Source organism: Rattus rattus, chromosome 1 (assembly GCF_011064425.1).
Source record: "Rattus rattus isolate New Zealand chromosome 1, Rrattus_CSIRO_v1, whole genome shotgun sequence".
In the NCBI taxonomy this organism is placed as follows: Eukaryota; Metazoa; Chordata; class Mammalia; order Rodentia; family Muridae; genus Rattus; species Rattus rattus.
Window position 1 is genome coordinate 91,975,331 of NC_046154.1, and position 288,358 is coordinate 92,263,688.

At 45.4% G+C, this 288,358-nt stretch overlaps 3 protein-coding genes across 3 annotated transcripts; 2 read left to right on the forward strand and 1 right to left on the reverse strand.

Annotated features, from left to right (window-relative positions):
• The first annotated feature begins 31,339 nt into the window (after positions 1–31,339).
• On the forward strand, positions 31,340–145,687 carry Susd1 (sushi domain containing 1). The gene is made up of 15 exons (XM_032903523.1): positions 31,340–31,510; positions 40,904–41,011; positions 44,641–44,796; positions 53,627–53,779; positions 54,479–54,658; positions 73,573–73,752; positions 83,227–83,324; positions 84,243–84,429; positions 94,237–94,346; positions 97,296–97,488; positions 126,489–126,585; positions 129,664–129,922; positions 133,024–133,063; positions 144,824–144,917; positions 145,228–145,687. Coding segments are annotated over exons 1-15 (1,974 nt in total). The 5' UTR covers positions 31,340–31,392; the 3' UTR covers positions 145,229–145,687.
• Positions 140,637–142,502, forward strand: LOC116901528 (endophilin-A2-like). Its single transcript, XM_032903511.1, has one exon. The coding sequence runs from the start codon at positions 140,665–140,667 to the stop codon at positions 141,769–141,771; it is 1,107 nt and encodes a 368-aa protein (XP_032759402.1). The 5' UTR covers positions 140,637–140,664; the 3' UTR covers positions 141,772–142,502.
• Positions 145,688–237,061: 91,374 nt separating the features above from the next.
• Ugcg (UDP-glucose ceramide glucosyltransferase) lies at positions 237,062–269,192 on the reverse strand. The gene is made up of 9 exons (XM_032903535.1): positions 268,992–269,192; positions 251,806–251,947; positions 248,123–248,225; positions 246,774–246,875; positions 246,025–246,137; positions 243,014–243,192; positions 241,701–241,787; positions 240,709–240,898; positions 237,062–239,766 (listed from the first exon to the last, which is right to left on the reverse strand). The coding sequence occupies exons 1-9, from the start codon at positions 269,087–269,089 to the stop codon at positions 239,596–239,598; spliced, it is 1,185 nt and encodes a 394-aa protein (XP_032759426.1). The 5' UTR covers positions 269,090–269,192; the 3' UTR covers positions 237,062–239,595.
• Positions 269,193–288,358: the final 19,166 nt, after the last annotated feature.

Consider the following 288,358-nt stretch of genomic DNA (forward strand, 5'->3'; position numbering starts at 1 on the left):
TCATCTGACAACAGAGTGATTTAGCAGCCAGGGGAGAGAGGAAGTAAGTTCTACCAAAATCACTGATTCTTGATAGACTCTGTCCAAAGACCAGTAGAGGCTGAACTTGGTGCAGGGAAAATCTTCATTTATTAAATGGATAAGAGGAAAACAAGTTTCAGAGAATGGGACCAGTAACCAAAATCACTACAATGTTTCCTGAGATGTAGATTTTAGATCATGTATAGAAACAGGGAAGTATTATCCATAAAGGAAACAAAGCAATAAGAAACAGTGTGCTGGGCTAGGGAGAGGTCTTATCTTTTGAGAGCACCCGCTACTACTGTGGAGCACCCAAGTTCAGTTCCCAGCACTCACAGCAGTCTGTTCACGACTACCTGACCCGGCTCATGGAGATCTGAGGCCGCCTTTCAGGCACTACTCTCATACAAGCATACACTTAGACACATATAATAATAAAATCGTTTTTTAAAGTGTATTAGAGGCACTAAGTGTCAAGTTTATTGGAAAAACATTTCATAGAAACCAATGTGGGTGTTCATAGAATGAAAGTGTGCATGGTTAAAGAAGTAGTTAAATGTCCAGTGTTACATTAAATGCACTCTCAGAAACTGACTGCATAGAGCCATGGACTTAAAGAATTAAAGAAAAAGCCAAAACACTGGAAACAAATTCACTAGAGGTGTCCAGCAGTATTCGGACTGGCAAAAATTAGTAGAGATTAGATAAATTGAGGAACAAAGGATATAGGAGACTTCCACATCATAGGGGACCATGTCGAAAATCAAAGAAGAGAAAAAATGATAAATGTTACTTCTGAAGGAATCCTAATAAAATTAGCTGACTTGGCAGAAGCAGAGGAGGCAGGAAAGCGGTGAGAGGGATAACATTTTAAGTGTAAAAGAAGCCAGGTATAGGACTGGAGAGATGGCTCAGTGGTTAAAAGCTCTGAAAGCCAAGTGGCTCACAACTCTAATATCAGCATCCAGGAAGCTGGGCAAAAAGGTTGTCCGTTTTGAGACTACCCTGAGCTACATAGTTTTGGCCAGCCTTTGCTACAAAATGAGACCTTGTCCCAACTATAAAATAAAAAAGTAACAACCAACAATCTTGTATCCAACAAAACTGTGGGTTCAAACTAAGAGGAATACAGAAACTTTCCAAGCAAAACAAACCCATGACTTTGATGCTGGCAGACCTGCCTTAGAAGAAATAATAAAGGCAAGTGACCTCTTGTCATTCTTGCATGTAAGAACACTGGCCAGCACTTAAGCACTTCCCTTGGGGGCTGTCATAAATTGTGAAATCAACAAGAAAGCAAAAGCAAGAACATCACATTGGCCATGAGAAGAACATCTGTCAACGTCAGGTGTGAAATGATGCCAAACGAGTCACCCTATCCCACATCATCTAGGAATGTGTACGTCGGGTAGATCAAATTGGTTTTTAAGTCCCTGTGCATGTCATGAATTACTGAACATGAACCCTGAGTATTGACTTATGTGTTAACAATTTTTTGCAAGCAGGAAACCCCATAGATAATGATGTTAGCAAGACTTTATATGGTTCAGGAGTTCAGGTAAGAGTAGAGCTAGGGAAACTATCTGTAGTTGTGACTTTTCTCATTGCTCTGACAAAATATTGAGCAAAACAAACCAGTCTCCACACACACACCCCAAAAAATCCTTAGGGCTTATTTTGGTTCACAGTTTGGGGCGATAAGCAATGCTATGCAGACTCCCTTTTTGGCTAGTACAGAAGTTAATATTGGCACATAGTCAGGTCTTCAGAATCCACACCTTATTTGTCTCCTCTTCCTGTTTTACTACTTCATACTTAACATTGGGCTAAGTAGGGTACAGATGACTGTCCCAGTTCTTGCACATTCAAGGAAAGAGGAGAAAGAGATGCTGTTAGTGCTTTTGTTCACAGGAAAGCAGAGGACCTTTATACCTCCATAGCCAGCTTTCTGTTACTGTAACCAATACCTAGCATAAATCAACTCCAATAGAGGAAATGTTTGTTTATGTTGATAGTTTTGGAGGTATTCACCCATGATCAAGTGATGCCTTTGTTTTGGGGTTCTGTGGTGCAAAAGCGTATTGTAGCAGGAAACCACAGACAATAGTGCAAAGCTACTCACCATGGATAACTGGGAAGCAAAAAGAGAGGAAGGAGTGAGAATTACTCTCCAAGGGGATGGCTCCCAATGACCTATGTCCTCCTGCTGGACCCCGACACTTAAAAGTTTCTACCACTTTGTATTATTGCCAAATTGGGGACCAGTCCTCTATCCCATAGGCCTTTTGGGGACAGGAAAATTCCAAGTTTTAGCAAATATACTGACTAGAATTGCATTATATGGCCATGTAGCTGCAAGAGAAGCTGGGAACATACACAGATCTCCACTTACCATATTAGAAATAAAGGGGGAAGATGACTATAAAGGGCTACCAGGTAGACCCACCCAAAGTGACTTACTTTCACAGAGTTGAAGACTGAAGAACAAAGGGAGTGGAGCATTTGTCTCAAATCTGAGCGCTGAAACCATCTATTTCAGTCAGTGTGGATACAGACCCAGAGTCACCTCTTACTGATGCATTTCCCTGCTGTCCTCCCCTTGTTCAGGTTCTCCTTCTCTGCTCAGAGACCTCGTGCCATCCAAATCTATAGATCCCATCATCTAGGGGTTGCAGAGCAAGGCTATAATGTGTTTGGTATTGCCGGGGTGCTGGGGAGGACTCCTTACATGCACCAGAGGCTTTGCTCAGCCTTCTGCACTTTGTCTTCCACTCTTGTCACTTTTCTACTTTCTGTCACATGACGATAGAAACCCTCACCAAACCCAACACCTGAATCTGGGACTTTCTGCTTTCCAGAACTGTAAGAAAATGAAACATCTGCATTGCCAAGGGCAGATAGCCCATACTCTACTGTCCATCCCTCTATGCACTGTCCATCCCTCTATGCACTGTCCTCTCTACGCACTGTCCTCTATGCACCATCCATCCCTCTATGCACTGCCTGCTCCTCTATGTACTGTCCTCTCTATGCACTGTCCCCTCTATGCACTGTCCTCTCTATGCACCATCCATCCCTCTATGCACTGTCCATCCCTGCAGTCCATCCTCTGGATTGGCCTACCAGTCTTTATACCATGCTCAGGTCTCCCCCACCTTAAAGTATCATCCTCCAGTCTTTCTTGCTGACTTCCTTGATCACCATTGCGCTCTTTCCCTTCATAAACTAAGCATCTGAAAAGAATTGTCTGTGTTTTTTGTTTTGGTGGGTTTTTTTTCCTTTTTAAGTGAAGCCTCCTCCTTTGTGTGTGAATAAGGAGGCCAGAAGAGGATGACAGGAGTCTTCCTCTATCACCTCCTACCTCTCTCTCTCTCTCTCTCTCTCTCTCTCTCTCTCTCTCTCTCTCTCTCTCTCTCTGTGTGTGTGTGTGTGTGTGTGTGTGTGTGTGTGTGTGTGTGTACTGTCTGCATGTGTATCCATGTGTACACAAACAGATTCCAGAGGACTCTTATCAGCCATCCCTTCACTCTACACCTTAGTTACTTATTTGGAGCCCAGGGCTTTTACTGGACCTGTAGCTCACTTCTTTGTCTAGGCTGGTAGCCAGTGAGCTCTTGGGATCCACTGGTCTTCACATTACCAGTGCTGGGGTTACAGACACACATGGCCATGCCTAGCTTTTTACATAGGTGCAGCGGACTTGAACTCACGTCCCCTTGCTTTCACAGCAAGCACTCTTAATCACGGAACCATTTCCTTGGCCCTTTAAAAAATTTTTTTGTTGTGGTATAATGAGTCAAGAATTGAAATTTGCTTTAAAATTAAGACCTGCAGTTGCCTTAAAACAGCACTTACCTTTCGTTTGCAGCCGCAGCCATATGGCACCAAGCCATTCACATGAGCAACACCCCCTGGCTGTCATCTCTGTGCCCAGTGCCGCCTGGTTTTGCAGCAGGTGCTGACGAGCTAGCTCTTCCCACATCAGCCACAAACCTGCCAGCCTAGCTCCGTGCATTCAGATCTCTGTGTTTTGTGTTGGGGAAAAGGGAGTTTTCAAAATACAATCAAACTCTTTTCTTGCTGTTCTCCAATCTGAGAGTTGAATGGGCAGCCTGCTGACCCTCTGGCTAAGAATCCCTGAGCCCTATAATAAACATTCAGAGAAGCAGTTAATTCCCCCTTTGTTAGATAAAACATTTACCCAGCCGGCCTTTCCGTGTTGACACTGTTAACATCTCTGACAGTATGGACACCTAGACTGTACACAAAGCCTTGCAATGATAGCATCAGAATGGCAAGTGACCTTTCTGAAATATCCAGCTGTGGAAATGTCACTGTTTCTCTTTTAATTTGTGACTAAGAATGAATGTCATCAGCCAGAGTCTCTTTGTCTTCTGATTACCAGCAACCGTATAAATGACACAGCGACAAGTGTTTGAAGTTACAGGGACAGTGGACCTATTTCAAGGGAGATGATCTTTTGTCTAAGGTACAGTGGAGATGACATCAGGGACGTAATAGCCTTTCTGTGACCAGTACAGCCACGCCCCAGATACTGTTAGATTGAAAAGCGTCTGAGGTAGATCCTGACTGTAAACTTCAGAGATGGTTGGCCATGGATGCCTTCGCCCAGCACAGTGAAGTGGCTAACGTGCTGTGGACGCTCTTGATGAAAAACTCAAGTAAGACAAGGCACCCGGGTCCTGGCTAGTGGGGACAGGATAAGTAAGCAGGCACTCAAAAGGTATAAGAACGGTCTTACGGACCCTCAGAAAGGGAAGAAGCTCTGGTGGAGTCTGGAGAGGGTCTTAAAGAATCTACGCGACGCTGTTATAACAGTAAACTGTGGCTTAGCACCAAAGAAAGCTCATTTCTGTGGGCGGGGCCACCTCCCTCCACTGTGTACCACCTGACACCCAGGGCCTCCAAAGCTTCCTGAACTGAGAGCAGAGCGGTGACCGCTTGGGGTGGCAGTGGTCTCTGTATGGTTTAGAGACAGAGTCCTCACTATGCAGCCCAGGTTAGCCTTGAACTTAGACCCTTCTGTGTCGGGTTTCTAAATGCTGAAATTACAGTCATGTCCTACCACCGCTGGCAAACTCCTTAAAACACCTGGCTTTTAAAATATCTTTCCTGGGGTTGGGGATTTAGCTCAGTGGTAGAGCGCTTGCCTAACAAGCACAAGGCCCTGGGTTCGGTCCCCAGCTTCGGAAAAAAAAAAAAAAAGAAAAAGAAAAAGAAAATATCTTTCCTAAAAATGCCCCGAGTCTCGTGTGCCCAGTCCACTGGGCTGCTAGGGAAGCTGGCTGGGGAGATGTTTCCTGGAACTATCTCCAGATGATAAATTGGAATTCTAGAAGGGATGTAAGTAGGAAGGACGCTGAATATAGGTCCTGAACCTGGGTGTGGGGAAAGTTTGGGGAGCAGCAGTGAATAGCTGCCAGATAGGATGCGGAGTGGTTGCACCTCAGAGGGGATTTGGGGTGCTGTGAAGTCTGTTAATACAATGTCAGGCTAAGATCCAAGTGTCAGATTCAAGGGAAACTCCACTTTCCCAAACTCCAAAGCCTGGACTGTAGGAGACTTTCTGACAATTAAATAAAAACCAGCATTTCTCAGGAACGTGTGAAACCAGTTCCTCTCTACCAAAAGGAGTTTCCCTTACTGTAGTAGAAGGGACATATGACTACCTGTGGCACCTATTAGCATATCAAAGCTCATGCTGGCCTCTAGGCCCTCTCCACATCACAAGTACCTGTTAATATAATTCAAAGTCCATGCTGGTATCCTAGATGCTCGTCCTTCTCACCTCCTCCCCTACCCTACACTGCCTCCAGTTTATAGACTTTCCTCCCCAGATGTCTCTCTCTCTCTCTCTCTCTCTCTCTCTCTCTCTCTCTCTCTCTCTCTCTCTGTGTGTGTGTGTGTGTGTGTGTGTGTGTGTGAGAGAGAGAGAGAGAGTCTGGGAGTGTTGTTACAGCATGGTGGTTGAAAACATCAGGACTCGTGTCCTTCAAGCTCCCCATGAGCCTTTGCAAAGTCTATTTTCCTTCCTGTTTTATCTGGAAGTTAGGACTGTAGTAGGTACCATAAAGTTGCTCCCCAGGCATGAGTTAAAACAGAAGATACTTAGGAAAGTGCATGGCATAGAGAAAATTCTAGGCAACTCTGATGGTTATTATTTCCTCATTTGTCAGCTTCCTTAGTCTCAGCCCCCCGAGATCAAATGTGCAGCCGATGGCAACATTAGAAGCCTGTCTTGTTACAAACATTATAGGATGGAATGTCAGCTATTGTGGGGAGTGTTTGGCATCAACTAGGCTCAAATATCACCAGTGCTCCATGGAGGACCATTGCTCTGCTGCCCGGGGGGATTCCCAACCTGCCCCACCTTCCTCCAGCTCGTGGTCTCCTTGGGAGATGGCTTCACACAGCCTGAGTAGCACAGGGCAGAGGTGTCTATGATGGTGGGACTAGGGGTTGCCCAATTTTTTAAAAACTATAGCATACATGGATAGATATAAGGCTCGTTTTGACATGACCAGTTAATCTTGGATGAGTGTTTGCAGACAAAATACAGGACACCTACTTGTTCTTGAACTCTAAAAAACAGTACTTTATTCAAAGAAAATAAAGAGCTTAGACTACTGAAGACTCACAGGGCTGCTGGTGTGATAAGGATTGCTGCGACAGCTCCAAGACCTCACCTGGAGCTTGCCCTGTCATACTCTTAAGAGCTCTGGGTTGGTCCTACTTAGTTTTCCTTCCGGATTATGTTATCCGCCTAAAGGTGCCAGCGGCTGGCAAAGCCGAACCAGAGTACGGCGTGTTACTGCTCTGGGACTGACCTCTCCTCACAAACCACCATGCAAGGCACCGGGAGCCATGTCTCCAGCAGTAGCATCTATTGGCGGCCCAGTCAGTAGAACTCCGCGTGCTTCTGAGCAGTCTGGCAGGCCCTCTCTGTATTTGCAGCCCGTGTCAAGAGCAAACAAAACCTGCTGGAAACTGGAAAATGCTTTACCCCAAATACAAAATAGGAAGACGTGGAAATTCTGACTTGTCCAAGGCTGGAGGTTGGCAGACTGTTAAGGCTGACGAGATTCAATTATCACCGACCGTGTCTGGGTGCTCTGTTGAGAAGGCAGTGACGTCTGGATGGGCAACAACATAAATCATACGATGTTAAGCGCGTAGCTCATAAAATCTGTTTTTCTTGTATCTCTTCCAACAAAATTATGTTGGTACACTAAACAGTTACATCGTTTCTGTCCTATTGGCAGTAACTACCTAAAAAGTATAAGTTGGCCAATCTTTTTTGTAAATTACCAGATAATTAAAAAGCAGTGTTTTTGTGAGCCATTTGTGTTCTACGAAAGTTATTCAACTCTACCCTAGGGACATAAACCACGTACAGACAGCATATAAATGAATGAGCTATAATCGATTTCATACACAAAAGTACAAGGCCAGATTCGGCCTCTGGGATTACAAATAAAATGTGCCTAGGGTCAGAGGTGCTTTGGTGGGTAAAGGCACGTGAGGTCAGCTTCTGACTTGAGGTCAACCCCAGCACCCACATGGAGGAAGGAGGAAATGACTTTCCCAAGTTGCACTCTGATTGTGCGCAAACACACATATGCACACAATAAAAGTAATAAAAAGTTTAAATGGAATACAGCTGTAGTCACAGGATGTAACATTTCAATACAGTATCTAAAGATTTTAATTAAAGTAAGAAAAAAACCGAGGGCCAGGAATATAGCTCAAAATTGTGCATACCATTCAATAGGTTCAATCTCCAGCTCTGTAAATTAATTGACTAAAATTTACAAATCAATTATTCACACAGATTTTCCCATAAGTTGTCTTTTTAAATATCCAAGTATGTTAAAATTAAACGTAACACATAAATTATGAATATTGAATATCAACTTTTAAAAGCCAAATTATGTAAATAAGCTGACCTGGTTAATTTTGTAAATATTTGATTAAAATCTTACTAGAAACTTTTCTAAACACGGAACTATTCAGAGTTATCGTCATAATAGTCATTTATTTGCTCATGTAGAACAATATCATTGGCTCCTAAGAGTGCAATCTAGGCCATCTTGTTGTAATTTAAGAGTAATAAGAATTGTTAGATTTTCAGTGTTGCCAAATGTTCCTCACTAGGCTCGTAAACAATATTTGCAAATACTATGCAAATTTGTGCGTGCTTCTGGAGTCACAGATTGGAGCATGAAAAGCAAGAAAATGGATAACACTTTTCATCACGCCAAAGCCTGTTCCATCCCTGCTGAGTCAGGGGAGGATTGAGCAGCTTAAATGCCCATTCGCTTTCCTGCGGTTTGTAGCTCCTCCCTCCGACGCTGGCATTGGTCCAGGAGAAACTTTCCAGCTCCTAGAAGCTGCCGCCCCCACTCCCCTGGTTGTTTCAAGAACAGGACGCAAGAAATGTGGAGAAATATTTCCTGGCTCAAAGCTTGTGTCAGAGTGTGAGTGTAGTTTTACTAATGCTAAGAAAAAAATACCGAGGGACAAGACTCACGTCTTTAATATGGGGGATGTGGAGGTGGGGGCGCTTACTAAGTAGCTCAGGCTGACCTTCAGTTCCCAGTCTCACTTCAGTGTGTGGAGTGCTGGGATTATGGTTGTGTGCCATCAGACCCACACAAATTCTCTTTGACCTCTCTCTCTCTCTCTCTCTCTCTCTCTCTCTCTCTCTCTCTCTCTCTGTCTCTCTCTGTCTGCATGGAGTGTGTGGTATACATGCATACGTGTACATGTAGTTATAGGTGTATGAGCCCACCTAAGTGTGTCGAGTATTTTGCATGTGGAGGCCAGAGGCTGACGCAGGGTGTCGGGCGGTCGCTCGCTCTCTGCCTTCTTAATGAGTCAGGGTCTCTTATGGATATCAGAGCTCACAGATTTGACTCGTTTAGATAACTTGTCCCAGGGCTCTGCTTGTCTCTCCTTAAGTGCTGAGATTATAGGCATGTGCCTCCACACGCAGCATTTGGTGGAGTCTGGGGATCTGAGCTCAGGTCCCCTCACATCTGCATGGCAAATACTTTTACTGACTGAGTCGTCTTCCTCAGCCCCACAAAGTAATATTTTTATGTGTACTTCATGTCTTTCTTTTTAAAGTTTTAAATTATATATATGTGTGTGTATATATATATATGTATATATGTGTATGTATTTTTGTTTGCCTTGTGTTTGGCTATATGGGGGAAGGTGTGGGGAGGGGTGGAGTAAGTGGGTCCACAAGCCGTGGTGCACAGAAGAGGTCGGAGAACCACCTCCAGGAGTCAGTTCTCTCCCACTGTCACACAGGTCCTGATCCGAAGCAGGCAGTCAGGCATGGTGGTAGGCCCCCTCCACTACTCAGTTACCCACCATATTTATTCTATGTCTTTCTGTTAACGCGTTCCATGATTAGCCAGAGGTAATGGTCCACTCCTTTAATCCCAGCACTCAGGAGTCTGAGTTAGAGGCCAGCCTGGTCTACAGAGCAAGTTCTAGGCTAAGTCCTGTCTCAAAAAACCAAGACCAAACGAACAACCAAAATGTTCCATGACTTATTTGCCCTTTAAAAAAATAAAATGAAGGGGCTAAAGTGACTGCTCAGAGGCTAGGAGCGTTTGCTGCTTTTACAGAGGAAGCACATGACAGCTCACAGCCATCCCTAAGCCCAGTTCCAGGACATCTGATGCCCTCTTATACACATGCACATATGTGGTGCACACACATTCATGCAGGGAAAAAAATGCTTATATGCATAAAATAAATAAAATTAAAAAACTATTAAATATAAAAATGATGAATCAAATAATCTATCTTATACATTAATAACTTGTTTTTTTCAGTGCTTTTAATAGACAGGTCCTCTAAAAAACAGAATTCAGGGTAGAAGTCCTATGCCAGGCCTGAGAAAACAGATGCTCCCTGGCCAACCTCAGTACCAGCAGCAGTGCCTCACCAGCCTCCAAAAGCAACATGTTTACCCGTTAAGAAGGCCCTGCCATCACAGACTACTCTTTCACTCTGTCTGTCTCTGTCTCTGTCTTTCCCTCTCTGTCTCTGTTCCTCTCTCTCATTGGGTCCAAGGAGGTCTTTTGCTCCCCCTGCCCCAATAAATCTCTTGGGTAAGATCTGTTGTGTGGTCTGATTTCTGTGGTGTTCCTTGGCCCCAGTCCACCAATGCATCCTCCCTTCTGCCGCCATTTGGAGACATTCCCTGAGACAAGTTCTTTGTAAGGGTTGGGGTGCGTAGCTGTGTAGAAACAGTGTCCTTTTAGGACACCCCCTGCCATTCTCTCACAACCTAGACTCAAAAGCCTAGAACACACCCAGGAAGCAGGCTTTCCCTCCAAAGTATCCCCCAACCCTTGCTTCCTCATAGTCCACAAATATTCATCCCTTAGAGTCCCCTTATGTATTCAAAGCAGGCCTCAAACTGAGGCCTCTCTTGCTCCCGCCTTTTAAGTACTGGGGTGACAGGCCTGCACCACCACCCCCAGGAGGACATGTTTTTGCATTACTCACAGAAGGCCTTTCTGCTGCTATCTTGTGGTTTGGAGTAGGGGAGTGAGGAAATCCATTTTGCTTGAAAATCTAACCATCTGTTAGGGTCTTAGATAATGACATCTTTCTGAGTGTGATGACCCTCAGGGGTTTTTTGTTTTACTGATGATCCTTAGACCTTTGTTTTAGTTGGACAGGAATGCTTCTAAAAAACTGGGAGAGATGCTCCGTGGATAAAGCACTTGCTACATGTATGTGAGGACGAGAGTTCAAATCCCCGGAACCCATGTCAAGGCTGGGTGTGCATTGCAGCACACGTTTTCCTCACTTGAGAGGCATCAACAGGAGACTGCCAAGTTCTTCGCTCTTTGAAAAATCCTGCCTCAGAATCTAAGAAGAGGAGGGATTTAAGGGGACACCTGATATCAGCACGTGAGCACACATACCCATGTGCACACATACCCCAACATGGCCGAATATGAATGCTCAATCGCACACCCGTCCCTGACATATATGTGTTCTTTCTTTTCTCTTTGCAGAAGCTATGAGTGTGGTATGTGGGCTCACTAAAGCCACACATTTGCTTGCCCAGTATCTCTCCTGTTACCCCCTTGCCAGCTTATAGTGATGTTAAAACAGCATTCCTAGGCTGGAGAGGCAGCTCAGAGGTTAAGAGCAGTGGCTGCTCTCCCGAAGGACCTGGGTTCAATTCCCAACACTCACAGGGAAGCTCATAACTGTCTATAATGTATATAATGTATATAATCTTCCAGTTCTGGAAGATCCAACCCTCTGACACAGGCATACATGCAGGCAAAACACTAGTGCACATAAAAATAAAAATAAATCATAAAAAAGCCATCATTCCTAAGTGAAGGCAGAGTCTGTCTCCTGAGAGTCATTCAGGATGTGCCCTGGTGCAATTATGCAAGAAGAAAAAAAGATGGTGATTAATTGAATCTAACAATATAAAATATAAAGGGCATTAAAGCCCTGTATTTGAGATATAAAAATAACCAAGTAGCCGGGTATGATAGCTTGTGTCTGTGATCTCAGTACAGGCGGCAATTTTGAAGCGCTCATGCTATCCATAGAGAGTTCCAGGACACTTAATGAGATCCTGTCTCAAACAAAACAAAAGCAAACAGAAAACAATAACAACAAAAAACCCAAAATGGCATTTTTGGGGGGTTTTAAGTGTCAGTATTTGTGGGAAAAGAGCCACTTGATTCTACTCTGGTCAGACAACCCCTATTATTTTTAGTTTTAGCATAAAATAGCTTTCTATATACATAGTTACAAGAAGCCCGCCAGAGATGACCACTCAGACACAGTCATGGCCAACTGAAAGTCTTTATTCCAGCCTGCTGGGACTGCGCTCAGGCATTCAGGACCCATGAGGCAAAAGTCACATCCTGGAGTCACATCCTGGAATCTTTCTTTTGCACAAGCAAGCAGTTTAACAGAAGCATAAGTTGTGTGGCATCTTGACCTTGGGTTCCTAGAATCTAGTTGAATAATTTTCCACAGAATTTTCCTTCGAGGAGAGCAAATTCTGGGTAAACCTGAAATGGCCTCAGCGTTAATACAAGATGGAGGAGGCCCTGCACTGTCTTGCCCTGTCATGCATGTAATTAAAATAAGAACAACAACACTGAAACAGGAGTTAACCAGAGTGATGAGAGACCCAAAGCCGTGTTAGAATGCCAATGGAGAAAGGTTTGAAAACTCCCAGCCCGTTTATCACATCTGAAAGCACGCTGAACTGAAGCAGGAGGGGCAGGATCTGAGCAGCGGGGAAATAGCTCAATGCTGCCTGCAGACTTACTGCCCAGCATCCCTGTACCCTTCTGAGAACACATGAGCTAGCATCTGCAGCACCTACCACTTCTTCCTCTTGCAGTCCTGGCGGTTAGAGCAGGCTGACCCCATAGTCAGTCTCTGCTCTGGTGCAGGTTAGCTAATAATTGGTCTTGTGACTGGTTTCGTTGTGAGCACCGGCCCCAGGGATGACAGTTGGCGCTGGGCTTCCTCTCTGCTGTATTATAAACTGAGAAGACAGAAGGACTGTGGCTGCTGCTGTCCTCTGATCTTGAGGGGACACGTGAGAATAGGACCAGAGATGCTGAGAAGACAAGCTCGATTCTAGTGACAGTATGTGAGACACTGACAAGTCACAACTGAAGTCATCGAAATTTGGGAGCTACCGGCTAAATGACAGTTTGCCCTTCCCCTCTCCCTTCCCATCTTTGTCTGCCTGCCTGCTGTCTTCCCTCCTCCCTCCCTCCCTCCCTCCCTTTCTCTTTTGAGGCAGGAATGACCTGGACCCCCAATTTTCCTTCTCCTGCCTTCTGAGCTCTGGGATTACAGGCATCCACACCATGGCTAGCTTAGGTGGTGCTGAGGATCTAAACCAAGGGTTTTGCAAGCAAGGCAAGAACTCTATTAACCATGCTATATCCCCAGCCCTATTTTTTTAAATGTTATTTGATAAATTCTCCTAAGCAGGCCACAGTAATGCTATGGCAAAGAACCAGAACAGATGAATTTGGAGAGAGACAAAGAGAGAGAGAGGGAGCAGCTGGAAGGTTGATAATGAGGAAGGAACTGGCCTGTTTGGACAGGTGCAGTCCGCCTGGTTTAAACAATGTGTGGCAACATGTGTTTTATGTGAAGATCTAAGGTTTGTAGCTTCTCCTCCTGATACATTGTGGCTGATACCAGCAAATTGTATTTATGAAGTAGTTGCCGTGATGCACAAGCATAATTTGATTAGAAAATTACCCATGAGTGCTTAGCGTTCAGCCCACGAACCTGCCAGAGAAAATCAAAGCATGAGAAATCCTTTGAACTGGCTAATACGGGCTTCTTCTTCCATCACCCACTTTGGTACAACGTCAATATGTCTTACGCTTCTCCTTTCTTAAAACAACCGCGTGAGCAAGTCAGAACAATGTAGGGCCCATCGGAGTTTGGGAGACAGCCCCGGGGGAGAGATCATCCTAGAAACACTGATCTTTGAATGAACAGGAAATGAGACGTGTAAAGGGGTGACTCATCCCGTCTCTTCACACTGCTTGGCTCCCTGGACGTTTAGCTCAGCTGCCTATTAAAGTCTATGGGCAAGCAATCTGCCCTTCCCTCAGGACTACTGACCAGACACAAGAAATTTTACCAGGCATCATGATACTTGGCTAACATGGCCGTTGGGGTTAAATATGTTTGTGCTCCACGTGGTGACACTATCTGGGGAGGTGATGAAAACTTGGGGATATGAGGCCTAGCTGGTGGAAGTCGGCTCCTGGAGGCCTGCCTTTGAAGGTTGCAACTATGTGTCTCTTATTGCGTCTGCTCCATGTTTTCCATGAGGTGAAGGCTACCATGATGTTGTGCCTGAGGTCATGAGACCAAGCAGCTTCGGAGTAGACTTGAAGTTGTGAGAAAAAACAAACCCTGCTTCTAAGTTACTCTGTCAATTATTTGGTCACAGATTGGCAAAGGTAGCTAGCATAATGACACATTTCCATGCCTTATGCAGGCTAATGAGAGAGACACAGGTAAGTGCCAACCGTGATTGTTGGAGGCTTTGGAAGAGAAATGCAGAAGGGATATTGAGCAAATAACAGAGAAACTCATATGGTATAGGAAGGTATTAGAAGGCTTCGGTGAACAATGCTGTGTTTCCTATGTACCAGTTGGCATATCCTCATTTCTAAGCATGTGAACCACAGTATAACCGTGATAAGGCATCATCAAACATTTGTCTTTTAGCCAAGTTATCAAGCTGACCACCCAAGACTGGACCTAGGCTGGGAGGGTCAATGTGTGGATAGTAACACAGTAGTAGTTAACTCCAAGCCACCACCAACACAGTGGCAGTGCGTTAAGGAGAGAAAGAAAAGCATCCTACTGGAATCATTTAACCAAGAGAGCATCCAGATGTGAACTCTGCTTCACATTTCCGGTGTCTTCCACCCTCTGTCTGTGTGCTGTACAATCTGACTCTGCCTTCCTGGAGGCTGTTTTATGAATCTGTTTGTCCCCAGGTCTGTGTGTCTGTCTCCTGTTGGAGCTATATGTATCGTATGTATCCGTGGGTGGGTGGGGTCTGTCCCTCACAAAGGGCTTCACTTTCTCCTGATTGAACGTCATAAAAAGCATCTCATGGGGAAGGAACAGGACAGTTTACAAATCCCTAACAGAGTTTAAATCACTGGCTCCAACCGATCCCAACCAACCCAGACAACAATTGCTCTTAGGCAGCTTTCCATAAAGGGTTACTTTCAACCTCTGTGATAGATTTTAGCAAATCAACTTCCCTGATTGCTGCTTTCAGCAAGCGACAGACAGGCACTGTCTGTGTTAGGGGTGTGGAAGGGTGCATAGCCTAAGGCACCACTCTGCATTTGCTGAGGCTGTAAAAGTTGATGACACAGGAAATCCAAGGTTAGTGAGGTTGGTTATGGCACTGTTCTCTTAAAGGCAAGAGAAACAGTCTGAGTACACAGTGGGGTAGTAGTCGAGTTTTAAGTGACTCCTAGGTATATTATTAACTCTGGGATTCAGCAAAAGTTTCGGTTTCTTAAAATGTGAGAGAGATTTCAGAATATTGCATCATCCCAGGTAAAGACAGAGCAGTCAGTTCCACACAGCAGGGCTTGGGCTAAGGAATCTCATAGGCTTTGGCACCTGTGGTGGTGTGAATAGGTGTGGGCCTCACGGATTCACAAGTTTGAAGGCTTGGCCATAAAACTGGCATTCCTAGGAGGTGTGGCCTGGCTGGACAAATTATGTCTCACGGTGAAGGCAGGCTTTGAGGTCATCATATATGCTCAAGCTATGCCCAGTGTGACAGACACAGTCTCCCTTCTGCTGCCTGCAGATCAAAATATAGAACTGTCAGCTCCTTCTCCAGCACCATATCGGCCTGCTGGCTGCCATGCTTCCTGCCATGGTAACAATGAACTAAACCTCTGAGCTGTATGTAAGCCACCCCCATTTAAATATTTTCTTTATAAAAGTTGTCTTGGTCATAGTATCTCTTCACAACAATGAAACCCTAACCAAGACACCTTGAGACAGCCTCCAGGGCCCTTGCAACCTCCTTCTAAAAAAGAAGTAAAAAATAGAAAAAAACAAAACAAAACAAACGAACAACAATAAAAACAAACAACAGCAAACAACACAAAATCTCATCGTGAAATCTGCAGTCTGTTAGCCACAGTCACATTTACTTGCAAATGTTCATTGTAATGAGTTATTGGTCTGGTTCAAAGCTCTGACTTCTGCTATACTATCAGTACTGTATTCTCACCTGGATCCAGTTGTTGCCCTGTGTCATGGAGATCCTGCAGCTTTGGATCTGCAGGACTGGTCCCTTCATACACTCCAGCAGTTCACAGATGAGGTAGATTGGGGTGGACCAACTCAAAGCCCTGGATCTGGGCCTGGGTGGTAGTTGAGTTGGTCAGTCTGCCAGAAGTCTCCCTCACTAACATCACCATGGTGAGCCTTCTATCACTGTCCCCAGTTAGTTCACACAATCCCTCAGCCAGCTAAGGGCAGGGCCAGCATTCCCATTCTCAAGCCTTTGAGGCCCACTCACCCATACTCATACCACCAAGGGCCAGCTCTACTCAGGTGAGGTCTAGGGCCCACTCTCCTGAGTGCTACAGCCAGCAAGGGGTGGGGCCAGCTCTTCCTCTCTGGCAAGTAAAAGAATCCCAGTTGTACTAGCCTAAGCAAAGATTCTTAATACATCCTATGAAAAGAGTTGCTCATGGAACATTAGCAAAAGAATATAAGACTTGGGGACTGATTGCAATGTAAGGGATTGGGACCCCTTGGGGAATGTCTCTTGTCCCTTTCTCTATATGTTTTATTACCCTTACTTCAGTAGGGCCTTACAGCTCAGTTTCCCCATTAAAATTGGCTAAAAAGGTTGGGTATTGCGTTCTTTAGGGTTTCTATTGCTGTGAAGAGACATCATGACCGTGGCAACTCTTATGAAAGAAAACATCTACTTGAGGCTGGCTTACAGTCCATTATCAGCATGGCGGGAAGTATGGTAGTGTGCAGGCAGACATGGTGCTGGAGACGGAGTTGAGAGTTCTACATCTTGATCCAAAGGCATCCGGAAGAATACTGTGTTCCTCAGGCAGCCAGGAGAAAACTCTGACTCCATATTGGGCAGAGCTTAAGCATAAGAAAGCGCAAAGCCACGCCCACAGTGACGAACTTACTCCAACAAGGCCACACCCACTCCAACAAGGCCACACCTACTCCAAGACCACACCTACTCCAACAAGGCCATTCTTCCTAATAGTGCCACTCCCTGTGGGCCAAGCATTCGAACACATGAGTCTATGGGGGCCAAACCTATTCAAGTCACCACACAGGGTTGTAAGGAGAATGGGTATCTGGGAATGAAGGAAACCTGTGAGCCAGAGGGGAGGAGTTGGGGGCCTTAGAACACCGACTGTAACTGAGGCCGGAGGAATCCTGAAGGCTGGCCTGGACTTTGATATGCTGATAGGTGCCACAGGCATAGGTCAGTTGGAGAGCCAGAAGTAAAGGAATGACTCCTTTTGACCTACAGGGAACCAGTCTCACAAGTTCTGAGGAATGCCGGCTTTTATCTAACCGTCAGAAATCTTTCTATAGTCCAGGTTGAGCTGGTAGGTTTAATTTTGCACAAGTCAGTTAGCCTGCTCTTCTGAGGGGGGAGTGTGCGTGGGTGTTGGGGTTGGGGAGCAGCGCTGTGCACCAGAAATGCCCGTGGAGGCCAGAAGACTCATCAGATTCCCCGGAGGTGTGGAAAACTGAGGTAGTTGGTAGGAGTCAAACCCAGGTCTTCTGCAAGAGCTCTCACTCTCAACTGCTGAGCCATCTCGCTAGCCTTTCCTCGTCATACATCCTGCAATACAGAACGAAACTTAAAAAGTAAGGCTGAGTTCAATAAACACCAAATAAAAATTAAAAAAATACTTTTAAGCAGCTAGAGCGATAGTTCGGCAGTTAAGAGCACCTGCTGCTCTTCCAGAAAAGCCAGGTTTGAGTCCTAGTTTCAATTTCCAGCACCCACATGTATATAAAATAAAAGAATACATATACGAAAGAAGTGCTATTTAACCACAGAGAGACTTGTTCCTCCTGAATGTTCATAGAAGGATTAAGCGTTAGAATAAAAGTTGAAACAACCTGAATGTTCACCAGCAAAGGTATAGATTGTTTAAACGTGACCTGGTTCACAGAATATGTGGACTAGAGAGTTCGGCCTTGTCCAAAAGAAGGCTGGGCTTTGACCTTGGCTTCAGGGATGTAATTCTGCTCTGTCCTCTGCAATGTTATGGCTGAGGGGCGAGTTTTGTTGCCTTGGGGCCTTGACTCTCAGTGGATAGTCTCAACAAGGTGATTTAAAGTGGGAGTTAGTCACCGCCTCACTTGAGCCCACGGCCTAGAGCCATATCAGAAACCAAGATGCACCTTTAAATGGAGCCTTGCTTGTTAACCTGGAGGCTGAGATAAACCACACAGGGAATTGTTGGGAATTGGTTCTATTGCTTTGTCCTATTTTGGTTTCAAAGCCAGGCTTCCAGACCTGAGGGTCCCTGCCCCCAGCTGCCTTCGGTTGATAATAAAGAATTGTCATACAGCCATTGGCTGGGCAGGGAGACAGGGCGGGACTTTTAGACTGGGGACAGGGGCAAGAGAGCTAGAGAGAGGGGAGAGGAGGAGAATCATCATGGGGGGAGAGGGGAGAAAGATGAAATTTAAAGAGGCCCTAGAGGCCACTTCCTTGGTTGAGTCTGCGGTTGCAGAGATGAAATATAGATTTTAAAAGATATTAACTCAGGAATATTGGAGGGGGGTGTTTGTTTGCCTTGAGAGGTTTAGAAAAGCTTAGCCATTAAGCTAGTCAAGGCATATCAAAAGTGTGTGTGTGTGTGTGTGTGTGTGTGCGAGCACGTGCACTGTTTAACTAACTCACTACCTTAGGGAATCAACCAATCAGTCATGTGTGTGTAGTGAACAAAAACTCTGGAGGACACCAAGTACAGTGTCCACTCACACTGTCCCATGTTGAGGCTAGGGACTGATTCCCATGAACAAAGGGTAGAAAAGGCTTTGTGTCTGGAGTTCTGCTGAACTCCACACTATACATTTATTTCTTACGAGCTCTATCTGTGCCTCTGACCTGTAATAAAACCTCACCATGGTGAAAAAGGCTTCAGAGGGCTCTGTTAGTCCTTCTGGCGAATTGCCAAAATCCAAGATGGTTTTGGGAGCCTCGTGAACCCATGGTAGGTGTCAGAGAGAGAAGCAGTCTTGAGTGGATGTCGGGCCCTCTAACCTTGTAGGTGGCTCGAACCATTCACAGTATGTGGTGCAACCACGGAAATAAACGTCCTTCTATACAGCAGTGCGCAGGAGCCCTATTCACATCGTGCTGTGTGGAAGAAGGCAGACGCAAGAGGTCATGGGCTGTAGGCAATCGCATTTCTAAGTGGCTGAGAGGAAGCATGGAAGACACAAAGGGAGAGATAAAAATATTAATAATGATAAAAATTGTTCCGGATTTGATTGTTCTTGTTCATGGCTTTGAATCATGCACTAAAAACCACTGAGTTGCACACCTTAAAACGATGAACTTTCTGCACTGAATTTCATCCCAATAAAGCTGTCACTTTAAAAATAGCATTAGCAATATAATTGGTTCTCGGTCATCCTCAGCTGTGTTGTAAGTTTGAGGCTACCCTGGGCTAGAGATACTGTGTAAAACACACACACACAAACACACACACACACACACACACACACACACACACCACAGTAGGGAGTTGTCCAGGGAGAAGTTCTGATTTTTATTGCATTTATTTACTTATTTACTTGGAAAGTGCATGAACCAAGTCAAAGGACAACTTTTGGGAGTCAGCTTCCTTTCCATGATGAGGGGCCTCAGATCCAACTCAGGTCTATATAAACCAAAATCATTGTATGGTTGAGGAAAGCCAGGGGCATCAGGGCATAGTCCTGAGCAGAGAGAGAAACTGGTAGATTGTGTGTGGTCAGCAGACTGGACTTGTCCCTAAGAGAAGAGAGAGAAGGGGAAAGAGTTTATGAGGAAGAGACAGGGGACCAAGGGAGGAAAAGAGAGGACCAAACAAAGCAAATGACCAAAACAGCAGTTGCATAGGAATGAGAAACTGGGCAGAGGGGGTAGAGGAAACCCAGGAGCTGGAGAAGTTTAGGATAGGGAGTGGAGTGAGAAGAGCTAAGGAGAGTCACAGGAGCTGGCCGAGCCTGGGGGCCAGCGTGCTCTGTGATGTGCTAATAGGCTCCACAGAGAGCCACTGGCCCCTTCTGACAGGCAAGGGGAATGGCTCCTTTGGTGGGGGAAACCAGTGTCAGAATTTGGGGGAGTGAGTTTCCTTTGGACCTGACAAGGTCATTAGGCTTGGTGGCAAGTGCCTTTACCCACTGAGCCATCTCAAGGTCCACATGTTCTGTATTTTGGTCTAACTGGCAGTTGTATGTAAACTCATAAGAAATAGATTTATTATTTATGTAGTTCACTGTTTATATCTGTCATGTGGCTCTTGGCTCCTAATTTTCTCCTTAAGACAGGTTATACAGAGTAGAATTTCTCTCTCCCAAGGTGGGTAGAGCAAATTTTAATCTCATCACCCTCCCATCTTTTAGCTGACCATAATAAATTCTCTGACCCACTCTCATTAAACAATAGGTTAATGACTTTCCTCATTCCAGAGCAAGCCTGCTGCCTGGCCACAAGCAAAGGTGTTCTAAGGAGTCTGGATAGACAGGCTTTGCTGGGTGTCCCCACCCAGTCTAGCATTCATGCCTGCACAATGAAGTGTCCATAAAACCCCAGAAGAGTTCAAAGTAACTGATCACATGAAGGTTCAGAGTAAAAGGAACACTCCCAGTATACACGCCAATTCTGTGGACAGAGGCTTCTGGGGCTATTTCCAGGTCTTACCTGCATATCTGTTCATTGGCTGTTCACTTTTTATTATATGTAAATATGCTTTATAATAAACCATTAAATATGAGTATACTGATTTTTTTAGTTACTTTTTAATTGCCGAGATAAAACATCAAGACCAAGGCAATTTATAAAAGAAAGCTTTTTCTTTGAGGCTCGCAGTTTCAGAGGGTCCATGACCATCATGGTGGGGGAGCATGGTAGCTTGCAGACAGACATGGTGCTGGAGCAGTAGTGGAGAGCTCACATCTTGATACCAATCACAAAGCAGAGAAGGCTAACTGGAGGTAGTGTGGGCTTTTGAAACTTAGAAGCCCACGCCCACTGACACACCTCCTCTAACAAGGCCACACCTCCTAATCCTTTTCAAACAGTTCCACTAACTGGTTCCACATATTCAGATATATAAGCCTGTGAGTGCTATTCTCATTCAGACCACTGCAGTGTGTTTTTTTACATTTCATTTTTATTATGTGTATATGTTTATGTGGTATGCATGTGTGTGTGTTTATCTCTAGGAAAGCATGTGTGTGTGAGGGTGCTTGTGCATGTGTGTGAGCATACCTATAGAGACTGGAGGCTGAAGTCCATCTAGAGCAGCAGTTCTCAGCCTGTGGATCCCAGTCCTTTTATGGGGGTTGGGGTTAGGGTTGGGGGGAGTGAGGTGGTTCAAGCAACCCTTTCATGGGGGTCACCTAGGGCTATCAGAAAACAGAAATTTACGTTACGATTCAAAACAGTAGCAAAATTACAGTTATGATGTAGCAATGAAATAATTTTATGGTTGGGGTGACCCCAACATGTATTCAATCTAGAATCTTCATCAGTGGCTCTCCATCACTTTCTTTAAAGTAGGGGTTTTCAGTTTAACCCAGAGCTATTCAACTTGCTTGTTTCTGCCTTCAAGGGATTTCAATAGAGCTGCCTCTCTCTCTCTCTCTCTCTCTCTCTCTCTCTCTCTCTCTCTCTCTCTCTCTCTCTCTCTCTCTCTCTGTCTCTCGCTATGGAGTCCAGGATGGCCTAGGACTCACAATGATGATCCCTGTCTCAGTATCTGAAAACGTGAAAAAAAAAAAAAGAAGTGAAAAAAAATCACCTATCTCTTAAAATATTTTGAACCCACTAATCTATATTCATTATATAACTAAATTAAGGCTAAAATCAAACTTGGACATGCAAAGATTCAGATAGTTGCTCTCCAGGGATTCTTTCTTTAGGGAATACTCCAAGACATATCAACAGAAGACCAACAAAGAGGAAAAGGGTGTGGGAACAGAACGAAACAGTGGTGAACTAAGAAGCCATTGAAACCTGGAGCTAGGCCTGCTGCACAGAAGCCCAGACATGCATCTGTGAGGTTGCACCTCAGGCCTTCACTGTCAGCTGACTTTTATCAGCAGAGATCTGTGATAGGCTGTGCCTTAGCGTCTTCGTTGGCTGTGCTGGGTGCTACTGTTTGGTTTCTACTGCCTGGCTGGTTTCTGCTCAGGATAGTGGGTAACTGCAAGGCCCCTCAGCTGATCCCGAGGCCGGAAATGGCTGTCAACACATTTCCTTTCAGGCTTTGTAGAACAAACAGAGCAACAGATGAAGCTTCCTATAATGGGGACAGGTGGCGTGTGTGTGTGTGTGTGTGTGTGTGTGTGTGTGTGCGCGCGCGTGTGTGTGCACGCGCGTGCGTGCGAGGTAGGGGGACGGAGGGAGGGAGAGAGAGGGAGAGAGAGAGTCTCATCACTTTACTTGGTGCCTCTATACTCTATACACCCTCATGTAAGGTCAGAATTGCTGTTTGGAGCTGTCACAGCTTCCCTCAGAGAGTGAAGTCTATCCCCAAATCCAGATCCTCCTGGGCACCCGGGTCCCTGTGGCGTTTGGTTGCAGGGAGCTGAGGGTCTCTGCCTGCTGCACTGAGCAGTCTCCTTCCACCCCTGTGGCTCTGCCTTCTGAGAACGTTGGTGTCGGACTGCAGTTTGAATGTGGTTTGTCTCTCCTGCAGATCATGGTTATTTTTATAGGATTTATTTATATGTGTCTGCATGGGTTTATGTGCACCAGATGTGTGCAGGTGCCCACAGAGGCCAGCAAGGATGCCGGATACAGGGGGTTGTGAGCCACCTAATACAGATGCTGGGAACTGAAGCCATGTGCTCTTAACTACTGAGTCAACTTTCTAGCCCTCTTGTTGGGATTTAATGGTCAGTGTGAAGTCCTGTGAAGATAGAAAGGTACCCTAGACTCTGGTGTTTAGAGGCGGGGTCTTTGTGAGAGGTTAGGATTAGGTAAGGTCTGTTGGCTTTCTAAGAAAGAGAATGAACAGAACGAATACATGGACATTCACACCTTCACAGGCATGCACACCACACGCCACACATACACCACACACATATGTACTCCTGTCTCTTACTATGTAATATTCCTGTGATAATTTAGTACCCTGCTAATGAAAAGGTCACCACTAGATGCTAGCCTTCAACTTTGAACCAGAATTTTGGACCAGCCCAAATAAACTTCTTACATTTATAATTTAGCCAGCATATAGAATTGTGTCAATAACAATGGAAAAGTATCAGAGATGGTGGGGGCTATGAGTTAAATTAGTTGGTTCTAGCACAACCACACACTGTATCTAAGACTTTGTTTGCTGCTCAAGTCCCACAAACTCATTCCAGGTAGGATGCTTGGTTTGGGTGTGTGTTTGTGGGCAAGGAGGGGCGTATGAAGTGGCTGATGGAGCCTTCTGTGCCTCAGAAGGCAGCAGTGTCAGAGTCACTGAGCTTGCAAACTGGAGAAACCTAGGTTCATTACTGGGAGGTGGCACCTGGGCCATTTCTCCAGAGGAGCAAAAGCCCTGTTGTGAGCTGGAGTTTCATGCTGGAGGTGACTCAGTGGTAGAATGCTGGCCTAGCATGTCTGGGGGCCTCTGAACTGCAAATGAATCAAAATGAAGACAAACCTATCTTCTAAATTGAAGAAAATTGTGGGAGGGGCCACCTGTCTCCTCTCAAAGGGGCCTTTGTGTGTTTGCAGATGCCATTGGCAAAGGGATACATGTGTGAGTGGGGCCGGCTATAACAGAAGGGTCTTTTCTTTCATTAGATTCAATAACACAAGTTTTTAACCAATAGCATTCCAAAGCTTCAAATATACAAACTCCATGTAAAAGCCAGTGGCTCCTGAGAACACACTCAGTCTGTCATAGTTACAATTCTCCCGAAACACCCATGAGCACATCGACACAGCTGTGGACGGAAGCCTGCTCCCGACCTGCTGAAACCAGTCTCTTGGAAAAGCAGAGCATTATTTCTTGTGAGGAACTGAATATTGTTCAGTGGATTTTTCCAGGAAAGTCTCCAGGATATTGGTATCCTTGCCCTCTTCCCTTCTGCCTTTTACCCAGATGGGAGCCACCATACAAACTCCAGACTCAACTATGGCAGCAGATGCTTTGAGTGGCAACCTTGTGGGGAAACCCTAGAGAGAGGGCTAGTGTTCCAAATGAAATCCCCCTATTTCCCTGCCTCCCCTCCTCATGCTCTTGGTGTTAAGGCAAAGTTAGTATGTAGGTTTTCCAATGATTTTTTTTAAACTTATTTAGTTTTATTTCACGAGCATTGGTAGGATGTTTGGTGTGAGGGTGTCAGATCCCCTGGAACTGTAGTTACAGACAGTTGTGAGCTGCCATGTGGGTGCTGGGAATTGAGCCTTGGTTTTTTGGAAGAACAGACAATGCTGTTAACTGCTGAGCCACCTCTTCAGCCCCTTCTACTGATTGTTGTTGTTGTTTGTTTTGTTTTGTTTTCCAAGACAGGGTTTCTCTGTGTAGCTTTGGCCATCCTGGAACTTACTCTGTTGAGGAGGCTGGCCTCAAACTGATAGAAATCCCCCTGCCTCTACCTCCTGAGGGCTGGGATTAAAGGCATACACTACCTCTGCCTGGTCTTTCTGCTGATGTTTTAAACTACCGTTTGAAACATTGTGTTGTGTGTGTGTGTGTGTGTGTGTGTGTGTGTGTGTGTCTGTGTCTGTGTGTGTATGTGTGTGTGTACAGATGTACATTATTATACATGTGTGTGCACATGCATGTAGGGGAAGCCCCAAGTCTATGTCCGGAATCATCTTTCATCACTCTGCTACCTTATTCACTGAAGCATCACAGCTCCCAGGTGTGTGTGTGTGTGTATGTGTGTGTGTGTGTGTGTGTGTCCCTTATTCACGGAAGCAGGGTCTCTCATCAAAGCTCCCAGGCATGACGAGTATGGATCGTCTTGCTAGCAAGCTTGCTCTGGGTATTCTGTGTCCCTGAATCTAGAAGTTAGAATCACTTCTGGGCCACCCTTCTCTCCTGGCAGTTCTGCAGATTCTGGGCAGACGGGCTGCAGTCTTCCTGCGTCTGCAGCAAGCACCTTAACCACCATGCCATCTCTTCATTGTCTGGATCACTGGGAAATGTGCAGTTCATCACCAGCCTTCAGCACAGTGCAGTACAGCGATCACCAAAGCCCATCAGTGATCGCTACACAAACCTCCAAGCTGGCGCCCATGCATACCAATTCCTTATTCCCCGACCCCAAGCCTGATTCTACTCTGTCTCTATGTTTACATGACTCACGAGTGCACTCACATACAGCAGTGTCTTTTGTGACTGGCCTCTTTAACTTAGTAGAACATCTTTTTTTTTTTTTTTCTTTTTTCTGTCTCCTTTTCAAAGGCTGGTAACATTTCACGGTATGGATGAACCACATATTCTTAGCCACTCAGTTCCAATGGACCTATGTTTGCTTCTTCCTTTCTGGTCATTATGAATAATGCTGGTATAGACATGGGTCCATAGGTATCTTCATTGTCACTAAATGCCTTAGTTGCATACAATATGCATTAGAATGGACTTCAGTGTTTTGTAACCTGAGATGACTAGCAATTCTAGCATTGCCAGGGATTCCTTTCTTGCACCTACAAGGGTTGAATCATTTTTCTCTTGTGTCTTTGGAAGGCTCTCTTGAGCACGTGTACCTGTTCTTCAGGTAGGAATGCTTTAAGTATTGCATATGCATTCTGTGTGTTCCTGGTGGGCACGTGCATGTGCAGGTATAGCTTGCTTGTGTATGAGCATGTGCAGGCCGAAGGTCTTCTTCTATCATTCTCCAGAGACTTAGTTTTTTGTTTGTTTGCTTTTGTTTGCTTTGTTTTGTTTTTTGGACTCTGGGTCTCTCACAGAGTCTAGAGTTTGCCCTGAGCCTTCAGGCTCCTCCTGCTTCTCACACCCAGCTCTGGGTTACAACTCTGTGCTTCCCAGCCTGGCTTTTGCCAAGTGTACTGGGTCTAAATTCACGGAGGACACGAGGCCTGTGCAGCCAGCATTTTGCCAACTGAGTCAGCTTCCCAACCTTTGAAGTATTCACCTAACTACATGGATGTCTTCTGGTGCGTAAATTAAAATAAAAGGTTTTTTTCCTTTAATTTGAAATAAAGTGGAGATTAGTGTCCCACGAAGTCCTGAGCAAGATCTTGTCTAAAAAAAAAATTAAAATGATATTTTAATGGTGCAAGAATCATTCTTTTTTAAGCCAGGAAACTGGCATTTGTGTGGCTAGGGAAGTCACTGACTGTAGTGAACAATATAAATAATTTTTCACTGGTAAGAAGTGTATTTTCCATTTTCTGCAATGGGTTCTTACAGTGATTCTGAGTTAAAATTTAATACATTATGAAGACTCCATACTGCATTCATGTAAACACCTAAGAACTCGTGTCTATGCAGCTTTTTGTTTTTATAAGGTTTCTTACTCTATTTTTCTCACCCCAGTAGCTGCCTTTGTGGAGGACTTGTGCAGCAGAGCTAGTTTAATGCGTTCCCCAGAGCTAGCTGGTTCACTGATGGCTCAGTTTCCAGTTGAAAAGCCCTGTTGCATACTTAATTGTGAGCATCTGAGAGGAAAGCAAGAACCCCAAACTGTAACTTCTTTTGTATTCTCTAATTCAACACAGAACCCTGCTGTGACCAGATGTGTGGGAGTTTTTCCACATACACAGTCAGAGAGAAACACCGGGGTAAATTAAATCGAACAGTTAGATTGAACGAAGGACAGTGAGTTGTGTAGCCCTCGGAACCAGAAGAGGTTCCGGGATACTAATGATTTGATAATATTTGTAAACAGGAAAAGGAAAGCAAGGAACAGAAAATGCAGTGACCGTAGAAAAAGGAAGTGGGGTATAGAAAAAGGAAGTGAGGTGCAGAGACAGCTGCATTGGTGGGATCTCGGCACTGCCCCCTGCGAACGTTGCTCGAATGGTTGCCACACGTAACTGACTGAAGCTTGGCTCTGGTGACTGGCAGAGACTCAGTGACTTGAGGCAAACTCCTCAGGTTTTTTGGTCTGTTTACATAGTGAATTAGCTGAAGTTATGTCAGTGGGGCAGGCTCGCTCAACACATCTAACACGATGAAACTCTTTTTTTTTTTTTTCCCCTGGAGCTGGGGACCGAACCGAGCGCTAGGCAAGCGCTCTACAACTGAGCCAAATCCCCAACCCCACGGTGAAACTCTTTACCGGACCAAAGATGGGCGCCACAGAGCTCACTTCAACCTGACAGGCTACCGCACCGCTCCCTGCTTTAGCGGAGCATTGCCAAGTCCCAGGTTATGGCCTCTGCTTATGACTGTGAGTTGGTGTCTCATGTCTTCATTCTGGGGTTCAATCATTTGCTAGATTGGTTCGCAGAATTAAGAAGAACATTTTTCTTTTTTTTTTTTTTTGGTTCTTTTTTTTGGAGCTGGGGACCCGAACCCAGGGCCTTGCGCTTCCTAGGCAAGCGCTCTACCACTGAGCTAAATCCCCAACCCCAGAACATTTTTCTTATGTATATTATGAGGGTTAGCATAAAGAACACGTGAGTAGCCAGATGGACTATGTAAGGCAAGGAAGGCATGAGGCTAGGGGCACAGCTTCCTCCCGGCCCCTCTCCTAGCTTGCTTGCCCGCCCATAAATTCATCTTTTTGTGGATTTATTGTGGATAATAACAGATATGTTATTATCTTTCAGGAAATAGGAGGCCTGTTGTAGGAAGGTGGGACCAATACCAGGTATTGTCAGTGTAGTTCTGTCGTTTCGCCAGAATCTGGAAGGAGGGGCTAGAGTGCTTTCAGGGATGAGTACCCCATCTTGGAACCAAAATTCAAGCTCATGAAGTCATTCAATCAAGCTCCTTCCAAATTCCCTTTTAGGAAATGTCGGTGCGCTGGCTGTACCTTCTTTGGGGAATATTTCTTTTTTTTCTCCATTAATTTATTTATTTACTCAAGTTACATCCTATCCCAATCATAGCCCTCCTCTCAGTCCCTAGTTGACTCTGTAGGCCTTCTTGTGGAGTCCCTGTCCCCTCCAGGTCCCTCAGTCCTTCCCCTAGCTCTTCTACGAGACTCCGCAGCCTCCATCCAATGTTTGGCTGTGGGTCTTTGGATCTGTTTCGGTGGCTGCTGCATGGAGCCTCTTGGAGAACAGTCGTGCCAGGCTCCTGTCTGCAAGCGTAATAGAGTATCGTTAACAGTGTCAAGGTTTGGTGTGCCCATGCGATGGCTCTCAGGTTGGGCCAGTCACTGGTTGACTGTCCCCCCAGTCTCTGTTCTTTGTCCCTGCACTTCTTGTAGGCAGGAAACATTTGGGGTGAAGGGTTTTGTGGGTGGGTTGGTATTCTAATCCTTCTACAGAGAGTCTGCCTGGCTACAGGAAGTGGTCACTTCGGGCTCCGTATGCCCTACTGCTAGGAGTCTCAGCTAAAGTCACCCTGAAGACTTTAGACTCCCTGAAGCCTCCCGCATCTCAGGTTTGTCGTGTCCTAGAGATGTTCCCACTCCCCACCGTGTTGATTCTGTTCGCTCTCCCGGCCCTTTCTCCCCACTCTCCCTATTCCTGACCCCCTATCCCCCTCCCAAACAGTTTTCATAAGCCAAGTATTTTTGAAGCAGCCATTTTACTACTCCAAATTTAAAACTGGTTCATTATTCTCTTTTGATTCTTTTTTTTTTCTCTTTTGATTCTTGAAATAATACTGATGAAATAATCTTTCATGTTGTGACACAACGTGTGGATGCCAGTGCTGGAGGCCACATGTAGAGGCCAGAGGAAACCTCCAGCCACTTCCCACATTATTGCTTTGCGAGAGGCTCTCTCAGTAAACACGGAGCCGACTGTTTGGGTTAGGCTGTTTGTCCAGTGAGTTCCCGGAATTTGCATGTTTCTGCCTCTCAGTGCTGGGTTAGCAGCATGTGTAACCATGCCTGCCTAAAGAGGAGTAAGTGAAAGCACTTACTCCTGGAGATTCTACCTCGTATCTACATAGCAAGTGTTCTTACTCACTGGACTAGCCCTACCCTGAGTCCTCTTTTAACAATCGGAGACATTCTCTCAAGTAACTCAGGCTGGCCATCAACTTGTTTTATAGTTCGAACTCCCGATCCTCCTGCCTCTACCTCTGGAGTGCTGGGATCGCAGCTTGCACAACTATACCTCTCCCCGCCCCTGACCATTTTGATCTTTATAATTACTGATCCTGGCGAACTGGCAACACAAAGAGGAAATAGTTGCTTGAAGCAGTGGAAGGCAGCAATGCCCCGAAGATGGCATAGCAGCTAAAATGTTCCAGAGCAGAACAGCTCAGAATAGGGAGAAAGGAGTCCTGTAAAGAGCTAAAACAAAAATCCGAGTGTCTAAGCCACGAGAAGAATTCCAAGGAGTTGTCAAACTTCTATGGCCACTGGGCTGCAGGGCTGTTATGGTTCCTGCAAGGAGCTGATGGCCCAAAACCCAGAGCCCTTTCTGGACAGGCAGCCCCAGTAGGAACTGCCTGCTGCTCCCTTACACTGCTGTTCTGTTGGAAGTAGAGGGTTACAACAGTTGCATAATGCTGGTGTTTGCTGGTGGTTAAAGTCCGGAGCAATAAGCCTCCACCCTGGTGCCTAGTCATGTCTCTGGCTTCTAAAGCATGAAGCAATAGGCCCCCAATTATCACAGTTTGGAGCTATGAGTCTCTCAGTCCTTACGTCCAGCCCACAGGCTGTCTAGACCCACGGCCTTGGGGGCAACAAAGTCAGAAAAGCCTCTCTGCTTGTCTCACAGGTTTTTGTTTGTTTGAGACAGGATCTCCCCATGTAGTTCAGGCTGTCCTGGAACTTGCTATGTGTAGACCAAGGTGCTTGGAATTCACCTCCTTCTGCTTCTGCCTCCTGACTGCTGGGATTAAAGGCATGCACCTACATGTGTGGGCTCTCAGGATTTCTTTCTACCCAGGTAAAGGTAAAGGACCCCAGACAGTTCCGATTGATAATGCTGTCATCGGGGTTACTCTTATAAAGCCACAAGTAACCCAAATAACAACCAGGACGTTCATAAAAGTACACTTTTGAATTGGATATCTACCCCATGCTGTGCTGAAAAGACACCTAGTAATTTCCCTTCCCAATTACAAGCTTTGGATAATTTTTTTCTGGCATCATCTCTGTGTGTGTGTGTGTGTGTCTGTGTATGTGTGTGTGTGTGTGTGTTTTAAAGTATACATACATATTTATTTTGCAGAAGGGCATGGGGAGTGGAAGTTAAAGTTGTTTTAAAAATCTCTTGAATGGTGGATTTGTGGAAATAATGACCTGTGAGAGTTCATGGAGAGCTGGTTTTACCAAAAGTTGTCCAAACACCCAGAGACATGTTTACACTCACTGGATCCATCTATCATTTCCCAAAGCAGGCTTGTCTCTTTGTTGGACAAAAATAATCTTCAAGAAAGCTAGATATAAGAAACTAGGAAGTTTATTTTTAACGGCTTTTTCCTAAGGCAGCCCAAGTTCAGCCCTTATATGGGTGTATTTGCCTATAGTTGAGGTAGGGTTAGTTTACTGGTGAGAATGCAAATAAGAGTACCTGCCGAGTGGGGAGGCCCCCTGCACTTGGACAGCCCCTTCCCCCCAAACGGATCTCACTTCTTCAGCCTCCCTCAACCCCAATTTCCAACTCCTGGGTTAACTCTCCGCCTCCCAGCCTCCCACTCCAGTCCACCCAAAGCAAGGATCTAAGCGACATTCCCAGTTTCTCCTTAATTTAATATTCTCCTTTCTCCAATAGTGCACTAATCTTAAAATACGGTGAACTCTGTCCCTGAACACTCAATTTCTGCTTCTCTCCAAACCTCCGAGGATCACGTGCCCCACCCCCTTTCCCGGATTCCCTCGCGTCCTGATGCTAACCCTACTCTCAAAGCAGAGTCCTATGCCGTATAGTCATTCCTCTAACCCTTTATCCCCACCCTAAAACGTTCCCTCAGTTTCTAGAATACAAAGTGTTTCTTCATCCATGTCTTTCGCATTTGTCTCTCCCTTTTGGATTCCTAACGTGCTAAGGAAGTTGTTATCCATCAAGCAACTGGAACTTTTGTTTGTCGCCTGTTTCAGCATGTGCACCCCGGGTGGATTGTCCCATGACTTATCGCTCTCTCCTCTTTCTCTCCGTGAGGAGCCACCACATCCCAGCTCTCTGACCCGGTCAGCAAGAGACCCTCTCCTGTGGCTCTTGCGCTTCTCTGCTCTCCCCACGGGTTCCACAAGTCACACTTGCACTGCGATGTTTCCCCCCAGCACAGTTCGTTTTCTCCCCGTGGCGCGGCTCCCGAGCAGCCGCTACACCAGGCGCACCAAGTCCGAGGCCCCGGGACCCCGTTGCCCTCCGGGACCCGCGCTATGCTGCCGGAGGCCGGAAGCCTCTGCGCCGCCCCTTCCCCGCGCCGCTGGCCTTATCTCCGCGCACAGGGGCCTCTGGGGAGTGGCGGGCACCCAGAGGAAGCGGGCGGCATGGGCCAGGGGCCCCGAGGCACGCGCCGCTCGCCAGGCTGCGGGTTGCAGCGGCTGCTGCGGCTCCTGTTGCTGCTCAGCCTGGCCCGCGGCGCCGGCGGAGAGCCGGGCACGGATGGTGAGTGCGGGACACCGGGCGCGCGGGACGCTTCCCAGGTCTGGAGGCTCAGAGTCGGGGCGTGGAAGGATCATGGAGGCGGAGCGGCGAGGAGCACGCCAGGCTGCCCCCTGGGGACGGTGGGGTGTGTAGTGGAGGCGGCCCTGCTCCGACTCGCGTCTTGGGGGTGGGTGGGGTGAGGTGGGGACTGGAATAGGGTGGGGGCCTCGGGGGCCGGCGCGCCGCGTGGAGAGAGGGCAAGCGGGTGGTTCTATAGCTTCCAGTCGCCGTGGCTTTTGCAGGACAAATTTTTGACCTGTAGCCACTCCCTGCCCCCCTTTCCATATTTTTTTTACCTCCAGGAAGAACTAAATAATGTTAAGAATATGAAGAAATATAAAGAAGTTTATAGGAAGAGTTTATCCTTTAGTTCATTTATCTATTCCTTTATTAGTCTGTTTATCCATGCATCTCTGTGTGTATCCATCCATCCATCCATCCATCCATCCATCCATCCATCCATCCATCCATCCATACAACGTCATTTAATAGCTTCCCTGGGTCAGATGTAACCTTGCAGTGTTGGGGTTCTAGCGGGAGATAGTCCCAAGAAGATAGACAAGCAAATAGTCTGTCTTTCAGACAAATTGGAAAACGCAACACTGAGCGTGGTGGGATTTACCTGACACGGAGGATTCAAACAGGAAAGTGAGGAGAAGTCTGCCCACATAATAGCAGAATGGTGTTAAGTGCTCTGAGAAGGTGTGCTGGTCAGAAGAGGAACAACTATGTTTTACTGGGCAGCCATTATGCATGAGTCAAGCTGAGCCTTGGGGACTGGTGATACTTGGATTTAGGAAAAGAGCGGAAAGGTATCCCATCCCATAGAGGAGGGGACTGACTGCTCTTTAGCAGTGTGGGTAAAAGTGAATCCAACTTGTGAAATAGGCTGATAGGTTGCCCCATCCAGGGTAGCCTGAGCTACATAGTGAGTTCCAGAGTAGTTTAAACTATGGAGTGAAACACTGTGAACAAACAAACAAAACAAACAAACAAACAAACAAAAAAACCCAAGAAAGCAACGGATGAATTTCAGACAGGGGATAGCATGAGGATAGCATGGGAAAGCGGGACGCAGAATACAGAAGGGGCTAGAGATGGGAAAACAGACTGGATTATGCAAGAGGGAGTCAGTCTCATCCTGACTGGCAGAGCATGGTGTTTGGGTATAACTGTTCCTTTGTGGTGAGAAGCCACCAGAAGTCATTGTAGGACACCGTGAGGGAGTGATGTCAAACAGTATATATAAGGACACCCGGTCTCTCACTGGCATGTCCTTAATAAAGCCAAGCACTGAGCTCCAGAGTTGTGGTGTTCATGCCTTAATCCTAGAACTTGGGACACGAGGTGGGAGAATTGCCAAGAGTCTGGGATTTGCCTGGACCACAGAGTGAGATGTCTCAAAAGTATATGTAAAACCAGACAGGCTCTAGAAGTGGAAAAGAAACGAGATGAGTGGACTTGGTGGAGCAGATTCCTGTCCTCCAAAATTCTCTTATCCTGCGACTTGGTTGTTGTTTCGTTTTTGTTTGTTTGTTTGTTTTGTTTTGTTTTGTTTTGTTTTTGTTTTCTGAGACAAGGTTTCTCTGTGTAGCCTTGGCTCTCCTGGAACTTTCTCTGTAGACCAGGATGAACTTGTACTCAGAAATCTCCCTGCCTCTGCCTCCCGAGTGCTGGGATTACTGGTTGCCTAGTGAATTTCACCATTACTTTGGGATTTGATGTCTCAGCTTTCTAGAATGGCTCCCCTTCACCTCCAACATCTGGTACTCCAGTAGGCGTTCTTCCTTTCCCATTGGGTCTCTGTCTTAGGGTTTCTATTGTTATTATAAGACAGCACAGCCAGAAATAATTTGGGGGAGGAAAGAGTTTATTTTAGCTTACAATTCTCAAGTCACAGTCCATCCTGAGAGAGAGGTCAAGGGAGAGAAATTCAAGGCAGGAACATGAGGCAGGAAAATGGAGGCAGGAACTGAAGCAGAAGCCATGGGGGCATGCTGCTTACTGACTTGCTCTCCATGGCTTGCTCAGCCTGCTTTCTTGTAACACCCAAGACTACCAGCCCAGGGGTAGACCATCCACAGTGAGCTTGACCTCCTACACCAATGTTCAATCAAGAAAATGCACCACGGGCTTGCTACAAGTCTACCTAGTGGGAACATTTTCTCACTTAAGGTTCCCTTTTCCAAAATGACAGTAACTTGTGTCAAGTTGACATAAAACTAGCCAACACGGTCTCCTCTAACAGTGTGAATAAAAACCTGTAGCTAATTGAAAACCGTTTTAGGATCTGTGTAAGGACTCTAGCCTGGGAAAGTATCAAGCGTGGTCCATTGGATTTTTGGTTTAAGACAACAGAACATGACTGGCAGTCACCCTACCTACACTTTCTTTCTTAGAAGTTTTTGGTGCTGTGGATTGAACCCAGGCTCTTGCACCTAAGCATGAACTTCGACACTGAGACACACCTCCAGGCCACCTGGAAAGTGTGAGGTGCTTTGGGGAAGTGAAGTTAGGGCTGCCTTGTTGAGCCCCTCTCCTTGGGTAGCTGGTTTCCTACAAACTTAGAGAGAATCTAATTCTACAAAACACTTCTTTCTCAAGGGTAGAAGATGTGGGGATGAACCGATCCTCCTGCCCCAGCCTTAGATGCTGGTAATTATAGGCATGTTCTACCATGCCCAGTTCAAGGACGGGCTCGTGGGGCAGAGCTAAGTTAGACCGTTGATGCCAGGCCAGATGGGTAACACTCCTGGGCTAGTGTGGTGCCAAGGAAACCAGGGTTGGAACTTACCGTATGATGAGAAAAAGCCTTTGGACTTGGTGACTCTGGCTGATGATACAGGATTGCTCTGACAAGTTAGAGGGAAAAGGAGGGTGCTCTTCAGTTGGGCTGGCCAGGTTGGAGTAGGATTTGGGGAGGAGTAAGTCCCATCTACTCACATGTTAGACCATCAGGCATTATTCAGCAGGGAGAGGTGGAAATACAAGAATGGACACGATATTTAATTGAGCCCTTGTAAAGCTGGGCCTCGGGTGGGAGAAGTTAATCCTGGAAAGGGAAGACCAAGAAACTGCCATTTCCTCCTCCCCCAGAGGCCTTCCTGAGGGAGTGCTGGTCAGATTTCAGAACGATGCTGGCTGCTCTCAGTGGAGTCCACGGGGCACCACTTCTCCATTGCCCACTTGTGCATGTTGTGACTTTGTTATTATGAAAGTGACATGAGAATAAACAGGGACCACCTAAATAGGAACAAGCCAACTCCTGGCTGTAGCAAAGGAGTAAGCCGTCATCACCTGAATTTGGGGTGGGGTGACTTCAGAGCTGGCTTCGGGGGTGGGAGAGCCTTGATGGTACATGTAAGGGAGGGCTTTAGGGATGCCCAGCCTGGGAAGCTGCTGGCTATTTACTAGCTAGCTATCTTGTATGATGGTTTAGGGGCTTACTTGCCTTTCTCTGGTTGGTCTGGCTGTGTGTATGTATGTGTCTATGTTTGTGTTTCTCTCAGTGTGTATGTATGTGTTATTTGTGTTGTGTGTATATGTATGTGTTGTGTGTCTGTGTGTCTGTGTATGCATGTGGGGTGTGTGTATGTATGTGGTGTGTGTGTGTTTTGTGTGTGTGTGTGTGTGTGTGTACTTTTTTCCTGGGACAGGATTTTTCAGTGTAGCCACAGTTGGATCAAACTCCTAATTCTCCTGCTGGGTGCTAGATTACAAGTGTGTGTTGTATTCCCACCCTCCCTGTCACCCCTGTAGATTCTCTCACTAACCTGTGCTGAGTTAATTGCTGGAAAATGTTTGGGAGACATGAGCTGAAGCTTGAGTGTGAGGGAAGTGGGGAAGTTTAAACTGAGGAGCAGAAGGGTGTTGGTGAGTGGGTGGGGTGCCTGGCCCCAGGGATTCATGAGGTTGGTAATGGGTGTGGAAAGGCCAAACCAGTCAGTCCTGTTCTCAACCTTTCTGTGGCTTTCCTCTGAGTCTGGGAGCGGCTGTGGGACTTGTTGGCTCAGGCCTGGCTGGGTTCAGGGAGGCCAGGAGAAGGACAGAAGCAGTGGATCATGGTGGAGGAAGGATGGATAGAGCTGGGCAAAGCCCACTGTGTGAAATGTTTCATCGGTGTGCTTCCCACTGTCTTCATGAGAGAGAGAGAGGTGGCCTGGTGGACATGAGGAAGGAGAGGTGGAGAGAGCGGCTTTAGAGTGATGGAAAGTTGCTGAAGGTGCAGAGTGGGAGGAGACTTAAAGAAGGACGTCCGCTGTGCCTTGTCTTCCGCCCCTGGGAACTTGACCCTGTGCACATTCATGTTCTTCTGGTCAAACCTAAGATGAGCTCCCTGGCGTCTACTGCTCTTGCTAACAAGCTGTCTGTTGGATTTACAGAACAGTGTACAGGTCTGGGGCGTACCTCAGTGTGGTTGAGTGCTTGCCTAGCATTTGGAAGGTCCTCAGTTCCCTCCCCAACAGCACCAAAGAATAAAAAAAAAAAAAAAAAATCAAAAGTTCACAGCCTGCCGGAGAAGGTGTCAGCGGTGAGGCAGGCAGTGTGAGAGAAGAACAGAATGGCTGAAGTAGGTGACTGCTGGACGTAAGCTTTAGCATGGGCTCCAAAGCTGCTTAGCTGTAGACTCAGAGTTGGGGTTGGGACTTAATATGGATTAGTTTGGGTCCGGAGGACAGGTGTGGGGTCCACTGTGGATGAATCTCGGTCAGACAAGAAAGTGAGTGGGAGATAGCCAAAAGAAACCAAGGCTCCTGGAAACATTTTACACAAGGAAAAGCATAGGGGTTCCAAATGGCCAGAGTAAGCTGTGGGCACAGGCTTCAGAGTGCCTATAATGACCTCTTGACTTGGGAGACAGTGACTTCTGTCTTGGATGTGTCTAAAACAGAAGCTACAGCCAGGGGGAAGACCACAGTAACACACTGGACCCAGGAGGGCTCTCGCTCTTGTTTTTCGGTCATGGATGATAGGAGAGAATATGATATTTCTTGGGTTTGGGATTCTAGCTCTAGCATTTGATGTAGTTTCTTAGAAACAGTAAAGTTTGCTGTAGTAGTCTATTCTTGATTCTAGATATTTCTCCTGAGTTTTGGACTCTATTGGGCACCCCGCTTGGTTACTTAATATATTTCCATGTCTCCATAAGTTTGGGGAAGAGAATCTCAAGGGAGTTGTACAGCAAGTTTGTCAGGCTCGTCTGGTCCTCCTGGCATGGATGGAGTTAGGTGAGGACAGCTGTTAGGTTCGACAAATTCCTTTGCATCCTTGATGTGAGCAGGTCTCTTCATCTTCCAGGCAGGCTCTCTCAGGTGTGTTAAAGGCGCTGCTGTGCCGGGTGGTTTTTGTCAACTTGACACAAATCTAGACATATCTGGGAAGAGGGAATCTTGAGAAAATGCTTCCATAAGACTGGCCTGTAGGCAAGTCCGTTGGGCATTTCCTTGATTAATGATTGACGTGTGAGGGCCCCACCCACTGTGGGCGGTGCCGTGCCTGAGCAGGTAGTCCTGAATGATGTGAGAAAATAGAAGCAAGCCACAAGGAGCAAGTCAGTAAGCAACATTCCTCCATGACTTCTGCCTCAGTTCCTGCCTTGTGTTCCTGTCCTGACTTCCCTGGATGATGATATGATGAACCTTTTCTGAGTTGCTTTTGGTCATGATGTGTTGTCATAGCAACAGACATCCTTACTAAGACAGCTGGTATATTAAAGAGCAAGAGTGGGTCTCTGGGGCCAGGGTATAGACTTCTTCATGCAGGAAAAAACCAAGAGGGCTGAGAAGCCCTGAGGATGGGCTTCAGCTTCCCAGTCAGGCTGTGCTAGAAGAGAGGGGGAAGCCCTGGAACAAATGCATAGAGCTTGTGTATATATAACTTAGATATTACGGTTTGCAGAATCTACCAGCCCATGGCTAGGTAGGCGTCTGTTCCCGCAAAGGTTGTGGTTTGGATTTCTGCATCAAGCAGTCATCCACTGCTCTTCCCATTAGTATGATTGGTTGTCGACCGGCTAACCGTCGGGGCTGGCTCCCGTTAATAGAAGTCGAGAGATTGTTACGGTGTCGAATGGGCACATTCTGATCGCTTTCCACATACTAACTCACTTACTCTGTAATAATCACAGAAACCAGGAGATGGGTTTGGTATCCCCTTCATTATACAGACTTAGAGGAATCAGATGTGTAAAGATTATCAAGGTTAACCCAGCTAGCGTAAAGCTAGTGAACTCTACCCCCACCCCAGTTCATAACCACAGCTTTTCTAGAAATAATAGTATATACCAACATGGATATATTTGTGTGATCTGTCTCTTAATTTAATAATGCTTTAGAATACACTCAGCATTTGCATTTCTCAGCTCTTCCTCCTCTTATTCTTTTCCTCCTCCCCCTTCCCCTCCTCTTCCTCCTTCTCTTTTGATACTTGGTTTTCTGTAGCACAGGCTGGTTTTGAACTCCAGATCCTCCTGCCTCCCTCTCCCGGGTGCTGGGGCTGCAGCACGAGCACCTGAAGATCGAGTACAGGGTTTCATGCATGCTAGGTAAGTACTCGATCAATTGAGCTGCCTGATATGGGTGCTGAGAAGCAAACACCCCCCCACACCCCCCTCCCCTGTCCTTCGAAGAGCAGAAAATGTCCTTAATCGCTTCTCCAACCCTTGATTTCTCTCTCTTTCCAGTTCCCTTCACGTTGTAAGGGTAACATAGTATCAATATGGCAAAGTCTGAAGGAAGCTCGTCTTAGAATAGCAGCATCAGAAACTGCCAAAGGAGCTGGCCTTGTTTTCCAATGCTGTGTGTTAGTTAAAGCGTTAATCTACTAGGATGATTAAATGTATTTGGAGGATACTTTCCTCTGCTCTGCAGTTTGCCCATTACCTCTCTGATCTGGAGTCATTCTGACTGGTTTTTTTTTTTTTTTTTTTTTTTTTTAAAGCAAACTGCATCGTGCATCAGCACTCATGAGGAGATTTGGGCCATTACTCCTTATAAAAATGTTCACGCTGAGGCTGGAGGTGGGGCTCAGTGGTGTAGCATGTGGCTAGCTTGCAGGAGGCCTGGTTTCCATCCCAAACAGCATCAGAAAGACAAAGCAAGAATTGCGCCTGCATGAGACATGACTCTCCAGCTACCCAGGGGCTCTTTGTTTCTCCTTCTCTGCAAAGCGATTGCTATGTATTGGTCTCTTTTCCATCTGAAATATCGAGAACATCCTGTGTCTGCTGTCATCGTCTATTTTGAGATTTGTACTTTAGGAGCTGGGGAGAGGGGATACCTGGGGCTCAGCGGCCAGCCAGCCTAGCCTACTTGTTGAGATTCAAGGCAGTGAGAGATCCTGTACCAAAACCAAAACCAAATAAAATAAAACATGCAGACAAGGCCTGAGGAATGATACTGGGGTTGTCCTCCAGCGTTCACATATAGACGTACACACACACACACACACACACACACACACACACACACACACACACCCTCACACACAAATATAAAAAGATTTATATCTTCTAATTCTTCATTTAATTTTGTTTTGAGTTGTAAGGGGATTGGAAATACTTGAAACCCTCAGTGTTGACCCAGAAATCTTTCTTTTGTTTTTAAAAAGTATCTTTTTAAATTCTTAAAACTCTATCTTCTTTCTTGCTTCCAAATTTCTTTTGTTAAAAGTCCAGGTCTCTTCTATGATTGCCTGATTTTTTTTTTTACTTTTTAAAAATACGAAAACATACCAAACTCACATTTTCCGCAATGAGTTTTTATACCCGTCACCAAGAGGCTATTTGGTATCTTTGTCCAGAGAATGCTTTAGGAGAGTGCTGTGTAAGTGGGTTTCTTTTGAGGAAGCTACATATATAGGTTTTGCTTTTAAGTTTTATTCCATTATTCCATGAGAGTCAGATAATATGCCTCCTAACATTTTTATTTTTTATTTTTGCATTTTTTGTGGTCATGAGATATTTATAGATATTCCACGGTTAATTTGTACCAGTGATATGTGTTTGTTTCTATGTTATCTTTGATTTTATTTGTACTTATATTTTGGCATTTTTTTTAAATATATATATAACCTCATGTAGCCCAAGCTGGCTTCGAATATGTTGTCTTTTGTTAGTAAATGAAAAACAAAAGCAAGAAACATGATTCAGAGTATTTAGGAGTCTCCCTCCCGGTTTCTGTTGGTCTCCTGCCTGGTGCAGCCTGAGGGTTAGGCTGCGTTATCTGGCTGCAGATGAGACCAAGAGCTGGATGAAATTCTATGCTGGGATGTTCTCTGTACGAGGAGGCTACTCCTGAAATTACAGAGACACGGGCATGAAACTCAATATTCTGCACAGCCTTGAGTAGAAACTCTTGCTTGATCTTAGGTCACAATACCACCATTTTGGTAAATTTAGTTATTTCAAGAGTTTTAGTCTCAAATGTTTCTGTTGTTTATCTAGGAAATGGGGTCTGGTCATCCTGTCGGGAGGGACTTGGTGCTTATCTCCCTGACATCTTAAACACACTTTTTCCATAAAGGGAAAGAAGGGAGTAGGCAGATGTGTTTCTCTCTCCCGCATTTGCTTTTAGAGCTGGAGCAGGTCATGCTCTGGATTTATGTTATATGAGTGTTTTACCTAAGTGTACATCTATGCACCAAGTGTGTATGGTGCTCATGGAGGCTGGGAGAGGGCGTTGGGTCCCTCGAGACTGGAGTCACAGATGGTTGTGAACCACCATATGAGTGGTAGGAATCGCGAACATGGGTCCTGTGGGGAAGCAGTCCATGAAAATACTGTGCGGTAAAAACACATTTGTTTTCACTAAAATCCTCATCCTTGGCTTGCGTGGTTCATTGTAGTCTCAAGATGGTTAACCATAGAGTGACATGATTGTTATGGGAGTGTAGATGCTTTGTGGGAGATTAGACACCTTTTCTCGGAAGTGGGGAAGAGTTTAGAAAGAATGAGACATTCTGGCTAACTCTTGAAAATAAGAGTGGGTGGCAGACTGGTAGAGAAGCAGGCATGGGTACTCCGGGTCACCATGGTGAGGAGGAGGAGGAGGAGGATAGCAGCCCGTCTGTTAGGAAAGCGTGGTTGTCCCTTTGCCTGGACGGTACCATGCAGTCAGTTTGGGAACATAAAGCCGGGGGAGCGTGTGAGAGACAAACACTGAAGGGTGCTGAGTAACAGAGGAGTCTGCATTGTACTCTGTGGACAGTGAACCGTTATTGAAAGTCCTATGGGTGAGATTTGAACCTGACCTGGTTTGTTTGGAATTGAAGTTTAGGTTCTCTGTGACATGCATGTTGACTAAACATTTCTCGCCTTTAACTTCCTGTTTCTGAAACGTATGATTTCTGACTCAGACGTCTGTGCCACTTGCCATGAACACGCCACGTGCCAGCAGAAGGAGGGGAAGAGGATCTGTATTTGCAACTATGGGTTTTGGGGCAACGGGAGGACTCGCTGCGTTGGTAAGTTTCCCTAGGGGTTAATGAATAAAAACCAAAGGTTTTCCAGTTTTAGAGTCAGCGTCCATGTAAAGCAAACATTGTTATTTTGTTACATGTTTTTCTTGGTGGTTTTTTTTTTTGCCAATTACAACAAAATCTCGGCCTTTTGTTTAGATACAACCTTTTTTCCTGGTGTTTCTAAGGAAGGACCTCTCAGATTAGATGTTGATGACCTGAATTCTCTGGAAACTCCTTGACCTACGCAGTCTGTTTTATGTCCTGAGTTTAACTTAACAACAAAAGCAAATATTACATTTCTTCCTTGGGATGACTTCAAGGAAGACTTTTAAGATAATTTGAAGGTTGTTTAGACTAGATGCAGCTGACATTGTTTGTTTATTTCTCCTCATGATATCTATGGGGGAACAATCAGCACAGTTCGGAGAAAGTGTCACAGTCATAACAATTTAACTGTGATAAATGTAACAGTTACTTCTCAGTTTTCTCCTTGCTATAGGCTGTAAAAGTTTAGCCTTGTAGCTGTGGATAGACAGTGTCTATATCCACCCTCGTTATCATGCCTTCATGTTGATTTTCGTGTGAGTATGTGTGTGTTGCATGTATCTTATGAACACACATGTGGGTGGGAGGAGGGGCATGTGTAGAGGCCAGAGGAAGATGTTGGGTGTTCTTTCTCACTGTTTGCCTGGACACAGGGTCTCCCATTGAACCCGGAGACTGCTACACCTGGCTCTGCTCTGTTCTTTGTTTTCCCTCCTCCCCCTCCTCCCTCCCCCTTCCCTCCTCCTTTCCCTTCCTTCCTTCCTTCTTTCCTTCCTTCCTTCCTTCCTTCCTTCCTTCCTTCCTTCCTTCCTTCCTTCTTCCTTCCTCCTGTCCCTCCTTTTTTTTTGTCCGAATAGGGTTTCCCTAGATAGCCCTGGCTGTCCTGGACCTTACTATGTAGAGCAGTTTTGGCCTCAAACTCAGACCCAACTGTCTCTGCCTCCTGAGTTTGAGGATTAAAGGTATGAGCCACCAGGCCCAGCCGTGTCTGGTTTTTTATCTGGCTGCTGGCGGGGTCTTTGGACTTAGGAGCGCATGCCTGTGTGTAGCAGATGCTTTTACCTGCTAAACCATCCCCCCCCCCCCCGTGCTTTGTCCTGGTGTACCTTTCCTTGTTTCCAATACTTAAAGAAAAATAACAATCCAATCTTGCATTCAAAGAGTTATAAAGGTTGGGCGAGCCACATTCCATTGCAGAAATAAAAGCTGTCCCTGTGACCCACCTTTGTCCATTCCATATGCTGGACTTGCTTTGACCAGCCTCACTCCAGAGGGTTGTTCCTATTAGAAGCATGGCTGCTGTGTGGTCAGAGTCCTCTCCTACTTTTTCCCCAACAGTACCTGATCCTTTGCTAGCGATGAAAGCTGGCATTGAGGAGCCAGGCAGGTGTTCCTCTAAGGCAACGGTTCTCAATCTGTGGGGTTTGACCCCTTTGGAGATCGACCGACCCTTTCACAGGAGTCACCTAAGACCGTTGAAAAGCACAGCTATTTACACTATGAGTCACAACAGTAGAAAATTACAGTTATGAAGTAGCAGTGAAAATAATTTTAGAGTTGGGGGTCACCACAGCATGATGAACTGTGCTAGACAGTTGCAGCGTTAGGAAGGCTGAGGGCCACTGCTCTGAGGAATTCCTCCTCTCCTGGTTGGTAACTGTGCTCTCTGTTGCCCTTAATCGTCTAAGCAGTAGACGCTTCTCTTAAGGGAGGAGAGGGCTTCAGAACATTGTGCAACCGTTCCCACTGGTCACTGCCTAGTCTAGCGCTTGGACTGCTGTGTGTATGATGCAGGTTACCGGTGAGGTCACACATGTGCCAAAGGCCCCACAGAATGGCATTATGCCAAATGACTGAATTCTAGAACTTTTTGTAAATGTAAATATCCCACTTGAAACCTTCGGGGAGACACTAAATGTCTCCAGATGACACCAAATATACCTCTGTGTGTGTTTGGGGGTGGTGGTACTTGTTGGGTTTTGTTTTGTTTTTGAGACACGGTTTCTCTGTGTAGTCCAGGCTGACCTGGAACTCACTATGTAGAGCAGGCTGGCCTTGACTTCATGAAGATCTGCTTGCCTCTGCCTCCTGAGTGCTGACATTAAAGGCATTAAAAGCGTGCATGACCATGACCCACAACAGGTATATTTTATGGCTGCTTTCAAGGTCCACAAGCATGAATGAGTTGTAAAGAGAATGTTTTCCAGCCCCTTCCAGAAGTCAGAGATGGAGGTTTAACTTCATTTCAACCTTCTGTCACTGTCTTTAATTAACGGCACTCAAGGCAGACTTCAGTCATCCATGTTCCAGCTGTTCTACCCTAGAATGTGTGACCACCATTGTCACACAGGTCGCTGACAATGCGAGCGTTTCCTGCCTCTGTATGAACCCTGCGCTGAGGCTTCACTGCTAGTTCCTTTGTTAACAATTCTAATATTTTAGTTAAATAATTGGATATAAAATTCATCTCAGGGTCAGGAAAGATGGTTCAGCGGCTGAGAGCATGTGTTGCTTTTGTGGAGGACCTGAGTTGTTTCGCAGCAGCTTTATCAGATGGTTCGAAAGCACTTGTAATTTTAGTTCCAGGGGATCGGATGCCTCTGGCCTCCCAAGGGCACCTTCACTTACTGACACGAAGCTAGCCAACACAGCATGTTAATATTAATTCTCCGATACTGGAAAGACCAAGAAAATGGCTGAATTGGAAAATGAGATTATTCTAGGCTCGTTTCCCCTGGCTTATAAAATTTATGTGCATGCATGATGCATGTTTGTGTATGTGCACACTTAAGACAGCATCCCGTGTTGCTTACAACTGTGTACTCCAGGCATACTCTCCTGTCTCCATCTCCTATCTCTCCGTAGGAACACTGGATTGCAGGTCCATGCCACCATATCCAGATTTATGTAGGTTGTGGGGATTTAGAATCATCTTACCCACCAAGACATCTCCCCGGTCTCTACATTTTTAAATTTTATTTTTATTACATTTTTTAAAATCTGTGTGCATGCACACATGTGTGTCAGGGTGTCACACTTGGAGGTCTTGAAGGCCAGAGGAAAACTCTTGGGAGTTGGTTCTCTCCCTCCCCATTTAAATGCTAGGGATAGAACTGACGTTTCCAAACCTCTGGCAAGCACCTTTACTCCATGAACCACCTAGCTGACCCCCCAATATTTTCTTTTAAAGGTGTTATTACTCTCATGGGACTGAACCTAGAGCCTTGTGGATACCAGGCCTAGCAGCTACCCATAGACTTACAGCTCCAACCCTTTATGAGTTTTTTCCTTAAATGTGAAAGAAATTAAAAAATAACCTACTGCCCTTTATGAAGTGAGATGGATTCTGAGAATGGGAGGTGGCGCTCCTCTTGTGGTTTCGTATAGACCAGGTACATGATTATGACTCCAGATCCTTCTGGCCTGGAAGCAGAGTGGTGGGAAAAGAGGCTGGAGAAACAATTAGATCAGCAAACTGTTGTCCCAGGTAGAGGCCCCCAGGCCACAGTGAGGGAGGACTCTGGGTAAGAACACGAGGTGCGGATGGAAAGCTTTCCTGTGAGTTGTTTCCGTATATCCATCTGCAGACAAAGATGAATGCCAGTTTGGAGCCACCGTGATCTGTGGGAACCACACGTCCTGCCACAACACGCCTGGAGGGTTCTACTGCGTTTGCCACACAGGCTATCGGGCCACAAACAACAAGAAGATGTTCATTCCCAACGATGGCACTTTCTGTGCAGGTACCAAACGGGCTGCAGTGACAGCCACTTGGTGACGGTTACTCCAGGGGATGGGTGGAGGGTGGAATCATGGTGGAGAGCCTTGAGCTTGAACACAGGCTGAGTACTATTAGCTAATATTAGAGAATTAACGCTAGTCGTATGAGCTGGCCAGCCTTATGCCAACTTGACACGAGTTAGAGTCATTCGAGAAGATGGAAACTCACCTGAGAAAAATGCCTCCATAGGATTGGCCTACAGGCAAACTTGTCAGGCATTTTTTCTAATTAATGAGTGATGTGGGAGGGCCCAGCACACTGTGGGTGTGGCCACCCCGGGCAGGTGGTCCTGGATGACATTAGAAAGCAGGCCGAGCAAGCCATGAGGAGAAAGCCAGTAAGAAGCGTTCTTCCGTGGCTTCTGCTCCAGGTTCCTGCCCTGACTTCTCTCAGGGACAGAGTGTGACCTAAGGGCTAGTAGATGAAAATAACCCTTCTCCTTTCCATGATGTTTGTGGTCCTGGTGTTTTATCATAGCAACAGAAACTCTAAGCTGTATGGTTAGATGGGATAATGTTACTGCGGTTCCTAGAACGCTGTTATTTTGAGAAATGCATGCTGAATTGTAGGGGGCACTATTATGAAGTGTTTTGTGTTATGATTTCTGTGAGGTATCTTAAATGACAAAATGTGAACAGCGATCAAATAGTTTATGATGTTGGAGGGTAGACACCTGGTAATTTATTGCGCCTTTTTTCTAGCTTTATGTGTTTAAACATTTAAAATGTTATGCGTTTTTATAAGTATGTGTGCTTGTGTGTGAATGAGTGTGTGTGTTTGTGTGTGTGTAAGAGAGAGAGAAAGAGAGAGAGAGAGAGAGAGAGAGAGAGAGAGAGAGAGAGAGAGAGAGAGAGAGAGAGAATGGGTCTGTTCACCACAGTGTGCTTGGTGTCAGACACTTTCAGGAGTTCTGTTCTTTCACTGCAGGTCCTGGGTGTTTTCCTCTAGGTTCCGCCCAACAGTTACCTAGCAACAGCCAGGTATGAACCTGGCTCACTATATAAGGACTGTTTGGCTTCTCTCTCCCTCTCCCTCCTCCCCCCTCCACTCCCCTCTTCCTTTTCTCCCCCCTCCACTTATTCTCCCCTCTTCCCTTGTGTTCCTAGTCAGCCTCTTTTCCTTTTCCTCTTTCTTTCCTTTCTCTTTTTGTCCTTCGTCCCTCTCCTCTCTGTGCCTCTACCCCATTCCCCAGGACGCCTTCCTTTCCTCCCAAATAAACTCCCTTTTATATTAGGACTGTCCCATGGTTTGACTGCTCAAGGGGATACCTTGTGTGAGGATTGAACTCGGTCACTGCACTTGAGAGGCAGGCACCCTTCCTCACTGAGCCATCTTGCTGGCTCTTTTTACAGTGAACAAAGAGGCTGGCACTCTCTGGAGACAGTGTGCCAGCTACATGTTCCTGTAACTAAGCACAAACACCCACTAAGTTCCCAGGGCTTCTGTGCCTCATTGGAGGTCCAAGCTGTGTCGTGCTGGGGGTTTGCCACCACAGGAATGTGACTTTGGTCACCACAGTAACTTTGTTGGTGCGATTCCTGGACCTATGTTGGTTGAACGGAAGACATGAGCTAAGCCTTCCTGATGTTCAGAGACTCTAGGTGGGCTCGGTTTCTAGGTAGCACGTCCTGATGATACAGCTCTTTGGCTCGCTCAGATCCCTGAACAGTCACAAAGGTTCTGAGAGGCTTGGCACAGACTCTGTGCCTGCTTGAAAGCTTTGTGGCATTTCATGGTTTCCAGGGAAGAAAGGAAAGCAGAGTGTGTTTACTTTTTCTGTGGCTTGAAACCGCAGCTTCTGACCTCTGCCATTCTAGCTGACCTGGGCAAGACTAAATTCCTGGAAGGATACATTCATACAGTCAGCTTGTTCCTAGCAAGAATGAATGTATTCTCTCAGAGAACACATTGTATCCAGTGTCCTATTGTCTTTGCATCAAGTTACTGGCTGTGTGCTTTTAAAACTGACCTTGCCTTATTAAATTAGGCATATTAGTGAGAAAGAAATCCTTTAATTGTTTTGTTTGCTTTTGAGACAGGGTTTCTCTGTGTAGCTCTGACTGTCCTGGATCTCACTCTGTAGACCAGGCTGCCCTCAAATTCAGAGATCTGCCTGCTTCTGTTTCCTTGTAGAGACAGTGCTGGGATTAAAGGTTAGTGCCGCTGTGCCTGGCGAGATGCTAATTTTAAGAACTGTGTATGGTGAGGACCTATTATCTAGCTCATTTAGATACATTTCTCATGTTTTTCTTCTCTGCCCAGGCAGTGCCAGTGGGAGGTGACAGAGGTGACAGGCCTACAATTCCTCTATCCTGTGTTAGTGAAAGGTCAGCAAAGGTGTTTGTTACCTGGATCCCAGGGCAACTCTTACTTTTAAAGTAAGGAGGGACCTGGGGATATTCTAAGAGACATGATACCTGGAATTGCTCTTTAAAATGGTGTCGGTGTTGTTCCAAGGAGTGCATTTAACTTTTAAAGGAAGAGTGGCAAGGCGCTCATGCCTTTAGCCTCAGAACTTGAGGGGTAGAGGCAGGTAGATCTGTGTTCAGGCCACCAGAGCTACACAGCAAGTTCACAGTCAGGCAGAGGCACACTGCACAGTGAGTCCGTGTCTCAAAAAGAAAAACACAAACAAAACAAAACAAAACAACAACAACCAAAACCACCCAAAAGATAGGAAGGAAGAGTGGAGCTGGGGCTGGGGCTGGGTGGTAGGTCTTACCTAGTGCAAGCACTGAACCAGCAGAAGTTAGAAAGGGGGGAGTGGGGAGGGGGAGGGGAGGGGCCAAAGAGCAGGAAGGGAGAGAAGAAAATGTTTTCTTCAAGGGTCACATAGGTGTCAGCCAAACAAGAGCCACCTTGCCTGGAACAAAATACTGCACAGGCCCTGCTGAATTTATTTGATTTCTTGCAATCATTTAGTGACTTTCCAGGTAGAGAGAGAGAGAGAGAGAGAGAGAGAGAGAGGGAGGAGGGAGGGAGGGAGGGAGGAGGAGAGAGAGAGAGAGAGAGAGAGAGAGAGAGAGAGAGAGAGAGAGAGAATTCACATGTTTTGCCAGTTTCCCCTCCCTGTGAAATGTTTAATCTAGTGCCTTTAACTCTGGGAAGAGTCACGCTGCTGTTGCCAGCAGTCACAACCCCTCAGGAAACCCTATACTCAGTAGCCAGTCATCCCTGACTTCTCATTTCGAGGTCACTAGCGGCCCTTTGTAAAAGCCGATGGGTGATTTTTTTGTCTTGCTGGTGCTGAGAAGCCCAATACTTCAGAAGCAGTTGCCAGAGAGACAGGAGTGCATGCTAGTTGGGGTGTGGTTCAAGTGCTTGCTCGGAACCTCAGTCCTCAAAGCCTGATCTCTGCACTCTGAGGAATCTTCTTCCAAGAAACTGTTGTTAAGTCTGTCTGAAAGTTAAGTCAGGCTCTAGAGCTGGTAAGAGATAGACCTCCAGCAACGGAGGAGGACTGAGCTGCAATGGTTCCAGTGCGGGCTGATTCCAGCCAATTCTGAAGAACCAGAAAATGTTGTCCAGAGATGCCCCTTCAACGAGTGACTCTCACAAGTCACAGATGTGTGAATAAAAAAAAGGAAGAAAGAAGAAAAAGAGAAGGAAGGGATATGACTGCTTCTGGGTATGGTGGAAGAGGAGGCTTACTGTAGATAAAGGGGAGAGAATAGTTAGAGGCAGGGCCAGGGACATCTGGGAGAGTCCAGAGTGACCATGAACAGTCTGAGCTGTGCCATGTGGAGAGATCCGACCTGGATGGATCCTATAGGGAAGAGCAGCCCAGCCTCCTGAGCTGGAGAGTTCAGGGTAGAGGGTGGGTATGTCAGCCGGGAGGACTGAAGGATGCTGTAAGAACCTGGAGGCCAGGGCTGCTTTGATATGTTGTATAGGCACCTCAGCCATTTGGCTCGGGTTTGAAACCTAACGGAGGGTGATCTGAGAGTCGGCGGAGAGAGCTGAGACCCAGGTGGGGTAAGCTTGGGGACTGTCATTTCCCTACCCAAGGGCTTCTGAGCAGGCATGGGTCTCCTAGGGTCTGTTGAAAACTTCAGGGTGACTTCCTTATGCCTTTCAAGTCCCCAAGTCTTGCATACTATCCTGATTGGCAATGGCAACCTTGTCACGGGAAGTTCCTGCATCAATAGACCATTGTGCTCTTGCTTCAGGAGAAATGGAACCCCCTCAGCCCTGACTGAGAACAGAGAAGAACATGGGTGTTTCTGCTGCTCAGCAGCTCTGCTCCCAAAGCTTGTATCCCTCTTGTCTGCCTCACACCTTCATGCTGCAAGTCTGCCTCACACCTTCATGCTGCAAGTCTGCCTCACACCTTCATGCTGCAAGTCTGCCTCACACCTTCATGCCTAGACATTGGTTCTTACCCACTTCCCAGCCCAGGTTTATTAACCTTTGCCTAGGGCAGGAGCCTCTTTCGAAGAAAGGCACTGTTCCCAAGCCTCTTCGCTCTTGCTGTCTGGTGCCTGAGCCTGCCCTGGCTTCTGACTCAAATGTGCAATCCCAGGAAGACGGCCTGTCCTCTGTGGGGAGCCACCCACTTGGCTCGCTTCTTCTGCCTTAGGGTTTCCCCCAGGAATTTCCCAAGTGGAATTGCAAAATAGTAGATTCACTGTGGAAAAAAGTAAGTATGATATTTCCTTAAAAAATTAATAATGAAATGACTACATGGTTCTCTGGTTCAACTTCTGGGCATTTGCCCCCAAACAATTGAAAATGGCATCTTTAAGAAGATATTTTTGTATTCCCCCGTTCACAGCGACATTGCTCGTGGTAGCTAAGGAGCGTCACTGAGGAGACCTCACCCACAGAGGAAATATAAAGGCAGTGCCTCTCAGAAAGTGTTGTTCGGCTGTGAAAGGGGAGGAGGGGCCGTGGTGGGGCACACGCTTCGCACGAGCGGTGGTCTAGATTCAATCTTTTTCTTTCTTTCTCCGCCTCTCCCTTTCCCCCTCCTCCCGCCCACATGGGATAGTTGTGGATGAGCTTTGAGGACACGATGTTGAGGGAACATTCCTCTGAGGTACAAAGTCGTCAGATTTGTAGAGACAGGGAATACAGCGGTGTTTTCAAGGGCACGGGAAGAAGGGGACATGAGGAGGAGAAGGGGAGTAAAATCTAATGGACATATAGCTTTACTTTTACAAAACAAAAAAGAGTCCTAAAAATGGCTACCTGAGACTGCGGCACGACCCTGTGAAATTTCCCAACGCACTGCACTGCACTCTTAAAAATTCTTAAAATGGTAATTTTTTTCATTATTTTATCCTCATTAAAATGTTATATATTCACTCTGACGTGCTCAGCTGCAGTGCCCAAGTGCAGTGCGAATTATCAACAAAAACATAGTATAGACCATGAAATGCAAAGTCTTGGAAGACGCAGAATCTTTTCCACCGGAGAAAGGCATTCTAGTAAGCTTGATCCGATCACTCAGCCAAGATTCCAGAATGCACTAGAAAAGGATCGTTTCAAAGCATGATAAGGCTGCGAGCGATTAAAAATCAAGATCATGGGACTAGAAAGATGGCTTGGAGATGAGAGCACTTGTTGCTTTTCCAGAGGACTTGAGTTCAGGTCCCAGCACCCACAGTCGATGGCTCACAGCTACCAGTAAGTTTAGCACCAGGGGATCCAGAATCCTCTTCTGGCCTTCAAGGGCACCTGCACTCATGTGCACACGCAGAGACACGCATACATACGAATAAAAGCAAAGCTTGTACAAGTCAGTACCCTGCAGTACCAGTTGTATGTGATAGCTTACATCGGAGATTCAGGTCAGTAAGTTACCTCTTCAGGTTCGTAAGATAGGGAACTATTGATTAAGAGTGCACACCGGATGACAGCCCTGACTTTCAGGCAGGTGCTTGGCTGCACCAAAGGCTTAACCATTGCCCGCTTTAGTTACCTCGAAATGGGCTACTGTGGAAATCAAATGAGGTGCATATGGTATTTAATAAGTCATGAAGTGCCTAGGACAGCACTTGACATGTGGAAGATGGCATGCAGCAACCACTGTTATTAGCACAATGACAGTTATGGCCAGTAGGTTATTGAGTGACTGCACACAAAGCTAGCTAATCACGGCTGTGGTGACTCCTACAGTCGCTCGGCATCCAGAAGGCCCATGTCTTTCCCATACCCCGGATACTTACCCACGTTTGGAAGTCCAGCGAGAAGTCCTGCATTTATTCTCTCTCGATGTTTTAAAGCTGTCGGTAGAGCAGGTGGGATGGCTGTCTCCACTGCTGTGCTCTGGGGGAGTGGCCGCCGGGGCCACTTTGCCGTATTCTTACATGTCGGCAGGCCTTTATGCCTGATCTCTCTGCTTTCCTGTCAGGGCAATTCTGCCCGTCTCTCCTCTGTTCTTCTTGTCTGGGAATCCTAAAAGTCCCACCTTTTTCCTCCTGCCCAGCCATTGGCCATTGGCTCTTTACTGATCATCAAAACCAACTAAGGACAGGGACCTCAGTGTCTGGACATGCAGATTCCCGTGATTTGGGGAGCCAAATTAAGACAAAGCATTAGAATCCCCAACAAAAGGGGGCTTTCATGTATTAGAAACTCCATCCTGACAAGTGGCTTTAGTTTAGTTCTCCGAGTGGCTTCTCCCTCCACATGGTAGTTCACCTTAGGGCTTTTCGGCCTCTGTAAGCACAGTAGCCTAGATTCTCTTCTGGCTCGGCCACAGCATTTCAAAGGAAAGAAAGAGGAAACTGCCAGGCTTCTTACAGACCAGGTCAGCAGGCTCTGCACTCCCTCTGCTCCATTCTGTCCGTCAAAGCAAGTCTCAGGACGTGTCTAGAAAATTCTGTTCTTTTAAAAATATTTAATTTAATTATGTGATATATATATATATATATGCCATGTGCGTGCAGATACCTCTAGAGTCCAGGAGAGGCTGCTGAATTCCCTGGAGCTGGAACTTAAGGCAGTTGTGAGTGGCCCAGTATGGGTGCTGGGAAGCCAGCTCAAGGTCTCAAGAGTGACAAGGACGCTCCTAACACTGAGCTGCACCTCCAGCTCCACCCGCCCTTCTTCTGAACTACATTCTAACTCTGAAAAATAGAGCGCAGGAAAGAGAGGGGAGGCTCTGTGAGTTTTTCTTCATTACCCCCAGCCCCTTGCACCCGCCACACTGTCCTCTGCTCATAGGCTGGGAATCCATGCTTGTCTGGTCCTAGATTTCTTTTTCAAGTCTTCATTCACTTGTTTTATACCTGGAACTTCAGTTTAGAACTTTTATTTGGTTGATTATTTTTTGCTGCTTTGATGGTAAAATTCAGGGCCTGGCGAGTAAACATTTATTTATTTATTTATTTATTTATTTATTTATTTATTTATAATTTTTGAGACAGGATCTTACTATGTGTACCCTGGGCTGGCCTGAAACTCATTACGTAGACCAGGTTGGCCTCAAATGCACACAGATTCACCTGCCTCTGCCTCCTGAGTCCTGGGTTTAAAGGTGGGTAACACTGTGTTTGGGTTCTTTGATTCACTTAGTTCTCTCTGTCTCTCTGTCTCTCTGTCTCTGTCTCTTTGTGTGTATGTGTATATGTGTGTGTGTATGTGTATGTATGTGTGTCTGTGTGTATGCGCGTGCGTGTGTGTGTGTGCCTGCTTGTGTGTGTTTGTATGTGTATGTATGCTTTGAGTGTGTGTGCTTGTATGTGTTTGTATGTGTATATATGTTTTGAGTGTGTGTGTTTGTGTGTGCTTTGTGTGTGTGTTTTGATTGTGTGTGTGTGTTTGGTAGTGCTGCACATTTTACCCAGATCCTTATGTAAAAGCTCTACCACTGGACGGCATTCCCCAACCCTACAGTTGGTTTTGTTTGAGACGGAGTCTCATTTCACAGTGCAGGCTAGCCTAAAACTCCTGCCTCACACATGCTGACTTACAAGTGTATACCAGCATGCCTGGCTTTGTGGTCCAATATTATAGCAATGTTTACATTTTAAAATTATTTATTTTATCTATGTGTTGACACTTTGGCTGCGTGTATATGTATGAGTCACCGTGAGCCTGGAGCCCCTGGACACCAGAAGACAGTGTTGGATCCCCTGGACTGGAGTTAGTTATGGTAGACCACCGCGTGGGAGCGGGGACTCCAACACAGCTCCTCTAGCAGCATAGCCAGAGCTCTTAACTGTGAGCCATCTCTTCCTCTCTAGCCTTTGAATGGTGTGTGTGTGTGCGTGTATGTGTATGTGTGTGTGTATGTGTGTGTATGTGTGTGTATATGTATGTGTGTACGTGTGTGTGTGTGTGTATATGTGTGTGTATGTGTGTGTATGTGTGTGTGTGTATGTGTGTGTGTATGTATGTGTGTGTGTATGTGTGTATGTATGTGTGTGTATGTGTGTGTGTATGTGTGTATGTGTGTGTGTATGTGTGTGTGTATGTGTGTGTGTGTGTATGTGTGTGTGTATGTATGTGTATGTATGTGTGTGTGTGTGTGTGTGTGTGTGTGTGCGCGCTGGGCATTGAAACAAGGAGTCCCATTTTGTTGTGGGTCAGGGAATTAGGAGTGTTTTTTGTTTTTGATCTCAGAACACACTGGCAAGTATTTATTGAACATATCCTCTGCTCTCAGTGTTTTTGGTATGAAGAATTTCTATGGAAAACCTGTAAGGAGAAAAGTAAAATTACAATACAGTCACAAGCAAGTGCATGCATTTACTTGGGTTGGCAGACAGCGTGAAACCAGGCCACCACAATGTCCTTTTCTCTGTTCTTCTCCCTTCCTTTTACATTTTGGGATGGGTCTCAAGACGTCGATGAGTGTGAAGATTCTGGCCTGTGCAGACGTGGAGGTCGGTGTATCAATACTCCTGGGAGCTTTGAATGCTACTGCATGGAAGGGTATGTGGCAAAGAACGGGTCTGAGCCTTTCCACCCACTCGCGGATGCCACATCGTGCACAGGTAGGTGTCTGCCCGGGAAGGAGTGCCTGGAGGCGAGATTTGGTGGGCATTATCTTCTCATGCTCTGACGTTCACAGGCCCGCACTGGAGGTGTGAGTCTGCATTACCTCCACATGTTTTTGTGAAGTAAAATAAAAGACCCGATCAAGATAGATGAAGTTGTGTTTTAAAAAAGCTAAGCAAGCCGGGCAGTGGTGGTGCATGCCTTAATTTGAGGCCAGCCTGGTCTACAGATTGAATTCCAGGACATCTGGGGTTACACAGTGAAACTGTGTGTGTGTGTGTGTGAACACTAAACATGAGGGGTTAGATATTTTGGTATTAAGTGTTGCCTGTTAGGTCTGGTAAGTACCCAGCATCTGCAGACCGACTCTGGAAGTTAAGAAAGTGCATCTCATTTAAAGTAGTTTGCAGTCAGATTTGCAGTTTGCGGTCCAGATTTCACTGGACAAGGCATCTCTTTAGTGAGCATGAGTCAGAGCTGATGGCTAAATCCTGTTTTGTGCGTGTGTAGAGGCTGTTGTGTGTGGAGTGACAGAAGCACGACAAAGGCAACATTGGGGATGTGCTCAGAGACATCGGGGAAATGACTCTAATACAGGGCCTGGGGTGTGAGGCCCGGGGTGTGGCTGCAGAGAGTGGCGGGTTCTGAGAACTTGCATTTATAAAGTAAAGAATGTGACATGGTGTCCTGTTCAGAAATAGACTGTGGCATCCCTCCCGAAGTTCCTGGGGCCTACATCGTGGGAAGCTACAGCTCCACACTGGGTGGCCAGGCCCATTACAGCTGCAAAGAAGGGTTTCTCAGCGTCTCGGGAGATAGAGTTTCACGATGCACAGCCCTGGGCGCGTGGGAACCTCCAGAGTTACTCTGCCAAGGTGGGTTTTTAAAAGCCTCAACTTTCTGCTTATAGTGTCCCCAGGCTGCTTTTTTTGGTTTCCCTTTGGGATAGTAAATGCATTCAGTAAATCCAATATGTCGGATTTGTTTCTGGCAGGGTTTTGTTTCTCCAGTGTTTTTCAGTGTCTGTATCTTAGTGTCTGCAAACAACGACCCCATCTTCTGTTCCGCATTTATAAAATTTTCCTATTACAGGGTCTGGGCTAGTGTTTCCAGAATGAAAACCTGAGCAATGGTGTTAACATTGAATTTTTTTTTTTAAATCTTATTTCTGACTTGTATGGAAATGATTTTGACATTCTGACAGGAATTTAGCTTTTTTTAAAAAATGTAAATTTATCTATATTTATTTATGTGTGTATGTGTATGTATGCGTGTGTGTGTGTGTGTGTGTGTGTGCTATGTGTGTGTAGAGGTCAGAGGACACCTTGATGGAGTCAGTTTTCTTCTTCCCTCATGTGAGGCCCAGGGATCCAGCTGAGGTCACCAGGCTTGGCAGTGAGTGCCCTTTACCCCCGTGTGCTCTTTAACCCCTGAGCCATACCACTGGCTGTGATCTCAGCCCTTTGATGTGTGGATACCGACCTATTTAAGTGTTGCAGGTAGCACCGTGTGCCACGTACATTCTAAGCAAGTCCCCTGAAACTGACCCACTTCGTCTTTAGACAAACCCTGCCTGTAGACACTCCAGTGAGAAGGCTGCAGTCTTCCAGGCATCCACGTTAAATTGTTTAAGGTTGCACACTCAGGGACAGAACTGGAATTAGAAGCCGGAGGTGCCCGTCTGAGGCTGGGTTTTCAGTCACTCTGCTGTTTGCTTTCTTGTTTACTATCAAGGTTATTTTGTACTTTTTAATTTCGCCTCTCAAGTGATTTCCAGTTCAGCAGTTTCCAGGTTTCCTAATAATCTTAAGGACATGTCCATCCATGTTTGTTACTAATTTCTTTTTTAAATCAAACACTACTTATTTTTTTTTTCTTTTTTTCGGAGCTGGGGACAGAACCCAGGGCCTTGCGCTCTACCACTGAGCTAAATCCCCAACCCCCAAACACTACTTATTTATCATTCCTTTTAAGCATGCTAAGTAACTGTGTGTGTTTTGACATTAAGGTGACACTGTCCATTTTCTTTTAGTCACTAATATGAGTTTCACTAATAAAGCTCCGGATAATGATCAATGTCATTAGGATGAGTTATTTTTGAGTCTTTGTCTTCTTATTATTGTAATCAGCATTGTATTTGCTAAATACTACTTAGAATTCTTCACGGATACCCAGAGGGATGCCATTTTGTTATATTTAGTATCAATGGTATTCTGAATTTTAAAATATCAAAGCATTTTTCCCTTGCTCTGTAGGATTTTTAAAGATTTGGGAGATTTCATTTGGAAAACCATCTGGATGTGACACTTTTGGGCATATTTTAGCCCTTGAAGTATTTTTAAAATCCTGATTTTTTAAGGATCATCTTTATGGGTAACAACTCTGGGTAATCTTTCCTCATACTTTCTAGATTGAAGGGACTTTCGGCATATATTTAAAAAGTAACCATATCAGTTAATATCGACGGACAATTGACAGACTCTAGAATCATCAAGGAGATAAGATTCTGATTGTATCTGTGAGGGATTTTCCTAGGCTAAGTGACCCACCTTAACTCTGAGGAGAATCATTCCACAGTCTGGGCTCTTGGGCTAAAGGAGAGAACTAACATTCACTGCTCCTTCCTTCCTGGCTGTGGATACAGCATGACCAGCTGCCCCCACCACCTCCACCCCCACTCCCGCCTTGCCTTCTACTGTTCTACTGGGATGGACTGTATCCCTTCACACCAGAAGACAAACCCAACCCTCTCTCTTCTTAAGTTGTTTTCCTCAGGTGTTTATCACAACAATAAGAAAAGTGTCTGATACAGCAATAGTGAAAGAAGAAAATCTTAATTTTCATTGAATTTGTGGCATGGCTAAGTTAATCTTGATGCTGTTTTGACTTACTGGGGTTTCAAACATGTTCAGATACGTTTTTGTCATTCTCAGAGTTAAGGGACTGGGCAATGGTGACACATGCCTTTAATCCCAGTCTTGAAAAACAAACAAACAAAAGGTTATAAGGGTATATGTTAGTTATTAGATTATCTTTCAGTGGATCAGTTCCCTGTCTTCATCCACCCCTGACATCTATTTTATTCTCCCTCTGAGAGAAATTCACCCATTCTCCCTTGGGCCCTCCTGGTTATTTGACTTCTTTGGGTCTATGGATTGTAGCGTGGGCATCAATTTTTATGACTAATACCCACCTATTAGTGAGTACATATTGTACCACGTCCTTTGGGGTCTGGGTTCCCTCCCTCAGGATGATATTTTCTAGTTCCATCCATTTGCCTGCAAAATTCATGATGCCCTTGTTTTTAATAGCTGAGTAGTATTCCTGTATGTAAATGAACCACGTTTTCTGTATCCATTCTTCAACTGAGGGACATCTAGGTTGTTTCCAGCTTCCAGCTATGACAGATAAGGCTGCTGTGAATATAGTGGAACGCATCTTTTGTGTATATGTCCAGGAGTGGTTTAGCTGAGTCTTGAGGGAGAACCAGTCCCTGTTTTCTGAGAAACTGCCAAATTGGTTTCCAGAGTGGTCGTACCAGTTTGCACTCCCACCAGCAATGGAGGAGTGTTCCCCTTGCTCCACATCCTCACCAGCATGTGCTAGCCCTTGAGTTTTTTATTTTAGCCATGCAGATGGGTGTTTAAAAAAAAAGAACAGGTAAATTGAGGCTGGACAGATGGCTCAGCAGTTAAGTGCCTGAACTGCTCTTGTGGAGGGCCCAAATTCAGTTCCCAATATCAACGTCGAGCGACTCAGAATAGCCTGCCACTCTGTCTCCAGGGAATCCCACACTACTGTCCCTCATGGGTACTTGTACAAACACACTTCCATACACATAATTAAAAATAATAATACAATAGATATTTTTTAAAAGAATGGGAGGTGATCTGAATAAATGTTTCTCAAAAGAGTACATGCTGCTGTATGGGTGAGACGTTCACTAATACTAATCATGAGGGCATGCAAATCCATTGCTATAATCCTGCCATCCTAGCCCCTCCTGTAAAAGACAAAATATTCCAAATGCAGGGAGGGTGAGGAAGATGGGGAGCTCTTGGCAGGAATCTCAATTGGTGTGGCCACTATAGGAACACTAAGGAGGTTCCTCGAAAATGAAAAATAGAACTACCATATGGGCTACTTGTCCCACTATTGGGCACACACCCAAAGCAAATGCAGTCAGCAAATCAAAACGACACCTGCACACGCATTCCTAATACAGCCACACTCCCACAAGTAGTCAAGACATGATACTGGTGCTCATCAGCAAATGAACAGACAAAGAACGTGTAGTTCAAATATACAGTGGACTATCGCAGTCATAAGAGAGGCCAATGCTGCCATTTGTTCCAACATGAGTAGAGCTGGAGGAAGTTGTTAGTGAAATGAGCCAGGCACAGAAAGTCAAGCTCTGTGTGATCTCACTTATATGCTGGATCTGAGAAGTTGATCTCAGGTCAGTGAAAGGGCTCAGCAGGTGAAGGACCTACTGCCAAGCCAGACAACCTGAGTTTGACCCCAAGATCCACAAGGTGGAAGGAGAGAACCTACTCCTGCAAGTAGCCCTTCCATGTGGTGTCATCATACACACACACACACACACACACACACACACACACACACACAAATACCACATACACACACACATGCATACACACACATACACACACAAATACCACATACACACACACACGCATACACACACAAATACACAATGCACACACACATGCACACACACAAACACATACGCACGCAAATACACACGTGCACACACGCATACAAACATACACAAATACACACATGCACACACACAAACACATACACACACACGCATACACACACATATACACCCACAAATACACATGCACACACACATGCATACACACACAAACACATACACACACAAATGCACACATGCACACACACATACAAACATATACAAATACACACACGCACACACACACACACACACCAAACAAACAAACACAATAAAAGCCTTGGCATAAAACACCTTAATATTAAGCAGGGCATGGGGGTGCACACCTTTAAACCCAGCAGAGGAAGGAGGATCTCTTGAGTTTGAGGCCAGCCCAGTCAACATAGAGAGATCCAGGATAGCCAGGGCTATGTAGAAAGACCTTGTCTCAAAGTAAGCAAAAAAAAAAAAAAACAAACAAATAAAAAATCTTAAGATGAAAACAACTTAAAGTTTATCTCCTAGAAGTAGAATGCAAAGCACTGGTCACAGGATCAGGAAGTGAACTACAAGTTTCACGGGAACCATCCACCCCGTTCATTGAAACGGGATCTCTCACTGTTGCTTTTTTTTGCTCAAAACTTTTGTTTCTTTAAAAAAAAAAATATATATATATATATATATATGTGTGTGTGTGTGTGTGTGTAGTATTTAATGTTATTCTTTGAGGCCCTCATGCAATACATTAACCATATTCACCTCTCAACTCCTTTTCCTAACTCTTCCTAGACCCTTTCCCTTTCTCCTGTTGTTATGCCCAAGTCTACCCGAAGACCATTGAGGAACCATTTCCAATACAGACACATAAGGGTCTTTATTACAACACAGTTGCAGCAGGCCAGAAGTGAGAGCTTGGAGTCTAGGGGTGCAGGGTATTACTGTGGTTACTTACAGCAAGCTTGGGAAATTTCTGTATGTGTCAGCAAGTTAATATTGTAAAAACTGCATTTCTGGCTTAATCTGCAGGAACTGAAGATGGTGGTGGGGGGGAGCCACCTGACAAACAGGACGGCTAAGTTATCTCTTCTCTGACAAACACCTGACAAACACCTGACAAACACCTGACAAACAGGATGGCCAAGTTATCTCTTCTCTGCAGGATGTCTTAGGATATCCATGTGCACCTTGACCCTGCTATTGGGATGTTTGCTCAAATGGATTTTGTGGTTTTCTTCCTGGAGTTGGAGTTTAGCCCCTGGTCTCACACAAAATGGAGTTTCAAAAAAACAAAACAAAACAACAACAACAACCAAAAAAACCCCAAAAAAACCAAAACAGAGTAGATTTGGCTTTACACCATTCCCTTTCTGATCTCGTGTTCTCTTTCTAATCATATGCCACTCAGCTCACCTTGTGTTTCTCATGGACGTGGGTGTGGGTCATTCTCTGGAGAATAGTCAACATACAGGGGACCAGACCCTTAGAGAAAACGGATTCTTCCCTCCTGAGAAGCCGTCAGCTGTCCACAGCTTCTCGGGGCCAGAGCATCAGGAACCTCTCCCTGCTCAATGCTAGAATGTCGACTGGCTTGATCTCATGTCGGTCTTGTGCAGGCAGCCACAGCTCTGTTATTTGGGGTCCAGTGGTCCTGACACGTCCAGAAGGCATTGGACAGCTCCAGTTTTCCTTCTCCTTGTCTCCGTTTCTGCTGTGGCTCCTGAGCCTTGGGATGGGGTATGCGGAATGCGTGGTGATTTACCTCCTTCCAAGTCAGCACAAGGCCCCGGCTTCTCACTGCCACCTTCTCTCCCTTGAAGCATTGGCCTTTCTTATATACCTTCCGCCTTCGCTGGGCTCCCGAATCCGGGCCATGCCAGATGACACTGTATTTTTAGCCGTGTTCTGAAGCTACAGGAGTTGGGAGTCCCACCAATCATACCCGGGAGCTGTAAAGCTGGCTGCTATGGTGCAGGGCGCTTGTGAGGGGGACAGCTGTGTGACAGGCAGTGGCTTTGGGGATAGATGAGAGGATTCCTTTAGCAGAGTAGGAATAGTTGTTGGGCAGTGTTTGTCTTCTCCTAGTCACTGTATCCCCTGGAGTGGGGCCCGATAGGGAGACTGCCATTCCTTTGGATTTGAAGCAGTAATAGTAAGCAAGGCCTCAGAGCTTCCAATGGCAGATGCTCCTGTGGTCCCCTTCCAACTTAGGTGACTGTCGAAATGCCTGACACACATTTCCATTAACACAGTGGAAAAGACAGAATGGCCTGCCTGAACTTCACATACTTTTTTCTTTTAAATTTTTCAGAGAAGATGTAAGCTGTCCAGGGCAGGTTAAAAGAACTTTTATTTTATTTTTTTAAATTTAAGCGAGTGATGAACAGAGAGGAGGGAATTGCTTTGACTGGGTGTCCTAGTTAGGGTCTCTATTGCTGGGAGGAAAGGATTTATTTGGCTTCTGCTTCCACACTTCTGTTCATCACTGATCAGGACAGGAACTCAAGCAAGGCAGGCACCTGGAGGCAGGAGCTGACGCAGAGGCCACGGAGGGGTGCTGCCTGCCGGCTTGCTGCTCATGGCTTGCACAGCTTGCTTCTTTATAGACACCAGGACCACCAGCCTAGGGATGGAACCACCCACAATGGGCTGGGACCTCTCCATTGATCACTAAGAAAATGCCCTACAGGCTAGCCTGATCATATGGAGGCATTTTCTGGCTCAAGGTTCCCTCCTCCTAGGTGACCGTAGCTGGCTTGTGTCAAGTTGACATAAAGTTAGCTGTATAAAGCCTGACACTGTCATCAACAACAACCATCTGGAGACTGGGACTCCCGTTATATGTGCTAGATACTGGGACTGAGAAAGGCTCGCCTGAGACTCAAGAGAAGTACACCAGCACTGTCCTGTTAGGGACAGAAATGACGATTATGCAGGGGAGAAGGTGGAGCACTGGGGTGAGGGGAGAACAGGGAATGGGGTAGTGCCATGGAGGGTCCGTGCGCTATGCTGAGTGTAGAGACTGCCTCCTCTACAGGGGCCCGGTGAGGAACAGTTAATAGTGTCAGACCAGCTTTGGGGTTGGGGGAGCATCTGTTTTCCGCACGTGTGTGTGTGGGGGGGGGAGGGGGAGCAAGAATGAGTGAGTGAACGAGCGAGCCACTCTGTTTTCAATTCCGAGAACTGGGGTGAAAGAGTGGATTTGGGTCAATCACTTTCTTTAAGATGTAGAGAAGCTGGCGGTGTGGTAGTGTGGTAGTCTGAAATCCTGATGGCTGAGGCCAGCTTGGGCTACATAGTGAGACCCTGCCTCCAAACAAAAGACAGTCTATGCTTGCTCTGCCCTCTGCACATTGCGGGGGTGGAGGAGAGTGGGAGGAAGCAAAGCAAAACAAAACAAATTCTAAAGTGTAAGTCATATAATTCTCTTTCCCACATAAGACTGTTAAAATGTGTAAATGACCACAGACTTTAGAAAGAAACTCAACTCCTGACTGTGGCCTCTGAATACACACGTGTCCTGATTAGTCTCCTCCATTCTCTCCTGTCTCCTTCCCATCGCTACCAAAGTGAAGAGTTCCCTTACTGGAGTCCAGTCTCCTCTTGACAAGGTCCATAAAAGTTTGGAAAGGTTCATGCATAAATCAGAACACAGATCAGTGCGTTTACATAACAGGAAGCAGGTTGCTTTCCCGGTGCAACTGCTTCTGAGTGTCAAGCACTGTGGAAAGAATTGTCTTTGTGGGTCTGAGAGTGGATGATCCTACTGTTACCCAGTCTGGTCTTGAACTCTTGGCCCCAAGACCTCCTGGTGCAGCCTCCTGGGAAGCCGCAACGATTGGCTTGCACCACTGCTCTTGGATTCGGAAAGGATTCTGAGACCACACCCAGACTTAGCACAAGAAATGCTCTCCTTGACTAATGGTACCCAGGGATGCAGGAGGATGGAGCGGCAGCGAGCCCATTTGACGTTTCTGGGCTGTGCTCAGATGATGGGAAGTTTAGTTCATTTGGAATATATTTTCTGGTATCTTACTGTATACTAATTAAAAAAACATTTCAGTAAGCTATATTGCCTTTCTTCCTTTTAAAGCCATTTTAAAAACATCACCGCTAAGTAGATGCTGTTAAGATATGACTCTATTTTGGATGCTCCTGGATGTGCCAACTGAACTATGACCCTGCTCATGAGACTCATGGCTAAGAGTATGAAACAAGAGCTTTACAGACTGAGAGACCTCTGCCACTCTTGGGTCAGTCATGTGCTGGAAGTTCTCTTGTTTCCTTGTATAGAGGGGTAAGGTGTGTCTCAGCTATACTTTCCCCCTTTTAACATCCTTTGAAGCTTCGATGAGAGAATGGTAGTACTGGGGGCCTGCCTGCTTCAGAGCTGCTCCTGGATTAATGTGTGTGTGTGTGTGTGTGTGTGTGTGTGTGTGTGTGTGTGTGTGTGCGCGCGCGCTGCCTTGGTATATATGTGTCCAAATGTTTATGCACGAATGTATTTATTGAGGCTCAAGGTTGATGTTAGGTGACTTCCTTGATTGCCCACCACCTTATATACTGAGACCGGTATCTCAGGGAACCCTGGTTGGCTGGCCTGCTTGGGGATGACTTGGATTGCTTGGGGAGGGGGGCACATCATCCTTACCAGGACTTTTTGTATAGGTTCTGGAGATCCGGACTCTTAAACCACCTTCCTAGCCAGCTTGAGGGCACAGTCTTGTTGGAAACTGAGGCTGGCCTCAAATTCAGAGGTGGCCTTACATATATAGCTAGTTTAAAAGTTCCTGTTTTTCTGCCTTAGCCTTCTGATTGCCTGGGATAGGGGCATGCGCCACTGACTTTATTTTTAACCATGCAGCCTTGGCTGTCCTGGAACTCACTACGTAGATCAGGCTGGCTTTGAACTCTCAGAGATCCTCCTGCCTCTGCCTCCAGGGTGCTGGGATTAAGCACCACCATGCCTTGCTAGGTGTGAAATCCTTCGATCTTCTCTTTGCCTCAATTCCTCATTGTCAATCTGTAGAGTCTGTTTACAACTGGATCCTAAAATGAGGGCTCTAATGTCCTTTGAGAAGAGAAACATCCGCATACCCGGATGCTCGTGACAGCTTGAAAGCCTTGAAACTGATCAACACCTCTACAAATAGAAAATCCTGACAAGCCCGCTGATAAACCCCCATCATCAGTCAGGCCTTTACCCGCCCTGTCACCTCCCCCGCAGCTTCCGAAGTGTTTCAATTCTAGCTGTTTCCAAACTAAACACTAGTTATTGACAGTAAGTGCCTTTGTGTGAAATGGAAATTTTTCTCCCAAACGAGCTCTCTCGATGAACACGAGCTGGAGAAAATATATTGTTTTGTCAGGGCTAAAGCTGATAGAAGGCATCAGATGACAAAAGACATCAGAAAGTAATTTCTATCTTCCTCCTGCCTTAAGGGCGAGTGGCCTCGTGGGTGCTAATGAGCTCATTAGCTTAGTTAGAGCAGCTAATAAGCTACCGTGGGTAGAGCTCGTGGCATAGGATAATTCTTCCGTTTTCCTCTGGCAGTTACAATAACATCTTCTAAATCCATCTCACCCCATGCTGAGACATTATATTCCAATCCCCCAACTCAGAGATAAACAATGAGTTGTCCAAACAGCCCCACAGGGAGGGTCACCCTACACAAAGCTGAATTCAGAGCATGCTGGGCAGCTTGTGAAACCGTTGGCTACAGATTCGAGCTTCTTTCCTTTGGCCGTATTACTTACACGTGACCACAACAACCTTAACGCCATCAGTGGTGTTTGCAAGTCGGACACACATTCTGCAAGGGATGTTTAAAAATATGGGATGATGGGCAAGGCCCACAATGTCTAGAGAATGTGATGGATTACCTGGTTCAAAATATAAGGGTGATGTAGAGTCTGGGTTCAGACCGTGTCGGTCACGTGGGCCCTTACAAGCCCCACATTCCGCCGCTCTCCAGGTGTCTTGTAAACTTGATTTGATCCTAAGCATGATAGAGCCATTTCTATTTATTGCTGAGTAAAAATGAAAACCAACTCTAATATGATTTTTTTTCTTTTAGTATGCACACTTGTTTCTGCTCTTTTGTAGAGTTTTGTATGCACTTAGTTTTCTGGGACTTTTTTGCTGGGGAGGGAGCTGGAATCGTTGGAATCTATTATCCATTCTCCTGGGGACTGGCAAGCTACCCGCCATGATTTATAGGCACTCCCGGTCACTTTCTTTGCTTCCTTAGCTTATTATTTATTGATCTCTAAACAGTCTTTGATGAAGCCTCCTATTACCCTGCTGTTTCTGGCATCAACCGCCATTGTTGGGCCAGTGTTTACAATAAACAGCCACCAATGTGGGCGACAAGTGGTGCAGTCGGTTTTGATTAGACACTGCAAGCTGCCAGTACCTTCCATCAAACCGATTTCCTTCTGGACTATTTTCATGAGTAAGAAGACCATCGTACCTCAATAGAAGACATGATTTCTACTACCAGTGTGGACTCTGAAACTTCCACATTGCTTCCCCCCACCGGGGAGACTGGTTTTGAAGTTGAAGTAAAACTGTAGACAATGGGAGATGAAGGGAAAATTCCCAGCCATGCTCATAATTAGGTGACCGTATTTCTGATGCAGGTTCGGGCGTCATTACTTAATAATGTCATTAGCCGGGGAAACATGCGCTTTAATGAACAACCCCATGCATATGCCACACAAATTTGTGTTTTTAAGTCTTTCTTTCCTTTGCATATAAACTGTTCTCATGTTTATTTCCTTGCCGTGGTAAGGGCTGTGGAAGGTTTCAGTGTAGATTTGAATCTTTATTGGCATTGCTGAATTGGTCGTTAGTAGGAATGACCTCAAGCTTGTTGGAGACATCTGTGGCAGGGGAACATGTTCCGGGTAAGACCCAGACCAGGCCCTCGTGTCATGCATTACCCCTGTTTACCTGTTTACTACATTCCCCCATAAAGCACCCATGACAGATCAAAGAAATGTTCCATCCAAGTCCAGCTTGGTGAAGCAGAGTTTTGCTTTGTTTTTTTGTTTTTTATTTTTATAGTATTACATATAGGAGCAGTCACATCACAGAAAACCTCACCCCAGCATAGGTGACAAGTTGGAAAAACTGAGTCCTGCCTAACTTGCAGACCACGCCACTGAAAGATCTGCCGTTTATGTGAGCCTGGGCAGGGCCTCCTGGGTCTTGCCATTTTCCAAGCTTCTTGTCAGCCACCGTCTTCCCTCTAGAGGGAATGTTTCTGTTTCAACTGGGAGGTGACCAACACACAGCTCCAGTGCAGACGGCTACACGACTAGGAGATCTGTTCCTAGGACCCTCTCACTCTGGGAAATGTCTCACAGACAAGATTGGACTGGGAGGGTTGTCGTAGAGACCTTGTGGTCCGATCTGAATGCACTGTCATGTGACTTCATCTCAGGGCTTGGCTGCCCTGTCAGGTCTGCCCTGTCAGGTCTGCCCTATTCAGGGCCTAGTGTGAAGCCTTCATTGTTAGGTGCCTGGATTTAAAGATCCCAAATTTAAATGGATCTCACGAAGCACGGCGCCTCTGTCTTTTGCCAGTAGTGTGGCTTTTGAATATATTTTAAGCGAAACTCCATGTTCGTATCTGTAAACACCATGCTAAAAGAAACCATCTGCCCTACATGGTCTTCTGTGAGGACAAATGTGATGGTATAAATCCAGGAGGCCGCTTATGCGTGGTGGGATTTCTGTGAATGCTGTTGTTACCAAACTGTTGAGGCCCGTGGCATGGGACATACCCTTGGTCATTCTCATACCCCTTGTGCTGCTCCCTTTTTAAATCTCCCCTTCTCTCTCTGATTCCATTGCCTTTTCTCAGATAATCTTCCCCCACCTAGTTCTGCATCCTTAAAAAAATATAGATTGCACACATGAGAGGGAACATGAGGTACTCTCTGAAGATGGCTGACACTGTTTAACATCATGATCTCCAGTTCCAAACCTTCTGTAGTATTCTGACATAGATTTCTTATATGTACCGAGGAATGGTATGGCTTGTATTTGTGCTGTTTTAACTTTTTTTTGAGAAACTTCTGAACTTATTCCCTTGTTGGATGCACTATGTTACGTTCCCAACAACAGTGACCTACACATAATGATTCCTCCCCCTGCATCCCAGTGAGCATTTGTTGTCTTGGGGTTGTTTTATTTGACTAAAATATTCTCTAGTTCTACACATGGCTGGGTCATCCCTCAGGACTCCAGAGAGTCCACGTTAGTCCCGGTCCTTGACTGGAAGCGTCTTTTGTGTGCTGTCACAGTCAGTGTCTTACTTAATGTTCAGCTTTCACCAGAGTCTGAATTTTTCTCATAATGTCTTTGTCCATTGACCCACGAGGTTCTGTGAGAGCAACAACTTTGTCCATTGTGCTTACTGCTGTAGCGACCAGCATGAACTTGTTGCTCAACAAACAGGCACACATAGAACGCATTGTCACAGACCACCAGAGTATGGGGAAGTTTTATCACCCACAGCTCTGTCGGAGCATCAGTTCTTGAGAAGGATTCTTCTAGGGTTGAGGAAGAAAGTGCTCTGGAAGACTAAGGACAAGTGGAGAGGAAAATACTGGACAATTTCAGAGACGCGGTAGCTCATGAGTGAGCGCTGGGGCATCATCGTTACTTCTGTGACTTTGGATGTCTGTTATCCACATGAGACGTCTCCCCCTGTAGGGCGGGAACATGGTCCTTACGATGGAGGGTTAGCGTGAGTAGTACTTATTTAATCTGTGAGCCCTGCTGGAATTCATGCGATGAATTTCATTCAGATTCCATTGCTGCGAGCTCCAGCCAGAAAAGCCAATAGAGCAAGTCACTGTGAGCACACAAAAGTACACACACATGCACAAATACACATGCATGCACAAAGAGAGGTGGGGGGAGGGGAGAGGAAAAGAGAGATCAAACAAACCACCCCGTAAGAAAAATCCAACAACGACTACAACAACAAAAAACCTCACCTCAAAGTCCAGCTGAGGATATACATCAAAACCAGCTGGATTTGTAAAAATATGGGTGTCCTAGACCCCTATTAAGTATTACTGAGCCTGAAGAGTTATCTCTGGGTAGAGACAGGGGTGGCCCTTCATCATTCTATTTAACGTTTCTCAACGCTGTAATGAAACACTTGGCACAAACAACTTCAAGGAAGAGTGGTTTCTCCTGAGTCATGTTTTGGGAGGTAGAGCCCATCATGCAAGGAAGACACACCACTGAAGAGTCTGGTTCGCAGCAGCAGGGGCTTGGGGAATAGTTTTCTATATCCACAAAGGCGAGGAAGCAGAGAGTTTGGCCTAGAATCAGGACCAGTCTATGATCTTCAAGGTCTACTGCCCATGTCACTCAGGAAGCCTTTGCATCCCAACGTTTCTACACCTTTCCAAACTGCACCACCAGCCAGGGACTAAGCTTCAAACACGTGAGCCTCTGGGAGACATGTTACACTGAAATAATATTCTACTTCTGGCCTCAATAGGCCCATGATGACCCTCGTAGAATAAAAAAATATATTTAGCCCAATTCCAAGAGTCCCAATAGTTTTAACAGTTTAAACACTGGTCAAAAGTATAAAGTCTTTTCTAAACTATAGGCATATTCTCAGCTATGAAGTCAAAACCTACATATGTATTTCCATTATACTGTGGCTGAGGGTAAATTTTCCCATCCCAAAGGGAGGAATTGGATGATAACAAGCTAAGGCTAGACCAAAGCAAGACAGAAACCCCACCAGGGAAAGCATCAACCTCTGAACCTCTGTCCAGAGCTCAGGGCCTCTAGTAGCAACATCTGGGCTTCAAGGGTCTTGAGTAGCTCTGCCTGTACAGATCTGGTGCCTGAAGCACATGTGCCCGTTCCCTTGGGCAAGCACAGCCACATTTCTGATGTGTCTGCCAAAACCCACACACAGCCCCCCTAGGAGCCACATGCAGGGAATCCAATCCTTTCACACATGTCCGACCTCACTGTCTTTTTTCCTGAAATCTTGATGTGAGCCCCCATGACCCTGGAATATTTGAGTCTACATTCCCGCAGAGTCAGCAGCAATTAAGTGGAGTGGTCTATGAGAGCCTGCCAGCCTGACCCCAGGAGAAACATTTTCTGGGCAGTCCTGTTTAAGCTGGAGCAGGAACTCCTGTAGTAGTACTCTCTATTTATATATTCCCCACCCACCCACTCTCCTTCTTAAAGAAAGTTTTATAATTAGCTTGCATTTTTCCATCCTAGAACCTTTGATGGGTGGGCTCTCACTCTCAAGGTTATCGTAGCTTTTGTGCCTTTACAACTCAGAGTTTGAGCTTCTTTTAATGGCCTACTCTAACAACTACTGTTTTGTCCACACCCATCCTGTCTCTCATGCTCCTTTCCCTGCTAAAAGTGAACTTGAAACTTTCTGTTCTGCTTTTAAGTCTCTACCCACACTATAAATCTAGCTAGACTAAGTGAACGGTGGTCATGCCACATCTTTGATGTTATGACATCTTAGAAAGTTTTCTCTACCAAACAAATTAATATAATAACTTTCAAATTCAGCATCTGTCAAACTTTTAGGGGCCAGGCAGAGCACAATTCTTTGACAGAATGTGATATAAATAACCCCTAGCTCAATCCCCAGCAGAACCTGTGTTCTCCCAAACTATGAGCTGGGCCTTCGTTATCTGCACTTTCCTATTCTGATCTTCCTAGCTGCCACCAGAATGACCCATTAAGCTCTACTCTAAGGCTCTCTAACCCAGAGCTCCACATTCTTCAACATTTCTCCAACAAGCTAGTACAGAAGGTCTATGAACCACACAGTCAAGTTTATCATAGCCAAGATCTCACTTCCTGGCCCTGATTTCTGTGTCAGATGTTGTTCTGGTTGCTGTGACAGAACATCTAATAGAATAAGTTAAGGGAAGAATTATTCATTTCGGGTCATGGTCAAAGGGAAATAGACTTTTATGTTGGGCAAGGCATGGTGGCTAGTTCTGTCCATGACAGCCATGGTCTAACATATCTTAGAGGACCGGGAAGTAGAAGGGATTAAAAGAAGGTCTAAGGTACTGTCCTAGACTCATGCCCAGCAATATGTGTTTCCCAGCTTGGACCTTCTACAATTTCCCAAAACAGTGCCATTGGCTAAAGAACAAGTCTTCAAACATGGAGCCCACGGATGCCATTGCACACTAAAGCTCTAATAGTCAACGTGCATAACTTGATACATTCCCTGGGTGATTCCTACTGACAAGTGCTTAGAAGAATGTGTTTTATCCAGATCATGTAGTATTCCTGAATATCTTCTGCCAAGGGATTATGCAACTTGAACATCTCGGTAACGGAAACTCACAGAACTGTGGGTGCTGTCAGCTCTGAGTCTTCCTCTCGAAAGACCAACCCAATGACTTGTCATTAATCTGGTGATTTTCTTTTATATTAATTATAAAGTTCTTGCAATCACAACTAAAGTCATCATGCCTTCCACTGCTGTTGAGTATGTTTAAGACAGAAACCAATTTCATTGTCCACCATGTTCTTACTCTCTTGGAACCTGCATTCCTCTAATAACATAGCTCTCTCTTGCTGCTTCCTGTCCTAACCTCACTGTTGAGATTTTTGGGAGTCCATATTCAGGGTACACAGGCTGTTTTCAACTTCAGTTCTTCACTAATGTTTCAATTTTCAGCTTTTCTCTCTTATTCCCTCTCAGACCTGCTCTAGCTGAATCCTGGCTTAAACCAGACGTTTTGTACATGAATAACTGGGCAGTCTTAGAAAACATTAACTACTCTTTGGTTGGCTGCTCATGTGCACACAAATAATGTGCACACCGATGCCTTGCAATGTTTGGGGCCAGTAAAGGTTTGATGCTGGAAAAACACAGTGAAGGCTAAGGGGTCTTGTATCTGGTAAACATGTATAAAAAGAGAACAGAGCCCTGTGACCAAACTTGGGACCTAAGAAGTGGATAAAGATGGGATTTTTATGAAGTGACCTCCTCATTCTGGCCCTAACTGCTTATGATTTGAGTCTATATTGGCTGAAAGCTAAATTTAACCAGAACACTGACGTACTGAATATTGTGATATAATGTACACAGACTCCTGGGCTACTGTATTTATTACAGATCTCTGGGTATCTCCAAGAGCAACTGATGAGAGTCTGATCTTGCCAGCGTCTCTTAGGAAAGTAAGTCTTGGTCCTACAACACCAGGCCAAGCATCCAGAATGAGGCAGAGAGGAACATTTAGATCCACTAATTCTGCATCAAGGGCTTAAGAGAACCTTCATCTTCTCTAACCTTCTTCCTCTTCCTTCTTTTCTTTTCTTTTTTCTTTCTTTTTTTTTTTTTTTATAGCATTGGGCATTTGAACCAGGGTCTTGTGCATGCTAGGCAAGCATCCTACCAAAAGCCACACCCCTGGCCCACATTTCACTTCTTATTTTGTAACAAGGTTTACTCCAATTTTCCATTGGCCTTGAACTCCCAATGCAGCTCAGACAGCCCTTGGACTTGCGATCTTCTCGCCTCAGCTTCCGGGGTAACTGGGATGACAGCTTACACCAGCAGGCTCGGTGAGGCTACCTTCTTAAGGCCAAGCATGGTTGATGAGGCCGTGGGAACATAATATACCGTTGTCTTTATTCTGAATGCTTTAACTCAATGAGTGAGCTTTTATTTTAAAGGTGTGGATGTCAGGAATGGCAGCTTTTCCTGACTTTTTACAAATGAAGTAGAAAACTCAAAATCAAAATGAAAAGCGTAAAGATTTTCTTTTTCTTTTCATTTTTAGGTACAGCTGAGATCACATGTAGATGTAGATCTCATTATATTTCTCCCTTGCTCTGTGTTACTCAGTGTATCCCGGGCTGACTTTGAACCTTTACTTATTTATTTATTTATTTATTTATTTATTTATTTATTTATTTATTTATTTATTTATTTTTGAGACAGTGTTTCTCGGGTACCTCTGGCTGGTATATACCCTACTATGTAGACCAGGTTGTCCTTGAACTCACAGAGATCCTCCTGCCTCTGCTTCCCAAGTGTTGGAATTACAGCATGCACTATTGAACTTTTGATCCTCCTGCTTCTCTACCTCCTAAATGCTAGGAGTGCAGGCTCGAACCACTACTTTGTGCTTAATGGTGTTGGGGATAGGGATGGCACTTCGGGCTTACTACCAGTGCATTCCCGGTCCTCCTAGTTTATATTTTTCTTTTTTGAGTAGCATCGTACCTGCGATCTGTCATATCAGTGATGGAGACAGCTCTACCGGTCCCTTAAGCCTCACTGCTCAAGTTTTACTAAAACCCTTTGGAACTGTGTTTCTGTTGCTCAACCTTTAGAATCATTTAAGATTATATTGAGTGGTCCAGTTTAACACATGGCTATAGAGATGTGTCTGTGTGCCTTACCAATTTCATTGTTCATCCATGTTCTTCCCAACACCTATGCACACCATTTCTTAAGACATACCTGTTCTGATTTGTTTTCTCCTTAAACAGGGTTACTTTTTATTTTTTGGTAGAAACTGTAAGAGTCTATTAACAGCCAATAACTAGTATTTTTCAAGTTCCTGTGTATTTTTGAAACACACATTATGTAATCCTTTGTCGAACATACGTATGTAATTAACTCTGGAGTCAAAGAAAGGGAAAGCCATGCAAACAGAGATGCCCATGAATTTTATACACACGAAACCTGCTCTTGACTCAGTAGTGTATCGTGGAATCTCTTCACACGAGTGCGTGGATCGTTCTGGTCTTTTTATGACTGCACAGTCACACCGTGGTTTATTTGCCTCGTTTTCTCTGTCTCCTCTTGGGCCTCTTGTAGCCCAGGCTGGCACCAATGTAGCCGAGGCTGGCATCAATGTTTTTCTTGCCTTCACCTCCTGGGTGCTGGGATGACAGATGGATTGACCACACCTACACCCAACTCTCTTTTGATAAACATTTGAGTTGTTTCTGTTGTTTCAATATTACAGACAGATTTGCATACTCATTCATATTTATTTGTATGTTTTAAGTCTTTTATCTGAAATAAAATTAAAAAGTCCCCAAAAGGATGTTTGGAAAGTGGGTTTAGTGAACCCCATCACTGGAGTCAACACTGGAGTGGAATATAAGAAGGAAACTGAGTAAAGCTCAGAGGCCTCCAGCCACGGTTGCCCCCCAGAGGGCAAGGGCAGGAGACGAGAACCATGTGTTCATTAGTCCTGTGCTGTGTTGGAAACAGTCTCACTCTGCAGCCCAGGCCAGCCTTGATCTTCCAGTTGCCCTACCTCAGCCCCCAAGTTCTGGGCTTACAAGGATTTATTAAGCCAGCATTTCATTAAGTAAGCTTGAATTTTTGTCAGAAAAGGTACACATGACAATTTTGAAGATTAAAAGTCTCCGGATATACTGCACTTGTGCTCTGAAGCCTGCTTTGGCTGGAACTACAATGTATATGTAGTTTACTATCTTTTAATACAATATATATGTAGTTTTACGGTTATAAAAAAGAAACTTGAACTCACTCTAATGCTTTCTGATCTATCCGCTCCTTTGCGAGTGACCTTTCCCCTTGAGAGCTGAGTGTGGTGTGACTGTAGAAAGATAAGCACTTTCTGCATTGCCTTGCTTTGAGAATGTCAAGGATTCTGTAATATTTTATTTCCTATTCAGTTGACAACAGTTGCTACAACTGCACTGTCCTCCACTGAAGAGTTAAGGATCTGAAGATACATAGTAAAAAGTTCCAGAGAACGTTAGCATGTAAATGAACCCTAAGATGTATTATTTCATACACAAGGAGCTCTATACATAAGCCGCCTCCTAATTTGGCTCTCCTCTCTGTGTGCACGTTTGAAAATTTCATTAAATCCAGGCACACCGGTTTCCTATGCTTCTGAACAACCTTAATTTTACATAATTACATTTGAACTATTTGAGGGAGTCGGTTTTCTCTTTTCCCAGATGAATGGCCTCTGTTATCATGAAATGTTTCTTTCTGAGAGCCTAATTGCGGGGATGGGAGTCAGGGCTCCTCACTGATGTCTCCTTGCCTCTCCTTGCAGAGATCAGCTGTGGCAGTCCCCCGGAAGTTCAGAATGCCATCTTGGTGGGGAATCACAGCTCCAGCCAGGGGAGTGTGGCTCACTATGACTGCGAGGAGGGCTTTGAGAGTCCTGGAGGAAAGATCACTTCTGTTTGCACAGAGAGCGGCTCCTGGAGTGAGATCACGCATGCATGTGCAGGTACAGATTCCTTTCTGCTGGCCTCCTGTTTACCTGGAACAGCACCAGAAGGGGCGTGGCTGCCTCCCTCTGGGTCACACTCACCTCTGCCATTTACTAGGGTAGGCATTTGGCTTCGGATTTATCAGCTTAACTGTGATGATGTAGAAGGAGGATTGGGAAAATAACATACAGAGGGAATTTTACACACCCATCTTTTGAAACACCGTAGTTCACAGTGTGTGTGTGTGTGTGTGTGTGTGTGTGTGTGTGTGTGTGTGTGCCTGTGTGTTTTACCGTCTCCTCTTAGCCAGCTGAGATAAAGCGACTCTATGAACCATTTCCTTGGAGGAGTGTATACTCTTGACACATTTTGATATGACAGCTTTTCAGACAAAAGATGACAAAATCCAAGGAGTTAAGTTTGATTTAACTGCAGGATACTGGTTTGTTTTCAGTATGGAATCCATGGGTGTTATATACGTCCACACCATGGTAGAACCGGTCTCCAGAACTTATTTTCTAAAACTGGAGCCCACGACTCCTCCTCCCCACAGCCGTTGGCACCCTGCTATTCGCCTTCGTTCGCACAGGAATTTGACTACTTTAGGCACCCCATGGAAGTAGAGTCATGAAATACTTATTTCCCTTAGCATGATACTGCTAAGGCTCACCAACAATATAGGATATGTCATTTTCCTTACTTTTAAGCAGCGAAGAGTATTCTATTGTATACATACATGCATACATACAGCACTATCTTTTAAATCATAGTTTTCATTTTTCTGTGTGTGTGTGTGTGTGTGTGTGTGTGTGTGCGTGCACAGGTGATTTCTACATGTGTGTGCAAGTGCACATGGATGCCAGAAGACAGCCTATTCTCAATGTTGTTCCTAAGGACCTCCACCTTTTTTTCTTTTCTTTCTTTTTTGAGACAGGATCTCTCATTGGCCCAGAGCTCACCAATTAGATTAATCTAGCTGGCCAGTGAACCCCAGTGATCTGTCTGTATCTGTCTTCTCAGCACTAAGACTACGCAAGTAAGCCACCATGACCTACGTTTTTATGGAGGTTCTGGGTGTTGAACCCCAGACCTCACACTTGCTTGATAAGCACCACGGTCTGAGCCAATTCGCCATCCCTACGAGAGAAATTTGATGACATCCATCCTGCCCATCTGTTCATCCCAAAGATATATATGTATATTTAGTGTACTCTATGTGTGAAGCACTACGTTTTTGGAATTTACAGTGTGGTAGAAGAACCAGCTCTCTCCCAAGGAAATGCAGGTTCACATGTCCTTGCAATGTTTTGTAAATAAATTCAAAGCATCATAGGCTGCTGAAGCCAGTGGGGAAGGAACTCTTGGAGGAGACAGACAATTCTTACATTCAGTTATCACCATCGTATATTTAAAAGGTGTAGGCTGTGGAGTGGGGAGGAAACAGAAGATGAGAATTCAGAGATCTTGGCCACCTCATTTCGGAGATGTCTCCCTGGGTGAGCAGGGAAGCAAGAACAAGCCAGTACCATCTTGCATTTTCTCTAAAGCCAACCTCCCTAGACTGATGGTCTCTCTAACTTAGCATCGCCTCTCTGGCAGCACCTCCAGGACTTACCCGGAGGATGTTAGACAGCTCTCTCCCAGAACTGTTCCCCCAAGAAATGGCTCCATAAGAGAGCTTGGTATCGCTGTGGTCCCTTTGCCATTTGTCCGCTGCCCAAGGTCCTCTGCTGCCACCATTCAGAATTCAGTGGGGGCACAAGGATTAGTCACTCCGTGAAAAACCAGGGGATCTGCGCGGGGCACAGTAAGCTATTAATTAGCTGATCCTTTTGCAGCACTTTGAAGAGCAAACATGTTATGTAACCGCTAATTATAATTACTGTCCTCAGCCCTCCACCTTTTACTAAGTCTGCAGCTCCAGCTGCAGCTGTTTCCCTGGGCTTATGCAAGCTTTGATTTCAGGAGAGAAAAAGGCATTCTCCCCGGGAGCGAGGCTCTTTCTGTGAGGAGGCTTGTGTGCCCTCGATCAGGATTGGCAGCTAAATTCGATTTTCACAGATAAAGGGAGGGATTTGCATGCTGATTAATTCATGCTTCTGTGCAGATCATCTCTGGAGGGGAAGGCTGGAGAAGCTTCTGGAAATGGAGCAAGAGATGTGGTTGTCATGGTTCTTGCTTGGCTGCTCCCTCTTTCCCCAGTTTTTCCTCAATCTTAAGCCATCCCGAATCCCCCAGTGTGTTTTTATTTTACTGTGTTTCATGGTTCACCTCTTTCCCTACCGTCATCTTTCCTTGAATTCCCTCCGTCTACCCCTCTGTCTATATGCCTGTGTTTAATTTCCGACTGGGTAGGACGCATTACCTGTACCCAGATTGTTTAGAATTACTTTAAAGTATTTTTGAAAGCCCCGTGCCTCTGTGTTAGTGGCTCAGATCTGTAATGTTTTTTAATAGAGTGTGAACTCTTAACAAGGTGGTAGGACTTTTTCCTCTAAGGCCAGTTTGAACTGGAAACTCCAGACAGCTGGGAATTAGGCAACTACTTTAGTGTCTGGAAAAACCCGAGGTGGAAGCTTCACATTAATGACTCAGTTTTACTTCAAGATCAAAGAGGCTGATTTGTTCTTGATAAGGCTGTCCCTGGTTCCCATTCTACACAGGTCATTTACCTTTCATGTTTCCAGTCTGGGTTAATAATTACAAGGTTAACACTCCACACTCTGTCAGTCCATCACTCCATGCTCTTAGGAGAGCAACAACTCTGTTGAAACACGGATTGTTGTTGTCCCAGGAGCCTTTCTGCATCCCACAACCTGCCCCGGGTACTACTGCGAATGCTACCAAGCTCCTGTTACCCGATGTCCCTCCTTGGCTGTCAGCCCTTCTCACCAGCCTAGCCAGTGCTCGCTTGAAGCATGTACGTTTTAAGTGGGAAGCAAGGGCTGGCTGGGATGAATGGGCACAGTACTGCATTAGCCACCGCTGGGCTGGGTCTGAGTATGTACATGACACTCATCGCTACCAACATCATCGCTGGGATCCTGAACACCGGCTGCCACACCCAGGGTTCCCTTGGGGACCCTGGTGCTTGATCTCATTTTACCCTCGAAACCTGTAAAGCAAGTATTTTCAGTTCAGTGATCTGAGACTCATGGAGGTTGAGCAATTTCCTTAGGGTCATTCTGTAACCAGTGCTCGACGGAGTTCTGATTTGAACTCAAGCCTGGAAGCCCTGGAAGCCCTCCCTTGCCTGTTCATGCTCTCCCACGCCTGAATTGTTTGCATGCCACCCTGATGACCTTTGGTATAACTAAAGAATTATCTTCACAGCTTGTTTTTTTTAAGTAGCATATATGTAATTATATATATATACACATATATTCACAGATTTTACACACGCAGGCGTATTTAGGGGTTTTGCTACGGCAAGTCTTAAATTCCTGTTCTTGAGAGATCTCCCTGCCCTAGTCTCCCAAGCTAAGTCTATGGACACACATCACCACGCCTGGGAGACACCAATCAGGGATTCTTTTGTAATACGAGGTATATCACGACTCTGATGAGGTAGATGTGTTTTCCTAAAGTGCACAAAAATTAATACCCAGGGAACAATAAACATCTATTCATGTACCACGAAAATCACCGTAAAGTGTGTAATTTACTTTAGTGGTTTAGGCATGATGCTTTTACCCACTTTACATGACTTTACCTTAGGGCTGAACACAAAGGAAGGAGGCATAGGGCTGTTTATAGATAAGCACATGTCTGTTCTGTGCTGTGTCCCCGTGCCTTGCTGCCACAGTCATCAAGTGTGCCCGCTTTGCAGTCTGCTTGGGAATGGCCTAAGAGTTTGGCTGTGCCCTCTTTCATAAGATCATCGGATCTCTTTTGGAGTCAGGAACTGTTTGGACTGGAGACAATATTGAACGTATCCACCTGAATTCATTCTTTCCGTGTTTTCAAAACCCAAAGAGGGGCCCATGTTGTAAACCAGGAAAGTAAACTAGACTGGTCCCCAATGACCCTGTACAGTGGGTCTCCTGAGAGAGTTTCCTTTCCTTCCCTTGTTATCTCAGCCTATCATGGAAGGGGAATTAGCATTACCTTCCCCTACGAATGACCATCTAACTGCTAAACCCATGTGCTGTCCTAACCCTACCTAACCTAACCCAGTACTTTAGTGTTACTGATCATGCATTCATTTGTCTAATCAATCAATCAGATAAGAAGACACATTGTGAACGTCTTTGTCTAAGTCATTTGTTAGGTTTAGAGAGATAAGTGCAGCTTTTGCAATGACCAAGTTTCACTCTAAGAAGTAGACATTAAATAACCGATTAAAAATACAATAAATGCCAAACAGAGAAATACTAGATGTTGACTATCAAAAAAATCTACATATATGTGTGCTATACATATACACATATACTATATTTGTACAAGCACCCTACACAAACGGGATAAAGTAAAGCCAAGCTGAATATTTTATTATCCCAAATCCAGTACAGGTTCAATAGGACCTTGTAGGGCCCTTCTTTGTGTCAAACTGGAGATGCCTGTATGTCCTAGAACTAGACAGACCCAAGGCCTGTTCTCCCTACTTCTGACCAATGTCAAACCCCAAGTCTAAGCTTGACTGGGGCTGTTTCATTAAGGAAAAGGGATGAAGTGTGGGAGAGAGGGAGGTTGCCTTTGCTAGGGTGGAAGTGAAGGAGGTTGACCTTGCCTCTTGGCCTTAATGACGTGCTGTACCCTCCCTGGATGGAGTGAGGAAGCAGACTGAGAGCGGAGGGAGGCCACACTCCCCACCGACCTTCGCTTCCTGAGCATACTTTCTCTTAGGGACTCGTCTCAGCCCCCCTGTCCCCCGCACTGCCCTTGTCTGAGGGTCTTCTTGGATATCAGGGATCTGCACTGAGCCCCTCTCTGTGACCTACTTGGATGTCTTACTTTCACCCGCCCATGACTTCTGTTTCCATGCACAGACCCATGGCTTTTGGGGCCGTTTTTCCATTGCACAGTGAACAGATAACTCACATCTGACATGTCCTAAATGCAGTTCATTGCTCTGTCTCTTCTTGTGCTTCTGAGGAAAACAGTGAAGGGCCATTCATTCAGACTCTTGGGCTCAAAGGCTGGCAGTCAGCCTGGACTTCTCTCTGTCCTTCCTCCCTCACCTCCCAGTCCTCTCCTTCAGAGTTGTTTCTTGTTTTATAATACAGCACCCCGATTTTATCCTGGAGCCTCTTGATTACTTTAGCGCAGAGGCTCCTAGCAGGGGAGTCTGACGCACGCGTCTAATTGCGAGGCTGGACTCTGTCCCTCATGTCGCCTGACCCTTGCAGGTTACTTAACATCCAAGCCTTGGGACCGTAAGCTGGACATGGCTCTGTCCAGCCATCAGGATGTTTTGAAGGTTAAAGTCCTGTGCATACTCTCTGGTCCATAGTTATAACTTAATAAGTGTTCGTTCTATTACTGCTTCTTATGACTGCTGGGAGAATGAAATCAGGCCTGGGAAGAGCAGTCTGAGCCTGACATATAGTTGTTGTTGTTGAGGAAATAGCATTATATTCTATTTTATGACCTCCGGTCCTTCCGCACCCTAGTGCTTCCTTTCGAATGGAAAATGGCCCCCATCATTATCCTGCAGCTTGCCTCTGCTCAGAGTGTCTGTCCACAGTCTGGCAAGCAAGCCCTTCGCCGGCTGCGTCCTGTGCTTCCTCCGCAGCCTCGCTTCTGTACCTAGCTGACATTTGTTTCCCTGGCCTGATACTCAGACTCACTCTTCTCCCTGCCCGCCTCTCCCCCCTACTCTACAGCCACTTATGTTCCAAGGCTGCGCCCGCCATGAAACAGAATTTCCCAGGTCTTCCGGGTCCTCCTCCTTTGTGCCCTTCTGCATTTATGTGAAGCCTGTGGTGCTGTGGACCGTGGGTTGATTGCCTGCCGCTGCGTTTGCTCCTTCCACTAAGCAACGTGCTCCTTGAGGGAAGAACTGATGGTCTAGTCTTCTTCACAGTCCAGTGTTTGACACAGGAGGATGCCTGTCATTGGGTAGCAATGCTCTTAGCCATGGGCAGTAAGTGACAGAGGAGACCAGACCGAACAAGACTCTTGTATGTCTTTTTTTCTTTTCTCTTTGTTTTTGATTTTTATGGCACTCGTTTTCTTAGTTGTGTGTATGTGTCGGTGCGTGCGGAGGTCAGAAGCCCACTTACGGGAGTATCGTTTCCTCCTCGAGGTTTTGAGGATCAAACTCAGCTCATCCCCTGCTGGCAGGCGCCTTACCCACTGAACCATCTTGTCAGTCCCTACGCGATTTTCAATTATTGGCGTGATTAGAATTAGTGTACTTTTTCCAAGTGTTATATTTTGAAAGGGCAGCATTAATGCAGACATTTAACACCTGGAATTTTGGGGGAAAAATAGCCTTTTCAATTTGTTTGTAGGTACTTGGTGGGAAAAGCCATCAGCTTTGCTAAGCTACTCTTTGGGATGGAATATGTGGCATTGCTATAAGCAGATCTGGGTCCCATCTGTGCGTAGCATGGCGCAGGCTAGAGACAGATGGCATCTCTGAGATGTCATTTACAGTTGTCATAGTGAATGAGCGAAAAGGAAGAACGAGAAAGGAAACCCTTTTCTAATCTCTACTTGGACGACACAGGCACCCCAAATAGGAAGGCTGTTTGCTTTATTGGCAATTGAGAGAGGAGATGGGGGGGGGGGGCTCTGCTTCCTCTGGACCAACTGCTGAGCTACATCAGAAGACTGAGGGAGCGAAGATGTTAAAAGTCCCGGGCCTTAGTGGGCAGCCGCAGAAATGGACAGTTATGCAATGAAGTTTACCCAGTGAAGAACTGACTGGTACCAAAATCACCTTTGCTAACCAGGGAGATGAAAGAACAAGGCCAGTACATTTTTTTGTTTGTTTGTTTTCATTTGCTTTGTTTTTTTGTTCTTTTTGCTTTGCTTTTTCCCTGATGACAACTGGGTTTTCTTTTTTTGTTTGTTTTGTTTTGTTTTTGTTTGTTTGTTTGTTTGTTTTTTGCACATTATTGTATTCCGAAGAGGAATACTGATGTAGAAACCTATGAATTTTTTAGGCTTCATAGCTGACACTCTGATGTCCCTATAAAAATTTGTGTTTTCTTCTCAGTCTCGATTTATTTTCGGCTACTAATATGTGACTTGGAGTTACTCAAAACACAAGTGTGATGGGATGTAGACTCTAGAGAGTGCCAACATGGAATGAGTTAGTAAATCTGTAAAATCAATGATAGACCATGTCATATGACCAATTTAGTAATCCAGGTGAATCCAAGTTGAGCAAGTTGACCTTGGTTCTGAACAAGAGAACTATTTTAATCCTACAGATTTACTGTTCTTAGCCAATAAAAGGAGTATTATTTCCTAAGGTGAGAAATTAAAGAATTATCGAGTTATTTTCACCTCTCTCTCTCTCTCTCTCTCTCTCTCTCTCTCTCTCTCTGTGTGTGTGTGTGTGTGTGTGTGTGTGTGTGTGTGTGTGTGTGTGTGTGTGTGGCAGATGATTTGCCTGTATCAAATCCCTTGGAGCTGAACTTACAGGTGGTTGTGAACTGTTTGACGTGGGTGCTGGGAACCAAACTTGGGCGTCTGAACCGAGATCTTTCACTACGGGATCTCACTAGATGGGACAGGGATCCATCCACCAGTCTCCACCTTCCTAGTGTGGAGGTTGTAGCATGTAACACTAAGCCCAGTTCTGGGCCTTGCTCCAGCCTCCCGAAGTAGATTCCAGTGGTATCCAGTGGCCCATCAAGCTGATTACAGTAAGTAAATAAGTGAGCAGCAAACGAACGAACGTCAGCTCTGAGGCTCAGACCCTGTGTGGTATGCATGCCTTCTTATTTATCTTGATGGCGGTCTTACCCTTGAGTTTCTCCCCAAACAGAACCAGAAGTTTGTATTATTACATAATAGGGAGTAAAGACTCACAGAGCAGGTTTGGGGACTAAGGGAAAGGAAGAACCAGCGAGAGGAGGCTGCAGCATCCGGGTCTCCCTGGTGGGGGCGGGGGGGGGGAGACTCTGCAGCATCCGGGTCTCCCTGGGTGGGTGGGTGGGGCGCTGCAGCATCCGGGTCTCCCTGGGGCGGGGGGAGCACTGCTCCACTGAGGATATAGCACTCTGAAAAGTTGTGGAAACTCAGTCACTTAAGACAGTACCTCCAGGGACAAAAAGGGCAATGACTGGCCCACTAGCTCCTGTCTCCAACTTCAAGGGATTTAACTCCTTTGCCCTTCCAGGCTGCACGTGCTGCCCGTTCGTGAGCCACAGCAAGGAAACCCCAGAGTGGAAGGCAAGACACAGTCATGTCAAAGGGTGTGCAGGGCTGGCATACACTAGACTTAAGAGCCCGTGAGGTGTCTGGCTCCGCAAGAAGGCACGAATAGGGTCATGGAATATTCTTTTTGGATGAAATGGAAATTCTTGTCTCTAGGGATGACAGAGCAATGCCTAACTTAAAATGGTTTTTGCTGTTATTTTTTTCCCCTCTTTTTTTGATGTTATTGTAAAAGAAATTCCTTTATTATCCTTTAATCATTCATTCCTAGGGCACAGAAACTCATACTAACTTTGTGTCCTACAACATTCCCGAACTCCTTTCTTGGTTTGTGGATTGCTTTGTTCCTTTGTTTTTTAAGGTTTGAATTCTTTAGGGGTGTCTGCATATGAGATTATGTCCTTTGCAAATAGAAATAGCTTTACTTATCTGTAGGAAATTTGATTTTCAGAAGGGAAAAGGTAGGTTTTCTCCATGTCAGGCTGAGCAACTTTGTAAGTAGCTGGAAGGCAGCGTCCATTGGACGTCCCATGTTACTTACGGGAGTCCTGTGGCTTCCCACATTGCCAGATTCATCCCAGGAAATGCAGGTTCTTTAGAACAAGCAGAAGGGGAGAAATCTGGCTTCTCATCAGATCAGGATCACATGGCTTCTGCTAGAGGAGTCCCAGGGTGACCAGGGACTCTGTGGAAAACTTATTCACCCCAAGCTTCTCCTGAGGGATCATCCCATGCTACTTCCCCTTTGGGATTCAGCAGTCACCTGAGTGAATGCCTACCCCCCAGAGTAAGATGAGGGAGAAGCAGCTCTTCCCTGTGTGCTTTTAGGAAGCCGCCAGTCAGCTCATTCCTGGGCATTGCTGCAGCCTCTGAGTGGAGCACCAGTGGCATCCAGTGGCCCATGAGGCTAATCACAGTTGGAGTCCTCCCCACCCTCAGGCAGCCATCTTTCCCTGTTTTGCCTGGTCAGGCAGTGGGCCAGGCTCATTCATGATGAACCATCTGGGATTACTTGGATTGCTCAATTCAGCATCTGAAGCAGAGCGTGACTGGTGGGCAGCAAGGAGACCAGCTGGACAGAGGCCCCGAGTCCACGGCGTTCCCCAGAGCCCATCAACGAGGTTCATGTGTCAATCCTCTCATTTTTCCTATTCTAGAAATAGCGATGGTAATTCACGATGTGTGGGTGTTTAATGACACCTGTGTGAGATGGCAAAGAAGCCCAGAGAGAGTGAATTCCAAGGTCACGTACTTGGTAAGTGAGCGGCTTTACCTTCCACATGCAGAAATGGAAACCAAAAGAACTTGCCAGGAGCTTCCCCCTCCCTCTCCTTCCTCCTCCCCCCCCTCCCTCCCCTCCCTCCCTCCCTCCCTCTGCTGGCTTTTCTTCCTACCTTCAGTCACACAAAGTGAAACCGTATTTGTTTGCAAATGTATAGTTACAAGCTACAGATAGTGTAACTCATGAAACAGCACAGTTTCATGTATAAGTGGGATAAGTGGGTGTAAAGTCATTCACCCCCATTCACTTAGAGAATAATTATTTTCTCTGTTAACAACACTGTTATCACACAGGTGACCATGCAGGCAAACCAATGGTGCTTCTAAAGCTAGGGAAACAACAACCAAACCACACTGTTTAACGCTGTTGTCTACCTGCTGCATGGTTTGAATGAGAAGGATGAAGATGCTTAGTTTTCCGGCCCTTTTTAAAAAGTGGGAGGGGTTTCTTTTTTGTGGGAGGGGTTTCTAAGACATACGCATATTTTACATCTAGCGCAGATGCCATCCGACCGGATGTGATTGCAGGGCAGGCATTTATGTTTGGCATCCCCGTTATTGCTTCGTTTCCAAGAACTTGTGCTTTCCTGCCCCAGAGAAAATTCCTGTGCTAATTTGTTGTGAGAACTTCCTTTTATTGTTCATTCGTGGTCAGAAGAGCGATGAGTTCTCACTTCTGTCTCAGCTTAGGGCTCATTGGTTCCTGGGCTGATTAGGCGTTGTTTTCAGGTACCTCATGGCAGAGCAGGCTCTCTCTCCTTGGCGGTTACTCACCTCCATGGTTACATAGTATCTAAGATGGGACCCTCAGAGAAACAGTGCCCAGCACCAGGAGGCCTCGATTATTCTGACTGGAGTCCTGTCTGATTCTCTTGTGTTTCCTCTTCTAAAGATACGCACTGAAAGACAGCAGCCAGATGCTGTGGAATCGGTTTATGAGGAGACAATCAATGTGACCACAGACAGCAGGACCCCAGGAGTGTGCCTGCACCTCCAACAAGGAGCCAATTACACCGTGAGCATTTCCGCAGCCCCTCCCAGGCGCTCTGTGCCCGCCAGCCTTAGCTTCCAGACCGCTGGTAGGTGAAGGGAATGAGGCATTTCCTCCTGGGGAATTCTGAGCACAGATGTGGGGAACCAAGAAGGCAAGGGATTTCTGTCAGTGTGGGTGGAGGAATGAAGCTACTCCATGGGTAGAACCAGAGCAGGCGTAGTAGGAAAAATTCTTATTCTGTTGTCATACAGCTGAATGGTGCTGGCAATTGTTTTCAGTTGAGTCCTTGGGGACAAGTGGTGGTAACAGAAAGGACATCATGTGATGATGTCATGAGTCTGCAGGTGTATGAGGAAGTAGAGGGTCTCACAGCTCATCTTTGCAGGAACAGAGAAGCTAAAGGGTTGGCTGCTCATTTACTATGAGCTGCTCTGGCTGCTGAGTCAGTTAACGGTGGTTAAGGGGGAACAGGGGGCAGCCCTAGGGTGCAGAGGGGTCTGATTGGTTGAACGGAGAGGAGTGGGCCCAAAGGAGTATTAAGAAGTAGGAACAGGAGCCAGACTTGGTGGTGCATGCCTTTAAATTTTGCCTTCTATAGTCAAGTGCCTGTGAGTTCGAGGCCAGCCTAGTCTATATAGTGAGTTCCAGTCCAGCCAGGGCTACATAGTGAAACCCTGTCTAAAAGAAAAAGAGGAGGAGGAGGAGGAGGAGGAGGAGGAGGGAGGAGGAGGAGGAGGAGGAGGAGGAGGAGGAGGAGGAGGAGGAGGAGGAGGAGGAGGAGGAGGAGGAGGAGGAGGAAGAGGAGGAAGAGGAGGAAGAGGAGGAGGAGGAGGGAGGAGGAAGAGGAGGAAGAGGAGGAGGAGGAGTAAGGGCTGGGATGATGGCTGGGTAAAGTGCTGGGCACACAGCATAAAGACCTGAGTTTGGATGCCCAGAACCCATGTTAAAAGCCCTGAGTAGTCATGTATCTGAAATCTCAGCACTGGGAGGCAGGAGGATCCCTGGGGCTTGCTGGCCAGCCACTGGAGCCAAATCAGTGAGTTCCAGGCTCAGCGAGAGACCTTTTCTTAAGCATAAATGATTGAGGAGACCCAATGTTGACCTCCGGCTCATCTGCACACACATGTACCATATACACATGCAACCACACACCCATATAAACACACGCATGAACAAACACAGCATGTATGCGAAAAGTAGGAATAGACCGCTGCATGTTGATTGTCATGGGATTTAAAAGATATTTCCCAGTGAGAGTAAGTCGTGTGAACTTGATGGTCAGACTGGTGCAGCAAACACTTGGCCAACTGCGTTGTTTCCAGCTCACGTAGGTACTTTTTACCCTGACTTCAGGGTCAGAGAGGTGGCTCGGAAGGTAAGAGCGCTCACTCTGCTTGCAGAGGGTCAGTCCCCAGCGGCCATGTGGCAGCTCACCACTCTGCAGCCCCAGTTTCAGGGAGGCCCATGTCCTTTGTGGCCTCTATGGTTACCCTCATACACATGCATGCACACTCCCCCGGGGCTGGAGAGACGGCTCAGCGGTGAAGAGCACTGGCTGCTCTCCCAGAGGTCCTGAGTTCAATTCCCAGCAACCACATGGTGGCTCACAACCATCTGTAATGGGACCCGATGCCCTCTTCTGGTGTGTCTGAAGACAGCTTTAGTGAACCCACATACATAAAATAAATGACTCAATCTTAAAAAAGAAAGAAAAGAAAGGAGAAGAGAAGAAAAGCTACCACCTATACGGCTGTCACCATGTGTGGGGAAGATGACAGCCTACCATTAGGCAGAAATAATAAGTTTGCCTATTGAATAATATAAGGCCAACTTTGAAGCTAGGCCTCTTAGGATTTTTTAATGAAAAAATTATTTTACTTCAGGTATATAGTGTGAGGAAAAAAATAAGAAATTGCTCCATAACTAGGGACACTGTAGTGAATGACCTTCCATGGGCTTTCAGGGATACGCCTCCTGAAGAGGTCATCAAAGGCCTTCAAACATGTCTGCCACTGAGTCGGGATGACAGCGGTCTTACAGATATCTGATTGCCCCTCAAGTGCCTTTTCTATTAGGGAAAAAAATGTGATCTTTGGTATCAGATAGACCCGCTGTGTATTTTGGCTCAGAGAGAGTTGTGGTGTGGAAGGCGCAGGGAAGGACGTTGAATTCAAGGAAATTTTATTTTCAAGAGACAGTGGAAGACAGTCTGCATTAAGGTCTTGTGGGCCTCCAAATTAAATTTATCTTTGATGAAGCACTTACATGTGAGCTCATGTTCATTGACGCCGTTTATTAATATCTCCCAGATTTTGGAGTTTGAGGTCCTAACTGACATCAGGCTAATGGATAAGGAGCCTGGGGCAGGACAGAGCCCGGGGGTCACGTCTGCAGTGCTCTGTGTTATTGGCAGTTTAAATGGAAGTGGGTTACATTTGCAAGTTAACCTAGTGGGGGTTGAAGTTTATATGGAGTAACGCTGGCTGGAAGCAGAATATGCTTGACCTTTGCTCCAGTCTGAATTTGTGCACCATCGCAAAGGTCTGTCACTCTGTCCTCCTAGGTTCTGCACATTGTGCTGTTTGGCTTTACTATCAAGGTGACTACTTCCCCTCAAGTGAACAGGAGCTGTACACACACACATACACCCTCGAGTGAACAGGAGCTGTACATACATACATACATACACACACACACACACACACACACACACACACACACACACACACACACACATATAAACCACACACACACCATAAAACCACACACACACACACAAACACACACACACACACACACACACACACACACACACACACACACACACTATGACTGCTCTGGGGAAGTTGGGGAAGTCGGCATGATTCTGGAATGCAGCCTTGCTCATAGAATCATTAAATTTCACCCCTTTGACGGAGTTGGTTTGCTGACACCTTTGTCAGTTTCTTTCATTACTTTTATCAGCCCAAATTTTGTAGAACTTTTTTGTAATGGGTGTGAGGTTGGGGGTAGAGCACCTGCCTACTTGTCTGTGCGTGTGTGGGGGCTGAGGGCTGACCCCGACTATTCCTCTATGTCCCACCTTTTCTGTTGTGTTTGAGACAGGGTCTCACTAGGTAGCCCTAGGTATCCAGGAACTCATTACGTAGACAAGGTTGGCCTTAAACTGACTGAGACCCTCCTGCTGGGACAAGAGGTAGGCACTGCTGTTACTCTTTTTCCAGAGAATGGCCTCTTGATTTCTAAACTGTATTTTCCCCTTTAAATACCAGTTAAATCCATTAACTTTTATTATTTCTTCTCCACACTTTCCTTAAGTTGATTTTATCGATACATTTCCTAATGGGTGTGTGTGTGTGTGTGTGTGTGTGTGTGTGTGTGTGTGTGTGTGTGTGTGTGATGATCTCATGAAGCCCAGGCTATCTTCAAACTTACCATGTAGCTGATGCTAGTCTTGAACTTCTGATCCTCTTGCCTCCGCCTCACCAGTGCTGGGATTATAGATGTGCCATCATACCCAGAACACTTTTAAAGTTTGTAACTAGCTGCATGCAAAATTCAACACATCCCCACATTATTCCTATTAATAATAGGAGTCCCGGAGGCTTCTCTCCCCCTTGCAGATTTAAGTTTTGACAGAATTCCTGAGACACTGTCAATTTCTCTCTTCTTCTTTGCTTTTAAGGTGTGACTTAATTGGTGTGCTGATTTCCTTTTGGCTTAAATAGTTATTTTAAAATGTGCTAATCCATGTTCTCTCTCCGCTCTTCCTTTCGTCAGTTGTACAATCGACGTGCTGACTTCCCCTTTTAAGACTTAATTACAACTGTATCACATCACCCAATTAGCGTGATAGATATGCAGGCATACATACATACATACATGTCTTAGTTAGGGTTTTACTGCTGTGAAGAGATATCATGACCATGGCAACTCTTCTAGAGGAGAGTACTTAACTGGGACTGGCTTACAGTTCAGAGGTTTAGTCCATTATCATCATGACCACACACGGGCAGACCTGGTGCTGGAGAGAGGATGCTGAGTTCTCCATGCAGGTCTGCAGGCAGCAGCAGGTAGAGAGAGTGAGTCACTGAGCCCGACTTGGGCTTCTGAAACCTCAAAGCACTTTCTCCCTTCCCCTTCCCCACTCCACCAGGGTCACAATTCCCTCAACAAGGCCACACCTCCAATAATGCCACTCCCCAAGAGGCTCTGGGGGCCATTTTTATTCAAACCACCACAATCCATTCATGCATATTTAAAATAGTATTATGAAGTTACCTGTTTCCTTATGATATTCCATACAGAGTTTGTTTTGTTTGTTTGTTTTGCGTCTCCTGTCTCTTCCCTTTATCTCCTTGCTCTGCCTCCAGCCCTAAAAAAAGGGAAAAAAAAAAGGTTATTTGTTTTTATTTTGTATGTTGGATCCTCTGGAGCTGGAGGTACAGAAGGTCGTGAGGCATCTGGTGTGGGTCCCTTAGAAGAGCGGCAGGGACTCTCAGCAGCTGGACTATCTTCCCAGCCTTTTCTGTTTAATAATTACACTCCAATGTTAATTACTTCTGCTCTTATTACATTGTGACGTACTTTGAGGATGTGTTGGCACCTCTGGACTTTACTGCTTGGTCGGACGGACCGTCTTCAGTGCAGCAGATGCTGGATAAGAGTTAGCTCTGTCTCACCACTCCTTGTTAGATCCTCCAGGACTTCAATTGTGTAGTTTTCCTTCTTTCTCCATCTCTTCTGTAGTGGCTAATTGGTTTCCCCTGCATGATTTAATGCTAGAGTTTTCAATATTCCTGACCCATGGATAGATTCTCTCACTAACAGCATGGCTCACTCTGTCTACCCAGCATCACTGGCTTTCCCCTTGGATGCAGCACCGACTTCCTCACTGTCTTTGTGCTTTCTGCGTTTGCACAACGTGCTGCTAGCTGTCCTCAAAAGTTGACTGGATGAGGCTGCCATGACAGCTCTGGGAGTAAGGACACGCAGAGCCTTTCTGGGAAGGGCTGGTATTTGAAGGGATAAGCAAACAGAGTTCCTTTATTGCTTCCTGGGTGATAAGTTTCTTTCCAGCATTTTGTTTTCTTTTTTTCTTGCCACATTCCTGTGTCTTTTGTTTCGTTTTCTTTTCTTTTTCATTGGTTCCACAGGTTTCTGTTTTCAGTGAGTCAGACAATGCAGATTTTGTTTTTCTTCTACAGTTGTCCGCATCTTTAAAAGAACCTATTTGGGTGTGTGCCTCTCTGATTACCAGTGTTAGCTTCTCTCTGAGGAAGGAAGACAGAGCTGTCCTCTGTAGTTCTTACCCTCCTTTCCTTTGGCTGTTGGTCTGGTCCGTCTGGGCTTTGGTTTTCTTTCAGCTGCTGCTCACCATTTAACCTGAGGTGTGTGTTTTAGTCAGTGAGGTGCGTTAACTGCCAATCCTTGTAAGCTCCCTTCTCCAGTTCTCCTTCCACTTCTGCTCCCCTGTGTAGAAGACGGCTTCTGTCTTTTCTCACCGTGGAAATGGGGTCCTTTCTGAGCCCACAATTATCTTTTGTTGCCTTCCTTGTGAATAAGGGTTTGGGTGCAGATTAATTCTTAAATTTAAGAATTCTGTAAATAGATCACATTGGCTTTGGGATTTAATGCCTTAACGGAGGGTAAGGGGGAGGAGCCACTAAAGAGTAAATCTTGTGTCTCCCACAAGCTAAGCATGGGCTCCAGCATCCAGCCACTGAAGCTCCCCTGCCTGGTTTCTAATTCTATGAGGCAATCTGATTTTCAGTGTGGATACCAAAAAAGCTCCCTTTAACAGTAAAGCTAAGCGTTTAGTCATCTGTTTGTGTGCATGGTAAGTGTTGACTGATGTCATGCAAGCGTCACATAAGCGTCTGGCCTGGTTGCAGTTCAGCAGTAAAGGAACCTTCTCAAGAAGCTTCAGTGTGTGGGATGTGAACACTGTGTACTTGTTCAGTCTTCCCAGGGCCCTAGGGGATTTCAATCTGTCCCCACGTTAGGAATGATTTCCTTCACCAAATCTCCATTCAGATTGTTACTTCTCCCCCAATTCACCTACGTGGAGCTAACTCCCTGTTTTCTTCTTTAAATGTTCATGTCCTTGTTTCTCTGCCTTCTGGGAATGTGTGCCATGCCTACTGTAAACGTGTGTGTGTACAGGTACATTTGTGTACATTTTGCAATGCCTGCATGTGTGAACATATGTGTAAACATGTGTGTATGTGTGAACGTGTGTATATGAACATGTGTGAACATGTGTGTAAATGTGTGTATGTGTGAACATGTGTATGTGTGAATATGTGTGTATGTGTGTACATGTGCATGTGTGCATATGTGTATGTACATGTTGCATGTGCATGCGTGTGTGAACATGTGTGTGCATGCATCTATAATGTACTGTAAGTTCTGTTGTACACTTTCATCTCCTTTTTAAGACTGGTGTGGGGAATATCAGTTAGTTCTCTTTCATTTCTGCCTCTCTCAATATTTCCTTTCTAATACATTCTTCTTTCATTAGAATCATTTTGGATGTTTTAAAGAAATTATTATTGAAAGTAACAAACGAGAACTGCTTAATCTTACTATCATATGGCTTTGAAAAAAACACAGCAAAACAAAACTCCTGGTCCCTATACACACACCTCCCTCTCCTTCCCTTAGTGTGGAAGGATCGTTTCATAGACTTCTAGACTACTTATCCTGGGAAGACAGAGCTCTGTCTAGACTGGATCATCCTCATAGGACGGATGTCCCTCCCTCTGACCTCCCTCTTCACTGGATTGTATTAATGTGCTTCTCTCTGACCACCCAGTGAAGGACTCACCGATGGTTGGGTACAGCTGTGGGGAAGCCCACCTCCCTGAGTTTGATTTCTGAGTACCTTGTTCTGTTGACTTGTGAAGCTGTAGGCCTCGGGCCAGCTCTGCTCTGCCTGGCTTCACAATGGTCCGGCAGCCTACTGAAGCAGCAGAGTTGAGCTGTCCTGTCAGCCCAGGGTTTTGTCACACGGAGCTCTTGGGTCCTGAGGTCTCAACTCAGACGATCTTCCATGTTGCTCATCTCCAGAGTGTGAAGGAATGACCGTTGGCACTGGCCACAGTACCAAACACACCTTTCGTCCCTGCTGCCTCCCAGAATGGCCAGGTGAGTCTCCAGTCACCCCCCAGAATGTGCTGATCCCAGGTGATCTCCGAAGCTAAGCGAGGCTGGGCCTGGTTAGTACTTAGATGGGTGAATTGCCCGTTGACCTTTAAAATACCCCACAGATGTCCAAGCACCGTGAGAGGTGCTGTCTGTGTGGTTCTGAGTGCAGTTAGATTTGGGGGCTGACTGTGGCTGACTCGTCCTGTGGTCCAACTGGCTTCCTCCACGGCTCAAGTTCTCTAGTCCTTCCTTTGAAATTTGGAGTCCGCCTCCCTTGCTTGGAAGGCAGGTTGAATAGCTGCTCTGAGCCTCCCCATAGCCCAGTCTCCTTTACTCTGTGATAAGCGTAGATGTCCTCACGTGTCTGCCTTGCACATGGCAACCGACCTTTCCTTCCAACCCAGATGCAAATTTTGACCCATTTTTAGTTATTCTCAGTCACTCCTGTCAGGAGTGGGTGTGGGAAGGAGAAGCCAGATGCCTTCGTTCCCGGCACTGTCGTCCTCTGAACTCAGCCTGTGATGGCTATACCACACAAACACCGTCTCGAGTGGGAACCTGCAGACAGCAGCCTTGCTTGTCTTCTGTCTGTGTAGTCATAGGCAGGTTTCTCAAAATCCTATGGCTGCCCCCCCTTCCCCCTTTTTGGATATCCTTGTGAAAACTTTGAACACAGTGGCGAGAAGGGAGAAGTGACAGGTCCTCAAATTCTTCGAACCGTATTTTCACATTTCCCAGTTCTAGTCAGGAGTGTTTGTCTCTGGGCTAATTGCCTTGTGCTGCATACGTTAGCAATATTGAACGTGCTTTGGGCACTCCTGATTTTGACTGGAATAATTTGGATTATCGTGAGCACTTCTTAGGTGATGCAGACTCCTAGGAGAGACTTACATGTTAAACGTGATTGTAAAAGAGAGTCTCCCTGACAGAGGTTTGAGCTTTTGTTTGGGGCTTTGGATGTAGCTCAGAAGGGAGAGTGGTTTGGACTTGTGAGCTTGTGGGTTCAATCACCAACACCATAGAAAGAAAGACAGACAAACAAACCACCTTTTTTTCCATTGGTAGGACAGGTAAAAACATTTGCTTTTCCTTAGAAATTGCTTTGTTACCCCCAGACTCGTGGGGGGAGGTGTCCTTGATTCATCCTGGTCAGCCTCTTCTTTAATAAAAGATTGCATGGATGTTCCCCCGCAGGGGGATGCCTTTTTCTATATAACGGCCGGCCAAGCCTGCCTCCTGGTTATTAATTACCTGAGCTGAGCACTGGGCAGCTGGAGGAATGCCGTCTGCTGTGAGAGCAGCCAACATTCTCTCCAGCCTCATCATCCACTTTCCAGTCATTTTCCGTTGGACAGCACCAGCCCTGAGGTCCTCACCCACAGAGTTTTACGCACCATTTCCCTTATTCTCAAGGTGTCTGTCCACAGATTCACTTCAGATGTTTTATTATGGCCCATCTAAGCACAGCTGACTGCCTACAAAGGTCACGCTTTATGGCGGTGTTTCTGTATCTCCCTCGGTTCTCCCGAGCACCCATGAGGTAACAAAGCAAGCTGGATGCATTGGCTTCACAAGTGAGAAGATTTAGGTTCAGAAGAAACCCTTCGGAGCCTCACCTGGCCAAGTTTGTACAACTCGGGAGTTTCCTGGGAGTGGTGGCACATGTCCTTAATTCCAAGACCCAAGAGGCGGGGTTGGGGATTTAGCTCAGTGGTAGAGCGCTTGCCTAGGGAGCGCAAGGCCCTGGGTTCGGTCCCCAGCTCCGAAAAAAAGAAAAAAAAAAAGACCCAAGAGGCTGAGGAAGAAGGATTATGAGTAAGAGGCTAGCCTGGGTTACATGGCAAGTTGAAGGAGGCCTGGGCTACAAAGTGAAATCCTGTCTTAAACACAAAACCAGGGATGGAGACTCGGTGGTTGGGAGCTTTGTTGCTCTCGCAGAGTTTGGGTTTGGGTCCTAGCACACACGTGGCAGCTCGCAGCCATCTGTAACTCTAGTTCCGACAGCTCTGATGTGCTCTTCCTGCCTCTGAGGGCACACGTGCAGGCAAAACACTCCTAAAATGGAAATAAAGAAATCTTACAGAACAAAACCCCAAACAAGTGAAAAGCCATGGTTCAGTTGGTAAAGTGCTTACTGTGTAAGCCTGAGGGTGAGGTCCATCCCTGTAACCACGGAAACCGCCCTGGAGCAATAGTGGTGCACACCGGCAAGCCTAGCACTGGGGAGGCAGAAACAGGAGGGTCCTGGGTGCTTGCTGCACAAATAGTCTAGCAGAATCAGCGGACTCCAGACTCAGTGAGAGACCCTGTCTCAAAGAATAAGGTGGAGAGCAATTGAGAGAGAGAGAGAGAGCGCGAGCACACACACACACACACACACACACACACACACACACACACCCGCACGCGCTGCATGCACACACATGTTCATACATAGACACACATGCACACATATGTGCATAGCATAGACACATAGACACACATGCAGACACACAGATGCTCACACACATACTCACATGCATGCACACACACATGCTCGTACACTCGGATACACACACACTTTCAAACAAAAGCAAACTATAGAGCGAGTGCTTGAGCTGAAGTGTGTAATGCCAAAGCTAAGTGTGTGCTCTTTGTGTTAAACACCCTACCAGCCTTTGAAAGTGTTCCAACTGCGCTTACCTTAAACCGTGATCTATCAGCTTGGCGATGCAACCTTTTTATGTGTTCTCTTGTCTTCTAGAAGATGGTCTCTTGGAAGATGATGGAATTTTCAATATTTCAGTATTTAATGAAACTTGTTTGAAGTTGAACAGGCGTTCTAGGCAAGCTGGATCAGAACAAACGTACCAAGTAAGATGTCCCCTTATTCTTATCTCTTACAGAACTCATCATTCAAAACAAGCGAGTGATCCAGCCCCGCTCTGGGCATGCCTTTGTCTCTTCTTGAGCTTCTCTCTTCCTCCTAATCCCTGGATGAAATCTTAGACGCCTGCCTTTTTATGAACGGTGACTCTTCTGTGCGGAGCACACACCCATGCTCTGGGGTGTGTCCCAGGAGCAAGTCTGTGTTAAAATACCTTTAGTAAACTCCCAACTCTGCTTACAAAACGTGTGGGCTGTCTGCCGTGGAAGCCCCAGAATATGGAGAGACTCCGCACAGGGCGACTGTCCACACTGTCGGTGGCCGCTCTCTCTAGGGATGGGTACATGTCAGCGAGGAGGAACTAAGTTGACAAGGGTACTGTGCACTGATAATTTTCTGTTGTTTTCCCTGCCTACAGTTGCACACTTACGTGTCGATGTGTTTTCTTAGCTTGCCTTCAGATGCACATACTGGGCGTACGTTTCTAAGACGCTCATCCAACTTTAGTTTCCTTCTGTATCCAAGTTCAAATCAAAAGCAGATTTAAGAAGGAACCTGGGTTTACTTTGGTGTCATTTTTAGTGCCTAGAAACTCAGGCTGAGTGCGATACAGTGAGAATTAGTTATTCATTCCATAAACATTTAGCAAAAGAACATTATATATTATGACCTGAGAGTTTCAATTCAAAGAAATAGGAACATACAGATAAAACAAACAACCATAATGGGATACTATGAGTCTTTGATAAAAATGCAAAAATAATGGAATGTGTTTGTGTGCACATGTGTGCACGTGCAAGTGCTCCTAAGTATAATTTTAAAAATATTTTTAGGGCTGGAGAGATGGCTCAGTGGTTAAGAGCACTGACTGCTCTTCCAGAGGTCCTGAGTTCAATTCCCAGCAACCACATGGTGGCTCACAACCATCTGTGATGGGATCTAATGCCCCCTTCTGGTGTGTCTGAAGACAGCTGCAGTGTACTCATATATGTGAAATAAACAAATCTTTAAAAAAATATTTTTATGCTTTACTTTAATGTGCATGTTTTGTCCACATGTATGTATGTGCACCATGTATGTGCCTTATGTCCATGGAGGTCAGGAGTGGAGGGTAGAGTTCCAGGTGATTGTGTGTTACCATTTCCATGCTGGGAATCGAACCCAGGTTCTCTGCAAGAGCCAGCCAGTGCCCTTACCTGATAAGCCATCTCTCTACTTCTCCCTGACAAGGTGTAATATTTTATGTTGTATCATAGAGAATGTGTAGTGATTAGCTGAAGCGAGGGTGGAAAGGGGAGGTGTGGGCCTGGCCACAGAACAATGGCTGACCGGAAGGCAAAGAGGAACAGGGAGGAAGGGAGGAAGGGAGGAAGGGAGGAAGGGAGGAAGGGAGGAAGGGAGGAAGGGAGAATCCTAACAGGGGCTGGATGGTGAGAACCTTGTGTCCATTGCTTTGAATTTGAATGCCTGTGAGGAGCCACTGGAGGATTTTAAGCGGGTGAGTATTTAGGTTTCCATGTTGGAAAGAGTCCTAGAAAAGAGACACACTCAAAGATCACAGTTTATTCTATGATTAAAATGGTTTTTCAAATTAGTACTGAAGGAGTTTTATTATAGCTAACCAAATACTTGGTTAAGAGAACAAGTGATTCTTGGGGCTGGGGAGATGGTTCAGTTGGTAACGTACTTGCCCCCCTAAGTGTGAGGCACTGAGTTTGGACCCCATCCTCACCTAAAGAGTCAGGTACGGTGTTGTGTGCGAAGTCACGCGACTTCCTTTGGCTGCTGGCCAGCCGGGCTAGCTGAATCTGTGAGCTCAGGGCTCAGTGAGGAGACATCCAGCCTCTGGCATCCAGGTGCAGATGCACACGTACACACCCTAAAACGACTGAAGAATAAAATGGAAAAATACACTGAACTTCTAACCTGTCACAGATCCATTTATGTAATGTATGGAATATAGTTAAGTCCACTGGAGAAAAGTGAGTGCTCAATAGCTGTCCGCATAAGAGAATATACACGTTGTTCATGCCACGTATGAATACGCCATCCTTGATCATCGAGTGGTCCGGAAGAAAGGGCACCATGAGATCTTGTGCTCAGCTCCCTTGGTTAATGCTTTCTAGCATGGAGCACAGCTGTGGCAGTGGATGGCTGGAACGAAGTGGAGGACGCTCATAGCACTGAGCTCAAGAAACCCAAGTTGTGATGGTCTCTCTCTAAGGCTGAGGGATGAAACTTCTTAGATGACCTATGAGGATGGCTCAGTGAGTGAATGTAGTGGTGGAGGGTGGAGAGCCAATGATGTGAGCTTCAGTCGAACCATTAAACTGAGTCTCACCAGATAAACGATACTGGTTGATAATGTTTGATCCTATTATCCTGGGATCTTCAAAGAGCGCTTCCCCTGAGACTCACTGTTGCTTGAGCAGCAAGATTCAGACCACAGTATGCGGGATGCCTCTGCATTCATCGGCTTCCGCCAGCTCTGATGGGAAGGAAGGCTCAAGAAAAGCCACGATGCACTCTTGCTTTCAAAGCACAGCCTGGGGTAGTTCTCGGAGTACTAAGTACCCTGCACAGCGGGTCTTCTCTATGCATTCCTCACGATGAACAAACCTGAAAGGATTTCACCCAGTAGCTTCAGTGCAGTGTTTTCCACTTGAGTGGGCAGCAAGGGATTGTTGTGGAATAGTCTTCCGTCTTGTTTATTCCTGTCTGTCATTGCTTCTGCAATTCAATCTTAGTCCTGCACCTGACTGAGAGGAACACTGGGTAGGACGGGTGCAGGAACCTTGGCTTTACCGAGGCTGCCCTTGGTTTAGCTCGCTGGTGTCTTAAAGGTCAACCTCCAAAGATGAACAGGGGAGGTTTCTGGACAGTCTGGAGACCTGCCAGCCACAGGAAGCTAACGCGGAGCTCTCTCCATCTGACAGGTGGAAGCTTTGGGCCGGAGGTGGTATCTAGAGAACTTCTACCATGCTGTTTCCTATAACTTCACGACAAGAGACCAAGCTCCTAAAGTGTGTTTAGATCTGTTGCCCGCTACTGATTACACGATAAACATCACCCTTCTGAGACCCACCGAGCTGCGCTCCGCACAAGTAACAGTAACAACCTCGGCGACAGGTAGGCACGGGTACCTTTCTGCTTCGTACCTTGGGACACAAATTAGGTTTGAGGGCTGAGCGGCACAGTGCGGGCAGCACAAAGGACAGGGTCAAGAGCCCTGTGTTCTAGTTCTAACAGACCACCGGCTTTAGTATTCCGAATGCTGGGCTCTGACCAATCAGTCCCTTTGTACACTGTTTTGACTTCTAGAGGGTCCAGGCAAGGGGACTACATGGGGATTCCAGGCAGCCTTGGAGAGGGAATTCTGTAAGGCTTCTGTCTCTCACTGCAAATTCAAAATGGCTTTTTATTTCCTTCTTCGGTGTCCTTTTTGACAAGTTGGCTCACTGTGCAGCCGCCTCTGTTCCTTTAGGTTCATGAAACCCCTTACGTTGCACTTGTACAATTTATATGACATCCTCACCGTGTCTTTGTGTAGTTGAGAAATTATATATTTTTAAACTCGTTTTTAGAATTCTTTCCCACAGCCTTAAGGGCTGTCCCGAAGGTCCCAGCATTTACCATTTTGCTAAGACATTAGCCACGCCTTCACTGCCTGGACATGTGCAGTCTCTGATCTTTGTGGAGGCATTAACACTAGCAGGGAGGAAATTCCTCAAAGGAGGAATGTAAAATGTGTGCATTATGCCCACAGAAGCCATGGACACCCGTAGAGGCCCACATCTGCTGGCCCTGTCCCAGGGGCAGGAACCATGTCATTCTGCCCCTACTAAGGCCATGCCGGACCTGGTAATCTTCCAGGAGCAGAAATGTTCTCTCTGCCGCATTGGGCACTGGCTCGGTCAAGAAGGCTCACAGCTGGGTGATGCAGGAGCATGGTCACATGTACAGAATAGGTCGTTATGGTCCATTTTAGTATGAGATAAACTAGAGTGCATCAGGGTTAGAGGAGGCATGAGGTCCCTCCCTGCCCTGACCAGTCCGTTTGTCTCAGCTTCTGAGGATTAGAAAAGAGCCCAGGATCTAAAATGGGGAGAGCGGCAGCTCTAAGCTCCAGATTGTTCACTGGCTAGGCCTTTGAGTCCAAGGTCTATGAGAAGGGTGGTTTGAAAGGAGTCTGAGTTCCAGACTGTAGAAGAGGACAGACATTTCTCGAGGGTTTTAGAAACCACTATTTTGTTCTAGGTCAGTGATTGCCCTCCTGCATAATAGTTTATTAAAAACTGTTCAACATTCGCTAGTCTCTTGGAGTTTTTATTGTTGCTTTTCCAGCAGGCTGACTCAGAATAGGGTATAATGGTGCTCCTTGGAAACTCCTCCTTTGTGGGTTTTCCTGGAAGCCACATAGAGGCCAGCGATGTTAATGACACAGCTCTCAGATAGTGCTGAGAGACACAGGGTCTTCCCCTCTTTCCCTCCCTCCCACCCCCATCTCTTTCCTTAGAGAACCTACCCACTCAAGACTTCACACAAACGGGACAAGTGTTCTCCCACCGAGCCACATTGCCAGGCCCCTTCTACCATTTCTTTAGTTCTCTGGGTTTAGCAGTGCAGTTTCAGGGCTTCCTCTTTGAAGGGTCTGCAGAATGAAGGGCCTGCCCTTCCCTGGCCGGGACTCTGTTTCCTGTTCCTTTTTGCTCCTAGTGTGCCAGGGGGTGGGCAGTGACGGTAGTGCACTAGACATTAGTGCATTTCGGTCTGTCTCACGTTTTGGCAAGCGTGGGATTATCAGGAAGCGCATTAGGCACAGGTTCACGGACTCCATCCCAGAAGTTCTGAGTCAGTATGCACAGGTACACACCCAGGTCTGCCCGGCCGATTCTGCCAGTCTACTTGGGTAGTATTGTTTTAGCCACACACAGCTTCACTACTCCTGGCCAATTACAAGGTCCGTGCAGGCAGAGGCATGAGAGGGAAGAGAGGGAGTTAAAGAGGGAGGGAAGGAGATTTAGCTAAAATAATTCTATAGTTCGATATCCAAGAAGCTAGTGTGCTAAAACGGGAACTGATTGATACATTTTCCCTGATAATCAAATACCCACTTCCTTTGTTCCTGCTTTCCCGATTTAGAGACCCCGAGTTGTGTGCTCTGGTCAGGACCCTCTCGCCTCCCAGTTAGGTTCCAGCCAGCGTATTCACTTTTTGTAGTGAGAAACTGAATCTTAATTTTCCTTTCCACGCGGGATTAACAAAGTATTGTCTTTACTGTTGTGGGCAATTCCCAGGATGACCCTCAACGCAGATTATAGTGTGGTCATTTTAGAGAAGATTTAGATAGAACAGGCTTCTCCAGCCAGTCTCAGGCTGAGCAGCAGACGGACAGCAGTGGGCGGATAACCTATTACCTACTTCTTGGAGGCTGGGGCTACATGAAGTCCTGCCGGCTGCTGCACAGAGAGAGATCAGCGTTTGCTCAGTAACACAGGAACTCTGTGCAACAGGAAATGTGACCCAAGGAATGGCGCTTCCTGTCAATCAGGTCTGGTGTTTACCGTTCCTCGAGGCTGAATGAGTGGGGAATTGTCTTTGCTTTGGTGGAGTAAGGAAGTGACCACCCTTCACACACTGTAGCAAGGGAACTGACCTCTGTTGACCATTAGGGGCTTGAACACAAATATCTGGATCATCCCAGGAGACTGCATTAGGAGAGCAACTCACAGTGCTTAGTGTTATCCTTATAGTTCATTTATTTCAACATTGAAATTCTGCGATCCGTCAGAAAGACCAGTCAGGAAGGGAGGCACGCCATTGTCTGTAAGATTTTTTAACACTTCAGTATTTTCACAAGTGTGTTCTGTCCTGAACAGGAGGTGGGGATTTCTGATTCCAGGGTGTTCCGTCAATAGGACAGTGGGTGGGCAGCTCTTCACAGGAAGTTTGTAAGTCTGTTTTTATATTGCCCCTGCACATGGGTCTGGAGAGACACGTGAGAAATGGCTGCTCTCTGTAGATCTGTCATCTGTAAGGGAGTCAGTGAGGCATGACTGCAGTGACACCGTCTCTTTCAACATGAGATCTGGTACAAACGTGAAGTCACTGTACCCGAGACCAGGTCCCTGGATGACTGGTCTATGTCACTGGTGAGTAACACAGGCTTCTGATTGGTGACTGCTGCCAGGAGAACTGTGAGACTCTGCCCAGACAGTGTGATGGGCCCCAGTTCATCTCTGTATGATGTAGTTGCACACTGGTAGCCTGCAATCTTTCATGGTAATCAGATACTAAATTTATCCAAAGAAACATTTTCATAATATAACCAAAAAGCTCTCCACTTTGAACCTTTCGCCTCCACAGTTTCTTTAATTTAAGCCACTTGAAAAGTATCTGGATAGATCTAGGTAATCGAAATGACTTCAGTGTTTATAGAGAACTTATAAAAATTGTAGCTTTAATTCAGAATGGCAGGGTTTTTTTTTGTTTGTTTGTTTTTTTTAATCATTCTTTCTGGCAGTATCTGGAGAGCAACAATATCTTTCTTTAGGCTGCTTCTAATGAGGGGCCTGCAGGCCATGTCACATGGATGTTTGAGAGCATGCATGTCCTGTCATTCTCCTCAGCAGGGCTGTGCATGTTAATTCAGGAACATTCAAGAGGTGGGAGCTGACCCTCATTCCAGGGAGTGAACTATAGAAAGTATTTCCAACCCCTCATCTTACTAAGACATAGTTCCTTTAACCGTCCATCCTTTCTGTTTAGTTCCTGGAGTGGAGGGCCTGAGAATTCTTCCTTTACCCTTAAAATGCAGTCATTGTATTTAGAGGATTTATTAGATTAATCTGACAACCATCTTAGGTACCTGGACTGTCCTTTTGATATTTATATTCAAGTATGTTTTTTTATTTTTGGAATATTATATTACATTATCATGAATTATACTTTTAAATATTATGTCTCAGTGCATTGTCCCCCTCCCCTCTTTGAAGACCCTGGTTGCATATGTTTTGACCTTTTGTGGGCTTTTTGTTTTGTTTTTTTCTTTTTGTTTTAGATCTCATTTTAGGATAGGTCTTTAATCGCAGCTCCTGAAGGCAGGGGCAGGCAGATGTCTGTGAGTTCAAGACTAGCCTTGTCTACATCGTGAGTTCCAGACCAGCCAGGGCTAGTCAGATCCTATCTTGAAAAGAAAAAAAATCTTATTTTACTTTTAAATTTTCTCTATTATTTTTATTAAATTTTATCCAAATCTATTCTTTCATAGACATCAAGAAATTCAGCTTTTGTTTCCAACACCGTTTTGTTCTTTTCTTTCATTTATTTTCTGAGTTCAGACACTTCTTTTTCAGTCCCTTCCTGCTTTATGTCCATTTCTGTTTTAGTTTTAATTTTCTGACTGGAGATATCTTCTGAACATCCTCAAACAATTATTTATTGTGTTAATTTTTCCGCGTTTGTGGATTTTCAAAACGATAGTTTGCCCAAGCTGCAAGATTTTGTTCACAGAACCTTGTTTTTGAGCGGACACTGCTGTGGTCATCCAGTCTGCAGTGGTAGCTGACGAGATTCCCGGGTTAAGAGCGCCCTCTTCAGTCAAGGGGTGAACTGCAGTTTCTGTAAAGCATTGCTTTTTTTTTGTTTTGTTCTTTGGTTGAGGACGCTTCTTCTGTTCTAGTTTAGGATTTTCCTGCTATGTGGGATCTTGTACTAATGTTCACTTTTCTTCCTATAAACACTGACTCCATGGACGCGTGCGTGAAATTCTTCCTTCTTCGCCTTTTCTTTGCTGGGAGCAGTGACTTCCTCAGCTGCTCCCCTGCACCTCGATATGTTCTACTTCCTCTGTGACAAGGCTGTGGTCACACTGGTCTGTCCCTATGTTTTCACACTGAAAGTGTTATCTCTCTCTTTGGGAAGGTCTCCAGCTCCCTCCGTCCCACACAGCTCTCTGTACAAACACTCGTAGGGCGTTGAGAGAACTTGGCTGGAATTTGATACTTTTGTTTGTTTTGTTTTTGTTTAATGAGGCTTTTAAGATTGCTGTGTTCTCTCTGCTTTCCTGTGGGTGTGTGTTTATGGTGTATGCATCTGTGTGTGTCAAGAAGCGTGTTCAGCTGTGTGTGCCCGTGCACAGACCAGGCTGGTGTGGGTGTCTTGATTATTGCTCTCCACCTCGTGTTTTGAGACAGCTCACCATTTTGGATATGGAGGGGATCCTGAAATGGTGAGCACCAGTTTCAGTGAGCAGCCCTGAAATGAGATGAGCAGCAGTGAAATGGTGGGCACGTGAACTCAGGGTGATGCTGGCTCAGTTCATACTTCAGTCACTGAGCCATGGTCCCAACCCAACAGCATTGTTCTCATGTTATTTTATCTGCTCCTCCTTTCAACCCCAAGAATATTTTGGAGAATAGGTAGATTCAGATTCCAGGGCCATGGCTTTCCTTCGATCAAGTAGAACTCTGAAACTCTGTTGACTTTCCATCTCTGTGTCTTACTGGTCTAAATCTTTCCACCTCGACCACCCTTGCCCCCTCCCGTCCATCCCCCCCGCCCTTCCCCCAACCCCTAGCCTTCCCCTGCCCCCTGCACTTCATATATTGTGAATGTCGGACAGGTAGTATTTACCTCATGAGTTTGTGATGAGCACTACAGGGTAATTCATGTGGAAAACTGTCTGTATGTGACAAGCTCTGTCTGTAAAATGCTAAGCATGACTTAATTTTATCTAATGCTGTGTGTTATATGCTCCTTCATGTTTTTGCTACACTTACCTAGTGCATGAATCAAATCCCCTAAGTCAAATGCATGTTGAGAGCATCTATAATGTGTTTTGCTGTTGCCTCAATAAAACATCCTGGCAAAAGTAATTTAAGGGAGAAAGATTTTATTCTGGGTCCAGTAGAAGGATGCAGTCCATCATGGCGGGGGAAGTCAAGGCAGCACAGGCGGGAAGCAATGGCACACACCACACCAACCCAACAATCCAGCACAGAGGGGGCTGAATGCACACCACCAGTCCTCAGTTCACTTTCTCCATTTTATGAAGTACAAGAAGGGCCCCACCCGTGGAGTGGCCCTGCCTGCAGTTAAGATGGGGCTTCCCATATCAGTCATTGGGAGCATGCCCAGTAGCTAGGTAATCAATCCCTCAGCCAGTCTTCAGGCCAGACCCTGTCAAGTCGACAATGAGCTCCAACCATCACCAAGCAGAAACCACGCCTTGTAGCATTTCCGTTCCACTGGGGTAACGTCAGTTGCTTGGCTTTCTCCTTATTGCTAATGACTTAATTAAATGACCAAAACAGCTGTGCTTGTCACCCTCCCCCTCATTGGGAGCACAAAGAAGTAAAAGAACCCCACCCCACTCCCAGGCTCCCCAGAGCTCCGGGTTCTTTGTGAGCTGCTGCTGAACGGACAGCGGAGAGCGGAGAGGAAGAAAAGCCTGATATCACTCAGAGCCCCTCTCCCACAGTAAGAAGGAAAAACAAACTTCCAAGGAGTCTGAACTAAGAACCAGATTTTTGTTTCCTGTGAGACATTCTTGCAGGTCTGGTTTAATCTGGATTAGATTGACCCAGTGGGTGGGGAAAGAGAGAATGGAGAGGTGACCAGGGACCCTGGAGGTTTCCCCAAGCACATGCACAACACTTCCAGTAGCAAAGATGATGGGGCATCTTGCTAGAATATTTTATTTTATTTCTTTATTTTTTGTCCTTGCAATATTTTTATAGACGAACTTTCTTGCCAGTTCATATACTTTTATCCCGTACTTTTTGAGATGATAAAATTCCTTGGTTTAAAGGTGTCTAATTTACTAATTTGCATATTATTGAAGGATATCAATTTCCCCCTTGAAAAAAAGTTATTAGTATGCATGGTGTAGTGTTCCTTACTAGATATCTGAAATATCCATTTTCACATGCTGACATCTATGAACTCTCGAGTTGCCTTATGGTCAGGTGTCTCTCTGCAGTGAACTTGTCTTTGCCCATGTGTACCTCGAGTTGGCCCTACCTTACAGTGTCATCAGCTGATTACACTGTCACTCAGAGTGCTCAGGCTTTCTCCATGCTCCCCCCAGTGGCTCTTGGTGAAAGGGACAGTTTGGTTCCAAATTGTTTACTGATTGTTCATTGAGGAAAATGGGTGCACACCACCTTCTCAGGGTGGACCAGAGATCGGATACCTTGTGCAGGAAGGAATGTCCAGGAAGGGAAGTTTATCAGCTAAACCCTCAGGGCCTCTAGATATCCCATTAGCACGGAGAACTCTGTTCTGGTCATGACCCTTGAAGTGTGGCCGTGTGTTCTGAACCAGGAATCTTGGTAGGGAGGAGGAGGTGCCTACTGTCCTCACAGGGTGCCAAGGGTGTCTGAACCCCCTCAACCAAAATACCGGGCTGGGGGTGTATCTCCATCATAAAGTGATTACATGCTGGACAGAAGACTCTGGGTTCCATCCTTAGTGAGAGAGAGAGAGAGAGAGAGAGAGAGAGAGAGAGAGGGTGGATGGATAGATGGATGGGTAGATGAATGGATGGATGGATGCATGGAGGGAGGGATGGATGGATGAAGGTGGTAGGTGGTCCTGGGTTCTATAAGAAAGCAGGATGAGCAAGCTGTATCCTTCCATGGCCTCTGCATCAGCTCCTGGCTCCAGCTTCTTCCTCCTTTTTTGTTCTTGTCCTGCCTTCCTTGAGTGATGAACAGTGGTCTGGAAGTAGATCTGGAGATTACTTTGCTCCCTATATTAGTCAGGGTTCTGTAGAGCAGTAAAAACCTATAAAATGAATATATATATAAAGGGAATTTAAATTTTAGAATGGCTTAAAGGCTCTGGTCTAACTAATCCAACAATGGCAGGCCATGGACAGAAGGTTCAAGAATCCAGTAGGTGTTCAGTTCACAAGGCTGGAAGTCACGGTAGATGTTGGAATCCTGAAGAAGTAGACTCTAATGCCAGTGAAGGAATAGACTTGCCAGCAAGACCAGGGCAAGCAGGCCAAGACCAAAAGCCTCCCTCTTTCATGTCCATATACAGACTTCTAGCAGCAGGTGTGGCCCGGATTAAAGGTGTGTCTTCCTGTCTTCAGATCCTAATTAAAGACTTGCGTCCTGCCTCAAGATCCAGATGAAAGATGTGTATACCTTTCTACCCCAAAAGTCCAGACTAGAAATGGACTCACCCACTTCCAACTAAGCCAAAACTGCTTTCTGGTCATGGTGTTTCACTGCCGCCGTAGAAACCCCGATTAGGACACTGTGTGTACTCACTGTTTCTCTGTTGCTATGATAAAACACCATGACCAAAGCGGCTCATGGGAGAAAGAGTTTATTTGGGCTTACGGATCCAGAGGGATAAGTGTCTGTCATGGTGAGGAGGCATGACAGTAAGCAGCAGGTACAGTAGCTAGAGCAGGGAGCTGAGAGCTCACATCCTCAAAAGCAAGCCGGAACCAGGCAGAGGAAACCGGAATTGACAGGATGCTGCTGCACCACCCGAACCTTTCCAAACACCAGGAGCCACAGGGAGCCGATGGGAGATCATCTCATTCAAACTGCCACACCTCGCAAGCATGAGGACCAGAGTTCAAATCTGCTGAGCCCATGTAAACAGCCACCATACTCATGTATATGCCTGTAACCACAGCGCTGTGGGGGCCGGGGCCAAGGCAGAGGTAACCCTGGGGCTCGCTGTATGCCACCATAGGTGTGGGTTCAGTGAGAGACCCTTCGTCAGGGGAATATGGTGGAAAGGATAGACCAAGACACCTGAAGTCCTCCCCTGGCCTCCACACACATCCCTCGGCCCACTCAATGCAGACACCGATACTGCAGTGAAGATGTGAGAAGTCTTCGATACAAAGTATGGAGATATTTTAAGAATGTTTAATCAGAGTTTGTTAGGTATTCATTTATAATATGATTAAAAAAAATTCAGGGTTTACATGGGTCTGAAAAAGCTCTTTCAAGCAACATGATCTGGTAAGTAAAAAACACAATAATGATTGTTCACTGGGCAGAACGTGTCTCATAAAATAATGTTATCTTAAATTTGATGAGGTGTGGCTGACCTTCACATACGTATCTCTGTAAAACTGAGCTTCAGGACTGAGGCTTCCACGATAAGGTCCGTCATGGGGAAGTCGTCTTCACAGAGAGTGTGTCAATTACACACGAACTGATGGGAAATGAACACCTGTTAGGAAGACCTTTTCACCAGCTCCATCTGTGTGTGGGAGCGCAGTACACAAACAACACGCTCATTTGGTTCTAGGATGAACCCAGAGCCTTGTGCATGGCTGGCAGTTGCTCTCTACTGCTGAGCTACACTCCAGCCCTAGCTCACCTCAAGTTGGAACTTTGCTGTTGTGTACGGGCCTGTTAGCCGTCCCCTGTGAGGCCCCTCTTCTGCTTTTCCCCATCTCTGTGCTGTTGCTGGCTTTAGTACTCTTGGCTATCAGCAAGTGTACATCCGTCCTCTGGGTGCCTGTGACCCAAGGCCTGCACTGAATGACTTACAGGTGCAAAGGCTTATTCTGCTTTATGGTTCCAGAAGCTTCCGCTCCTCGTGGTAGAGAGGGCACGGCAGAGCAGCGTTCACTGTGGTGGGAGCCGCTGAACTAGAGCAGAGAGTAGCTGGAAGGTAGGGCCAGGCTGTAGCTCACACAGACCCACCCCTTGGGGCCTACTTCAGCCAGCCAGGTAGAGGGGTGTGTGTGTGTGTGTGTGTGTGTGTGTGTGTGTGTGTGTGTGTGTGTGTAGTGTGTGTGTATGTATGTATGTATGTATGTTTAGTTTACTTTTGAGACAGGGTTTTTTTGTACAGCCTTGTCTGGGTTGTAAATCACTGTATAGACCAGACTGGCCTCAGACTCTGGAATCCTCTCCCTCCCAAGTGCTGGGATCCAAGGTGTGCACCACCATGCTCAGCCAGTCAGCTAGCCGGGCTTTATGAGCCCCATAGCAACCCCCCAGCATCAGCACCAGCCGGGAATGAGTGTTCAGAGCATGAGTCTGTGATCAGTTCAGGATCAAGCTCTTCCCACCCCCCCCTGTCTGTGTCTCGTCTCTCATACTCAGGCATGGTATCTTTTGCCATACAGAAAAGGTAACTTTCTTCAGGTGTTTTTTAAAATTAGTTTTTAGGGGCTGGAGAGATGTCCCACTGCTTAAGAGCACTGACTAGTCTTTCCGAGGACCCCAGTTGGTTCCCAGTACCCACATGGCAGCTCACGACCATCTGTAACTCCAGTCCCAGGGGCTCCAAAATCCTCCATGGGCACCAAACACTTACATAGGACACACACACATGCAGGCAAAGGATCATACACATAAACTAAGAATAGTTTTAAAATTGGTTTTTCATTTTCTTAGTATTTATTTTTTTTCTTTTTGAAAGGTCAAGATTTTATTGTCTTCATAACAAAATCAGCTTAGAACGGGATCACTTGGCCCTTTCTCTTCTTGTCACCTCCCAGTTCAAGATGCTTGCTGGCGTCCTCTTAGATCTGCAGTTGGGCTCAACGCTCTCCTACCTGGGACTATACAACTATTCTTCTGTACAGTCTACAGTATGTATTTTAAACAAACTTTTGTTCCTGTTGAGAACATTTTCCCATTATATCAAGGTGGAAATCTAATATTGCTTATCCACTGGTTTGAAGTGCTGTTTTCTCATTTCTAAGGTCTGAGTGTAGGCCTACTCACTGATTCTTCCTTTTCCACTGGTCAGATCACTGATTCCTTTACTAACAATAAAATGCTTAGCTACTCTAGCATTCTGATTGTGTCTAATATCACTCCCAGAGGAACAAAACCTCACACAAAACCACAAAGACTGGTTTGTGAAAGGGAGAGGGTATCCTTTTTAAAGTATGAAGCATAGAAAAATCATAGTACAAGAACATATCTTTGGTTTAATATAAAAAAACATATCTTGCAGAGGCTATGACTAAGAAAATGGGGAGATATTGTCATATTTTTCATTTAGGCTTTTATTTGTAATTAGTGTATGTGTGTGGGTGTGTGCATGTGAGTGCAGTTCCCCCAGAAGCCAGAAGGGGGTGTTGGAGTCCCCTGTAGCTGGAGTTACAGAGCTGCCTGACATTGGGGCTGTATTTCCAGCCCCTCATAGTTTTTTTATTGTGTCTGGTGATGTTCCTTGTCAATTGATTCCCACCCCACCCCCAACTGCCATTTTTCCTTTTCACATTAATCTTTCCAAAGAAATTTAGCAGTGATTATTTTCTGTGTACTGAGTGTGTCAAGCTGGTTTCAGCTGGTTCTACTTTGTCCTATGGTTTCCTCAATCTTCCCATTCATGATGTTTCTCCGTGCATTATTTTCTTTGATATCCTTTAACAAGATTTTAAAAACCTGTTCTCTCCTCCTCCCCCTCTCCCCCCTTCTCCCCTTCCTCCCCTTCCTCCTCCCTACACCATCTCCTTTTCTTCTCTTTGATTTTTCAAGACAGTGTTTTTCTGTGTACCTCTTGCTGTCCTGGAATTCGTTTTGTAGAGCAGGCTGACCTTGAACTTAGAGTGCTGGGATTAAAGACATGTGTGTGCACCACCACAATCAGCTGGTGTTTTACTATTCCTATTAGATTTTTCTTACTTAGCGTTGGTTGCAATGTGATCGCTCCTTGGTTGGGTCTTTTCGGTTTTGTATTTTGTTACTTGAGTTAGTTTCCTATTCCTGGTTTGATAAGTCACTGAAAACCTGGTGGCCTAAAACAGTACATCTGACTGTTGACTGTCACATAGCTGAGGAAGTCAGACACTTGAAATTCATTTCACTGGGCTGCAGCCAGAGTGTGAACAGGCCCATGTGCCTTTAAGGGACCAAAGGAAGGCTCCATTTTCAGAGTCCAAGCCCATCTTCGCTCCTTAACTTTGGTCCCACCGTCCATTGGTTTACTCTGTCCTTGTAGTGTCCTTGTAGTGTTATGCAGTCACAGGGTCTCCCGGCACAGTCCACTCTGGTCTGACGCTTTCCACTACCTCACTCAGTGCCAGGATGCCAGGAGCCTGCCCCCATGGCCTTCCTCCTCTCCATCCTCTTCTTCGTCTTCCCCTTTTCTTCCTTTCTGCCTGGTGTATGTGTGATTGTGTGTGCCCGTGCATACACATGCGTGTGGAGGCCAGAGCTCCTCTGTCACTCTCCACCTTGTTTTGTGAGACAGTCTCTCACTGAACCTGGAACTCACCGATTCAGCGAGACTGGCAGAACGAGCAGCAGGGATCCATTCATCTCCTCCCCATGCCTACCCGGTGCTGTGGTTACAGACGCATTCCCCTGGCTTTTTACGTGGGTGCAGGGGATCCAAGCACAAACTCTCCAGTTTTCACAGCAAGCACGTTCCTGAGCCGTCTCCACCCCACTTCCCACTTCCAGTTTCCTGTCACCTTTCTGTAACGCTAATCCTATCAGCCGATTTCTAAAGATCCTTGTTACTCCACTGAGCCTGGTGGATAATCCAGGCTAGTCTCTCCGTGTCAGTCATCCCACCGAGGCCCTGTAGGTGGAACAGCCATCAGTCCCAGGATCTAGGATCTGACATATGTGGGTGTCCATGCAGACAGCCTTGTACGCAGAAAGAAAATGACTTGCCCTCCTGATTCATCTCTCTTGGTGCACTTTGCCAAGGTCCTGTTCTTTTGTCTTGTATTTCTATTGTCTTCGAGGAGTTTGGTATTTGGTTCATTCTCTGAGAGTTCCTTGCAGTTATGACCCCTTTCCCCCGCTTTTATTTTGGTATTTGTACCTCATTGTTTCTTGTCTAGGATGTCCTGACTAAGAGACAAATAATAGCCTTGAGACCAGACATCCTTGTATTGTTGGTAACTTTACAAGAAATTGCTTAATTACTTTACCACTGAGCGTGGTAAATTCTAATAAACATGAGTAAACTAAGGGCTTCTGAGAAGTTGGGCCCTTGTAGACCAGGATTTTAAGTCAGGGATATGTTTAAATGCAGAAGCTATTAAGAATATGAAAGTAGCTATGTGGCCTCTTTGATCTACTAATAGCTTCTCCAATAATGATCATGTATTCTGGGAATAAATTTTTCTTGGTCATGACGTTTTGTTTTGTGCATTGCTACTCACTTCTGTTTGCTGATATATGCATAAAATTTTACTTAAAAAAAAATCCTGGGTGTCGGCACGCAACTTTAATCCCAGCACTTAGAAGGCAGAAGCAGATGGATCTCTATGAGTTTGAGTCTAGCCTGGTCTATGCACTGAGACCCTATCTCAAAAATATCAAAATAAATACAATAAATTAAAATAAAATTTTATATGTGTGAGTGTTTTGCCTGGATGTATGTATGTACACCAGGCGTGTGTGTGCATGGACATCAGAAGACGGTACTGGATTCCCTAGGACAGAAGTTATAGATGCTTGTGAGCCATCTTGTGTGGATGTTGGGAACCGAACCTAGGAACTCTGCAGGGGCACCAGCTGCTCTTACCTCCTGAGCCATCTCTCCAGGCCCCACTTGCTGCTTTTTCTTCTGTGTGTACTTTAGCAAGCAGATTTGGTGTAGACAGGTTAGTGCTTGGCTTGCTGTCCTCTGTGGAGCTTGGGCATTGTGAATCAATGCTGGGAGAGTTGGAAAACTTTCTACTTTATGTGTGATCTCAAACTGGTGGGATAGTGCTGTTCAGACTGGCATTATTGACTGGGAATGTAGCCCGGTGGCAGGATGCATGCTAGCACATGTGAGTCCCAGATTGAACCCTAGAACCACAAAAACAAAACAAGCAAGAGCATTAGTCATAGCGTTAAATGTTGTTTGCAGTTTGAAGTATCCAGAGTCTCTTGGGCCACTGCTTCCAGTCTCTACCACCCGTCTCCCGCTTACCAGCGAATGGGGTTGTGTCCCCCAGACCCGAGGTTATTCCCTACCTGCTCTGTCTGGCAGCATCTGAAGTGAGACTGTGGCTTGTGAAGCAGGCTTTCTCATTGTAAACCCGCACAGGGGGGTCACCTCTACCAACTCAGCTCCACTCACAGAGACCTGTCAGGCCGGGCTTTGCTCAACGTAGCTTCCCGTGGGGCTTTCTTTCGGGTGTCTTTTAATCTTTGTCACTTTAATCAGTCCCACTGAGACTGCCTAGCATCCCAGCTATGTTATTTCCGGTCTGGGGACAGGCATCCCTGAAGCCACCTCTGGTATCAGGGTTTGCAGGAAGTGGTCAGGTGCCTCGGGGACAAATCCTATGTGCTTGTGCACTTGCCTTTGGATGGATTACCATGAACCTGACCATATTTTGAGAACCGGAGATGGAAATGCAAATCAAGGGAAGCCTGGTTTATCACAAAAGGCCAGGCCACTTGCAATGGCCGTTTTCACTTCCTCAGAGTGATTCTTCCTTCCGTTCAGAATTTCAAACGGATACTTATTTTATCCAAATGATCTTTAAAGCCCAGGGCCATGAGTTCTAACTTAACCAAGTTAAACCAAGTAAACCTAGTGAACCAAGATGGTTGTCCGCGTCTGGCCTAAACATTTTAAGAGGGTGCTGCTGGCTGGGCATCTCTGGTTCTTAATTCCTCATCAGGACCCATTTACTCGAGCGGAAACACGGTGTTCCTTGAAAACTGCTGCGGCTGACTTCTGAATCAGAATACTGCTGAATTTATCCTATGTAAATGCTCCTCCTAGGAAAATATTCCAGTGAAGAGTTAGTGATTTTTGTGGGTGTTTTTCTCCCCATACAGGGTAAATTCAGTTCTTTCTTTCCCCTCGGCAGCAAAACAGCTCATCACTAATCTGTCAGTGTGCAATGACATCTGCCTCAGACAGAGCAGCCTGAAGTCGGTCGGTGCAGTAGAGATGTATTTAGAAAAGTTTCTAAAATTCACCTCACTTGCAGATATGGAAGGTTTAAAACATCTAGGGGCTGGAGAGAAGGTTCAGCTGTTAAGACATGGCTCAGCCGCTCCTTCAGAGGACCCAGGTTCAATTCCTAGTACACCCACGGCAGCTCCCCACCATCTGTAACTCCATTTCCAGCTCTATTTCCATTGCCTTTTTCTGACCTCTGTGGGTACCAGCCATGTACACATACATTCACAGGCAAGACACTCGTACATATAAAATAAAATAAATCTAAAAAAAAAATACAGGACTGAAAAATGCATTTGTAGCTGCCGTCGGTCGAGATGTATCATGATGACTGTCTAAGAGGTACAGAGGCAGCCACTTCCACTCCCTGCCTGAGGACAGACTCCTCGGGAGTGGTAAGAAAACGTGGATGTTTCTAGAGTTGTGTGTCTTGGTGCAGTCAATTCTCCGTCAGAGTCTCTGGTCCATTGACCTTTGGTCACAGTGACCGCTGGGCGCACCGGTGACTCTGCAGAGACCAGGTCTTGTGTGTGTGACAGTCACAGGGAATCTATGAAGATCCATGGCCACTGAAGGAAGGGTGACCGTGGGAAGAGAGGGGCTTCTGCTTGTGTCTGGATGTTACAAAATGGAGCACCCTAGTCAGGTAGTGCTTCGTTCCAATCCCTAGTTTTCTCTCCAGGAGAATCTTCCTTGCTCCTGTGGTTTTGCCCCTTGGCTTCCACACTGTAAACGCAAGGACAAAAAAGAACAAGCTGCTACGTAGGGGCCTCTGAGATTTGTCCTTCCATCTTATCTTTCATCTGAGACGGTTTCACTCTGCATTCTCGGCTGGCCTTGGACTTTCTATGTGGCCAGCATGGCATAAAACACTCAGGCCCAGAGGGGACGGCTCAGAGCTTAAGAGTGTCTGTCCCTCTTGCCTAGGACCAGAGTTTGGTTCCCAGTCCCCACACCCCTCACCCTCTCACACCAGCCTGTAATCTTCTCTATTCAGGATTCAATGCCCTCTTTTGGCCTCTGTGGACATCTGCACACAGGGGCCCATACCCACTCCCCATACGCATAAATAAAATATAAAAATTAAAAAAAATCAAGATGCCTGGGGGTTGAGATTACAGTTATGTAATGATAAGTTTCGTGTATTCGTGTATTTTATTCTAAAATATATGTATTATTCTTGTGATATTTATCACCATATGTGCAAACATGTACAATGTTGAAATTTTACTATTAGCTTATTGCATTTACTTCTTGAAAACAACTTTATGGGGGGGGAAGGGATGGGGGAAGAGAACTCCTAGAAAAAGCGCAGGTCTCAAAGCATTCAGAATGTTTCAAGCCAGTGAGTGTTTCACTCACTGAAATTCCCATAAGCATTTCATCTTTCAGTTCCACGTTTGGGGCCAGAGATAGTATCAGAAGGCATTCGTTCAGGAAATGGTCTTCAACAAAGCCAGCAACAGCCAGGACCCAGAGATATGCCTGGACCCCCACGGAGGCACCAGCTACAATGTTAGCTTTCAGGCTTTGTCCTCAGCACTTCCTGTGGTCATCTACCTGACAACCCCGATAACAGGTCAATCCTGAGTAACAGCATTTGAGTTAATAGCATTGCCACAGAGCTGTTGATAGGCCCAGATAAAGAAGACTGTTGCTTTCTGTCATAGCAAATGAAGCTGAGGAGAAAAGGGAGGAAGCCTGTGGAATTGGAGAGAGCCCCAGAGAGGCTGGAAGCTGTCCAGCAGTGTTTCCTTCTCTGAAACAAAATGTCGATTGAATTTAAACCGTTTAAACCTGTGAGTTAAGTCCCTTCTGGGTGTTGGAAACATTTAAAATGTTCCAGTCAGGCGTGGTGTTTCATGCCTGTAATCATAGCCTTTGTAAGGTAGAGACAAGATCAGGAGGAGTTCATAGCAAGTTTGAGGTCAGCCTGGGCCAAATCCCCAGAAAAAAAAAAATCAAACAAGAACAGCGGCAGCAGCAACAACAAGCAACAGTAATGACAAATGACAAACGAGTCTAAAGCATTTCATACCTAAGAAAAGTTTTCTCATTACTGTTCTCTAGTAACACATTAAACTAGCGTTCTACGGGTAGTGAAATGGCTCGGTGGGCAAATTGCTTTCTGTACAAGCAGGTGTCGGGGACCTGTGGTCTGATACCTGGCACTCACGTAAAAAGGCATGTAACTGAGTGTTGGGGTTAGAGACGGGCAGACTTCAAGGCTTGCTGGTCAGACGGCTCACTGACTCGGTGAACTCCAGGTCACTGACTCGGTGAACTCCAGGTTCAGTGAAAAGCTTTGTCTTTGAATAAGGTGGCCGTGCTGTGAGGTGCTTGTACTTAAGCCTGTGACTGAATTTTATCCCTGGAGCCCATGTGGTAGAAGTTCAGGACGGATCCCCATTTGTCCTTTGGCTTGCACACAGGTGTGCATACATACACATAGGCCTTTAAGTCTGATCCCTGATCTCCAGCCCACCCCTGCCTTCTTGCTCTTTGTCTCCGTGGGAAATGGCGAGGTGGAATGTCGCTTCCACGTCTACCTTCCTTCTCTCCATTACTCCCTTCCCTGTGTCCCTGCCCCTGTCTGAAGCTGCCATCCTCTCAAGTGTATGCCGGATCCCAGCCCTTCTTAGCAGCTTCCACCCAGTGCAGAATCAGTGCCAGCACACAGAGCCCATTGCGATATCTCGTTTAACAGTGGCCCATGTCCCCCTCCAGCTGCCTTGCCTTCTTCAGCCTTCTGTTATATAGAAACTCCCCAAAAAACATGGCTGCCCTATAGGCTTCACCCTCTCATTCTCTATGAAGCGTTCCGTCTGTCTTACTGTTATACACTGTCTCTGCAGCCCTCGACATCCTTCTGCAAACTCTTTCCTTTTCAAGGAGGCTCCTTCTGTCTTCCTGGCTGGCCTTCCTGGTGTTTTTTGGTTGGCTCAACTGTTTCTATGGCTCCCTCCTTGGCTTCCCTTCCTTTGCACTATCTTTCTGTCTAGGTGGTATTTATGACACTCATGACTATAACCTGCTTAATACTGACAGTCCCCAAATCTGTACCTCTAAGCCCAGCCTCTTTGGATTCAAACTTATCCACCTGCCTTCTAAACATACGCCATTGAGCATGCTAGACGAATTAGACAGAATTCCCAATTTCATGCCTCTTTTCTTACTTCCAAATCTATGAAAATTATGTCCGTTTTCATAACTCGGTTCCTGGAATTCTCATAATTAGCTGGTTGAGCCAAGAGTCTTAATTGCCTCTATGTGAGTCCTAAATTTCTAATCATTTAACAAACTGTGATTTCAATCACTTATTCCTGCCTTCATCTTCAACTCTGCAGACCTGATCCTAGCAGGAACTGCTTGCTTGGTCTCCTGCAGTAGCTTTCTGGTTTGTTTGTTTCATGACAAAGTTTCACTCTATACCCTTGGGTTGGCCTCATACTTTCTCTGTAACCCAGGTTGACTTCATTCACATGAAGCCTCCTGCCTCAGCCTCCCGAGTGTTAGGGTTACAGGTACACACCACCATGCCTGGCTCTCAGGGCTGTTTGCTGCCTTCAATCCTGGCTGTCACTGTCCACCTCAACTTAGTTTTCACCATGCCATTGAAGGATCACCCAGCAGCTGCGGTGTCTTCTAAAGAGTACGAACATGACGGTGCTCCCTCAAAGGTCTCCAGTGAGTTCAAAAGCTAGCCAAGAATCCAAATTCACAGCATAGAGCATGTGATCCAACCCTGGGCCACCCTCTTTAACCCACTTTCTCCTCATCTTCTTTCTCACCAGGTACCAGCTGTCTCTCCCTGGGCTTCTTGCCCTTTCTTAAATGGGTCAGACTTGTTCCCACCTGCAGGCTTTTCCGTTTGCTGTTACCTCTTTCTGGGACAACCTCCGTCTGTGGTTTCTTATGAACGCTTGGGAGTATGACTGTCACACCTTGTCTCACTTGGCTCCCTGTTGCTACGACCGTAGATTTACAAAGAATAGCTTTTGGATGTTGGGAAGCCTGAGGACTGGGGGACAGCATTGTGTTAGCATCTTCCTGCTCTGCCATGACCCGACAGAGGGTATCACATGGTAGGCAGAGCAAGTGCAACCAGACAGCTGGGTTTTGTTCAGACCAGTTCCCCTGATAACCCATGAATGGTTTAACCCATTATAAGGTCGAGGTCTTCATGACTCTGTCACCTCCCAAAGGTCCTGCGTCTCAAATACCCATGATGTAGGGATTTGGAATAGCTTCTGGCACGTGCTATCTGGGGAACATGTTTAAACCATAATGCCCTTAGAGGGGCTTTGCCTGACCGTTCTTTCATAAGCACCCCCTCACTCTCTACCTTATTACTTTCTCTTAAAGATTAATTTACTTATGTACATGGGTGTTTTATCTGCACATTCATCTGCACCCAAGAAGAAGGCATCAGATCCCATGACACTCTAGTTACAGATGGTTGTGAGCCACCATGTGGCTGCTGGGAATTGAACTCAGGACCCCTGGAAGTCCAGCCAGTGCTGTTAACTGCTGAGCCACCTCTCCAGCGCCCACCCCATCCCTCTCTATCATTCACTCTCCTTGAATTTCTTCATATAACTTGGATTTTAAAAATTGTTTATCTTGGGGTTGGGGATTTAGCTCAGTGGTAGAGTGCTTGCCTAGCAAGCGCAAGGCCCTGGGTTCGGTCCCCAGCTCTGAAAAAAAATTGTTTATCTTTCTCCCTTTGTAAAATAAGAACTCTTTGAAAGCATTTTCCCCCTTTTGTCTGTTTCTATATTGAATCCCTCCGTAAACGCTAATGACACTTAGCACAATAAGTCCACGCTTCTTAATAATAGGCATGGAGTAATTGATGCTGAAGAGATAGGTTTTTGTATTAAGAGAAATTCCGAGTTTGTGCCAGAGACAAGTGCTGTCCAATCCAATGCTTACAAAGCAGAGTGACTGTCCACTCTTCTAGTCTTTGGTTCTCGCCATACTTGAGTAGGTTTTACTGCTTTAAAAACATATTTATTACATTTATTACCTTTATTTTCTGTGTGTAGAGCAGGAGGGGGTTAGCTATTGGATATATGGATAAGTCAGAGGACAACCTATAATAGGTATTTTATCTTTATTCACCTTGTTTTGAAGCTACTCAAGTGTCCTGTATCTGCACTCATGGCCACCAGGGGACGCTGTTGAGCTGTTCACTGGGACAGTGAAGGCAATTTAGTGCATTGAGATCACGGCAGCGATTCAGAACTTGCTTTAGAGCCGCAGTTCTCAATCTTCCTAAGGCTGCGACCCTTTAACACAGTTCCTCACGTTGTGGGGACCTCCAACCATAAAATCATTTCATCGATACTTTTTAACTGTAATTTTGCTACTGTTATGGATTGTAATACTGGATATCTGGTAGTGACCTCCAAAGGGGTTACAACGTGTAGATTGAGAACTTATGCTGAGAGACTTGGCAGGTTTTTATTTTTATTAAAAAAAAAAAGCATGAAAATTCAAATTGGTGAGGCTTTATTAAAGAGTCGAGAGAGGCAAAAAAACCTTTCATCCCATAAAAATAAGAGAAAAGAAAATCTGGCGTGTTGATGTGAGGATACCCCAGATGTTCGTGGCATCGTTTCAGCAAAAAAGAGGAACTTTTGAATGTTACCAGAAATGTTTGGTTAAGGATTGGGTCTGAAAAACCCAGCGGATGCTTTCCCAGAAGAAAAGTGGGTGGAATTTCCCTTCTGTGAGCCTCCTGTTAAATTAAATCTTACTGATGGGAACGGGATGAAAACAGGAACTTTAAATATATTGCTGACCTCAGAGGAGAGGCAGAGGAATGGAGAGGGGCAGAGGCAAGTGTTTTAGAGACCGGAGAGGGTGCTGGCTGCAGGCTGGGATGAGTCTCAGGCTTGTGACTGATGTGCAGCCTAAGGTGACCATTGAACTAAGTTCTTTTTTTTTTTTTTTTTTAAGATTTGTTTATTTTATTTATATGTTAGTACACTGTAGTTCTCTTCAGACACTTCAGAAGAGAGCATCCCATTATAGATGGTTGTGAGCCACCATGTGGTTGCTGGGAATTGAACTCAGGACCTCTGGAAGAGCAGTCAGTACTCTTAACCGCTGAGCCATCTCTCCAGCCCCGAACTAAGTTCTTTGGAATGTGCTCATTCATGTTCCTCCTTAGGGCAGGAAGGAGAACAATTAAGCACTCGCTGTCGTTGATGTAGACCCCAAAGAAGCAGAAGGAGAGTCCTCATATCAACTGGACTGTTTTCTAGTTGAGTCGAAAAGCTTATAAACAAATTTTCTTTTCATAGGGACAACACCCTTTCTTTTCAAAGGGGTGGGGGTGGATGCTGGGGTGGGGGTGGATGCTGGGGTGGGGGTGGATGCTGGGGTGGATGGGGGGGGGGTGGATGCTGGGTTGGGGATGGATGCTGAGGTGGGGGTGGATGCTGGGGTGGGGAATGGATGCTGGGGTGGGGGTGGATGCTGGGATGGGGGTGGATGCTGGGTTGGGGATGGATGCTGAGGTGGGGGTGGATGCTGGGGTGGGAATGGATGCTGGGGTGGGGGTGGATGCTGGGGGTGGATGCTGGGGTGGGGTGGATGCTGGGGTGGGGGTAGATGCTGGGTTGGGGGTGGTGAACAGAAATAATTGTGCTTGTGAACCTGAAGTCCACCGTTGTTCCACAGGCCGTGGCTATTGTTTGAAGTCAGTTGTTTCTTGTGGAACCAAGAATGCTAGAGGAGCAAAGGGAAAAAGGATGGAAATGATGTCTGTATATGACTTCAGTACCAATGCTAGCAATTGGCATGGGAAAGGTCCCGTCTCTAGTTGCCTTCTTAGGAAGGCAGGCAGGACCCCTGTTCTCCCTGACCCTGCCTCTCATACCTCTTCACTGTCACTGAGTGGCTCTGGGGAGCATCGTGAAGGACCAGTGCTCCCGCATTTTTCTCCTCCAGACTTCTGTTCCATTTTGGTGATTACCAACTATTTAAGGGTTCTGTACCCTTGTGTCCTCGGTGAGGAGCCCATTCTCCCTAGCTGGTTACAGGGCACCTCAGTGATCTTGGAAAGTCCCTCTGGTGTCTTGGGGGGGCTGGCGTTGCATCAGAGGGTTTGGATAAGGATTGACCCCTAGCCTGTTTTCCTTTCAAAGTCTTTGGTAATATAAATTCTTTGGTTCCTGGAGACACAGTCTTGGATCAGGCCACGAGCTAGCATGTTTGTCCGGAAACATCAGTCTACCTTCTAGCCTCCCATTCCTGCTTAAATGGCTCAGTGGATGCCAGCATCTCTCTGCTTTACTCACGAACACCATTCAGTTCTCATTAGTTCTGTTCACTGAGGTCAGGTGACGCACTGTGGAAGGACATGGGCTGGCTGCCTGGGTTACCTGGCATAAATTTTAACTTTATAAAATGTGCACAGGAAAGCTTCCTTAGATCAGAAACCTAAAAACCAGAACCGTGATGGATGTGATAGAAGGACCATGCTGACTGGACACTTGAATTCAGAACTATTCATGACAAATGCTGAGCGGGGGCTCCTGTGGCCGAGCCTCACAGCTGTGTGGACGGGAAGGCTTGCCTGACATGACTGGTGGCTTATGGTGGTCATTCTCATGTTTGTTCCTATGACTTTTTGTGAGCATATCTCTTTAAAAAAATAATAAAAACTGTCATAAGGTCTGGGTGGAAAACTTTCAATACATTTGCACTTACAGCATCTCCTTTCGCTGATTTAGCACTTTGCTTGTTTCAGCAGTATTAACCTTTGGACGCGTATTACACATTGCCCACAGCAATAATTTATTCTTTAATTTTGTTTTCATTATTTTGACATTTAGATTTTGGTCATGTATGGTATATGAATGGATGAGTGTGTGTGTGTGTGTGTGTGTGTGTGTGTGTGTGTGTGCTCACGCATGCACACTTAGTCATGTCAGTAAGCATGGTGAGCAGAGAGGAAAGAGGTCAGTGTGTGTCTTTATTGCACATTACTTCTTTGTTTGTTCGTTTGTTTGTTTGTTTACAGGCAGAACCTTGAGCACAGCATTTGACTAGACGGGATAGCCGGGGAGTTTTGGGGCCCTCCCTGCCTCATCCCCAGCCCTGAGGTTATAGATACACTGTGGTGGCTTTCACGTGGTGTCAGGGACCCAAACTCAGACCCTGTGACCAAACACTTAGACCCTCGACAGTGTCGCGTAACCAGCTCTACAATACCAGGGAAAGGCTCCCCATCTCTGGATCCTCAGTTAACTCCTGTTCTCTAGAACTTTCTTATCTTTGTAATAATCTGGGCTCACTTAGACGGGTCTGACTTATGCCACGAGGCCGAATCTGCCCGGGAACATTCCTCTCCGGGTGTTTAGTCCACCCCTCCATTTCCTTCTGAAACAGTATCTGTCGTGGACTCGGCTGGTTGTGCTGTCCTCTTCCCGGGCTGCACGCTCTTCTGTCACCACCCTGTGCAGTTCCTGTCTGTGATTTTTGCTGTTGTTTTTCTCTGTATTCTTCAAGGCGTTTTTTTCCCTCCACATGCTAACCCCTGATACTCTTTAGTGGTTTGCTTCTAGCGGAGGATTGAAGTCACTGGAACCTCTAAACGGTATGGGAAGCTCCCATTGTGCATGCTCAGGGGAGAGGACTGCATTTTCTACCCTGATAGGACTGTTAGGCTTTGCTTTTAGATCAGTAAGAAGGAGCACGGGAAGGAGGCAGATTTGCCCAGGATAGCAACCTGGGAGCTGAGGAACAGCACCGTGATGACAGAACAGGAAGTCAGGGTTACTTCACCTCGAAATGTGACTGAGGATCAGCGTGCAGATGGCCACATCTCTTACATTTCAGAGACGTGTAGAGTGTGGAACCCATCGAGTGGGGAAGGCCTCACACAAACAAGGCAGGAAACCACCTGGAAAGCGTGTGCGGATTGACTGCCAGATGACAGTGGCACCTGCGGTGCAGCCCACACTGTGTGGCTCAAAACACAACAGGCATAGCCTTCCTGTTGTTCCCCCAGACCTAGACGGATTAGACGGTTAGTCAGGGGATGAGAACAGAGGAGTAACCAAGAAGAGAGTGAGCAGTAAGTGAGATCGGTCCCTCGCATTAGGCTGGATCGCAGGATATGTGAGGCAAGAGATGGTTACTGTTACTACAGAGTGCCAGCAGCCTGGTGGTGGCGCTCAGACCTGAGGGCGGAGTTCTCAGACAAGGGGGCTCGCTGCTCTGGCTCCGGCTACTTTGTTTTCCTCTATCACTTCTGCAGACATCTTTCTCAGAGGTGTTGTGAAATGGCTCTCTGGAGTCCCCTCAAAAGAAAGAAAGGCCCTCACAAAGGCATTTTAGGAAGCCTTACCTGTAAGCAGGGGCTGTTCCCCGTGAGTCCCCTGCCTGGGGCTCTTGGCAGTGAGAAGTATGACGCGTGTCACTGTGTCTGGTGACTTCAGAAGCACTTCTAGATTTAATGGGAATTTCTAGCTTCCTTTGAGACACGTCCACACATACTTCAGTTTCAGCAGATTCCCTAGATGTGAGGCGCTTCTAGACTTTCTCAGGCTCTAGTGAGGGGCATCATGGGATAGCTTTACTGTAGCCCATGCTCCTCTGTTCTCTGTCTTCTATGTCCTGTCTCTCTGGTTTCTCTTGCATTGGTTTCCTCAGACCAAAAGCATTTCATACCTAGACTGCCGACTTTCTGCTCTTTTCCAGTTTACCCCTCTTTGGCTCTGATGTTCTTCTAAGGTCTCTAACTCTTTCCTGAACCTCAGATCTGACCTATGCCTGCCCCTTCCCTCCGAATATCCATCTCTCCACGGCCAGAATGCATCTTGTTAGCCCAGAGTTTGGGGCTGTGCCTAGACTGGCAGGAGCTCTCACACAGATGCCTAAGAATGGCGTCTGGCCTGGCGCCAGAACTCCCTCACACGCACATACAGCTGCATGTTCTGCCCTTCAGCAGAAGATGGGAGTGGCTGGACGCCTTCTAAAATTAGTCAAGGCCGTTTGGGGTGTAGATGACAGGAACCAACTCAAAGCCTAAGCCTGCGGAATGTGCTGGATTGCAGGATCCGGGAAGGGATCTCGCTCGAAGCACAGTAAGTTCCGGCTACAAGTGCACTACCAGTGTCCTGTAGTTCTAGCTCAGCTCTTCCGCCTAAGGTCTTTCACCCAGACCTGGAAAGATGACCATTCCTGGCTTATGTGGTACTTAGAGCTGTGATCCCAGAGTAAGAATGGGGTGCTGTCACCTCTCAGAGTTAAGTGGGCCACTCCTTTTGGTCAATTCCAAGTGTGGTGATCATGTCTCCAGGACCTAGGCCAGATAGTGAGTAGAGACTCATGAGTTACAGCCCCCCAGGACCTGTATGGGAGGGGGAGGGGCGGCTACGGAGAAATCGGCTTCTTAAATTTACTTACTATTAGTGCTGGCATGGTGGTGCACACCACCATGAAGATGAAGATCTCAGCACTCAGAAGGCAGAGGCACTCACACCTCTGTGAGTTTGAGACCACCCTGGTCTACAAAGCAAGTCCAGAACAGACAGTGCTGACACAGAGAAACTGTCTCAAACACAAAAACCAAACAAAAAAAACTCAAACCTTATTTTTAAACACAACACGAGGAGGGTATTCTACACCTTTAAACTGGTGTGATAACTCAGTAGAATTAGTATTTCAGCCTTTTGGAGGGATGGAGAGAGGGAGGGATGGAGAGAGGGAGGGATGGAGAGAGGGAGGGATGGAGAGAGGGAGGGATGGAGAGAGGGAGGGATGGAGAGAGGGAGGGATGGAGAGAGGGAGGGATGGAGAGAGGGAGGGATGGAGAGAGGGAGGGATGGAGAGAGGGAGGGATGGAGAGAGGGAGGGATGGAGAGAGGGATGGAGAGAGGGATTCTCAGAACCTTTTACCTGAATCCTCCCAACTTGACCACAGTGGATCACTGAAGTGTCTTGTGGATTAGTCAATGTCATCCGTGACACATATCTTTCTTTCTTTCTTTTTTTTCTTTTTTTTTTTTTTCTTTTTTTTCGGAGCTGGGGACCAAACCCAGGGCCTTTCGCTCGCTAGGCAAGCGCTCTTCCGCTGAGCTAAATCCCCAACCCCCCATCTTTCTTTCTGCACCAAATCCCATCGAGTTAGCCGTGCCCCTTAGCTGACAGTCATCCTTAAATGAGCATTGGCGTCTCCCTGGGGGATGGTCTTAAAGCTATTGATTAGCTGACCTTGTGGAGGAGTATAAGCAGCCATGGGGCCTCAAAGGCACACCAAACATTTCAGCTACTGCATTTTTCAGTGTGCTGACTAAGGATCAAGGTAGGCTTTTGTTCTTATTCCCATTTTATAGATGTGCAGCCAGAGACAAAAGTCGTAGAAGCCAGAGCCCTTGGTCTTCCCCACTATGGTGGTTGTTTCTGCACCTTAACTTTGTCTTCCTGAGTATGAGCCACGCTGGGGGAAACCTGTAATACTACAACAGAGTGGTGAAAGGGATTGCTTTCCTGGAGTTGGCATGTCATAAAACCTTCACTTGGTGTAGTAAAAATGGATGTTATTAATTTATTGAAAGGAGGTATAAAAACCCAGTGGAAGATTTGGTGGAGCTGGCATTTAGGAGACCCCAGAGTAAATTCGAAATGTGAATAGCAGAGAAGGCATTGCATCTGCCACAGGGTGTGTATTCCTGGTCAAAGAACTTACACCCTCGGCTTCCTCACCTATAACTTGTCAAAAGTGTTGATCTCAAGGGTATTAATCAACGGGGACCACGTAAGAGTGAGAGAGAGGCTGGGCAGCAATGGCACACGCCTTTAATCCCAGCACTCAGGAGGCAGAGGCCAGTGGTTCTCTGTGAGTTCAAGGCCAGCCTGATCTACAGAGTGAGTTCCAGGACAGCCTGGGCCACACAGAGAAACCCTGTCTTGACAAAGAAAAAAGTAAGCTAGAGATCTCATTACCGGTTTTGTTGCTGGTGAAACTAACTTGAGCTGAGATGAAATAGAGCTTTGTGGACTCGCCCACCTTAGGCTTTGATGTTGAATATGGATGGCAGTTGTGGGCGTGGTTCTAGACCTGCCTTGATTCCCGCTGCCTAGTGAGTGCAGGGTGCAAGTAGCCTGAAAGCATCTGTCCTGTGTTCAGAAGGATGTTGTGGTAAAAAAAAAAAAAAAAAAAAATATTGGTGTCTTTTATCCCGCTAGGTCCACACCACAGTTCCTCAAGATATCTGCTAGATATCTTGGCGGAAACACATCCCAACTCCGAGGCGGCCCAGTGTCTCCTGCCGCCGCACATGTTCCTACACTCAAACCGTCACATAAAAGAACACACAACACAATAATCTTTGACCCAATTGATAAGATATAATTGCCCACCTAAACATACAAAGCCTGGTACCATCCATCTCTTAAGAACATTTGTAACAACCTGTAAAGGTACAGCGTGGAATCTTAACGTCACCCGCAATTGGCTTCTTGCCCTCTCCCTTCTGTTTCCAGTCTCCTCTTCCTTCAAACTTCTCTCCCACCCATCCTTCCTTCTCCTCCAATGACAGGCCTCCTTCTATCCTGTACCTGCTCCTCATCTGTATTTTACAAATTCAATGGGGAGAAGGTTCTGGAGAAGTCACCTGATTCCTGAGTACATGACTAGGCAGCTGTCCTTGGGGCAGCGGAATTAGCATCAAAATACAGATAACTCCAGGACAAACCACAACAGAATGACACCTTGAAAAGATAGGGAGGAAAAAGATGGGACCACAGGAGGCCAACGGCCAAACACAGTCCTTCTCGTGAATCACATGGGCAGACAGGCATGCGGGAACTCTTCTCACAGTCTTTTGAAGAGGTAGGAACGTGAGAGAGGGAGAAAATGAATGTGTCCATACATGTTGCACACCCAGTAGCTTTGCTAGGGAGCTCTGCTAAGGTGAGACAGAGAATGATACATCTATCATGCAAAACCAGTGCCCAGTCTGTCCTTGCTGCCCACGGGCAGACTGGCAGCTGGAGCACAGACATCAGGATGTGACCGCCAATGCTGTATAGCGCTGGGGTCAGCTTGTCAGAGTAGTTTTCTCTCAGTGAACAACTGGGGGATCTGGTTACCAAGGCCTGGGAAGCAGGGAGGGGCAACACAAAAAACACTATGTCTACGAGGGATCTAGACATCTGACACGCTGGTCTTCTGTGCTGCGAGAGTCCTCTTTCTGTTGTAATGAAATGTGCAAAGCTGGAATAGAAAGGGATTTCTTAGCTCACACTTTAGGATGCTAAAAGTTCAAGGTGGGGCTGCTCCGTGAGTTTGGCCCCAGGTGAGGGCTCCTTGGAAGATGACTTCATAATGGATTGTTTAAGGAAGTGTCCATGTGCCTTAGCAGTAAGCACAAGCAGGGTGGGTCCAGTCTTGTTCCTTTTATGACAACGTTTTTGGGAGCCAACTCACTCCTTGAAACCGGCACCAGTCCTTCCCAGAAGCATCACCCTCGGTGACTGATTAGGCCTTCCACCGGACTCTGCATCTAAAAAGGCTCCCTCTTTTTTTTTTTTTTTTTTTTGGTTCTTTTTTTTTTCCGGAGCTGGGGACCGAACCCAGGGCCTTGCGCCTTCCTAGGCAAGCGCTCTACCACTGAGCTAAATCCCCAACCCCAGGCTCCTCTTACATCATCACTCTGGGAGCAAAGCTTCCAATGTCTGAAGTTTTGGGGAGACACCCTTAAGCCATCTTGAAACCACGGCACCTACCAAATAAGATTTTGTCTAGCAAACATCCAAACCCGTGGTTGATGTAGCAAACACCAACACCCTGTGGGTGTTAAACCGTGGTCATTGCTTCTTTCTATTATGAGAAAACATATAGCCTAAAATGTAACAACAGTAACCATTTTGCTGTATTAGTGTTGGGACAGTCACCATGTCGCACAAGTACCACCAGTTTCCTAAACGGTTTATCACTTCACACACAACCTTTGAGCTTTAAGCAATGAACTCAGTTCCTTGCCACACCCCTCGGCTCTGTGAATTTGACTAATCTAAATGTTTCAAGTGAACTCATACATTGAAACATTTAGATAGATTGATCGATAGATAGATAGATAGACAGACAGACATAGACAGACACAGACATAGACATAGACATAGATTCCAGTTTCTAGGTTAAAAACTTTCATGGCATCCTGGAGGACCACTTCCTTTGTGCTTTTTACTTGATCTGACCACCCGCCCCATCCCCCATGTTTTCTCCTTCTTAATGTTTCCAGAGCCCCCCCTTCCAGAAGTAGACTTTTTCACTGTGCGTACAAAGCTTCTACCACGCTTCAGGCTGCGGAAAGCCAAGGAGATAAATGGACCTATCAGGTGAGTACCTGTCTTTCTCCACACAGTGGTCCCACTGTGTGAGCGGGATGGCTTCCCTGTGGGTGGCTGAACTTGGGTAGCTGGATCAATACAACGGGGCCTCTTGCTTTGTTTCCTTGTGCACATAGTAGGCTTGTCATCTCAGGAACTCCCTTCCCAATGAAGAGCAAGACCTATCAGGGACCAGAGGCAAGCATTTAGGCCACACGGCCCCTTGCATCCACTTCCCATGGCACAACCTTTAACGATGGAGGGTCACAAGGGTTGTCTCCTTTCCCAGAGGCAGTGTCTCCTTCTTACGTCAGGCTGAAATTGGGGTGTGTTTGTAGTGGCTTCAGAAAATGTCATTGGGAGAACTCTTTTTATCTGTTCACATATTGAATTATATAGGCACAACACTATGTAGTGAGTGACCAGCTGGGATTCCAAATGGCGCTAAGAGGGGATTTATTTACCTCTGTTGGAGGACTACATTGCGCTCAGTTTTGCATTCTGTTTAAAAAGGTCGTGGAGAGTTAGGGAAGTTCAGTCAGTCCCCCTTCTCAGACAGGAAGGTTAGCACTGGCCTGCAGGTGGGAGCCGAGGCACTAGGGGTCAAGGAATTGAAGTGTGCATGGCCTGACCTTCATGTCCCTCCAGGGTAATGGCCCCTTCAGTGCAATCCAGATAAAAATAAATGCGAGATATTCTAAAAGAATGAAAGGCAAGTCTGGAGATAGTGTGAGTATCCATCTGCTGTAGAACAGGCTGCCCTGCTTTCAGACTGGGCTAAGCTCAAGTCTTCGGGACAGACATAGGGGCCTCCGCAGCTGTTTCTTGATTCCTGGTGAGTTACTGGAAAGTTCTGCAATCCTGTTGCTGTAAGGGGAGCAGAAGCCTGGCATCATGGCCTGAATGAATTTACAAGAGCAGATGTGAAACCTAAGCCAAACCATTGCATAATTACGGCATAAAAGAGAAACAAAATGATAGCCTACGCCGGGTGGCAGTGTATCGTGGATGGTTCCAAAACAGGAAGTGGCGACCTGTGAGTCATGCGGGGAGGGCAGTGGAAGTGGGGAGAAGTCCTTGCTGACTGGCCCCGTGGACAGGTTCCAACCCACTGCAACTGCCTCCTTCATGTCACCAGGGTTATTTACCAGGAGGTGAGCTGTGCCCGTCTCCAGCCTGGCTGTGTGGCTTGAGCTAGAAGTAGCAGCTTTGCCAGGCCAGAGTCTGTTCTGTGTGTGAACCCTGGCCTGGAGCACACAGGGCTTAGGCAGATGGTCAGGCCTGTCCCTGGTCTCCCCGAAGGCTAATGTCTCTTACCCTTACCAGCTAACAGGCATCAGCTGGCTTTATCAGCAGCTAACATTCTGACTCAAGTCCTGGAGACTTTGATCCCACAGGTTTGGGGTGGGGACCTAGGAATGTCTATATTTAACAGGCTAAATGCTTTCTGTCCCGTGACCGGTACCGATACAGGTCAGTGTACAGAATCAACAGGGTGCAGGTGAGCCTTGAACTCAATTACTTGGTAGGGTGAGTCGGTGTGGGACTTCTTGCCCATGGCCACTGTACCTTCAAGTCCCCAGAAAAGCTGTCACCGGGGTTCCCCAAAGGCAACTTTTTTGATGCTATTTGTTACTCTGCAGGTTTTACTTAATCCCCTTTGTTCAGAGTCCTTTTCTGAAAGTTAGCTCAGGCTCTGTGGAAATCAGGGCCCTCACCTAACATGGTTGGGGACATAACAGGTGGCTGGAGACTTTCTAAAAACAACAGCTACTGTAGGGAGGGCTCCCCTCTCCTTAACCAAGTGATTCATGTGCTTTTAGGGAGCAGGAAATGGGGCATTAACAATGTGGAGCAGGAAGCCCAAAATTGGTGGTGAAATAGAATTATGTGGCCTAATGAGGTTTGGAAATCACCCTAATCACATTTGGAATTGGTCCAGGCATTTTTTTTTCTCTATTGAAAATTCAACTCAACCGGCATTTATGGGAGTTGATCATAACTAAAGAAATGTGAAAAGGGGGCTTCATAATTAAGAACACTGGCTGCTCTTCCAGAGGACCTGGGTTCAATTCCCAACACCCATGTAGGAGCTTAAAAATGTCTATGACTCCAGCTCCAGGGGATCCGACATACATGCAGACAATACACCAAGACAGGTAAAATAAAAATAAATACTTTAATAAAGGAAGAGATGTGAAAGGACCTGCAGATCCAAGAGGCAGTCCTGTAACCCCACCCCCGGCCCCGTTATCAAGTTCAACAGAGAGAGGACGGACATGTTCACACATTTAAGATACCAGAAGTAAATGCTTTGCCGGCAGGAATAGAAAGGGAGGCACGGCTTGACCAGACGCGTCTCATTCCTCGCTGCTTCCGACTGGCCGCTTCGCTTTGGTGGAAAATCGTGTGTTTCTCTGCCCCTGTTTAAGGGACATTTTCACCAGATCCATACGCTACTTTACCTTTTCGGGGCCATGTCAGTCCAGATTAACTCCCGGTGACTTTTTACTCCTGACTGCTCACTGGTTTGGCGTGACCTTCCGTGTCAGCCTCTGAACTGCGGGGAACGTAAATCATATGAGTCCTGTTTAAGTCACCACATGACTGCCTGGAGCCGCTCTTCAGACTGAGCACTTTCACTCTCGGGCACCAGCCTTCATGTGACTTTTAAACCCTCCCCGGTGCCAGGCTCCGCTGGCCCATGTGACACACTGCCGATCGGATCGACCGTGTGACAAACACAAGGCAGTGATACACTCTCTAGTCTCTCCCAGCTAGAGAGACTCTGCTTGGCCTCCCTGTGAGGCTGGGACGTGGCTTGTCATCTGGCTGTAGGTAGATGCAGAGGCCCATGGCAGTTAGAACTGGCATGCGCTAAGTCCCATGTAGCCAGCGGGTTTTTCTCATCTGATCCGTTGTCTTTAAGGCGCTTATCACACAGTGTGAGTTCAGTAAGCTTGAACACACAGTCTTCCAAACAAGCAGCCTGACAACCTTTACGTCTGGCCAGGAGCTTGATGATGAGCAAGACCTCCGTTCTTCACAAGGCCCCTGCCAATTTCTCTGCTTTTTCCCCCCTCCCAGTTCATATCAGGTGTTGGTCCTCCCCCTGTCCTTGCAAAGCACGTTTTCTTGTGATTCTGAAGGCATCACTTCATTCTTTGGCAACGCGTCTCCTGCTGATGGATATGTGGCTGCAGAAATACTGGCCAGTGATGTTCCAGATGACACATTGGAGATATCCATTGGAGACCGGCTGTACTATGGGGAATATTATAACGCACCTTTGAAGACAGTAAATGAGTATTGCATTCTATTACGGATCACAAGTGAATGGAACAAGGTATAGTTGTTTCAACGACGTTCTGGCCTCTGTATCTTCCTTTTTGTGTGAGGTTTAAATTGTTTGCATTTACCTTTCTCCCATGTTTACGGTGGACGCCACATGGAATAACCACAGAAACATGTCGTGCCTTGTGAGCACAGGCTTTCTAATGGGTAGGCAGGTAAGACCTGCATAGGCGCCAGCCGCACTTCTGAGGCTGTGCTGCGTCTCTATTGCAACTGTTCTGCTTTGAGGGCTCCTCGAGATTCATGAGTCCAGAATTCGACAGTCCCAGGTGGAAAGGACTGATTTAGTTCTGGCGGTTTCCTTTCTGCTCTCCCGGGGTGCTGCCTTCCCTCGTTTTCCAGGGGAACAGGAGGAGAGAGTGGCAGACACGCTCAGTACTGCCTTGTTTTTCTTAGGCCCCACCCCACTCCTTCAGAAAGCTTCATCTCTACAGGCTGCGTTTCTTTCAACAATGGGAAACTGTAAGGAGCTGGACAAGCTAGGAGAATTCTAAACTTGGTGTAAAACTATGTGGGCTGGAAACCAGGAAAATTACACAAATGCCGACAAGACATCTCTTGACCGATACATTGGTAGCCATCTACATTGGAAGTATGTAGCCATCTACATTGGAAGTATGTAGCCATCTACATTGGAAGTATGTAGCCATCTACATTGGAAGTATGTAGCCATCTCGACTGTGAGGTACTTCAGATTTAAAACAGGCACCTATTAAATTCTGCGTAGGACAGACGTCGATGTACCATTGGCATGCCGACAGCAAACCAAGGCTTACCTTTTAAGATTATGTATGAGTAGCAGAGAGGCCAAGGACTACTTTGTAACAATATTATAGGAATTATAAAGCTCAGAATACTGTTACCTCAACATTATAATGTAGTAGGCAGCCTGATGGGTGCCAGGCAGTACCACCTCACTATGTGGCCTTGCTCTGCGTTTAAAGATTAATGGTGTTCAGCACCTATTCATGTGCTTAATGGCCTCTGTTCTTTAGGACAAGTGCCTATTCAAGTTCTTTACTAGTTTTCATCTTTGCTTTTTGTCTTTCTTGTCTGTTTTTGAGACAGAATTTCTCTGTATAGGCCTCCTGTCCAGCCTGTGTTTTTTTTTTCCCCCAAGACCAGGTTTCTCTGTGTAGCCCTAACTGTCCTGGAACTCGCTCAATAGATCAGGCTGGCCTTGAACTCATAAATCCACCTGCCTTACCCCCACCCCCAGCACTAGAATTAAAGGCACGTACCACCATGCTGGCTTGTTTGTTTTTTAATATCTGAACACTACTTGTTGAAAGACTGTCTGGTCTGCATTAAATTCTTGGCACTTGTTCTAGCTTCTGGCCTAGTTGTTGTGATGGTAAAATACCCTGAGAAAAAGCAACTTTAAGGAAGAATTATTCAGCTCACAGTTCCAGGGTATAGCACACCATTTTGGGAATGTCAAGGCAGGAACCTGAAGCAGCTAGTCCCAATTAAGAGCAGAGAGAGAGAATGAATGTATACATGCATATTACTCAGATCACTATTTATTATTATATAGTCCAGGACCCAAATATAGGGAATGGTGCCACCCATGGTGGGCTGGGTCTTCCGTGTCAAATAAAATTATTAAAATAGTCCCCAATACCTGCATATAGACATACCTACGAACCCACCTGATCCAGATAGCCCCTACAGGTTTCTCTTTCTAGGGGATTCCAGATTGTATTGAGTTGACCAAACTAACCATTAGAAGTGCTTCTTTCAAATATATCTGACATATATCAAGGATTCATTGGTGGATGATAGAAGGTCCATTGACTTACATTCCTGTCTTTATGGTAGTACTATCCTGTCTTCACAGTATTTTTTGAAAGTATTAGTCTTCCAATATCTCCATGTTTTTCTTTTATATATTTGTCCTAATCAATGCCCCATTGTGCCCTGAGACTAAGGGAGGAATAAGGCTTGTCTTCTCCTGCGTTCTTGCCTTCCTGTCTGCTCTCTTATCAACTCGGATCAGTTCTGTCACCTTAATGCCATTTGAAAGTCATTTTCTTTTCTCTTCCTTTCTAAGCCAGCATTGTGCTGGAGAGTTCCCCATCTTTTCTTTGCCCATCGCTTATTCAAATTCTTGTCTCTTGCTTTACCCATCCCCTTGCTCCAGCTACTGCAGGGTGAGTTTTCTAAGATGTGCATCTGATCCAGGCACACCAGGTCAATGGTCCTCCTGCATCACCTGGCCCCTGTCAGTTTCTTGGCTGTAATGTTTTCAGTGACCGGCTTTGCCCTTTGCTTCTCGTTGTCTTGACATACATATTTCTTCATTCCTAATTTCAAAGCTCGCCTCAAGGCAAAACTGAATTATATTTGAAACCCGTGGCTATTTAAAGCCTTTTCCCCAGAAGTTTTCGATTTAAATATATTTTTAAAAAGCCTTTTTAAGAACATAAGAACCAGAGTGCCCAATGTGTCACTGAAGAGTCTCATAATGAGATTGGAGGGGTGGCTCTTTAGCTTCTTCCCCAGGGAGGCCGCACCGAATCCTTAGCCACATTCAAGAGTCTCAGTTGTCTCCATCGACAGTGAGGATGATTGCCAGAAGACGAGGTCCTCAGTTCCAGTGAGTTTGCAGGTCCCCTTTTCCTGTTGCATTTGGGTCACCACAGTTGCTAAGAGAGACACCACATCCAGAGAGACAAAATATTATTATACCAGAGCTCCTGGAATGAGTAGTTCATTGTCTACTCATGGTGTAAGCTTTCTGAGGTCTTTCGGAAACCCCCAGAAATGATGTCTAGAGCCACTCCTATATGTGTGACCCATGCCAGTCTTCTGAACACTGGAGATATGTGTCTGAATTATGAGATGTAAGAGATAGGGTTAGGGTTGGGGTTCGATGGTAAAGCACTAGCCAAGCATGTATGGGGCCATGAGTTTAATCCCTAGCAACACAAAACATAAATACACACACTTGCAAAAACTAGATGGGACTTTAAAGATTTTCAAATTAGGGTATGAAGTCTGAGAGTCAGAGGGCTTTAGCATCTGCAGTATATTGTTTAAAATGATGCCCCATGTCTCCTACTTACATGGGCCTTTCTGTCTCCCTTCCAGGTGAGAAGATACTCCTGTGCTGTCATGGCTGAGGTAAAAGGTAAGGCTATGTTCTCTCTACGCACGCTGTCTTTCTTCCATGTTCAGTCTGCAGCACCAATCTTACATTGAGGACTTGCTTTATATTGTCACAAGTGGTGACAGATACACAAGTTCAGGTATCTTCAGAGAAATATAGACATTCTCAGGCCACAGGGTATGGTATATTCGAGTCATTACTGAAGAGATGTGAGCTCATGAAATTATGTGACCAGCCACAAAGGGGACCATTCTTGCTGTCAGCCTCCCAGCTCTCCTGTGACAATGTCAGTCGGCCCTATTGTTTTTCTCCTGTAACCATAAGAGAGGAGAGAAGAGCCCTAGACACCCAGTGAGTAACTTCAGTGAGGACAACGTTTTACACTTCAGAAGAGTTCTTCCTCCTAGCTTGGGTGGCTTTCCATTGGCTGAGTCACCCTGGATTTGAGATAGGATCAGTCGATGTTGGTGTTGTGTAGGTTGTGTGGCTTGTTGGGGAGAGAGCAGTTGTTCCACCAGAGTGGCACTGAGAGGAGGGAAAGTTTCTAACCAAGATTAAGAGCACTGGAAAGCGGGGCTGGGGATTTAGCTCAGTGGTAGAGCGCTTACCTAGGAAGCGCAAGGCCCTGGGTTTGGTCCCCAGCTCCGGAAAAAAAAAAAAAAAAAGAGCACTGGAAAGCTTAGTTGCAGAGCAAAAGAAGAGCTATAGAAACCTGCTGTTTGGCTGTACACTGTGTTTTAGCCACACATGCACTCAGTCACATACCAATAACGACAACTGAGTCTAGTGGTGGACCACAAATCTAGGGGAAGGCACAAAAGAGTGCATTTCCTAGAGCGTGGCGTGGACCATATATGGTTGAATCCCAGTACTTCGAGGCAAAGGTCGGAGGACAGTGAGTACCAGCCTAGGATCCATAATAAGACTCTGCCTAAAACAGGATGTGGGGGAATTTGTGTCAGCTAGAGACATGGCTACTTACGTTATTTTGTTTAAGAACATTCTGTGATGTGTGCACAATGAGGAATTACACACTGACACATTTCTCAGAGTTGTCCCCACTATTAATGATGCATAATTCTATTAATGAAAACAATTTATGTGCGGAATAGAACTATCCTACATCTAGGGGGAAAAAATAAAACAACCCCACCCCCACCAAGGAATGTTGGAAAAGAACAGAGTTCAAAGGTCGGTTGCTGTGTCCAGCTCCAAGGCCGGGAATCCAGGGGTTGTATATTTTTCTTGATCTGATCCAGATGTGTAACTCTGATACATGGAAGATGTAATCATTCTCAGACTTTAGTATATGACACCAAATGGCAAAAATCAGTGCCCTTGACAGCAGCCACACACACACACACACCCTGAGGAGGTAAAGCCTTGGCTGCCCTGGCAGACTTGGGTCTTCCAGGTAGGATAGTTCTCCTTCCATTGGCTCCAGATCTGGCTCTGGCTGAGGAGGCATTTTGAAACTTCCCCTTCCAAGAACAGAGTTTTCAAAGGGGTTGGGAAGCTGCCTCAGGATTGAGTAATCCCTGATCTTTGTTTGTCAGGCTTCCCTAGCTGGATATTTGCTTAAAAACAGTGGGCAGCTAGCCAGTCGAATTGATTCCCAGGGATTCCATTAGTTTGTGGCTAATTCCAGAAATCTTGTTAAGTTTATAACCTTTGAGTATGGTCCTATTCCTGGCTATTCCGAGGAATGCTGCCCTCGGCCCACACGTGTCCTCTAACTCCCTTCACCCCATCCCTACTTCTGAGCACAGCCACAGGAGACCGCTTTAGCGGTGAGGCAGCGTGACCTCTTCCAGGGTTGCGGTGGACAGACTTTACAGTGGGTGCTCTGTTGTAGAGGGGACGTAGCAGGGAACATGGAGGAGGGGCTCAGGGAGTGAGGCTTCTGTCTGTCTGTCTGCCTCTCGCCTCACCTTACTTTCCGTCTTTTTTTTTTTTTTTTTTTTTTTTTTTTTTTTTTAATCTCTACTCAAACTCTCTTCAACGAGGGCAGAGAGCTGATTCTGGAGCTGGGCCAGGCGACTTATCTGGCCCCTTATATCTTAGATCGCCCTCTTAACAGAGATGTGTGCTGTGGCCAAGTTCATTTCTGAAGCAGCTTAATAAAGGGTTCGGGAAACAAGCATACACACCCAGCATCCAGGGCATGCCCTGAAGCTCCAGGGACAGAATAGAGTGCTCACAGGGAAAATACAGTTGCAAATAAGATCTGCACACTCTCAGACATAGGCAACAGCTTCTGGAATCTACCCCATCTGGAAACTATGATTGGGAGAGATACAAAGCAGGCGGAAGAAACAGAGGAGGCTGTAGTCGGTCTTCTGTGATGAATAGGAAGGATTTTGAGAATATCTGAATGGCTTTTCTAATTGTCCTTCTCTCCGCACCCTTAACTGAAGAACCATTACTGAGAACCTTTAATCCTAACACTCGGGAGGCAGAGGCAGGTCAGTCTCTGAGTTTGAGGTCAGTCTGTTTTATAGAGTGAGTTGCAGCCACCAGCAGCCAATGCTCCGTGGTTGTCTCGGAAACCCAAATAATGACCATAATGAAGACAACAAAGAAAAAACAAACAAACAGTGAAGACTCCTATGCTGGCTAGTTTAAAGCAAACTCAACACAGGCGAGGAGGGGGCCTTCATTGAGAAAATGCCCCAGTAAGATGAAGCTGCATTCAAGCCTGTGTCGAAGTTTCTTAATTAGTGGTTGATAAAGAGGGTTGGCCCATGGTGGCTAGTGCCATCTCTGGACAGGTGGTCCTGGGTTCTATGAGAAAGCAGGCTGACAAAGCCATGGAGAGCAAGCCAGGAAGCAGCACACCCCCATGGCCTCAGCTCCCGTCTCCAGGTTCTTATTCTGTTTGAGTTCTGGTCCTGACTTCCCTCAGTGATGGACCACAATGTGGAAGGATAAGCCAGATAAACCGATTCCTTTCCAGCTTCCTTTTTGGTCATGGTATTGCACACAGCAATAGAAACCCTAGCCAGGACAACTCGCATTAGGTAATTTGGAGGAGTGTGATGCAAGCCCATCCCCCAATCATTTTGGATCCTTGACGCATGGCATTCATCTGGCTCTGGCCCAGTATGGAGTATTGTGTTTACCTTTTCACAGTGCCACCACTGAGAAAGCTTGACAGTCAGGGAATTGTCCTTGATGTCAAATGCAGAGGCCTGAGCATCCTCACCTCCGTCAAGCTCCTGATCAGACGGTGTCTTTAAAATGGTTTTTAACTTGGCTAGTCCTCAGCCACCTCTGCCTGGGCTGAGATTCCTTCCAGCCACAAAGTACTGTCAGTCTGTGATCTCTTGAGTCAAGCTATAATCAGGGAACATTCTTCAGGCAGAGGGATGAAACCCAAGGCATTGGTGACGCCTCACTTCTCTTTCAGCCTGCATGCCACATACCTTTCATTTCTCTCCGTGCAGAGCTCAGGCCCTCATCCTTGTAGCAGAGGAAGGTGGCAGAGCCTCCTGGTTCATCTCCCATCACACAAGTTCGGGTTTCCCCTCTTTATCCCAGCTTGTGGCCACCTGACCTGCATCCGAACTGCACTGCTCAGTCTAGTGTTTCCGTTGGTAGCTCTTCTAAGGTTTCCCGTTGCTTCCAGCCTTCTGCCTGACACCTCTGACACCAGCACAGCTACTGATGATGTCTCTCATTCTTTCTCATTCCTATGGGTATCCTAGCTACGCTGTCTCTCTCTTAATGCCTTTGCTCACACAGTGACTTGATCACACCCACCCGAATGCCCGGTCAGCTCCCTGTAAGGGCTGCTTGCTGCAGTCTACCCGTTCAAGATGGAAACTTAGCATCCTCTTCCTGAAGTCTTTCCGAGCTCCTCGTGGTCACCCCTTCGTCTCCTTTTCTTTAGCTATTCTCCCACGCTGCGAAGCGGCTGATAATTATTTTTTCTGTGAGGTTTCAAACATTTGGGGAGAATATTGATAAAAACAAACTGGACCATTGCTGGCATGCATTAGATACTCACTTGCAGTACATCGAGTCCAGCAGGTAGGCAGCCATCAGTTTTATGAAGAATGCAGCACAGACTTAATACTTGTCAAATTAAATAAGCAGGGAAAATTCAAAAGCTACAAGGCTACCGTGTACGTGCGGGTGTCCGGAGTCAGTCAACTGTATCCAGGGATCCGCGGCTTCAGTCAGCTAAAGGTTGAGGTATTTCAGAAAATAGTGGCTGCTATGCTGACTGTAGACTGGCTTTTCTCCTTGTCGTTCTTCCTAAAACAACACAGCATATCAGCTATTTGCTTAGTATTTATGTTGTGTTCACCAAAGTAATCTGGAGACAGAGTAAAGTCATGCAAACACATTTTTTTAATAGGCAGATTCTGGGTGTAACCCTGTACACATTTATTCACACTCAGGCAGTTTCATTATTCTAACAAAGTATCAAACCAGCTCGCAAATCTAAGCCTGCATACAGGAAGAGCTGGGATGACGGTGGTGGTTGGATCTATCACAGATGAATTGCTTGCTTTTATTCGTCAGCAGCCTTTGTGGTGCCAGGCTTCAGTGGACAGACAAGTCCCTCAGCTCCATGACCAGGTGACCGAGGAGAATTCTCACATCTTGCGTTTGTTTGAGAGGGTGGTGTATCTGGTGATTAAGGTGGGGGTCTGAGAGGAGAGTCCCAGCTGCGCAGCAGAAGGAGCGGGTGGTGAAGGCAGAGGACCAGGAGCTTTTGCAGGAGGAGCAGCTGGTTTCTGAAGAGGTTACTCCTCCATGTTTGCTCTCATCCAAAAGCATGCAAACACACTTTATGTGGGACTTTAATATTAAAAAAAATAAATGTTTTCTGAAACTAATCTCCTGGGGATAGTGGGAGAATCTCTCTCTCTCTCTCTCTCTCTCTCCCTCCCCCTCCCCTCCCCTCCCTCTCTCTCTCTCTCCCCCTTCCTCTCTCTCTCTCTCCTTCCCTCCCCCTCCCTCCCTCTCTCCCTCTCTCCCCTTTTCTCCCCTCTCCTCCCCTCTCCCTCCCCCCCCCCCCCCCCCCCCTCCCCCCCTCCCCCCCTCCTTCCCCCCCCCCCCCCCCCCCCGGTTGTGGTGATGGGGTTGTAAGGCAGTCTCGCACATCGCTAGCCCCTGCTGTATACCCATCTTTGTCTGGTTATTCAGTCAGACTGTTGTAAGTGATGCTGTGGAGGGTGAACTTTGAGGAGTCTTTAGCAAGGACATTATTCCAGTAGATGTGACCTGTTGCACAAACTCTTGAACTTGAGTCTACAGGTCGGAACTTGGATCTTGAAGATCCTAAGGGTGAGACACATTTGACACTGGAAATTTCCTGCTAGCTTTGAAAGGCCACGTGACAACGAGTGCGGGTGACCCTTAGGAGCTTAGAGATAAACCTTGCTGACAGACCATAAGGGAACGTGGACCATTGTTCTGTAACTTCAAGGGACTGAATTTACAGTGGGGACAAACTCCAGATGGGAGGTGAGCCATCCACACTCTGAGTCCAACCCTGTTGTGGTCCTGAGAAGAGAACCCATCACAATGCGCCTGAGCGAAGGGGTGGGCTTGTAGCTGGGCAGTATGTTAGGTGACAGGCAAATGAAGTCAGCAAGGCTGCTGCTTTTTCAAACATCCCCTCTGAATCTGTCTCCTGCTTTTCTCCCCTTCTCTGTGTCACCCATGGTGGAGGAGTCAGATAAGAAGGCCCTAGACTAACACAAGAAAAAAAGAGCACACTAAGTCCTCACTTAATCCTGCTGTGTTCACAGGAATGTACCACCTGCCCTCTGGATGTGTCCCGAGCCCGGCTGAGTCATGGCATTCATTTATGTCTACCATTTGGTGGCAACAGTTGCTTTTAGAAAATGACCATACCTGTGTACAGTTCTGAGAACAACATGTCCACACCCAGAGGAAGTCATCAAGGTTGTCACAGGGTCTAACTTCCTCTTCAGCACCTGTGGTCTGTCAGTAAAAGATTTACTCCCGGGCAGAGTCTCTGAAGAGAGGGGTTATAGTTCAAATGTATTTACTTTCTCTAAGAGTGACTAACAGCTCATGAGTGCTTCGACTGAGTATCTAAGAGAATATTCTGTGCATGATTCAGAAGGAAAATAAAAGGTCCCACAGCATCAGACTGCAAGGGAGCCAGAGGATGACAAGACCATAAAAAAACCTATCATTCAGATTGGCCACTCCTAAATTTTATTAGGCGTTCTCAGAGGAAAAAACTGTCCAGCCACACCCATGAGTGCTGCTGTAGACTTTGAGTTTGTGTGAGAGAACCAAACCAGAAGATCTGAACCCAAGGACAGGAAATCATGCCGGGAGCCAACATCCAAGTATACTATGCAAAATAAAGGGCACTTTCTTAGGTCTTTTATGTGCCTGTCTCCCTGTGAGTGTATGACACAGGAGAGCAGTGTCCTCAGAGGCCAGAAGGGAGTGTCAGATCCCCTGGAGCTGGAGTTACAGGAGGTCGTGAGCTGCCGGTTAACAGGGGTGCAGGGAACTGAATTCCACTTGTCCAGAAGAGCAGCCAGTGCTCTTAACCTCTGAGTCACCCATCTCACCAACCCCAAAAGTCACTTTTTAACATCAACTTTTGATAGCAATTTCTACCACAAGGACTAGCATGGCTCAGTGCTGAGGCGGATGCTGATGGTGGATGGTCTGGAGAAAGTTGATTTCTTCTGCTCCTACTCGCTCCTGTCCTGTTGGATTGTGAGGGGTGTCGGTATCTTTCCACCTGTATAAAGCACACCAGAGCAGAGTCCCACAATTTTTGTCCTTTGAGACCTGGAGGAGAAGGCTAGGGCTGAGCAGTAGACAAGGACTTTGCACGAAGAAGGCGCTACCAAAAGTATTCAAGAAAGTGCCTTCAAGAAGGTAGCTTGAAGTCAGGGCTAGCCCAGGTGATGGCTTGGCTCTCACCCATAGCAATAGTGACAGTGAGGATGACTCTGATGAGTCAGCATGGAGCACGAGATGTCTTGGGTGTCTCCCCTTTCCTCCTCACGCAGACTCAGCGTTGGCTAAGGAAGAAGGGCAGAAAGCAGTGCGTTTCGACTTCTGCTGAGAGTTAACAATACCCCTGTGGACAGAGTGGGTGATCTGAGGGCTGTAGATAGGTGTAGAAATGGGCTAGATAGTGCAAGACTGACGTCAGCTAGCTAATGAGTAACTCCTGATGAATGATTAGCCAATCCAAGAATCACGTGGCATGGACTCCAGTCCCTGGGCCTTCATTCATCAAAGATTAAAGTGTGGAGGAAGTATGTGGGGAAAATACTGATAACAAAAACTGAGAGGGAGGAGAAGGGTTAGTTGCATGAAGTACTCAGAGCATAAAAGTACCAGAATCTCTTTAACCCCGCATCTCCAATGCAGTATTCCCTCCTTGTCTCTGTGATCTCTGTGTTCTCTCTCTCTCTCTCTCTCTCTCTCTCTCTCTCTCTCTCTCTCTCTCTCTCTCCTTCTCCCCTGGTTGTCCTGGAACTTGCTCTGTAGAGCAGACTAGCCTTGAACTCAGTGATCCTCATACCTCTGCCTCCCGAGTATTGGGGACATTTTTCTCTTAAAAACCCAAAGCAGTTCGAGCGGGAAGCCTGACAGTGGCAGGCGGCATGTCGGTGGCGGGGTTGAAGAAGCAGTTCTACAAGGCGAGCCAGCTGGTCAGCGAGAAAGTTGGTGGGGCCGAAGGGACCAACCTGGATGATGACTTCAAAGAGATGGAAAAGAAAGTGGATATCACCAGTAAGGCCGTGGCAGAGGTACTGGTCAGAACCATAGAATATCTGCAACCTAACCCAGCCTCGAGGGCCAAGCTGACTATGCTGAATACTGTATCCAAGATCCGGGGCCAAGTGAAGAATCCTGGCTACCCACAGTCAGAGGGTCTGCTGGGAGAGTGCATGGTCCGCCATGGCAAGGAACTAGGCGGAGAGTCCAACTTTGGCGATGCTCTGCTAGATGCAGGTGAGTCTATGAAGCGCCTGGCTGAGGTGAAGGACTCACTGGACATCGAGGTCAAGCAGAACTTCATCGACCCACTGCAGAACCTGTGTGACAAGAATCTGAAGGAGATCCAGCACCACCTGAAGAAGTTGGAGGGCCGCCGCCTTGACTTTGACTACAAGAAGAAGCGCCAGGGCAAGATCCCTGATGAGGAGCTGCGTCAGGCCCTAGAGAAGTTTGAGGAGTCCAAGGAGGTGGCCGAGACCAGTATGCACAACCTCCTGGAGACTGATATTGAGCAGGTGAGCCAGCTCTCGGCCCTAGTGGATGCCCAGCTGGACTACCACCGGCAGGCAGTGCAGATCCTGGAGGAGCTGGCTGATAAGCTGAAGTGCAGGGTGAGAGAAGCCTCCTCACGCCCCAGGAGGGAGTTCAAGCCCAGGCCCCAGGAGCCCTTTGAGCTTGGAGAGCTGGAGCAGCCCAATGGGGGATTCCCCTGTGCCTCAGCACCCAAGATCACAGCTTTGTCATCATTTAGATCAGGGGACAAGCCCACCAGGACGCCCAGCAAGAGTATGCCACCCCTGGACCAGCCAAGCTGCAAGGCGCTGTATGACTTTGAACCAGAGAATGATGGCGAGCTGGGCTTCCGAGAGGGTGACCTCATCACGCTTATCAACCAGATCGATGAGAACTGGTATGAGGGGATGCTGCATGGCCAGTCAGGCTTCTTCCCACTTAGCTATGTGCAGGTGCTGGTGCCTCTGCCTCAGTGACTGCGCTTGCACACTGACTAGCGCCTGCACATGCTGCCAGTCACAGTGTGGCAGTAGTCTAATGCCAAGGTGCTCTATAAACACTAATGTTCCTCCAGGGGAGATCTCTTCCCTCCTCCCTCAGCCCTGGGGCCCCCCATCCTAAGAGTCAGAAAGGCCCACCCTGAGGTTCTATTACCTTTCTGGTGGTGGCAGCTCCCACCTATTTCAACCCTTCCCAGCCCGTTGCTGGCGATGGGCCCACGCCCCTCTCCAGGCTCCCTAGGGGAGGCAGGTCCTTGGGATCCCCAGCCTGCAAGCACAGCCAGCTCAGCACATGGAGACACCTGGCACCTGCTGCTCATGCAGAAGCGCACAAGGCATGAATGTGTACACTTCCCATGGGACCACAGACCCAGCTCAGCCCTGTAGAAGACCAAGCACAAAGGCCCTAAAGAGTGGACATTCCCAGGTCCCTGGCACCTTCCCCTGAGCCAGCTCCACTGCTAGCTGCTCATGTGACTCTACAGCTGACCACAGGCAGTTGGCAGGTCCCTTTTCAACCAGCATGCGAGGCTGGCCATAGCCCCAGCTCTGCATCATAAGGGAGGCTTCGGCCTGGACTCAGTTACACTCTTCTCTACAGCTGCCCCACAACCCGTGGCTTGTCCCTGGTACGTGGGGCCACACCCATGCCCCCTAGATGGGCAACACTGTCCTCCAGCCTGTGAAGTGGACTTTACTCCTAATTTTTTTTTAAAAAAGTATTAAATATCTCTTTCTAAAAAAAATCAAAAAACCCAAAGCCTCACTAATTGTGCCAATGGTGTTTTTAACTTTGCTCCTGGTAGTTCTGTGTATGTAAAATACTTGCTCTCGAATGCAGTTGCCTATAAGGCTCCCACCTTAATAAATATAATGAGAAAATTCTCACCCACTTAAAGATTACATAAATATTTAACAACATTTTCCAGTTCTTCCATATTTGAATTTATGTCTTTAATCTACCTGCATTTTATTTTGATGTATGGAATAAGCTGAGGTGATCAGAATCTTTATTCTAATTAGCTGGGTTTTTTTTCCTCCCTACCAGATACAGGTAATTAATCATTTCACTCAATTGTTTGAAACAGTTACAAAGCAGCGACAACAACAGTTTCCAGTAGCTGACATTTGCCATCGCTTGGTGCTATGAGGCAAATGGTTATTTCTCACAGTAACCCTGGAAAGTGGGTGCCGTTGTTAGGATGTCCAAGTGCTTAAAGCATCCCTCAGTGTGGAAACTGGAGCAGGCAATGGCTGGTGAACTGGTTTGAAGTCCCACGGTAGAGAGGGATGGTGTGGAGATAGGATGTGAACACCCTCATTCCAGTTCTCGAGCTGTGAAGTGGTTCGATGGGATTGGCTTTGTTCCTGTGCACTGTGTTTTGTTCTAGCATATTCTTTCCCATGTTAATATTCCATTGTCTTAATGTCTTATCTTCGAGTCTTTTCATATATAATATAGCAGTAAATTCCGATGCCTTCACTCGCCTCTTTTCATTTTATAATTTAGCATCTTAAAATGTCGAGTCCCATTTCTTCTGAATACGAAAAGTATAATTTTTTTTTTGTTTATTGTAATTTTGAGATAGGGTCTTACCGTGCAACCCAGGTTGGCCTCATAGTACTCTTGTCTCGACATTTTGAGTGTTGGGATTATAGGTGTATACACCCCCTCCTGGCTGATCCATGTTTTTCTAGAAAGTCTTATTATAACACTTTGAGAGTGAATTTTCCTTGACTATTAAAAGTGATGTGTTTGATGACAGATGCCCAAGACACCACAGGGTTTCCACTGGACCTAAATTGCTCTTAAACTGGTTGTAGATATCTGAGCTGTGCTTAGTTAATTACTCTGTGCCTCTCCTCTGTATAAAGGGAATATAAACACTCGTTAGGAGATGTGTGAGTTAATTTTTCATCACGGTAACACAGGAAATGAACAAACAGCTTAGGTGAGTGAGAGATGTGACCGGGCTCATGGTTCCAGGGGTGTCTGTCTAGAGTCAGCCAGGTCCATTGCTCTGGCTTGAATGAGGTAGCTCACCATTGCTGGGGCAGGCTGCTCACCTCATGGTAGCCAGGAAGCGGAGAGAAGGAACGCAAGCCAGAACCAGCCAGCTTCTTCCTTCTGCTTCTGTTCACCCAAGCTACCAGGCTTACCGAATGGTGATGACCATATTCAGGGCGGGGCTTCTCTCTCTCACAGACATACCCTGGGGTCTACTTCCTAATCTCCCAGGTCCCTCTCAACCCAATCGAATTGACATCGAGTTTAACTACCACAGGAGCCTGAGTCAACATGTGTGAGATGCTTACAACAGTGCGTGACACACAGAGAGTGTTAAATACGTGTTTTCCAATAAAAATCACAGCTTTTGGCGGAGTCATGAAACTCTGAATAAGTCTCTTGGACCAAATGTGCAGCACAGATGTGGCTGTGTTTCAATTTGTACTCGGGGATCGCCCTGAAATTGTCGTGTGACGTTTCCTAAATCGAACGCACGTTCTAAGGACTTTTACGTGGACTCTGAGAGCCTGTGGGGCAGAGGAGAGTGGTGCTATCCGGCTGATAGCGCTGGGAAACAGAGGTCCCTCTGCCCACTAATTTATATGTGTCCACCGGAACTGGCTAACATTTTTGAAACCTGAGTTCAAATGGTATCAGGATGACTCCTTCCACGTGGAAGGAAATGATGCATAAAAATCTGTCAGAGTGTGGACGACCTGAGTGAGGATCTATCTACACACAGCGTGCTTCACGTGGCTTCGGTGTGTCCACAAGTGTGGTTTACTTTAATGTGATCTGGTCCTATGCTTCCTTGCTAGAAATACTTTGAAACCGTGGTTTACTGAGGCCTGAAATCTCCAGGAGCTGTTGGGGACTCAGGCACTGGAGAGGAGGCATTCTTGGGATTCTTTGTTAACTGAAGCCCAGCTTTGGGTTAAAACAGAATGTGCACGGTTGGAAGTGGCTCTCCCGGGGGTGACGGGACTTGCTGTGGGCTCATCATATGGTTTCTTCCCACAGACGCATCACTCACAGTCCAGCAGATGGTGGGTGTTGGACTGGGCTCCGTGGCTTTTGTGACCATCCTTGCGTTCCTCTCCTTCTCAGCAGTGTGGTATGTGGGACTGTCACCTTTGAAGAATGAGTGGAATTGGGGGGAAGCAGGGGTGGGAGTCGAGCAGAGCAGCTGGGTGTGAGGGAGGGTCAGGGCGCAGGCAGCAGGGAGGCAGTGTGACTGACCCTGCAGCTGGGAGGAAGAAAAGCAGGGAGAGTGACCACCCCATCAGTCCACCAGGAAGGCTGGTCTCCTGTGCTGCTTCCCTGCCCGGGCCCTACGGACACGTGTATGAGCTGCACAGGGGCACGAAGTGAGGAAACAGCAGGGCGTGCAGTGTTTGTGACTTCTCTCCCCCGTCTCTGTCTAGATGGCTGGTGGACTCAGCATGGGAAGACCGAGTTGACGATGCACAGATGTTCTGCCGGCTTCTCAGGCCTGTCCGCCACGTGGCTCCCACCCTAAGCCCTTGTGTGGGGTCGAAACTTTCTCCATCAGCATGACCCCATCCCTGAGTTCAAGATGGCCATCTCTGTGGAATCTTAAAACTTGAGAGCTGTTTATGTGTTTCTTGCTTTCTGGGTCAGTTGTGTATCCATGAACTTGAGACTCATGTCCAGTGTAATACCACAGGCCACAGACGCCATGAGTCAGCTCCCGGGGTCGTTGGACGTGGAGCCTCTGTATCTTCCTGTAATTAGTTCTTCTGCTCTTAGTTCAGGATCTGTTCTTCTCAGTGGGTAATGAGTGGGCGTAAGTCTGGGCAGGGATTTGGGAAGGAGGTCACTGGATAAGGAACACTGATATGAATAAATGTTTTGGGCGTTTTAGGATTAGCCTATACCAGAAAGTACAATAACCTGGCCACGCCCTCAGGTTCCCTCCCTAGCTCTGATATAATTCCAGTTGTTCGTGTGACACCAGAAGTGACGTCCCAGAAGAACCCACTCTGTGATCTCCACAATTCTTCCTCTTTGTCCCCCTTTTCTTACTCCTTATCTATAAAATTGTTCTCTGCCTCCCTTGAGATTTGGTGGGGTTGGCTGAATCAGCAAGGAACAATGGTGATTAACACCTTCCGTACACCCCAGTAACTATGACTGAGACCGTGTCATGGCCCACGAAACATCAGCTACAGGTAGGGCTAGCCTACCGTCCATGTGGATATACAGGCAGGGTGTATTAAGTTTGACTTTTAGAACCCTTGGGTGTTCTTCAGCCTTTTGTCTGAACACAGCTCAACTCCAAGGCTGGACTTCTCTCTTCTCCCTCCCTCCCTTGCTAGGCACACACAGAACACAGGTGTGGCTGTAAATACTTAAGAATATTTTAGCACCTTTTATATCCCATGCTAATACGGGCACATGTAGGGCCACATGGCACCGTGAGGTACTTTTATCTCAGTGGCTCCATGCTGTCCCCAAGTACTCTCAGACTCAGGTGGTCCACAAGCTCTTCCATCGTGGCACTGTGCCATGCCGGTCCCTAGAGTCAGTTCCAGCACTGGAGGACCATATGGAACTAACCATAATTTATCTTGATTAGTATTTCTCCCAGCGGCTCTCTGCTAACTGTGAACTCTCTGGTTCCAGCTTCCCAGTAAAATCAGGGCTCTAGAAGTCCAGCATGGGCTGGCCTATCACGGCTCCCTACCACGGACTCTGCTCACACTCCCAACACCACCCCGCTGGTGGTTAAGGTATAAATTCCCAACTACCCGGTGAAATCAGGACTCGATAAACTGTAATTTATCAGTTAGATTTATATGTTAAATTCACGATCTACAATACATCCACACAATAAACTCACAGCCAATTGATAAAGATATGAACCGCCCACCTAGGTAAGATAAATTGACCTATAGCAATCCATCCCTGAAGAGATCTTCATAACTACCTGTATCTATGTAGAAATGTAAGGCAATGGATCATTTACCTCGGCCTCCATGTTGTCTCTCCACCTTTCTGCCTCTCCCTCTCCTAAAACCTCTGTTTCTACCTCCCTTCTCGTCCAATGACAGGCCTCATTTTATTTTGTGTCTGCCTTCATCTGCATAACGACATCAACCTACACACCGGGAAAGAAAGGGGCATGGTTACAACCTCGGGGTGGAACACAGAAGAGTGTGCATCTAGAACTGTGCCCCAGCAGGGCCGTGGCTGGGGTGTTCTCTGCTCACTTGGGGGCGTTTGTTAGGGACCTGGTGATGTGATTTATATGTGATTTGTCTCTTGGTAAGACTCTTGGTAAAATTTGATTGTGGTGGGACTTTTACACGCTGAACTGAATGTCAGGAGGCACTGTTCTGTCCTTCTGGGACTGGCTTAGTTACCACGGAGGGTGTGTGACTCCTGAGTCCATCCATCCTTCTCCATTCACTATGCTTTGAAGAACCAAGAGACGCTCATCAGAAGTCGCAAAGATGCCTGTGCCATGCTCTTGGGCTTCCCGGGCCCCTGGACCATGATTCTTTGTTCTTTAGAAACTGCTCGTGCTTAGATACTTAAACACCATCACACTGTCCATAAAGTCACTCCAACGTGGGGGAGGAGGTGTTCTACTCAACTGCAGAGGGAGGCAGGGTCCTCAATGGCAGCGTCTGGCCCTTGCTAGTAATAGAGTCCTCTGTCCTTTGAGGAACTGACCACAGATAGCAATTTAAGATCAATATTATTTCTACAGCTCTCTAATTTTGCATTCTAGGATATTCAAGTTGTCCATGTGGGGACTTAACATAATTACTACTGAAAGGAAGAAATCTCACTGGTTTACACACACACACACACACACACACACACACACACACACACACACACTCACACTTGGGTTTAATAACTGAAGAAATGCTAAGTAAACCATCAGCCTGTGGCACAGTGTAGAAATGTAAAAGGAGGTCATCCGCAGCTGCAAAAATAGCAAACACACAAATGCTATTTCCTCTGGTTGTTCCAAATTACGACGACGTGGTGCTGCTCTGTGCACACATCCAACAGGAGCAGGTGGTGGCTCTTTGCAAAAACCTCTATTCATTTTCCTGTCGTTCTTCTTAAATGGTTTTCCACAGTGTGAAGAAAGCATTTTTTCATAACAATACCTTCTCCCCTCCTTAACTGGACTCCCAACTAACGTGGGGAATGACTCTTAGGAAACTTATGGGTGTTCTGGGGAAAATGAAGTCAAAAAGCTGAGAGAGAGAGAGAGAGAGAGAGAGAGAGAGAGAGAGAGAGAGAGAGAGAGAGAGAGGAGAGAGAGAGAGAGAGGAGAGGAGAGGAGAGAGAAGAGAAGAGAAGAGAAGAGAAGAGAAGAGAAGAGAAGAGGAGAGAAGAGAGAAGAGAGAGCGTGAGCGCACTCTCTAGACTGCAGTGCTGATCTGGATTGTGAGGCCCGCTCACTAAAGCTAGGTCTGGAGCCACAGAAATGGAGGAGTCTGGAAGACTGAGATGGAGCCCTGGGACCCATGCCCTGGAATGAGAGGACTGGTTCCTACCAGTTGTCCTCAGAATGCCACTTGTGCTCTGTGGCATGAGCGTGCCACGTATGTACTCACAATAAGATAAATGTAATTTAAAACATATAGCTCAGTCCTAATGTGGGGATGGTGGGAGGTTCTTTCCCACCAACCTTGGGGACTATTTTGATCTAACTTTAAATTTTCTTCCAGATTGGAAATTGGAATTGAAGTGTTGCTCAGTCATGGAACACACTTGCTTTGGGCTGGTGTGTGTGTGTGTGTGTGTGTGTGTGTGTGTGTGTGTGTGTGTGTGTGTGTGTGTGTGTGATTTGTGGGAACACCTTAGCCGTTTGCACGTCTTTCATTCCATCTGTACAAGGTTCCGTGTGGTAGGAATGGCAGGGGGGTTTGGTCCCAATTTTAAAGGGAGAAATGGGCAGAAGGTGGTGGCGTGTGCCTTTAGTCCCAGCACTTGGGAGGCAGAGGCAAGCAGATCTACAGAGCTAGTTCCAGGACAGCCAGTGCTATTCAAAGAAACACTGTCTCAAAATAATACATACATACATACATACATACATACATACATACATACATACATAAATAGAAAAGGGGGCACTTGGGGGAGGACAGGGCTGGAGAATTGGTGCAGGCAGATTTGTGGCTCCAGTCATGCCAGCTCTTGCATTAACCCCTGAGACCATTTGTAGAACGCATCTTTAGCTTTGGAAAAAACATGTTTTTATATCTCCAAATAGCGTCACGTCACCTTTAAGCTGCATTACCTTATTATGAGTCTCTGTATTACCTGGACAGGAATCTCCGTGCCTCTCCTTTGACTGTGAAGAACCACCCATCACTTCTAGAAGGAGTCACAAACAACCAAGTAAACGAGTGGAGACCGAATAGGAAAAGTAAAACAGTGGTTTTTTTTGTTTTTGTTTTTTGTCTGAGACCTGGAATTGTTGCAGTTAAGGTAGACCCAGAGCAATGTGTTTATCTTGAAATTCATGGCGGATTGGATAAAGTTAATGTTGAAATCGATTTAAATTGATCAGTGAATCCTTTTCATTGCTAAACTCTCATTCTGATTTTCAAGACCTTTTATTTTTCTATTCTCAGGAGAAAAAAAAAAAACAACCCACTGGCATAGCAGTCTAAGGACCTTTTTCCTTTGACAGTCATTGGCTAAGGCTAGGCATTTGTTTCTAAAGGGAGGGAGGGTGTAGTTTTGTGTTCGAGTTTATGCAATAAAGTAAATCAATTTTAAAAAGATTTGTTTTATGTGTATGAGTTTTTTGGTTTTTTTTTTTTTTTTTAGATTTACTTACTTATTTAATGTATGTGAGTACACTGTAGCTGTCTTCAGACACACCAGAAGAGGGCATCAGATCCCATTACAGATGGTTGTGAGCCACCACGTGGTTGCTGGAATTGAACTCAGGACTTCTGGAAGAGCAGCCAGTGCTCTTAACCTCCGAGCCATCTCTCCAGCCTGTGTACGAGTGTTTTACGTGCATGTAGAAGACAGCATTCACCCTTGAAACTGGAGTTATGGAGGTTGTGAGCCACCGTGTGGGTTCTCTATAGGAGCAGTGCGTGCTCTTATCCCCCACCAACTCTCCGGACTACAACAAATCCATTTTTGAAAGCATTGCGTGCTCGGGGTAGAGAGAAAATGGCTCAGTGGTGGCTCACAGGGCGGTGAGACTTGATTCCCTACTTTTTGAGAGCATCACTGAGGTTCCACAAAAAGGATTCCAACTATGGGTGTGGTTTGCGGCATGCTTCCACTCACCACTGTTTCCTAGACCACGTCCCGGTACTGACTTACAAATCTATACCGGGACTTACTAATAGCATTCCGCCATGCACATATATCTAGACTGTTTCTAGATTTTGTTCTTTACGAGTCTATAGAAATGCATGTAGTTATTACTCATACTAAATTCGCAGACGTGAGGTTGCTGGGATGAAAGCTGTGTATTTTACGTTGAACTATACTTGCTGGTGACCTTTCATGGAGAAGCGGTTCATGCTTTCAACTCCAGCGGCTGGTACTGACAGCGTTCAACGCCATGCCTCTGGTAGGTGGAAATGATGTTTGAATGTTTTCTTGCCTATCTCTTGACAGTTTCCCATGCTGGCTGGCCCTTTGTGGTTTGGTGTTTAAGAACGATTGCCTTCTTTTCCTCTGTAAGATACATGTCTTTTATTGATCAAACAAGGTCTTTACAGAGTTGCAGAGGTGGCCCTGTGGTTAAGAGCACACACGGCTCTTGCAAAGGCCATGATCTCTGTACCCAGCACCCACATCTAGTGGTTCGTGATAGCCTGCAACTCCAGATCCAGGGAACCCAATGCCTCTGGCCTTCACGGAAACTTGTGCTCACATGGAATATCCTCTCCCCACAAACATTTTTTTCCCAAAAAAAGCTCTTTATATCATTGTGATTTCAATGCTTACCCGCCATATATTTTATTAGCTTTTTTTCTAGTGAATCATTCTTAGAAAGGACAGTTGTGGTGGTTTGAATAGTCTTGGCTATACTAGAAGGTGTGGCCTTGTTGGAGGAAGTGTGTTACTGTGGGAGTAGGATATGAGACCCTCCTCCTACCTGCTTGGATGTCAGTCTTCTGCTTGCAGCCTTCATATAAAGATGTAGAACTCTCAGCTCCTCTCAGCTCCTCCAGCACCATGCCTGTCTGGACGCTGCCATGTTCCTACCTTGATAATAATAGACTGAACCTCTGAATCTGTCAGCCAGCCCCAATTAAATGTTGTCCTTTATGAGAGTTGCCTTGGTCATGGTGTCTGTCCACAGCGGAAAACCCTAACCATTTTGTTTTAAAACTTCATTTGTGTTATATATTGTCACACAAAACCTTCATATTTGTAGAATCAGTTTCATGTCATTTCCCTTTAAATTGCCCTGAGAACAAAGAGTCTACCACACTGTTTGCCCCTCAGTGTTCCTGGGTCAGGAATTCAGGAATAACCCCTGCTGTGCTCAGAAGAATCTCCAAAGTCAGGGTATTAAATAAAACATTGATTTAATTTCAAGAATTAAATCTCTAACCTACTAGGGATGGATTTGGGCCTAGACCTGAGGCGGGAGGCGTGGTCTTTAATGTTGATAAATGATTCCCACATGTCCATGGACCTCCCCATTGTCATCTGAAACTTGTTCTTTTATTTTGTTGATCTCTGTATGACCTGCTGTAAGGTTAAAATAGGTTTTTAAGAAATACTAGGGTTGGGGATTTAGCTCAGTGGTAGAGCACTTGCCTAGCAAGCGCAAGGCCCTGGGTTCGGTCCCCAGCTCCAAAAAAAAGAAAAAAAAAGAAAAGAAATACTAAGCGCCAGCCCTTTTCTGATACTCCCCAGAATGTTCTCAGGGCTTGGTTTTTAAAACAGATTTATTCATGTACAGGTATTCACTGTACATAAGCTAAAGATTTGCTCAAGTTCCCCCCTTTTAATGTCCGCACTGAGAACAAACATGTGACACTTTTTTTTTCCTGGTTTAATTTGCTTAGCATGATAACCTTCAGTTCCATTCATTCCCTTACAAAGGACATGACAGACTTCTTAGTTGCCGGACAATACTCTACTGTGTGCATCTACCTCAGGCTGTTTTTCCATTCACCCATCCCTCACAGGGTCCTTTGACTTGTAAGCATCACTTTCAAAGGATTCGTGGCGAGACGTCGTCTCTCCTTTTCCAAGCCAGGAGAAACCCAGTTTGATAATATTATTACCTTTTAGAGGCTGTGGAGAAAACAGGAACTCATTGTTAGTGGGAGTAAAAGATAACAACTTTCAGGAAAGGTAATTCAGCAATATTTATATAACTCCACAGGCCTTTGGCCAGAAGTTTCAATGTGGGAACTGCCCTGCAGACTGATCTTCTTCAGAGGTTCAAAATAAGCATTTTATCACTTCTCCATTCTTTTAGTAGAAAAACTTAAATCCACCACTCAAACGTCTCTGGAGAAGAAACTGGAGGAATCAGTTATGGTACTTCTGTGTGTACAGCGACATAGTATGCTGCAGTAAAAAAAGGAAAAAAAAAAACACAAAAAAGGCTAAGCAGGAATAGAGATCTCCAAGATGTATGTATGTTTTGATGAGGGAAAACAAGACATGACAGTATGTATGATATGCTGTCCTTTGAATAAAAAAAAAGAGTGAATAAAATACTCAGTTTTATTCAGTTCTATCTTAGCTTTTGCTAGTGTATGCTCTAAGCAACGTTTGCATAAGTAATCTGTCAAAGTATTTTTCCAACAAACAAAACCAAGCTTTTTCTAAGAAGGCATCTATTTTCAGATGTTAATTTAAACCTTACACACACACACACACACACACACACACACACACACAAAATACACACACACATACACATACAAAACACACACACACACACACACACAAACACACACATCCACTTTTTTTTCTTTTTGAGTCAGGGTCTCACCATGTAACCTTACTTGGCTTGGAATTTTTGTTTTAGACCAAGCTGATCACGGATTTACAGAGATCTCCCTGCCTCTGCCTCCCAGGTCCTGGATGGGATTAAAGGCATGCACCACCACTGCCTGGTGACTCAGAAATTTTAATAGCTTTTATTCGTCTTTGGGAAGGATATTTGGGAGGTGTTGAGAACAGAGAGTATATCACACTGTTTGCCTCCCATTTCCTGGGACTCCAAGAATGTCCCTCTGCTCGGGATGTTACAGATCACATGAAGACACCAGCCGGGGGGCACTGCCATCTGGGGGGCTGCCTTGGAAAGACCTCTGTGCTGTTGAGTTGGCTGGCAGACTTCATTTCTCCATGCCTGTATTGATGGAGCCACCAACATTTTGGAGGCTGTCAGCTGGAGGCTGACCTCATGACCCGCATGCATCTCCAGATTCTGGAAGCCACCTGTGCTGGTCGCCATGTAGACTTCTGCAACCTGACTGATTATGTCATCAAGTTAGGAAGGAGAACTCTGAGGGAGGGAGGCCGTCATGCCTCTTTAAAAGGGCATTCATTGTCATTAGACAAAGTCAGGTCCCCAGAGACCCTAGACAGTCTCCTCTCAAACCAGATGGAAATGAGCTAATTTGGAACCTCATTTACATCTGGAAAAAAAATCCCTTCATTTGCCAAATTCTGTGAGTTAGAAGCAAGTCACACTCAAGGGAGATTTTATATAAAAGCTGTGCCCTCCAGGGGACAGGGTTTGTGAGGGTCATCTTCCAACTCTGCCTGTAAACTGCGTGAGAGCCAATTTGTTTTAAACTTCCCATTTCACTGTAAGATTTTCTGAGTTCTTTTGGCAGAGTGGCTTGGTTTTAAAGCACAAGCCTTGGGCATAATTCTACTTTAGCAGGGGAGCAGTGGCCAAAGCTGTTGGTTGTAGAAATGGCCAATAACCATCATATGCTAGGTCCGTAAAGCGACTTCCTCACCTTTGACCAGACGAATTCACTTCAGTGTCGCCCATTTGAGAGAAGGAATGGCACCATTTCTTTGGGGGCACGGGCATGGGCTCTATCCCCTAGCATTTGAATCAGGATCCAGGACCTGTGAGCTCCACAAACTGGGGAGAGCCTGGTGTATGGATCTGAGGAGCTAGCTCTCTCCCAACACCCCAGGAGGTATCTTGAGTCAGGGGCTTGACTCACCAATCAGCTTTAAGCACATCAAACCTTTGGGAGGATGGTGACTGCCCTAGAGTCCCCGTGCTGTAGGACACAGCCCTCCTTGACTCTTGCTCCAAGCACTCTGTAGGCACAAGATCCTGGCCGTTGCTGTATGTGGTTAGGCTGAGGTGCAGTGGGGGAAGGACAAACCATGAACACCTCTGTCCAAGGGCACTGTAACATCCAGGGACGAGTGGACCCAATGACTTGATTCTAAGACCAGAGTGAATGGCACTGTCTGGGCAGCCACTGAGTGTTGGGCTGTCACAGAGGTGAACCAGCACTGGGGAGTAGCACATAAGCTCCAGTGTCCTGAGGGCATCACGGTGTCTCCTGCTCAAAGGAGGGCAGCACCTGTGGAAGGAGAACTATTAATATGCAGCCACAACAGAGGCCAACTGAAAACAGAGAATGGTCTACTGAGCAGGATGCCCTGGCCAGAAGGTGCGTGCAAGAGTCTACATACATACATGCAGTCCTACAAGACAGAGCCCGTATGTGACTGACCATCTTGAAGACTAACCGATGTCCCTCATCCTTGTCTCCAGAGGCTTGGAGCTGCTTCCCGAGGCTCACTCCACTTCCTGTGATTTGCCCTGATGAACAGTCTTAATTGTATTTCTATGTGTGCAGCAAACTGACTCATGTTCATGTGGTCTGAAGATTGGTCTGAGCTTGGTGCAGCTGAAACAGTTCCCCGGATTAGTCAGAGACTGAAGGGACCCCACCAAGGCAAAAAGATCAATTCCCATCCAGATCTGCAAACATCCCACCTCCTTATCTCCATGTGACACATCTCCCTCATTTCATTAAAAATAGCTTTTGAAAAAATGCATTTTACATGTCTGAGTGTTTGGTTTGCATGTATGTATGTATGTATGTATGTATGTATGTATGTATGTATGTATGTGTACCACCTGTGTACTTGGTGCCCATACTGTTCAGAAGAGGGCGTCAGATCTCCATAGAAGTGGATGGTTATGATGATTATGAGCCACCATGTGAGTGCTGGAAATTAAACCTCAGTTCTCTGCAAGAACAGCCAGTACTTTTTCTTAACCAGTAGGTTCTCTTCCCCAACCCCAACAGCCTCCAGCCTGCCCTTCTTCCCTCATCTCTGCCTACAACTGTCTGCTTCTCCGGCAACTCAGAAGTTGCTGCTGCCCCACCTCACCTCTGTGGGCTTCTGTAGGGAGTTCCTTCAGGTGCAGCACTGGAACCTGCCCTAGAGATCCTGCTGAGGGGTCAGTGAGATCAGGCTTCTCACAGGCACATGAAGGAAAGGAAGGGAGCATAAGAAGCAATCTGCCTGCACGGGGCATGTGGTCATTTGAATGAGAATGACCCCCATAGGCTCATGTGTTTGAGCACTAGTTCCCTACTTAGCGGAACTGTTTGGGAAGGATTAGGAGGTGTGGTCTTACTGGAGGAGGTGTGTCAGAGGTGGGCTTTGAGATTTCAAAAGGTACCTGCTACTCCAGCTAGCACTCTTGTCTGTCTGTGTCTCTGCTTGGTGCCTGCAGATCAGGATGCAAGCTTTCAACAACTGTCCTGCTACCATGTCTGCCTACTTGCTGCCGTGATGATCACGAGTTCCAGTCCTCTGGAACCATAGCCCTAATAACATGTCCTTTTATAAGTTGCCTTCATCTTGACATCTCTTCACACCATGAGAGGGAGGAGATGGGCAATGCGTATCACACACAGGAAAGCCTGTATCAGTTGGTTATGTGTTTTGGACGGAGGGCATCTGGCTGTGCATTGGAGGGCTGACCGTGAAAGGCTAAGGATGTTTGCAGGTGACCTGTAACTTGCTTTGCATCCATCAGCTGCCTTTCCAAGACTGGCCAGCCAGGTCGCCATCCTCATCTCTTGCCTATCAATCAGTTTTCAACAGACTGGAGTTTTATTGCTTACTCTTGTGGCTGCCCAGGTCATTGCCCTCAACTGTGGGGTGTTACACTTTTCCCAAAATGATAATGCTGGCATTACTTCTCGACTCCTGCTGCCTCAACTTTGAAAACTGATCTCAAAAATTCTTTAAAATATGGTATATAGACACGTGCACTATATAAGACGCCTGCTCTCATAATTGCTGGCTTGGCCAATCACCCCTTGCTAGAAGGAAAACACAGGTCTGAGCAACAGAAAGTACTTACTTCATGCAGGTATTATCCAAGTGACAGAAGTCCCCAAAGCTGAGTCTAAGGAGAAGAATCTAGTCCTGTCAAACCCCCTAGTGCTTTCCAGTGAATCTCAAAAAGTCTCAGATCTCAAGTAATTCTCATTCTGCTCTCAAGGAGACTCTAGGACACCACTGCAAAGGTGACAAAGATTCCTAGGGTCTCCTAAGCCATTTCCCTAAGGCACCTTGTGGATATTGAGCAGAGAAACTGTTTTTAAATCACCTCAAACACAGAGGTGCGCAGCAAAGGAAATCATAGTTTAAGTCAGAGCCGGCTTAGGTTTTGGTAATGCTCCAAACTCAGTATTTATGTTACGTGCTCTGAGGCCAGTATGCAGATCATTGTCTTTTATTATTTCCAGGAATAAGTTTACTGAATCATCAACACTTTTTCATTTCCTTTTTAAGTGCTGGGCTCCTGGTGGTGTTATGCAACCGGCTTGTGGTTGCTCTGGGCCCACACTTGAGCTGGCAGTTGGAACTGTCCACCCCCTTGGAGAGTGGTGGTGGACTGCTATCATCTCCCCCTTGGAGAGCTGCTGGTGATTATCCTTTGTATTATCAAGTACAAAACCTGGGGGGCAGGCTGGAGAGATGGCTCAGCGATTAAGAGCACTGACTGTGCTTCCAGAGATCCTGAGCCATCCGTAATGGGATCCGATGCCCTCTTCTGGTGTGTCTGAAGACAGCTACAGTGTACTCATATACATTAAATAAATCTTTAAAAAAACCAAGCAAACCTGGGCGGGGGCAACTTCACATCTGTGGGAAATAGTGGCTTATTAGGGGAACGTGAGGATGTCTGTTGTGATGAATACCGGTGAGCAATGTGTTGGGGTGGGTCTAGTGCTGCTCAGTATTCAAATTCTACGTTTTGTCCTCTAAGATCTGTTTTTCCCACAAGAGGAGCGAATTCTCACTACACAAACTTTTGTTGGGCCAACCTTGTTCCCCAGTTAATTGGTCATTAAAAGGCTAAAGCCTGTGATTGGGCAGTAGAGAGAAGAAAGCTGAAGGCTTTTTCACTAGGAGACAAGAGAGGAGACAGATGTGACTATGGGTCTGGAAGGTATATTAGCCACAGGGCTGGATGGGGCTAGGTGGTCAGGTTAACTCAGATGAGCTGGTTAGAGTCTGACCAACTATGGCCTAAGCTTTGAAATACTAAAGGTCTCTGTGTGGTTATTTGGGGGACCTCAATGGTTAAAGGAGTAGCTGCTGCCATATTTCCATTTCCAGCATTGATTAATATACATAGAATATTAGTAATCATTCTACAGCAATGGATATGCTTAATGAAGAGTTAATGGGCTATTTTAAATTCCCAGGTAGCAATATAGCAATAATATCATCAGTAAGATATCTCTCTCTCTCTCTCTCTCTCTCTCTCTCTCTCTCTCTCTCTCTCTCTCTCTCTCTTCCCTCTCCCTTGTCTTGTCTTTTCATTAAACCTTTCCACATGGAGCCATGTTAGCCTGGTGTTGTTCTTTGCTTTGTCCAAGTGCGAGCCAAGATTTCTACCCCAACAACACCCTCCGAACCACCTTTCTCATTTGTTCTGTGAGTTCATCGTAAGTGATAACTGTGCAGTTTGTCTCTTTCCCTGTGGCTTCATCATGCAGCGCAGTGTCCCCCAGGCTTGTCAGGGTGAAAGGCAGGATCTCCTTAAGACCCTCGTGTGTGTCTCACATTTCCCTCACTCATTTCTCTGTTGATAGGGACTCTGGTTGCCTCCATGTCCCATCTTCTGTGACTAATGTTGTACAGACCCCGAAAGTGGCGAGAAGAAGTAGGATGGCTGGGTCATACGGAAATTCTCTTTAGTGTTTAAGGAAATGTCCAAATTACAATGAGTAATGTCTTTACCAACTCACCTTCCCAGTGCTGTGAAGAAACTGTCTCTTCCTTTGCAGACAGGTTCTTGTGTTAGCCTATGATGGCCCAGAGCTCATTAGAATCCTCCTGCCCTGGCCTCCAAAGTGCCAGGAATACAAGCACGGGCCACCAAACCTGGCCAAGACTTCTTTCTCAATACCTGAGGGTTTGGAGTTTGTGTCTCTCTGTCTGTCTCTCTGTGTATCCGTTTGTTTGTTGATAGCAGGTCTGAGGTGAACCTCACTGTGGTTCTGATTCTCTCTGCTGATCAATAATGTTCAATACTTTTCCATGCAGCCAGCCATTTGTATGTCTTTGTGGGGAAAATGTCTCTGTAGAGCCTTTTCCACTGAAGAACAACCAGTTCCTCCCATTGTCGAGTTCTTTATACAGAGTTTGGAGAGTAACCTCTACTGGGTTTATGGTTTCTGACTATTTTCTCCCATCCCCGAATCGTCTTTATCATTTTGTTGGTCAACATGTTTTAAAAACTTTAGTTTGACCAAAGTCCCATCTCTTGAGTTTTGCTAAAGGACAAAAAACGTTGTGACTTCGGTGTTTTGGCTTCATCTGTCTCTTTCTTGTTATCAGTGAAAGCAAAGCGATTAATGAGGATCATGGGAACATGGGGTATAGGGCAGAGGTGAGAGGTAAGACCCCTAAACAAGGTCCACGATGACAGCCCTGACTCACATGGAGGTGTCTTCACCCTTTTCTACTGGATTCATGGCTTTTTCGTTTGTGTCTTAATACTCATTTTTTCCCTTTTCTTCCTTCCTTCCTTCCTTCCTTCCTTCCTTTTTTTCTTTCTTTCTTTTTTCTTTCATTTTTTTTTTTTGTGTTTTTTTTTTTTTTGTTTTGGGTTTTTGGTTTTGTTTTTTGTTTTTTGTTTTTGTTTTTGTTTTGAGACAGGGTTTCTCCATGTAGCCCTGTCTGTCCTGGAACTCTCTTTGTAGACCAGGCTGTCCTGGAACTTACAGAGACCCACTCGCATCTGCCTCCCGAGTGCTGGAATCAAAGGCGTGCATGCCCAGCCTGAGCTCTTGTTTTTAACTGATGGCATGTATCGTTGATCACCTCTCTTTGGGCTCTTTTCCTTGCACCCTAATGAAGACCAGATGTGTGTCTTTCATTCACCGGTGGCACCAGGGGCTTCCATGTCACTACTTAGCTCAGCTTGCCCTGGGACTTGCCACATAGCCCAAGGTAGCCTCAGACTCATTATCCTCCTGCTATCACTTCCCGACTACAGACATGTACCACCATACTGTCTCCCAATACCGTTCCCAAAGAGTTAGACTGAAAGTTTAAAAGTCAGTTGTTTTTTTTTTTTTTTTTTTTTTGCTTGTCCGTTTTGCACTGATTCTTGGCAAATTGGACTTGTAACTGATCAAAACAAACTGGTGATGTCATTTCCTTTCATTATGACTGTGAATTCTCCCTGTATGACTGGGAAATCAGTCTTATCTTTATTTTGCATTACTCAATCGGTATTTCATCCTCCCTCTCCAGGGATGGGATTATTACCCTGTGGGTGGAGACCAGCGAAGGCAGGGTCTGAGTTGACACTGAAGTAGAGATTAGCCCATCACAAACTAGAAAGGAAACCAGAGGCTGTGTGAATTAGTGTGTGGATTCACAAAAGGGTATGAACAAAAGCACAAAGCTGCAAGAAAAGTAGTGTTAGAGACCGAAATTGGGGGCTGAGAGAGGGAATCTAGTGCAGGGGAGATATGAATGCAGAAGCAATGTGGTGGTTCACTGGATTGTCTCAGTGCTGGGAGGCTAGGGGGTAAGAAAGGGGAGAAGACGGTTGCTTATTAAACCTTTCAAAATAATATTTTTAAAGACAGAACATGTGGCCAGGCCCCAGTTCAGTAGTGGAGTGCTTCCTACCATATATAAGGAGGAACCTGGGTTCAATCTTCAGCAATGCAAGAGGAAAGAAGGAGGGGGCATTCTGATTAACGATACTTTGTATCCAGGCGTGCTAGATTTCCACCTGTTATATTTGTCATTTAAGTAGTCGCTTGGAAAGACCAACCACTACTGAAAAAGACCCTGCGCAATCCCCTTCAGTAATTGCCTTCAGAACATCTTTATGAGTCACAAATGAGCACCAGCAATACTGCCTCAGAAAACTGTCCCTACTTCTCTGTATATGGTGAGAACATGATATATGGACATAAAGTGTATTCCATTAAAATGTGGCTGGTTGGAAATTTTGTCTATAAACTAAGAATACATGGCAAATTGTTTGTATCTATTTCCAAAATGGTAACAACCTGGCAAGGATAGTTCAGAAAATTTCACTTGTAGAATAGCAAAAACGAAAGGCAGGGGGTACTCCAGACTAGGATAGCAATCTTCAAAGAGGGAGTCCAACATTCAGGGCAGCCACAGTAACAGCACCTCTGTGGGAAGGTAAAGAGACAATATTTCATTTAGCTCCATTCTGGGTTTCTATTTTTAATCATTGTGGTTGGAAAGCTGATACATGTTAGCTTCTGATCCACCTGGTGTCTTGCTGGTGGCTCCTAAGGCAGTCCCTAACAATCAGGTAAACCCCCTAAATGAGTATAAAGACCCAACCAAATGGTGGGGGAAACTGAATGAAGCTTTCTGCAGTTTCAAGTTTAGGTAGAAGGTCACCTAGACGATGTTTGGCAGAATTGCTGTCCACCATAAAAAACAGACAAGTCATTTTATATACAACTTAGATTCTTTATGTCTTCAGATCTATGGCCTGCAACTCCTGCCCACCCATCTGAGTGAGATAAGCTGTACAGAGCCCAGACTTCACAAGAAGCTTTTTAAAACCCACATTGGCCTACTGAGTCACTCACCTGTATGGGACCCACATAGTTACCCATAAGAATTTGTATAAAACATTTCTCTTAGAGCAAGGGGTAAGATAGTATAGCTTGGTATTGTCCAACATACCCTCCTTTTAGTTAACCTGTATATGATTCTCCAGAAAAACGGACTCCATCATTTTGGGCCAAATTTAAGACAAGCTTTATTAAATATTAAATACTGATCAAGAGCTAACCTTTGGTCAGGACCATTCCACAGAAATTTCCATCTGGAATGACCTTAAGCCACATGTTGCAGGAGCTTATAAGGGCAAACCCATAGGCCACCCACCGCATTTTCCCATGAGGCTTTGTTATTTCCCAGAACTACAATTCCCAGCATTCCGGGAAATTACCTGGTTTCTGGGCAGGCAGGGTTTACAGGTTAATTTTGGACATTACAGTATATGTATACAAGATGCTCATTCCATCCTAAAAACAAAATCTCTCTTCCTATCACTCTGCTTCCCTATCTTTTGAAATTTTAGCAATTTCGTATGCATATGCAGTGTATTATCCCTTTCACCAGCCGCTTCTCGGCACTTTGACCAGTTAGGAATCTCGGCATTAACCAATGCCCACTGAAAAAGGAAGCGAGGCTGAGAGCAACGTAGTCAATGTCTATACGCAAACACTTTGATGTCAATGTAGCAAACTGTAACAGGTTTGTATTTCCTGCCTCAGAGCAGACGGGAGCTGATCAGAAAGTAAGTGTTTACGCCCCAAACACTTGTGCTACTATTGTACCAATGAGCCCATAGTGCCGGTCTGCCTGGCTTCTCCTGGGCAACATTGTTTACATTCATCTCTCATCTTGTTTTGCACATTATCTACAGGAAACAGCAGCTCGCTGAGTTTTGTTAATTGTCAAGGTGGCCTTTCTTTGTTTTAAAATGGTTTATAGATCATAGCAATGAGTTCTTTCCTCTCTTCATTTTCCGATTGTGTCCGCACGGGATTGTTCCGTATTCCTGTGACAGTGACAGGCTGTACCTCCACACTCCACAGCAAACTATTTGTGTGCTGTGCTGGGAAGGACAGTGTGTCCTGCAACAAGACATTCTTCAGTGAAACAATGGTGACTCAGTGGCTTCCAAGGGGAGTGTTTCTTATTCATCCACCGACTTGCTTGTTTTCTCAGCGCTCACACTGGCAAGGCATTTGGAACTTCTCTCATTTAGGGCCTGCAACACTGCCCTGTGTTTATGAACCAGAGATCTGAGTTAGGTCATGAGATTCCCCTCCGTTTGTTCCGAATGCTATCCAGCTACCTAGAGCACATAACACAACACTGGCTTCCCACACCACCAAGTCCCTGTCCTTAGCCTGTGTTCTTTAGTTCATTCCTGTTTGGGTTGGCGTCTGGTTTGGTTATTAACACGTCATCACTGATATTTACAGATTGCTTCAGTGTGAGAAAGTCTGAGCATTAAAAAGAGTTAATGGTTCAGGATTCATTCAGGAAAGGAAGCAGTTGTGGAGAAGTTAGAACATTTTGGAGAACAGGAAGAGGAGAAGGGATTCTACCAGAGAGTGAACGATCTGATGAAGCTGCAGAAGGTACGTTGACGCTGGTGTGGAGACACACTCGGAGAAACATTGCTAAGGTTCCATATAAACCTAAATTCTGGTCCTGATGTGAGAGGCCCAAGAGGAGGCGCTAAATGAGAGCCTCAGATTAAACCAAAAATGTAGTAGCACCAAGGTTACTGTTGGTCGGTAGCACTCCCTGACCCTGGATCCTGGAGAAATGGGTGGACTTCCTAGAGGAAGTAATCTCTCCTAGGAGTCACAAGAGCTCCATTGTTATTGTGAACTACATTTCAATGATGAGCAGGCATTTGAGGAAGTTAGACACTGGGGCTCATAGCCAAGTCCTCAGCTGTCAAGCAGATATTCCAGGAACTTCAGATACTAAACACAGCATGGGGGGAAATGCAAAGTGACTGCGTGGAGTGTTTATAGAAATGATAGGTTTTTTAAGAAGAAAGTAAATGATCAAAGATTATCCAAAATGACTAGAGAGATTTAAAATAACCAAAAATGGAGCGGCCAGGGATATATGGCTCAACTGATAAAGTGCTTGCTGCACAAACACGGGGACCCGAGTCCAGAGCTCATATTCTGCTCTAAATTCTAAATAACTAGGCATGGCGGCCTGCAGCTGTCATATCAATGCTAGGGAGGTATAAACAGCTGCATCCCGGGGATTGCTATACTAGAAGGCTAAGGGAGAGACCCTGCCTCAAAGAGCAGTGTAGACAGCTCCTGGGGAAGGACACAGATTAGCCTCTGGCTTCCACATGTACAGGTAGACACACATGCATCCATTCAGACACATCCTATCCACGTAACATGCTAATTTCTGTGTACTAGACTAAGAGAATATATGCACGGTTACCTGCATAAGGAAACAGTGCTTCACATAAGCTAATTAAAATGATTCCTGTAGAGGGGAGATGGGGATAAGGAGGGATGGATTTCTCGATGCAATAACTTTTTAATTTTTGAGAGAATATATTACTATGTAACTCAGGTTGGCTTCAAACTTACAATCATCTTGCCATAGCCTCCTGAATGTTGGGTTATACATATATGCCACTAGGGCCATCCTGGGATACATAGTAGGACCCACACCAGCCTGGGATATATGAAAGGTGTGAGGCTAGGTTGGGCTACAAAATGAGATCCTACCTCAAAAAAAAAAAAAAGTCAGATATCAACCAATCCAGCAACAAATGGAACAAAACTGGTATGTCTCTAAGTGAAGCCAGGCACCTCTTATTAATGCCAAAAACGTTTTAGATTTCTATAAGATCCTTACAGAGTAGATGATAATAGGTAGAGGCTCTGAGTCCCTTCATTTATAAGTAGAATAGGACTTAAGGAATGATTAGCACCTACCAAAATGCTGTTCTAGGCGTGAAGCCCAGTATTTGCAAGCAACCTGTGTCACAAGTATTTAATTGACACCTACTGTCATCGTCACCACCACCACCATCACCAATGCCACAATCACCACCATCCCCAACACCATCACCACCATCATCACCATCCTCACCCTTCTTTTAAAGTTTGTAGAGTTGTCCTTATCCAAGGTCACACACCAGAACCTCTTATGTTCTAAAGTCTAAGTTCTGTTGTTGTTGTTGTTATTGTTGTTGTTGTTTTAGTGTATGCATGTGTGTGTGTGTGTGTTTATGTGAGTATCTGTGATGTTTGTGTGCGTAAGTATGAATGTGTGTGAGTGTATGTATATGTTCATGTATATGTGTGTGTTTTTATGTGTTTGAGTGTATGTGTATGGGAGTGTGTATATGTGGTATGTGTGAATGTGTATCTGAACACGTTTATACGTATGTGTGATTGTGAATGTATGTGTGTTTTTATGTTTTTGAGTGTATGTGTCTGTGTGTGTATATATGCATGTATGCGTGAGCTCTATAAGTGTTAGTGTGTGTGAGTGTGTGTGTATGTATGTGTGTGCACACATTAACATCCTGCCTTGTCCTCCAATGTCAAAGTGACACTGTGGTTGACTGTTTTTCAAGTTTCATTAGGTCCATTTTGTTTCTTGGCTATTACGTTTTGAGTGTTGTAAGCTATGAATAGGTGTTTGTTCTAGGTGTTTGCCTGTAAAACTAATCTGCATTGTCAGGCATCGCGGTGCACGACTGCAATCCCAGGGCTGGGGAGAGAGAGGGGCAGGTGGATATCTGTGAGTTGGAGGCCAGCCTTGTCTACAAATTGAGTCTAGGACAGGTAGGGCTTGTTACAATTCTCATATTCAGCTCCACAGAGTATTAGTATCTCTTTAATTTCTGATGGTACTTCAATCTCTTTGTCTACACAGTGAAAAGGGCGCTCAGTGTGTGCGGAACGTCTTCCGACTTTCTGACTCTTGCTTGTGTTAGAGTCTGCTCCGTCTCTTCTGTCAGTCTGCAAACTCCCGATTCAAGATAGGGACCCCCTTACACTGAACCCTGCCTGCAGAAAGTAGACTCTGTCACCTTAGGGATCTCCTTAATGTTTCTTTACACTAGACCTTGACGACGCTCACACGCCTCACTCAGTCTCACACACGCAGGTCTCACGCTGTCAGAAGCCCCAGAACAGCGCTGTGCAACTTCTCTCACGCATTCAAATCACCGGAAACGCTTTAGAGATACAGATACTTGGGTCTGGGAGTTGGCCCAGTCAGTGAGTTTAGTGATCACTGAGCAAGTACGGGTCCCTGAGTTCAGAGCCCTAGCACCCACCTAAAATCCAGGCATGACCGTGCACAGCTGCGACCCCATGCTTCATCTTTAGAAAAGAATGAGGATGTCTGCTGGGCAGTATCAGGACCAAATAACCAAGATTCCTGCCAGCTACTGTTGTAATTGTCTCTTCCCTCTCTTCCTCCCGTCTCCCTCCATTTCCTTCTACTATTTCTCCATTCATAAGAAGAACCGATGAACTTTTGAGATCCTTCCAACACAGCTCAACAAAATGGCAGAACAGTGGGCGGTGGGCTGGCCTCCTTCCCTAGAACTTTCTGCTCGCAGTTTCCCTGCGTGCCGGCCTTCAGTAAGACAGGTATCTCATAAGGAGTAACTCATCTATTACCACAGAGCAGAAGTAGAGCTTCCTTTGTCTGTTTCCTTTCAGGTCTTGGGCTATGCAAAACCTGGGTCTGAGAAAACCCCTTGTCTGTCGTCTTGAGGCCCCTCCCCCCCTCCTTTTAGCCTCCCCCCTCAAACTTCCTTCTTTGTGTTTCCTATCTTGTACTTTAGTTTTCTGGGAAACTGTAACTGTATTCTAGGGCAGACAGAAATGATAGCAGCCAGCATTTTCAAAGGCAACTTGAAGTTCCCCAAGAGGCTGTGGTGGGCATCCTTGGGTTACACTGTGTCAGTCTTGGAAGGAGGCGGGGGGCGGGTGCTGCTGCGTTCATGACAGTGGGAGACCCTGAGCTGCCTTCAGGTTAAGTTCCCTCTGCCAGCCTTGCCTGACTTAGCTCATGGGTTCTCTGAGTAGCTAAAGGTGTTCTAGAAAGAAGCAGGCAATATTCTAGACTTCGAAGACGCTGGACGGTTGGCTACGCTGTCTTTACCTTTGCTATGTTGTCCCGAAGCAGGCACAGGTAGGACCCATGTGAACAGGCAAAGTCAGGTCTCCATTACTTCCTGTGTAGACTCTGAAATGTTTCATGTGATCTTCATAGACCACCAGATTCCTACTCTGCCTCCCCAACCACGCAGTAATATAAAAGTCATCTTAGCTTGTGAGCCACAGCAGACACTGGATGCTGACACAGCTCCAGGAGTCAGAGTTCCTTGATGCTGGCCCAGCACATTATTAAGCGCCTTTGGCCCAGTCTTGCTTGCACTTTTAGGACTACTTGTGTGGGGACTGCAACAAATTAAAACCAGCTCTCCCAGATGATGCTGGGATTTCTGTCTAGAGCTTAGCTGTCTTTGACAGAAAGGCATGAAATTATTCTCCTCACTATGCCAGGATGTACTGACAAAGGCCTCCAATCCAAGCAGTCAGCAGGTAGAGGCAGGCAGATTTGTGAGAAGAGAAGGCTCTGGGAGTCGGAGGCCAGCCTGGTTATGTAGTGAGTTCCTGGTCAGCCAGCCTGCATGGAGAAAGCCTGTCTCAAAAAAAACCAACCAAACAAAAACTTTATTTGTGATGTGATGATGTGTACTGTGTCAAATAGGACTGTGTTTTCTCCTGCTGACAGCAGGTTGTCCCCATGGTGTATAGTGCACTAGTGGACTGCATTTTTCTTCCTGGAAAGTCTGTAAAGCCTCTCGTTAAAGCCATGGATTAAGTTGCTAACTGTGTTACACTGTATCTGGGGCGGCTGTTACACTGTATCTTGCTGCTGCTGTGTGATGAGCTCGCCTTGGTCTAGAGCCTTTGGTTCTGTAATATATTCTAGCAGAGAGGAGAGCTAGCGACTACATAGAATTGTTTAGGAACTTGTAGTAGCATTAAGCTTGGTCCCCCCGACACCCTCCCCATACCCACCATGTCCCCACTACTTATCAGAGGGTAAAGTGAAAGCTGATGAATCCTCGAGGTGAACAAATGGAGGCACAGTTCTAGTCAGGATACTGAAGTGAATGCCAGTGGGCTTCTGGAAAGGCCTCTGCTCTGCTGATAGAGTGTGGTTTCAATGGCTGCCTCCCCCGTCCCTCTCCCATGCCCTCTTCTATCCCCACTCCCATCCCCTCTTCCCCATCTTCTTATCTTGCAAGCAGATTGGTGATAGCCATCCTGATTTTTAAAAGTTTTTTACTCATTTAAAAAATGTGCCCATCAGGTCAGAGGGCTTTCTATAGCTCTGGGGAGTTATAGATTATAAAATAGCTTTTCTCTGTAACTATGAGGGAAGTTAAGAAAATACTAGCTAAATTCTGAGAGATAGATAGATAGATAGATAGATAGATAGATATCCATTTTTTTTCACTCACTTACTAAGTCTTGATTTAAGATTTCCGTAAAGGTTAAATAAATGACCTCACTGACAAAGGTCAGTTGGCACACAGATAAGGAATGGAAATCTGTGTGGATAGTGGTTTCTGCTTTATAGTGCAGAGAAGAGCAATGTGAACATTCGGGGGCACAGATACCTGTCCTGGGTACCCCGAACCCCGGGGACTCGACAAGAGCAGTTTCCCAGCACGGGTTGTCCATATTTTCTAGGCCTCACTGTTCGAGGACCCTTCCTCTCCCTCCAGGAGAACTTTTCCTAGTCTGGACTGCCTTGTGCATGTTATATTCCTCCTGGGGAGCATGTGGCTGTAGGATCCCTACTTAGAGCCATCATGACACCACAGCCTGAGACAGGTCAAAGGTGCAGCGAGAACACCAACCTTGGAGAGCATGCTTGGCAAGCAAGAGAAGGGAAGGGGCCCATTCCAGCTGGGGGTCAAAGATTCTTATCAGGAGAGTGGGGGCTTAGGCCCCGCCCCGTCTTGGAATTATGACTGAAGTTCCACAGGGCTTAAGCCCTTTGGTGTAGGTGAATGGACTTCTGTGGGGAAATGGAAATTGCCTGGTAGGTGTTCTTTATTGGGCAGCTGACAGGGGCACCCGTGGCTCTCACAGCACAGTTACTTTCAAGCCAGGACATGGACTAACCTTTAGTGGCTGAGGAAATGCTTTTCTGAGGAAGGCTGGGTGGTGTCCCTCCTCGCTTTGTCACTGTAAACAGAGACACTTCCCTTCAGTTTTTTTTTTTTTTTTTTTAGTTCTTTTTTTTCGGAGCTGGGGTCCGAACCCAGGGCCTTGCGCTTCCTAGGCAAGTGCTCTACCGCTGAGCTAAATCCCCAACCCCTTCCCTTCAGTTTTTTAAGGAAACAAAGTCAGTGTCCATTGAAAGGCAGAACATCCTGAGTTCTTTATAGGAATGGTGAGGCCTGAAGAACTTGGTCCAGGGCTTAGAAGCTCTGATCCCAGGCAGGGTAATTTACAGAGGCATTTGTTCCAACAGGTAGCCAGCCCTTGCATTCCTGAGTTCTGTAGACCACCTTCCTTCTTGGAACTCCATTCCTGACCCTGGGGGTCTTGAGCATACTGATCCATTGAAGGGAGTTATGGAGTAGCTTTGGGGGGCAGTGTCCTTGGTAATAAAAGATCAAAGTCTGTTTCTAAAGGAAAGGCATGGCTTCTATAATTTCTGTAGATAATGGGGGCTGTGGGGATGCTTGGTCTGTAAAGTGCTTGCCTTCGAGCATAAGGAACTGGGTTCCATCACCAGAACCCCTATAAAAATGTCATGCCCATGTCATGCCAGCACTGGGAAGGCAGGGATGGGAGAGCCCTGGTGAGCTCCAGGCCAATGAGCAACCTTGCAGATAGCCCCTGAGGATGACACCCATGGTTGTCCTCTGGTTTCCACATGTACACAAACACATGGTCATGAGCACCCATACATACATACATACATACATACATACATACATACATACATACATTAAAAAATAATGTAGCACTGAAGCTCAGAAACTCCCAAGGAGGTGAGAGCCTGTGGAGAAAAGGAAGATCTCACAGGATTATGGGTACAGGAGCTCTTCGCTATGTCGAAGATAACCAGAATAGTCAACTTCAAGGACCCTTGTAGACCTTGGGTTAAATCATGTAGACAACCATAGCAATCCAGTTCATTCATGGACCATACCCAGGTTTGACATGACCCACGAACCAAGAGATTACAGTTTTAATGTCGGGGTGCCTCATGTGTGCTAGGCAGGTGCTCCACCACAGACGTATACCTCGGTCCTATATTTATAAAAGTTTTGGATTTAAAAAAGAGGAATATTTTGCTAGGGGGTGGTGTGGCAGCACACACCTTTAATCCCAGCATTTAGGAGACAGAGGCATGAAGATCTCTGAGTTTGAGGCCGACCCAGTCTATAGACCAAATTCCAGGACAGCCGGAGTCACACAGAGAAATCCTCTATCTATCATCCATCCATCTATCATCTATCTATCTATCTATCTATCTATCTATCTATCTATCTATCTATCATCTATCTATCTCTATCTTTCTCTATCTTTCTATCGATCTATCTATCATCTATCTATCATCTATCTATCTCTATCTATCAATCGATCTATCAATCTATTGATCTACACACACACACGTGTGTGTGTGTGTGTGTGTGTGTGTGTGTGTGTGTATCATATGGGATCACACAAAATTATAAACAACATCTCCTTGGAACACAGTTAAACTCATTCTTATGCCTTTGACTGATGCCTGTTTTCAAGTCACCAGAGTGGTGAGGCAGAGAGTGCCAGGTCTGCAAAGCCTGAAGCAGTCACAGTGGCACACGCAAACATCACTGAGACACATACTTGTAGCGGTGACACTGGGGACGAGATAAGGTCCCTGTTTTGCAAATCACTGCCTGATACGTTCCTAGGCCTGAGATCCTTCCTTTGCCCCTGTCTCCCACCCCCGTCTCACCCTTTGTTATACTGTCCCGGGTCCCTGATCACAGCCACTTAGGGACAGCAGATAAGAAGGAAGAGCTTCAATGGGATCCCAGGTGAATGGAGGCCTGAGAGGCCCCAAACCAAGAACAAGGAACAGAATGGAAGGGGGGCTTCTCAGAGATGAGTTCTGATGCAAATCCCATGCCCTCAGCCCTCTCTGAGTGCTTCTGCCTCTGGCATCCACTCACCAGGGCTGTGGCTGTCAACTGTGCAAGGGACAATGTGACAGTTTCCTCTCTGGTTTTGGTGGCCTTGGAAATGGAGCCAATTCTCCTGCAGAGACCCAAACAAATGTCAGGATGGACCTCCTGCAGAAACAGAGTACTCCACGACTTACTAATGGTGGGTTTGTTTGTGTTGAAAAGCAGAGATATTGTTCCTACTTCTTCCTAGGAAGCAGGTCCTGCCACTGAGACCTTCCTCTGAGTTGGCAACATCTTCACGCCAGCTCTGCAAGAGGGAGGCTGCCTCTGGCAGACAGACTGGGATCAGAGCTCTGGAGTCAGAAGTCTTTTTTGGCTTTTGCTTGAATCCCTGTTTTCTACTCATCTGTTCTATGCAATGAAAATGGTCTCCCCAAACAAACAAACAAACAAACAAACAAACAAACAAACAGGCCTTTGTCTGCCCTAGGATAGCTATGAATCTCATCGGGAGATGTGAGCAGCAGTCAGGCCAGGCCTGAACAATTGCTCGTCTAAAACTACTTATGAAGTAGAAGCCTTTGTGATATGAAGACAGTCTGTCACCCCACCTCCCATCTTCTGCCCCACCACTCAGTCTCTGCTGGAGTCCCCTGTTTTCAGATGTTTGAGACTCTGCGGCAGGTGGAGTCTGGGAAGATCCATCTTTTGATACTCCAAGGATCCACTTTGTGAGACTCCATTCGCTGCCCTTGGAGGGAGTAGTGTGCGTGGTTACCAGCTTCTTCACCATGATTACCTGAGTCTCGACGGCTCCTTCTCAGGGAGCCATTCTCCTTCTTATCAACAGGAAGGCATGCCCACCTCCAAAGCCCAGAGTTCCAGGGACTCAAAACAATTTTCCTTAGATTCCAGATTTCTTGTGTGTGTGTGTGTGTGTGTGTGTGTGTGTGTGTGTGTGTCACATGTTCAGGTACATGTGCACATGTGTGCACGTGTGTGTGTGTGTGTGTGTGTGTGTGTGTGTGTGTGTGTGTAGGTCAGAGGTCATCCTTCAGGAGTAATTTTTAAGAGCAATCAATACACCAGGGTCTGTCAGCTGGGCTTGCTAGCCAGTGAGCCCCAGGGATTCTCCTGTTTCGACCTCCTCAGCTTTGGGATTATAATACGACAATGGTAATAATGCATCAACTTTTAATGGTTTAACAGTTTATTATTTTACATGTTTGGTTGTTTTGCCTGCATGTAGGACTGTATGATGCCCACAGAGGCCTATGGAGGGTATTGAATCTCTTGGAATTGGAGCTACAGACAATGTTAAGCACCACATTCATGCTGGGAATCGACCTTGGGTCCTCTGGAAGAGCAGCCACTGCCCTTAACAGCTGAGCCAGCTCTCCAGCCCTCCACCACATGTCTTTTTATAAGTAATAAAGAACACAGGTGGCTGGAGTGGTAAGTCCTTGACTGACTGAGCCGCCTTCCCAGCCTCCCCACCCTCTGTGAGCTGTCTAGATATAGTTCATTTTCTCTCCCCAGCTAAGCCTCTGGGGAGTGTGACTATCTGGGTTGTGCCCACTGCCTCATCTGTCACCCATGGTGTTGGGGTTTGCAACTGAGCATCTCACTGCTAGAACCACCCGGGTGAAGCTGCTATGTTTCGTCTTTGACCACATCTGGATTCTGGCGGTGGAGCTCAGGTCCTGATGCTTTCAAAGCAAGCACGTTACCATCTGAACCGTCTTTCCCAGTTTTTTGTTCTCTTTGAATGAGTATGGATACAAATAGGTTGGAATTGATTTGGGGTGAGACATTCTGGTAGGCCTGCCTGCGGCTGGGGACATATGCTGCTTTGAAGTATTTAAGGCAACACTGACAAGGCCCAGTAACATCTCGGGGCATTACTGACAGGGCTGTAACATCTTGGCGAAGTTATAGGCTTTTCTTGTCTTGGTGCTGCTGCTGATAAAATCTGAGAAAACCACAGTGCTCAGAGAAACTTCTAGAGTTCCCTCGCTCCTCGTGTTCCCCTGTGCTTCATTTCCTGACTTGTAAACAGACGGAACGGGTGCAGATGACTAGTGAGTAAGATAACCTGAGAGCTGAGTTCAGCACATCCTGTTAGGGTCCATGCATTCTTGTTTAGCTCTCCCTCTTTTTTATGGGCATGTGATCAGGGTGCTGACTGGGCTTGTGAAAATGAATGTTTTCATTTTTCCCTGTGGTAGTCAGTCTGGTTGAAAGGTCACGCAGGTCCAAACCAGCAGCAGGTTCCAATCCTACTTCTGACAGCAAATGTCAACGTCTTCTCTTTACTTCAAGGTGGGTAAAAATCACTGAGTGGGAATCATTTTTGAGGCCTGTGTGTGAGTGGGAAAAGGCTCCACAGCGTGGTGCTCGGTGTAAACTGGATAATGTGGGAAGCTTTAGGAATGTGAGGGGATTCGAGTGGAAACAGGGTGGGAAGAGCTTTCAGGGCTCTGCTTTTCTATCTGCCCTTCAAAGCATCCTCCTGCCCACCGCCCCCCCTGACCAGTCCCCCTGGCCCCAGGGGACACAGATGGCTACAGGCTTTGCCCCACTGCTGCCAAAACAAACCCCAGAAACAAAACCCCAAAACAAACAAACAAAAAAACCCAACCAACCAACCAAACCAAAAAAAAAAAAAAAAAGAATAAAAAGAAAGATGTTATAAAAATTAGATTTTTATATAAATTATTCCATGGATAAAAGGAAGCAAAATATTCTCACAAACTTAGCTTTGTGTTCTGGGTTCCAATTATAACAACGAAGCACCAAATATCTTGAAGATTGGGGTATTCCTAAAACTGTAAAGCGGATATGCAGATAAAAAAACAAACTTGTGGGGGTTGGGGATTTAGCTCAGTGGTAGAGCGCTTGCCTAGGAAGCGCAAGGCCCTGGGTTCGGTCCCCAGCTCCGAAAAAAAGAACCAGAAAAAAAAAAAAAAAACAAAAAAAACAAACTTGTGGGGCTTGAGAGTCTGCTCGGTAGTTAAGAGCACTTACTGCTCTCCCAGAGAACACATATCAGGTGGCTCACAACCACCAGTAACTTAACTTCGGGGGTTCTGAAGCCCAGTGATCTCTGAGGTTCCTGCACACATGGACTACACACAACTCACATGCAGTGCACACAACACACATGCAATGTACACAACTAACATGCACTATACATAATACAAATGCAGTGTACACAACTCACATGCAGTGCACACAACATACATGCAGTGCACACAACTCACATGCAGTGCACACAACTCACATGCAGTATAAATAACACACACATACACAGAAGTAAACATAAAATAAGTAAATTAATGAAGTAAATCTTTTTGTCATTGTTGTTTTGTTTTCCAAGACAGGGTTTCTCTGTGCAGCTCTGGCTGTCCTGGAACTCGCTGCTAGACCAGGTTAGCCTTGCACTCAGAGATCCGCCTGCCTCTGCTGCCTAAGTGTTGGGACTAAAGGTGTGTGCCACCAGCCTGGCCTAATTAAACAATTCTTTAATGAAAAAGAAAATGAGCATATGAAGCTTCTGCTTTCAAACCTAGTCTCTAAGATAAAGGATGTTCCAGTCCCTGTCTGATAGACCTGGGAAAGAGAAAAGTGATTTCTATCATTAGATTCGGGGAGTGAGAATCGAACCCCTCATGGAGCGTCCCAATCTCTAGGTGGGGTAGCAGTGATGACCGAACCACAAGCTATCAGCCATTCTGAGGCCCAGAGCCATTGGGCTGGAGCTGTGCTCTCTGGATATCTGGATATGGCTGTCACTGTTTTCCAGCTGTTTCTGCCTGGCAACTCCCCAGTATCACCATTCCTTCGGAACTCACCAATTTACAACACAGACTCTGGCTATGGTGTGGCCCAGAGCAGACTTGGCCACTCCACAGTTTTCCCCCACCAAGATATGTGGGATTGAACGTATACATAGCCTTGACTTATTTACCAGAGAAACGTACTTTTAACTGGCATGATGGTTGGCACGAATGTTAGAAAAAAAATAGTTCCAACCGCAAAGGTAGCGAAAGTGCATTTGAAAGCAGCATTCGGCATGGTTGAAAGATAAATTATCAGTGGTTTTTGAACACTATACACTGTGGTTTAAGTTAGTATTAACAGTGAACCTTACAAATGAGGTATTGATATTATCTTAGGGAAACTGAGGCTTTGAACATAGCAACCGTTTGTGCAGTCATACAGCTGGTCAGTATGAAACTAGGATCCAAAACCAGCCTGACCTGACGGTTCTTACCCGCTGAGCAGTGAGTGCCTCCAGGCCCTCTAAGCCTGTGGTATGCCTCTGAAACTGGATTGAATCGAGGGTATGATTACCCAGCTAGTCGCCCACACTAAAGAGTCATCCTCCAGTAAGTCTTTCAATTCCTTCTTCATCCACCTGACACACGGGTGATGCGGTCCCACAATCCAGATAACGCGGCCGCTAAGGACGTAAGGTGGTGAGTCAACCAACCATACATCTCCTGGGTTTAAAAAGTTGGACCAGATGGAGGATAAAACTATCTCCTGGCAAGGCCAGAGAGCCTTAGGCAGCTGTGTTTCTTGCTGAGTGAGGAAATACAGATATAGCGAAGGAACTGGAAGTGAGAGCTCGCTGAGAGAAGGTTAGAGAAGCTTGTAAGAGAAGCTTCCTCTGTAGCCAGATCTATTGAACGCTGATCTTGATGTGCTTTTGTTATTTGTTGAAATTTTCCATTTCCCAGCTAAAATGGTTAGAGTTGTGTTTCACTCCCCGTGGGCCAATCTGATCGTGAGTGATACAAACTGTAGCAAAAACAAGACTTTCAGGGTCTCACCAGATAACCCACTTTTCCACTGTGGTGCCATTTCTCGGAGGCTTCCTGACCTAGAGCGCCTGTTCAGCTCACAGACACTCCTGTCCCAGCCACGCCCTCCCGTAGCCACGCCCCCGCTCGGAGAATGACTGCCAGCTGCCGTGGCAATACTGCTCTGCCCTACCTACCAGGCCACGGCTTACCTATCCGTTCAGTTGCTTCTGGCTCCCACTGGATTGGTAACCTTTAAGATTTTTATGTTTTTACAGGCAGCAGCACTTGCCCTTCGGGTGCACAGGCAGGAGGATCTTGAGGGTCAGGTCAGCCTGGACTACATACTGAGATTTTGCTTCTCTTTCTCTTTTTAAAATTGTACGATATAAAGGCACAGACCTCTAGATGTCAACCGTTCATTGGAATGGTAGAGCAGAGACTGGAGATATGGCACTGTCAGCAAAGCTGCTGCTGCAGGAGGAGGAGGACCGTCCATCCCCAGAAAATAAGTAGAAAGCCAGTGTGTTAACACATGGTAGCGATACCAGCGCTGGGGAGGAGACAGGTCGCCTTGGAGGCAGCTTGTCCTTCCTGACAAGGTCTAGGCTGGTAAAAACCCCGTCTAAAAAAAACAAAAGATGGCCTATACCTAGGTATACACCAATGGCTGTCCTCTGATCTCTATCCAAGCATGCACACACAGGAGCACCATGGACGGGGACACACACACACACACACACACACACACACACACACACACACACACACACACACACTCACGAGGAATAAATTCTCAAATCCCTCAATAGATGGGAAGGATCCTGGATTTATTCCTGCTTCAAATCCATCTTGATATTTTAGCATTTCCTAATAACTTCACACACACCCCTCCCGCTTTTGCTTAAGTTGCCCTAGGTCAACTTTAGTTTTTTGCAAATAAAAAAAAAATGTTTTTAGTCTTCCCGATTTTTTTCTTTGTGTGTGGTAACCGCAACACACAATATATCAATATGTGAAAGTGAAACAATATAGTGTAAACAATCCCTTTGTATGTACCCAATTCAGTAATATGAGCATTGTTCAAAGACACAGATATAATTTAAATTTAATAATGTAACATATATCATTGTTTAACTTGTAATGCTGTGCTCAATTGATATCCCTGGGAGGTCTGATCTTTTCTGAAGAGAAATGGAGGAGAAATGTAAAGAGGAAGGGAGATGTAAAGAGTGGGGGTGGGGAGCAGTCGGGGGAGGGGAAGCTGCAGTCCGGATACATTATGTGGGAGAAGAATAAAAAACAAAAAAAAACAAAAAAAAAATGCTCTCTTCTAAGGTTACCATCCTGAAAGTCATGATGCCAGTGTGTGTGTGTGTGTGTGTGTGTATGTGTGTGTGTGTGTGTGTTGCATGCTTAGGACACTTGTCTTTGTCTCTGTCTTATTGCCTTTAGACCCGTTCTCTCATTGTCAGCTAGGTGGCTGGACAGCAAGCTCTCAGGATCTACCTGTCCTCGCAGGGGCACAGTACTGGAGTTAAGGCTGTCTTCGGTGAATACATCAGGATTCAGACTTGGGTCTTCCTGCCTGTGTAGCAATTGCGCTCACCCACTGAGCAAACTCCAGCTCAGTAAGTGCAATTTAAATTCTTATATTGTGGATTTCAATTGTTATATGGTATACAAGCAATTTTATATTGTCCATCTTCTTTAGGAAATATGTCCTAATCTACATTCTCATCCCTGGTGAGGGAGGGGTGATGTAATTGCAGTTGCTTGCATTTTTGTGTGGTAAAAATGAGACTTCCTTAAGGTTTGTTTATCTGGTTTGCTTTCAGTTTTGTTTTGTTTTCTTTTAGACGAGAGCTCACCATAGTCCTGGCTGGCCTAAAACTCAGAGCTCCAAATGTCTCTGCTTCCTGAGTGCTGGGATTAACCACCCTGCCTCCCGTTCTTATTTAGCATCTGACTTTTGGCTTCTAAATTTGAATATTTTAAATATCAAATAACATGCCATTTGTGTAACTTCATCTACAAAATTCATGTTTTAGCCATTTCTCTCTCTTTTTTTTTTAAATTAGAGATTTCCAGTTTCCATTTGTTTATTTATGTTTACAGTGAGGGGAGAAGGAACCTAAGGCTTGATGGGTGGTGCTAGGCAGAACAACTGAGCAGCTTCTCTCTCTCTCTCTCTCTCTCTCTCTCTCTCTCTCTATATATATATATATATATATATATATATATATACACACACACACACATACATGTACATGTACACACACACACACACACACACACACACACACACACACAAAACAGTACAGGAAGTTTTAAGTTCCTGGTAAAGGTTCATTTCATAACACTGAAAAAAAAAATGGAGTTAAGGGAGCCCTGACTCTCCTGAAACTCGCTTGGTAGACCAGACTGGCCTCGAACTCGGAGGTCTACTTGCCTCTGCCTCCCACTGCTGGGATTAAAGTCCTGTGCCACCACCCCCCAGCCAGTTGCACTTCTTACTGTTAAAAGTGGGGCTGGAGTTTGGCTTGGACAAGGTAGTGTCACACCACTTGGGCTGCAGGGATTTGCATTTTCAGGTAGAGGAGGAGACCATGTAGCCCCGCCCAGCTGGAAGAGCTGACCAATAGCTTGTTTCCCTCAGACTTTTCAGCCTTAGTTCTCCTGAAGTGGAGACTCCAAGGTTTAATGGGCTATCAGGGAGCTGGGAGAGGGGACATCGTACATTTCATTAAGATTTTTGTATTCACCAGCATACAACAGTTTATGGTATTTACTAGAATGGTATTTACTCTCTACCTTTATGTCAATAATTCGATTCTTTAAAAGTTTAGGATATATGGGGCGGGTGGAGAGGTGGCTTAATGGTTAAGAGCACTTGGTCTTGCAGAGGACTCAGCCTGCTTCCCAGAAAGCTCTGTGTGACAGGTCTCTAGACAGGCAGACCATCTGTCAGACCACCCGGATGTGTGCAGTGCAGGGGGAGAGTGTGCAGAGAGAGGCCTGTGCATGGGGAGGCTACTCCTATCCCTCCTCCACAGGGATATCTCCTACACAAGTTTTATCTCTGTGGCTTCCTTTCCTCCTTAGTATCTGCTTCTGCTTTGTGATCAGAAACGAAGATCTGAGAACATAAGGTTTCTTCACGCGATGCTGTTTTATTGTGACATTTAAAAAGAAACCACACACACACACACACACACACACACGCGCACTATATGTATCTGTATGGATATGTACATGTCTACGTATATTATATGTGTATATATATATATGTGTGTATATATATGTATGTATATATATGTCATCTAGGAATGGTTCATTGCCCACATGCATACAATCTACTGCATTCAGTGTTGCTCATATTTATTTGTGTTTAGGGAACTGTCCACTTGGGATTGGCTCGTCCCTGGAGAGCAGCCATTAATTTCCTGTAGTTCTTCATCTGGGACTGGAGTCCTATGAGATTTCCTCCATCCATGTTGACATGTCAACAGGTGCTGTCCTTGCACAGGTCTTGTTTAGGTGATCATAGGGTTAAGATTTCAGGAGAAGGACTTCCCGATCATATTTAGAAGACCCTATCTCATAGCAGACATCTTGGTCCTCTGGTTCGTACAGTCTTTACACCTTCTCTTCTGGAATGTTCCTGGAGTGTCAGATGGGGCTATTATAGCCCCTGTGCTTGAGTGTTCCATAGTCAGTGTTCTTTGCATTTTGAGCAGTCATGATTTTTATAATGATCTCTGTCTAATGCAAAAAGGAACCTTTTTGATGCAGGATTAGAACTACGTTTATCTTGGGTGTATTTATAACACACTTAGAAATTATACTGGTTTAGCAAGGTGGAAGTTATGGCTAGGTTTACAACCAAGCATGAATCCCTGCCTCCTGAAAGGGCCCTAGATCCAGCCTGATGGCTTTTGGTTACCTCAAGATATAAGTGAGCCGTTGCACCCTTAGGGCTATCGCTCAAGGTTGGTCGTAGGCTTTCTGCTTGGGTAAGGCTATTGGGTGCTCTTCTCATGTGGCAGCTTCCATAGCACCTCCTGGTACTACGGAAGCCAGACCTCGGGGAAGAGGCTTCCAGGTCAGTCTTGTGTCTGAATGTGTGTTGTCAATAAGGTCTTACCCTCAAGTTTTGGGAGGCAGTCAAAAGCATTGACAATAGCTTATATTGTTTGGAGAGCCTCTTGGATCCTCCCAATGAAGGACATGAAGGGACATTTCCCAGTCCTGTGTCCTGAGGACACAGTAACTGTGATTGGTTTCTTGTTTCAGTTCTTTGGGGGTTTGCCTCACATATTTAAAAACTTCTCTACCAAACGCATGAACACTATGGCTTACTTGATTATGCCAACTGGTCTAAAGGGAACTTCCCATGTTGATATGTGTGGTTAACAGTCTGGTGCCGCAAATCTTGGAAGACCTGGAGCAGTCCAGCCCAGCCCAGCCCAGCCCAGCCCAGCACAGCACAGCCCACAGCACAGCACAGCCCAGCAGCCCAGCCCAGCACAGCACAGCCCAGCAGCCCAGCACAGCACAGCACAGCCCAGTACAGCACAGCCCAGCACAGCACAGCCCAGCACAGCCCAGCACAGCCCAGCACAGCCCAGCACAGCCCAGCCCAGCACAGCCCAGCCCAGCCCAGCCCAGCCCAGCACAGCCCAGCACAGCCCAGCACAGCCCAGCACAGCACAGCACAGCATAGCCCAACACAGCACAGCCCAGCACAGCCCAGCACAGCCCAGCCCAGCACAGCCCAGCACAGCCCAACACAGCCCAACACAGCCCAGCCCAGCCCAGCCCAACACAGCCCAACACAGCCCACACACAGCCCAGCCCAGCCCAGCCCAGCCCAGCCCAGCCCAGCACAGCCCAGCCCAGCCCAGCCAGCAGCCCAGCCAAGCCCACAGCCCAGCCCAGCCCAGCACAGCACAGCCCAGCACAGCCCAGCACAGCCCAGCACAGCACAGCACAGCACAGCACAGCACAGCGTTCTGTGGATAGAACTCTGGCTTAGCATCCTGCTTTGGTTTGCAAGCATCTTCTTCAGGAGCTGCGGATGTTACCACTCTCAAGGCCGTCACTCTGAGTCAGCTGGGATAGGAGGCTGTGTGAACTTGTCAGAGCAGGAGCATGAAACTGTAGAGGAAGGCTGTTGAAAGTGGTCAGTTAAAGGAAAACACCAGTGTCTTGTCTTCAGGGAACAACTGAAGGCTTGTTCTGGGGTGGTTCAGGATGGTCCCCGTTTAAACCACTGCCTTCCTCCAGATAATCCTCAGATGTGAGTAGGAAAAGCAACTTGAGAATACTGTCAGTAAGTCGGGCCAGGGGCGATGTGAGGGGGAAAGGTAGTTAATGACAAATCTGCTCTCTCTGCGAAGGAACCCAGGCTCAGGGGGTCGGTCTTGTCTGTCGGTGAACCTTAAATGCAAATCAACTCCCACTCATTGAGGTGAATTTAAATATACAATTTAAAAGGCTTATATTCAGGGGTTTTACGGGACTTTCCTCTTAAGGTCATGCGTGTGCAAACATGTATAGTAATAACAGTATATACAAGAAAAAAAAAAGGTTGGTTTTCAAGTCCAAAGCCATGATTTTTTTTTTTTTTTTAAACTGTTCAAGCAGTTCACAGCCTGCAGCCTCGGTGGCTTTCGAATTTTCCAAGTGATGTTTCTGTCTCAGGGGACTCGTGTCACAGACGGTAGCTAATGACATCTGACTCAATTCCAGTTTTTTTTTTTTTTTTTTTTTTTTTTTTGGAGCTGGGGACCAACCCAGGGCCTTGCGCTTGCTAGGCAAGCGCTGTACCACTGAGCTAAACCCCCAACACCCTCCCCCCAGTTTTTTTTTTTAAAGAAGACTTTTATTATTTTAAAATTATGTGTGTGTGTGTGGTACACGTGGAGGTCAGAGGACAATTTATGGGAACCAATTCTCTCCTTCCCGCATTGGAGTTCAGACAGCAAACTCAGTCAGATTTGACAGCAGGGTCTTTTCCTGCTGGGCCCTAAATTATGACATTTGTACTTAAAGAAAGTTGAAGAGGACCATTTGTTAAATAAAAAATAGTTTTGTCTATTTATATATACTATATACATGTGTATAATGATCAACTAATTAATGTTTTATTTTCTTTTGTTGAAACAGGCTGTTTCTGGCTGGCCTGGAACTTACTACAGAGACTAGGCTAGCCTTGAACTCACAGACACCCGCCAGTCTCTCCTGTGCTGGAATTAAAGATGTGTGGCAGCACTTGGGGATAATTAGTGTATTTACCACCTCTATTCTGCATGGCACCTTACCATAGTTAGTTGTCACACAGAGACTGGATGTGAGAACGTATTTCTCGTCTCTAACTGAAACTCGGCACCCACCGTGACCTTCCTCTCCCCTTCTCTGTCAGGACCCCACCACTCTAACCTTCTGTCGGTGTCAGTTTCCAGCAAGTGCCTTCACCCACTGAGCAATCCAGCCTGCCCGCGAGACTAAGTTTTATAATTGTGTTATTTATTTCTGCTTACTGTTTGCTTGTCCAACCACAGTCTTTTCCCGCTAACGTCAATGATAGTCTTTCCTCCAAGTCAGGCGGTGGTAGCACATGCCTTTAATGCCAGCACTCCGGAGGCAGGTGGATCTCTGTGAGTACAAGGCCTGCCTAGTCTACAGAGTGAGTTCCAGGACAGTTAGGGCTACACGGAGAAACCCTGTCTTGAAAAATGAAACAAAACAACATCTTCCTTCTAGCCCCAATGGCAACTTATTCCTCTGCGAAGTCAGTCTTTACTCTGATCCCACCACAGTCTTGCACTACTTTGCCATGGGTCTAGCCCTTCTACCAAGGCCAGTGCTCCCTCGCTGCCTAAGGTAGAAATGGCTTACTGAAGTTTGTGGCTACATAAGCCTGGTATAAACCTGTCTCAAACAACCTTGCCTGAGGCCATACTTGCTGGAGTCTGGGCAATCGGCCACAAGCTTTTGCATAATTGTCTCAAGGCATCTGTGGGTTATCAAAACAGAAGCTGTCTGGCTACTTTACTGACAGTCTTTTTGCTCAAAGTGCAAGGCAACAGGGGCCGAAACACGAAAGAAACAACAAAGAAATTGAAATATGCTAATTAGTCAGATTGCCTCTTCTCTGGAGTCTTTGCTTATTTATAGGAAAAGAAACACCAGGGGGGAAAAGGCACATAAAAATAATTGGAAGAAAGTTTCGTTAAAACCAACATGGGTTTTTAAAGGTTCGTTTTTATTAGTTTTAATTACATGTAACTGTGTGCATGTGAGAGTCCAGGGACGCCAAAGGCATCAGGTTATTTTCAAACTGAAGTTACAGATAGGTGGGAGACACCCAACATGGGTGCTGGGAACCAAAATCTGGTGTTTGGAAGAGTAACAAGTACTCTTAATCACTGATCTGTCCCTTTAGTCCCACCAAAATGATTTTTAACAGAGCCTGAACAGTTCTTGACATTTGCCTAGTGCTTAGAATGAGGTAGATTCCACTGGTTGCTTCTCTAGCATAGGTCAGATTATAATAATAATTATTATTATTTTATTTTTCTTGTTATTTTTAAGTCAATACTATTAGATATGTACTAGCTAACTGGGGAGTAATATAACAGGTCTGTAATCCTAGAACTCAAAGGCAGGAAGAATCATGAGTTCAAAGGCCTAGCCTGGGCCTTTTATAATTGTGGTAGGACAGCCAAACACCTTCTATAGAAACATCTAACCAAGCAAGTGAAAGATCTGTATGACAAGAATTTTAAGTCTCTGAAGAAAGAAATCGAAGAAGATCTCAGAACATGGAAAGATCTCCCATGCTCATGGATTGGCAGGAGTAGCCATTTTGCCAAAAGCAACCTACAAATTCAATGCAATCCCCACCAAAATTCCAACTCAAGTCTCCACAGAGTTAAAAAGAGCAATTTGCGGGGTTAGGGATTTAGCTCAGTGGTAGAGCGCTTGCCTAGCAAGCGCAAGGCCCTGGGTTCGGTCCCCAGCTCTGAAAAATAAATTAAAGAAAAAGAGCAATTTGCAAATTCATTTGGAATAACAAAACCCAGGATAGCAAGAACTATCCTCAACAATAAAAGAACTCCTGGGGAAATCAACATTACTAACCTTCAGCTATATTACAGAGCAATAGTGATAAAAACTATATGGTATTGGTACAGAGACAGGCAGGTAGGTCAATGGAATAGAATTGACAACCCAGAAATGAACCCACACACCTATGGTCACTTGATCTTTGACAAAGGATCCAAAACCATCCAATGGAAAAAAGACAGCATTTTCATCAAATGGTGCTGGTTCAACTGGAGGTCAGCATGTAGAAGAATGCAGATCAATCATGCTTATCACCCTGTACAAAGCTCAAGTCCAAGTGGATCAAGGACTTCCACATTAAATCAGATACAATGAAACTAATAGAAGAGAAAGTGGGGAAGATCCTTGAACACATGGATACAGGGCTAAATTTCCTGAACAGAACACAATGGCTTATGCTCTAAGACCAAGAATCGACAAATGGGACCTCATAAATCTACAAAGCTTCTGTAAGGCAAAGGACACTGTCAATAGGACAAAACGGCAACCAACAGATTAGGGAAAGATCTTTACCAACCCTACATCCAGTAGAAGGCTAATATCCAATATATACAAAGAACTCAAGAAGTTAGACTCCAGAGAATCAAATAACCTTATTAAAAAATGGGGTACAGAACTAAACAAGGAATTCTAAACTGAGGAATACTGAATGGCCATGAAGCACCTAAAGAAATGTTCAACAGCCTTAGTCATCAGGGAAATGCAAATTAAAACAACCCTGAGATTCTACCTCACACCAGTCAGAATGGATAGATCAAAAACTCAGGTGACAGCAAATGCTGTTGAGGATGTGGAGAAAGAGGAACACTCCCTCCATTGTTGGTGGGATTGCAAACTGGTACAACCACTCTGGAAATTAGACTGGAGGTTCCTCAGAAAATTGGACATAGTATTACTTGAGGACCCAGCTATACCTCTCCTGAGCATATACCCAAAATATGCCCCAACATACAACAAAGACACATGCTCCACTATGTTCATAGCAGTCTTATTTATTATAGCCCGAAGCTGGAAAGAACTCAGATGTCCCTCAACAGAGGAATGGATACAGAAAATGTACATCTACACAATGGAGTACTACTCAGCTACTAAAAACAATGGCTTCATGAAGTTCATAGGCAAATGGATGGAACTGGAAAATATCATCCTGAGTGAGGTAACCCAATTAGAAAAGAACACACATGGTATGCACTCCCTGATACATGGATATTAGCTCAAAAGCTCAGAATACCCAAGATACAATCCACAGACCACATGAAGCTCAAGAAGAAGGAAGACCAAAGTGTGGATATTTCAGTCCTTCTTAGAAGGGGGAACAAAAATACTCACAGGAGGAAATATGGAGACAAAGTGTGGAGCAAAGACTGAAGGAATGGCCATCCAGAGACTGCCCCACCTGGGGATCCATCCCATATACAGACACAAAACCCAGACAATATTGCAGATGCCAAGAAGTACATGCTGACAGGAGCCTGATATAATTGCCTCCTGAGAGGCCCTGCCAGAGCCTGGCAAATACAGAGAAGAAGGCTCACAGCCAACCATTGAACTAAGAACAGGGTCCCCAATGGAGGAGTTAGAGAAAGGACTGAAGGAGCTGAAGGGCTTTGCAACCCCATAAGAAGAACAACAGTATCAACCAACCAGACCCCGCCCCCCAGATCTCCCCGAGAATAAACCACCATCCCAAGAGTACACAGGGATGGACCTATGGCTCCAGCCTCATATGTAGCAGAGGATGGCCTTGTCTGGCATCAATAGGAGAGGAGAGGCCCTTGGTCCTTTGAAGGCTAGATGCCCCGATATAGGGGAATGTCAGGGTAGGGAGATGGGAGGGAGTAGGTGGGTGGGTGGGTGAGGGAACATCCTCATAGAAGCAGGGGGAGAAAGTGGGTTTCTGGAGGGGAAACTGGGAAAGGGAATAACAAGTGAAATATGAATTTAAAAATATCCAATTAAAAAAAACTAAAAATCAGACAAAATGGCAAAAAAAAGGGCCAATTATGAGTAAAAATAAGGCTCAGATCACAATGCAAAATCTAGAAATAAAATTTAAGATAGCGCAGACTAATTGGGGTAAACAGCATCAACAAAAGCCGTGCCTCATGAATAAGGTTTTAAAGTCTTATTAACTAAATAACGCTATCCAGATAAAATATTGTTCTACATTACAAGGAAGCCACAATTACAGAGGGAAATTTAACACACAGGTACCACTTCCCTGCAGAATAAGAAAGATAAAGCAGAAACGAGAAATAAAAAAAAAAAAAAAACCATGTTATTTGATCCGATGTTTAGAAAATATGAACTATGGACTGGAAACATTTAGAAACTATCTGTCGCTAAGCAGGCATTAGCCACGCCCCCATTAAAACACAGCAAATGCAAACTTGCCAAGGTGAAGAATTTACGAGAAGAGTGATAGTGTGCAGGAGACACGTAGGGTGTTCCAGCAACGGTGGGACCCAAGAGTTCAGTCTTGGTCTAGGAGAGGAAGTTCGTATGTCATAGTAAGTCTTACACTAAGATTTAAAGGAAAGGGTTGAAGAGGGGTTAGCCCTGTGAAGACGGCATGGAAGCAAGAAGACTCTGTGGAGATGCCTAAAGGTAAAATGCAGTGAATTCTCAGTCTGATTTCAAAACACATAGCTTTTGGCTAGAGGTGGAGGTCAGCAGACTCCGCCCGCTTAATGCTGGGATTTGAAACTGGGTTCATCTTGTACAGATCTTGTGCAGGTAACCTCAGCTGTCATGAGCTCATGTTCGCAACAGCCGCATCATATCCAGAGAGTGGCACGTCATAGCTCTCTCCTCCGGCTCTGACGTTCCTTCCTACGTTCCTTCCTCCTCCCTCTTCTGTGATGTTCGCCGAGACTTGGATGGAGTGGGGTTGTGCTGGTGCCAGTGAACACTTGCAGCCACTTATTCTCAGAACTCTGCACCGAGATGAGTCTCTGCTTCTTCCACTTGCAGTTGATGGAAGATTCAATTGTTTTTGGAGGGAGCCACTTGTAAGTTGCCAATGCCCCGGTGAGGGACCACACCCATGTGCATATGGGTGATACTAATTGAACCCAGAGTGTTTAAAAACAAAAAAGGACAAGAAGTTAGACAAGAGGTGTGTTGTGCGGGGTGGTTGTTGGCGGGAGAGAATAGGAGTGAGTATAATCAAAATACGTTGTATACATTATGGAAATTTTAAAGAATAACAAAATGTAGCTTTCTATCAGCTTTAAGTAGAGTGAAAATTGGGTTCGGGAAGAGTTGGGTATAGATCTGTAAGAGGACTAGAATTGTCGTAAGAGTAGCACGACACTGTGATGGTTTGAAGATCTTAACTTGAGAAAGATCTAAAATTACATTTGAAGCCTGTCTTTGGGATGTCTGTGAAGAATTACCTCATGACTAAAACAAGAGCTGTGAGAAGCCCAAACCACTAGGAGAGACCCTGGAGAATAGGATGCACGTGAGGTAAAGAGGTTGAGTCCTAGGTCCAGATAATATGAGCAAAAATGAGCTCCACCCCCACATATCCAGCTGATGACATGCAGATCAGAGGGAAGCTAATTGGCCAAATCTTTCAGTCCTTCTAGACCATGAAACCATGCATAAAATAAATGTTTGCTTTCAGTCACTGTATTTTGGGGTGGCAGAAGACATGTAAAGAGTGCTCACATGCCAGCCAGCCTTCTGTCACAGTAACAAACTCCTGAGGTGATCAATTAATAAAGCAAAATGTTTGTCTTGGCTCACAGTTTTAGTGGTTCCAGTCCATGTTATGGGCTCACTATGACGAAGGAGTATGTCATGGTGGGAGCACGTGGAATAGCAGAACCTCCCACCTCATGGTTAGGAAAATAACGTAAGAGAAGAGGAAGGAGCCAGGGTTGTATTTTACCTATGAGGACATGTCCCAGATGACCTCATACTTTCCATTATCTCCTACTCTTAAATGTTACCACGTTGGCATCACTTAATACATGGGCCTTTGGAAAACATTTGAAGTCCAAACTATAATAGCCATGGTTTCTCTGAGACAGAATATTTGTTGAGAAGGTGGTAAGTTCACCTGAATTTTAAGATTTACTTATTGTTATTTTCTGTGTATGGGTATTTTGTCTGCATGTATGTTAGTGTATCATATGCATGCAAGTATCCGCTGAGGTCAGAAGAGAGCATCAGATCCTCTGGAGCTAGAGTTAGGGATGGTCTGCAGGTTACCACGTGGATGCTGGGAACTGAAGTAAATACTCTTAACCTCTGAGCTATCATTCTGGCCCTTCACCTGATTTTTCGTTTACCCCCTCCCCTACAAAAAAAAATCCAGTAAATACATACATGATTAGAATGTTGGGCAAAGAGACGAAAACAAGCTAGGATTCTAGAAAGTCCAATGTTTAGCTGAGTAGAGCGACTCACGCTTAAAATCCCAGTACTTGGAAGCTGAGGCAGAAGGATTGCTATAAGCACGAGGTGAAACTGAACTACATAGCACGTTCTAGGCCAGAATACTCATGTTTAAGGTAAAGGAAAATCTTGCAAAAAGAAACCCATGAAGTAGAAGGCTGTCCCCAGCGTGAGGACGGGCATGCTCAGTGCTTGGTTAACGCTCAAAGAAACCAACCAAACCAGAGTGATGTGTAGGCATATATTTTTCTCAACCTATTTCAATAGGGGTCAACCTCCCCTCTAGCCCACCAAAGGTAGTGGAAAAGAAAGGTTATTGGAATATGGTGGAAATAGACCTGTTCAGAAACAGCTCTTCTGAGCAGTCTTCATTGTTCTCAGTCCACTCCACTAGAAAACACTAAACACGAATCAGCTGTTCCAGACCAGTCCACTCAGCAGATACCACGCACAAATTGGCAAGGGCAGTTCAATCCAGAAGAAATGTCAAGGCTTGCCAACCAGCCTAAGTCCTCGGAAGCAGCTAGAAACCACAGGAGACTCACGAGAAGTGAGGTGAACTAATACACGTGTGACATCTGTGAAGAGAGCCAATGCTCGAGCTCCCAATGTCTGTCAGGTCACATTTATATTCCTTCTAAACATCACTCGCACTCTCATGTGTGTCTGCTTTAGCAAAACATTCTTTCACGTTTCTGCCCCAGCAAAACATCATTTGGCGTAACTGACTTTCCAAAGAAACCAGAAGTCTCCACTTCGGTGATGTTTTTGTGTATTTGCATGCACAATAATGTCAACTAGTCAAAAAGCAAAGGGAGAGTGCTTATGCTTAGCCTTGCTTAGTCTTGGCTGAAACAATGGGCTCTCTTGCCCATTTACGGAGTATCTTGCAAAGAGGATCTAAAAATCACATGGTTAGTCAGAAGCTTCAAGAGATAGGAAGTTGTCATTTTTAGGCCTTCACATGACAAAAGTGACCTGTGGCTTGAGGGTCATAACTTCTACAGACAGAATGTGATGACAGCTACTTGTAAAGAAAGCACACTTCCTGACATTTCCTGGGATTAGGTTTGAACCCAACAGCTCTGTTTTGGAATGGCTGGCTTATTATTGTGCATTATATATTCTCTCTCACTATAAAAAGACGCAACTGTTATAGACACCAAAGGCTCAGGATGAAACTTGATTTCTCCCAAACTGGCCTTTGCTTTATGGCTTTTTGGTACCTTTCTGTTATGAAAAAGAGGGAGGGGGGAGAGAGGGAGGAAGAGAGAGCCTGTCAGTGTTGAGCATGGGTCACATATGATATGTCCAGGCAAACCACAGTGGTCAGCTAACAGGAAGCTAACCAATAGGTGGCCTTCTGATCTCCTCCCCAAGCCTTCCTAACTGTGAAATCATCTGGTCAGGTATTGAAAATAAGCAGAAGCCACAACCTTTGAGACCATCCTTACTACCGTGACTATACCTCTTCAACCTAGCTTGTGTAGACTTGAAACTGGTCCTCCTTTCCCTCCATGCCCATCCAAAGCAGGTCCTGGCCATCATGGAGAGACCAAGGGTGGGTTCTACTTTCTGAGACAGGTGGATGACTTCTGTATCATGTAACCTCAACCCAGCAAGGAATGCTTCTGGCATCTTCTTCATTTAGAAGAATTACCTACCTACCTTGCTAATGGTTTCCACTCCTTGTGAAATACTGGGAGTCCTAGCTCTTCATTCTGGATCAGGTCCTAAACTATAATATTGGTGACTGTAGCATTAAGATCAATGAGAAGGGCTAGTAGAGAAGAATCGCTCTGAGAAAGGAGCAAGTGCATGCTGGCTCCTCAAAGAACTTCACAGGGGATAGGGTTGCCATGGCAGCCTTTTCCTCCCCTTTCCGGTGGGGCAACCTGTCCATCACACCAATGTAGGATGATGTCATTATGCAGCAGGGTGGGTCCAGGATAAGGCATAGCCTATCATTGGATGCGAAGGAAGGAGGGTAGGGAAAAGTCTAGGAAGAAGGGAGGAGAGGAGGAGGAGGAGGAGGAGCGAGAGGACTTAAGATGGAGATGACAGAACAGGATGATGTAGATCCAGGTGGACTGGGTCAATTTTATCTTGGCAGTGGATTTACTGTGTGGATGTATTCTGGATTGAGAAATTAACATGTAAATCTAATTGTTAAATTACAAGTTTCTGGAACTTTGATTTACCAGGCTAAAGAGGACAGTGTGTGAAAGAAATGGCTGAGAGGCAGTTGGAGCGTGCGGATCTGGTTCCGTTGCCTTCGAGGAGTGAGAACTCTCGAGCACCCACAGAACAAGGTGTGTGTGTGTGTGTGTGTGTGTGTGTGTGTGTGTGTGTGTGTGTGTGTGTGTGCGTGTGCCAGGTGTGGTAACTACCGCCCAGGGGACTGAGCGGAAGAGGGCGACTAAAAGGGAGACAGCCAGGAGAAGGCGTCTTGCAGACTGCGTGGTAGAGTAGCAGCCGAAGTGAGTGCATCCGGCTTGCAGGAACTGATAGAAAACGTTCTTTTCTAACCTTTACCGCAATACACCAACACCATTAAGGACACAGACACTGTCTCAGACAGTGAGTACCATGTCCCCACTGGTTGTGCTGCCTGTTCACACCTTTGTTAAAGTGTCAATGAGTTTCTCACCCAGACTTTACCTACTAGGCTTTTTTTTTTTTTTTTTTTTATGAAAATCAAGGGCTCCAGATCTCTTATCCTGCCCTGGACTGTTAACAGACCTGTAAGTCTTCCCTCGGACATGAGTGGAACATTCCATCTCATTCTATTCTGATTTACCTGGTAACCAGCTCATTAAATCAATCTTGACCTCACTCTGCCATGAGACAGAGTTAGTGCCAGGAGCCCTAGTCACTAGAGGGTGCTATCAGCCTCAGGGGCAAATGGCACCATTAGTGGTGGGCACGCTATACTAAGACCGGAAACAGTAGTTAAATGGATTCTGCTCTCTCCCTCATTTGAACAAGGAAGAATTTTAATTGCTGGAAAGTCAGTTGCCCAGGTTCCTGGAAAGGGAAAAGATGAAGTCAGGCTACAGGAAGTTCCAGCAAACCAGAGCTGTCATGTCAGATCTAGAGCTGGCCCCAGGGTGGCTGACCTTAGCTTCTGAGACAGTGCAAACACTTATCGACTGTGTGCATTGTGGTGCTGGTCAGAGTTTGCTAGAAGGACCCTGGGTTTAAGACAGTGTAGGAGAGCATTTGGATTCTGGGGAGGAGAAAGGGGAGCTGGGAAGGGCAAGATGAACTCAAAGATCAATGCCATGGTTAGACGTGAAGCCAAGATCTCTGAATATGATATCAGACGTGAGACGAAAGGAAGCAGCTGCAGAAGGAACGTCTGGAAGAATGTTTGGAAGAAGAGCGGCCAGGGCTCTGGTCAGGAAGAGAGCCCCTGAGGCCACCACGCTCTTCTCTCCTTGTGTGAGTCCACAGTGAATGGCTGACCTCAGTAGGCCAGATGTTCTCTGGGGAAGCTATCCTGTAGCCTGAGGGAGTCTGGAGAAAGTTGCCTCTTCTGTGGTGTGATGTCGCTCCATTGCGTTCCTTTCTGCAAGCTGCCTTCCTTCAGCATTCATCCTGCCGCCTTCAAAGAGACGGGGAGAGCACTCTTTCCAGTGAGTTTTGACATCTGCTCCAGGTCAGAATGCATCAGGGGCAGTCAGGAGAACCCTAGGCTTCCTGACCCTGAGCTTGCAGAGGTGAAGGAGGAATCAGAGAAGTTTCCCCAGAACTTTGAAACTTAAATGCACAAAAAGGAAGCTGGTTCCCCCTCCCCCCTTTTCCCCCTCCTCTTAGGAGAGAGTTTTGAACAAGCTTGGAGATTGGGCTCAGACCGCTCAGAAGGGAAACTGCTTCAGCGAGCTGCCCCTCTTTCTTGTCGGGTCCTTAGCTGACAGCACCCCCTTCTCCCTTCCTAGCTCCACCCTTGGCTTTCTACTGTCGTGTTGAGGACTGAATCCACAGCCTCTTAACCTGCTATGAGAATGTGCTATCCCTCAGCTACATCCTCCATATAACGAGTGGCCTGAATTTCCATGTATGGCATCCCTGGACCTGGGGAAACTCCCAGGAAACAAGTATCTAGGCAGCAGTATTTGCCATCCTGAATTCAAAGGACTCAAACCCTACACAGAGTGGCCTCTTGGCTGGCATGCGTGTGCCTTGTGGTCTCCTTGCAAGCATGTGAGAACGCACAATAGGAGTCTGTCAAAATGACAAGGAACATCAGAATCATCACCAATGATGCATACGCCCCTTATCGGGTGGTCCAGGGCCCTCCCTGTGCACGATGATCTTGTAGCCAAACAGTTAAGCCATTTCTTACATCTGAGTACATAGCAGAAAAGTTTATACCAATTATGGTGGCTTCAAAAAAATTCTGTGTTCAGGAGCAGGCTCTAGAAGGGTCCCACCATCACTAACTGTCTCTCGTACTTCCTTGTCTGCATGTGGCCTATTTTCCAATAGTATTAATCTTATATCTGAAGTAGATGCTTACTGAAAGCAGGAGGAGACCTATAGGTGCTGTGTGAGCCCACAGGGAGCTGGGCAGGGTCAGCCTTAACGCAGGTGCCTTGCTCTCAGGCTTCCTGTGTGATGGGTAGTTACTGTGGTTTCCCATGTGTCATTTTTCTCTTTGGCCCCATCGCTGATCAAGCACTGCGTCATTTTCCGTGGTTCTCATGGAAGCTTCTGGCCATCGTTGACTCACAGTGGCCAATGATGGTTTACACGCAGGAAGTCCCAAGAGGCCCTCACCATCTCACGTCCCTTGGGGTGAGGAGCTCTTCTCCTATTTCCTCTTTGTGTTATGTTGGGGAGGGAGCGGCTTTATAAGGAACTAGCATCCTGAGTTAGCCTGCTGGGGAGTTCCTTCCTCTGCTCTTCCTGCCTTCACAAGCTTAGACCAAACCTTCTGTGTAAGAGAAGGGAAATGTCCTCTATAGGGTCAGGTGTTTGAACACTTGATCCCCAGTTTGTGGCACTATTTGGGGGTCGTTATGGAACCTTTAAGAGGTGGGACCTCTCTGGAGGAAGTGAGTCACTAGGGTGGGCTTTGAGGGTTTATACCTTTGCCCCACTTCCAGTGTGTTTCTCTGCTTTTTTTGTTTGCAGCTGAGGATGTGACCCCCCTCGGCTTCCTGCTCCACGTTGCTTTTGGTCACTAAGTTTTACCAAGGTATCAAAAGGAAACTGACACCAACAGCGTCTTCCCTGGCACTTCCCTTTCTCTCTCCCTTCATGTTCTGACCATTAGCAAGGCTTGCCTGGTTCATCTTCATAGGGTACACATCGGGCTTTTATCAACCCGTGTGTGTGTGTGTGTGTGTGTGTGTGTGTGTGTGTGTGTGTGTGTGTGTGTGTGAGAGAGAGAGAGAGAGAGAGAGAGAGAGAGAGAGAGAGAGAGAAAACACATCGGGAGGTAGTCTCTCCAAGAGCTTTCTCTTCAGAAGGCTGAAGAACAAGTGACAAGTGGAGTGAAGGTCTTCAGTTTGACTAAGGAAGAAAAAGAATTTAGGCCTCAGGGTTTGAAAAGATAAAAAAAAAAAAGCAAGCAAACAAACAAACAAAAACCTCCTAAGTTTAAAAATGTATCTTGTTTAAAAACAAACAAAACAACAAAAACAAGCAGTGGTGGTGTACACCGTTAGTCCCAGAAGCAGGTGATAACAGAATGGTCTGTACAGAGTGGGTTCAGGACAACCAAGGCTTCACAGAGAAAACTTGTCATGAAAACAAACAAATAAACCAAACCAAACCAAATCGCATCTTGTTGGACTTGGGATGCGGCTCAGCTGGCAGCATTCCTTCCTGGCATGCAGAAGGTCCTGGATTCGATCCCCAATGCTGCATAAAACTGGATGTGTTAGTGCATACCTGTAATCCCAGTTCTAGGAAGGCAGAGACCGGAGGATCAGAAGTTCAAACGCATCCTTGGATGCATAATCAGTTTGAGGCCCACCTGAACTAGAGGCCCTGTTTCAAAATAATAAAGTAAAATAAACTGTGTGTTCTTACTCGGCCACACACACATCTGTAGCATTAAAAAAATTAAACAAACCCGGGCAGCGCTGCGTTCCCTGCTACCCACCCCAGTGTTCTGGGTTCCCAAACGAAAGACACACACTGCCTCTATATTTTAATATTCTTTAAACAACTTAATGGCTGGGCCACTTCTTAACCTCCACGTGGCTAATCCACTTCCCTCCGATAATCCTGAGTTATTATTACCTACTAAATCATATACTCCATCTTGGCTGCCCTGAACTCGGTCTGGCAGCCATCTTGGGCTGCTTTCCCCCAGATCCTACACAGCGGCTATGCGCTGGGTCCTGCATCTCCTCTCCCACACGTCTCTGGGCGTGGTGGATCTCCTCTCTCCTCCCCATCCCTAGCCTGGGAATCCTAAAAATCTGGCCTCTGTCTGCCTGTCCAGCCATTGGCTGTCAGCATCTTTGCTTACCAATTAGAACCAACTGGGGGCAGGTTCCCAAAAGGTGGATCTTCTGGTGCAAATGGTTTTGGGGGGACACAACGTAAGAATACAAACAACCACACACATCACATATAAGAATCAGAATGTGTAGTCTGAGTGGTACACACACTCCAGTGTTAGATCAAAAAGTTTGGCACGATGAGGTTGACTCCACACAGGCCCAGAAACCAAGGTCGTAGTCTTAGATACTCTGGCTTTTCTGGGATGCAAAGTAACTCAAGTAATATGAACCGTGTAGCTGGGTCCAGGGACAGAGGACTGGTGGATGCTGAGGGCTTGCTCTTTGAGGCTGCAGCCGGGTCTTTTTGGTGCAGGAGCCTGTTAGTCAAGGTCCAGGAGGGCCTTTCAGAGGGAAAGGACATGGCGGCGAGTCAGAGGATGAGGAAGAGTTCTTTATCTATGCCCTACCGTGGGCTCCACAGAGCTGGGGTCCCTTTGAGATGCTGCTGTGTGTTGACTTTATCTCATCGCTGGTGGCAACGCTCCCGATAAAAGCAGTTTGAAGAAGGGTTCGTAGTTTGAGGGAACAGCCCGCTATAGTGGGGAAATTAAGGCAGCGGGAGTGTGAGGAAGCCGATCATGTTGCTTCTGCAATGAAGAAAAAGAGACAAATGTTGTCGTCTCACTGAGCTTTGTCCAGAACCACCTGGGCCTTGTGATACCACATTCATTGTGCCTCTACCTCCTTAGTTAAAGCTTTCTGGAAACACTCCCGGAGACATCCCAGAGGTGTGTTTCCATGGCGACTTTAAATTTCATTAAGTTGACAATCAAGATAAACTATCACAAGGAGGGGAGGGTTTTCTTTCTGACTTCAGGCTGGCATGGTTCAGGCCATAGACAGGTGCTCTGGTACTATAAGGATCAACATACGCCACACCCCACTAGTTATGAATTGAGTGGGGGTGGGGGAAGAAGGGTGTGGGGTGGTCCAGACAACCACATTAGTTCTACCTAGAAATCAGTTTCCCTTCCCTATGGAGGCTTCGCTCAAAAGCCCCAAAAGAAACCCTTGCCCGCACCTTCTCCCTTCCTAAACCTTGCGTCTTTATCGGAGACTGGGGAAATGGGGTTTCAGTTCCTGGGTCCTAATTATGGCACTGTCACCTACTGGCTGGGGTTTCACTTCCTGGGTCCTAATTATGGCTCTGTCACCTATTGGCTGGGAACTTGGGTAGACTGCCTGATCATTTCATGTCTGACTAGAATTGAGTTTTGCTGGAAGACAGTCACATAAATAGAAGGCGAAAAGTAGCCGTTCCTTTGCAGCACTTGGAACCTGAGTCCCACAGACCCCAATGGAGCTTGTGACATCTTCATGGGACAAATAGTCCGGGCGCTGGCAGAGTTGTGGCTGCTCCAGAGGGACGGACAGTTACTTTGTCTCTTTGGAGATCTGAGGGCCCTGGCATCCCGTGTCTTGCAGAGAAAAGAGACACACTTAGGAGAAACTCGGGGGGAAGTAGTAGAGGAAGATCCCTCGATGAGGCTGCTGTCTGTCGGTGTTATACTTGCAATAGTCTGCAGCCTTTGTGGCTGCATTTTGATAGTCTCAGTCAGAACAGGCCACAGCTCCTGGCTTGCTCACTGGTGGGCCTTGTCTAGAATCAGTTCTCAGTCGGAGGCCTGTTACCTGGGAAGTGAGCAGGCCCTGCATTGACACGGCGGCCGTCACCTTTGTCTTGCCCCTCAGCCACCCATGACAAGCAGCCCCGTGTCCTGGGAAACATACCCACACAGAGTTTGATGGAAGGAAGTCTCCCTGACTTCCCATCCCAAAAGGTCAGCACATGGCCTCGCTTCTGTTTCATGGCTACTCACTAAAGAGAAACAGCCGTGTCTCAAAACCAACACACTTAGTGCCAAAGCCCAGATTCCAGCAGCTCCTCCAAGCTAGACTCAGCCAACTAGAATCAAGCGACAGTGAAACACAGAGAAGCTTTGTTCGAGGTGTGGCCAAATTGGGAAGTGGACCGAAGTTGTCCGGTGACCCCCAAGACTGTCAGAAGTTTCAAGTTTAAATAGGGGGCACGTGGTCCGCATAAGGAAGTGGACCTAGTCGAAGTGTGGCCCTACCCACCATTGAACCATATTATCTCTGCTTCTGTCCTGCCAAGCGGTCTGCTAAGTTGCCCACACTGTAAGCTCTTTTCCTGGGAGGCAGGTTCCCTGTCTGGCTGACACCAGGACTTCAGCTTCTCTCTCCCTCCGGCACGAGATTCCTGGGGAATTTTAATGTTCTGCAATCACTGTTTCAATGGTCAGATAACAGAAGGGAGTAGCTTGTGTTACTTTGTAAGCCTTATTTCTACCAGGAAGGTTACAGTAGGAGGTTATAAACTTAAACAGCTTTTACCACTGGGGTCCTCATCCACCATTCATCTCCTCACGTGTTTGTCTATGCATCCATTTTATCTATGTAACTGAATGCCATAGCATACCTACTGTGTGTCAGCAAGACGACCAAGTACTGGGGAGAGGAGTGAACAACAGCTGTCTCACGGTTCCTGCCCTCATACAGTTCCTACCTCACCTGAGACCTAAGATGTCCTGGAGAAGCAAGAATCCGTGTACCAGAGATGGAAGCCAGAGTCGGGACCAAAGGGTTTTTTGTTTGTTTGTTTGTTTGTTTTGTTTTGTTTGTTTTGTTTTTTGTTTTTTTTTCCCCAGAGCTGAGGACCGAACCCAGGGCCTTCCGCTTGCTAGGCAAGCGCTCTACCACTGAGCTAAATCGCCAACCCCTTGTTTGTTGTTTTTTGAGACAGGGTTTCTCTGGGCAGCCCTGACTGCCCTGGAACTCACTCCATAGACCAGGCTGGCCTCAAACTCACAGATATCTGCCTGTCTTTTCCTCCCATGTGCTGGGAGTAAAGATGTGTGCCGTAGACCTGGCTTACAGTGTTGTATATTAAGCTCAGTGTCAGAAACAGTTGAAGCCAGGCATTAGAAAGAGGTTAGGATGCAGAACACAGGGGAGGTGGTCAATGATGAGGCAGAGTTAAAGGAAGGCCAGCACATAGGGTACCAATGTTGCTGGAAGCTGACTAGAGGGCCAGAAGTCAGGGTTATGGACAGCACAGAAACAGTAATATTTGCCACCTACGTCTTTGTCAGCTACCAAACTGAGCAGTTCACACACAAAGCTTTGCTAAGCACTGTACAGCTGCTCTTAAGCATACAAAAGAATCCACTAACCTCCCCCATTCTAGGCCCCTTTCAAAAGACCAGGCCAAGCCAGTGGTCATTGCCTCTAGGTCTTCTTAGCAATTGCAACCCTACATGGGATAGAAGAGAAATTAAAGGCAGATCAGCAGTCCTCACATTCTGGGCAGACAGTTTAAATCTCTGATCAGTTCATCTGCTTGTCAAGCCTTTGCACATTCCAGGAACGAGCCTTTCTGGACAGCACCTTTCAAAAGGACAGCAATTGAGTGCCTCAGTGGTAGGTGGGCGGTGGGCGTGAGTGTGGAAGAAGGAAAACTGAATAAGAGAAAAATTCTATAGCAAGCATGGCGTTCGGGCGGTGGGGGTGCTTGTTCGACCACACCTGGTGCTTTAACTTCAAACCTGATCCCTCCCCACCCCCAAATAAACCAGGACTAGTGCCAGGTGGTGGTGGCACAATTCTTTAATCCCAGGAGGCAAAGGCAAGCAGATCTCTGAGTTCAAGGCCAGCCTAGTCTACGGAGTGAGTTCCAGGACAGCCAGGGCTACACAGAGAAACCTGTCTGGGGGGGGGGGGAGACCAGGACTAGAATGTGAACTCTATAGATGTTTTAATGTAGACACTATAAAAATAAAAACAAAGAAGCAATTCCTTGCTGGGACTTGAGTGACACAAATCAATGAAACACACTGGGCTGCTGATTTGTTCCCAGCCACATCAGCATTAAATTCAGGGGCCTCAGGCACCTTCGGAAATACACTCAGTGAACCCTTCATGCTAGCAACAGAGACCCCCTCACTCTCACCAAAACTCTCCTGAACTGGCATGGTTCTGCCAACTGTGACCACAGGGCAGAAGTGGGAAGGGATGGCTAAGAAGAAGAGATGTGGGGAGAGAGAAAGAGAAAAATGAGAGAGTGGGAAGTAGGAAGCTATGTCCACCTAACAACCCAAGCCACGGTCCCAGCATGCTTGCTTTTCCATGAGGTCGCTGGAGTGAGCCTGTGCGATCACTAGTGTCCTTGCTCACCGTCAGCACACTGTCAACACACTAAAACAAACAGTGCTGAACAACTGGACTGAAGAAAAGATAGGCAAAAAGCATGGAGCCGTCCTGGCCAGAAGGAGGATGCGCCAAAGGGCTTCTCATGCTCTATCTGGTGGCTATCAGGCCATTGAAACAATAGGCCTCAAGAAACTGGAATTTCCCTGGTGCTAGGCAAGAAGATAACTCACCTGGTACCAGCAGAGGAGAAGCTTGCCTCCTAGAAAGAGGTCACACCCAGTTCTATTCTGCAGCTTGTCAGACCACCTCACAAAATAATTTTATGCTAAGACAATGATAGGTCAGTGATGGGTGGAACCACATCTTGACCTGGACAAGTTAGCTATCCATATATACCTCTTGCCTTCTATTCGAAACTAAGTCTCATGCCAGGACCCCAGAGATGGGCTCGGGGTGAGCCACTGGATCTCTTTTGTTCTTCTTCCCAGTGTGTCCACATTGAACGGATCTCCATTTTCTGTTTTCAAGTGTTTATTGTGCCTTTCGGTGGCCTAATGAAGACTGGTGATGAGCCCAGCTTGTTAAGGTTGCCAGGAAGCAGGCTCTGAGTCCGACAGCTGCAGTAACCCACAGAAGGACCAGCTGTTTCACTCGGCCCCTCACAAGCATGTCTCCCGTGCGTTTCTTAAATGCTTGGTTTCTGATCAGTGTTGTTCATGGAGACAGAGGATATGGGGTCACTGGGGATTGGATTTCTCCTGGCAGAGAACATTCAATCTGAAGAGAGCATAGCATGACTCAGAGGACATGAGCTAAGGTGATCTGATCTCCGAGACACCCTGTTGTCCAAAGCACAATGAGGTGGCCCACACTTTCCATCCCACCAAGACAGAGAACAAGATTATTCAAAAAGAGGGAAGTCTTGGAGGTTGTACTGAAGAGGAAAACCCAGGAAAAACCCAGAGGTGGGACCCATTAACTAGAAATACCTATTTTTGTCCCATTTAAAAACCATGTATCTGGAGTATTATTCAGTGACCGAAAGAAACAAAATACTGTACACATTTCAGTCTGGATGAACCTCAAAAGCAGTATAAATAAAAGAATCTGGACATGTGAGTGTGCGTGCGCGTGCGCACGCACACACACACACATACACACACACACACACACACACACACATACACACACACACACACACCCGATGCCTAATGGTTCCACTGATAAAATACATTCAGAACAAGTCAATGTATAGAGACAGAAAGCAGATTAGTGATTGTCTAGAGTTGAAAGGAGGATTAGGAATTAACTATAAATGAGTGTGAAAGATCTTATTGGGGATATAAAAATGTTTTATTTATTTAAACATTGTTTGAGAGTGTATGACTGCTCTGATTACATCACTTCTACCCTTTTCCCCCTCCTCCATACAACTCCTCCCATGCCCCTAGCCCCCTCTCAAAAGCATAATCAATCTTCTACAACTATTACTGTCAAATACATGGCCTACTGAGTCTAATTAGTGTTGTTCACATGTACTTGTGATTGGGGTTGGCCATTTGGGATGGTCATTCAGGGGCTCATCCTTGGAGAAAAACAGAGTCTACTGCCCCCGCCAGCGGGGACTCAGTTATTCGTGGGGGTCGAGGGGGACCTGTACCTGTGGGAGAACGGGCGAGAAAGAGGAGTGAGACCAAGCAGCGTCCTTGTCAAGGTCTGTTTATTGAGAGAAGTGTACAGCAGTTAAAGCTCTGAAGCAGGAACTGAAGCTTAGGGCGGGGGGAGCACTGGGAAGTGCCCAAGGATATAAGGTGAATCCTTAAACCTCAAGATGTTCTTCTTCTTTGAAAAGGTCAAGCCCTTCTCAGGAATCCGCTCAGGGCAGGGGTCTAGCTTTGCCCACTCCGGCAGTCCAGTCCCGGACAGTCTACTATCTCAGCAGCCCCTGATAGCGTTTCATCTAGGGGAAGGGCCTTGTGAAAAGTCCAAGCCTCCCCACCCCATCTGCTTTGGCATGTTGACCAAGGGGCATCCTCAGTATGCAGGTCTTGGTTAGACAGCTATACTGCTGAGATTTCATGAATGCAGCATTCCTGTCATCTCCAGAAGACACTAGTTAGTAACAGTATGCTTCCTGGGCCTCTGGTGCATACGATCTTAGATGGAGAGGTTTTTAAAGTAGATTGTGATGTCTTATGTACAACTGTATAAAACCATTCAATTGAATACTTAACATGAGTGAAACTTGTGGTATCAAAACATGCTTACACACACGCACGTGCACACGCGCACACACACACACACACACACACACACACACGCACGCATGCACGCACGCACGCACGCATGAATGCACGCATACAAACAGACTTTGAGACTTTAGGGAAGCCACCATTTAGCATCTTTTATGCAAAGCCAATGAGGAAAGTTGGACTCCACACCCACTGCTTTCTCTTGAAGCCCGACTGGACACTGGGACAATTCCCAGGCTCAGAGTCACCCTTGTGATTTGGGAGAGAAGTCATGGTGGAGTCACGTGAGTTTTGCTTTCGTTCTATGTGGCTATCATGAGGATGAGGAGGAAGGAAGCAGACCTAAATTTAGCAAAACCAGAATGGAGAATGCTTTTCTGGGGAAAGCAGGGTCAGAACAGAAACCTGAACAGTGAGGGAAAGTTGACCCTGCAGAGCCCTGGGAGGAGTACTTAAGCAAGTCCACAGTCTCTAAAATAAGAATGGGTTGGTCAGAGCTGAGACCACGTGAGGGATGGAGTTTTCTCAGCGCACACGCTGGTATTTTGTTCAGGGTGGAATTTTCTAGCTCCAATCTGGAGTCTTTCAAAGTCTTTTAAAAGCCATGAGTACTGAGGCTTTAGGGCACTAAATTCTGTACTGGAGGGTTCAGCTACATTCACCTCAGGCCGGGCAGGAAAAAGCTGAGTAAAGTCTTAGCTGCTATTGTAATGGATGCAGGTTGGAGAGATGGCTCAGTGGTTAGGAGCACTGACCGCTCTCCCAGAGGTCCTGAGTTCAAATCCCAGTAACCACATGGTGGCTCACAACCATCTGGAATGGGATCTGATGCCTTCCTCTGGTGTCTGAAGACAGCTACATGTACTTATATAATAAATAAATAAATCTTTAAAAAAAAAAAAAAGTAAGGATGCTGGACCTAAGAGGGAAGGCCTGGGGGGCTGGGGATTTAGCTCAGTGGTAGAGCACTTACCTAGGAAGCGCAAGGCCCTGGGTTCGGTCCCCAGCTCCGAAGGAAAAAAAAAAAAAAAGAAAAAAGAAAAAGAAGAGGGAAGGCCTGCAATTCTGTGATTCATGATTTACTTTACTTTGAAAGACAGATTTATTTTTGTTTTATGTGTTTCGCCTGCTTGTAGGTCTATGCATCTGTATGTGTGTACCTGGTGCCCACGGGGCCAGAAAAGTATGTTGGATCCCCTAGAAATGGCTTACAGGCAGTTGTGAGCTGCTGTGTGGATGCTGAACATTTAACCAGGGCTCTCTTCAAGAGCAACGTGTGCTTGTAACTGCTGAACCATCTCGCCATCCTCTTGTCTTATTTTTTTGGAGACAAAGCCTTGTTAAGTTGCTCAGGATCGTCTTCAACTCCTAGCCCAAGAAATTCCAGCTTTAGCCTTTCTAGTGCTTGGCCACTGTGCCCAACCCTGTGATCTCCTGACTGGAAACGAAGTTGGCTCATTATAAAAATAATCCAAATGGTAAACAAATCTCCATTCAGAGGAATTTGTCCCAACACAGAGCACTTGAGACTCCAAGTCCAGCAGAGTCCCCTCCCCCTGCTTTCTTGTTTGTTTGTTTTTAGAAACAGGGTCTCTGTTTAGCCCTGGCTGTCCTGGAACTCTGTGGATCAGGTGGTTTTAAACTTAGAGAGATCTGCCTGCCTCTGCCTCGCCACTCTGCCCAGTCCTTTTCCTCTTCTGAAGATTGTGAGACACAAGCAGAATCTCCCCCAGATGGCTGTAGATAGGGAGAAAGTTCTAGCCCTCACTGTGCTGTTGCTTCTGGCCCATTCTCCCAGATGAATCCTATGCTGATGGGCTCAATGTAAAGTGCCCATCCAGCTTGGCCAAACCATGGGTTCAGTTCCTAGCACTACTAAAAACTTGCATAAACAGCAGAACTCTAACCAACTCTCACCTTCTGGCCCTGACCAGCCCTCAGGCCTCTTGGGCCACTCAGACACCATTGGAGAATTCCTTTGTGGCCCACTTTGTCACTTGCCTCTACCAAGAAGATGTAACCTGGAGTGTTCTCAAAGCTTTTCCTAGAACCTTCTATGGATAATTTAAATCCTATTTCACCATTCAATACCCGCCTCATTACTTTTCTCTTCTCCGGGCCAGATAATTTTTTTTCAGGGCTGGAGAGATGGCTCAGTGGTTAAGAGCACTGGCTGCGGGCTGGGGATTTAGCTCAGTGGTAGGCGCTACCTAGGGGCGCCAGGCCCTGAGTTGGTCCCAGCTCGAAAAAAAAAAAAAAAAAAAAAAAAAAAAAAAAAAAAAAGAGCACTGGCTGCTCTTCCAGAGGTCCTGAGTTCAAATCCCAGCAACATGGTGGCTCACAACCATCTGGAATGGGATCCGATGCCCTCTTCTGGTGTGTCTGAAGACAGTGACAGTGTACTCATATAAATAACAAATAAATCATTTATTTAAAAAAAAGAATATTTTTTTCTTCTCTCCTAATTTTGAGAAACAGGACACCTAACAGCCATTATGCAAATATGTAAGTTCCCAGAGCCTTCTGAGATATCTTTTCTCCTTCCTTCCCTCCCTCCTCTCCTTCCTCCCTTCCTCTTTTCTTTCTTTCCTACTTTCATTTGATAGATGTATTTTTTATATATAATTTATTTTTTTAAATTTTATGTGCTTTGGTGTTTTGCCCACATGTATGTCTGTGTGAGGGTGTTAGATCCCCACGAACTGGAGTTAGAGACAGTTGTGAGCTGTCATGTAGGTGCTGAGAATTGAACCTGGGTCTTCCGGAAGAACAATCAGTGCTCCTAACCACTGAGCTGTCTCTCCAGCCCCTGATTGATGTATTTTTGAGCAATCATGTGCACGCCCCTGACCTGAGGATCTAGGATGTAGCCTGGTCTGGTGCTGAGCTCTTCTCCTGTTAGGCAGACACAGAAAGCATCACGCTGTGGCTGCTCTGAGGGAGGAGCTATGAGGTACTCTTATGAGGGAAGAGAGAAAAATCTAAAGCTTCCCACTCTTTAGATCAAGGGACCAAGATGCAGAGAAGGGAAGTCCCAGCTTGTACTTCCCAGAATCCCTTTCTTCCTTCCTTCAAGTTTTAGTCTCTAAGAAAAACCTACCTTTGGAGCCCGGAAGATCTTCCGGTTGACAAGCGCTGTACTTGTATGGCATCGAAGCAGAGGCGTTGTTGGGCGAGCTAAGAGGAAGCCAGTCTAGCAAAGCACATGGGCTAAAGCCAAAGTCAGGGGCAGTGCCTGCCCTTCCCACATTGCTGGCTGGGGCCATCCTGGGCTCATTCTTATCTCAGGATGTGTAGGCTGTAGGGCAGCGAATCCTAGACCTGGTAGCTCCCCTGGAACAGAACTTCCCACATGTTCTTATCATATTTTCTGTGTCAACTCTGCTTTTACAATACAAGGCTTTGTCGGCGTGTATTTGGTCTCCTAGCAGTGGCTCTGACTCCATGTGACCACCCCAAGTCTGAGTTGGGTGCTTGTGCAAGAGATCTCTGTACTGAGACAGGTACTTCCTCAAGCTCTCAGTCAAATCGCCCCTGTTTTTGCTGGCTCTTGCTGAGAGCCGCTCTCGCACATTTCTAGAAAGTCTTGAAATACTTGTACGTTTTCACCTCTGCAGCCAACCTCTCACAGGAACCGCACCAGGAAGGCCCTGTGCAAACAGGAACAAAGGATTCTAGCCTTATCTTCATTAGTCTAATCCTGATCAGCTTCCCTCCCACAAGGACATTGTTAATAGGGATTTGTGCAGGAATTCAGTTTCCGAAAGAGGACCAGCTAACGAGGGTAGGATGCTTTCTTTGCCCACACATAGATAATGGGCAACGCCTGCTCTGGTTGGGAAAGACCCAAATGTACTCTCTAGAGTTCAGCTCGCTCCAGTTTCCCAGGACCTTTCTGACCCAGAGTAACTCCTTTGTCATTACATTGTTGCCTTCTAGGTGGAAGCTGAGGGCAGGTAGCTGGCTGCTTGGGAATCCAGAAAGCCTGGAAATACTCGCAGTGTTTGACCTCAGGTAGACTTGGTTACTTTGTAGTCATCGGTGATTTCTTGGCACTGGGCTCAGCTGACTCAGTCTGGTCCTCACAGTGTCACGAATGCCAGCAAGGAAGCAGGCTTAATGGCTTTGCTTCCCATCCAAACAGACTGAGATCAGGGCTCAGTCAGACTATCCAGATGTTTCTTTGGCTTCCCCCCCCAGGACAATGTGAAAATTCTACTCTATTAAAATTTTTTTCAGGCTGGAGAGATGGCTCAGTGGTTAAGAGCGCTGACTGCTCTTCCGGAGGTCCTGAGTTCAATTCCCAGCAACCACATGATGGCTCACAACCATCTGTAATGGGATCTGATGCCCTCTTCTGGTGTGTCTGCGGATAGCTAGAGTGTACTCATATAAAAAATAAATAAATAAATCTTTAAAAAAATTTTTTTTCTTGAGATGTATATTTTTAAAAATATTTTTCTCAAGTTTATACTTTCATTTTTAAAAATGTGTGTAAGTGTTCGCCTGCATGTATGATTGTGTAACATGTGTGCCCAGTCCCCACAGAGGCTGAAAGAAGGCGTCCCGTCCTCTGGGACTGGAGTCATGGAGAGTTGTGAACCTCCATGTGGTTGCTGAGAATTGAACTCTGGTCCTCTGTAAGAGCAGCAATCATTCCCAACCCCTTAGCTATCTCTCTATCCCAGGTATATTTGTGTGTATGAAGTCAGAGAACGATTTCATGTTTTTGGCCAGTGAGCTTCGAAGGAGTTTCCAACAGTTCCCTCCTTGTCATGGGAGTCTCCTATGCATGTGGCTTTACATGAGTCCTGGGATTTGAACTCAGGTTCTTATGTTTGCATGACAAGTACTTGATGACCCTCCCACCCCCACCCCCAGTCTTCCACCCTTTTAATACTGCTTGAGCAATTAATATTCTTTAGGAGAATTTAAATGCAAGGTGTACCTGCCAAGGTGGGGCCATAACAGGAAGCACAGTGGAATAATCAAATCTCTTCATCAACATCCTGTACGGTGAGTTTGTTCCTAATAAATTAAATTTTAATACCTTACCATATCAAGTAACAATCCATAAAGCAATGGTTATGAATGCTGACTACACATAGTAATCACATAGGAGGCTTGAACAGTGCAGATGCCTGGGACCCATTCCAGACACTGTGACTTAGTTGTTCAGGGCACTGGCAGTTGTAAAGATTCTCCTCCAGCCTGAACTGAAAGAAAATTCTCCTAAAGGACGCCTGCCTGCCTCCTGGCTCCCATGCCTGGTGGGTGCTCAACCAAAGGACAAACAAGGGCAGCCTATCAGAGGCGCTCAGTGGAACTGCTCATGTGCGTGTTACTACAGAGGTGGACAGGACGCCGGCCACACCCTACAGAAGAACACTGGTCAGCTTTAGCAGTAGCCTCTTAAAGGCAAATCTCCAATCACTCCCCCCAGAAGATCCTGTAAAGTCGCCAGTCCTTCCTTTCTCCGATGATGCTACCCCCTTATCTATTAATATTGTAATAAAATTGGAATTTTTCTGAGAAGTTGATCCTAATCCTAGTTTGTCATCCAAATCTATCACGTGGTTCTAATTGCTGCAGGGGCAGTCCTAATATGTAGTGATTTCCCTGACTACAGAAGTAGCCCTGTAATGTTTCCCAGAAATAATCAGTTTAACAACTTCCATAGTAGGTGAACTCTCTTTGTGTGTCAGTAACTCCTTCACGTAGCAATTCACTTCATCTTCATAGCACCCTATGACCTAGGCACCATTATCCTTCCATTTTACAGAGGAAGGAATTGAGGCGCAGAGAGATTGAATGCCTAGCCCAAGGTTACTCAGCTTGTGAATAGTAGAGTGGGGATATGACACATGCAATGTGTCAAAGCTTTTGCCACACTGGAATGTCTTCCAATTATCCTATCTATCTTTCTATCTATCTGTCTGTCTGTCCATCTATCTATCCATCTATCTATCTATCTATCTATCTATCTATCTATCTATCTATCTATCATAGATCTATCTTCTATCAATCATAGATCTATCTATCATCTATCTTTCTATCTATCATCTATCTTTCAGTCATCTCTCTGTGCATACATACATACATGTCAATATATATTTCATGCCATTACATATAATACACATAAACATGCATAAATCCAATACAATGTATATATCTTATGTTTGGTGTTCTGTTCGTTTGTTTTTTCTTCCTTTTTTAAAAAAATATTATTTATTTAATGTATATGAGTACACTGTTGCTGTCTTCAGGCATCAGATCTCATTACAGATGGTTGTGAGCCACCATGTGGTTGCTGGGAATTGAACTTGGGACCACTGGATGAGCAGTCAGAGCTCTTAAACTCTGAGCCATTTCTCTAGCCCCTCATTTGTATTATTCTGAGTCAGGTTCTTACTATGTAGTTCTGGCTGTCCTAAAACTCACTCTGTAGATCAGACTAGTTTTAAAGGTGTGAGCTACTCTGTATGTATCTCCAATATATAATAATTAATAATTTCAATAACTAATTACTTTTTAAATTTAAAAATGGAGAATTTCATATATATTGTATTTGCATCATTTCTGTTGTTCCATACAACTCCTTCCAGTTTCCTCATTCCCTCTTGAGTTATTGACTTCTGTAATTATTGCTACACACACACACACACACACACACACACACACACACACACACTACTAACACTACTGAGTCCATTTAGTGTTGCTCATGTGTACATGTGTTTATGGCTGAGTACTTGGGATTAGATAATGTAGCAGGGACTTATAACCATGAGTATCTCCTGGGGTCACCCTCTAACAGAATTTAGCATTGTGTGGGACTCAATGGCCTTCCCTAACTTTTTTCTTCCCTTCTTATGATTTTCCTGCTGCTCTGATACTGTATTTTTCCTGAAGAAACTTAGATCATGGGACATGCCTAACAGATTCTTCCCAACCCACTCACCCATGTGATCTCCACAGAAAGAGATGGTGCTGGAAACTTGAGGAGATGAAAACACTTATGTCAAAGTTCTACCACCAGGGTTGGGGATTTAGCTCAGTGGTAGAGCACTTGCCTAGCAAGCTCAAGGCCCTGGGTTCAGTCCCCAGCTGCGTAAAAAAGAAGCAGAAAAAAAAAAGTTCTACCACCAGTGCAGTGTTTTTATTTTGCAAAAAAGTATTTGAAAGTGAAGCCAGGCATTGTGGTCCATGACTTTAATCCCAGCACTTGGGAGGCTGAGGCAGGCAGCCAGTCTAGTTTACATAGTGAGTTCCAGACTCCATGGACAGATCCTGTCTCTACTGGACTATAGAGGCCTTGTCTCGACCTATGACCAGCCTAATTTATACAATGTAGTATTTGCCAACAAATAAATAAAACTAGCATACAGGAATATACTGTATGTAATGCAGAATGCATTAGTGTTCTGAAAATAGGCCTAGAGGAGCTGTACCAGTGGGGCTGAAAGGAAAGGCTGCTGTTCAACAGCCAGTGTATCCTGTTTGGACTAACTTAAAAATATGGCTAGTCCAGTCATTAAAGGTCTCCCAACCAAAAAGAGCCCAGGTCCAGATGGGTTTAGTGCAGAATTCTATCAGACCTTCATAGAAGACCTCATACCAATACTATCCAAACTATTCCACAAAATTGAAACAGATGGAGCACTACCGAATTCCTTCTATGAAGCCACAATTACTCTTATACCTAAACCACACAAAGACCCAACAAAGAAAGAGAACTTCAGACCAATTTCCCTTACGAATATCGATGCAAAAATACTCAATAAAATTCTGGCAAACCGAATCCAAGAGCACATCAAAACAATCATCCACCATGATCAAGTAGGCTTCATCCCAGGCATGCAGGGATGGTTTAATATACGGAAAACCATCAACGTAATCTATTATATAAACAAACTGAAAGAACATGATAATTTCATTAGATGCTGAGAAAGCATTTGACAAAATTCAACACCCCTTCATGATAAAAGTCCTGGAAAGAATAGGAATTCAAGGCCCATACCTAAACATAGTAAAAGCCATATACAGCAAACCAGTTGCTAACATTAAACTAAATGGAGAGAAACTTGAAGCAATCCCACTAAAATCAGGGACTAGACAAGGCTGCCCACTCTCTCCCTACTTATTCAATATAGTTCTTGAAGTTCTAGCCAGAGCAATCAGACAACAAAAAAGGAGGTCAAGGGATACAGATCGGAAAAGAAGAAGTCAAAATATCACTATTTGCAGATGATATGATAGTATATTTAAGTGATCCCAAAAGTTCCACCAGAGAACTACTAAAGCTGATAAACAACTTCAGCAAAGTGGCTGGGTATAAAATTAACTCAAATAAATCAGTAGCCTTCCTCTACACAAAAGAGAAACAAGCTGAGAAAGAAATTAGGGAAACGACACCCTTCATAATAGACCCAAATAATATAAAGTACCTCGGTGTGACTTTAACCAAGCAAGTAAAAGATCTGTACAATAAGAACTTCAAGACTCTCAAGAAAGAAATTGAAGAAGACCTCAGAAGATGGAAAGATCTCCCATGCTCATGGATTGGCAGGATTAATATAGTAAAAATGGCCATTTTACCAAAAGCGATCTACAGATTCAATGCAATCCCCATCAAAATACCAATCCAATTCTTCAAAGAGTTAGACAGAACAATTTGCAAATTCATCTGGAATAACAAAAACCCAGGATAGCTAAAACTATCCTCAACAATAAAAAGGACTTCAGGGGAATCACTATCCCTGAACTCAAGCAGTATTACAGAGCAATAGTGATAAAAACTGCATGGTATTGGTACAGAGACAGACAGATAGACCAATGGAACAGAATTGAAGACCCAGAAATGAACCCACACACCTATAGGCACTTGATTTTTGACAAAGGAGCCAAAACCATCAAATGGAAAAAAGATAGCATTTTCAGCAAATGGTGCTGGTTCAACTGGAGGTCAACATGTAGAAGAATGCAGATCGATCCATGCTTATCACCCTGTACAAAGCTTAAGTCCAAGTGGATCAAGGACCTCCACATCAAACCAGATACACTCAAACTAATAGAAGAAAAAGTAGGGAAGCATCTGGAATACATGGGCACTGGAAAAAATTTCCTGAACAAAACACCAATGGCTTATGCTCTAAGATCAAGAATCGACAAATGGGATCTCATAAAACTGCCAAGCTTCTGTAAGGCAAAGGACACTGTGGTTAGGACAAAACGGCAACCAACAGATTGGGAAAAGATCTTTACCAATCCTACAACAGATAGAGGCCTTATATCCAAAATATACAAAGAACTCAAGAAGTTAGACCGCAGGGAGACAAATAACCCTATTAAAAAATGGGGTTCAGAGCTAAACAAAGAATTCACAGGTGAGGAATGCCGAATGGCTGAGAAACACCTAAAGAAATGTTCAACATCTTTAGTCATAAGGGAAATGCAAATCAAAACAACCCTGAGATTTCACCTCATACCAGTGAGAATGGCTAAGATCAAAAACTCAGGTGACAGCAAATGCTGGCGAGGATGCGGAGAAAGAGGAACACTCCTCCATTGTTGGTGGGATTGCAGACTGGTACAACCATTCTGGAAATCAGTCTGGAGGTTCCTCAGAAAATTGGACATTGAACTGCCTGAGGATCCAGCTATACCTCTCTTGGGCATATACCCAAAAGATGCCCCAACATATAAAAAAGACACGTGCTCCACTATGTTCATCACAGCCTTATTTATAATAGCCAGAAGCTGGAAAGAACCCAGATGCCCTTCAACAGAGGAATGGATACAGAAAATGTGGTAAATCTACACAATGGAATATTACTCAGCTATCAAAAACAATGACTTTATGAAATTCGTAGGCAAATGGTCGGAACTGGAAAATATCATCCTGAGTGAGGTAACCCAATCACAGAAAAACATACATGGTATGCACTCACTGATAAGTGGCTATTAGCCCAAATGCTTGAATTACCCTAGATGCCTAGAACAAATGAAACTCAAGACGGATGATCAAAATGTGAATGCTTCACTCCTTCTTTAAAAGGGGAACAAGAATACCCTTGGCAGGGAATAGAGCGGCAAAGATTAAAACAGACACAGAAGGAACACCCATTCAGAGCCTGCCCCACATGTGGCCCATGCATATACAGCCATCCAATTAGACAAGATGGATGAAGCAAAGAAGTGCAGGCCGACAGGAGCCGGATGTAGATCTCTCCCGAGAGACACAGCCAGAATACAGCAAACACAGAGGCGTATGCCAGCAGCAAACCACTGAATTGAGAATAGGACCCCCGTTGAAGGAATCAGAGAAAGAACTGGAAGAGCTTGAAGGGCTCGAGACCCCATATGTACAACAATGCCAAGCAACCAGAGCTTCCAGGGACTAAGCCACTACCTAAAGACTATACATGGACTGACCCTGGACTCTGACCTCATAGGTAGCAATGAATATCCTAGTAAGAGCACCAGTGGAAGGGGAAGCCCTGGGTCCTGCTAAGACTGAACCCCAGTGAACGTGATTGTTGGGGGGGGCGGCAAGGGGGGAGGATGGGGAGGGAACACCCATAAGGAAGGGGAGGGAGGGGATATTTGCCCAGAAACCGGAAAGGGAATAAACATTCGAAATGTATATAAGAAATACTCAAGTTAATAAAAAAAAAAAAAAATGGCTAGTCACCTGGAATAGAAATGGAGTCACTTGGCATTTACCAGATCGGTATTGAAATCTTGAAAGTTCCAATCACAGTGATCAGGCTCTGGAGATAAATCTGATACAGTAAGAAATCAAACGAGTGAGATTAAAGAAGGAAGCTGCTGCAGCCAAGAAAAGACATCAAGGATAAAATAGTGCTTTGAAAACAAAGAGCCAACATAAAGCATATACTGCATAAACGATGCCGTAGCCAATTAATGTACGGTGTAGAGAACACGCTTGAGAAGACTTGGGGGCTGGAAAGATGGCTCAGTGGTTAAGGATACTGACTTATCTTCCAGGGGACGCAGGTTCAATTCCCAGCACCCACACAGTTCACAACTGTTACCCTGAGATCTGACAGTTTCCCACAGACATACATACAGGCAAAACACCAACGCATATGAAATAAAAAAGGAGAAGGGGAGGGGAGGGGGGAGGAGGGGGGAGGAGGGAGGAGGAAGGAGGGGGAGGGGGGAGGGGAGGAGGAGGAGGAGGAAGGAAGGAAGAAAGCAACCCACATATTTTTAAAAATATTTTTTGGAGATTATATATGATTACATCATTTCCCCCTTCCCTTTCCTTTCTCTAAACCCTTCCGTGCAATGTTCCCCAACTCTCAGAAAAATTCATGGCCTCTTTTTCTTTAATTGTTGTTCTCTCTCTCTCCCCCTGTACATATAATATGTTAATACAACCTGCCCTCTGTACAGTGTTTCTGTGTATCTGTGAGGGAGGGATAAATATTGTCCCCAACACCAGAGGAAGTGACTGTGTGCAGATAATGCCTTTAAACATGTAATTAAGGCTAAGTGAGGTCGTCAGCATGGGCCTCATCCAACACTAACTGATACCCTCCTAAGAAAAGATTAGAGCACAGATGAAAGACCACAGGAAGCTTCGGGAAGGGCAGAGGCAGCCACAAGCAAGAGAGAGGCCTGAGAAGAAACCAATCCACTGATACTTTGACTCTGGACTTTGGGGCAGGAAATAAATCCTGTTGCTTAAGCTACTTGGTCTGTGGTACACTGTTACGGCAGCTCCAGGCTACCTAGGCATAAAATAAAATATAACCAGAGAAAAGCTATTGCTCTCATACAGAGAAGGGACAAGTATAGATTTTTTTGTTTGAAATAGTTTCTTATCAATAAAAATAAGAGGTTTTTTTTTTTAAGTTAAGTAAGGTGGAAGGAAGGCTGAAGGTCATAGGAACCAACCTTTCTCTGTTGACTGATAATATTTGACTCTGAGTTGCTCACACAGTGAGCATTGCTGGTTGCAGACTTCCCTGAGTCCAGGAGATAATAGCCCAAGGCTTTAGTTAAAAGCCACCCAGATTAGAATTCCCCACGTGCTCTCTCAAAGGTGATATAGCAAACAGCCTTATGAATCAGGCTGTAACTGGTTCCATAATGACTGGTTGTCTTAGGGTCTTACTGCCGTGAACAGACTCTGTGACCAAGGCAAGTCTTATAAAGGACAACATTTAATTGGGGCTGGCTTACAGGTTCAGGGTTCAGTCCATGAGAACATAGCAGCATCCAGGCAGGCATGGTGTAGGAGCAGCTGGGAGTTCTACATCTTCATCCGAAGGCTGCTAGGAGAAGACTGGCTTCCAGGCAGCTAGAATGAGGGTCTCAAATCCCACTCCCACAGTAACACACCTACTCCAACAAGGCCACATCTCCAGATAGTGCCACTCCCTGGCCAAGCATATACAAACCATCACACTGTTTTTCTTGGATATTTTATTTTAATTCTTAATAGTGTGTGTGTGTGTGTGTGTGTGTGTGTGTGTGTGTGTGTGTGTGTGTGTGTGTGTGTGTGTGTGTACACATGACTCCCATGCCCCTTTGGAGACTCAAAGAGGGTATAGAATCCCCGAGAACTGGAGGGACAGTTTGTTGTAAGCTGCCCAGCGTGGATGCTGGAACCAAACTGCGGTCCTCTGGAAGAGTAGCTTTTAACCACCAAGCCATCTCTCCAGCCCTCCATAATGTCTATTTTTATGTTGGTTCTCAACATCACAAGACATGGAAGAGAAGGCAGCCACACAAGACAGGGTCTGAGTTAAACTGTCCACATTTGACACCTGTCTCGTGCTTGCTTCAGTTCTTAAATGCCTGTGTGTCCTCTGGGGGTATTCACTTCTCTGATCCCAAGCAAACAGGCACGGGGTGGGATGGGGGTTATGAAGCTGAGATCTCTGTCCCTTCTCCCTCTCCTGCCTCTGTTTTGAGCAAAACCATGGGTAGAGGAATCACGATCAACTCTCAGAAGTTCCAATATCTCTACTCAGTAACTGGATCTAGAGAGTGAGAATCAGACTTGGGAAGTATTTTTGAAGAAGGTAAGGGAAGGAAGGGCCTGCCTGGGCTTTGTTTTCTGTTCTGTATGGAGCGGTTACTCTAAGAGGTGTGAGTAAACTGCTTTTTCTTTGATTTCATTTCATCAAAATAATAATTTAGCGAGATGGGTTCTAAGGTAGTCTTTAGTTTTTGTTTCTGTTGTGGGTGTTATTGTTTTGTTTGTTTGTTTGTTTGTCTAGCTTTTAGAGACAGGGTTTCTCTGGGTAGCCCTGACTGTCCTGTAACTCACTCTATAGACCAGGCTGACCTTGAATGCACAGAAATCCACCTGCCTCTGCCTCCCAAGTGCTACAATCAAAGACATCAGCACCCCTGCCCGGCAATAGCCTTTGTTTTTATAGAGAGAGTAGCTGAGTCTGGAAATGTGAAGGTGGTTGTTCAGCTCTCCCAGCTGACAGAGGTAAAGCCGGGATTTGAACTCACGGAGTCTGCCCCTAGGGTCAACATTGTCTTAAGTGCTTTGCTTACTGCAAGAAAGCTTCACACCAAGTTCAGTTCAGCTTTTGGCTAGAGGAGTAAGTCTGGGGGGTCCCTTCTGCATATGAGCCTAACCGTACCTTCTTCTTCATAGAGAAGGGTTTCACTTAGCTGCTCTCTGAGGCTTAGACACGGGTTGGCCCCTATTATGATTTTCGTCTGCTGGAGGACTCTGACAGAGAGCGTTCAGCTCTAGAATGGGGTTTTCAGCCTCTAGACACAGATATGGAGAGGGTGGACATTGTTATCAAGAAAGGCTTAGAAAGGGGAAGGGCCAGTGAGTTGCTGACTGGAAGGGCTATCCTCAGCTCCTGCATCAGCTTCTGTGGCATTTGATAGTGGTCTCACCCTCCTTCTCCACTCTCTCCAGCTGCATGCAAACTTAGACAAGGCCATTGCCAGGGGACGACATTTGCTTCCAGTTTTGATTTTTTTTTTCTAAAGTGTTGCTTATTATGCGTGAGTGTCCTGACTGCATCTATGTAAAGATACAGCCTAGTGCCTGAGGAGGCCAGATGAGGGCACCAGATCCCCTGGAATTGGGGTTATGAGTGACCATGTGGATGCTGGGACCCAAACCCCAGTTTTTTGCAATTGTAGCAAGTGTTCTTAGCTGCTGAGCTGTCTCTCCAACCCCATCTTGGTTTTCTTATGTAGGTAATGCCTTCCAGGAGAAAGAGATCTTCCCTCACTCTCTTTTAGTTTGTAAGTTTTAGGAAAGAATTTTTTGAGCGCTATCAGACCTTAGATGGCAGCCGAACATGTTAGCTAAGGGTTTAAACACCAGCAGACTCGCTTCCATTTCATTTAGTGGTTATGATACATTAAAAAGTATATTAATTTTGTCTATGTTCACCAATCTTCCAAGACTGCCATGGATCATAGCTAAAAGGGGAGGAAGAAAGGAACGACAGAAATTCGAGTATTCTTTTTTTTTTTTCTTTTTTTTCTTTTCTTCGGAGCTGGGGACCGAACCCAGGGCCTTTCGCTTGCTAGGCAAGCCCTCTACCACTGAGCTAAATCCCCAACCCAGAAATGTGAGTATTAATATGAGTCCCTCTAAAGAAACAGAACGAAAAAAAAAAAAAAAAAAGGCCAAACCCTGTTTGCTGACTTTACAACCTTCCAAGGTCTTGCCCCACCTACACTGAGGCTTATCTGTTCGTCCTCTACCTCAAGCTGACTTCATTCTTCTCCACATATAGAGTGTTATCACCCTCCCAACTCTTTTGCTACGGAGGCCTCTTCTGCCCACAACAATGGCCACACCCGTACTCACTTACTTTTTCCACCCCCTGGTCTCAAGAGCTTTCTTAAGTTAGGAGTGACCTCTTTCTCATACTTGAATTCTAATGGCACAGGATCAATTCCTTTTTCAGAGCTCTGCACCACTTCCTGGGTATCCTGTAATCTCCCGACTGCACTGTGAACGGCAAAGCAGCGTACTGGTCAGTGGCTGGAGGCAGCTGAGGCCTTGCACAGCATTGGATAAATACTAACAAGTGGTGGGCAGAGTGTGCCCCAAGTCCAGATCACGAGGAATTAAGTGGGTGAGCACAGTTCCTGAGATGAAGGCATGACACTCGTGAATAGAGCACAGATTAGAAAACAGTCATCGAGAGGTTTACACCAGTGTGGGAAGCTCTGAGACTGGAGTGTGGGTTATGAGGGAGAACTGCAGGCTGCTCATGCAGCAGGAGAGAAAAGAGCAAGATGTGTCAATAAACTCACTGCCCTGTACTGAAAATCGCAGAGTCCGCAGTGAAGTCCGCCCCTTGTTTTACTGGTGATTTCACAGCAGCTTGAGGAGGTGGTGATTAGGGGAAGTGATACGAAAACATGAAGTTCCATGTGTAACACTAATAGAGTTGTGTCAGAGGAAAAAGAAAGTGAGGGTGAGTTTTGTGGAAATGTGAGTGTTTAGGTAGAATTTGTGGTGGGATTTTAGAATAAAGTGTAACTTGTGCTGTCTGGGGCTGAGATAGCGAGCTTTCAGGCGGGGGAAGGTGAATGGCTAAGTTCGAGGTTCCGTTTGGATGTCGTACTTTCAGTGCAGTGAAGACATCTAGAGAGACTGAGTGTCCATTACCATTGAGAACTCCTGAACTCGAAGTAGATAAGACCAGTGTGTGTGAGTTTCCCCGGCAGAGCGACCCCTTCCTCTCAGCCAGGAGGCAGGCCTTGACATCTGTAGCCCTCTCTGTACAGGTGAGGACATCTGAATTTCAAGAGCACCCTGTTAAAATAGGAGGTAGCCTCATACCTTGTTTCTGCTGATAGGCTAGAACAGCACAGTAGGGCTAACACAGGAAGTGCTGGCCTTCCAGCATCGGCTGTGGAAAACGACACGGGTCTGCTGCAAAATGACCATGAAGTTTGTGGGGTTTTTTTTCTTTACAGGACTGGAGGTTTGAGGTTGGAGATGAGGCTCACAGGAGTGGAGTCCAGGCGTTGGCTCAGTTGCTTTCCTCACGGAGGCCCCGAGGATTGTCCGTCTTGCCCTTTTCCGGCTCAGCAGCCCTCTCTTTCCTTGTCTCTGGACATTTACCTCCATCCTCAAATTAAGAAGTCTTCATCTTCTGCCTCTTTGCCTCGCTTAAAGGATCCTTGGGCTCACTTGAATTAAACAAAACAGAACAAACAAAACAGTGTACAGTCCTATGTAAGAGCCTTTATTTAGCGGGCTTAATTCCATCTGCAACCTTAATTCTTCTTTGTTATATGATATAACATCTTCCCATGTTCTCCTCGTTAGACGGTTAGGACACGGACCTCTTAGTTGGGGGGGGGCATTATTGTGCCTAACATTTAATGTTTTGTTTCACTGTAACATGGAGAAAAGATGATTATATCTATTTTCTTGTATCTTTTTTTTTTTTTATCAAGTAGAAAGATCTCTGTGTCCAAAAGAGAAGAAGCAACACTGGTTAAAATCAGACTTCATGACTGAATAAAGGAGCCAATCATGCTGGTACAGGCCAGCATGCAGTCAGCACGCAGATGCAGGCGGATCTCTGTCCATTCCAGGCCGTCCTCTAATAGCTTAGTTTACACAGCTAGCTAGGTGTGTGTGTGTATGTGTGTGTGTGTGTGTGTGTGTGTGTGTGTGCGCGTGCGCGCGCGTGTGTGCCAATGTGTTCAGACAGGTGTAGAGGCCACAAGATAAAATTGGGCCACACCCCTCAAACACATCTCCACCTTCTTGGAGACAGGGTCTCTGAACTCCCTATTCTGGCCGACCTGGCCGCCCAGTAAGAGCACGGCATAGTCACATGTCCACCTTCCCAGTGCCAAGGCTATAGGTGTGCATCCCCAGGCCCAGCTCTTCCTGTGGATGTGGGGGACCCAGGCTCCGGGCCTCGTGCATACTCAGTGAGCTTTTACTCACTGTTTTCCCCAGATCCTGGGTCACTGTCTTAGAGGAGTCTGTGTACGACTGCGTCTCTAACCTATAGTAACCCCTACAAGTTGTGCTGGGGCAGAGATCAGGCCTGAATCATCTGCCCAGTATCACCGGTGTTGCAATCGGCGTGATTGCAGGAGCTGATTGTGCACGTACGTCTCTCTCCGACGCCATGCTCAGCGATAGCGTATTGGTAGTTTGGAATCTTCCATGTTGGAAGCAGTACTTTATAGAAATCAGGAGACAGTATAAGCCGGGGCTTTCCTCCTGGGCCGTTAAACATTTACTACCACAGTACTGCCTGCTCTGCAAGTACCTAGTGCAGTGCCAAGACACAGCAGGTACTGGACAAATGTTTGCTCAGGCAGTGAGAGCTCCAATAAGACTCTAAACAAAGACTCCCACAATAAATCTGAGGTTAAATATACATATATTAGCTGGGTGGTAGCACAAAACAATTTTAGGAGAGAGAGAGGGAGAGAGAGGAGAGAGAGAGGGAGAGAGAGAGAGAGAGAGAGAGAGAGAGAGAGAGAGAGAGAGAGAGAGAGAGAGAGAGAGAGAGAGAGAGAGAGAGAGGAAAGAGAGAGAGGCAAGTCAGAGAGAATTTTCTAAGGATGGAACAAGGAATCTGGTCTGGCCCTGCAAATCTTGCACAATCCCTTGCCCTCATGAGAGGACGAATGATTGTGTCCTGTAAAGAAGTCTTCACCGGCTGGAATGATGAATGGAAACAAGACAGATGAAATCCCACAGGCGCGTGTATAGAGTCCTGTTCTAGGACTGAGTAGGAGTATAACCGACATGGTTGTAAGGACCGAGGGACGCAGGGATGGGGGTGTGCGTGTGACAGTGACAGGTAAAGAAGCACAGAGCACTATGCTCAGGTGCGGGCGCCCACAGATGGCATCCAGAGAGGAGTGACCAGGCGCAGAACCTACTGTGCGGGGCCAAATGGAACGGATTGGGAATGCTTTCTCAGAGAAGGGAGGACTGCAAGGAGTACACTGTTGGCACCTACTGTTGTGTCATCTAGACAGGGCTGTGACCGTGCCCAACTTTAGGGGGCACTTTCTGCCCTTGGGGCCCATGTAGAGAAGTGTTTAGTTGGCATTCGGAAAACAGCACCCCTGCATGAGTAAGGTCCCCGTGCTCCCTTCAAACGCAAGCAGCTCCTGGGAACCGTGTCTCAGGAAGCATCTCAGGACTCCTGGGAAGAATGTTCCTAACCGGGATGGGTTAAAGCAAAGAAGAATGATCAAGTGTCCTGGCTGTGCGACGGGCGGTGATTCTTGAAACAAAAACTGCAGGACGGCTTTTGGGGTGACCAGTAGGCTTGCAACTATTTAACACTTATTTTCGTTTTGATTTTATGTGAGTACACGCGTGCCTGCATGCATGCACGTGCAGCAGCGTGTATATGTGGTACCCATGGAGAGAGAGTCCCACCCCCGGGAACTGGAGCTTGAGCTGGTGCGAGCCACCCCATGTGGGTGTTGGAAACTGAACCCAGGTCCTCTGCAAGATGGGCGAGCGCTCTTCATCACCGAGGGGCTTCCCACCCCAACCCCTGAACTTCCAACCGATCTCAGAGATGGCAGCGATCGCTCAGAGGGCTTATGCTTGTGCCAAGAATTGAGTTAAGTGCTTTACATACCTGGCTGAGGCTAAGGCTCAGAACCACCAGTCAAAGTGCATATCGGTGCCCTTAATGTACAGGTAAAGAAATGGAGACTCGGAGATTAATTGTTCATAGTCGTCCAGTTAAGAAATGGGGCTAGGGTTTGAACTTGGGAGCACATGATTCCCTGGTTCTTCTGGAGCACTGTGGATGGGAAGACCAACGATTCCACCACGCTCCCAGTGTTGTTAGCACTAGGATGCCTGACAGTACCAGACCCACAGTCAAGGAGACTTGTGGGAAGAGGCAGGCTGGGAAGGAGATAGAACTATAGCTTCCAGTGCTACCATCTGGTGTGTGGTGGGTGTCCCACCCACCAAGACATCATACCCTTCCAGCCAATGATACTGAGGCTGAAGATCTCCTTCAGGACCAGGGTGGATACTCTGTAGGATTAGAATCTTACTCTGCTGCATCCCTTGGACTCTCATGACAAATTCACAGTCCTCTCAGGAGAAGAACACTCCCAAAGACACCGACTGAGCCTGCCTCTGGAGATGAAAGGAGGCGAGTCCCAGGCTGTCCTATCTCCCCACCATGATTTGATTGGGTCCTGATGGAGATTCTGTGGATTCATCATCACCCCCAGGATTGCTCACATGGAGTCGCTGCCGTCAGAGCGGGTTTCCTGGGAGCAGCTGAGAAGCTGACGTACTAGGAATCATGATCTTTGAATCATCCATTTATTACATAAGTAATCGGTACCACAGAGCTTGGGTGTTCACTGTATGGCGCCATAGACTGGGGCCACGCCTCTTCATTGCTGGAATAGCTTGCCTGGCTGGCTCCTGAAGCATTTAAAGATACTAGCTTACCTGCAAGAACCAGTGTCTTCCCTCTTGCCCAATGGTGGCCATTTCCTACCGACTGCTCTACAGTGAGAGAATGCGCTTGTGGGCTAGGGTATATTGAGAAATTACTGTGAACTTCTCTGGAGCCGCCCTTACCGAATTACACTCTGCCTATTGTCAGAGGTCGAGCCCGTGTCCTCAGTGAACACAGCCTCAGTTATAGCAGGGATCAAATCCTGAGCCCTTTCAGGCCCTCAAAGGCTCAATTTATTTTTTTTTTCTTTCTGACTCATCTCCCTGCATATGTGTGTTCTAGTCCCCAACATCATTCCATGACGTCACACTTTTGCCATTCACATGAGGTCAGCAAATGGTCACCACTGTGCCAGCACTGGCCCAGCAGGAGGGGGACTAAGCACACCAAGGCTTGGCTGACACCAACCGTAGTGTCCCCCTTTAAGATTCTATCCCAGTACCTGACTGGGACATTGCGAGCGCATTGATAAAGACGCCGCATAGGCTTTTATTTTTCCAGAACGCGCTAACATTTCACTGGGATTCAGCAGTCTCAGAATGTTTTGAAGCCATTAAAATAAAAATGCTGGAAGCCAGGCAGGGGTGGCGCATGCCTTTAGTCCCAGTGCTCTGGAGGCAGGGGCAGGCAGATCTCTGAGTTGGAGACCAACAGCCAGGGCTACACAGTGAGACAAAACGGACCAAAGCAAAGAAATAAGCTGGAAAGGAGAGAGGAAGGCAGGGCAGCAGACCAGCCTAAACCCAGTACTTTCTGATCCCCAGAGCCTCCTTATCAGCAGAGGAGCCCGTTCTGTGACGGCCTCTTCTTACCCCATTGCAATGTACCCCATACCTGCGTGAGACGCCTGCCGCTTTCTCTAGGATCCTGTTATATAGAATGTCATCTTTCTCCACATCTGGAAGGTTTGGTGGGTTGATGTTGAGTCACAGAAGGGCTGAGGGAGGCTGGCCATCTGAATCACTAACCCAAGGGCTCGGGAAGTATGGCGCACTGGGCCCCTGACCTCTATTGTTCTAGGGACAACCGAGTTCTAAAGCCCCTCTTACTACAGGAGTGGATTCTACCTGAGACAGTTGCTGGAGTCTGGTCCTGATGGTGCACTATGCTCTGGCATTTCAAGTTCAACAGTATTAAATGCCTCTGCAACCAGGGTAACCTGAGAGACGGCCTTGTAATCACTTCTTGCTCAATGTCTCATATTACATAGTCACAGTCCTCCCAGCCTAGGTCGTTGTCAGATAGGCTGAACAATTGGTGAATAGTTCAAGTGCTTAGCCTGCAATCAATAAGGGTGTCATGCCGATTTCTGTGGTGTTCTATTGGAAAAGTTAGAGGATACCTGACAAGGAAGATACCACCTCTTTACTCATTCTCAACCGAGACAGGCTTGCTGGCTGGGGCATGAGTCATCTCCTGTCACCTGATACAGAGAATTCCAAAGAACACTACTTCCTCATTAGGTCATCGGTTCTGGATACTCCAGGGAGAAGAAATTTTTTTAAAAAACAGAGGTTTGCTAAAGGCTGGAATATAGCTGCAGAACAAATCCCCGGGAGTGGAAAGGTTAGGCCACAAGGCATGCACGTTTGTACTTTGTGTACTGTCCATCTGTGTACTGTCTGAGCCACGTTTTGGGTAGTACCAGGATGTAGGTGGACAATTGCTTTTCTACACCTTTGCAAGTAAACTGTGCTTTTAAGCTTGACCCATTTCCTAAGTGGAAATAGTAGAGCTGACCACGAACCATGACAGCATCATCCCTTCCTTATCACTGGACACTGCCTGGAAGAGGAAAGCTGGCTTCTGTAAATGTTGCCCTAGAGTTTACTCCTGAGAATAGAACAAGGTAGAGGTGGGGACGACGGGGCAGAGGACAATCAGGCAAGAGGCAAGAAACACAAGGGATGAAGAGGAAGAGGAAGAGGAGCAACAGAGAGCTGGACAAACCAGGACAAAGGACAGGAAGTTAAAGTTCTTGGCATCCCAGTCACACCTCTGCCTTCTCTGTACTTCACTGACCCCACCCCAGCCAACGTATACATTTCCACCAGGCACTCCACTTCCTCTAAGGAGTCATGTTGCAGACAGCCATTCCCAGATCTCTGGTTGTGGAAGCATCTGATGTCCAAGAAGTCTCTGCTAGCAATTTTGCCAAGAAAAGAAGTTCAGAGTCATGGGAGCTGCAGCATGTCAGTGTGTCACACAGTATACCCTTTCTCCACACATCTTTACTTGCAAATAAATATTCGTCGCAACGAGCCATCGGTCTGTATTGAGGCCTCTGGCATCAGATGGTTTTTGTTTTGTTTTGTTTTATGGTTGGGGAGGTGGATACAAAGGGAGGGGGAGATGAGTGGGATTGGGATGTGTGATGTAAACGTCTCAAAGAATCAATTAAAGTTTTTTTTAAAGTATTTGACAAACTGAGTCACCAAGACAGGATGTCCAGTATTCATAGGATGTAACACATGCTAGTTTCAAGTTTTATGATGGTAATAGTTTTTGAGTCCCTTGTGCTCCTGTAAGCAATTCCTTCTTCCATATTCCAATGGGCAACTCCAGTAAAACTTATTGGTTGGAAGAAGAGGAGGAGGAAGAGGGAGGGGAGGGGAGGGAAGAGGAGGGAAGGGGAGGGCGGAGGAGGGGAGGTCAGAGCTGCGGTGAGGAGGGGAGCGCGGGTGCGGGGTGGGGCGGGAAGGAGAGGGGAGGGAAGGGGAGGGGAGGGGAGGGGAGGGGAGGGGGGGGAGGGGGGGGGAGGGGGGGGGTAGGGAGGGGGGGGGGGGGGGGAGGGGAGGGGGGGGGAGGGGAGGGGAGGGGAGGGGAGGGGAGGGGGAGGGAGGGGAGGGAGGGAGGGGGATGAGGTGTTCAGAGGGAGGAGGTTTCCAAAGCTGTACCCCGGCTAACATGAGATGTGAGAAACAATCATACAAAGTCCAGCCCAATCCTTAATACCATCCCTGTATTATTACCGAGGGATTAAAAACTACTAACTACTTGTCAGGGCAGAAGAGATGGCCAAGTGGGTGAAGGGGCCTTCAGCCACATTGATGACCTGAGTTTGATCCCTAGACTCACAGTAGACAGAAATGACTCTCAGAAGTTGTCCTCTTATCCCTCCATACATACCACAGGCATTTACATATACATGCATACAAGATAGACACGATATAAAAACTATGGGATCAAAAGTTTTGATAGTAATTTATGTATGTTATGCATAGTACAGCTGCCAGTGGAAAGCTGGTATTTGCCTCTTTGGGGTACAAAGAGGCTTCTCCACATTACCCCAAGGGTTAGTAGTAGTTTATGAAGCTGTCTGTGAGGAAGGCCCGTGCCGCCAGGTGACTATACCAAAAACTAGAGCTCAGTGGCCTCACCCTGGCCTAGAACACGGCCCCACCGACTAGGAGATAGCAGCGGGGTTAAGGTGTGTCCTGTGTCTGAGGGGCCTCTCCAGGTGAGGCTATGGCTGTACAGCTTCCCCGTCCTTCTGGCCTGGCTCCTCCACCTTTTCTGAAATTACCTACCTGACTAACGCTCTTTCCTCTCCACCCCACCTCACGCCATCCGCTTACTCATGGTGGCCACATTAGGTCTTCCCTTGTTGGCCTGTTGTTGGTGTCTGCTCACCTCTCTAACCACACACTCAGGTGCCACATTTAAATGTAGTCTCCACCGCCCCCCAAATCTGAAGAATTATCAAACAGTACCCCTCCTTCTTAATGGTAGGAGCCCCACGGTACTTCCTCACTGAAGGTGAGAGCTCAATCCCTGGACTTCACCAGACAATTTATGCTTCAGTGAGGTCATAGGCTTGGGTATTTTCAGAGGACACATACCTCTTGCTCCTAGCACTTGTACCTAGATCTTGGCTATCCAGTCCTGTTAAGTTTGCTGTCTCGATGTCCTGAGAAATACGGAGGAAAAGAGGCATGGCCTAAAACATGGTGCAGGACAGAGGAGATAAATTTCCCAGGCAAGACAGGGCAGGGTACAATTGTACCCACCAAATGGGAACAAATTACAACCAATGCTGTCTTGTTGGCTAGGTCAAAACCACTTCCACAATCAGGGATGCTTACCAGATACGAGAAACTGTGCTGATCTCCATTGTAAGGTCACCTCTAGAGCAGGAGAACGAACGAGTATACTTAAAAAAAAAAAAAAAAAGTCCCGGCAGCATAAATCAAGCAGGAATGTTAGAGGTGACACAGAAAGAACCCTGAGCCCACCTCATGACTTTCGGCCATTTTTAATTGCATGTGAATCTCTGAGATCTTCCCAGAAGGTGACAGCATTGCTTTTGGCAATCACACAGGGCAGAGGGCAGCAGTGGAGAGTGGGGTGAGGGTGGGGGTTGTAAAGCCGCTGGTCACACGTGGCTACCAAGCTTGTGAAATATATAAAGTCCATGCTGAGATGTCCTTTGAGTATAAAATACACGTTTTGAAGGCAAATATAAAAATAACTACATTGATACATTGTGTACATATTGATTAAATATCAAAGTAATACTATTTGATTTTGTTATAGTAAATGAGCTGTGAGGAATTAGCTTCTATGTTTTTTTTTAACATTAAAAAATGTGGCAAAAGAAAACTTAGATATACAGCCCATGTATACTTGGGTTGAATAGTATTGCTTTCAAGGCTTAACCTACGATTTTGGTCGCGATAGCTGTCATAGCAGAGGGTAGGAAGTCAATGAGAAATGCAAAGGGATGGATGTATTCTCTCTATGCGCCCAGCAGCACGGTGAGTTGGGCATGCCCAGAGGAACCTGTATGAAGATGGTTAGAACAAAGCCTTTATGATCTGCTCAGCATCAGACCGGTAGGTTGTTCATAGTAGTATTCCAGTCTCCCATATCACAGTCAAAGACTCAGGGAATTTCTTCCCTTAGCTGTACATTAAGCACATACATAACCTTCTACTTGGAGAAGATGAGAACGAGGCCAACAACCACACATGTTCCATGGCACTATTGTGTCTTCTCTCTCTCTCTCTCTCTCTCTCTCTCTCTCTCTCTCTCTCTCTCTCTCTCTCTCTCTCTCTCTCTCTGTAGCCGTGACTGTCCTGGAACTCTCTCTGCAGACTAGGCTGGCCTTGAACTCTTGAACTCAGAGATCGGCCTGCCTCTGCCTCCTGCCATTAAAGGAATGGGCGAATACACTTAAGTTCCTTCATTTGGAAGGGGTTCAGAGTCCTGGAAAGTCCCTGAAATGAATAACTGTGGGGAGTTAAGGCAGGATTTGTGCTTAGGGGCTCAAGTAAAGCCTCTTTTCGCCTCACTTAGAATATGGTGGTTTCATAATCAAATAAAATCTTGTGGGCATTGTTTTAATTATAACTTTTTTTTTAAAGGCAAGTTCTTGCCTTAGCCTTGACCAGTCAACCCTCTTGCTTCATCCTCCCAAAGGCCAAGACAATACTTGTTCCACTTCTCCAATTAATTATAGATCTTTTGACTGGTTCATTTGACACCAACACAGAGACAAATTTAGCACTTTTGTCAGTGGTCACCATATTTGTTTGTTTATATTTTGAAGACAGGATGTCAGCGTAACACAGGCTGGCCTTAGCCTCCTAAATGCTGGGATTAAGGGCGTGTGCCCTCTTGCTGGCCCAAGTGGCATGCCTCTCTAATAGCTCAGTGCCGTGTTGCCTGTGGCTTTTACACCCTCCCACCCTTCCAGGAATTGGGTGATGATTTCAGTGCAGGGTCTCGCTCACAAGGGTTCTGACACTCCGAGAGAGAGAGAGGAGAGAGAGAGAGAGAGAGAGAGAGAGAGAGAGAGAGAGAGAGAGAGAGAGAGAGAGAGTGAGAGAGAGAGAGAGAGAGCTTCTCTGTATCGTTCCAATTTTAGTCTATGTGCTGCCGAAGCGAGCACGAGAACTTCTCAATGGTATAAGTAAGACGTCAGTCTTTACTGAGGATCATGGATTTCAGGTTAATGCGGGGCATATGACATATCCCAAGTCCGTTCTTAGGCCTTTGTATTTCTTCCTGTATTTTACACCCAGAAACTCCGGGCCTGTTTGTGTTGCTTACTGAAGTACATCTTTAGAGACAGCTTTCAGTGAGCAAACTGAGAAACCAACCAACACAAGGATAAAAACTAGAGCCACCCCAGCTGCCCACCATAGCAACCATATCCCAAGTCCCTGGAAAGAACACAGCATTGCAACTTTTAGCATAGTCTTATGGACGTCCTTCTGTCCTTCCTCAAGCCCTTGCTCTCCCATCTGGGGTTTGCTGATAAGAAAGAGCAAAGATTTAAATTTCCTTTCATGGCTTAGCCTTCTTTTTCTGGCTCTGCGGCTCTACGGTTGGTGAGTCTACTGTGAAGACTGAGGAGATTAGATGTGGAAACTGAAAAAGGGGATGAGAAGGGAGCTGGAACACACGAGCCACGGCCAGTTTCCTGTGAGGCGCTGTTGAAGTAGCTTGTGTATGAGGTGCTGGGGCAGGCTCGAGACCACATCTGCTCTCTGTTGTCAGTTTACAGGCTATTGCTAGCAACGGCTTACGTCATCATCATTAACTGCCATCACCTGGTGCTTCAGGTGCGGGCCGGACTCCAGCTCTCTCCCTGATCGCACGTGCTTCCGGCCGGCCTCTCCTCCTTTCTGTCCTTCTCTGCAGACTCCTCCACCCTCTCCGCCCATCCACCGCCCTCCCCCGCCACACACCCCCCCCCCCCCTCATGGCTCTGCTCCTGCCTGCCCATCTGCCTCTACTCCTTCTCCAGGCCCAACCCTCCTTCCCCCAAATAGACTCCCTTTATACCGGATCAGTTGCGTGGCCGGGTTGGGGGTGGGGGCAGACCTTGGCATGGTCTGCCCAGTAACCCCTCGCCGGGGGGGTGGGGGTGGGGATATATTTCATAACACTCTCCATTTTTATGTTTCCCTTTGTACTAGGGTTTATGACAGTTTAAAATCTTAGCCAAAGCTATCAAAAATCTCCCCTCTGATGAGACTAATCTGATTAAACTTAAAATATTTGTTTTTGAGAATTTCATATATGAGTATTGTGTTTGCATCATTCCTGGTCTTCCCTCTAACTCCAGCCATGGCTCCCACTTCGTCTCAGATTCATGACCTCTTAATTTTAATGATCAAACATCCCTATGATTTCATGTTATCCAATGGCTACACTGTCACAAGGTCTATTTGTGAGCTACCATTGTTATTCCCTTTCCTTTTCTTTTTGAAATTGAATTACAATCTTCTCCTATTTGCTTTGTCTTGCTAACATGGCTAAGATTTTTGAGAGTATTTTATTGAGTACTTTTTTGACAAATTTCTAAAATAGGCTACATGAGTAGCCCCCAAACACCTTCCTTTTGCCCATAAGTAATGGGATTTTTGTCCAGAAAAATGATTTTCAGATCATAATTCACCCTTCCCCCAACAACCTATAAAAATGATTTCTCTCTCAAGAGCCTCCAGCACTGCTAATAGTGTCTCGTTTGTTTATTAATTTGTTTGTTTTTGGAGACAGGAGCTCTCTATATACAAAAGGCTATCTTAGAACTTGCTATGTAGACCAGGCTAGCCTTGAGCTCAAAAAGATCCTCCTGTCTATGCCTCCCTAATGCTAGGATTAACGGTGTGTGCTACCCTGCCCACCCCCTAAGAGTCTACTGATGGATGCTCCTACTTACTTTCTTTACTAATAAATTCTTTTTCTGGCCAGTAAATGGTTTACTTACCATTAGAGACAAGAGATTTTGCCAAGATTTGTGATAGAAACCCAGCTATATAGGAAGCTGATGGCAAGTTCAAGGACAACCTGGGATCAAAATAAGCTTTTAAAGGTCTAAGGGTACAGCTCAGTGGTAGAGCACTTGGCTAAAGTGCAGGGGGCCCTAAATTAATCTCTAGTAACACACACACACACACACACACACACACACACACACACACACGAGACAGAAGAGATTCATAGGATACTTCTTTGCATTGTGTCTTTACAATAAACCCACCTGCATCTAAACCAATTCTTTTCTTTTTTTAGTGTTTATATGTGGTTATATTCTGGAAATATTATTATGAGATTAAACGTCCATCTGGTAGATCTTCTATGTCCTCTACACATGATTCTCTTCATGTTTAGCCTGTTTCTACATGTAGAGGCTAGAGGTTGACATCTGGCTTCTTCCTCTGTCACTCTCTCCCAATAATAATAATAATAATTATTATTATTATTATTATTATTATTATTATCGTAGTAGTAGTAGTAGTAGTAGTAGTAGTAGTAGTAGTAGTAGTAATAGTATTTTGAGACAGTCTCACTACATAACCCCTAGCTGGTTTGGAATTCACTCTGTGAAGCAGGCTGAGCTTTAAACTCACAGAGATCTGTCTGCCTCTGTCTCCTGAGTGCAGGGGTTACAAGCATCACCCCCACCCAGCACTTCCTACCTTATTTTTTGAGACAAGGGCTTATCCTCATCAATTGGCTAGTCTTTCTGGTCAGTAATCCCCAGAGGCATGAGGGTCATAGCTGTGTGCCACCATTGTGTGTGTGTATGCACGCATGTGGGAGTGTGTGCATGCGTGTGCCTGTGTGTGAGCTAGGCACCCACACCCAGGCCATCAAGCTCATGAGGCAGGCACTTTCCCAACTGAGCCATTTCTCAGCTTCATAACTTCGTCTCTTATGATCTAACCACCTCTCTTTCAAAGTCCTCATCATGCCCCCTAACACACCCTCCATCACGTCTGAAGTTTACTTCAGTTTCCCATTAATTCTGCCTCTGTGTTAGCCACATCCTCTTGTCAAAAATTTAGCGTCTTTCTTGTAAATTACACGTGCCCGTTGTTTGCAGTCTTTCTGCCTGATGGCTATGTTAGACCAGCTGTTAGAATTCCTCAAGCAGCCGTGGCCCAGCTGCCACAAGAATTTGAACCAGCAGTCACTGGGGCTAGGAGCCAAGACTTCTCTTTTGAAAAAATTTTTTGGTGGTATTTATCTCTGCTTTCACATAAGAATGTTAGCCTTTCTTTCTGTGTCACTGGCATTGATAGAGTTGATCAGATTCTCCCAGAGATGGCCACTGTGAGGGAGTGAGGTTGCCAGTCATGAACCCTGATCTCCAAATGCCAAGCAAACTGTGCTCTCCTGACCTCGCCGGCCTCTGCGTTTGGAGGCTGAGTTCACAGAGACGCATTGCTTGTAGGGCCCCAGTGATCACACAGGCGGCTGTGTTCCCAGAATTCACCAGGGCTGGTCAGGTCCAGGCCTGCTGGCCTGAATCAGAAGAACTGTGCAGGGCAGAATGCCTATCCTTCATTCTGCAGTTTCCGGTCAGTTGTCAAAGACAGAGCAATAGTACTTTCTCCCCGTATGTAGATGATCTCCCCTTTCAGATGATCTATGAAAACAAGGGGGGAGGGATAGCTAAGTTTGAACCAAAGTTCAAACCCACAGTTTTCTAAGAATTTAATAATATTGGAAAGAAAGAAAAATTTCCATTATCTTCTCCATGTGTGGTTTCCCTCCACCACTGTTTCCATAGCTGGTAGCAATCAATGGGTGGTCAGTTTCTACCTGCTGCATGGCCTTCGAGGGCCTATTGCAGGAACTTCTGGGGAAAACTTCTTTCTCTTGGACAGTTTCACTTGGAGAATAAAATGAGGTCCTAGGTTCTGAACCACGGCTCTCAAACTGCAAATACTCCTAATGGTAACCCCCCTCCCTTCAAACTCTTCCCCCCCCATTTCTCTCATTTTCCTTCATCCCTGAAAGCATCTAGGAATGGAGCTCATGCTGGTCTTGAACTTACCATCCTCCTGCTGTGCTGTTGGCATAAAAAATGATTGTTGCTACATAGTTAGATAACCATGGGACCTCAAAGTCAGGGTGGGGTGGGGTTACAGGTCAGGTGGCTAGTCTTAGAACGAGCCCATTACCATCCATGCCGAGTCAGAGCATATTTGGAAATGGTCCTTGGGTGATACAGAACCAGCTGATCGTAAGAGCTCAAAACACTTGCTCTAGGTGAAAGTCCTTAAGTGTTGCCCACACATCTCATCCCACCACAGTTTTAGAAAGAGGGGCCTATAACCCCAGCTCTCGGTAGGTGAGGTGGAGAGAAGGTCAGGAGGTCAAGGCCAGACTCAGCTACGGTGGGAGTCCTAGGCAAGTCTGGGTGACAAGAGACACTGTCTCAGAACAAACAATAGCAACGAGAACAAAGTCCAGGTATTCTTGAGAGCCGAGAGGTAACCATTGGTATCACCTGCCACTTTGTTCTTAGACACAGAGGGCCGGAGTCACATCAGGGAACTGCAGATTAAAGCTACTTTATGACTCCACTTTGTTCCAATCATAACAACTATTATCAAGACTGTAAATGCCAGCAAACACTGGTATAAACATGGGGAAGGAGAACCTCATACATTCTGTTGTGTGTGAGTATGTATGTGTTTATGTGTATGAGTGTGTATATGTATGTGTGTGAATATGTGTGTATGTGTGTGTGTATGTCTGTGTGTGTATGTATAGGTGCGTCTGTGTATGAGTGTGTATGTATGTGTATGTGAGTATGTGTGGGTATGTGGGTGTGTGTGGGTGTGTGTGTGGGGGTGTGTGTGTGTGGTGTGTGTGTGTGTATGTGTGTGTGTGTGTGTATGTGTGTGTATGTTGTGTGTGTGTATGTATGTGTGTCTGTGTGTGTGTGTGTGTGTATGTCTGTGTGTGTATGTATAGGTGTGTCTGTATGTGTATGAGTGTGTATGTATGTGTATGTGAGTATGTATGGGTATGTGTGTGTGATATGTGTATGTGGGTATGTGTGTATATGAATATATGTGTGTATGTAAGTATGTGTGTATATGTGTGTGTATGTCTGTGTGTATAAATGTGTGTGTGTGTGTGTGTGTGTGTGTGTGTGTGGTGTTGAGACAGAGTCTTCTTATGTAGCTCTGGATGGCCACAAACTCACAAAGACCTGCTTCTACCTCCTGAATGCTGGGGCTAACAATGTGCCCACCAGACCCGGCTCCCTTATACACCATTGTATAAACTAGAACAATCACTTTGGAAATCAGTCTAGAGAGTTCTCAAAAAACTAGAACTAGAACTGCCATGCGGCCCGCCCTGCCTATGCCCAATGGGCTCCAAAGTTTTTGGCAGAGAAACCTTCCTGTCTTTGTTCATCGCCACCCTATTCACAACGGCTAGAAGATGGAATGACCTAGATTCCCATCAAAAGATAAACTAAGGAAACACACACTACACAATGGAATTTTATTCATCTGTAAAGAAAAATGAAATTAAAACATATGGGGGAAAATGGATGGACCTGGAAATAATTACATTAACAATGTAACTCAACAAGACAAACACTGTGCGTCCCTTCTTATCAGGGTCATGGAGCCTCACATTTTTATAGTCGTTTGCTTAAACTAGAATTTTTGAAGAAATTTGGAAGTGAAAAATATCATATTGTGTGTGTGTGTGTGTGTGTGTACAAGGTGGGAGTATAGTGTGTGTATGAAGTGGAAGTGTAGTATGCGTGGTATGAAACAGGAGGGGAGAAGCTGGAGAAGGCTCAGCCATTAAGAGTTCGCTTCTCATGCAGAGGACCTAGATTTGGTTCCCAGCAGCCACATCACATGGCTCTCAACTTCAGGAGATCTGACACCCTCTTCTCATCTCTGCATGCATTGTGTACACACAGTATACTTTCCTACACACACACACACACACACACACACACACACACACACACACGCACACTCACTCACAAATTAAAAATAATTTTTAAAACATTTTGAAAAGCTCCACAGAGTAATAGATTACCAAGGGTGGTAAGGGATGGGAGAGAAGGTGGAGTGTGGAGGACGGCGAACCAGAACTAAGTATATAAACAATTACATGGAAGCCACTGCTTTACAACCTCATTAAAATATATTAAAAAAAGACTTTGAATGTAAGTCCCATGTTGATCCCAGAAGCCTTGGGTCATCGAACAAAACTCCCAGTACTGGGTATGAGGGAACGTCCCTAGGAGTCATTGAGCAAGAAGGCTCTACAGCGATCCAAAACTCTACAGGTTATGGCTGTTGCTTGTGGTTAATGGGACGATAAAACCCTATGGCTGAAGACACTGTATGTTGGTTGCAGAATACAGAGAAATCGTGCTGTGATTGACCCAGGAACTTCTCCATCGTCTAGCACTCATAATGCTAACAGTTGCTATGTAGCAGCTGGCGCAGCAAAGCCACCGGCAAATCTTCCTCAGCTTTAGACTTTGCATGTTACTATAGCAACTTGCCAGGCAAGGAGGTGCCTATTAGTGCAACATTGGCACAACTGTTGGGTTATAGCCAACAGATTTCTGATCAGCTCCATGGCAGGGTTTATTTGTGTCAACTGTGGACATAGTCGTAAAGCCCATGCTTGAGGAAGTCATAGCCCACTAGGGATAAACCAAGTACTTTCGTCATGCTATGGACATATTGTCAACTTGCCTCTTAAATATTTGTTTATACCCATAGACTAGCTCTGTCTTCAACCTTGACCAAAGAAGCTTCTCTTTCACAGGAAACAGAGATTAAGGCTGAGTCTCGTGCCTGTGTGTCAGGGTACTGAGGACAAATTACTGCTGAGTGCTAATATTAAATGAGCACCCATATCATTTCCTCTGAGCTTCAGAAACATCCCAGGAGACGGGGCAGAAAGACTGTAAGAGCAGAATGATAGGGAAGAGAGGGCCAGAATGCTGTCTCATGGGAATGACCTGGCCATGACACTCAGGAACTCACATCAGATACAGAGGCTTGCATAAGACAAACCATAAGTCATAGGTGGGGGAGGCGCTTGTGGGCCCTACCTTGCCCAGGGGTGCTACTGGCTATCAAAGCTGCTGTAAGAAAGGAAGTCATTCTCTTTGGTGTGGTAGTCATGCTTCACGGAATAGCGTCCTATCCATGCCTGCACAAGTAGCCTTGGTGAAATCCAGTGGCTCACAAAGCAAAAACAAAGTCAACACCAAAGACAGGAAAGACTGGTGGGGACTTGGGAGGGAGAGGGAGGGTGTGGGGATGGAAGGGACAGAGAATGACGGGGAGCAAGAGGTATCATGTATGGAATTGCTGAAGAATGACTCAGCCAGTTGTAGCCAAACAGATAAAGAGGGAGGGCTACGGGGCCAAGGTTCTCGATCACTGAAAGACACTGTGGCTTGTGCCTGTGCTTTTCCTCTCAGACCAAAGAATCGAAGAGCACATGACTGCCAACCTGTAGGACAGATGCATCTGTGACCAGAAAAGACAATATTCAAAGAGGACTGTAGAGATGCTGCATGTGCCTCTCATGAAGAGACAGTTACGGCTGACTTTTGAAATGGATAAAGTATTAACTAGTTACTAGCGATCAAGGAAGCAGGAAAGTATGGAGGTGTAAGGCCCAGCATATTCACAGATAAATATCTGCAAACTTTTAAGGAACAGAGGAGAGCTGGTTTCTTTCCTTTCTTTTTTTTATTTTATTTTCTTTCTTTTGTTGTTATTTTTTGAGGCATGTCTTCTCTTTCTGAGCCCTGGCTGTCCTGGACTTGCTTTGTAGACCAGGCTGGCCTCGAACTCGCAGAGATCCACCTGCCTCTGCCTCCCAAGTGCTGAGACTAAAGACGTGTGCACCACGCCCAACTCTTATTTGTTGTTGCTGTCTTTTTTTTCTGGTTTTGAGACATGGTTGGGTCTCTCTACATCAGTGGTTCCCAACCTTCCCAATGCCGAGACTCTAACACAGCTCCTCACGTTGTGACTCCCAACCATAACATTATTCTCTTTGCTAGTTGATAACTGTAAACTTTCTACTGTTATAAATAGCAATGTAAATTTCTGTTTTCTGGTGTCTTAGGCAACCCCCGTGCGAGTGTTGTTCAACCCTCAAAGGGGTTCATGGCTTACAGCAGTAGAACTACTGCGCTACATAGCCCAGGCTATCCTAGACCTCACTATGTAGACCAGGCTGGCCTCAAACTCGGAAGTCTGACTGCCTCTGCCTCTCAAGCACTGGGATTAAAGGTGTGTGCTACCAAGCCCAGGTGCTGGGTTTGTTGTTGTTGTTGTTGTTGTTGTTGTTGTTGTTGTTGTTTTGTTTTGTTTTTTTATCTCCAGCAAAGACTGCACAGTCAGCACAGCACACCTCAGGAGCCCATCAGGTAACGCTAGCAAACAAAGTTCGGTGGCGACACAGAGAGAACATGAAAAGGCTCTTACTTGAAAGTCAAAAGTGGGAGAAAAAAGGAGGGCGGAAGAAATCACATTGCGGAGGGAAAAAGATTTTTGATCCAGATGACCTTCGGGGGCCACTCTTACAAATATTAATCCTTTCCATTCCTATCCTATCTTGCCTTGGAGAAGCATTACCCTAAATAGAGAGTGTGGAAGAGTTTGGTTGCAAAACCTGTTTTTATGGTTAAAATGAAAAGTCATGTAAAGTAACTCAGGAGGCAGGGGCAAGCTCATCCCTGAGAGTTCGAGGCCAGCTTGGTCTACACAGTGACTTTCAAGACAGACAGGGCTATGTAGAGAACCCTGTCTCAGCTCCCTGCCCTTGCAAAGAAATCATTTAGATAAGGTTAGGAAATTTCTGTATGGTTTTATTAAGGCACGGTCTTGTTGTAGAGCCCAGGCTGGCCTTGAACTTACTCTATTGACAGAAATCCTCCTGCTCCAGTTTTCCATACTGCTGTGGTATTATTGCCATATACTGCTACTATATTCTCAAGAAATGGGTGACATTTCAGTGACTCACAATTGGGTATGCAAAAGTGAAACCTGATCGTTTAAAAACCTCAATGTTTAAACAATGAGGTCAGAAAGAAGCCAAAACCTGACATTAACCTGACATTAGGTCAATGCAATCCAAGTAGGCAATAAGCCACAAAAGCTCAGAGAAGCAGGTGACACAAGGGAGAGGCACTATTGGGGCCAGGGCTGGTGTGTGTGTGTGTGTGTGTGTGTGTGTGTGTGTGTGTGTATGCGTGTAAGGAATTCTCCTTGAGAATTCAAGTCAGAATCTTTGGTATCACCCAGTATTGCTGGAACTCTGGGTGGAAAATGTGTCACAGCAAATTCTAAATTCATGTGTCATGACTTTCGTCTTTTTCACGCCCTCCTAAGCCCAGATGTTTCACTTCTGTGGCTCTGCCCTGCCGGATTTGCTCCCTGGAGCTGCCTTTCTTTGCAAGTTTCTCTAGCAAAAGAGGCAAAGAGGTATCCATCGTCAGGAGGCAGAGTCAGGTTTTAGCTCTGAAAACTCCCCTTCCTTCTCTTATGAAATATGTATTAGGAAAAATCCTAACACAAGGATGTTACACATGGAAATCCCACCCTCGTTATGTGAGGCAACTCACCATGCATGGGGATCCAGCCACACTGGGGATAGTACCTGCCCCCGACCTCACTGACCTTGTCCCATTTGATTGTTCATGACACCCCGTACCCCAAGCCTGTCCTTCTAAAATCTCCTTCCAAGATACTCCTGTGAGAATTTCATTCTTATTCGGAAAGAGTAAGGAGTGAACCATAACTGCACTTTGTATAGTATCTAATGATGTCAGCCCGGGGAGGACCTCAGTGTCCACCATTGTATGTACTGATAAATTGTGTTTCAGATCGCTTAAGGAAGCTGACCACAGTCCCAGGCTCACCAAGGAGTCCACATAGCCTCAGGGTTGGAAGCTTATCGTCTTGAATTTTGTAAATTATTTTACACGTAAAGCTGTTTTGCCTGCATGCATATCTGATTTCAGAGGCCAGGAGAGGATGTCAGATTCCCAGGAATTGGAGTTAAAGATGGTTGTGAGCAAACTACATGGGTGCTGGGAAGGTCCTCTGGAAGAGAAGCCAGTGCGTTCAGTGGCTGAGCCATCTCGCTAATCCTTTAATTCATTCTTTAGGTATAAATAGCTCCCAAAGATTCTGTCCTTTGCTTTCTGTTGGCCCTCTATTATGATCAGCACCTTCAGACATGAGCTCTACCGAAATGGCCCTCAAATCTCTTCCACTTCAAGTGTGCAAAAGTAGGATCTTGCTACTTAGCCCAGTCCATCATCTTGGCTAACCCTACTCCCTTCCCATGCTCTGGTGTTTGCAGCAGGATCAACTGGACTCTCCACGGTGTTGTCTGTTGCTCTGGCTGTCGGATGTAATCCTGAGAAGAGGTACCAAGTCCCAGGATTTGTGATTAGACAGACAGCTCACATAATTAATGGGAGTTGTGTTCTTCAGGGAAGGCTGGTACACAGATCCTCAACCCTTCCGAGGAAGGACACCCCTAAATTGGTTAAGTCACATAATTATATATTCATGCTATTAACACGGATGTCTTGGTGACTCACAGTCTAAACGGCATAACCACATGAAAACATCCCCCAGACACCTAGACTCTGCCAGCCTCTCCCAGAGCTGGGAAAGGCTGTGTGAAGGCTTAGTACATATCGGATCTTAGGCTGCTGCACTGTCTTCTAACTACTAAGAATCTTCCAGAGAACCCAGTTCAAGCCAGAGAACAAGAACATACGGATTTATGTACTGAGAGACAAGGTCTATCCCTGAACCTGGATGTTGATTAGGCTTGCCTAGCTGGCTGGCTTGCTCTGGGGAACATGGACACATGACGTCTGGCAATGCCTCCTCCAGCTTGGGTGAAGCCCGCTGGGACAGTGTGTGGGATGCAGCTTAGCACCTCAGACAGCAAGACCATTCCAGTCCTTCCTCAGGATTGACTGACCTTCCTTATCTGTGGAAGTGATACAATCTAGAAGGCAGAGTTCAGGCTGCAGCCCAACCAGGAATGAGCTCCAAAGGGAACTCTGGGTCTGTACTATAGGTCAGTCATCAAAGGCCATAATTCTCCAAGTGCAGCCACAGCAGAATTCAGCCCCACCCAGAATGATTAATGCAGATGTGTGGGTGCCGTGCCCATCCTTCATGTTTTCCAGCCTTGTATTATAACCTGCAACCAAACTTTAAGTCCAGTGCAGCCCAGATGAAAGGAAAAAACAAAAACAAAAACAAAAATGTTTTTTAATCCCAGTACTCAGGAGGCAGAGGCAGGTGGATCTCTGAGTTTGAGGCTGGCCTGGTTTACAGAGTGAGTTCCAAGACAGCCAGGGCTGTACAGAGAAACCCTGTCTCAAAAAACCAAAAGAAGAAAAAGGAAAAGAGAGAAAATGAGTGTTAACACGTCTGAGACAGGAAGTAAACAAAACCACACAGATACTCACTTTGATTGTATTCAAATTTTTATTCTCTCAACAAAAAAACTTAAGACAATGATTTTAAATAATAAAACATGATATATTCTAGACACTTAATTGTTTTCTTTTTAAAAAGACAGTTTATTATAAATTTGGACTCCTACAGTTCTGGTGTGGCGCTTCGACATTTACAGTATTTCTTACCATTTTATCTTCACTCCAAACTTGCTAAACAAAGAGTTCCTCTCTGCACACTCGAGGCTTCGCTTTAAGGAAATACTTCACGACCACACGAAACCCACACACACAGAACATTTGTTTTTTTTTTTTTAAAAAATATTTACAGAAGTCTGTCCAGCCATTTGGATTTTGTTTCTTTGCCCATACTGAGGATCAACAAAAAAGCTAAATAGTCAGCAAGATTTCACTTCAGCAGTGCAAAGAAGGGCTTCCACCAAACGCCACTAAACAAACCGACAAACGCACTCAGCAAAACTCAGCTCGTGAGAGAGTAATGTAAAAAAATAAACATGTAGTGGGTCATAACTAGACTGGTTTTCACTGTGCAACTTTTCCTCAGGGGGTAATATTACCCATTTCACAGAAAAAAAAATAAAAACTGGAATATGCATCCAAGCCTTTGCTCATGGAGAAAATGCCCTTCAAACAAATTCATCATAAGGCGAGAGAAAGAGAAAGAGAAAGAGAAAGAGAGAGAGAGAGAGAGAGAGAGAGAGAGAGAGAGAGAATGAATATGAATATTAATGGGAGAGGGGAGGAGCAAGAGAAGGGGAAGGAACTGCCGTTTGGCCCAGAAAAATGTAAGGATAGTGTGTATTTATAGTATATACACATTTACAGGTATATTGCAGTTTAGACTGTCTGTAGAGTCGTTAGGTAAATGGACTGGCTCAGTAAGATGAAAATGTTCTCTATAAGTAGGAAGTTATTGCTAATAGGCTACACGCTGTGCTGAGATGGAAGCCATAGGAACACGGGGTGCGAGCTGTCATGGTGCTGGGGTTAACAGCAAGCATCAGATGGACAGCCTGCCACCATACTCAGAAGGATGAGCAAACACCGCTTAAAGAAGACAGGGGAAAAGGCCGATGCACTGTCCCTTACGTCTCTGCTTAGTTAAAACAAAAGTCCAGTTCACCACAAGTTAGCATAGGCTGACAAGCAAGCTTAGCTGCATGATGGGGAGAGGAAGTACAGCATGCATTTACAACTCGGCTGCCTAGTCTACGTCATACAAACTGAACATAAAAATCCAATTTAAATAAGACTATAGACTATTATAGTAAAAAACAAAACAAAACAAAACAACCAACTGACACACACACAGTAGACTTAGTTTGATACTGATTGATTTGAAGAGTAAACCTCATCCTGTCCTCTCCTAATTCTCTACTGAGATTTATTTGCCAATAGCTAGAATATGTTTACTCACTTAAAAAAGATATTAAATACTTGTATCATGAAAGTACATTCTTATTAACAATACAGACATACTGGGTAAGAAAATAGCTCCTGTGTGAACTGTGTCTGAAATGAATTTTCCTTACAACTATAAAACATCCACTTACACTTATATAAGATCACCCCTCCCCCCCCATGGAAAAAGCTAAGGAAAGATGGGGCGGGCTGGGCGAGGAGCAGGGAAGGAAAGATTCAGCTCTCCTAATTACAGCACAGTGATTAATATGGTTCAAGACAGAACCAACAACAGTTGGTCCAAAAGATGCCTTCAATTCATGGTTACCACTAAAAACCAATCTCAACCACTTTTGGTTCATTGCAATGAGACCAAAAAAACAAAACAAAACAAAAAAAACAAAACAAAAAAACAAAACAAAACAAAAAAAACCTCACAGATTTATATAAATACTAGACTCGGCTCTTTTATTATTAAAGTTTCCCATTTGTTTTTGCAAGGCCTAGCTACCATGTCACAACTTCTAACTTCTATTTGCTCTGCAACAACTACAAGAGGTAGGCATAAAGCATGAAAAAGTTTCTCAGTCAGCGCCTCCCTGTACAACCCATTCCCTTCACACAGGGGCGGCCAGAACCTGCCCCCTTCCCTCTCACAGAGCTGCTGTTCTGCCCGTGCGGACCTCAGAGTGAGTAACTCAGGTAAGAAACTTTCCCTACTGAAGGATACTGTCATAGTGTCTGCTGCAGAGCAGTTGGGTGTGTGTGTGTGTGTGTGTGTGTGTGTGTGTGTGTGTGTGTGTGTGTGTGTGTGTGTATTGATATATATATATATTTATTTGTTTAAAAAAATAAACAACAACAACAAAAAAACCCCACTTCCTAGAACCAATCGTCTTGATTCTCTACTTCCACAAAATACACTATTTGGCCAAGACTACAGACGTGTTTTGCTTTTGTTTTTTTGCTTTTCACAGATGCAAGGGCCATGCGAATAAATTAAAGAGCGGATACCACACGTACACGGGTGAGCCACTGAAGGCAGGCCCTGGAGAGTCTCTATAAACATAATCTATAACACTTCCATTCCATCCTTGTCCAGTCGGCCACAGAGGCCTTGCTACACATCCAGGATCTCCTCGGCCGTCCCTCCACAGCGCAACCTGTAGCGACCGGCTCTCCAGCTTATAGTAGGGTCCCACAGTGCCGACAAGAAAATGTATATTGTCATGGATTCGCGGATGAACCAAGCCACAGCATAATCAAGTTTTGAAAAACACAGTGTGCCACCCTGAGAATTAAAAGTAAAAGTTGATTGACTTCCCATCAGATGTACAGTCCAAGAACGAAATTCTCAGGTGAGATGGCTCCACAAGGAAGCCTGAGGACCCAAGTTCAAGCCCCAGACCCCACCTGGTAGGAGGGAGGAAAGCAAGCACAAAACGAACACCACACACACACACACACACACACACACACATACACACACCACACACAACACACACAAAACACACACACACAACACACATACAACACACACACACAACTCACACAAACACACACACCCGCACACAACACACACACACAAAACATTCACACACAACACACACACACAAAACACTCACACACAACACACACACACAAAACACTCACACACAATACACACACAAAACACTCACACACAACACACACACAAAACACTCACACACAACACACACACACAACTCACACACTCACTCACACACACACTCACACATAACATACGCATACCACACACACACTCATACACATTCACACACACACAGACCCCCACACACACACACACACACATTCACACACACAGACCACACACACACACACACACACACACACAAAACACTCACACACACGGGGCGGGAGGGAGTGGGGGAGCCAAGGGGGGAGTCTACGAGCTCTGGGGACCCCACTCTTGGCACCATTGAAATCAAAGGTGTCTCCCTGGGTGACTTAACTGCCTTGCCATCCTTAGCAAAGGCAGTGTGAAAACAGCTGCAGTCTCGGCTTGAGCATTTATTTCCTTCATATCATTTTTCTGAACTAACTGTGAGACCCGGACTTGTTTAGTTTTCTATCTACATTCTACTCTTCGATGTGAAGCTGAAGACGTCCTCTGTCTCTCTTCGGCCTTTTCTAAACTGAAATAGTTCTGGTCCCTCACCAGATTATGGACACCCTTTCTTGTGTACTCACATACCTGGACACCCCTGAGTTGAATGTAGTCAAATATAAACCATGCCAGGCAGTGACACATGAAGAAAACCATGATATCCCATCGGAACACGTGGTGGGCTGCCCACCCGATAATTAAACTGGCAACAAAGCATTCTGAAATTGGCTCACAAATTATTGTGGCAGGAAGCATGTTAATCCTCAATTTGGTCCACCTGAAGAAAGAAACAAGCAAACAAAAAGGATTTTTAAGACAACGGCCTGCTTACAAAACTAACCAACCAACCCTCACCAAACACCCACACCAACACCATCCTGAACCCCTGCTGACCACTCCCACACACGGTCAACTTACAACCTCGACATCGAAAAAACACCCTCTTTGAAACAGTTTTTATTTTATTTATTTATTATACTCTCTCATGTAGCCCAGGTTGGCCTCAAAGTCCTTAGGTAGGGAAATGACTTTCAGTTCCTGATCCTCTGCTTCATTTTCCCAATGTTGGGATTACTGGTTGGTGACACCACACCCAGCGTATGCCGTGCGGGGGTGGGTGGGTGGTGACATCCAGGCCTGACTGCATGCCAGGAGAGCAAGTCTTTCAACTTAGATACGGCCCCAGCCTTCCTTTCTCAGTATTTTATGAATCTCTATTTTTATTTAGTTATTAAAGAAAACACATTTAGGCATTCAATTCAATACAGAACAAACTTTTCTGGAAGCAAATTAATCTCCCTCAGCTACCCCACAAGACTATTATGTAGCTCTGGTTGCCCTGAAACAAACTCGAGACCAGGCTGACCTTGAACTCAGAGATTCACCGGCCTCTTTCCCCCAAGTACTTGGGTTAAATGCATATACACATACATACACACACACACACACACATACATATACACACATACATACATACACACACACACACACACACACTCACACACACATAATCATGTAGCACAAGGCACACGTGCACACTCCTTTTTGACACAGTATAAAATGATGGTGTTTTGATTTACCTGATCATTCTGGATTGAAACTGAGAAATTGAGTACGAACCAGAGTTTTGCATGGCAACTTGCGTAGACATTGAAAACTTCCAGCCTCTGAAAATGAAGATAATTATAATATGGTCTATGTTTATGTTGATGGACTGATGGACACATTCAAGCCCGACTGGTTCTCCGGCACTCACTAGTCACTCTAAGAGTAAGCTGTGGCTGGGAGTCAGCACGAGCCCAGGCCTCCCTCGAGGATGAGCAAACCAATGCTATGGATATTTCTCAATGGCCGCGGCAACCCTCAATGGTATCACATTCCGGCCACAAGGACCTACATTCCCTAGGTTTATAGTTTAAGAAACTTTAGTGCAGCCATTCTTAACATACTCAGTGAGAGAGTTCTAGACTCAATAGTTTGTCTCTAATCCCCCTGTGTGTGTGTCTGTGTGTCTGTGTATTCAACAAGAAAAGTAATCAAGTGGCACTGGGTCTCGTAGAAGACATTGGTGCGGGTTGGGGATTTAGCTCAGCGGTAGAGCGCTTGCCTAGCGAGCGCAAGGCCCTGGGTTCGGTCCCCAGCTCCGAAAAGAAAAAAAAAAAGAAAAGAAAAAAAAGAAGACATTAGGTGACTGTGAACTTCATAAACACCATATGGAATACATGAGGCAACACCTCAAATATACTCATCAAAAAATTTTTTTAAATAAATCACAGGGCAGTGATCTCCTTTAAACCCAAATTGTCTGTGCCTGAGAAATGCTAAGAGATGAGGTGGCTTATTAGCAAATTATGAACTAATGTGCTAAGAAATCCCCAAGTTCTGGGCTGGAGAGATGGCTCGGGAGTTTGAGAGTTCAGTTCCCAGCACCCACGTGGTAGCATCACAGCTATCTGTAACTCCAGTCCAGGAGATCAAATTCCCTCTTCTGACCTCCAAGGGTACCATACACACGTTATATACACATGCAGGAAAAACACTCATACCTATAAAGTTAAAAAAAAAACGAAAGTAGAAAGTTTAGTTTCAAATGGTACTTAAAAAAAGAATCCACCTATTGACTTATGATTGTATGTACCAAGGGGTTTAACTTTTCTAAAACACAGAACTTTCTACTTTCGTTCTCTCAAAAGCTTCCTGTCAACCACTTCAAGCTACAGCTTCTTGAGGAAACAGAGGAGTTTGCTTTATTAGTACCTATGGGTATCGGATGTGAACGCTCTGCTCTGGCAAAAGCACTGACCTTTGTACTCACTAGCAGAATCCACGGTTGGACTAGAAAGAAGCCGCCCATAGAACATGGGAGACACTAAAAACACTTTAGCTTTCTTACCGGTCCGCTATTGCTTTGGCCATGAAGTAATCTTCTGCAATGTACTGAGCAAAGGCGATGAGCCCTCCTGCCTGATCTAGCACATCCTTCCTCATCAAGCAAGACATCCCTGTCACACACTTGAAGCCGGTAACATTGGCAGAGATATAGGATCTTGGGTGTGAAGTTCCAAAATATACCTGCGGAGGAAACAGACATGGTCCATTTGGTTTTAACGTTAAAGCTTGTAAACTTTTCCTAATGCTTTCTGTTGAGTGAGCGAGCGAGTGACTGACCAATGACTGAGTGTCCTAACGTGAATGAAAAGCACAGCACTGCATCACTGTAGCCCAGGCTGACTACTCAGCTATCATCAGTACCAAGAAATATTTGCCTTTAGAGTGAAAAGCATATTCACTGGCCAGAAAGTAAGCACTATTTTTTTCTAAAATGAATAGATTAAAAGATAAACTCAAATAAAACGGAATTTGTATATAAAAGAGAAATTATTAACTGATTTATAAAGTATTAATGAAATTTAGTGCCTCCAGATTTTACAACATTTAGTGGCATGTACGTGTGTGTGTGTGTGTGTGTGTGTGTGTGTTTGTACACAAGCATTTATGCATACACAGACCATGTACAGGTGATAACAATATTTAGGACAATTTTATTTCTTCCTAAGATTATTTTTAATTCTGTATATTCATGTTAAGTCTGTAGGGAGTTATGTACATCTGAATGAGTTCCTGTAGGTTGGAGGGTCCTCTGGAGATGCAGTTATAGCTTATCGTAGGCTGGCCATCTTGGGTGCTGAGAACCCAACTCTGGTCCTCTCTGCAAGAACAGTGCTCACTCCTGATGCTGAGCCATCTCTCCAGCCCCTAATGTCTTACTGCTCCTTCTCTGTAACGCTTCAGAACTGACTGCCACCATCCTAAATGTTACACACAAGTCCTATTTCTTATTTATATCTCAGTACGCTGCCTTTTCTAATTGACTTCAGTTACAGCGCAGCGGGCTTCCTTAATGGCAGTTATTCACAAAGAGCGGAGCAACAGGATTTTACAAGGCAGCTAAGACTATGATTCCTGCTACCTATGCCCAATTCAGATGCCACTGAAGCAGTGGGGCTCTCTGTGACTGCTAGACCAGAAGCACCCATCTTAACCCTTAAGCAGTTAACCGAGGCCCCAATGCTAGGTGGACTAGGGGTTCAGTGGAAGGTTTCCTTATCGTGTAGGAAGATTCTTCTGGTTGTATCTCCATTCATTCTAAGCATTCGTGGGAGTATCTTTCATTGATGCAAACATCTGTGTGCATGTTTTCAAGGTAAAATGACATGATAGTATTTTATTTTTAAAACAGTTATCTGTAGTTCATTTTACCAACCAGATACTCAAGATTTTAAGACTAACAATCTCTTCCAGTAAGAGAAATATTTCCCAGGGCAGGGTTAAGAAAGAGACCATGGGCTGGAGAGATGGCTCAGTTGGCAAAGTGACGGTCACATGATGACCTGAGTCACATACCCAGCGTTCACTGGCCGTGATGTGCACCTATAATCCCAGGCTTTGAGGAAACTGGTGCTGGAGGATCCTTGGGACTTGCAGGCCAGCCTGCAAAAGCTCCAAAGTTCACGAGAGACTCAAAAACATGTCTCAAAAAATGAGGTGGCAAGTGACTGAGAAAGAAACCTGACATTGACCTCCCCCATTACATATGCATATTCATCCTCCTACATACACCAACATGCATATACACATAAGAGTCACACTCGAGCATGCACGGGGGAGGGGAGCAAGAGAGAGAAACACACACACACACACACACACACACACACACACACACACAGAGAGACACACAGAGAGAGAGAGAGAGAGAGAGAGAGAGAGAGAGAGAGAGAGAAGAGAGAGAGACAGTGACCGAGAGAGAGAGAGAGAGAGAGAGAGAGAGAGAGAGAGAGAGAGAGAGAGAGAGAGAGAGGAAATTGCCATTGTCCCGAAACTAATGTGCCTTCAACCCTTGGATCTTGGCAATGAGAATCATCAGCAAATGTACCATGTACTAAGAAGGAAGTGGACAGGCATCAAAACTGATGCCGAGACTTTCTGTCTAACAGTATAGAATTAGATATGACTTTTAGGAAGCTTTAGTATGGGAAAAGATTATGAAATGACAAAACTAATACGCAAACTGCTTCTCGAGCACAGCCGCAATCATGCTTTTCGAAGGGCACATAAGAAAAACATGAAGGCAAAACCAAAACCAGTCGCAAGTGCCAAACGCGGTCAGACAGAAGTGAACCCTAACTGCCCTCATTAGTGGGGAGGTGGGTTTTCCTTTGGGGGTGGGGGCGGTACGTTGCTACTGTGTCGCTACAATTTATCCTTCCCTCCATGGTGAGAGCTTAACTACAACCCTGAGGAGAAAGGGCTGCAGATGTAGCTCAGTGGAGAAAAGCTTGCTTAGCGTGGCTAAGTCCCTGAGTTTGATCCCAGAACTTGCAAAGAACAAAAGATTGAAGATGGGGGGTGGGGGGTGGTGGAAGAAGTAGAGGCAGGAAGACAGGAGAGGGGAGTAAAGAAAACAAAATTATGTATTCACTTTGCCATAAATCCAAAGCTTTGTATATTAATTTCAAAAAAGAAAATAAGTTTCTTAAGATACATAGTTACTTAAAAAGGAGATCAAGGGTTTTTTCTTTTAAATAATAGGACTTGTATAAACTGTTTTAAAAAATACCTTTCAGTTGAAGAGAACATTATATAAGACAATAGTGTGGAGTGAATGTCTAGAATTGAGCAGGGCCACCAGCCGTCCCCTATACACAGCCACAGTGTGTGTGTGTGTGTGTGTGTGTGTGTGTGTGTGTGTGTGTGTGTGTGTGTGTGTGTGTGCAGCTCAGCAGTAAGTGACCACAGAAACACAAGAACTTCCTCCTAGGAACAGGGTGCTCTCAGCAGGGTCCCACACCGGCAGCAGAGCTGAGGGAGGAGCCGCTGTGCACGATTTGTAAGCCCTGCACTTACCTGCTCTAAGGTGGCAGCAAAGCCTTGTCTGTCAGCTACGTATGGCAGCCCGTGGACCAGCCCCACTCTCTCCGTCATCTGATTGACCATGTCAGTTAATGTGTCTGGAATGACTGCAAGTTAGGGGAAAGGTGAGAACAGAGAAAGGAAAAAAAAAAGAGAGAGGGAACATTTTAGTAAAATGTCCATTAATGTAATTAAATTTTGTGAACTGTAATTAAGTTACAATAAAATATATTCTTTTGAACATTTGGATTTAATAAATATCAATCACTTATTCTGAGAATATAAAACTTTAAAAAGCTACCCATTTTTAGCTCAGGAGAGAAATTTCTTGCTATAACCACTAAATAATTTTTTTTAAATACATGAATGCTTTTTAATAAATTTACATATTGTAGGAAACATGGTTGATTTGACTCTTTTGGTAGAATAGTGTATTACAGAAGCCCAAAGGGTACAAAGTGTCCAACAAAGAAGAAATGTTACACTGGAGAAGGGCTGTAGGCCAGATGGTGGTCATCACTATGTTTAATGGTTGAGATTTTCTCTTCAAAATGCAAAGGTATCTAATACATGTACCATCTAGGTTAGGCTAAAAAAATTAAAATCTTATCAAGTGCACCTAACATACATGATGATGGAGTAAATTATCGGGCAAACCACAGATTGATAAATAATATATTTTTAAGATGTTTTTGGCTTTCTATCATCAAATGAACAGTTTGATAAAGTAGGACAAACCTCACCTCGTATTCCGCTATCACAAATCCATATGAGATCATACTTTGCAACTTCATATGCTGGCATCAAATTATTAATTTTAGGATTAATGCCAACCTTTTTGCCACCTAAAAATGTAAAGGCACAATAGTAAGACATTCATTGAGCTCAAAATACATGATACTATAAAGATACATGGAGAGAGAAACAGAGTTGTGCCGTATTTCATAATTTAAACATTACCTATCACTCATAGTAATCACTGTAAAAAGTACTCATTCATAAAAGGAGAATTTTTAATTTCTTTAACAATCTAGTCTGGTTTCTAATTTGCAATTTCTTCCATTAACATGATGAACTAATATCTAATGATAATTGTACAACACAACGATATCATAACAGCCATGTGCTGAATACCTGCAAAGTGCTGAGATCCCTCATCACAAATCAGTGGTAAGTATGCATGTTAATTAATTTGATTTAACCATTTCATAATATATATATGTGTGTATATATATATATATACATATATATATATGTATATTTAAAGTGTCATGCTACATAATATTATAAACACATTTATTTAGTGGTAGGGAATAAACGTAAACAAAACCAATAAAAGAGTCCACAGGACTCATTTTGAAGTTACAGTAGTTACAACAATAGGAGAAATTGACTTATCAGAGTAAAACATACGCTACCCCCACTTTTATACAGAGAAAAGGCTACCATTAAAAACACTTTAGAAACAAAACCGATACGGGAACCAAAGGGAGGGGCAGCTAAAACTCAGGGCCATTCGAAGGGCTGTATGGAAACCTAATATAGTAGAAACTTCTGCAGATGGATAGAACATATGAAAGAGATATAAAGGAATCACCAAATAACTAGAGACAAAGCCCCAAGCAGGAACCTCCAGTGCAGGGAACAAGGCACATCTAGTCAATGTTGGCCAGAGGGGCCCCATGGAATCCCCAAAACAACCTGGGCTACTGCAAGACTATTGGTTGCTTTCCACAGACTGCTGGTGCGGCCCTATTTTGAAGTCACCACCTACATAACTCATTGAACATGAAGCAGTCGAGCTGGCGCCTACCTCGGTCCTTTACTCCTACGGTTAGTGTTCGTGGAAGTGACCCAGAGAACTACCAGAGGGGAACACTGCCCTGCACGGGGCGCTGGTGCAAGAGTGTCACAAAAGTTGTGAAAGTAACCAAGAATCTGATTGTAACTAAAACATACTCTATAAGATGGAACCCAAGCTCAACACTGAGACTTTACTGAGTGACTTGTACTCTAATCTAGAGTTTAAGGCAAGATTTACTGATATTTAAAACTACCAAAGTAAAATGGCCAATGTAGGTTTTTTACTTACCTATAAATAATCTAGCATCAACGTTTGGGTATTTTCCAAGCAGTTTCTTACATACATCAATGGCTGGATCATCGTGATCTTGTACACAAAGGAGTACTTCATACTAATCAAAAGAAGATATTTAACATTAAGAACACTCTTAGAAGCACACACTGCTAGCATTTCTAGAGGGATCAAAAACTAGATGAAAGGAAAAAAGAGGATTGTGTACATAAAGTTAAGAGCTTAGGGAGGAATCCTAAGGGACCCAGCTGCTTGTGACGAGTGTTGCTTGGGCGGGGACAGCTTCTCCAGGCCAAAGACCTGTCTGCCAGCAGCAGAAAGCGCCTGGAGTGCCTGAGGTGGACAACTGTCATTCTCTGACAGGCTCTGTCCCAGAGACAACCTGCATATCAAGTTTGTTCACAACCTGCACCACTTAACATGCACTCAAAGCTTACAAGATGTGCAGGAGTGCAAAAGGCAATATTGAAAAGGAGTAAACCCAAGCACACTCCTTCTCCAGAAGCTGTCCTGGAGCCCCGCCTGGCCTCATGAAAGTGCCACAAACGTAAAGAGAGCCCATAAGGGACAAAGTGTGATTACGTTTCTTTCCTTTTTTTAATTCTATTTTACTGTTTAAAACTTTTTAAATAAAATAACATTTGACCGAACATTTACTACCATGAAAAGCATGCTTCGCTGACCTCACTAAGTATGAGGACATCCAGAATTTCATTTTGCTCAACGCTATGTTTAGTTAGAAAGGCATTTCTGAAAGCTTCAATGGCCCTGCCAAAACCGTCCTTACAGTACCTTCCGAGGTGCTTAAATCACAGGGACTGACTCAAGCCATGGAAAAGCCCATTCTGCTTACTTCTACTGATAAGTACATAAAAGCAAAAAGCAGAAACAAAATACTCATAATGCCTTCAGCATGCATCTTACCTCACCAAAATACTGGCAGAAAAGAAATCTGTGGTTGAACACAAGAGAACCAGGACTGAAGTCAAGAAAGGTTTTGTCAACAAGGTGGGGATTTTATTTTTTTAATTAAAGAAAAAAGGCTTACTAATAATTAAGCAGACGGTGAAAACGAGGAGCATTTTCTCATGATCCCTACCACTTAGTATTCCATCCAGTATCCGCTTCAGTGATGACTGATCAAAACTGCTCCTCAGGAAGGGTTCAGCCAATCATACAGTCATCTGGCCTCATGAGACCAGATAAAAGTCTGAGAGAGCAAAGGGTGCCAATCCTACCACACCCATGAAACTTCCCAGAGGGCTGAGCCTACGAGCAGTCCTGATGTCTCAGAACACTTAGTGGAGGAAGACTGTGTCCTTAATAATGGCGATTAGAAAGGCTAAATAACTTTATAAAGGGCAAAATAACAGCTAGCTTTCTTCCCATCCACTAAGCCACACAGCCAGGCGCTCCCTAGAGAATTCCGTAATGCTTTTACGATAGGTACTGCTCGACAGGTGTGAACAGCAAGGCGGGGGAAAGTGCTTCTGAGCACTAGGATGCTGCAAGACATGGGTGGCTTATTGGGGCTTCCTCCCCAACCAAGGCAGAACTTTATAAAACTGGTTTTCCAGAGTGATGCCGGTACCAGGAATTAAGCCCAGGTGTTCTGCAAGAGCAGTGTGCTCTCTTAACGAATGAATTGTCTCTCTAGTTCCATAGGAGAGCTCATCTTTACTTCATCACAAGGCTTGCAAGTTTCCAATCGTGATTATACCTTTCAAACTTAATTCCAAGATTACAAACAAAAATGACTTAATAAGCTATGCTGCAAAAAAAAAAAAAAAAAAAAAAAAAAAACCCAGTTCACATTATCCAGGAGCAGATACTTAAGACAGGCTTTAAAAAAAAAAAATCGTAGCAAACTGAAGAAAGAACCACATTATAATGAGGTATCAGCTCATGACTGTGGTGGGATGAAACCATTTTATTCACTAGGAATCTCTGCCCTGCGACAGTCAAATTCCTCCCGTTATAACTGGTTAAAAGCTCGCCTAGCTAATACATAGAATGACTTTTGGGGTATTTTTTATATTCTAAAAGACTAGTCGTATACATGTTAAAAATACAGTACATACTGAAAATATATTCCTTTACGATATTTTTAGAAAGACTGATTTCCTAAGTCTCCAGGAGATGGAATAGCTAGTGAAGCCCTGTAACTGAGCAAGCTGGACTGCAAGCTCGGGAGGGAGAAGGCAGCCCAGCAACTGCAATCACTTTCGTCTGCGCTTTTCAGACTGCGGAAAAGTCCAAAGGCGAAAGGCAAGATGGGGGACTACAAATAAACCTCTCCAAATTAAGAATACTTAGTCCTTGGATATTTAAGAACTTAACACTTGAAACTGCAGTACATGGAATGCTACCCTTTGTATTTGAGTAAATTTAGATGCATTAATAACAATTTAAAGTCGTGTGAGAACGTCTCCTCACTGATTCAGACCTGGAGACATTAGGAAGGCAAACTTTATAGTAAAGAGGACAAAATGCCATTCGGAACAGATGGCCAGGGGGGTTCTGGGAGCTGAAGCCAGGAACTCATACATACCAAGCATACACTCTTACTACCAGGCTATGCCCTAAGTCATGAAATGACTTAATTAGCTTTAATATATGAAATAATAATACTGCCTATCAAGCAAAAATACCTCCACCACCACCACTCCCTGCTTCATGGAACCAATACTGGCCTCAAATTCCCTATGTACCAGGGACTGTGGGTTCAGACCTGTCTCTATGCAGCCTGGTGATGGATGGATCCCAGAGTTTCATGCATGCCAGGCATGTGCCCTACTGGGGTACATTCAACCCTTCAAGTACAAGTATTTTAAGCTACTATTTATAAAGAACTACTTTACACACCAGGTTTTATAGAAATACCATATTTGAATTACAATAGAATATACAGCCTGTAACAAAGTGGACTTAGACTTCTAGTTCCTAGAACAGTTGCTGGCCCAGGGCGAGTGACAAGTTCATTTGTTAATTCGCTTGTGTAACTTCTGAGAGAAAGGAGGATTTTAAAGAAAATGCCTCTGAATTCAAAGCTTTAAAGGGCAATTTTGAATATTTGTTTTCTCTACTCAAGAACTAGATGGTTTTGTGCGACATTTACCAACTGTGTTAATGTTTTTAAAATACAATACTGTCTGAATAAAAGTTCCCTTAGATACAGGAACCAGACAGATTTCTCTGGCTCTCTAGTTCAGAAACTAAACTACACCATGAAAGACTAGACACTGTCTCTGGCATATCTTTCGTACTAAAGATCAACACGATTTTCTCCTCCACCAATGAAAACACACAGGGATGTGATATAAAAAGACCCACAGAACTAGGTCTCCGAGCTTTGAGATGGGACGAAGCAGAGGAATCAAAATGTGAGACTACTCTGCACATCAGAGACATGCGGGACTCTAAGGGCGGGGCTGCACATCAGAGACGAGTGCGATTCCAAGGGAAAGGCCAGGGTGTTTTTGTGATCAACATAAGTATTCTTTCATTCCCGAAATAGACTTCCCCTTGCACTCACTTCCAGAACATGGCTGGAAGAAGCTCCAGCTTTGATGTACATAAAGCGTCAGGGCCTCTGCCTCATCTGCAGTGTTGAAATTCCCAAGATGAATAAGCAAACCCGCGGGGTAGCCCGTCTCTCACGGGCACAGCGAGGTACTTACTTTGGGATAATCCAGTTCAAAGAATGTCTCCAAGTTGTTGATTAGGTTAGGGTCCACCCCCTTCAGTGGTTTCAGAAGAGAGACTCCAGGGAGCTTGCTGTACGGCTGTTTGTCTGTTGCCTTCTTGTTGAGGTGTAACCGGCTAAAACACGAAAACAACACGAGTCATTTCTAGAGGATGTGCTGGTGCGGAGTCAAAAGGAAGCCCACGAGAGCACGGATAGATCCCTAAACAGAGTTGGGTTAAAATCTTAATAAAGGCTTATGCACGAGTCAGGAGAGAGAGGGCAGGCAGAACAAAGCAAGTCACACCCAAAGCATCAGGCTGGGCACCTGAGAGAAGGTGCTTTCAGTCTTTGGATTTTTGTTTTTAAGGTCGGGTCTCATGTAGCCAAGGATAAGCTTGAACTTCCTGCTGCCTACCACCTTTTAAGTATTAGGATTATAGGCACATCTATGCACAGTTTGTGGACTCAAATCCACGGCTTCCTACGTGGAAGCTGGGCAAACCCTCTGCTAACTGTGCTACAACACCCCAGGACTAAGATGAGGATTTCCAAAGTGGACATCTTTCTGACAAGGAGACCTGAAGACAGCGACAAGACAAACCAAACGGGCTTCCAGGTTAGGCAAGCCGGAAGGAAGCAGAATGGCTGTCCCGGTGCTGGTCAGCACATAGATGCTCCCTGAACGTTTATGCTTCACTGCTGTGCTCTCAGAGCTTAGGAACCACAGGGCCACAGCGCAGGCAGGCACTCATAGACTCAAACTGAAGAAATGGGGGGCGGGTCCGGGGGTTGGCTCAGTGGGTGACACGTTCACTGTGCAAGCATGAGGACTTGAATTCAGATCACCTCATGTAAAAAGCTGGGTGTGGGGTGTGTAATCCCAGTGCTGGGATGTGGATACAGTAGCACCAGCAGGCCTGTCTAGTCAACCAGTGAGCTCCAGGCTGGGTGAGGAGAGCCAGTCTCAGTAAAATTGAAACTGATGGGAGAAGATGCCCGGAGTCAACCTCTGGCCTGTGCAGATACAGAGTTATTTCCCCTCCCCCAATAACACACATGCCCCCCTCCAAAAACCAACGACAGCATTTGCCCACACATGACTGCCTCCTTCTCAAGCTGCTAAGAAGTAACCACACAGCTATAAAAGTAGGTAAAGCCTTGATATGGGCCATATGTGCCAGAAGGGTAGGAAGTGTGACGAGCACTTTGAGAACGGGGCAGACAGACGACTAATGGCAACAGGCTTGGGCTGGCAGGGTAGAAGAGGGTCGAAGGGAAAAACAAAACCTCAGATTAAAAAAAAAAGAAAGTGTCTTAATGACAGCTCCTCATGAGGGACACCCAGCCAGACGGAGGGCAGAGAATGTGCTGGAGTTTCTTCCTCCCTACTTCTACAACAACAGAGCAGTTCCTGTCTCAGCAGCCAGTCTCCAGGCAGCCGGCAGTAACCAGAGGCGGGAGCACTCCTGGATCTGCGAGGAGGAGTCCTGGGGTCCAGGTGTCTCCATGCTTTGACATGCCTGGAATCAGGACTGCTCCAGCCAGACAGCAGTCCTGCCACGAGTGTGAAAACCACTGAGATCTTCCTCTAGAAGAGCAAAAGCCCATGAGTGTCAGCACATCTGCAGTTCGAAGAACTGTGCCATAAACACGGCAAATGTGTCACATACACATTTGGAAGCACACCAGTAAGGGAACCACCTGCAGACCAGTCAGCTCAGGCTCACTCTGAGGAAGGCAGAGTGCAGCTCAGCAAACACCTATTGTTTCACTTATGGCCACAGAAACACCTTTGTAGAAGAAACTATGTTACTGACAATAGAAAAAATGGAAACCAATGAGTTTAAAGAGTAGAGCTAACTTCTGATCTACAATAGCAAGAGCTAGGAGATGCCGGACGGACCACGGACCACCACCCACGTGTGGGTTGACCAGCTAGGTGCTTTATTGACTGCTTTGCAAAGAGGAGAAATAGAAGCAAGTCTTTCAGAAAATTTAAAATGTAACGAGCTGACATTATCATGACACCCAAGCATGTGACCAGCAACTTATTTTTCAGTGTAGTTCATCTGCAATTCCCCATTTCTAACAAAATAGCAGACTAGATGGATGTCGTCTGATAAAGGGCATCTGAATTATGGGAGTAGGAGAAAGTCTGGGTAGCCGTTTAGCTGAACTCGTAACATGGTTGAAATCATGAGAAGTAAGTAATGAGGGTCCCTGTCATTCCCGCCCACCCCATCCAGTCTGCACCTTACCAGGGTCACATATTCTTCCTTATTCTTCCAGAGTACAACACCCAGTGCTCTGTAGCACAGCCTGACCTTGAACTCCTGATCCTCCTGCCTCAACCTTTAACCAGTAGAGAGTATAGGCCCAAGCCATCAATCTGGTCCTTCAAAAGATTTAGAAAAATGGAGTTTTGCCAGGTTGTAGTGGCTCACACCTTTAATCCCAGCCACCATGATCTACACAGCAAGTTCCAGGACAGCCAAAGCTACACACACACACACACACACACACACACACACACACACACACACACACACACACACACAAAGAGAGAGACAGAGACAGAGAGACAGAGAGACAGACGGAGATAGACAGTCAGAGAGGAGAGAGTTTTAAACTGACACAGGAATACACACAGAGAGAAAACACTTTGTGTAAATAATAAGGAAAAACTCCCCAGTGACTGCAGTCAGAAGCCCAAGCTCGCCTCGGAGCTCCAACTTGATACTATATCCTGTCAATCTGGAAATAAGCCTGCTGTAAGAAGGAAATCTGTTTTGACACCCTTGTGTCTGGAATTCTTGAAAGGCAAAGCAGAACACTCTAGGCCCTGAGAGGAAGTTGGAGACACTACTTATCTTAGATTCATTGATGAGGAATGAGAAGACAAAAGTTTTCCTAGAAAACCTCTTTGTGGTCTTGGGCCTAGGGAAGGAATAAGACACTGTCAAGACATGGACTAGGACTACATGAAAAGAACCAAGCGCAAAGCAGGCTCCTATGTCAGCAGTTATCAGCCTGTGGGGTGTGAAACAACCCTCTCACAGGGGTCACCTCAGACCATCAGAAAACACAGATGTTTATTACATCATTATGGTTCATAACAGTAGCAAAATTACAGCTATGAAGTAGCAACGAAATGATTTTATGTGTGTGGGTGGGGGAGGGGGGTCACCAAATATGAGCGGCTGTATTAAAGGTCACAGCGTTAGGAAGGTTGAGAACTGCTGACCTATGCTATTACCAGCTCAAACATCAAACAGAAGACTGCACATAGCAGTGGAAGACAGGACTAGACACTGGATTTGAGGAAACTACCCCAAAATGAATCAGAGAGAATAACCTCCCTGCCCAGAACCCACCCAGAAATCACGAAGAGAGTATGGTGAAGATAAAAGGACGAGAAGGTCTAAGGCTAGCCGCTCATCATTGGTCCGTTTTCACTCGCTTCCGTTATTCTCTCTCATGCCCCTTTCTGCCACTAGAGTTCTGCTTTCATACCTTATTACTGTGAGGTCTCAGAAAACCCGAGTGTCCAGAAATGAGCGCAGGCTGGACTACAGAAGGACTTCTGGCGGTTAGATAAAAGCCAGCATTCCTCAGGGACTTGTGAAATGGGCTCCCCATCCCCAAAAGGGGTCATTTCCTTTGCCTCTGGAGACGGGCTTGCACCAGTGGTTACATTTCAAAGCCCACACTGGCCTCCAGTCCCCTCAGTCTCTGCTCACACTTGTTACACATCTCCAAGGCTGGTTCTTCTCAGCCCAGGCTTCCCATCTTCCAGATTCCCATTTGGTCTCTATATAACGACACAGATCCACCTGCCTCAGACCGACCACTAGCTCCACGATTCTCTGTGCTCAGTGCTCTCTTGCTTCTGGCCATGCACAGTCTGCCTTCTTTCTGTCTGCTCTGGATATCCTCTTATTCATAATAAAAACCTTCCCCCTAACAATGGAGCGATCATCTGGGCAGTCTCTTCACTGCACCCCCACATACAGTATTTGATTTTTACTATTACTATTACTATTATCTTGATTCTGCTTATGCAAGGGGGAAAAAGGCATTTGTCTGAGTCTTGCGAATTTCTCTTAACATGATGATCTCCAGTTGCACCCACTTTCCTGCAAATGTCCCAATTTTTTTGTTCTCTAAGGCTGAATAAAATATATACCATATTTTCTTTATCCATTTACCTGCTGATGGCTAGTCAGGCTCTGTAGCTTGCCTCTTGCAAATATACCTCAAAAAACACGAGTTTGTAGGTATCTACTACATGTTGACCTGGATGTCTGCTGGTATCTCCCCAGAAGTGAGACGAATCATATGGTAGTTACTTTAGTTTGAAGAATCCTCAAACTGATAAAAATCCTGTGATTCATTCCTATTGGCCTATCCAGTGCTAAGAAAGTGTCTCAAATCTCTCACGTGAATGTGTTGATTTATAGGCAAATTCAGCCCCCTAATAATGCACTGTATCTGGAAGGCTGTAATTAAGTCAGCAGCAGCAGCAGCAGCAGCAGCAGCAGCAGCAGCAGCAGCAGCAGCAGCAGCAGCAGCGACCTTCTGAACTAAAACATAAAACAGCCTTGCAACTTTTAGATTTGGGCACAAGCTAGGAGTCGAAAGCCCTACTTTCGTTTCCACCTTTTTATTAAGATATCTTGCTTTAAGAATATTGATACACCTCCTTTTTCCTGAGATTTTTTTATATTGATAATGCAGTATTGTTCTCTTCCAGGTTTATGGATAAAAAGAATTGATAGGGGACGTATCTGAAATTCCTCACAAAATTAAAACCAAACCACATTGCAGAGCCTTAATAATTTCCTCTGCTACCGTTTCTCTCTGCCTAGCCAGTCCTTGGTATTTCTTTCTATGCCAAGGGATCGATATGGAGTACACGCACCCTAGAAGCAATCAATCCCACTTCGGAGAACACTGTTTTGACTTTACAAAGCTCTTTGGTGTGGGGTACTTAAAATATGTTCATTTAATCAAAACCATGCGGACTTATCACTGTGCCTAGCATTCTTTTATTGAGCCCCAGTGTGTGCTGGGTTACCGTTTGTACTTGAATTCAGACACAGACACGATGAGCAGACACGCTATCTGCTGTCGAAGACTTGTAACTTAAAGGGGGGATTGTACAAATCCCATACAACTCAGACATGTCAACAAAACGACGTCTAAAGCCAGGACGCACGTTTACACACACAGACAGAACTCCTTAGGCTGTGGCCAGTGCGTCAGAAACCAAACCCACAGTTAGATTTTTCGAAACAGTGTGAACAGACCACTTGCTTGGCATCTCAGTGGTCGGCAGGCAGCATGGACTTGGGTCCTGGAGCTGGTGGCTTGCTTGTTGCTAGGATTCTACATGGAACTGTTTCCTTCCAGGCTTCGTGCTCGAAATCCAGCTCTGCTAAACCACTGTTGCATACGGCCTGTAGCCTTGACCTTTCTCGCACACTGTTTGTTCTTTTTTATTGGTAGCTAATGTAAGGTGACACATAAGTCTACAACTCTTGGAGTTTGCTAAGGCTAAACCCCCTGCAGCCCGTACCCAGGTCAGTAAACAACAGCATTACGAGACCCCCTCTGCACATCCAATCCCCTTTTATATGGGGTTCTCATGTTCTTATGTTAGAGTGAGATTTGCCCACGTTAATGGTTTATTGATCATCTATAGCTCATTCGTCCTCATTATAGAATTCCTTCTGAATTCCTTCTATTCCTTATTGTGCACACATTGTCTGTCCACCTGCTGTTGATACCTGGTTGCTTTTGGTGTGAGGCTATTACAAAGAGCATGCAGTCTCATCTTTCTTTTGACTTAACAAAGCATCAGAAACCCAAGTCTTCCTTCTGGACTTCCAACTTTTAGACAAAATAAAGAAACACAAATTGAGGGCTGGAGAGATGGCTCAGTGGTTAAGAGCACTGACTGCTCTTCCAGAGGTCCTGAGTTCAAATCCCAGCAACCACATGGTGGCTCACAACCATCTGGGATCCAATGTCCTCTTCTGGTGTGTCTGAAGACAGCTACAGTGTACTCATTAAAAAATAAATTAAAAAAAAAAAAAAAAAAGAAACACAAATTGGATTTGCCCTCCCACCGAAGAGCATTTTGACAAAAATCTCAGAAAGGACGGTTACAGATACGAGGTTCAGGACACCAGTGTTCATGAGACACAGGAGCCAAGGAGGAGAACGCCGCCACCACCCCAGTACTTCTTTGAGATCACTTCCTGGCCACATGACAGCCCCGAGGCCCAGGTGCAGTATAGCAGACTCCTCTAAATGCAGGGACAGAGCAGAGTTCAGGAAAATACCCAGAACTCAGGGGAGTGAACTCAAAATGTCTCCATCTTGTAAAAAATGGCCAGGCATGAGAAGCCCCGAGAAAACACAATGGGCGGCTAAATCGGGACGCTGAAAGCAGCTTGCGGATGTCACTGGGACTAGAGCCTGTCCTCCTGGACACTCAAGTTCCCCTTTTCACGGTCTCTGTGCTTCTGAGACACCAGGCTTCCCTTTCTTAGCTCAGGCTTCCCACATGTGGTCCTCACCACAGCGGGGCCAAGAGCTTAGAACAGGTGCTTCTCACCTTGTTCAAATTAGTGCTAGAACAGAGTGCCAGCAAAGTGCACTTGAACCACCATGGAGGGGCGCGAAGGGCCCGGCTTTTGCTGGGTGTGGCCCACTCCACTGCCCCCACCATTCCCAACTTCTGAAACACAAAGTGCACGTTAGCATATCCCATAGCTGGCCTATGCCTCGTTCCTACTGTGAACTTTGCCTCCATTTCACAGGCAAGGTTGAAGAGACAGGCGAGAAATAACCAGGGAAGACCCAAATCAAATGACTGGGATTATGTTTGCTTTAAGTGATAAGAGCAAAGTACAGGGCAGTGGGACGGAAGGCGGGGTGACATACTCTAATTGTCCAGAAGGAGAAAACGCAAAGAAAGGCCGAATGGTTTTAAACGCCAGCAGAAGGGCGCACGGGATTGGAAGAGCGGGAGAAAATGCAGATAGGAGAATCCACAGGGCTCTCCTGACCGTGGAGAGATCATGTGGATCTGATGACTCAGGGTGGGGCTCCAGGATCTCGTGGTGACTGTCCTAAGATGAGCCCAAGCACACAGGAACAAGGGAGCGTACACAAGCACATAAATAAGAAGACAGGTCAGGAAATGAAACGCTCACTATATTAAGGATGCACGTGGTGAACCCTGAGCATTGTGAGCAAGGAGGCATCAGATGCAGCCCAGAAATAGGCAGGACTTTAAACGCAGATTAAAAACTAAGTACCTAAAGACAGGAGATGGCTGGGCAGGAGGAAGGCAATTATTGCCATGCCTGACAGCCCTGGGTTCAAAACCAGGGACTCACACCACACGGAAGAAAAGAGAACGGATTCTTGAACGCTGCCCTCTGATCCCGACATGATTACCACGGCATTCCCAAATACATATGGCACTAAGTGAACACTACAGGATTAAAAAAAAAAAACTTTAACAAAAGGAAAGAAAAGTAAATATGTGGGAGGTGCCGCATGGCGATAGTGAAACTGTTGAGCCTCCCTAAAACTACAGAATTGAGAGGAAGGGCCCATGAGAGGATGGAGGGGACTTTCCTGGGGGTGATTTTGGAATAATATCTGCATATACAGAGTAAAGCAAAAGAGCTAGTCAGAGGGTAAAGGGAAAAAGCCTGACAGGATCCATAACACAAGCCAAGAATTCAAACCATCTGCCAAGGATGTGGTAGGATGGTGAAGACGCAGAACGTGCAACAGACAGCACTAAATGCGGACACCAACAGCTGCCAGACAGGGACCTGAGACCATGAATGTGAAGTAGTACTCGTCCACATGGCCAGCCACCACCCTCGGCAGGATCCTGAAATCTGAGAAGCTAAAGCCACGGGATGGATCCAGGACAACTGGGCAGACTGATATATGACGCCAGGAGGTGAGCCAAGGCAAATGGTGAGGGCAAACTGTGGCCTCCGAGGTAAGTGGAAAGGGAAGGAAGCCAACAGAGAGACAGGTGACAGGTGTGGGTCACACCTGTGGATAAACAGCCACTGGGGACCGTTCATCAAAATCGCCCCGGGAGCTAAAAACTTCTGGTGCTGAACCTCCAGGGGTGAGACCCAGGCAACTGAGGTTTCTTAAGTCCCCAAACCCTTTCCTGCAACTCTAATGTGCAGAGCAGAGAACCCTAGGCCTCAGAGACTAGGTCACTGTAAGGAGAAAAGGCAGGTGGTGGGAGCTTTCACAAGAGCAGCAGTTACAAGACAGACTAGGCTGAGGGACAGTGCATGTTCGGTGAAAAGGGGAGGAGCATGTTATCAGAAACATCCCCTAGCTGTCACGTGGCCCACTTCAGTTCACTTCCGGGTTATTTTTAGGTTGCCTCTGGCAGTGTACCGCTGAGCAGCAGAAGCCTGAGCTGGTGGCAGGTTGCCAGGGTTTCTAACTCAGAGCACTAGCAGTGTGCCCTTGGGCAAGTTGTTTCTTTATGTGGGCATAAGTGTCTACCTTGCAGGGTAGTTCCAAAAATGCAGGCTGAAAATAAACATTCGATGACAGCTAGAACCAAATACAACTCAAACAAACAAACAAACAAATGGGGAAAAAAAGAACTTGAAAAGGAGGAGTGTTGACATTCAACGATGTTTTCTGCCACTCGAAACTTCTCTGAATTACCAAGGTTCAGAGAACACTGGACGAGAGAAAAACAGAAATTAAATAGATCCTTCAAACCTGTCTCAGCTGTGTCCCCAAAACACAAGAAGCTCCATCATTATCCCCGGTAGGTGAAGAAGCTAAGAGACACAGGCGGGATAATTTCTGTTCTGTAGCAGATACAATATTCAAAGTAATTCTTCATTAGTATGCAATTCCAAGCTAACCTCACTTTGTAAAGGATATGGGAAGAGACAGTATCTAGTCTAGCGCAGCCCCCAGGAGCAGAGTCTATCCACCAGCTTTCTACTCCACTTGAGGTGGGAGCCTTAAGACGCTCTCCATGTCTAGTTTAATGCCTGGAAGACTAGCTCTTGCTTGGGGGCAGCATGAATTTTAATTGGGATTTTAATAATATTTTTGATTTTCAGAGACAGAGTTTCTCTCTATAGCCCTGGCTGTCCTGGAACTCATTCTGTAGAACAGGCTGGTCTTGAACTCACAGTTCTGCCTGCTTCTAACTACAAGTGCTGGGATTAAAGGCGTGCACCACCACTGCCTGGCTTCTTAACAATATTCTTTATTCTAGAGAAGTGTCTCCCCTCTTAACAAATATATCCATTCAATATTCATAAATCAGCTTTTATTACAACATCAAGAACACAATGAGCACACAGTGAATGACCCTATTATACGGTTAGGCAGTGGTTTCAGTGTCACTCTTTATTGAGCAAACTTAAGCAGGCAACTTGGGGGAGCTATTCAATGTAGTAAATTTTCTATTAAAAAAAAAAAAAAGGTAAACTTTTCAAGAGAAATTATTTCCAAACTAAAGCTTCCAACTGGGAGCTAGTGTCACCCTCAAACAATGACAAAGGCTGGTGAGGTAGGCCACTGTCAGTCAAGTCAAGGCCAGGAAGAGAGCTGTGTATAAGCTCTGTGGGCAAGGCTGGCCCTGCTGCCTGCGGGACAGTGAAGCTGGAATAGAGTCCAAACATTATGAGCAATAAGCCATGGGCCAAAGGGAATGAACGAGCGGCCTTTGGAGTCCCACCTTCCCCACTGAACTAGAGTGCATCTCTTCAGAGATGCAGGTAAAGGAGTGGCAGGAAGACACACGCAGGACTTCTGCAGGAAGCTCCCTGTGCATTGACTCGACTCCCAACTCTGAGCGACTGAGCGGGAGAGCGTCATCATGGCGGCCTCCCTGTAACGTCCTGGTCTCCGGGAAGTGGGGCTGAGGCTTTCATGGCTTTAACCGGTCCTCTACCCCTTCCCATCTGTCAGGCTTGCTCGGCAACATCTCTGACTTGATGTTTCTCACACTTGCAATTTTGTTTTCTCTCCTAGGGAGGGTAGAAGCCTAGGAGAGAGGGAGCAGCCTCTGGGAGATGGCAGGCTGAGCAACAGAGGCAGGGGAGCAGCAGGGCTCATCCTCTCTGGCGCTGGCTGCTGCCTAGGCAGTAATCTTAAAACAGGGTGAGGCTCCAGGACTTTGCTTAAGGCTTCCCAGAGTATACAGAGTGCAAGGGCAAAGGTCACCTTGCTTTATAGCTCCATACCATGCTCTTGTTTTGGTTTTTTAATCTTTTGTTTTACAAGTTGTGCCGTGTGATTCCAATAAAGCGACTGCTCCAGTGCCAGTAATTTCTTTCTCTCCGTGTTCCACATCAAACTGGGGTGACTGTGGGATCAGCTTGCCCATGACAGTTGTCCCGGAAGATCATCGGTCTCTGTCGCTCTCCGAAGGGCTGCTGCTGTGTTTCTGATCAGTGTGGGTCGGGTTGTGACTCATGTTATTGCCACGGAGCTCTCAGCATGTCACCATGGGCATCTGAATGTGCTTCAGCAGCGGCAGTGCAGCAGCAGCAGCAGCGCGAGCCTACCTTAGTGCAACTCTAACTTTGCTGACACAAGGTTCCCGTGAGAAAGAGAGATAACCAGGAGTTAGCTAACCATACAGGAAAGCACAAATTGTCTCCACTGGAGAATGGACTCGAATATCACAGAATATAAAAGAGTTGTGTCACCACGGCAAGCCAGCAGGAGATCTCAATAACAGACTCACAAACAAAACTAACCCACCTCGCTAACCCTCTGGTGAGGCTACAATTAACTCTGGTCCACAGAAAGCAGAGAGTGATGTTTTGCTGATAGCAACCAACAAAGGGTGCTCACAGAAGCACCTACCAGATAGCGCTAAAACCACACAACATCTGCGAGCATACCATGAAGGCAAAAGCCACCGGAAGTAATGAACCATTCCCTATTTGTACACAATTCCCATTCAAAGCAGACCCCAGCCTTTAAACTATTCAGTATCTGGAAAACATTGTGGATGGAGAGAGAAGAGGGACCCCTCTGTGACATTTATATTTGTGAGTCAACCCTGGCTAGCCCTGGGCTCTGCTGCATTCACCAGAGGACAGAACTGAATGTAAAATTATTTTTAAGCAAGACAACTGGTTCCTAAGGAAATGTTTTGAGGAAAATTTTTGACAAACTGATGTAAACAGATTGATATGAACCAGTTCCTATTTCACCTGCAACTGGTTTAGACAGAGTGAGAACAAGATTTCACTTGGTCCAATTTTATTAAAAGTCTATGTCCAATAAATACATCCCAAATTTTGACCATTTGCCTTAAACCACAATTACCTCCAGAGATAGAAATAATGGCTATGTATCATATATGTGTGTATAAAATAATATATAAAAATATATATAACTATATAACTATTATATGAAACCCATGTGTGTTTATGTGTGTACAGCTATTAGAGAAACTGAAAAGATTATACATTCATTAAACAAGTAGTAATTTAATGTTTAGTGGATCCTGAAGACACAGTGGTAAATGAGTCAATATCTGTATCCTCAAAAACTTACAACGTATACAGAAAAGAGAAAAACCACTTTGTTTAAATGAGTAATTCCCCCAAGCCCTAGGATAACATGAGAAGTGACAATCTAAAGTGCTCACAAAACTCAAGTCTAAATTGACTTGAATTAGTATGAAGAAAAAAAAAATGTTTTAAAGAGACAAGAGGAAAGGGAGGGGAAAGGGAAGGAAGGAGAGAGAATCCTGGAGATAGATCAGTGCTCCGTCTGAGGAATGCAGTAACAAATGCTGTTGAAGAAAAGGGGCAGGGTCCTGACTCCACTCCCAGGGAATTGTGTCAAGAGGCTGAGTTTTAACCTGAAAGCATTGGGAGTCACATAAGATCTGAAGCACATGACCCAGGATTTCCAAATGATGACTAGATTACAATGTAAAAAATGAAGCAGAAAGGGAGATATGAAGACGAATGGAGTCAACTGTGTGGAAAACAGAGGACAACCATTAAGAGAACCGCCCTTGAACAGTAAAGCTGGGTTATAATTTATTTGATCTCTAGGATCATCACTTTGGTCCTAGCACTAGGGAGCAGAGGCACGCAGATCTCTTGAGTTCAAGGTCAGCCTGTACTACAGGGTTTTCCAGGACAGCTGGGGACACCGACGGACGGACGGATGGACGGACACACACACACACACACACACACACACACACACACACACACACACCCCAGAAAAGAAAAAGACTGTACCACACCAGTTCAATGGGACCCAATGCCTTCTTCTGGCCTTTATGAGCACCAGGGATACACATGGTACACAGACATACATGCAGGCAAAACACTCATTAAAGTAAGCACACCCATACAAGTTAATAAATAAATCCTTTTAAAAAGCACTATTCCCATGCCGGCCTGTCACTGTCAATCAGTTAACCAAAAAGGAGTATCTAATGCTATCAGTAGAGCATCCACACAGGGGGAAAGGCAACCATTAGACGGGAGAAGCAAGAATCAAGAAAACAAGCATGGATGGGGGATAGATCAACCATCCAAAAGGATGGCTTCCACACGGCTCCAGGGGAAGAAAACAACTACTTTCAGACCTTTGTATGTCTTCATTTCCGTTCCCAACTAGGAAACCAAACTCACTCTGACAAAAGGAAAAACAAAATAACCATAAAGACCACTTAGCTCGCACTGACTGCTTGAGACTATAATCACCTGCTATTTTCAGAAAATCAAAAATCTGGGAAATCAGACCCTTCCCAAAAGTATCTGCCATCTAAAATAATACTGTGAAATGATTGTGCCTCCGTTTGGTATTAAAGTTAAAGAGGGACAAACGTGGGTGGTAGTGAAACCCATCAGTAGAGACAGATTCAAAACATGGGAAACACCTGTTTCCATTTTATAGGCAACTACTCTTTATTGGGGGGAGGGGTGCTTATGGGAATTGTGAGACATGTGTGAAATCGGAACAAATAACTTCACTGAATAAGAGACAGTCAATTGTTATCAAATGTTAGCTCCACTGTTGAAATACAGGCCAAGACTTTTCTCTAAGAAGATACAATAGAACAGATTCAGCAGGGGCCATTGACACATTGTATCTAATATTTTCAAAAAAGCAACTTTCCAAAATGCCTTAGGTTTTTAGTGCAATATTGCTGTTACTCATGCTTCTTTTTTTTGGAGCTGAGGACTGAACCCAGGGCCTTGCACTTTCTAGGCAAATGCTCTACCACTGAGCTAAATCCCCAACCCCTACTCATGCTTCTTTAACAGTTGGGAGCTCACCCTCCTGCTGACCTGACACCCAGTACAAAGCTAAGTGTTTAGGAACCTGGCAACTGCTGGACAAGCAGCTGCAAGCACAGGTTCAGTGAGAGGCACCAACATCTGCTTACGTCTTTGTCTTACTTAAAAGGACAGCAGAGACACAGACAGAACATGCGTTCAGAAAATATATCCTTCTATTAAAGATGACTCTGCATAGCATGTTAGCCAAAATACTATTTCCATAGTTCTTCAACTTTGTTAAATGCTGAGACGCAACTGCAGTTTTACAGAAACAGTTAGGAAAGGGCAAGGAAAAACAACAACGAAACAACCTTGTTCTCCACTTGAAAACAATTCCCATCAAACTGGGAAGTAACTTTTTTTTTTTTTAATGAAACCATACATGCAAAAAAAAGTGACAGTGGGACCAGACTGGAGGAAGAAAGAAAGAGAGAAAGAGAGAAAGAGAGAAGGAGAGAAAGAGAAAGAGAGAAAGAGAAAAAGAAAGAAAGAAAGAAAGGAAGGAAGGAAGGAAGGATAGACAGATAAATAACAAACAAACACTCAGAGAGAGAAAGAGTTTGGGGGAATCTATATACAAATTTGTCTGCCACTAATTTGCCTTTTAAGTTTCTGTGAGACAAGGTTATAATATAGCTTAGGCTAGCCTTCGCTGCAATCCTCCTGCCTCAGCCTTATTGAGCACTAAGATTACAGGTGTGCTCCAAGGAAGCTACTGTGGGTGTTTGATTTGCACATCTCTCTCCAGAAATTTTTTTCTCTTGTTTGTTTGATTTTGGTTTTTTGAGACAGGATTTATCTATTATGTAATTCTGGCTGTCTTGGAACTCACTAAGACCAGGCTGGTCTTGAAACCCATTATGAAGACGACACTAGCCTTGAATTCGGAAATCCACCTGCCTGTGTACTAGCACCCTCAACCCCAGAACATGTTGTTATTTGTATAAAAAGGGCAACATTGAGGCAGGAGATAAGGCTCAATAGGTAAAGATGCTTGCCACCAGGCCTGATAACCTAAGTTCAATCCCCAGTCCCCTCGTGGTAGAAGGAAAAAACTGAACTCTTGAAGGTTGTTTGTGACGTAACTAACACACGCACACACTTTTTTAAAATTTAAAGGTAATGACCTGGAGTATTAAAAAAATAATAATAACAAAGCCTTTTTACAGCACTTCAACAAAGCTAATGTTTGTACTATGCTCAAAAATATAAAATTATAACTGGGCATGGTTGGCACACAACTTTAATTCCAGCACCCTGGCAGAGGCAGATGGTTCTCTGTGAGTTCAAGGTCAGCCTGGTTTATTTACATCATGAGTTACAGGATAAGCTGAGCGACCTAGTAAGACCCTATCTCAGAAAAAGATTATTAATTAGATCTCATTGTATAACAAAGAAAAATGTGAAGAAATATCAGTGTGGTATGTGAAATTCACAACAGTAGAAGAAAGCAGACTAGCATATAATTAACACATATAATCCTTGGGAATGCAGACGATAAAAGTTAATATACAATAGAAGACTTGTCTACTTCAAGGCTTCAAGTTGAGAGACAATAGACAAGGAATGTGACAGCATGTGACAGATTAACATAGGAGTTACCTCCACAAAAACAGAGGAACTTGGCAATAGACTAAAGTATAGGCAAAAGACTAGATCCACGTAAGTTAGGACTAAATGAAATTAGCACATACATATCTGAAAAGCTACTCAGTGGAACCAATAACTAAGTGGATGAAAATCAAAACAAAAGAAACAATGAAGAATAAGGGACAGGGAGCAGGAAAATAACCATCATCCAAGATGGCCAGGACTATCACATTTTATAAGGTAACATTGTATTAAAGATTAAAAGATGTATCATTTCTGGTCCAATACTTTTTCTCCCTCTGAAGTGTGAACTAAGGAGATACGTGTATAACAATTTATTCATCACAAGAACTGGTAATATATCTTAGTGAGAAAGCACTTGCCCAACATGCAGAAGGCCATGGGTTTGGTTCCCAGGACAGGAAAAAGTTAAGAAATAATAAGCGTTGCTTAATATTAACTGGAATCAACTGAATTGCCTACCAATAACAATAAATGAACATTAAAAGCTCATAAAATGCCATCCATCTCCCTAAACCGATGGAGAGAGCTCACACATTTGTTGATAGGAGAAAAAGAATGGCCAGGTAACTTTGCAGGCAGCCCCCAAAGAGCAGCAGCTTGGGGTGTTTGGTTCTTCATGCTTAACTCTAGCACAGTGCCCTGTACTGCCTCTCAGAAAACACTTATTCAGTAGATGAGATTTTAAAGCAAGGGGTTGGGGATTTAGCTCAGTGGTAGAGCGCTTGCCTAGGAAGCGCAAGGCCCTGGGTTCGGTCCCCAGCTCCAAAAAAGAAAAAAAGAGATTTTAAAGCAGACCATTGAACAGTCACGACATGGTACAGTCCCCTCTCTCCTCCTTTGCCTGCCCTCTTCAGATATAAAAACGTAATTGGGAAGGTAGGCAAAAAAAAAGGTTAACAAGGAAACATTTTGATATGCGTTATATCTTCTTTATTCCTCTCTGCACTGTCCAAATTCCTGATGAAATAACTATTGTTTTTTGTTTTTAAAGAGCCCAGGGAGTTAAAATGAATACAGCTTAAATTTCTAAATTCCGAGCAGGGTACCTTTTCTTTCACTTTCAAAAAAAAAAAAAAAAAAAAACAAAAAAAAAACAAAAACAAAAACGTCTGCTCATCTTATACAAGTGTCTCAGTATCAGGAAATGGCACACCAAATGGAGAAAAGCACCTTTTCTATAGTGGAAAAAAAAATCTAAAATTGCCTAACATCCTTCCCTGTTCTTCATTAATATACATGCTATTCTAGCCTATTTCTATTTAGTAGTTAGCACCCCTCACCCCTCCCCCTTTTCAGGCTAATATGCCAAGTGAGTTCATCTCTACACATTTAAATAGGCTTCTTTTTAAAGACATTTCATTGATGGATCAAAACTTAGCCACCTCTCTCATGTCTCTCTCTGCCCCTTCACCCTGTTCTGTTTTAGTCGTAAGCTTTAGAGGGAATAACCTCTTATTTAGATTTCTATCATGTTTCTTCCTTCTAGAATGTAAGCTTCGCGAGGGCAGGAGTTTTGTCCTGCTCTCACCTGGGTCCCCAGCCCAATACCAGGTGGTACCTAGTAGGCCTTGGGAGGTACCTGTCAAGTGAAAAGATGTATGTGGAAAACAGAGGAAGGATGCAACTCCGAACGAGCCAATAAATACTCGGAAAAAAAATAAAGAAATGATACTGAAATGCCACCCTGACAGGACTCGAAGCTACATAGCACAGGCTCGGCGACGGACGTTCTTCAAGGCCGGCAGGTGTTCCACACCTATCTAAGCACACAGCTCTTCTAGGAAGGAGGTGATCCACTGGGAAGTCTCAGGGTGGTGGTGAGCAGCTCCCGGAAGAGTGTAAAGGACCATCTCCATAACAGAGACGTGGCCCGCGCGGAGGGAGGGGAAAACCTCACAATACACCATACATCTTCGCCCAGATGGGGGAAAAAAACCACACGAATCTCCTACACAATCAGACCAAGCAGACAACCCTCCACCAGAGAGAGAAGCAGGCTTCTCTCCGAGAGCTCTGCAGTCGCCTGCAACCCAGGAGTCGGGTGGCGACTCCAGCGCTATTCCTTCTCCAGGACCCCGCGCCGCACCGCCTCAAGGAGATCGATTGGGGGGGACCGTTTGGGGACCAGCTTTCTCTATCCTCGCAGAACGCTACCCTCCACCGCATACACGCCTGCCAGTCCAGCTCGTCCCCAGGCCCCGACCCTCTAACTCACGTGTAGATGATGGACATGAAATGCATCAGCCACAGCACCACGAAGAGCACGAAGCCGAACAAGGCCATTCCCTCCTGGGCCAGGTCCAGCAGCGCCATCCCCCCGGCCCGCTGGCCCGGCCCGGCCCGCTCCGGCCGCCGCGGACAGCGCTGCCGCGGGAGGAGGACGCGGGGCCGCCGGGTGCGGGGCGCGGGCCGCGAGTGGAAGGTGGGGAGAGGAAGGGCCGGCGGGGCGGCGGGCGTGCGGACGGAAGGGGCGGGCAGGGCCTGCGCGCCCCCGGCCGCTCGGCGCGCTCGGTACCGCGCACCCCTTAGCGTGCGCGTGCTGGTGTGCTTCGAGCGCAGGCTGACCGCGCTGCGCGCTCCAGGCGGCCGTTGCCGCGCGCTCGGCTCCGGTGGTCAGACCCTCCCGGCTGCTGCCGCCGCCGCCGCCGTCCCTCTCGCTCGCCGCGGCTCCGCGTTCTGGTCCGTGCCCGCTGCCGGCGCCCGAATCCCGGCACGATGCGGGTCCGCCCCGCCCCGCCCTCTGGAGCCGGTGCCCGCCCCCCCTTCCACCCGGGGCGGCGCCCTCGCGCCTCCTTGCCGGCCCGCGCGCCCACGGGCGGAGCTGCCCCCTCGTGCTCGCTGCCCCGCAGCTACCAACCGCTGCCGCCGCCGCCCGCGCCCGCGGGTTCAGTCTCCGTGCGCACCCCAACCCCCCGCACCGTCTCTAAGCAGCACGCGCCGCCTCTACATTTTATCTTGGCCAAATCCGGAGGAGCCCAGAGACTGTGTTATTTAAGGAATCCCCAAACTCAGAATTGGAAGAATCGCTTGGTGCTGAATTCGCGCAAGACTGGGCGTCCTCTAGGGCAGCTGAGTGTAACTTGGCTAAGATGTAGCCAAAAGAGTTATGGAAATGTAGCTAGTTCGAGCAGTGCTGGGCTGTTAGTATTGCCAGTACACCGCTGACAAACCATCTCATTCATAAATCTTGTGTTATTTGCTGGGATAGATTTTAGACATACTGGTTGAAATTACGTTACTTCTTTTTAATAGTGTTAAATGTTGCTATTACTAAAAGGTTTAATTACGCATGTGCACTATACTGAAAATGGGGAAATAAAAGCTAGGCACAGTGTGAGAAGGCTGTATGTGGCCCAGTTACTCCTGGGACTGAAGCAGGAGGTTTACCTGAACTTGAGCACACAGGTTCCAGGCCAGGTTGGGCAAATTCAGTGAACCCCTGTGGTGGAAAAACAAAAGAGTATTCTAATTTTAAGTCAGTACTGGGCGAGGCTAGTAGTCAATGTTTGCATTTGTTTCTTCAGCCTGGATACATCTATAGTGTTTACAATTGTTCTGCGTTTAAGCTGTTTATTATTCAAGTTACTTTTTAAAAATAATTCCTGAACTCTCTCGAGGGATTTCAGAATTGAATTTGGGTTTCGTTTTGCTATTGATTCTAGTTAATAATTGGCGGCTTCAACCTATGATTTACACGATAAACTACAATTACACGAATTTAAGGCTTGCAATGTCCTTTGTTCTACTGGTGTAAAAATCAGTGGGAAAGAACCATGCTTAGAATTAATTTCCAGTTGTTGAGAGTTACTGGTTAGTGGAGTTACAGCACTACAGTGGAATCCATAAATGGAAATAATAACAAAGGGCTTTAAATGCCAAGATGGTGATTAATCAGTTCCAAGGCCCACTTTTAAAGCATTCTCAATGCATTTTCAAGAATCCATTATTTCAAGAATCCAAAATGAAAATGCATCTCACACTCAATGACATCTTACAAATAAAAATAATAGGCCATGCTCCTTTTTCTTAAAATGTGCTTGTCAGTCACATGGGAAACAATGTTGTGTGTTATCAGTACTCGCTTGGACTTGGTCAACAATATGACTTTCTCAGTTTGGCATTTTGTAGCATTTTTCATTGTCATTTTCATTTGACATTTTCATGTCACATCTTTCCTAGACCCTTACAGCAAAGGATTTCCACAGAAAAGACAAAGCGGGTGTAATTGGGTATAACCGAGTAAAGATCAAATGTTGCACTTCATCTTGGTTAAATTCAGTCTGCTCAAACCTGACTTTCCAACCACAGCTCTAGGGGCTGGTAAGATGGCTCAACTATGAAGAGCACTTGCTAATCTTTAAAAAGACCCAGGTAGGACGTGCATGCAGTACCCACGGAGGACAGAAGAGGGCGTCTGATTCCCCCGTCTGATTCCCCCTTCTGATTCCCCCAGAATTAGAGTTACAGATGAACACAGGTCCTTTGGAAGAGCAGCCAATGCCCTTAACAATTGAGCCATCCCTCCCGCCCAACGAAAATATCAACATTAATGGAATTTCTCATACACCAATCTAAAAAGTCAACACACTTTGTGATTTCAACAGCGATACTCTGAGAATGGCAAAGTGCAAAACAAAGATCCCAGTGTTTGCCACTTGTTCTGTGCGACCCTGTGATGGCCCATGTGACCCATGACGTACGCTTGTCAGGGGTGGGACAGTCCGCCAAGAGTGAATGTAAATATGAAGTGTGACTTTGGATGATAACAATGTGCAGCTTCATTGGTTGTAACAAATGTATCACACCGGTGTGAGATTTTGACCTTAGAGAAGTCCTGGAGAGAGAGGGAGATAGTGGGGTGTGTGGGAATGCAGGATTTTCTGCTCAGTTTGGCTGTGAACTTAAAACTACTCTAAAAGATTTTTTAAAATAGTGAGTGTTCCACACACATATGCTATGTAGTATACTATATAAACACGTATATTGAATATATTCAAATAGTTAACTCATCTCTTCTAAATTATGTAAATATACGTAACAGAAAATGCTCTGGGCTGGAGAGATGGCTCGGTGGTTAAGAGCACTGGCTGCTCTTCCAGGGGTCCTGAGTTCAATTCCCAGTAACCACATGGTGGCTCACAACCATCTGTAGTGAAATCAGATGCCCTCTTCTGGTGTGTCTGAAGACAGCTATAATATATATATGTATACATATATACATATATATATGTGTGTGTGTATAGTATATGTATATATATGTATTATGTGTATGTATATATATTCTTTTTTAAAAATGCTGAAGGAGTCTGAACTGAGATCAGTGAAACCCAATAACTCTACCTTGTAAACACTAAAATATCTGTTCAGAGCATGAATGAACTCTATTCTACACTGACAATTTGTCAATTAGTAAGTTTGCTCAGATTTCTTCTTTGTTAAGTTTTTAAAAAGTATTTTTAAAAAGAGAGAAAGACATTGATCATCTTCCTCCTCCCTCTTACAAAGTTAATTCAGAGAGGTGAGTTAAGAAATACAGGCCCTAGAGGTACAACTCAGTGACAGATCACCTGCTTGGCAGTCTCAGGGCCTTTTGTCTAATCCTAGCATGGACACAAAGGACTGGTGTGTGACTTTGCCTGGTCAAACTGGGATGGCCCATCAGGAAACCCTTTCTGTGGGTAAACAGCACTTGTTACATTCCAGTACTACTACATCTTCTATCTCTATCAGCATTGTTTCTAAACATTTCAACACACATCTTAAAAATCACAGCTCAGAGCTGATTGGGGTGCACACTTGTCACCCTTGTATTTGAGAGTCAGAGGCAGGAAGATGGTGAGAAGACCAGTCCAACCTGGTCTTCAAAAGCCAACCCTAAATGATGGTAGCAGCAATTCAGTTCCTTAATGTTACTGTGTTAAGACATGTATATTGTGAGTAAAGCTTCCAAACTTAAGTGAGAGGGGGGGAGAGGAGTGGGGAGTGTGTTTCCCAGATATGGAGTAAATTTGAATTTTCAAAAGCAGGCTTAATTCCTGATGCTAATTGACAAGAGAAATAATATTTTTCCTTTGTTCTAATTGGAATTAGAAGAGCGATGGTTGTAGGGATAGCTGGGGTGATTAGCATACCTTTGTTTGTTTCTTTCTAAAGGCCTTTACTTTAGATCCTGGGATTCCACGGATGACCCTGAATAGCTTGAAGATGTTGTTGCAAGTAAATTGTCTGCTCTAGGCATGGTCCTGTTGATAAACTGCAGGTTGTTTAGTGGGTGTGGTCCAGGGGAGTGCCCACAGGTCACTGGAGTTCAAATCATGTTCAGCTCCTCTGCTCTTTTCTGAACGACTAACTAAACCTGATTTATTTTTACTTACCTTTAAAGTCTTCATGTTTGATCTTACAATGTATTTTGCTAACCCAGTTTGCTAGGTCAAAACATTATTATGTGTTCTTCACTGTTTAGTCATACGTCTATTTTCCTAAATTAGTTTGAGCAGAAAATGCTTTTTAAAAAGTAAGTGTGTGTGTGTGTGTGTGTGTGTGTGTGTGTGTGTGTGTACACAAGAGCGTGTGTCAGTGCTTGTGGGGAGCTGGATGTCAACATCTGGTATTTTCTTCAGTCACTTTTGTTTGTTTTTGGACCCAAGGACAAAGGACTAAGTATGTATTTTACAAGTCAAGCAGACCTGATCTCCAGGTTCTCCCAGCATCCTTTTTAAACTTTCCAGTCCAGGGACTGGGCTGTCCTTTCCCCAGAGGCTCTTCCCTATATAATCCAGACATTTTGGTCTCCTCTCTCTCCTTCTTTCTCTTCTTCTCCTACTCTCCTCTCTCTCTTCTACCCCTAAGCCCCATGGTGACCTCCCTGGCCTCCTTCCTTGGGAACAGTGAACTTGCCCGAGAGCAGCTTCCTGATAAACCTGCATTTAATATAATCTAATCTGGTTTAAATTAGCTTATTCGCCAGCAAAAAAACAATTTATCAATGTTTCCATCTTATTTATTTATTTATTTATTTATTTATTTAATATTGATTAAATGATTGAGACAAGGTCTCTCACTGAACCTGAGCATCACAGTTTTAGACAGACAACTGTCCTACTATGTTCAAACCCCTGCTCATCCTCACCCAGCACTGGGTTTATAGACCCCGACACGCGCGCACACACACACACACACACTCACTCTGCTGCTGCCAGATTTTCACATAAGTTTTAAGGATCTGAATTCAAGTCCCCAACCACTTTACCCACTAAGCCATCTCCCCAGCTCCTGCCTCAGCCTTTGGAGTTCTAGGATTATAGCCATAAGCTACCACAGCTGGCGCAGGAGAGCACTCTGGAGAGACGGCCACTCTTGATTCTTCGACCTGTTGCTTGCTCTCCAAACTGGTTATGTTGAAATTCCCATTAATTGAAGTGAATGGTTTGCTAAAGAGAAAGACCGTTTGAATCGCCACTGTATATTAGCATCTGTCAATATATTTTGCTACATTTCAGATGTTAAAACTAATGTGTAAATAATATTGTTTACCAAACTAAACAATATCAGAAAGAAATCTACCTTGCAAGTGGCACTTTTCGGATTTAACATCTACTATATGATATTTAAATTAACTCCGCACTGTGCTTACACAGTTGTGTAAATAACACTGACTTTTCAGCCTGGCCAACTCCACCTCCCTCACTTATCACATCAGGTGTATAAGGCAGTTACTCCACTTAATCTTTTTGGCCTCTAATCAATTATCCCACAACTGCTATAACAATATTTTATATTTAATATTTATAGTTAATCTTTTAAAAATATCACATGGCACATAACTTCTACTTCCTATTTTATTACTTCAAAGAATTACTAAAAATGTAATTAAAAATGTGATTTAAATTTTTTTTTTCTTAAAGCCGGGGTCTCCTTGTGTGTTGCTGACTGACCTGAAAGGCACCATGTATACAGACTACAGACCTGAAGCATTTAGAAATCTGCCTGCCTTTGCCTCTCAAGTGCTCAGACTAAAGGCCCATGCCGCCATGATCGGCCACATTTAACTTTCATTAAGGAGCAAAGGCTGTTGAGATAAACTCAGTTTGGTTTAAGCACGAGTACCTGGAAAAATCAGACTGACTTCGGCTTTTAGTTCTTCCGCTTATTTGCCGCGTGGCATGAACAAGTCAGTTACTTCTGTGCTTTGTCTATAAAGCTGGAGTGATAAATTATCACACACATACATATACATACACATATACAGGTGTGCATGATAATAGTTCCAGAAATATTTTATTCTGTGAAAGTCTTATTTTTATTCTTTAATAGGGATGATTCATCCATCAGTCTCATTTTATCTAGATCACTGGCTTTTTGTTTTTTTAACTTTACCTATAAAAATTACAAATTGAGAAAAAGTGGGGCGGCCCATGCCTTCAATACCAGCACTCAGGAAATGAAGGCAGCAGGAGCTCCATAAATTTGTGGTCAGCCCGTTACATTTCCAGATAGACAGCAGCAGTCTGAGAGATCGCTTGTTTGCTCGTTTGTTTTGATACAAGGTTTCTCTGTGTAGCCTTGGTTGTCCTGGAACTTACTCTCTTAGGCTGGCCTTGAACTCAGAGATGTGTCTGCCTCTGCTTCTTAGTACTAGGATTAAAGCATGCATCACCACTGCCTAGCTGAGAACTCCTGCATGTATAAATCAATCAATCAATCAATCAATCAATCAATCAATGTATGTAGTAGAATGTTAGCAGAACCATTATATCTGGCATTTTTGGAGTGTTAGCACCTAAGCTTTGAAGTAGCCTCAGTGATTGTTAAGGGGATTTTTTTTTTTCCCTATTTGAAGGATTCTCAGGGTCTTTGCATAATGGCTTAGGTGATGGATCTTTCAAGCCAACCCCCAGATCAGATAAGAAGTTTGGTATGGAAATTGACTTGCTAAAAGTGTATTTTGTGTAGCAATAAAAAAGTTTCTGACCCAAATCCCATGGGGGAGAGAGCTGGAACCTCAGAAGTGCGGATACTCCTGAGAAGTCAAAGGAGACTACCCTCTGCCCACAGTCCAGACCCAAGAGGGAATCACATAGTGCCAACTGTGCCCTCTGGGTGCAGGGACCTACAAGCAATCAGGGGCCTGCCGGCGCCTAGAGCTGGAAGACAGTCTCCAGGAGCACTGACACACCTGAAATCAGAGCACCTGTTCTCAGGAACGGCTGAAAGAAAACAGGAAAACAGTTCTACAGGAGTGCTGACATAGAGGCCTACAGCAGGGCCAAGTCACTCTCAGAAACAGCAAGACAAGCAAACACCAATGGCTAGAGGCAAGCACAGGAACCTAAGCAACAGAAACCAAGACATCATCAGAGCCCAGTTCTCCCACCAAAGAAAATACTGAATATCCAAACATACCAGAAAAGCAAGATTTAGATTTAAAATCACATTTTTTTGATAATGATGGAAGACTTTAAGAAAGACATAAAGAACTCCCTTAAAGAAATGCAGGAGAACACAAGTAAACAAGTAGAAACCCTTAGAGAGGAAACACAAAAATCCCTGAAAGAATTACAGGAAAACACAATCAAACAGGTGAAGGAATTGAAAATGGAAATAGAAACAATTAAAAAAGCACAAAGGGAGACAATCCTGGATATAGAAAACCTAAGGAAGAGACAAGGAGCCATAGATACAAGCATCACCAACAGAATACAAGAGATAGAAGAGAGAATCTCAGGGGCAGAAATACCATAGAAAACGTCGACACAACTGTCAAAGATAATGTAAAATGCAAAAAGCTCCTAGCCGAAAACATACAGGAAATCCAGGACATAATGAGAAGATCAAACCTAAGGCTAATAGGTATAGAAGAGAGTGAAGACTCCCAACTTAAAGGGTCAGTAAATATATTCAAAAAAAATTGTAGAAGAAAACTTCCCTAACCTAATGAAAGAGATGCACATAAACATACAAGAAGCCTACAGAACTCCAAATAGATTGGACCAGAAGAGAAATTCCTCCCATCACATAATAGTTAAAACACCAAATGCACAAAACAAAGAAAGAATATTAAAATCAGTAAGGGAAAATGGTGAAGTGACATATAAAGGCAGACCTATCAGAATCACACCAGACTTTTCGCCAGAAACTATGAAGGCCAGAAGATCCTGGACTGATGTCATACAGACGCTAAGAGAACACAAATGCCAGCCCAGGTTACTGTATCCTGCAAAACTCTCAATCAACATAGATGGAGAAACCAAGATATTCCATGACAAAACCAAATTTACACAATATCTTTCTACAAAAAAAAAAAAAAAAAAAAAGAGTTTCTAGGAAGCTGTCAGTGTTCAGTCCTGGAGAGGCTGATCCCGCTGCTGCTTGAGAAGACCAGATTCATCCTGCAGTCTCTTTTTCTTCAATCAGTCTCTCAGCATAACCCGGAACACCAGCAGGCAAATAAGTAAACAAACAAATGAGTACTCTGAAATATTTATCTGTTTGATTATTTGCTTTGTTTTGTGCCCACCCTCCACGCTCTCTCTGTCTAACCACCCTGTCTGTCCTGGAACCTCTTTGTAGACTAGGCTGGCGAACTCGCAGAGATCTGCCTGCCTCTGCCTTCTGAGTGCTGGAATTAAATGTGTGTGCCACCATACCTGGATAAATCTGTTTTGTTCTGGTTTTTGGTTTCCATTGTTTTGTTTTTCGAGACGGGATTTCTCAGACCAAGCTGGCTGTGAACTCGAAGAGATCTGCTTACCCCTGTCGCCCAAGTGCTGGGGTTAAAAGCGTGTGTCTGGCTGCTGACTTTCTTTTAATTATATAATTTTTTTTAGATGCTTAGTGAAATTCACTGGTAATGCCACCTAGGCTTGGGATCTTCTCATAAGGACACAGGCTTGGTTTTCTAAAAAAGATTTATTGACTTATATTTTACGTGTATTTTTCCTGCACGTATGCTTGGATATCACACGTATGCACTGCCTGCTGAGGCCAGAACAGGGCACTGATCTCCTGGAACTAGAGTTACAAACAGTTGTGAGCTATAATGTAGGTGCTGGAGATCAAACTTGGGTCCTCTGCAAAAGCAGCCAGTGCTCTCTTATATAGGGACAAACCAGTTTAAAATAATCAATTGTTTAAAATTGTCATTTACTGATAAGAAATGACAATATTTTCTCCTGATACCTCAGGGTTTTGAAGCCTTAAGAAAGCAACATCAATTAAGTTTAAAATCTTTACTGTGAGAGAGAGTGAGAGCGAGAGAGTGAGAGTGAGAGAGAGCAAGAGAGAGAAAGCAAGAGAGAGAGAGAGAGAGCAAGCGAGAGAGAACGAGAGAGCAAATGAGAGAGAGCGAGAGAGCGAGCGAGAGAGAGCATGAGAGTGAACGAGAGAGAGAGAGAGAGAGAGAGAGAGAGAGAGAGAGAGAGAGAGAACAGGGTGCAGATGTGGTGTTCCACAGAGGACAGGAGTCAGACCCCCTGAGATGAAGCTACAGGCAGTTTGATCCACCTGACCTGAGTGCTGGGTACTGAACTTGTGTCCTCTAGAAGAGCAGGCACTTTTAACTGTTGAGCCGTATTTCCAGCTCCCTGCATTGTTTCTTATTCCTTATTCCTTAGCTCTCCACTTTCACCTTGCGGGGAAGTTCAGCAGGATTTAAACTGATGATGCTTTCTCCTTTGTTTCCAACACCTCTGTGCTAAGGGAGAAGGACTAATTCTTCATAGCCTGAGGTGCTACTTCACTGGCACACAGACCCGAAACTTTATCAAGACGACTCTCCGTGCAAGCCTTAAGCATAATTAATAGGCTTGTGGAGCAATTTTCTATTTCAACCACCAGTCCCTAAATTTTTAGGAATTCGTTTATTTTTATTTTATATCTATGGGTGTTTTGCCTGCATGTATATCTGTGCACCATGTGTATGCAGTGCCTGCAGAGTTCAGATTCCCCGGAACTGGGGTTACAGTCCGTTGTTAGCTCCCATGTGGGTGCTGACCACTGAACCAGGACTGTCTGGAAAAGCAATCAGCACTCTTAAACACGGAGCCATCTCTCCAGCACCCTCAACTGCCGATCTTTAGTCTCCATGGGGAGACAATATCTTTCCCTACAGTGGAATGCTGGGCCCCGACAGACACATCATTAGTCTGTGTTCAGTCCCCAGTTAGTTGTTATCTTCCAAGTGCGATAGCGCAAATGGATTAAAGTTAGATCCGTAACCACTTGATGGTGGGACACAAGTAGAAAATTGCAAAGAACGATAGAATAGCGATTGGCAGGTTTGGACTGGATGCCATGGTGACAACAGCGCTCTATTAATGAGGCAAGAGAAGTTAAATCATTTACACGAAGCCGCATTGCTAATAAACAGACCAGACAGCTTGTAATTTGAATGTGTGAAGGGTGAGCAAAAGCAGTATCTTGTTTCGGTGACTTTGCTGCTCCGCCACTGGGATCCCTTGGAGTTCACTTTGGCTCCTCAGTTGTCCTTGCTGTTGTTCTGGGACAGGTTCCGAGATCTTAATGTGTGCACGCACGGGGCAGGCATCTTGGCAAAAATGCAAATTGCAATTCAGTGAACCTGGAGTGGAGCCCGAGAGTCTGAATTTTTAATGAGCGCCTGGCTGTGCACGCAACCTGCTCTACGGATCCTACTTGGAGCAGCAAGGCTCTGACCAGCCATGTCACCCACATCTGGACTCATGGGGTGGTCTGTCCTCGGGTAAGTAGGATAATGTTACAGTGTGTTTGCTCGCCCGCTTGCTTTTCCAAAGTTCCTAGCTGTGTTCACTCATTCCTACTCACACATTTCCGTCCCTCCTCCAGACCCCAGCCCTCCTATAGTTAAGCATGTTAGCACTGCAGAAAGATAACTCTTACTCCCTCTCTTCCTACCTCCCCCCACCCCCTTTTCTTTTGTGGTTTGGTGATTGAACCCAGGGCCTTTCACGTACTAAACAAGCACTTCTTTGAGCTACAACCCTATCCCCTAAAACTGAATACTTTATGTTAACTTGAGATATTTTACTGGGATAGCATGCATATTTGGTGGAAATCAGGCTATGCCCCAGCAACACTGAGGAGGAAAGAGAAAATTTCACTAACATTTATACACTCTTGTGTTATAATACCTTTCCCAATCTTTTATAACTTTCATGAGTTTGTCTGGACCTTGGCTTTGATCTACTCCGTTTTTTTTTTGTTTGTTTGTTTTTTTTTCCACTTATCTATTTACTTACTTTTTTGACCAGACTGTCGTCCTTGAACTCAGAGAGATCTGTCTGTCTCTGTCTCCCAAGCCCTGGGATTAAAAGTGTACACTAACCAGACACCACTTCAGCCTGCTTTTTTTTTGTAGAACCCGGTACCACCAGCACAGGGCTGGAACTACACTTAATTGCCTGGACACTTCCTTATCAGACACTAATTTTAAAAATGCACTACAAGCTTGCCTGAAGCCTGATCTTATGTGAAGGCATTTTCTCGATTGAGGCTTCGTCCTCTCTGATGACTCTAGCGTGTGTCAAGTTAATGTAAAACTAGCTAGCATACCACTCTTAAGCCATGAGTACATCTTGCCTGACAAACTGATATTGTCGCACATGGGGTCTAGTGCTGAGTCAGACCATTGATGTCTTTCCTCCTCCAGCAGACTGCATAGCACCTTTCAGCACTACAAAAGATAGACAACAGGGCGAAGGGTTGACACTGACTTCTCCATGCCCTGCAATCGAAGTGTGTGGTTTCTTCAGCAATAGGGGTCTCCCCGTCTACTTCTTGTGGGCAACAAAGAGCAATGGTAGTAGCTAGTGTTGTTTTTGCAGATCTTTAGGACCTCAATGACCATGGCTTTGCGTGATTGTAGTGCTAGTTAATCTGTTTTAATCTCTTGGCAGTGTGTCTTCTGCACCTGCCCAAGAGTTTTGGATTTATGAATGAAAGACATATATATGTCAGCTTATTTTTAATATGTCCTAATCAGCAAAATGTTTGGGCACTTCCAAACTTCCACGTGGCTAAACCCCTCTCTTGACGAAGCAAGAACAGCCAGACACCGGGTTCCCCAGGACAGGAGCAAGGATTTAAAAAAAAAAAAAAAAAAAAGGCAATTAGACAACACTGTAGCATGACCCTGCCCAGTTCTGAGATTGAAGCCAGTTTATTTTTTCCCAGTCTGCTTTTATACTATTTTTTCCATTTTTTATTGGGTATTTTTCATTTACATTTCAAATGTTATTCTCTTTCCTGGTTTCCTGTCCATAAGCCCTCTATGCCCTTCCCCTACCATAAGAGTGTTCCTCCCCATCCACCTCCCCTTACAACCCCTCAAACATACCTCTGCATTCGGGGTCCAACCCTGGCAGGACCAAGGGCTTCCCCTTCCACTGGTGCCCCAACAAGGCTATTCTTTGCTACACATGCAGTTGGAGCCCTGGGTCAGTCCATGTATAGTCTTTCAGAGGAGGTTTAGTCCCTGGAAGTTCTAGTTGGTTGGCATTGTTGTTCTTATGGGGTTGCAAGCTCCTTCAGCTCTTTCAGTTCTTTAGTTCCCCAAAGGGGGTCTTGTTCTCAGTTCAGTGGTTTGCTGCTGCCATTCATCTCTGTATTTGACATGCTCTGGTTGTGTCTCTCAGGAGAGATCTGTATCTGGTCCCTTTCAGCCTGCACTTCTTAACTTCATCCATCTTAACTAGTTTTGGTGGCTGTATATGTATGGGCAACATGTGGGGCAGGCTTTGAATGGCCATTCCTTCAGTCTCTGCTCTAAACTTTGCCTCCATAGTCCCTCCTATGGATATTATTATTCCCCCTTTTAAGGAGGAGTGGAAGCATCCACATTTTGGTCATCATTCTTCTTGAGCTTCTTGTGATCTGTGGATTGTTTCTTGGATAATTCAAGCTTTGGGCTAATATCCACTTATCAATGAGTGCATACCATGTGTTTTTTTTCTGAGATTGGGTTACCTCACTCAGGATGATACTTTCTAGTTCATTCCACTTGCCTAAGAATTTTATGAAGTCATTGTTTCTGATAGCTGAGTAGTACTCCATTGTGTAGATGTACCACATTTTTTAAATCAATTTATCTGTTGAAGGGCATCTGGGTTCTTTCCAGCTCCTGGCTATTATTAAGGCTGCTGTGAACATAGTAGAGCATGTGTCTTTGTTGTATGTTGGAGTATCTTTTGGGTATATGCCCAAGAGAGGTATAGCTGGGTCCTCAGGTAGTTCAATGTCCAATTTTCTGAGGAACCTCCAGACTGATTTCCAGAATGGTTGTACCAGTTTTCAGTCCCACCAAAAATGGAGGAGTGTTCCTCTTTTTCCATATCTTCGCCAGCATCTGTTGTTGCCTGAGTTTTTTAACTTAGTCATTCTGACTGGTGTGAGGTAGAATCTCAGGGTTGTTTTGATTTGCATTTCCCTGATGACTAAGGATGTTGAACATTTCTTTAGGTGCTTCTCGGCCATTTGATATTTCACAGATGAAAATTTTTTGTTTACCTCTGTACCCCACTTTTTAATAGGGTTATTTGGCTCTCTGGAGTCTAACTTCTTGAAGTCTTTGTATATTTTGGATATTAGCCCTCTATCAGATGTAGGATTGGTAAAGATCTTTTCAATCTGTTGGTTGCCGTTTTGTCCTAATGACAGTGTCCTTTGCCTTATAGAAGCTTTGAAGTTTTATGAGGTCCCATTTGTCAATTCTTAATCTTAGAGCATAAACCATTGGTGTTTTGTTCAGGAAAATTTCCCCAGTGCCCATGTGTTCGAGACTCTTCCCCAATTTTTCTTCTGTCATTTTGAGTGTATCTGGTTTGATGTGGAGGTCCTTGATCCACTTGTACTTAATCTTTGTACAGGGTGATAAGAATGGATAGATTTGCATTCTTTACATGCTGACCTCCAGTTGAACCAGCACCATTGGTTGAAAATGCTATCTTTTTTCCATTGGATGGTTTTAGCTCCTTTGCAAACATCAAGTGACCATAGATGTGTGGGTTCATTTCTGGGTCTTCAATTCTATTCCATTGATCTACCTGCTTGTCTCTGTACCAATACCATACAGTTTTTACTCTGTAATATTGCTTGAGGTCAGGGATGGTGATACCCCTAGAAGTTCTTTTATCGTTGAGTATAGTTTTCACTATCCTGGTCTTTTTGTTATTCCAAATGAATTTGCAAATTGCTCTTTCTAACTCTATAAAAAATTGAGTAGGAATTTTGATGGGGATTGCATTGACTCTGTAGATTGCTTTTGGCAAAATGGCCATTTTTACCATATTAATCCTGCCAATCCATGAGCATGGGAGATCTTTCCATCTTCTGAGATCTTCTTCAATTTTTTTCTCCAGAGACTTGAAGTTCTTATCATACAGATCTTTCACTTGCTCGGTTAAAGTCACACCAAGATATTTTATATTATTTGTGACTATTTTGAAGGGTGTCATTTCCCTAATTTCTTTCTCAGCCTGTTTATCCTTTGAGTAGAGGAAAGCTACTGATTTGTTTGAGTTAATTTTATAGCCAGACATTTTGCTGAAGTTGTTTATCAGTTTTAGTAGTTCTCTGGTGGAACTTTTGGGATCACTTTAGTACACTATCATATCATCTGCAAATAGTGGTATTTGATTTCTTCCTTTCCAATTTGTATCCGTTTGACCTCCTTTTGTTGTCTGATTGCTCTGGCTAGGACTTCGAGTACTATATTCAATAAGTAGGGAGATAGTGGGCAGCCTTGTATAGTCCCTGATTTTAGTGGGATTACTTCAAGTTTCTCTCCATTTAGTTTGATGTTGGCTACTGGTTTGCTGTATATTGCTTTTACTATGTTTAGATATGGGCCTTGATTTCCTGTTATTTCCAGAACTTTTATCGTGAAAGGGTGTTGAATTTTGTGAAATGCTTTCTCAGCATCTAATGAAATGATCATGTGGTTTCTATCTTTGAGTTTGTTTATAAAGTGGATTACGTTGATGGTTTCCCATATATTGAACCACCCCTGCATCCCTGGGATGAAGCCTCCTTGATCATGATAGATGATCGTTTTGATGTGTTCTTGGGTTCAGTTTGCAACAATTTTATTGAGTATTTTTGCATCAATATTCATAAGGGAAATTGGTCTGAAGTTCTCTTTTTTTGTTGGGTCTTTGTGTAGTTTAGGTATAAGAGGAATTGTGGCTTCATAGAAGGAATTTGGTAGTGCTCCATCTGTTTCTATTTTCTGGAATATTTTGGACAGTATTGGTATGAGGTACTCTATGAAGATCTGATAGAATTCTGCACTAAGCCCATCTGGTCCTGGGCTCTTTTTGGTTGGGAGACATTTAATAACTGCTTCTATTTCTTTAGGAGTTATGGGGTTGTTTAGATGGTTTATTTGTTCTTGATTTAACTTCCATACCAGTATCTATCTAGATAATTGTCCAATTCTTCCATTTTTTTTGAATATAGGCTTTTGTAGTGGGATCTGATGATTTTTTTTTTAATTTCCTCAGATTCTGTTGTTATGTCTCCCTTTTCATTTCTGATTTTGTTAATTTAGATACATTCTCTGTGCCCTCTGGTTAGTCTGGGTTTATCTATCTTGTTGATTTTCTCAAAGAACCAACTTTTGGTTCTGTTGATTCTTTGTATAGTCCTTTTTGTTTCTACTTGGTTGATTTCAGCCATGAATTTGATTATTTCCTGCCTTCTACTCCTCTTGTGTTTATTTATTTCTTTTTGTTCTAGAGCTTTTAGGTGTGCTGTCAAGCTGTTGATATATACTCTCTCCTGTTTCTTTCTATAGGCAGTCTGAGATATGAGTTTTCCTCTTAGCACAGCTTTCATTGTGTCCCTTAAATTTGGGTATGTTGTACCTTCATTTTCAGTAAATTCTAAGAAGTCTTTAATTTCTTTCTTTATTTCTTCCTTGACCAAGTTATCATTGAGTAGAGCATTGTTCAACTTCCCTGTATATGTGGGTGTTCTTTCCTTATTGTTGTTATTGAAGACCGGCCTTAGTCTGTGGTGATCTGATAGGATGCATGGGGTTATTTTTATATTCTTGTATATGTTGAGGCCTGTCTTGTAACTGATTATATGGTCAATTTTGGAGAAGGTACCATGACATGCTGAGAAGAAGGTATATCCTTTTTGGATGGAACATTCTATACATATCTGTTAATTCCATTTGGTTCGTAACTTCTGTTAGTTTCTCTATGTCTCTATTTAATTTCTGTTTTCATGTTCTGTCCATTGATGAGAGTGGAGTGTTGAAATCTCCTATTATTATTGTGTGAGATACTATGTGTGCTTTGAGCTTTAGTAAGGTTTCTTTTATGAATGTAGGTGCCCTTGTATTTAGAGCATAGATATTTAGGATTGAGAGTTCATCTTGGTGGATTTTTCCTTTGATGAATATAAAGTGTCTTTCTTTAACTTTTTTGATGACTTTTGGTTGAAAGTCAATTTTATTCGATATTGAAATGGCAACTCCAGCTTGTTTCTTTGGACCATTTGCTTGGAAAGTTGTTTTCCAGCCTTTTACTCTGAGATGGTGTCTGTCTTTGTCACTGAGGTGTGTTTTCTGCATGCAGTGAAATGCTGGGTCCTCTTTACATGTTCAGTCTGTTAGTCTATGTCTTTTTATTGGGGTATTGAGTCTGTTGATGTTGATCAATATTAAGGAATAGTGATTGTCACTTCTTGTTATTTTTGTTGTTAGACGTGGAATTATGTTTGTGCGTCTCCCTTTTGGTTTCATTGCAAGGAGATTCCATTCTTACTTTTTGTATGGCGTAGTTCCTCTCCTTTTGTTGGAGTTTTCCATCTATTATCCTTTGTAGGGCTGGATTTGTAGAAAGATATTGTGTAAATTTGATTTTGTCATGGAATATCTTGGTTTCTCCCTCAATGTTAATTGATAGTTTTGCTGGATATATAGCCTGGACTGCCATTTGTGTTCTCTTATGGTCTGTATGTCACTGTCCAGGAACTTCTAGCTTTCATAGTCTCCGGTGAGAAATCTGGTATAATTCTTATAGGTCTGCCTTTATATGTCACTTCACCTTTTTCTGTAACTGCTTTTAATATTCTCTCTTTGTTTTGTGCATTTGGTGTTTTAACTATTATATGACAGGAGGAATTTCTCTTCTGGTCCAATCTATTTGGAGTTCTGTAGGCTTCTTATATGTATGGGCATCTCTTTCTTTATGTTAGGGACATTTTCTTCTATAATTTTGTTGAATATATTTAGTGGTCCTTTAAGTTGGGAGTCTTCACTCTCTTCTATACCTATTACCTTAGGTTTGATCTTCTCATTGTGTCCTGAATTTCCTGGATGTTTTGGCCTAGGAGCTTTTTGCATTTTACATTATCTTTGCCAGTTGTGTTAATGTTTTCTGAGATTCTCTCTTCTATCTCTTGTATTCTGTTAGTGATACTTGTGTCTATGACTCCTGATTTCTTCCTTAGGTTTTCTATCTCCAAGGCTGTCTCCCTTTGTGTTTTCTTTATTGTTTTTATTTCCATTTTTAAAATCCTGAATGACTTTATTCAATTCCTTCACCTGTTTGATTGCGTGTTCCTGTAATTCTTTCAGGGATTTTTGTGTTTCCTCTTTAAGGGCTTCTATTTGTTTACTTGTGTTTCCCTGCATTTTTTTTAAGGGAGTTATTTATATCCTCCTTAAAGTCCTCCATAATTATCATAAAATGTGATTTTAAATTTAAATCTTGCTTTTTCGGTGTGTTTGGATATCCAGTATTTTCTTTGGTGGGAGAACTGGGCTCTGGTGATGCCAAGTAGTCTTGGTTTCTGTTGCTTAGGTTGCCTCTCGCCATCAGGTTATCTCTGGTGTTAGCTTCTCTTGTTGTTTCTGATAGTGGCTTCATCCTCCTGTAGGCCTCTGTGTCAGCACTCCTGTAGAACTGCTTTCCTGTTTTCTTTGAGCCATTTCTGGGAAAAGGTTCTCAGCTCTCAGTTGTGTAGGCCCTCCTGGTGACTGTCTTTCAGCTCTCGGGGCAGGCAAGAATCAGATGGGTCCTGCCCCTGACTGCTCTTAGGTCCTTGCACCCAGGGGGCACAGCTGGCACTAGTCGATTCCCTCTTGGTTCAGGAATGTGGGCTGAGGGTAGTTTCCTCTGATTTCTCAAGAGTTTCTGCATTTCTGAGGGTCCAGCTCTCTCCCCCAGGGGATTTGAGTGAGGGATTTCCAGCTCCCAGTGGAGCTGTTTGCCTGGATCAGTTCAGTTCACAGACCAGAACTGTAGGTATTGTCAGCTGACTATTCCTATATTCCTGTGTCCAGAGGCACTCTGCAGTTTCCTCTTGGACCAGGGATGTGGGCAGAGTTGAGCAGATGTGATAGTCTGTTCTGCAGTCTCAGGATGGTCTGCACTTCTGGATCGCTTTTATACCATTTTAATTACATGCACGTAATTAGGTCAGTTCTAGGTTAAGGGAACAAGCAAGACAATAAACACAAATAGTCAAGGACCAAGCAAGGCAATAAACAAAGCCCTGTGATCACTGTTTCTAGTGGCTCATCAGGATGACCAAGACATCTGAGCCTACTTCCCTGTCCTAGCCCAAAGTCAAGTTCTTGCCCCAAATCAGATTCCTGCCTGATCTTACTTCTGCGTTTTGGCCCAATGTCAAATTCTTGCCTGAACCCTACTTCCTTGTTTGGGTCCAATGTCAAATTTCTGCCAAGTTTCTAGAAGTTGTCCCTCAATCTCTCCAGCTCTCCTCTCTGATATCTCTGGATTTTTACTTATTAAATCTATATTTTATCTTTGTTGCCTATGCACCCTTTTGGGCAGCTCTTCTGGGGCCACTTTTTCCTTCGTACCTATGTTTTGGCCCTCTCTCCCTCTTGTACCTTTTGGCTGTGGTCTATCTCTTATTCCCTTGTCATGGAGGAATCCCCTCTTTCTCCTCTGTGTTCTTTGCCCTGGAATCCTAAAAATTCTGCCTCTCTCTGTGTGTCCAACCATAAGCTGTTGGCAACTTTATTTCTCGATCAGAGCCAATTGGGGGCAGGCTTTCTTTAGCCTATGTGTGAGACACTGCAAACAGATTTTTGGGTAACATAATTAGCATGAGAACCTGAACTGCTACATTTACCCCCTTTTGTCCTCTAAAAAGGCCTTTTCTTTTAGATCTACATTGAACATAACTACATAGCAGTCATGTAAATTATGAGGTATGATATAGACTAAAGGCATCCATTCCATCGATTTTGTCAATTTAGATATATTATTTTATCATCTATCCTAACTGAGCCTATAGTTCTATACGTGAATTATGTTTTGATATTGACTTGCATTACCATCTGAAAACCATCATTTCAAATCTAGATCTTTCTAAATTTTAAACAACTTAGGCTTGATTATGAACTATAATTAGTCTTCAACCCTGTCAGAGATCTGAGAACAAATTAATTATTACCTGAATATGTAGGAAGCACAAGGACCTAGCTTCCAAAATTATATAATTTGGAGAGACGCTTGGCTGTCCGCAAAGTCCTCTAATTTCTTATAACATTGGAGCATCTGCCTTTAGCCTTCTGCCAAACCATCTGGCAGACCTTATGTAAAG

Excerpts from the sequence above, each read along its gene's own strand:
- LOC116901528 (XM_032903511.1), top strand. The coding sequence starts at position 140,665 with ATGTCGGTGGCGGGGTTGAAGAAGCAGTTCTACAAGGCGAGCCAGCTG.
- Ugcg (XM_032903535.1), bottom strand. The coding sequence starts at position 269,089 with ATGGCGCTGCTGGACCTGGCCCAGGAGGGAATGGCCTTGTTCGGCTTC. Across the intron at positions 246,138-246,773 it reads TTGTGATAGCGGAATACGAG|TCATTCCAGACACATTAACT; the intron begins GTGAGGTTTGTC and ends CCTAACTTGCAG. Across the intron at positions 241,788-243,013 it reads GCCAAAGCAATAGCGGACCG|AGGCTGGAAGTTTTCAATGT; the intron begins GTAAGAAAGCTA and ends CTTCATTTTCAG.
- Susd1 (XM_032903523.1), top strand. The coding sequence starts at position 31,393 with ATGGGCCAGGGGCCCCGAGGCACGCGCCGCTCGCCAGGCTGCGGGTTG. Across the intron at positions 73,753-83,226 it reads GATCACGCATGCATGTGCAG|AAATAGCGATGGTAATTCAC; the intron begins GTACAGATTCCT and ends TTCCTATTCTAG. Across the intron at positions 97,489-126,488 it reads AGTAACAACCTCGGCGACAG|AGCCCCCCCTTCCAGAAGTA; the intron begins GTAGGCACGGGT and ends TAATGTTTCCAG.